General features: G+C 44.2%; 2 protein-coding genes across 2 annotated transcripts; both read right to left on the reverse strand.

Annotated features, from left to right (window-relative positions):
* Nucleotides 1-3,628: 3,628 nt before the first annotated feature.
* Nucleotides 3,629-4,786, reverse strand: APOBEC4 (apolipoprotein B mRNA editing enzyme catalytic polypeptide like 4). Its single transcript, XM_044300475.1, has one exon. It carries the CDS (start codon nucleotides 4,784-4,786, stop codon nucleotides 3,692-3,694), a length of 1,095 nt encoding a protein of 364 aa, XP_044156410.1. The 3' UTR covers nucleotides 3,629-3,691.
* Nucleotides 4,787-55,627: 50,841 nt separating this feature from the next.
* Nucleotides 55,628-214,403, reverse strand: COLGALT2 (collagen beta(1-O)galactosyltransferase 2). The gene is made up of 12 exons (XM_044301742.1): nucleotides 214,154-214,403; nucleotides 136,180-136,290; nucleotides 119,716-119,833; nucleotides 118,687-118,821; nucleotides 108,039-108,243; nucleotides 102,969-103,088; nucleotides 82,321-82,397; nucleotides 77,570-77,676; nucleotides 70,208-70,340; nucleotides 69,646-69,773; nucleotides 63,573-63,779; nucleotides 55,628-57,189 (listed from the first exon to the last, which is right to left on the reverse strand). The coding sequence occupies exons 1-12, from the start codon at nucleotides 214,378-214,380 to the stop codon at nucleotides 56,916-56,918; spliced, it is 1,842 nt and encodes a 613-aa protein (XP_044157677.1). The 5' UTR covers nucleotides 214,381-214,403; the 3' UTR covers nucleotides 55,628-56,915.
* Between the last annotated feature and the right edge of the window lie 73,955 nt (nucleotides 214,404-288,358).

Here is a 288,358-nt window from a genome sequence, read left to right on the forward strand (position 1 = left end):
ATCAGAGAGCTGGACATCGGTGCACAATGGAAATATGTTATTCCACTATTTATTTCATGATTGCAAATGTAGAAGCCCTGTGAGATGTGCAGAGCAAAGGAGGCAGAAGCAATATACAGTGTACCTTCTTCATGTTGTGGTCATGCTGCGGTTAGGAAATGCATGCAGCTACCATATGTATACCGTATTTTTCGCCCTATAAGACGCACCGGCCCATAAGATGCACCTAGGTTTTTGGGGAGGAAAATAAGAAAAAAAATATTTTTAACCAAAAGGTGTGCTGTGTGTTTGGTGGGTTTGGAACTAATGGTGGTCTGTGGATGGCACTATTACTGGGGATCTGTGGATGACTGACACTGTTATGGGGGATCTGTGGGTGACGGACACTGTTATGGGGGGATCTGTGGATGACGGACACTGTTATGGGGGGATCTGTGGATGACTGACACTGTTATGGGGGGGATCTGTGGATGATGGACACTGTTATGGGGGGATCTGTGGATGACGGACACTGTTATGGGGGCATCTGTGGCTTGCACTGTTACAGGGGGATCTGTGGCTGTCACTGTTACAGGGGGGGGATCTGTGGATGGCACTGTTATGGGCTGGGGGGATCTGTGGGTGGCACTGTTAGAGGGGGAATCTGTGGGTGGCACTGTTATATATGTGCCATCCACAGACCCCCCAGCCCATAACAGTGCCATCCACAGATCCCCCGCCGCTCCAGTATACAAATATAAGATGTTATATTCAATTAATGGTTATTAAACATGCCCCCTCAGTCCTATTACTACCTTACATCCTAATCGCTGCTGTAGAATTCAGGCAGGCAGGCCAGGCGGCCGGCGCGTCTCTCACTGAAATCACTTGCCTGCGCCACCTGCTTCATTCATAAAGTAGGCGGCGCAGGCACGTGACAAGAGTTACGCTGCCGTCCGGCCTGCCAGAATTCTACAGATGCGATTAGGATGTAAGGTAGTAATAGGAGTGAGGAGGCATGTTTAATAACCATTACATGAATATGACATCTTATTTTAGTATACCGGAGCGGCGGGGCTATACTACACTGACTGCACCGCCCTGCCGCTATTGCCAGCCCCCAGATCCTCCTCCCAGTCCCTCCCTGAGTCCCCGCTCTGCTCATGCATCGCAGCCTGCGATGTAAAACGGCAAGCATTCGCCCCATAAGACGCAGGGGCATTTCTCCCCCGTTTTGGGGGAAGAAAAAGTGCGTCTTATGGGGCGAAAAATACGGTACTAAGTGTATGCATTCATAAATAAATGACTAAATGATGTACAAGGCAGATTATAAAAAGGGAGGAGGTCATCCCTATGGCTTCTTGAGAGCTGAATTAATACTTGTAAGAGGCACCACGAGCATTGGTATAATGCAGACAGGTACCACAGTAATATATGATTAAAGTGCACCTAAACCTATTAATTCTTTTTTGTAAAAAAAAGTCATAAATATTTTTTTGTTATATATTTTTTTTTAGGCCCCCAAAGCCTCTCTGTGGCGCACATACAGAATCCATACACGCTGGACATTTATGTAGTATAGGGATTTTGTTTTCTACAGTATGCGATGCAGTGAGCGCTGTACTGGCAGGAGCACACTCCGCTGCACCTGCCTGTGCGCTCCCCTCCACTCACAGGTCTGCACAGCACATTGCTGCTCCTGCCTCTCCTGCACTAATGTGCTATGCCAGGGATCAGCAACCTCCGGCACTCCAGCTGTTCTGAAACTACAACTGCCAGAATCCTCCTTTCGCTTCTATGAGCGTTAAGAGAACAGCAGAATAAGGCTAGTTTCACACTAGCGGCAAGGAACTCCAGCAGGCTGTTCCGGCGGGTGAACAGCCTGTCGGATCGGTGCTGCTGCATTCCTGCCCCCAGACTACCACTCCAGCCCCGTTGTCTATAGTGGGGGTGGGCCGGAGCTCCGGCGGCAGAATGGCAAACATGCCGAGAGGTGGCCGGAATAAAAGTATGACATGTCTAGTGTGCATGCTGGGAGCTGTAGTTTCAAGGCAGCTGGAGTGCCAAAGGTTGCTGATCCCTGTGCTATGCAGACCTGTGAGCGGAGTGTGCTCCTGCCAGTGCAGCGCTCACTGCAGTGCATTTTATAGAAAATCATACATACATGGTTACGGTGTACAGGTTCTATATGTTCTGCAGGGAAGAGTACTTACAGAAATGCTCGAACTTCGGCGTCCTGTTTTGCTAGCAAAGCAATAAAATCAATAAATAAAATATATAGCAAAAATTATATTTACTGCCCCATCTTTTCAGGTGTATCTACACTGTACCTTCTGTGTCCTCCCCTTGTATTATATATTGTACAATAGCGATTTTATTCTGCACACTCACACATACACGTTTTTATGCCTGAAGCCCAACACACATATATACTGCCACTGTACTGCCAATGCGCGTTATCTAATAAATGTGACCTGATTTATATCTTCAAAGAAGTGTGCCACAAATTTATTGAACTAGTATGTGGACTAAAGAGTCCATCTGTGGTCACCTTCAGACTACAAGATGTGCACTACCATGGCTATTTGAAAATAATATTTTTACACCATTTCTAACAGTTTTACAAAAAAAAAGTGTATAGGTTGAGGTGCTGTTCACTTTAAATTGAAAATATGGCCATCCAAGTGCCACTAAATAAATTGGATTTCAGTTCATACTGACATTGCATAAACACACAGCACACTTAGAACATGTAACACACACATTTACAAATGAAAATGAAACAAGTTGCATATATATGTTATATGTACATACTGTATATGCAACAAGCAAGAAACAATCTTGCTAAAATATGCCTGCATCTTATAGTCCACAGTCAGGAAGATGCAGCAGTGCCAGACTCCATGACTGCCTGCTTATTGATGTGGCAGAGCGCTCATACAGAGTTCTGCTGGATGAATGAGAGAGCACACTTCTCTCTTTCCCTGCCTGACACCAATCTATGTGTATGTGTGTGCATTTAGCAGAGCTGTGTGTGCATGTGTGAACATTTAGCAGGGCTGTGTATGTGTGTGCATGTAGCAGAGAAATTATTTTTTGAAACTTTTTGTTCTCTAAAAAAGTTGTGTCTTATAGTTGGATGCGTCTTATAGCCCAGAAAATATGGTATATACATTATGCATATAATATATATGTACACACACACACATACACATGAGGTCTGTATATCGTGCAGACAGCCTAGGACATCAGTGGGGGAGCCAGGAGGACATTTTGGGCAGTAAGCAGAGGACAGGGTGCAGCCTCCATGTTTTTTTCTCCTGCCATCTACAGGGCCCCTCTGTCTCCCTCTCTGGCCTGACTGCTAGTTCCTGTATGAAGTGACAACAGGCAATAAACTTAGCTGCTGGATAGAGAGGGAGGGATGGGCAGGCTGTGTGTGACGCTGGGAACAGTCAGGGGCTGTAGACAAGGGAAGAAGACTAAGCCAGTCTACTGTGAAGAAGGACCGGGGCTGGTGGGCGTGGCCCACTCTGGACAATTCCTCTGCAATTAAAGCATGGCTTGAACCTGATACAGCAGATGTAGAACTTCAGTATTTTTAGGTCTATGACAAACAATTTCATCTCACAGAACCAAATTACATTTTTATGCATGTTACTATATCATGAATAGTATCACTACATAAATAATATCTGCCTCAGTATAACTCTCAGCGCTTGGATTTTGTCTCAGAATCAGTGTTTTTTTTCCTTCTGTGTATCTTTGCTTCTTTATTCTTCTCTTTTACCACTTGCTCAGTGATTACAACCTCATTAACCTTTCTTTCATGTGGTACCACGTTACTCAGATTCATTTCTTCACTTTTACCCGTGGGCATGTTTAGATGTCGGACGATATGTTTGGGTTTTAAGGAAACTTCTTTTGGACCATGTGATGCGGGCATGAAGGGCAAGCGGGATGCGAGCGTAGGATAGTGCTGGAAAAAGCTGTTTTGGGGCAGCGGGAAAAATGGAGGAATTTTTTTATCTCTTCGACTCTCTGGAAGACTTTTTGTTTCTTGATGTTGAGAAACTGGAGGAGCATCAACAAAATAAGGTTTAATCCCAGTGATAAAATGAATGGTGTGGGCATTACAGCTGTCAGCAGAAGCCCTGGCAGGCAAGATGGGTTGGTACAGGGTGTTCTCTGGAACTTCTTTCACAAAGGCATAAAGAACAGTCTTCCAAACTCCATTACTTAATGGATTCAGCGTTACTCTTGGCCAGTGACCAGCAAGACTCTTTAATGCTTCTTTGTTCCAAAAAGAAGTGGGAAACTCTTCTGCAACATGGTAGAACTGCGAGAAATAGATATCTAGGCGCAGATCAGGATACCTGATAAGTAAATCGTAGATTTTACTTATGCAATAATGTCCATACTCATTGCAGGGAGTAAAATTTGCGTAAAGAGTTAAATAGCCGACTGGGCTATGCTGGTGGAGAAAGGAGTCTAGATATCCTTGACTTTCAAACAACATGGACTCTGCATGAAGGTTAGAATAAGTGCAGTTTGTAGCCTGGCCTCTCTGAATGACGGCTCCATTGAAAGCTTTTATTTCATAAAATATCAGGTGCTTATTTTCAGGCATTGTTGGTCCATATGGAAAGCCAAATGCCTCGTAGAACTCTCCATAAGTAACTCGGGAGTCTTCTCCTGTTCTAATATGATACGGACATTTTACACAATTGTGGTTTGGATAGAGCCAGTAATACGGCTTTACTAATGTACCATTATATCCAGAGAATTCCTGAAAAATAGTTTCCATCTAAAGCTGCAAAACGATGTGTAGGATCCAGGATGTGGTCTTCCACCATAAACGTTTGCCTGCAACACATACACCGATATTTATTTGACTTCATGCTCCTGTAAGCTTCACCGTAGAGAATAAACAGAAGATGGCCCCATTATCTTTATTAAATGTACATATATTAGTCTACAACTGCAGATTTGTAATCTATCACCTCATTACAATATTTACTGTAACATATTCATTTTACTAAGCTATTTTATTGTATCTTTAGCTTAGTTTTATCATTATGCAGGCAGCCAGGCTGCTGCAGCATCGCTTCCAGAGAGACGCTTTATAGCAAGCACCTGAACAGAAATAACCTCAGTCGGAAGATGACCATTTATGAGAGACTATTGCAGACTTTCTCTGGGACAATAAAGGGGAGAAGTTTGATACATTTCTTCTAAAGGGTCTGTTCCATCTCTGGGACCTATCTCCAGAACAGAACCCCCAAAGTGAGTGGAAAGCAATTGTGCATGCTTAGCTATCTCCTAAAGTCCCATAGAATTGAACAGAATGGCGGGCGCAATTGCATGGTGTGTTCTCCATTCATTTCTATGGGACTTCAGAAAATAGCGGAGTGCGCTCGCTTGGCTATTTTTGGAACTCCCATAGAAGTGAACAGTGGGTAACTGCGTTTGTACGGTGCACACTCTCTTTCAGTTTCAGTAGCCCTTTCTGGAGATAGGTGCGCCTATCTGACATTGGTGTCATAGCCAAGCGATCTGCTACCAATGTAGCAGATCAGAAGAGACAACACAAATAATACTTTTCAATCTTAACATTTTTGTGTGATTTCTTATTAATAATATACTGAACACTTTATAATTTATGTTTCCATGAGGCTGGATCACATCCAGTTTTGATGCATTTTTACAGAAATATAGATATATGCCAGTCAGGGGCGTAGCTAAAAGCTCATGGGCCCTGGTGCAAGAGTTTAGCTTGGGACCCCTTCCCTCAGTGTTTATTGGCAAGGGGCAGGGGGGCACATAGCCTTCCTGCTGCCTGAGGCAAACATTGAAAGGGCACCCCCTCATGCCAAATTCTTAACCTAACCCCTTCCCTCCAGCCAGAGGTGTAAATTGACCAGTATGCACTTTCTATAATGCCAGTGTCTTATGTGGCACAAGCCCCTCAGGCTCCTAGGCCCGGTAGCGACTGCTACCTCTGCACCCCCTATAGCTATGCCCCTGATACCAGTACTTCTCAGCACTTTTTTCTGTGTGCTGGCAGCAGCTTCACTGGCACATAGTTGTTTAGCGTTGTATTGGGTTTAAGACTTGAAGATCAGTAGATTAATAAAGAAGTCTCTAAAGTCTCTACTATCATCTACAAGCTTCTGGCTGAAAGTAACGGACAGGACAGCCGGTGTTTTGTTGCACATGGCATATACATAAGGCAGCCATTTAAAACTGTTTATTCTTCACTAATGAACAGAAAATAAATCATATGTAGCTCCAAGTAATTACCACGGTTGTGTCGTGTGTGTTCCTCTATACAAATTCTATGTAGTCTCCATATATTGTAAATAGACCACTCTGATTAAAAGCTGCATAAGAGACACCAAACTACTTCAAAAGCACAGCCTAGACAGCAATTTCCAAACAAATTGGATGAGGTTTTGGGAAGTATAACTGCTCTGGTTGCCTCCTGCATAGACTGCATTTTCTGATGTGAGAAATATACAAAAAATATACAAACATAATATGTAGACACTAGAGTTGAGTGGACACCTGGATGTTCGGGTTCGGCAGGTTCGGCCGAACTTGAAAAATAAATTCGGGACCCTTACTTGACCCCGAACCCGAACCCCATTGAAGTCAATGGGGACCCGAAATTTTGAGCACTAAAATGGCTGTGAAAATTTCATGGGAAGAGCTAGAGGGCTGCAAAAGGCAGCAAAATGTGCTTAAGAGCATGGCAAATGCTCTGCAAACAAATGTGGATAGGGAAATAAATAAAAAAAAACATAAAAGACCTATAAAAATTAGGAATGATGTAGGAGGAAGAGGTTGAGGAGGCGGTGAATGGGTGGATGTGGCCGTGTAGGCTCACGTGGCGGTCTAGGTGGAAGCGGCGGCGAGGGAGGAATAGGTAGCCAACACAGATGTTATTTAGCATTTTTACATAGGGGTATCCCCCAAAATATTGGGACATATAAAATAAAAATTAAGTAATAAGTGCACTTGAGTACTAGAATGGATGGTTGAGGCTGTTAGAACTGTCTATTCTGCACAAGGTACAGACAAGTCCTGTGGGATCCAGGCCTGGTTCATTTTAATGAACGTGAGCTTGTCCACGTTGGCTGTGGACATGCAGCTGTGTCTGTAATGACGCCTCCTGCTGTGCTAAACACACATTCAGAGAGTACACTGGCTGCAGGGCAGGCCAGCACCTCCAAGGCATACAGGGGAAGCTCTGGCCATGTGGACAATTTGGAGACCCAGAAGTTGAATGGTGCAGAACTATCAGTCAGTACGTGTAGGCGTGTGTACAGGTACTGTTCCACCATGTTGTTCAAATGCTGCCTCCTGCTAACACCCTCCATATCAGCAGTTGGGGCCGGTTGTTGTGGCGGGGTGACAAAGCTTTTCCACATGTCCGCCATGCTAACCCTGCCTTCTGAGGTGTTGGCGCTGACACAGTTGCCCATCTTCCGATCACGCTCCAGTGAGGGAATTAAGGACGGCACATCGTCTTTGTAACGGGGATCCAGCAGGGTGGCCACCCGGTAGTCAGCATGCGTTAAAATGGAGGCAATTCTGCTGTCAATGTACAGGCACTGCAGCATGTAGTCGCTCATGTGTGCCAGACTGCCCAGAGGTAAGGACAAGCTGTCCTCTGTGGGAGGCGTATCGTCTGCGTCCTCCGTATCCCCCCAGCCACGCACCAAGCTGCGTTGGATCCCACCCCGCTGTGAACATGCTTTATCCCCATCCTCCTCCTCATCCTCGTCTCGCATGGAGGCTCAGTCATTGGTGGTGAAGTGGTTCTGTTCTGTAGTGCGACTCACCCGTGCGTGCTGCAGCTGAAACTCCACTATGGCCTGCTGCTGCTCGCACAGTCTCTCCAGAATGTGCAAGGTGGAGTTCCACCTGGTGGGCATGTCGCATATGAGGCGGTGAGCGGGAAGGCCGAAGTTACGCTGTAGAGCAGACAGCCGAGCGGCGGCAGGATGAGAACGCCGGAAGCGCACACAGACGGCCCGCACTTTATGCAGCAGCTCTGACATGTCGGGGTAGTTGTAAATGAATTTCTGCACCACCAAATTCAGCACATGCGCCAGGCAAGGGATGTGCGTCAAACCGGCTAGTCCCAGAGCTGCAACGAGATTTTGCCCATTATCACACACCACCAGGCCGGGATTGAGGCTCAATGGCAGCAACCACTCGTTGGTCTGTTGTTCTATACCCTGCCAAAACTCCTGCGCGGTGTGGGGCCTGTCCCCCAAACACATCAGTTTCAGAATGGACTGTTGATGTTTACCCCTGGCTGTGCTGAAGTTGGTGGTGAAGGTCTGTCGCTGACCAGATCAGGAGGTGGTAGAAGAGGAGGAGTAAGCCAAGGAGGAAGAGGAGGCAACAGGAGGCAAAGAATGATGCCCTGCGATCCTTGGCGGTGGAAGGACATGTGCCAAACAGCTCTACGCCTGGGACCCAGCCGCCACTACATTTACCCAGTGTGCAGTTAGGGAGATATAGCGTCCCTGGCCGTGCTTACTGGTCCACGTATCTGTGGTTAGGTGGACCTTGCCACAGATGGAGTTGCGCAGTGCACACTTGATTTTAAACGATACTTGATTGTGCAGGGAGGGCACGGCTCTCCTGGAGAAGTATTGGCGGCTGGGAACAACATACTGTGGGACAGCAAGCGACATGAGCTGTTTGAAGCTGTCCGTCTCCTCCAGCCTGAATGACAGCATTTCAAAGGCCAGTAGTTTAGAAATGCTGGCATTCAGGGCCAGGGATCCAGGGTGGCTAGGTGGCAATTTACGCTTTCTCTCAAAGGTTTGTGAGATGGAGAGCTGAATGCTTCCGTGTGACATGGTGGAGATGCTTGGTGACGGAGTTGGTGTTGTTGGTGGCACATCCTCAGTTTGCTGGGCGGCAGGTGCCAGAGAAAGAGGCCGGACAGCAGCAGAAGAGGGAGCAGGAGGGGCCTGAGCCCTTTCTTGGTTTTGAAGGTGCTTACTCCACTGCAGACCGTGTCTTGCATGTAGATGCCTGGTCATGCAGGTTGTGCTAAGGGACAGAACGTTAATGCCTCGCTTCAGGCTCTGATGGCACAGCGTGCAAACCACTCGGGTCTTGTTGTCAGCACATTGTGTGAAGAAGTGCCATGCCAGGGAACTCCTTGAAGCTGCCTTTGGTGTGCTCGGTCACTGGTGACGGTGGTCAGGGGAGTCCATAGAAATCATGGGGCCCCATAGCAAAACTCAGAATTGGGCCCCCCCCCAATAAAAAGTTTAATTATTAAAGCTGATTAGTGAAGGTGCAGGGTACATTAGGAGCTAAATAAAAGGTTAGGCTGTGGTCACATCACGTTTTTGCCATCCGTTTTTACTTATATGTTGGGGGGGATAAAAAAGTGCTGCACCCAATGCTTTTCTATCCTGCAGAGTCCAGTAGAAAAACCGTATAGGTTAACGTACACATTTTTCTTTCAAACTCCATGATGAAGGAAACCACTGTATGTATACAGGGAGTGCAGAATTATTAGGCAAGTTGTATTTTTGAGGATTAATTTTATTATTGAACAACAACCATGTTCTCAATGAACCCAAAAAACTCATTAATATCAAAGCTGAATATTTTTGGAAGTAGTTTTTAGTTTGTTTTTAGTTTAAGCTATTTTAGGGGGATATCTGTGTGTGCAGGTGACTATTACTGTGCATAATTATCAGGCAACTTAACAAAAAACAAATATATACCCATTTCAATTATTTATTTTTACCAGTGAAACCAATATAACATCTCAACATTCACAAATATACATTCCTGACATTCAAAAACAAAACAAAAACAAATCAGTGACCAATATAGCCACCTTACTTTGCAAGGACACTCAAAAGTCTGCCATCCATGGATTCTGTAAGTGTTTTGATCTGTTCACCATCAACATTGCGTGCAGCAGCAACCACAGCCTCCCAGACACTGTTCAGAGAGGTGTACCGTTTTCCCTCCTTGTAAATCTCACATTTGATGATGGACCACAGGTTCTCAATGGGGTTCAGATCAGGTGAACAAGGAGGCCATGTCATTAGATTTTCTTCTTTTATACCCTTTCTTGCCAGCCACGCTGTGGAGTACTTGGACGCGTGTGATGGAGCATTGTCCTGCATGAAAATCATGTTTTTCTTGAAGGATGCAGACTTCTTCCTGTACCACTGCTTGAAGAAGGTGTCTTCCAGAAACTGGCAGTAGGACTGGGAGTTGAGCTTGACTCCATCCTCAACCCGAAAAGGCCCCACAAGCTCATCTTTGATGATACCAGCCCAAACCAGTACTCCACCTCCACCTTGCTGGCGTCTGAGTCGGACTGGAGCTCTCTGCCCTTTACCAATCCAGCCACGGGCCCATCCATCTGGCCCATCAAGACTCACTCTCATTTCATCAGTCCATAAAACCTTAGAAAAATCAGTCTTGAGATATTTCTTGGCCCAGTCTTGACGTTTCAGCTTGTGTGTCTTGTTCAGTGGTGGTCGTCTTTCAGCCTTTCTTACCTTGGCCATGTCTCTGAGTATTGCACACCTTGTGCTTTTGGGCACTCCAGTGATGTTGCAGCTCTGAAATATGGCCAAACTGGTGGCAAGTGGCATCTTGGCAGCTGCATGCTTGACTTTTCTCAGTTCATGGGCAGTTATTTTGCGCCTTGGTTTTTCCACACGCTTCTTGCGACCCTGTTGACTATTTTGAATGAAACGCTTGATTGTTCGATGATCACGCTTCAGAAGCTTTGCAATTTTAAGAGTGCTGCATCCCTCTGCAAGATATCTCACTATTTTTGAATTTTCTGAGCCTGTCAAGTCCTTCTTTTGACCCATTTTGCCAAAGGAAAGGAAGTTGCCTAATAATTATGCACACCTGATATAGGGTGTTGATGTCATTAGACCACACCCCTTCTCATTACAGAGATGCACATCACCTAATATGCTTAATTGGTAGTAGGCTTTCGAGCCTATACAGCTTGGAGTAAGACAACACGCATAAAGAGGATGATGTGGTCAAAATACTCATTTGCCTAATAATTCTGCACTCCCTGTACATGAAACGGATAGAAAGACGGGATATGAACTCGGCCTTACCCTTTAAGTTTTATTTATTTTATGATAGGTGTAAATCAGAGGAGAGCCTATAGGGTTAATTACTGCAGCAGGACTGTCCACACTGGTCAATGTGACCCCTGGGACAGATCTTCTGCAGGTCCACAGCATTAGATCTCTGTCTCACAGCTCAGCGTCTCCCTTTGTTACTAACAGGGAACAGAGCTGAGCAATTTTAGTCATGTCCCTTCCTTCACTCAGAGGTCGTCTATCTGGAGCATCCAGCACATGCTGCAGGTCCCATATGAAAGATTACATATGCACTACAGTGAGCAGAGCTGAGGCTCCTGTCTGACCCTAACAGCTCTAAGTACAGTCACACTGCTGCAGCAAACAGCCCGTCTTCCTGTCAGCCAGGGTGTAGCTAGAAATGACTGGGACTATTGGACCTCCCACCCCTTCCAGAGCTCCCACCCAAACACCCCTCCAGGACCTCCCACCCCAACATCCCCCCCAAGTGTCGTCCACAGATCCCTCCCTTAAGTGTCATCCACAGATTCCCCCCCCTTCAGTGTCGTCCACAGATCCCCCCTTTAGTGTTCTCCACAGATCCCTCCTTTAGTGTCGTCCACAGATCCCCCCTTTAGTGTCGTCCACAGATCCCCCCTTTAGTGTCGTCCACAGATCCCCCCTTTAGTGTCGTCCACAGATCCCCCCTTTAGTGTCAGTCCACAGATCCCCCCTTTAGTGTCGTCCATAGATCCCCCCTTTAGTGTCGTCCACAGATCCCCCCTTCAGTGTCCTCCACAGATCCCCCCTTCAGTGTCCTCCACAGATCCCCCTTCAGTGTCCTCCACAGATCCCCCCTTCAGTGTCCTCCACAGATCCCCCCTTCAGTGTCCTCCACAGATCCCCCCTTTAGTGTCCTCCACAGATCCCCCCTTCAGTGTCCTCCACAGATCCCCCCTTAAGTGTCCTCCACAGATCCCCCCTTCAGTGTCCTCCACAGATCCCCCCTTCAGTGTCCTCCACAGATCCCCCTTCACTGGCCTACCTCATCTTCTGCTCGTGCAGCAGTGCGCCTTGGGCCCGCCTACTCCAGTCCTGACCTGACTACTCCTTCCTTGGCTTCCCCCCAGCCAGGCCCGAGCCGCGGACCGCCCAAGCCCCGCCAACTACAGCCGCGGACCGCCCAAGCCCCGCCCACCTGGCTGCCCGGCTGTGAAAAAAAAAAAAATTCAGTCCGGGACGGGCCCCCAGTGGCGTAGGGCCCCATAGCCACTGCTATGGTTGCTATGGCAATCCCTACGCCACTGCTGTCAGCTCTATCACGCAGAGCGCTGCTGCTTCCTCCTGCCCTCTCACATAGCCTAGGAATAGTGAAGGCAGTGCTGGGGGTTAACCAGCAAAGAGAAGGGTCAGCATGTGGGACATCACTGCTGAGAAAAGTAAATGAAGAGCTGGTACTTTACCGAGCTGCTAGCTGTGGGAGCAAACTTCCACCAAAGACATCACAGAGGGGCAGGCACATCAGGCAGTGAGCTGTTTCCTGATTGGAGGAAGCCGCTGCTCACTCGGGGCCCATCCTGCTGTTGTCAACGCAGCACTAGCGCTGTGTATAATGCCAAATGAAAATCTAAATATGTAATGGCACTGGGGCGTTTGGGGTGGCAATGGGACCCTCATTGACACTGGGCCCAGGGCTGCCGACCCAAACGCCCCATTGCCAGTATTTAGCTCTCTACTGTTAACTAATGCAGCGTGTATTCAGGTTGGAAAGGGGGCAGAGCCATGCAGCCTGGCCGGGCCCCCTAACCTCACGGGTCCCATAGCCAGTGCGTGGTCTGCCTATATTGACGGTACGCCACTGACGGTGGTCAGTAGCAGGTGAACTGCTCTGCTTTTGCACCCTGCTCCCGCTTTTACTACGCTGATGGCTCAGTCTCACCTCTACTTCTTCCTCCGAACTCTGAAAGTCAGTGGCACTACCTTCATTCCATGTGGGGTCTAGGACCTCATCATCCCCTGCATCATCTTCCACCCAGTCTTCCTCCCTGACCTCCTTTTCAGTCTGCACACTGCAGAAAGATGCAGCAGTTGGCACCTGTGTTTCGTCATCATCAGAGACCTGCTGAGGTGGCATTCCCATGTCCTCATCAGGAAACATAAGTGGTTGTGCGTCAGTGCATTCTATGTCTTCCACCCCTGGGGAAGGGCTAGGTGGATGCCCTTGGGAAACCCTGCCAGGAGAGTCTTAGAGAGAGTCTTAGCATAAGAGACTGCTGCATGACTTGAGGCTCAGACAGGTTCCCCGATATGCACAGGGGTGATGTGACAGACTGATGGTGTCCAGGAGTTGCCCCCTCACCGGGAGTATGACTGCCCTATTAATCTCATTCCAGGTGCCAAGCTGGCAAAATCACGTTTATACAATCTCTCCCAACCTGAAAGAGTCGCTATGCATACTTATATCTCTGAAAGCCTGAGAAAGGGACACATTTGACCCTCGAAGTCACCTGTTGCAGCTGGGGTTTTTTTGTTAAGAAAAAAGATGGTTCTTTAAAACTGTCACGGCTGAGGATAGGGGAAAATCCTCAGCCGTGCGATGCCAGATGATGTTATGGCTGCTCGGCCAGGACAACAGGATTAGGGAGCAGGTCACCTTCTACAGCGTCCCTAACCTGACCCTAACTCCTACCTGCATGGGCCGACCTTAAAGGTAGGAGGATCCATGCGCAGGAACCTAGGAGCCCTGACTTACCCTCCGTCCGGTCCCTAGCTAGGAGTCAGGGTAAGACAACCTACTCCTCCTAGACACGGAGGAGCAGGAGTCTCAATGGCCAAGCTGCTGGAAAAGGGGGAACATAAACAGCTCTATGGATATGGCAGGTGAACAAGGAGTTCCACCTACCTGCCACAGCCTTGCTGACTGGATCCCTGTGCTGGCAAGGTGAAGTTCACAACGGATCCGCACACAGGGACCCAGATCCATGTTGTCCGTGGCAACCGCACCTGAGGCCAGCAACATCATGCCTCAAGCTGCGGTTGAAACAACAACCCAAACCGCGGGCAACTGTATGCGGCTCCCAAGGAGTCACGGCCATAACCGTGGCCATGACAAAGACCTTGTCTGGATTTCAAGGAGCTGAACCGTATCACAATTTGTGACCCATATCTGCTTCCTCTGATCCCGGACCTGTTTAACCAGATTTTTGGGGTTAAAGTTTTTTCTAAGTTGGATTTAAGAGGGGCATACAACCTAGTCAGGGTCAGGGAAGGGGACGAATGGAAGACGGCCTTCAATACCTCTGAGGGTCATTTTGAGAATTTGGTTATGCCCTTTGGTTTGATGAATGCTCCAGCCATCTTCCAACATTTTGTGAACAGCATTTTTTATCATTTAATGGGGAAATTTGTTCTGGTGTATCTAGATTACATTTAGATTTTTTCTCCTGATTTCAAAACTCATCGGGACCACCTACGTCAGGTCTTACTGATTCTGTGGGAGAATAAATTGTACGCTAAACTGGAAAAATGTGTGTTTGCAGTTCCGGGGATTCAATTTCTTGGTTTTCTTCTCTCTGCTTCTGGTTTTCGCATGGACCGTGAGAAGGTCTGCGCTGTGCTTGATTGGGAGCTTCCTGAGAATCATAAGGCGCTGATGCGGTTTTTGCCAATTATTACAGAAAGTTCATTTTGAATTATTCCTCTGTTGTTAAGCCACTCACTGATATGACTAGAAAGGGGGTGGATTTTTCCTCATGGTTGGTAGATGCGCTTAAAGCCTTTTCTAGTATCAAAGAGAGATTTGCTTCCGCTCCCATTTTGGTACAACCTGAGGTCTCTCTACCTTTTATTGTTGAGGTGGATGCTTCTGAGGTGGGTGTGGGTGCGGTCTTATCTCAGGGTCCCTCTCCTGCCAAATGGCGAACATGTGCCTTTTTCTTAAGGAAACTCTCCTCTGCAGAGAGAAATTACGATGTGGGAGATAGGGAGTTGTTGGCCATCAAATTAGCTTTTGAGGAATGGTGCCATTGGTTAGAGGGAGTCAGACACCCTATTACCGTGTTTACCGACCATAGGAATCTGGCCTACTTGGAATCGGCCAAGCGTCTGAACCCGAGACAGGCCAGATGGTCTTTGCTCTTTTCTAGGTTTAATTTTGTTGTCACTTTTCGCCCTGGGGTTAAAAATGTGAAGGCGGATGCCCTGTCACATTGTTTTCCGTGAGGGGGGAACTTTGAAGACCCAGGTCCCATTTTGGCTTAAGGGGTGGTCGTCTCTGCTCTTTTATCCTGATTTGGAGGCAGAGGTTAAGGCAGCCCAGGCAGAGACTCCTGATCTTTGTCCTCCTGGGAGGTTGTTTGTGCCTCTCGCTTTATGACACAAGGTTTTTAAGGAGCACCACGATACTGTCCTTGCTGGGCACCTGGGGAGTAGAGTCACAGTGGATCTCATTGCTCTGAGATTCTGGTGGCCGGCTCTTCGTAAGATGGTTGAGAGTTTTGTGGCAGCCTGCGAGACCTGCGCTCGTGCCAAGGTCCCTCATTCACGGCCATTGGGTTCTCTCCTCCCGTTACCCATTCCTTCCCGTCCTTGGACGCATCTGTCCGTGGACTTCATTACAGACCTGCTTCGTTCCTCGGGGAAGACTGTGATTCTGGTGGTAGTGGACCATTTTAGCAAAATGGCACATTTCAGTCCCTTTCCTGGGTTACCCAATGCTAAGACGTTGGAGCAAGCGTTTGTTGATCACATTGTTAAATTGCATGGCATTCCTTCAGACATCATTTCTGGCACGCAATTTGTTTCCAGATTCTGGAAGGCCTTCTGTTCTCGCTTGGGGATTTGGTTGTCGTTCTCTTCTGCTTTTCATCCGCAGTCGAATGGTCAGACCGAACGCGTCAATCAGAATCTGGAGACATATCTGCGCTGTTTTTTGGCGGAGAATCAGGAGGATTGGTATTCTTTTTTGTCCCTTGTTGAGTTTGCTTTAAATAACCGTCGCCAGGAGTCCTCTGATAAGTCACCATTTTTTGGTGCATATGGGTTTCATCCGCAGTTTGGGACATTCTCTGGAGAGGGGTCTTCTGGTTTACCTGATGAGGAGAGATTTTCCTCATCTTTGTCAATTATTTGGCAAAAGATTCAGGGTAATCTGAAGAGAATGAGTGAGAGATATTAGCGTGTGGCGGAAAAAAGACGTGTGCCTGGTCCGGACCTGAATGTGGGTGATCTGGTGTGGTTGTCTACAAAGAATATCAAACTGAAGGGTCCCTCCTGGAAGTTGGGTCCTAAGTTTATTGGACCTTACAAGATCTTGTCTGTCATCAATCCCGTTGCCTTCCGTCTTGATCTTCCTCAGACTTGGAAGATCCATAATGTTTTTCACAGGTCCCTATTAAAACCTTATGTCCAACCCACTGTACCCTCCTCTTTGCTTCCTCCTCCGATTGTTGGTTCTCGGATTGTGGATTCTCGCATTCTCCGCGGTTCTCTCCAGTACCTCATTCATTGGGAGGGTTATGGTCCTGAGGAGAGGATGTGGGTCCCAGTGGCAGACATTAAGGCCACTCGTCTCATCAGGGCTTTCCATAGGTCTCATCCTGAGAAGGTAGGCTCTGAGTGTCCGGAGTCCACCCGTAGAGGGAGAGGTACTGTCGCCGCCAGTTCTGTGAGAAGGTCTGGCAGACGTCCTTCTCTACCTCTTGCATGATGTTCTTTGTTTTGGTTTCACTTTTGTCATCTCCTTTCCTTCTCCCAGGTGTCACTTTAGACTAATTGTCTCCCTTTTTATATTCCCTCCCATACTGCCTCACTTTGCGGTTTATACTACTTCCTGAATAAAGTGTTCCCTGCTGGAGGCTGCTGCTGCTGTTTACTCAGATAAGTGTTTTCATGTATTGTGTTTCCTTGCTGGCTTGATTGTAGGTGACCCTGACTCCTTCCGTATTAAGTGCAGGGAGCCAGTGGTCGTGTCCCCTCACTATTATAGGGTTTTCAGGTGTCACACAGTCTAGGTACGTGGGCATGCAATCGTCTACCATCGAGACCCTTGCATGTGCATAGCAGTCAGGGAGGGCTCTTAGGGTTTTATAGGGCTCACCTATATGCTCTTTAGTTTGGGATCAAGCCAGTTGGACGTTTATTCATTAGTTCCAGCTATCTGCAACATCATCCGTGACAGCAGCCTTTCAAAAAGCGCCAAGAAAGCGCCGAACACCGAACCCAAACCTTTACGTAAATGTTCTTGTCCGAGTGCCAAAAACCTAAAGTTCGGTACGAACCCGAACTTTACAGTTCAGGTTCGCTCAACTCTAGTAGACAACAACCAACCCCTTTAAGGAAACAAATTTGTTTTTGCTTTTTCATCACTATGTTCCAAAAGCCATTATTTCTTAATTTTTTCTTTGATATAGCTGTATAAGGGTTCACTTTCTGAGGATGTCATGTTTTTTGTAATGGCACCATTCTGAATTGCAGGTAATGTATTGACTAAGTTATAACACTCATTTTTATGAAAGGGAATAAGATAGAAAATCACCAATACCACTATTATTTTTGTGTTTAGTTTTTACAGTGCATTTAACTTTTATCCACTATGCAGCTTAAACTCTTTCTGTCATCTACTGCAGTGTCCCTCAACTCCAGTCCTCAGGGCCCACCTACCGGACATGATTTGAGAATGTCCCACAGAATGAATACCTGTGGTAAGTCCTGAGGCTTTGACACTAATTCTCTCACCTGTTCAAAACTGAGGAAATTCTGAAAACTTGACCAGCAGGTGGGCCCTGAGGACTGGAGTTGAGAAACATTGATCTACTGTACATGGGTGGCAGAAGTCAGGTCTTTAACCCCTAACAATTTGCACCTTACATGTTAGGCTACTTTCACACTGACGTTTCTGGGTCCGCTAGTGAGATCCGTTTCAGAGCTCTCACAAGCGGCCCAAAACGGATCAGTTCAGCCCCAATGTATTCTGAATGGATAAGGATCCGCTCAGAATGCATTAGTTTGGCTGCATTTGATCTCCTTTGCCATTTTTAAGCTTGCAGCGTTTTTGTGACCGTCTGACTAAGTGGAGCCTAACGAATCCGTCTAGATCTACAATGTAAGTCAATGGGGATGGATCAGTTTTTCAGACACAATGGTGCAATTGAAAACGGATCCGTCCCCCATTGACTTTCAATGTAAGTCGGGATGGATCCGTTTTGACTTAGACTCTTTTTTGAATCAATAATGCAAACGGATCTGTTATTAACGGATACATTGTTTGCATTATTCGTGCAGATCCATCTGTGCAGATACAAGACGGATACGCACAAAACGCAAGTGTGAAAGTAGCCTTATGTTGCAAGTTGGATCTTTACAGCTGTCCAGGAGCTGAGTGGGTGCAATAGCCGTTAGATGCCTGTTGTTTTACCCAGCAGACACCTGGAGCTATTGTTCATGATTGGCGACATTTAAGTGGGTTTTGCCATGAAAAATATTCTACTGTTTTTAAACCAGCACCTGGATCTGAATACTTCTGTAATTGCATGGAATTAAAAATTTAGCATAGCCAGTCAATAAAATGTATCTCTATTGCGCCAACTGCTCTTTTTCTTATTTCTTTGTCCAGCCCACTGAGATGGCCGCACATGTTCAGTTTCATCCTTCATCTGCCGCCTTAGTTGTGATAAGGAGAGTGTGGAGCGATACATATTGTGTATACAATGAGGGGAGCCATGATGTCATAACATGTCTCATTGTATTAGAAATCATTCGATTTAATTGTACTTACCTGCTTCAAAGGTGGAAATGGTCAGCTCCAAGGTAACTGCAATAGTTGGCAGGAGGAAGATTGAAGGAACTTGATTGGAGGAATGGATAACGGCTGTTCAGCACCTATAAAAGAGAAGAAACAATGGTAAAAGCGCATTCACATAAGTATATTTTACAAAGACAGAGCTGCACTAACCTTCAGGATGGAAGAACTTCTTAAACAGCTGATCTTCAAAGCAGAATCTCAAGGAGGTGAAGCATGGCTCCGCAGCCCAGAGATCATCGATCAGCGTTCAGTCACCGGTGCAGGCTTACACGGTGAGACAGAAGATACATCGCCACCTATGAAGCGCAGAAGAACAGATAGGAGAGCTTATTCTTCTTCTCAATTTACACCAGCTCAAGAGGGTAAGAAGGGTTGAGGGATTTTTACAGCTGCAGCTGCGAGGGACTGCATCATTGATCAACGGTCCAGCAAACTTCCACCAGCAAAAAAGATGCCATCACAGCCTTCAACTGTCACTTCACCAATGGTAACCCCTGCTCTAGGTGAGACATCCCATATATTACAACAAAGGGACTGAATCTCACAGTGCACTGTTATAGATAATTCATCAATTGTTAATTGAATCCTATTCATTAGACAAAAACCTTTTATTTAAATAATTTTTACTATTTTTGACAAAGAAAAAATCTTTAGATCAAACAGGTTTTGTTTGGTCAAACAATCCTTAAAACCCAATTACCATTCAGAAATTGTCAACCCCAAGATGATAACTGATACGGTTCAGTCCAATATTAACAATGACTTCAATACAATCCCAGTGTTGAAAATTGGCACAGGAATAAAAGAGACTTCTGTTAAAGAAGCATTGACATGCTTATCTGATTTTATCCTCAGCCGATTTTTTTCTCTTTTTCTGATTCGATTCTCAAATTTTCTCTAGCTGAAGGTAAAAGTGTAAAAATGTCTACATATTCTTTTTTCCACATTTTTTCCTTTATACTTTGTGTTAAGTGGAATCCAAGCAGTCGCTTGGATTCCACTTAAGACAAAGTATAAAAAGAAATAATATTTATTTATATTTATTTTATATCTCTCCAGAAAAGGTTTACAAGCTGGTGCCATTTCAAAAAAAAAATCTGTAATTTAATTTTTTATGAAGTTAGTAGGCTTTAATTCGTTATTAGTAAAAATTCAGAGAGAAAGGAAAAAACAAGGCCTATTTCTATACAACTATTACAAAAAAAATTATTCAACTATCTATAGTTTGTAATTCCAAATATGAAACTTACCTTTTTTCTTCGGCCTATTCTCTAGCCTTTTTGCAGCTCTTAGAATTAGCGAACTAGCTGCAAGAAACAAACAAACAAACAGGCTCACCTTTATTAACTTCTGATATAAATTGTAACAATAGTTCATTAAAAATTCATATACAAAAGTCCAAAACTGGGCAAAGGAACGTTTATTCATCTTAAAGGGCTTCTCTCACCCCCCAAAAGTCATTTTTTTGGCTAATTAAAATCCTTATACTGTGATTTTTTCCATATATAGTGCTCTTACCCTTTTCTGTTGGCTAGTTTCTTTAAAAACTGCACTTTTGTAATATGTAAATTACCTCTCTACCAGCAAGTAGGGGGGTTACTTGCTGGTAGCCGCCGCATCCTCCTTTCAAAAAACGCCCCCTCCTCCTGCTGATTGACAGCGCCAGCGAGTGATCTCCTCCTCCGGCTGGCCCTGTTTGCAATTCAAATACCGCGCCTGCACCTCATTTGGCGCAAGCACTCTGAGAGAAGGACGCTCGCTTCCTCAGCACTCCCTCAGTGCGCCTGCGCCGATGATGTCACCTCTAAACCCGAAAGAGAAGACGTCATCGGCGCAGGCGCACTGAGGAAGTGCTGAGGAAGCGAGCGTCCTTCTCTGACAATATATCAATTTTATTATTTTCTCAAAATGTGTTTGAAAAATATTGGCCTTAACGATCTGAAAATAACAGCACACTCTTTCCGGATAGGACCTGCTACCTACGCTGCACAATTGTGAATAGATCATAGTGTTATAATTTTGTTAGGTAGATGGAAATCCAAATGTTTTAAGCTTTACAGTCGTCCTAATTTAATGTTCATTAAATTGTAGGAACAAAGAAAATAATTTGGATCCTGGGAAACAAAACAGTATCTTTGGCTCAAAGACGATCAACAGTCAGAAAGTCATCTAGGTTTTTCAGATAACTATTCCATTTTATGGAGATTGGTAAAAGGTTTAAAATGTAACAACTTATTAGAGGAATGCAAAATCTTATTGTATAGATAGCCAAAACCTAATTTAGTTATTTTGCAGTTTGGTTCAGATGAAATAGGAAAATTCTAAGCACACAAAATAATATTTGAGCTAAAAGAAAATATTGTTCAAATTTGTGAAGTACTTGGAAAACCTAAAGTATTTTTTTCTGAGATTATACCAAAATATGTATGGTCTTACAAGGATCTTGCATTCATGGAAAAAATATGCAAAAGAATAAATAAACAAATGGAAAAATTGAAGTATAATATTGGGAAAAATTCTTACAGGCACTGGGAATTAAATGGATTCACCAGAGGTTTTTACCACCCGCTGAAGGAGTTATCTGACATAGGTTACGACATATTTAATTCAGATATTCAGAATATGATTGAAAAAGTCTTCAATTAAATTTTATTTAGGCTTGCGATGTCTTTAGCCATGTTGCTTTGCAATTTAGCGGTGGGGGTTAAGTCACTAAGTTGAGTGGACTTTGAGTTTGAAGTTTGTGGAAAAAGGGATGATATATTGATGCTTAAAACCATGGATTTGGATATTTTTAAAATAATGAATTAATATAGTAACATAATAAGCATTGCGGCCTATATATCCCAACGTTTAATATAGCACAACTTTTGATAAAATAAATTTAATTAAACTTAATTGAGATGTTTTTTAATTTTATTTTATGACATAATATGGAGACTATGACATCATGGAGCGATACATATTGTGTATACAATGAGGGGATCCATGATGTCATGACACATCTCATTGTATTAGAAATCATTCAATTTAATTGTACTTACCTGCTTCAAAGGTGGAAATGGTCAGCTCCAAGGTAACTGCAATAGTTGGCTGGAGGAAGATTGAAGGAACTTGATTGGAGGAATGGATAACGGCTGTCCAGCACCTATAAAAGAGAAGAAACAATGGTAAAAGCGCATTCACATAAGTATATTTCACAAATGTCCTTTCCTTCCCTCCCTAAGAATTTTAAAAAATGTCACCTTGCGTATTGATGGAGGTTAAGTCACTCCGTTGAGTTTGAAGTTTGTGGAAAATAGATAATATATTGATGTTTAAAACAATGGATTTGGATATTTTTCAAATAATTAATTAATATAGTAACATAATAAGCACCGCGGCCTATATATCCCAATGTTTAATATAGCACAAATTTTAATAAAATAAATTTAATTAAAGTTAGTTGAGATGTGTTTGAATTTTATTTTATTACATAATATGGAGAATATGACATCATGGACATGCCCCCTTAGCTGTAGAAGAAAAGACACTTCCCATGACCTGTCAGCTTGATAGAAATCTAGCAGAGCAATAAATGTGGAGATCTCTGGATCCATGTGAGGTACAGGGCTGGTTCTAGCTTTGTTAGAAAAAGATTTTCCTGTACTATATGATGTCTGATTTTCAATTCTTACATTAGTCATGGGACAACCCCTTTAACTTCTCAAATGCCATGGTTAGTTAGACCATGGTATCTAAGCAGATCAGCATCGCAGACAATGGCGCTGGAGAACACAGTGAGTATATCACATTTTTTTTATTTTAGGCAATTGGGAAGCATGACTGAGGTTTTAAATTTTCAACTCATCAACTTTTTTCTACAAGACATTATGATTACGGCTATACCAAATTTATATAGATTTTTATGTTTTACTACTTTTACATATTAATAACACTTTTACATAATTTGCTACTGTGTCGCCTCATTCCAAGAACTATAACATTTGAATATTTCTTTTGATGGAGCTGCATTGCAGTGTATTATGTCTGTCAGTACTTTATTATTGTACAGCTCAATATGGGCCCTCCAAGCTATAAACTCCACTACTAGCTAAAAAAAATGTTTTCCCAACTGCAGGTAAGGGACTATACTTCTTCAAATGCACACCTCTGAGGGAATTTCTGACAATAGCTGGCAATCTGCTATCACCTAATAAGAAATTGGAACCCATGGGGCCCATATAGCGTTCTTAGAGAAGGGCCCACCTGGCATGATGTGACTCTGCTCTCTACTTCAGTTAATTACAGTAGTCTGGTGTTTAGTAGTAGTGGTTGCAGTTTAGCCATGTCTGCAATGTATCATTGTAAACTAGTTAGCAATGTAATAATTATGTAAAAAATGAAGAATCACATAAATCACATGCATAATTACTGAAATTACATTACAACATTTGGAAAATTATTGAAGCCATATCATCTGTTCCCACCCTGTGTCTGTTTCATATCTTTAGTCCCTACTTTAAGGTGGATCTCCCAGAATGCTTCCTTCTGTTAGTTACACATTGAATGAGATAATGTAAATTGCCATTTAAGGAAAAAAAATACATATAAACCTTGACTGATCAAATGATGTCATGCATAACGGTGAAACATAATTGTCTTGTATAGTTTTAAGTGCCCCACTTAGCAGACAACCATGGCCGCCTGGTTCAAACATAGTATAATCCTTCTTAAGTGCTACACACCGTTAAACAAGAATCACATCATCATGACAAGTACCGATAGCAATAAGGACAAAAGCCAGAGATGTAAAAGGGGTTATCCTATGGCTAATATCAAAAATAATAATCAGCCATGATAGCTAGAAACCTCACGTAGATCCTGAAGTCCCCCCATTCCTTGTTCCAATTGCTCTGCTAGATTTATATGAAGCTAGAAGCTCAGGGGCCGCGTCCTTTCTGCTGCAGCTCAGGGGCCGCGTCCTTTCTGCTGCAGCTCAGGGGACATGTTTCTACTGCAACCCAGGGGAGATGTATCCTTTCTGCTGCAGCTATGTCCCTATTATAGCTCAGGAGGCAGTGAAGGATGGAACAATATTATTGAACAGCTCAGTGGTTATACAAAGTTGTAATGACATGCAGTTACAAAAGAATGAATGAAGATGAGGAAAGGTCATACTGCTCACCACTAAACCACTTTGCAAGGTCCAAATTCCAAGAAAACGTGACGATGTACGGAGAAGCCGCTCTGGATACAGTCCCATAATGATATGAGAAATCCAGCACTGCGTCTCGATAAAACGATTCTATATTGCTCACTTCTTAAAAAGATCCATAAATATTACATTAAAGAGGTTGTCCCACAATCTGAATACTTTTATAACTGATGAGAGAAATCCAGCCCTGCATCTCAAATTTACATACTATGCGTTTCAGATGGACACATGCCGTCCTTCATCACGGCATAACCTTACAACGTGCAAACAGACATTTAAAAAACAGAACCTGGGAGGGTCCATTTATATACACGGTAAAAGATCTCCAGGATCTAATTGTACCGAACAACCATGGTAATCCCTTGAAAGCCTGAAGGGCAAATATCACTAATGAATTACCTCTCAGATACCAAGATATAAGCACTAAAAGAAAACAGTAGTATTATAGACAATAATTATCACAAAAATCCAATAAAAATATGTGATATCAGATTGAACTTTAACCTCTTAGTGACCAAGCCTGTTTGGGTCTTAATGACCAAGCCAGATTTTGGAAATCTGACATGTGTTACTTTAGCTGAGAATAACTTCATAAAGGTTTTGCACATCAAAATAATTCTGACATTGTTTTCTCATCACATATTGTACTTTACTTAGGTGGTAAAATTTTACCGGTAAAATATGTGTATCTTTATTAAAACAACGTAAAAATTTGAAAAAAATTGCATATTTTCTTATTTTCAACTGCAATATTTCACATACATACATAAATACTATTCAATATTTTTATCAGAAATATATTTCAACATCTTTACTTTATTTTGGCTGCACTTACAAAAAACATTTACTTTTATTTTAATTTAGGAGACTTACCATTTTAACATTATAAATTATTTTATAACTATATTTTTTTTGAAGTACATAAGCCAAGTTTGCAGAGGCTTATAAGTGTCAGAATAATAGAACCCCCCTAAAAGTGACACTATTTTGAAAACTAGACCCCTTAACGTATCCATCTATGGGTGTACGTTTTTTGACCCCCTTGTTTTTAAAAGAAATTAATGCTAAGAAGGTGAAAAAAATTTTTTATTTTTTTTTTACACAAAAGTGTCAATTTAAAGACTTGTTTTTCTACAAAGCACATGAAAATAAAGAAGTATCACCCCATTTCTCCTGTCTTCATAAATATCCCCATTGTGGCCCTAATCTTCTGTCTTGACACACGGCAGGGCCCAAACATAAAGGAGCACCCAGTGGCTTTCAGATAAATTGAAAATGGTTCAGTCCCCATTGCACACTTGTAATGGCGTTGAGCAGCCAAAATTATAGAAACCCCCATAAATGACCTCATTTTAAAAACTAGACCCCTAAGATATTCATCTAGTGGTTTAGTGATCTTTTAGACCCCCTCGTTTTTTGCAGAAATTAATGCTAAGCAGGCAAAAAAATATATATTTTTCATGTTTTACACAAGTGTCAATTTAAATCATTTTTTCTACAGAGCATATGAAAATGAAGACGTACAACCCAAACAGTATCACCCCATTTCTCCTTTCTTCAGAAATATCCCCATTGTGGCCCTAATCTTATGTCTTGATACATGGCAGGGCCCAAACATAAAGGAGCACCTGGGGCCTTTCAGATAATAAACTGAAAATGGTTCAGGCACCATTGCACACATGTAATGGAGTTGAGCTGCAAAATGATAGAAAACCCTTATAAATGACCCCATTTTAAGAAATAGATCCCTTAAAGCATGCATCAAGTGGTGTAGTGAGCATGCTGAGTACAAAATATTATAGGATGAAATAATGAGTAAATATTGTTTTATTCAAATTGTTTTATTCAAATTGAGAAAAAATATATTTAGATGGTTAACCCTGTTACTGTCTTAGAGATATGCCACATTCTTATCTTTGTGGGGTGTACAGATGAGAAGTGAAGTAAGGGAGGCAGATTTCTAAAAAGGCATTTCCCTGTACATATGACCATGTCTCACCAAACTGAAAAAAAACTGAACTGTAGTGAAAGGCAACAAGTCCAATAAAATGGAGCAAAATGTCTCCAACTACTGTATTTTTCGCTTTATAAGATGCACTTTTTTCCCCCCAAAAGTGGACTTATAAAGCGAATGGTGCAATTTTTACATGGCTGACACTGATACATCGCGGCCTGCGATGTATCACTTACATTAAGCGGTGTAGGAGGAGGGGCTGGAGGCCGGCAACTGCTGTTGCACTTGCGGCGGGGCCAGGTGAAGTCACTGTACTCCATTACACCGGGCCCCGCTCACAGTAGTCTTTATATATAAAGTTGATTTAATGCTCAAGCAGTGGCTCCCTCTTTGTTAAACTACCGTAATCATCTGTAGTTGTACTCACTAGCTCACTCAAAGCAACGGTCAGGCTGGCAGCTTAAAGAGGACCTTTCACTGAGCCTGACATTGTGAACTAAGTATACAGACATGGAGAGCGGCGCCCGGGGATCTCACTGCACTTACTATTATCCCTGGGCGCCGCTCCGTTCTCCTGCTATTCCCTCCGGTATCTTCGGTCACTAAGTTATGGTAGGCGGAGATTTCTGTCACTAAGTTATGGTAGGCGGAGTCTGCCCTTGTTCTGCTGTAGTGCTGGCCAATCGCAGCGCAGAGCTCACAGCCTGGGAGGTTATTTTCTCCCAGGCTGTGAGCTCTGCAATGCAATTGGCCAGCGCTACAGAAGAACAAGGGCAGACTCCACCTACTATAACTTAGTGACCGAAGATACCGGAGGGCATAGCGGGAGAACGGAGCGGCGCCCAGGGATAATAGTAAGTGCAGAGAGATCCCCGGGCGCCGCTCTCCATGTCTGTATACTTAGTTCACAATGTCAGGATCAGTGAAAGGTCCTCTTTAAAGTCACTCACTCTGTCATGCATTAATGAAGCTGGCAGGAGTGTGACTGACTAAGTGAGTGATGCTAAGCTGCCAGCCTGACCACTGCATTGAGTGAGCTAGTGAGTACTACTACAGATGATTACGGTAGTTTAACAAAGAGGGAGCCACTGTTTGAGCATTAAATAAATTGACTTTACATAAAAAGACTGCTGTGAGCCGGGCTCGGTGTATTGGGCTCACTATTCACACAGGGACATGAGGAGACACATTAATAATGTAATAATGTGACACAAAGGGCCATGAGGGGGACCAGCATAAGATGCTATATGTGTGTCATCCACACATCCCGCATAGCAGTGTATCATCTACACATCCACCATAACAGTGCGTCATCCATAGATTCCCCATAACAGTGCATCATCCACAGATCCCCAATAACAGTGCGTCATCCACAGAGCCCCCATAACAGTGTCATCCACAGATCCCCAATAACAGTGTGTCATCCACAGATCCCCCATAACTGTGTCATCCACAGACCACCATTAGTTCAAAACCCACCAAAAGCAAATACCGTATTTTCCGGCGTATAAGACGACTGGGCGTATAAGACGACCCCCAACTTTTCCAGTTGAAATATAGGGTTTGGGCTATACTCGCCGTATAAGACTACCCCTCCAACAACATTTACTTTGGCATCAAGATCTGCAGGTAATTGTTGTGCAATTTTGGTCTTTTGCCTCAGTACCATACTATGCCTTTCCAAGAATCTAGTACACCAGGATGCAGTGGCCTTAAATCTGTTGTTGTGATCTGGGTTAGATTTGGCTCACTGAAGTGCAAGCAAACGTATTTTATTTTGTGTCACTACATAACCGTTTTGGCGATGCTCATTCACCATGTCTGCTACATGTTTTTCGAGTTCTGGCCAATGTGGGGTGCCTCTCCTTAATGCACACTTACCCCTTGGCATACTCTTTAATGCTTTTAATTTGCTTTCCAGTCGCAAACCATCTTTTCTGTTACTCCATATTGTCTTGCAGCAGCGCAGTTATTATGTTCCATGGCAAAGTTTACAACTTTAAGTTTGAAACTGGCTTTATATTTCTTTCTTCTTGCTGGTAGAGCCATGATGGGGTCTTGACTGTTAGCCACTTGTATACTGTACTGTATGTACTAGCGCTATACTGTATGAACCGATGCAGATACTGGTGCTGTACTGTATGTACAGGTACAGATACTGGTGTTGTACTGTATTCACCACCACATGTATCTGCTCCCTAGATAGACTCTGTTTTTTCACCACAGATAAGATGCACACCAAACTTCATTAGAGATCCTCCAACATTAGAATTGGCCGAAGTGCAGATGCTCCTGCTCCCCCCCCCCCCCCCCTGCCTTCCCTCAGAATCGCCAATCCAACCCAGTATACAACAACCAGCCAATCACAGCAAGCGATGTACCGGTATTTTCTGTGCGCACTGCATACAAAGCCTGCTTGGATTGGGTGGGTCAGCTCTCCCTGCCTGCCCAGCCCTCCCTGTCTTCAAGACGATCTGAGCGGTAGTACGCAATGTGATACTGCCAGCATGAGAAAAACACTGAAAGCAGGAAGAGGGGGCTGCTTCAGGAGCGGCTGGCCGGGATGCAGCACACGGTGGCTCAGCTAGAGGGCGCCTGTCCCTGAAGCTGGAGAAGGACAGCTTCTCCAGTCTTGCTAGGAAGTAAGCTTCAGCACGCTGTATACCGGCATATGAGACGACACCCAGCGTATAAGATGACCCCCGACTTTTGAGAAGATTTTCATGTGTTAAAAAGTAGTCTTATACGCAGGAATATACAGTATATTTTTTTCTTATTTTCCTCCTCAAAAACCTAGGTGCGTCTTATCATCAGGTGCGTCTTATAAAGTGAAAAATATGGGTATGTTGCAAATTCTTATTTGTTCACAAGATACAAGAAGACCGATAGGGCTATAATGACAAGCTGGCATTCAAGGACAGTGACTGGTCGTACAACGTCTCTTTAGCCCCATCAATTCCTATATGAGACGAACGTGCTAAGTGACGCAGTGCAGCATAACAGGCCCCTGCCTGGCAAGGTAGAAACCGCTATGCACACAATTAACCAGTCACCTACAGAATATATAAAAGGACAGTGTCCAGAACCGTCTGTAGGAACAGTAATGAATCACTAATTCCCAAAATGATGTCAGGATTTCTAGACATCCCTTAGTGTACAAGCCCTTAGTGTACTGATTAGGAACAACTCAATCATTAGAGATCCTCCAAATAAAAAAATATCATAATACAGTAATGTGAATGGAATTAACAGCTTTGTGTGGCAGGGCATAGTCATAAAAAATGAAATTAAGAAAATTTAGAAAACAAATCAGAAAAGGTAAAATTTGTTTCAATGTCTGAAAAAAATTAGCTCCACGACCCATCCCAGAAGCTCACAAACTAAACAGAAAATGAGAATAAATTGACTTCCTGAAAAGACCCCCACCCACCCTTTTTGGTATTAAATAAAATTAATACCTAGCAACCATATGCTACGCCTCAAAACAGGGGTAATTGCAGAGGCCTGGTTGTGATGGGCAACTGGGGCAGTAAATTCGGGTGTCCCTCCTCCTTCCGCGTTTGCTACACACCGGGCATCGTTTCTGAGGATATGTCTTGCTGGCAGTGGCAGAGACGGGGCGAGGGAAGTGGCGTTCTGAAAGCCTTTGAACATCCTCAGATTCAAAGGCTTGCCTCCTGGAACTCAAGGAAGCTGAGGGTTCTTTGGGCCTTTTTAAATAAAACAAAACTATTATAGGTAGCAATCTGAATGAGGTAGATTGCTACCTTTTTATATCAGGCCCTATTTATTCGCTTCACCAGTTAGGGTTGAAGCGCCTGGTCCGAGAGGTCTACACCTCCCATAAATTTATTGAAGTCTGTCACACAGACCGGTTTGTGCTTGTCAGCAGTAGCCCCCCTCCCCCCCCCCCCCCCCCCTCTAACTGCTAATGTGGTGTCTGCTTGCACGGTAGTGAGCATGTAGACATCCTTCCTGTCCTTCCAATTCACTGCAAGCAGCTGGTCACTTGCAAGTGTGAAGGATGCTCCTTTCTCCAAACGCTTGGACACCAGCTCTTGTTGTAGCTGGCCAGCTAAGACCTGTCCTAGGTTGCTAATGTAGCTTATATGTTTATACAGCTAATCCTGCCAATAACCTTAACACAGTTCCTATGTTTGTGTATTAAAGACAAGGCAGATTTATTTACAGTGACTTCATGTTTGGGTGTCATATAACTGTTATATTTTGTGTTCACAGAAGCAGAAAAGATAATATGCCTTTAAGATTCATTATATAATGTGATGTAAGCTCAATGACACAGCAGAAACAACAGAAAGCATAGAGTTAAACTGTTGCTGCTAGGCAGGAGTCTAGACCAATCACAGCCAGCCTCACACACAGCCTGTGTGGGAAATTCCCTAGCAGGAGCTGCTAAAAATTATTATTCACCAGAGAGATAAGCTGAACAGACATTCACTTCACTAAGAGGGCAGGGAGGAGTGGGGTGAGGATCGGGACCCAGCGTTCCCTTATGGGGAAGCTGGGGGACCCGATCCTAGCACCGGAGGCTTTCTCCCTCCTCTCTTAAATGCAATTTTTGGTGATCAGAGACCACTTTGCACAGTCTTTAATCACTGCCCCGAGCCATGAGCTACCTCCGGTAGCTGCGGGCATGGACCTCCAGCGCTTGATTTAAAGGGGTATTCCCATTACAACGATCAATGTTTAATCTGGTAATGATGTGACAGTGATCGTTTTTGCAAATATTATGAAGAAAAAAAGGGATTGGTTGGTCCAGCTTGTATTCGTGGTAATCCAAAGCTTTATTCAATATTCAGTAAAATCCAGGTACAGGAATGCAGGTCTACATGTTTCAGGCACAATAAAATCCTAGCCCTTACTCATGACATTTTCCAGTACACTGCAGAAAGTTTTTATAGAGAGGAGGGAGGGACTGACTTTCTCACCTGAGATAATCAGGCTGAGGTTCAACCACTCCCATCCCATCCACAAATCAACACTCCGTTAAAAGCATACCATAAATTTATGTGATTTATAAAAACATAAAAAGACATAGAAATGACATATTCAGAAAAAAATATAGTAATGATAACGGAACTAGGTGAGGAAAATGAGAAAGAAGGAATACTATATGATCAATAGTTAGAAGATCAATATTGTAGGATGAGGTCAAGTTTTTTATTGATCATATAGTATTCCTACTTTCTCATTTTCCTCACCTAGTTCCGTTATCATTACTATATTTTTTTCTGAATATGTCATTGCTATGTCTTTTTATGTTTTTATAAATCACATAAATTTATGGTATGCTTTTAACCACCTCCCGACCGCTGTACGCACCGATGCGTCCGGGAGGTGGTTGATTTGTTCCTCCTGGACGCATCGGCGCGTCTTCTCGCGAGACGCGAGATTACGTCACAGCCGGCCCGCGCATGCGCATCGCGGGCCGGCATTTCACTGCAGAGTATTTCGTCAGCAGCCTGCCGGCCACGATCATTGGCTGGCAGGTTGCTGATTTTCAAAAAAAACAATCAGCAGCCATTTAACCCCACATATTAGTAAATATGATGGGGTTATATGGCTGCTGTGCTCCTCTGCTCCTTCTTTTGGTCGGTTGGTTCCAGCAGAGGAGCAGAGGAGCACATCATCACTGTGAGTACCCACTACACCACACTTAGCCCCCAGATCACCCCAATTAACCCTTTGATCACCCCTTTGATCGCCCCTGTCAATCACTAGTGAAAGGAAAAAAGTGATCAGTGCAAACTGTCACCTTTTTTTTTCACTGGTATTGACCGTTAGGTTTCAGTATAGTTTAGGCCCCTTGGTTAGGTAGTTTAGGGATCGGTTAGCGCCTAGCCCACCGCACCGCAGTCCGTTATTCGCTGATCAGCGTATCGCTAATCAGCATTTGTACTTTTATAGTATCTGGAAGTGATCAAAACTGATCACGGTCAGATCTATAATTGTACTAGTGTCACTTTAGTTCGCCCTCCACCCAAAACGCAGTGTTTGCCCGATCAGGCCTGATCGGTCGCTCACACGTGCGTACACCCACGCCCGCCCCACCGCTGCACATTCACTTTACACGCACTGCGGCGATAAAAAAATCAGTTTTGATATTTTTTATCAACCGCAGCAGCCTCCGGTACTTCGCTAGCCTCCCATTTGTAAGACAGGCTTGCTTTTTTTTTCTTGGGTAGTCTCAGGGAATACCCCGAAATTTAGTTGCCCACATGTCTAACAGGGGGTATTCTTCTGAAGAGGCCTACAGGCTTCTGACCCAGTCGGATGAGGAGTGGGAACCCTCATCTGATGAATCCAGCGGGTCAGAATACGAACCTGTAGAAAGCAGTGGCTCTCTAACCCAAAGTTCGGAGGAGGAGGCTGAGGTCCCTGATAGCACCAGGCGTACCCGGCCCCGTGTCGCTAGACCGCAGGTTGCGCAGGATCCGCTTCAAGAGCAGCAGAGTGGGTCTGGTGCTGTCGGATTACGTGGTGAGGCATACACCAGCAGCCCAGCCCTTCCTGGACCTAGTACCAGCACTGCCGTACAACCTGGTGAAGTAGCGAGAACCAGAAGGGCAGTTGAAGCTGGTACGGTGGCACGTGCAGTAGTGACCCCGTCGCAGCCACCGCAAAGACGTGCCCGTAGAGCCCCTAGAATCCCAGAGGTGCTGGCAAACCCTGATTGGCAGTCCCCAACTTCAGCCGCACCCGTAGTTTTCCCTTTCACCGCCCAGTCTGGAGTTCGGGTTGAGACAGCTCAGATCGATTCGGCCCTGGGATTTTTTGAGCTGTTCTTGACTGCGGAGCTTTTAGACTTAGTCGTGGCCGAAACAAACAGGTATGCCACACAATTTATCACCGCTAACCCGGAAAGCTTTTATGCCCAGCCTTTCCGGTGGAAACCAGTCCAAGTTTCCGAATTTAAAACTTTTCTGGGCCTCCTCCTCAACATGGGCCTGACAAAAAAGCATGAATTGCGGTCATATTGGTCCACGAACCCGATTCATCACATGCCCATGTTCTCTGCTGCTATGTCCAGGACACGATTTGAGGTCATCCTGCGTTTCCTGCACTTTAGTGACAACACCGCCTCTCGTCCCAGGGGCCACCCTGCTTTTGACCGGCTCCACAAAATTCGGCCCCTCATCGACCATTTCAACCAGAAATTTGCAGATTTGTATACCCCTGAGCAAAACATCTGCATAGACGAGTCCCTGATACATTTTACCGGGCGCCTTGGCTTCAAACAATACATCCCAAGCAAGCGCGCCCGGTATGGGGTCAAATTGTATAAGCTCTGTGAAAGGGCCACAGGCTATACCCACAAATTTCGGGTCTATGAGGGAAAAGATCAGACCCTGGAGCCGGTCGGTTGCCCTGACTACCTGGGGAGCAGTGGGAAGACAGTTTGGGACTTGGTGTCACCCTTATTCGGCAAGGGGTACCATCTTTATGTGGACAATTTCTACACAAGTGTGGCCCTCTTTAGGCATTTGTTTCTAGAACGGATTGGCGCCTGTGGTACCGCGCAAACTAGTCGCGCGGGCTTCCCCCAACGGCTCGTTAGCACCCGTCTTGCAAGGGGGCAGAGGGCCGCACTGTGTAACGAAGAACTGCTCGCGGTGAAATGGAGAGACAAGCGTAATGTTTACATGCTCTCCTCCATTCACGCAGACACGACAATACAAATTGAGCGAGCAACCCGTGTCATTGAAAAGCCCCTCTCAGTCCACGACTATAACCTCCACATGGGAGGGGTCTACTTCAATGACCAGATGTTGGCTCCGTATTTAGTTTCCCGACGCACCAGACGCTGGTATAAGAAGGTGTCTGTATATTTAATTCAATTGGCTCTGTACAATAGTTTTGTTCTCTACAGTAAGGCTGGGAGAACTGGATCCTTCCTCAAATTTCAGGAAGAGATCATCGCGAACCTCCTGTATCCAGGAGGTTCCGTGGCCCCATCCACCAGTGTAGTTAGCCGTCTACACGAGCGACACTTCCCCAGTGTCGTTGCTGGTACCTCAAACCGACCGCCACCCCGAAAAAAATGTCGTGTCTGTAGCAGGAGTGGAATAAGGCGTGACACCCGCTATTTCTGTCCTGACTGTCCCGACCACCCTGCCCTATGCTTAGGGGAGTGTTTCCGAAAGTACCACACACAGGTACACCTAGCATAGGGATCATCTCACCAGGATAGGCACACAGGGCTATTAGGGCCCATTCACTCACAGCTGCTGCAAACGTCTCCTTTCACATGGGACAAAGTGCATGACGCACTTCGCCACATCCTTGGGCGATTTGCGCTTTGCACATTGACCCATGGGGAAGGAGAGGTTTGTTCTATAAAGGTAAAAAAAAAAAAAAAAAAAAAAAAAAACAGGTAAGCAAACAGGTTAATGTTTAGTTCCAAAAGTTAAAGTTACATGTTCTGTTCCAAAGTTAATAAAATTATTGCGTTGTTGCCTGGTTTTTTCTTTTTTTTTCTTTTTTTACCTTCCAGGTGGACCAACCGATCTACTAGCTGCAGCACCGATGTGCATTCTGACAGAAGCATTGCGCTGCTGTCAGATTACACGCAAGTCGGTGTATGCGGCGCTGCAAGACGGGATTTTCTCCTCTGCAGTGACAGATACGTTTGCCGAGGCATACGAGCTGAGGAGGAGGCGGCGTTCCTATGCTTTGGCAAGCACTTTGTATATATATATATATAAAAAAAAAAATCCCGGCAATGATTTATTCATCCACATCGATTGATGCGAATGGAGAAATCTGGTTTGCCAGGGCATACGAACTAAGTGGGTATGGATGTAGGGCGGAGCTCCTATGTCCTGGCAGACGCCTTTCCCCTCCATTTTTTTTTTTGGCAGAGATTTTTTCATCCACATTGATCGATGCGAATGAAGAAATCTGTGCCGTTCATTTTTTTCTTTCAGCCCAGAGGCTGAACGGAAAAAAAAAACTCATTACCTGTATGCTCAATATAAGGAGGATAGCAGAAACTCCTAATGCTGGCCATACATGTAATGATTGCGGAGACCCTCAAATGCCAGGGCAGTACAAACACCCCACAACTGACCCCATTTTGGAAAGAAGACACCCCAAGGTATTTGCTGAGGGGCATATTGAGTCCATGAAAGATTGAAATTTTTGTCCTAAGTTAGCGGAAAGTGAGACTTTGTGACAAAAAAAAAAAAATAATCAATTTCCGCTAACTTATGCAAAAAAAAAAAAATTTCTTTGAACTTGCCAGGCCACTCATTGGATACCTTGGGGTGTCTTCTTTCCAAAGTGGGGTCACATGTGGGGTATTTTTACTGCCCTGGCTTTTTAGGGGCCCTAAAGCGTGAGAAGAAGTCTGGGATCCAAATGTCTAAAAATGCCCTCCTAAAAGGAATTTGGGCAGCTTTGCGCATCTAGGCTGCAAAAAAGTGTGACACATCTGGTATCGCCGTACTCAGAAGAAGTTGGGGAATGTGTTTTGGGGTGTCATTTTACATATACCCATGCTGGGTGAGATAAATATCTTGGTCAAATGCCAACTTTGTATAAAAAAATGGGAAAAGTTGTCTTTTGCCAACATATTTCTCTCACCCAGCATGGGTATATGTAAAATGGCACCCCAAAACACATTCCCCAACTTCTCCTGAGTACGGCGATACCAGATGTGTGACACTTTTTTGATGCCAAGGTGGGCAAAGGGGCACATATTCCAAAGTGCACCTTTCGGATTTTGCAGGGCATTTTTTACAGATTTTGATTGCAAAGTACTTCTCACACATATGGGCCCCTAAATTGCCAGCGCAGTATAACTACCCCACAAGTGACCCCATTTTGGAAAGAAGACACCCCAAGGTATTCTGTGAGGGGCATGGCGAGTTCCTAGAATTTTTTATTTTTTGTCGCAAGTTAGTGGAATATGAGACTTTGTAAGAAAAAAATAAAAAATAAAATCATCATCATTTTCCGCTAACTTGTGACAAAAAATAAAAAGTTCTATGAACTCACTATGCCCATCAGCGAATACCTTAGGGTGTCTACTTTCCGAAATGGGGTCATTTGTGGGGTAGTTATACTGTTTGGGCATTGTAGAACCTCAGGAAACATGACAGGTGCTCAGAAAATCAGAGCCGTTTCAAAAAGCGGAAATTCACATTTTTGTACCATAGTTTGTAAATGCTATAACTTTTACCCAAACCATTTTTTTTTTGCCCAAACATTTTTTTTTATCAAAGAACTATAAATTTAGCGAAAAATTTATATATGGATGTCGTTTTTTTTGCAAAATTTCACAGCTGAAAGTAAAAAATGTCATTTTTTTGCAAAAAAAATCGTTACATTTTGATTAATAACAAAAAAAGTAAAAATGTCAGCAGCAATAAAATACCACCAAATGAAAGCTCTATTAGTGAGAAGAAAAGGAGGTAAAATTCATTTGGGTGGTAAGTTGCATGACCGAGCGATAAACGGTGAAAGGAGTGTAGTGCCGAAGTGTAAAAAGTGGCCTGGTCATGAAGGGGGTTTCACCTAGCGGGGCTGAAGTGGTTAATGGAGTGTTGATTTGTGGATGGGATGGGATGGGAGTGGTTGAACCTCAGCCTGATTATCTCAGGTGAGAAAGTCAGTCCCTCCCTCCTCTCTATAAAAACTTTCTGCAGTGTACTGGAAAATGTCATGAGTAAGGGCTAGGATTTTATTGTGCCTGAAACATGTAGACCTGCATTCCTGTACCTGGATTTTACTGAATATTGAATAAAGCTTTGGATTACCACGAATACAAGCTGGACCAACCAATCCCTTTTTTTCTTCATATCTATATTTCTCCTACTTCGGGTGAAGGAGCCGGTCCGCGCTATACTAGTGGAATCCTTGGCAGGTGAGAGCTGCTCAAACCCCTGATTTTCACAATTGCAAATATTATGTATTAGTCAATCCCCCCCCCACCCCCATTTGCTAAAATTCTCCCTCCTACCTCATTGTTGTCATTGTGTCTCCCCTAGTTACGGCCACCTCTCGCCTGCCAGGGGCCGTGCATGCGCAGAGGAACCACATCGTTCCAGTGGCTGTCCTCTCATTTCTTTCCTGAACGGAGCCAGGCGGCCGCACATGCGCTGTGTGCTTTATTCCCTTGTGCTGCATCTGAGACAGAGCCGCGCATGCTCTGTTTTTCAGCGCAGACTTGGGAGATAGAAGTAGAGAGCGAGGACGTGCTGGAGCACTCTGCTCTCCTGCGTCGTGAAATCATGCTCAGTGTGCCGCGTCCTCCAGCTCTTACACTGAGCAGACCTCGCTATTTTGCTGTGCCCCCTTGTCACTGGCACCTTGAACCTGAAGGTCACGTGACAGCTGGTCCAAGTCCTTCTCTGATAAGGTGCCTCCTGCTTTGCGCTTCTCGCCTAGAACATTAATAGTCTGCTAGCAGCTGCTTCTACATGATGCCTAGTACTGTCTGCCGTGACCTCCATCTGGTGTTCTCCAGGTGTAAGGGTGGGAAGGGTCTGTTTTCTAATGTTTGTACAGGTATATAGATTGTGGAGGAATGCATAAGCCAGTCATATGACTTGATGATATGTATACACTGCCTATAGAGAAGCACCTCCTTGAAGTGTCACATATGACGTATGCAGTATTATTGTTAGGATAAACCCCATTACAAAATGGCGATGATAACCAGATGTTTACATTAGTTCACATTCCAAAGTAGGACCCAGTGCACAGAAGCAAGGGTGTTATCTTCTCTCTCTTATCTCTTCTTCCTTTTGAGCCAATGAAATAATGCCTGGGCCTCATAAAGTACTGCCCTTTTCTGAAGATACATATACCACTTACTTTCTGTAATAAATTAGAGATTGCTTTGACCAGCTTCTGTGTCAGTGTCGAGTCTCTCAACCACGCGTGGAGATTAACCCCTGGGGGGTACATTATTGATTTGGAGCACCAGAGTGCATCTCAAATGCTCTAATTTAGGGCTACTTTAACACACGAGCCTCTGATTTCAAATTCATCTTTTTTCTAATGTATAGTAGTGAATTATTGTTTTGCTGCACAGAATGGGTGTGTAAAAGATAAGACAGGTTCTGTATGTAAAACTGTATTAGACTGCAGGACAGAACATGTTACTGTCTACTGAGGTCACTGACCATAGCAGGGGGAAGGGGCCTCAAAGACACTGCAGGCTGACAGACTGATAACTCATATTATCCACATGAACGAGCACGCAAGGACTGAGTTATCAGTGTGATGTCATAAAGAGGCGTGGCCGGCCTTAACTCAAACCCTAAGCCCAACTAGCCTCAGAAGCAGGAAACTAGGAAGTAAACAGCAGAGCTGGCTTAAGGTGAGGATGAAATAGCAAGATGGAAATACCCCTTTAAGCGCTAACTTGGGCTCCAGCCCAAGGCCTCTTAGTGACCACCATAAAAAGACATATGGGTGGTAACTAAGGGGTTAACCCTTTGTGTGTGTGTGTGTGTGTGTGTGTGTATAACTGAACACCCATGCTAATCGCTTGAAAACCTGAAGGACAAATATCACTAATGAATTACCTCTTAGATACCAGGATATAGTCATGTGATATCAGATCGTAAGTTTAACCATTTGGGTGTGCGGCAGTATAACATGAAAATCCAATTATACTGTCACTCCTGTACCTTTTGGATCCAATCTCCTCCTCTAAGTGGTTTAGGCATCTGTTCACACCCTTCTACTTTTAAACCTCAGAGATCACCTTGATGAAGCAACTTTTATAACTTGTATCACATACATATTATTATTGTTCATATGTACTGATATTTTGTGAAAAATTAAAAATAAAATAAAATAATTGTTTAACAAAAAATGCTGGGCCACTGAAGCTATATTCCTATGAGAAGGTTCTGATATATCACCGACATGCTCAGAGATCTTCTTCCATACAGTCCTAACTGTCCCCACATATCCCACATACTGTTTCTGACATATCGTGCATGTAATAACATACATAACATGTGTATTAATGGGACATATGGCATCTGTACTAGTGGAATTAATGACCGCAGAGTGACTCATATAGCGGCATAAATGACACCTCCTGCTGAGGCAAGGGTAGGAACCCATTGTTTCATTGGATTTCATGGTAAGCTTCAAATATAACCTCAGCGACACGTGGATGCCAATAGTAACCGTGCGCCTTGCTACAAATCTAACGCCTGGAATGAGTATGTTCCACAATGTGTCATATAATAAAAGTAGAGTAAGTATTTTTTTATGATACTCACCACTTTATCATATTGTTGGCTATAGGGAGTACTACAAACCGGATTCCAAAAAAGTTGGGACACTATACAAATCGTGAATAAAAACTGAATGCAATGATGTGGAGGTGCCAACTTCTAATATTTTATTCAGAATAGAACATAAATCACGGAACAAAAGTTTAAACTGAGAAAAAGTACCATTTTAAGGGAAAAATATGTTGAATCAGAATTTCATGGTGTCAACAAATCCCCAAAAAGTTGGGACAAGGCCATTTTCACCGCTGTGTGGCATCTCCCCTTCTTCTTACAACACTCAACAGAAATTTGGGGACCGAGGAGACCAGTTTCTCAAGTTTAGAAATAGGAATGCTCTCCCATTCTTGTCTAATACAGGCCTCTAACTGTTCAATTGTCTTGGGCCTTCTTTGTTGCACCTTCCTCTTTATGATGCGCCAAATGTTCTCTATAGGTGAAAGATCTGGACTGCAGACTGGCCATTTCAGTACCCGGATCCTTCTCCTACGCAGCCATGATGTTGTGATTGATGCAGAATGTGGTCTGGCATTATCTTGTTGAAAAATGCAGGGTCTTCCCTGAAAGAGATGACGTCTGGATGGGAGCATATGTTGTTCTCGAACCTGAATATATTTTTCTGCATTGATGGTGCCTTTCCAGACATGCAAGCTGCCCATGCCACATGCACTCATGCAACCCCATATCATCAGAAATGCAGGCTTCTGAACTGAGCGTTGATAACAACTTGCGTTGTCCTTGTCCTCTTTGGTCCGGATGACATGGCATCCCAGATTTCCAAAAAGAACTTTGAATCATGACTCCTCTGACCACCGAACAGTCTTCCATTTTGTGGATCTTGCTTAGAAATGGCTTCTTCTTTGCACTGTAGCGTTTCAGCTGGCAACGGCGGATGGCACGGTGGATTGTGTTCACTGACAATGGTTTCTGGAAGTATTCCTGAGCCCATTCTGTGATTTCCTTTACAGTAGCATTCCTGTTTGTGGTGCAGTGTCGTTTAAGGGCCCGGAGATCACGGGCATCCAGTATGGTTTTACGGCCTTGACCCTTACGCACAGAGATTGTTCCAGATTCTCTGAATCTTCGGATGATTTTATGCACAGTTGATGATGATAGATGCAAAGTCTTGGCAATTTTTCACTGGGTAACACCTTTCTGATATTGCTCCACTATCTTTCTGTGCAACATTGTGGGAATTGGTGATCCTCTACCCATCTTGGCTTCTGAGAGACACTGCCACTCTGAGAAGCTCTTTTTATACCCAATCATGTTGCCAATTGACCTAATTAGTGTTAATTGGTCTTCCAGCTCTTCGTTATGCTCAAATTAACTTTTTCCAGCCTCTTATTGCTACTTGTCCCAACTTTTTGGGGCTTTGTTGACACCGTGAAAATTTGAATCAACTCATTTTTCCTTTAAAATGATACATTTACTCGGATTAAACGTTTGATCTGTCATCTACGTTCTACTACAAATAAAATATTGACATTTGCCATCTTCACATCATTGCATTCAGTTTTTATTCACAATTTGTTTAGTGTCCCAACTTTTTTGGAATCCGGTTTGTAAAAGTCAAAGGGATTATTTAATTTTTCACACATTTATTCTTGTATTTGTGTAAAGCAATGTTCAAAGCTCTACTGATACAACTCCCACTATACCCACGAGCCAGCAATCTATTTGTAATGATGGATGGATCTCTGAGATAAACTTCCTCCTTACTACAACTGTGTCTTGTCCTAATAAACTCGCCCACCGGTAAATTCTGAGCATGTCGGTGATATACCAGAACCTTCTCATAGAAATATATCTTCAGTGTCCCAGCATCTTTTGAAGAGTCATCAAGGTGATCTCTCAGGTCAAGTACAAGGGTGTGAACGGATGTCTAAACCACCTAGAGGAGGAAATTGGATCCAAAAGGTAAAGGAGTGAGAGTTTCATTGGATTTTCAAGTTGTACACCCGCACAACCAAAGGGTTAAACTTACCAATTGATATCACATGTTTTTGTTGGATTTTTGTGTCTATGATACAGCTTTTTCCGTTACTGCTTATATCCTGGTATCTGAGAGGTAATTCAGTAGTGATATTTGCCCTTCAGGCTTTCAAGGGGTTAACATGGGTGTTCAGTACAATTAGATCCTAGAGATCTTTTACCGTGTAAGTAATTGAACCCTCCCAGCTTCTGATTTTTAAATGTCTGTTTGCACATAGTAAGGTTATGCTGTGATAAAGAACGACATTTGTCCAGTATGTGAATTAGCACTTTATGGATCTCTTTATGACGTGAGCAATATATAATTATTTTATCGAGATGCAGGGCTGGATTTCTCTTATAAGTTCTAAAAGAATTCAGATTTTTGTAATATTTAGAGCTTGGCATAAAGATGTTCCCAGGTAAATGGAAAATATGTTCCGTATAAATCCTGGTCCTGAGAAATTGTCCCCTTGCAGCTTAAAGGCCCCCATACATGTTACACTACTTTCACACTGGCCCTAAAATATCCTAGCAGGCTGTTCAAACAGAATCCCGGCACAAATGCCAAAAACAGGCCAGATCTCCGTCGGGCCCCATTATAGTCAATGGAGCCTAGCAGTGGTCTGGCCAGACACCATGAGCTCCGGCAGGCTGCTCCTCTGCCAGAACAGCCTGCTAGTAGATTTTATTGCTAGTGTGGAACTAGTCCAATACTTCTGTCGGCCAACCGGCTATTTTTGGCGTGACCTGTCGACCCCACCTGACAGATGGGAAGGATCAGGCTCAAAAGACAGCCCTCCTATACTTGAGGCTTTTCTCCTGCATTTCCTTGGGGTCATTGGTAGTTCAGGGATGGCACCTGGAGCGAATACAGTATGTTACACACAATTGAATTATATAACTGTGATAAGCTGCTTTTTACACGTGTAACATACCCATGCTTTTAATAGTATTGCTCTTGTCCTATACAGTGGGATGCGAAAGTTTGGGCAACCTTGTTAATCGTCATGATTTTCCTGTATAAATCGTTGGTTGTTACGATAAGAAATATCAGTTAAATATGTCATATAGGAGACACACACAGTGATATTTGAGAAGTAAAATGAAGTTTATTGGATTTACAGAAAGTGTGCTATAATTGTTTAAACAAAATTAGGCAGGTGCATAAATTTGGGCACCACAAAAAAGAAATGAAACCAATATTTAGTAGATCCTCCTTTTGCAGAAATTACAGCCTCTAAACGCTTCCTGTAGGTTCCAATGAGAGTCTGGATTCTGGTTGAAGGCATTTCGGACCATTCCTCTTTACAAAACATCTTTAGTTCATTCAGGTTTGATGGCTTCCGAGCATGGACAGCTCTCTTTAAGTCACACCACAGATTTTCAATTAAATTCAGGTCTGGGGACTGAGATGGCCATTCCAGAACGTTGTACTTGTTCCTCTGCATAAATGCCTTAGTGGATTTTGAGCAGTGTTTAGGGTCGTTGTCTTGTTGAAAGATCCAGCCCCGGCGCAGCTTCAGCTTTGTCACTGATTCCTGGACATTGGTCTCCAGAATCTGCTGATGCTGAGTGGAAACCATGAGTCCCTCAACTTTGACAAGATTCCCAGTCCCTGCACTGGCCACACAGCCCCACAGCATGATGGAACCACCACCATATTTTACTGTAGTTAGCAGGTGTTTTTATTGGAATGCTGTGTTCTTTTTCCTCCATGCATAACGCCCCTTGTTATGGCCAAATAACTCAATTTTAGCTTCATCAGTCCACAGCATCTTATTCCAAAATGAAGCTGGGTTGTTTAAATGTGCTTTAGCCCACCTCAAGTGGCACTTTTTGTGCTGTGGGCGAAGAAAAGGCTTCCTCTGCATCACTCTCGCATACAGCATCTCCTTGTGTAAAGTGCGCTGAATGGTTGAACGATGCACAGTGACTCCATCTGCAGCAAGATGATGTTGTAGATCTTTGGTGCTGGTCTATGGGTTGACTCTGACTGTTCTCACCATTCGTCGCTTCTGTCTATCCGAGATTTTTCTTGGTCTGCCACTTGGTCTGCCACTGCCTTAACTTGAACTGAGCCTGTGGTCTTCCATTTCCTCAATATGTTCCTAACTGTGGAAACAGACAGCTGAAATCTCTGAGACAGCTTTCTGTATCCTTCCCCTAAACCATGATGGTGAACAATCTTTGTCTTCAGGTCATTTGAGAGTTGTTTTGAGACCCCCATGTTGCTACTCTTTAGAGAAAAGTAAAAGAGGAGGGAAACTTACAATTGACCCCCTTAAATACTCTTTCTCATAATTGGATTCACCTGTGTATGTAGGTCAGGGGTCACTGAGCTTACCAAGCCAATTTGATTTCCAATAATTAGTTCTAAAGGTTTTGGAATCAATAAAATGACAACAGTGCCCAAATTTATGCACCTGCCTAATTTTGTTTAAACAATTATAGCAGACTTTCTGTAAATCCAATAAACTTCATTTCCCTTCTCAAATATCACTGTGTGTGTCTCCTATATGATATATTTAACTGACATTTTTTATCGTAACAACCAACGATTTATACAGGAAAATCATGACGATTAACAAGGTTGCCCAAACTTTCGCATCCCACTGTACATACACTGATCAGAAATAATATTACAACCTCTGACTGTGTCCTGTGTCAGCTGAAGAAGTATAGGTGTCAAGGTGGGGGGTCCAGGGGTTGGATTTGTTTTTCTACCACATCCCACAGACTCCTGATCAGATTGAGAATTGAGGAATTTTCTGAAAGATTTGACTGCCATTAGGGAATACCATTGCCGTTAAATGCAGGGGCGTAGCTATAGTGGAAGCAGAGGAAGTGGCTGCTATGTGGCCTGAACTCAGAAGGGGCCCATCCAGGAGCAGAACTGAAAGATTTTATTGTCAGGGCCCCCTCAACAGTATTAAACAATGACATTATATACTTGACAGTATACGTGCAAGAACCGGAATGGGGAGGGGTCCTTTTAAAAAATTTGCTGTGGGGCTCTTAGAGTACTTTCACACTAGCGTTTAAGTTTTCCGGCATTGAGTTCCATTACAGGGGCTCAATACTGGAAAAAAAAACGCTTCAGTTTGTCCCCATTCATTGTCAATGGGGACAGAAGTGAACTGAACAGAACGGAATGCTCCAAAATGCATTTAATTCCGTTTAGTTCTGTTCCCAGATCGGAGAGCAAACCTCAACATGCTGCGGTTTGCTTTCCGTTTGGGATGCGGAGCAAGAGGGATCCGGCATGACCCCCAATGCAAGTCAATTGGGACAGATCCGTTTTCTCTGTCACAATCTGACAGAATAGAAACCGGACCCGTTAATAAAGTTAATGACGGATCAGTTTTGGCAATGTTAAAGATAATACAACCGGATCCGTTCATAATGGATGCAGCTGGTTGTATTATCATTAGAGATGAGTGAATCGAAGCTGACAAAGTGGAATTCGATCCGAATTTCAGGAAATATTTGATTCACAACGAATGCGAATTTCCTCTATCTTCGTGGTATCGAATCCTAATTTTCCTAAAATGTCGGCTATACGTGTGAGGACTAAGGACATGGGGCAAGGAACTCTATGAAGGTGGGATCACCCAGATTGACATGCCTGCATGCAGACAATTAGCAGCCAGCCCTGTGATGTCACAGCCCTATAAATACGGCAGATTCTGCCTTTTTCCAGCTTTCAGAGTGCAGGGACAGACATATGAAGGAATTGGAAAAACCTGTTTGTGGGGAAAAAAAAGACAGAAAAAAATATTTAAAAGTGCAGGGAAAGGATAGGGAGGAATCATTTCACAGCATCTTAGTGCAGGGAGAGACGTCAGAAGGCGCTAGGGACATTGATAAGAAAGCGATTTACAAGTGCAAGGAAAGATTATTTGGGGATCCAAATAGCCATTAGACAGCTCTGTCATTCCAGTTATTTGGGATTGGGCTGCAAGTGCTATGTTGAAAAGCCTTTAGTGGCTTATATCTTATATCAGTACTACAAGAAAAATATATATGCATTTCACTTCTGCAGTTATTTCTGGTGAAGTGTATAGGAGTGTATTTCAGTATATACGCACTTCTCTCTAAGTTTTTTCTGGTCAAAGTGTATAGGGTTGTATTCCAGTACAACAAGAAAAATATATTCTCAGTTCACTTCTGCTGTAAATTCTGGTGAAAGCGTATAGAGGCCGATTTCAGTCCAACAAGAAAAAATATATTTTCAGTTCACTTCTGAAGTTATTTCTGTTGACAGCATACAGGGGCGTATTACAGCAAAAGAAGAAAAAAATATATACGCACTGCACTATTGCAGTTATTTCTGGTGAAAGCGTATAGGGGCGTATTTCAGTACTACAATAAAAATATATTCTCAGTGCATTTCTGCAGTTAATTTTGGTGAAAGCGTATAGTGGCCTATTTCAGTCCAACAAGAAAAATATATTCTCAGTTCACTTCTGCAGTTATTTCTATTGAAAGCGTATAGGGGCGTATTTCAGTACTACAAGAAAAATATATTCTCAGTGCATTTCTGCAGTTAATTCTGGTGAAATCGTATAGTGGCCTATTTCAGTCCAACAAGAAAAATATATTGTCAGTTCACTTCTGCAGTTATTTCTATTGAAAGCGTATAGGGGCGCATTTCAGTACTACAAGAAAAATATATTCTCAGTGCATTTCTGCAGTTAATTCTGGTGAAAGCCTATAGTGGCCTATTTCAGTCAAACAAGAAAAATATATTGTCAGTTCACTTCTGCAGTTATTTTTGTTGAAAGTCTATAGGGGTGTATTTCAGTACTACAAGAAAAATATATATGCATATCACTGGTGCACTTATTTGTGGCAAAAGCGTTCAGTGGCCTATTTCGTTATAGAAAGAAAAAATATACGCACTTCACTAGTGCAGTTATTTGTGGCAAAAGGGTTTAGTGGCCTATTTCAGTACAGAAAGAAAAAATATACGCACTTCACTGGTGCACTTATTTGTGGCAAAAGCGCTCATTGGCCTATTTCAGTACAGAAAGAAAAATATATACACACTTCACTGGTGCATATATTTCTGCTGAAAGCATTTACTGGCCTATTTTAGTACAAAAAGAAAAATATATTCTCAGTTCACATCAGCGGTTATATGTGTTGAAAGCATGGCTGGGAGTCAGCAGGGTGGCAGCAGTGGGAGGTCAGGAGCCAAACGTGCCCAGGGTAGAGCACCTGCTTCTCAGCAGCCTACCTACCCGCAAAGTAATGTTGCAGGGGTTCATGGAAGTAGCGGTGGTAGCAGTCAGTCAGTGCGGCGGTTATAAGTGTCATTTTCTATTTCAGTACAAAAAGAAAAATACATTTTCAGTTCACATCGGTGGCGGTTATATGTGTTGAAAGCGTTTAGTGGCCTTCTACACACTTTCAAAATCATCCTTCAGCTGAGCGAATAGATGCTGGATGACCGGGACGCTCCATGACCTTCCCAGGAGCTGCTGTCGGGAGCAGCGGGTCATTTCTTAAACGTCCATATAGTGTGGGGGGAACACGCACTCCATCTCTGTGCACCGTTATATGCAGTAAAATCTTTTGTGACTTATTTTGGTGTAAAAACTAATTTTATTCAGCGTTCAGTGCTGCAGTTCTATGCAGTAAAATCTTTTGTGATGTATTTCCGTGGAAAAACAAATTTTAATCAACGTTTAGCACTGCAGTTTAATGTGATAAAATCTTTTGTGACTTATTTTGGCGGAAAAAAAATGTATTCAGCGTTCAGCGCTGTAGTACTAGTAATATGTGGTAAAATCTTTATTGAAGTATGTCGGTCGAAAAACCAAATTCATTCAGTGGTCAGCGCTGTGGTTATATGCAGTAAAATCTTTATTGAAGTATTTTGGTCAAAAAACTACATTTATTCTGCGGTCAGCGGTGAAGTTGTATGCAGTAAAATCTTTAGTGACGTATCTTGATGAACACTTGAGGCCACTTCCAGATTCTGTTATTGTGCCACTCTGTGGCCTACTCATGCTGCTGCCACCTCCAGACTCTGTTGTTGTGCCACTCTGTGGCCTACTCATGCTGCTAGCAACTCCAGACTCTATTGTTGTGCCACTCTGTGGCCTACTCATGCTGCTGCCAACTCCAGACTCGGTCACTGTGCCACTCTGTGGCCTACTCATGCTGCTGCCACCTTCAGACTCGGTCATTGTGTCACTCTGTGGCCTCCTCCTGATGCTGCTGCCACCTCCAGACTCGGTCATTGTGCCACTCAGTGGCCTCTTTATACTGCTGCCAACTCCAGACTTGGTCATTGTGCCACTCGGTGGCCTCCTCATAATGCCACCACCTCCAGACTCTGTCATTGTGCTACTCGGTGGCCTTCTCCTAATGCTGCAGCTTCCACCTACAGGCTGTCATTGTGCCACTTGGTGGCCTCCTCATACTGCTTCCACCTCCAGACCCTGTCATTTGGCCACTTTGTGGTCTCCTCATGCTGCTTCCACCTCACCACTATGTCATAGGTCCACTCTGTGTACTTCTCATGCTGTTCCCACCCTTCCCCACTTCATGACTAGTCCACTATTTTGATCTGTCAGAAGGAAGGAAAAATGAGACGCACAACGGATTCTGTCTGTGTAGCAGCCTTAAGGCCTGTATGGTCCCATCAGAATTGGCTTATGAATTGGTAGCCAAAAGCAGGAGTGGGTACAAAACACAGAAGACATGCAAATATTCCGTTCACGTGTCATCTCTGTTTTTGATCTCCTCTTTTTTTTGGCATTAGCAATACTAATGGATTACTGACCAAATGCTGACTGAGTGAAGGCATATGCTTCACAGACAGGATACGTTTTTTGAGGGTTATTGTTGTGATGGATCAGATGAATGGCAAAATAATCAGTGACGTCATCACAAACTTACTGCTGACACCCTCTCCACTCTGTCGGGGGGCTCTACTTGTATAAGCGTTTAATAGAACAGGTTCTGTAGACATCTATGTGGAATCTGCTGATGACGGTGTAAAAGGAGTGCATTTCTTCTTGACGCTAACATCTACCTGTAAGGCTGAGTTAATACTTGAGTTATTTGGTCAGTTTTGGCCCCATGACTGCCCAAATAAGTGAAGTATGCAGTGATTCTAAGAGCGACACCTGTCATATGCTTGTCATACTGACTTACAGTATTGTTTCACTCCCACAGCAGACTCCCTATGCGGGTTACTGCAAGGCACAGTGTTCTACACCCCTATAAAGGCTCTCTTTTGCTACTTGAAAATAGCCGTTTTTAAACACGATTCGCCGCCAATAAATGTGGATTTATGCAAATTTTTCTGAAAAATGTGGCGAAACCGGACGAATCTAATTTTTAAAAAATTCGTTAATCTCTAATTATCAATAACGGAAGCGTTTTTGCTGAACCCTGCCGAATCCAACAAAAATGCTAGTGTGAAAGTAGCCTTAGAGTTCTAGTTAGGCCACTGTTTTTCAGCATTTTGTGCTACAGTATCTCCTCTGTAGGAGTGGACCAGACAGGTTAGCCTTCACTCTCCAGATGCATCAAGGAACCTTGGGAAGCCATGGTAATGTCAGTGGTTTACCAGTTGACTGTCAGTTTTGGGTGGTGCTAACCACTGAGTAATGGGCACAGACCACAAGCCTGGTAGTCTTAGATATCTCTGTCCCGGTCATCTAGCATCACAATTTGGCTTTTGTCAAAGTTGTTCAAATGCTTGTCCATTTTACCTGCTTCCCATACATTAACTTCGAGACCTGACTATTCTCTTGCTGACAAATATATTCCAAGCTTCCAGCTATGCAGCGTGACTGGCATGCTTCCCACGCCATTACTCAGCGCTCAGTTGTGCCTTGGCTGGGCCGCATTATCCATACAACCTTCAGCACCAATATACAATCTGGGACAACATCCACACATATAACTAGAGCTATACCATCTGTGCAACACCTCGCATCTTTCGGAATCATCTACTGGGGTATGTTATAGGAAGTTTTGGGGTGCTATATTTGATATTCCTGGGGTTACTCATCTGACCTTTACACAACATAAGTCGCTTTGTGAATATTAAGACAGCACATCTGCATTGGGATTTTCAATAAATATAATATACCACTGTATCATCATTATGTCCTGTATGGACAACTAAGAGACTATACCGTGAGGGCCATCTTTTGTTTGGAAGATACGACCATTGATGTATCAACTCTTGGAGATAGGCCTGTGGTATACACCATCATCTACACTGTGTGGACACTGATGCTTGAAATTCCTCCTTTATGGCTGCACATCTTACGGTGGGTTCACATCACATTTTTCCCATCCTAAGACTGATGCCATACAGTGGCATCCGTTCACCATAGAGTTCCATTGTATAAAAATAAATAATAAAAAAGTATACCTTTTTTTTACCATTGTAAAAAAAGCATATACTTTTTTACAGGACTATGCAGAATACAAGAACGTGGTGTGCTGCGCTTTTGCATCCTTTATTTTGTAACGTCAAATGGAGGCATAAAACTTAATGTGAACCCACGCTTACAGACACCACTAGATTCTGTTCTATCAGCCTGTGGAACACACCGTGTAATATGTCCTTCATTATCCATCTATACTTATGTTATTATCACACTGTGTAATATATGCATTTTTGTCCTTTTAGTCCCCTTGTCCCTTTTTTGTCTCCTTAGGAACTGCTAATCATGACCATACGTGTCGGGATAGGCCTTATCGGTGACAGATCCCCTGGTGCCCCACATCTGAGGGATAGGTTATTCCTTCCACTAAGGGGTACCCTGGGAGATCTCCCCGAGGGGTTTTAGCTTTGACTTTTGATAATTCACACACCATTTTTTTACCTCTTTTCATTGTATATACCGTATATATACAGGTGAAACTCGAAAAATTTGAATATCGTGCAAAGTTCATTTATTTCAGTAATGCAACTTAAAAGGTGAAACTAACACATGAGAGAGACTCATTACATGCACAGCGAGATACTTCAAGCCTTTATTATCATTTGGATGATTACGGCTTACAGCTTATGAAACCCCAAAGTCACAATCTCAGGTCCCCTTTGCTCAGGGGGTATGGATTAATTAGCTGACTAGTGTGACACTTTGAGCCTAGAATACTGAACCTTTTCACAAAATTCTAATTTTAAGCTTCATTAATTCAATTCCTTTTAATTTGCATTACTGAAATAAATGAACTTTTGCACAATATTCAAATTTTTCGAGTTTCTCCTGTATATATGTCCTCACATTTGGACACAATTGGTTTATCTACATCAGTGTGTCTGTATTGGCATCAATAAATCTTAAATGTTTCTGTATTCTTTGTCCAGAAAAGTTGTTATGTCTATGAACGAGGTGACCCTCTGTCCCTGATATCATAGAGGGGTCCAGCTGCTGAAGTTAAATAATGATTGGGCTACAGTGAATTATAAAGTAAGGGCTTTAATCCATATATATTTTCAGTGATTGCGCAAATATATTCCATCCCTTAATAAGTGCCATTGTAACAAATCAATGCCATTCGTGTCACCTAGTTTTAATATTATGGCTCATCTGTATATCTCCTAAACTTTTCACATAGTTCCAACCAGGTGGACTACAAGAGCTCTGCATATTCATACACGTGAGCTCATGCTAGAGAACATAAGCCCATGCTATTTCATGCTCTGCAGTCTGCTGCACCATGAGCTGATTCCTCCAGCTGCATATGGCCATGTCTGTCATGCCAATTATCCGGTCACCCACTTGCTGATCTCGGAGAACCCCTTTAATGTAGTTTACTTAGTAACGTGCATATGGCTGTAGCGATAGCCAGGTAGCAGCAGGTAGAAACAGCTAATTATACAGAAAATTTCACAAGGTTTTAAAATAAGAATTCTACAATTGTTGGATGTTATTAGACTGGATCCGTTCTTTTTGCAGAGCCATGGATCCCAATAGGAAAGATGGTGGTGGTCTTCTGTTGTAAGGTGCATTGCCTGTCCCACAGGTTATCTAGCAGAAGGGGTATTTATCTACAGAAAATGACGGTTTCTTACCAGATCTGCTCTGTAATGAGAGGTCCTGTGCAGAAAGATCTCACTTCAGTCCATGTGACGAAATGCTGGACAATACAGAGTGGTTGCTAGGCTGTTGGATTGTGTACAGCTAGGGAGTGTCCTAATTACTTTACAGGCATTCACTCTTCTGCATGCTGGTTATCTGAATTGTACACCTAGGAGCTGACAGCAGGGCGACACAATCCTCATCCTAAAGCCTCATGCAAATAGCTGTAGCTCTGAAACAGACCTGTAATACTGCACCCATGAAGGTCTAGGGGCTCTCATGTACCTTCGCATGCCTCCAGTATTTATGGAGAGGTCGAGATTTTCTGTTGGATTCGACAGTATAAGGCTACATTCACACCACTGTATGTGTTTTGTGGTCCGCAAAAAAAAAACGGATGACGTCCGTATGGCATCAGTTTTTTTGCTGATCCATTGTAACATTGCCTATTCTTGTCCGCAAAATGGCCAAGAATAGGATATGTTCCATTTTTTTGCGGGGCAATGGAACGGACATATGGATTTTTTGTGGACCTATTGAAATGAATGGGACTGCATCCCAAAAAAAAAAAACTGAACGGACACGGAAACAAAATACGTTCGTGTGAATGAGCCCTAAATATGATTTATTACTGAGGCATTCTCTCAGTATATCACTATAACCTATAAATACTACAGTAATACCACAGTAATACTACTGTAGATATTACACCCACTGAGGGCCACACTCTTGACTAGTGTCATTCAGCTCAGTAGGTGTGTTGGATTCAATTCCTTCAAATACTATTAAGGGGGTTTTCTGGTAACTGTCATGTTTTGTTTTTTATTTAGAAAATGTGTCCATTTATATTAGAAAACTTGGCAGAGGAAGCCGTTCTACTGTACATAGGGACTGGTATGGTCTATGCTATTTATTATATACCGTAATCGCCCCTATATACAATAGACCAGCAGCTTCCCTGCACTGACACCGCTGGCCATGCTGATCTGTAAGAAAGAGCAAGGAATTGAAATACCGTATACATTTGATCTACAGATATTAATCTACTGTCCCCACTATTTGGGGGAGCGGTGAGGGCAGACAATTTCCCCTATCTCTGTCCCCATCTGTACACATTAGCAAAAGGTGAATATTGGGGATCCAACTAGCAGTACCTTCACCAGCCATTCTCCCAGCACAGGGAATTACAGCTCAGGATAGACATGGAGTCCCAAGGGTTGTACCCCCATCAATGATAACGCTGTGGTATCACGGCATATATTTTACATGATGGAAATACCTTTTTATTAAAACTTTTGGAGGGTACTACTGACAGAGAAGTGAATATCAGTTTCCCTTACTCAGCTTCTGCTCAAAAGAACAGAAGAAAATGGCTTCCACAGACACAATGGCTCCCATATCCGGCTACAGCTTCTGTTCACCTCAAGCAAGCAGCTTCAAGCAGAGAAAGACACAAAGACTACCGGCTTCACCCATCTGGCAAGGGGTGGTGGTGGTGGGGGGGGGGGGGGGGGTGACGGATGGACATCCTCTCTGCACACGGATGTGGCAGAAAATAGATATATTTATCTATGCAGTGCTTTTGGCCAATAGCAAAGATATACGCCGCCCTCCACCCCCACTGCTTCCTGTTCTATATAATGTCAGCTGTTACTATGACCATACCTGAGTCCGTTTCTTCTGTGCATGCACAAATACCGGAAACGGAGCAAACCCTAATTACCCTGTTTCGGGGTGACAGGTGGTGGGTTATGTGTGTGTTTCCTATGGATTTTGGGGTGTAAATGAAGCAGATTTCTGCAGATTTACCCTTAACATTACAAAGGGCAGAATCCATGGGGGTAATTCACAGCATAAATTGACAAATTAAGGCTGGATTCACATCGCTGCTATTCTTTCTGTTGTTTTGCTCCATTAGAAGAGCAGAACTGAGCTGAACACACTCCTCTGACTGAAAGTCTGTTCAGAATCGCAATGATGGTTGCAAGAAATCCAGCTGGGTTGGATTTCTTGCGACTGAAGCGGCGGTCCTATTCATTTCTATGGGATTACCGTTACTCACCGATCGTGCCTACAACAGCGGTGGAACGACCCGTGTCACCGTGTAGCCCTAGCCTTAGAGTGGATCTGGTGACTGCTGTTACTGGGGCTCTTTGGCTCAGGGCATATGGCTTGGTTCAGCTGCACAGGGGCCCTGCGACGGAGGGGACCCATCCCATTGCCAGCAGAGGAGGGCTTTTTATTTATTTTTTCACTCCCTCTGCCAACAGGGTAACTTGGTCAGGAGGGAGGGATGGGGGTTGATCAGGACTTACTGTGAATCTGCTGCCTGTTGTGCCTAAACTCCATAGCTGAAGGACCTGTGATAACATCATAGTCATGTGATCTTTTCAACAGTGCAAGTGGTGGTAGGGCCTGTGATGAGGTCATGTGATCAGTGCAGTAAGCGGCAGCTGTGATGCCTTAGAATGAATGTAAGTGCTAGAGAAATCCTGGGAGATGTGGTTCTCCCCTATTAAACCTCCTCCCTGCTTACTGGGAGGGAAATATGTTATTAAACTGGGACTGTATATTACAGAAGATTGGGGAGAGATGACTGATGTTATTTACATGGGACTGAATATTATAGAGGACTGGAGGCTAAGGAGTGATGTTATTTACATGGAACTATGTGTTGGAGGAGATTTAAGTTATTTACATGGAACTGTATGTTATAGAAGACTGTAACAAAGAAAGGTTGTTTACATGGGATTGGAGGGAGATGACTGGTGTTATTTACATGGGACTGCATGGTATAGAAGACTGGAGGGAAATAAGTACAGTTATTTACATGGGACTGTATGTTATAGAAGACTGTAAGGAAAAGAGGTTGTTTGCACGTGACTGTATCATATTGAAGACTGGTGGAAGAGGACTGGTGTTATTACCTGGGACTGCATGGTATAGAAGACTGGAGGGAGAGGAGTGATGTTATTTACATGGGACTGTATTGTATAGAAGATTGGAGGGAGAGGAAAGGCATTATAATTTATGGGGACACTACAGAGAAGATTATAATTCAAGGGGGTACTGCAGGGGGCATTATAATTACAGGTGGCACCACAGAGGGCATTATAATTACAGGTGGCACTGCAGAGAGCATTATAAATACAAGGGCACTGCAGGGAACATTATAAAGACTGTGGGCAGTGGTGGCATGCATTACTACTACTGAGGGCTCTATAGAAGTGCCTTATAGATTGGTCTTATTTCTATTAGGGGTACTTTATTAGTACTGAGGGCACTATAGGGAGACTTATTACCACCGAGGCTACTGTGGGGGGGGGGGGGGTTCCACCTAAAAAAAAAGCCCAATGATGTCACCAGCACTAATGGACACGCTTTAGTGCTACCCTAGCCTGTGAAGCCTCAGTGCCGGTGACGTCACCAGGAACACTGCTAGGCGGAAGTCTCTGCCCAGCAGTGTAAAAATGAAAACAAACAGCCCTTAAGATCTGGGCATCTGCTGTGAAGGGGGCACAGTGTGGGCATTACTACTATGTGCTGGTAAACTAGGGGGAATAATTACTATGTGGGTATGTATAGTTATGCTTTGGGCGGAGTTAGAGGGTGGCCTAGAATGAAAAAAATAAATAAAATAAATATATATATATATATATATATATATACTGTCAACATATTGACCCATATTAACAAGATGTTTTTATTTGCACGTAGATGTTTATATCTGTATGTGCAGTTTGGGGGGGTGCAGGTACATTCTTTGCACAGGGGCCCTCTGCTGTCTGTGTCCGCCCCTGGCTCAGGGTATGTGTGACAGTAAGCTGATGATGTTCAGCTCTTCACGCTCTGAGTTAGGCTTTGTTCACATTTAAAAGAGTAAAAAAACTTGTATAGAATAAAAAAGTAGTGGACAGACTATGATACGACTACAAGAAAAAAGGCAACACAGTCTACACCGCACTGAAATGATTTAGGGGCGCTTTATCATCTTCCTGCGCCAGTTTTCTGAGGGGGAAAAAAAACACCTTTGTCACTTTCCAGAAAATGGGGCGTGACAAGAGTTGGAAGGGCGTGGGTTGAACAGACCCAGCACATTTATCTTCAATTGTACCAGTTTCATACATTAGGCACATCATAGACTGGATTACAACACAGGTCTTTGATAAATATCCCCCCTAGTTTGAGTGTCTGTCTTCAAAGCCTCTGCAGGCCTTTCACGTTTTACTTCTCAGCACTGAATTCGACATTGGTCCACCGGTTTTATTTTAAGAAACAGTTCTCGTTTTTACAGCAATTATTATTTCACATAATTTTAGTAACCAAAAATAATTTTCTGAATATTTCATCAGACTCCTGAAGGAAAACATAATACATATCCCGCTTAAATAATGTGCACACAGGCTTAATAGAATAATTACGGATACAATTCAAAATAGATTTTAAATATGTTCCTTAGGATCATAATATGCTCAGAATTTACCCCACAGAACACCTTATAAGCTGTAATGCACATACATACAAACACAAAGAGGAATTCTGCAAAGGTTTCCACTGGAGTCAGATCTCTCATTGCAGCAAATGGCATTTATCATGTAGGAAAGTTACTACAGTGGGAGTACACATAGGAACGCATGCACAGCAGCTCCCGTCCCGGCCACTTTGTATCTGCGCTGCAGCAGTGGCTGTAACCACTGGAAACTCACAGGATAATGTGACAGAAGAATGAATCCAGCCCGCATAGGAGGCAGTATGGAGAATCACAATACATTAGTAAGTGCCTTGTACATGATAAATGCCATTTGAAGAAGTGAGACAACCCCTTTCACACAAGACAGCAGTAATGCTACCAATTGTTTTCATCCTATTGAAAAATGTGTATTATGATAATTGCATAAGGATCTGAAAAATGTTGTACTTATAAGGGGTTAAACATAGGCTTGCAATGGTGGTAACAGTAGCCATAGCCTGAATCCTTAGGTAGACACTGAGTGGCATGTATGTGAAATACGTCAGTGAGTAAGTAAAGGTTCGGCCACATGCGGTGTATACGCTGCAGGAACGTGGATTTATTATTTTTTTCAATTACTACGTACTGCAGAAAATGTACAGAATAAAAATAACACATAATTTGACACAATATGCCATCAATTTATGTTGCTGATTTTCAACACAGATTTCACTTTTTCTGATTCCCCGGTGACACCCTCATGAAGTCCACGGTCAAAACTTTAGCAAAATCCGCATGCAGATTTGGCCGTGGATCTATAGCTGATTTTTCTGCACCAAAATACACCATGTGTGCGCGGCGGTACCTGTGAAATGTTTTTGCTGTCGTTTTTCGCTGTGTTAGTGCTGTAGTCCCCAACCCCATCACTTCTTCCCAAACCCCTGCATGTGAACTCAGCCTAACTAAAGTCATTGTGACATCTTCGGTACTTGGATAGCCACTGTTCTGTACATCTGCTCATTCATATAAAATTACTTTCTATTTCAAAATATTCACAGTAAACATTTTTTCTATACAGAACAGATGTGCTATATACACAACTGTGTAGTAATCATAGTTCATCCCGAGATGATGTGTCAAGTGTAGTCTGAGGTGACAATGCGTCCGTATTCTGAGCAGCCGTGTGTATTTGACCCTGCTGTCTGGTTTTTCCAGAGTACTGTCTGTCCCAATCAGTTGCCAGCGTCTCATTGTCCCATATGGTGGATGTTTCTGTGTCACTGAAATATCCAGGCTGGCCAGTGTAATGCGTTGGGTAGACAAGCAGGGGCTCAGCAGAAAAGGCGTTGAGATCACGCGGGTGATAATGCTCCATATATTTCTCTCTAAAGACAAGACAAAAGATAAGAATATAACATATGTAATAAACCTATTTACATGATAATTAACTTTTGTCCCAGATCTTTCTGAACCTCCAAAATCCGTTCTCTCACTGCTCCTGAGACCCCAGTTTTCTCAAACTAATATGCTAGGCAGCATCTCTCTCGGGCAGGCTGGATGTCTTGTCTCATGCACTACCCTGAGATATTTCCTCCTGCATTCTACTAAGCAGGTACAGTTCAGAAAGTCTTCACACCCTTTCACTTTTTTCATATTTTGTTATGTTGTGGCCTAAAATAAAAAAGTTCACATTGTTGCACATTGTTCTGCACTCAATACCTCATAATGACAAAGTGAAAACAGAATGTTAGAAATCTTTGCTAATTTATTGAAAAGGAGAACCTAAAATATTGCATGGACATAAGTATTCAGACCCTTTACTCAGTACTTAGTTGAGGCACATTTGGCAGAGATTACTGTCGCCATTCTTCTCTGCAGATCATCTCAATCACCACCAGGTTGGATGGGAACCATTGGTGGAGAACCATTTTCAGGTCTCTCCAGATATCTTTAATTTGGGTTCAAGTCAAGGCTCTGACTGGGCCATGCAAGGACGTTCACACAGTTGTCCCTAAGCCACCCCTGTGTTGTCTTGGCTGTGTGCTCAGGGTCATTGACATGTTGGAAGGTAAACCTTTGGCTCAGTCTGAGGTCCAGAGCACTCTGGATCGGGTTTTCATTAAGAATATCTCTGGTTATGGAGGAGCTCCGCGCCTGCTGCTATTCTGCTTTCCAGGGCGGGCACAGGCACTGCATTATTCACTTCGTTTCTGGCCAGCTCTCAGACACTCGTGTCTCATGCTGTAGACCTCAGCCTGGCTGCAAGGTCTCTTGTGTGTTCATTAGTGGAACTTTTCTTTGCAGCACTGCAGGAGTTGATTTTTGATTCTGTTCTCAGCTGCTTGACTAATCTTCTCACCTATATGGCTATTATATGGCCCACTTCCTTGGCTATGCAATTAGGTCTCTGTAGATCTAGCATTAGGTCCCTCTAGCTAGTTAGAGCTAATTTCTGTTTATGTTCCTATCTTTTTTCTGGATCCTGTACCTACAGTATGCTGCCTGCTTCAAACTTTGGTGTGTTTCATGGAGTTGCCAGCCTTGACCTCTGCCTGTTTTCTATGTGTTTTGCCTGATCCCTTGGCACCACGCACCAGTGCCCTTGATCCCTCAGGGTCAGCAGCCAACCACACCAGGACTATTCCAAGAGGAGGTGGCCTGGTGACTCCCATGGGGTGAAGGCCCGATCCCTGTATAAGGGTTAAAGGGCGAATACCAGGGGACCACCAACATTATGCTCTCAGGACTAACCCAAAGTCCTACTGGTTAACTGGCACAGTGGATCCACATCCACTGCCCATAATAGTATTTTGCTCCATACAACTTTCCCTCAACCTTGACCAGTCTCCCTGTCCCAGCTGCTGAAAAACACCCCACAGCATCATGCTGTCACCCCCATGCTTCACTGTACAGAAGGGGAGTCATTAGGTCTGGAGCCTCGAATGTTTTGACCAGTGCCCTGAATGTTTATGCTGACCGGGAAGAGCTATACTCACCTTTTTCTTCCTGGCCCTCGGCGCTCCACTATGAAGGCTGCGCTGTGACCTCACACTGTGTGCGTCCACACAGCAGACTATACAAGAGGATTTCCGAGTGGCAGCATCCGGAGCAGGAACAGTAATTTTTTTTTATTTTATTTAGGGGCTGATGGAGGCTCTGGGGGATGAAGAGGGGCACTGGGGGATGAAAATAGGCTGCTGGGGGGCTGATATGAGGCACTGGGGGGCTGATATGAGGCACTGGGGGGCTGATATGAGGCACTGGGGGGCTGATATGAGGCACTGGGGGGCTGAAGAGGGGCATTGGGGACTTATGTGATTCACTGGGGGGGCTGATGTGAGGCACTAGGGGGCTGAAGAGAGGCTGCTGAGGGGTTGAAGAGGGGCACTGGGGGCTGATATAAGGCACTGGGGGGCTGAAGAGGGGCATTGGGGGCTGATGTGAGGCACTGGAGGGCTGAAGAGAGGCACTGGGGGCTGAAGAGAGGCTGCTGGGGGCTGTTTTGAGGCACTGGGGGGCTGATATGCGGCACTGGGGTGCTGAAGAGGGACACTGGGGGGCTGAAGAGAGGCACTGGGGGGCTGAAGAGAGGCACTGGGGGACTGATATGAGGCACTGGGGGACTGATATGAGGCACTGGGGGTTGGAGAGAGGCTGCTGGTAGGCTGAAGAGGGGCACTGGGGGCTGATATGAGGCACTGGGGGGCTAAAGAGGGGCACTGGGGCCGATATGGGGCACTGAGGGCTGATATGAGGCACTGGGGGGCTGAAAAGGGACACTGGGGGGCTCAAGAGAGGCACTGGGGGCTGGAGAGAGGCTGTTGGGGGCTGAAGAGGGGCACTGGGGCTGATATGAGGCACTGGGGGGCTGAAGAGAGGCACTGGGGGCTAGAGAGAGGCACTGGGGGCTGATATGAGCCACTGGGGTCTGAAGAGGGACACTGGGGGGGGGCGAAAGAGGGGAACTGGGGCTCTTATCTGAGGTCTGATTGGGGGTCATTCACATTGGGGTCTGATCTGAGGTCTTATTAACATTGTGGGTCTTATTGGGGCTGTCAGCTTAGGTCTGATTAACATTGGGGTCTGACCTCGGGTGTAATGAAAAATATTTTTTTCTTATTGTCCCTCTCTAAAACCTAGGTGCGTCTTATGGGCCGGTGAGTCTTATAGGGCGAAAAATACGGGTACGTTTAAAAATGATTTATTTTCCCTTCATTATATGTATGTATGCAGAGTGCATTTGTGTATATATATGTGTGTGTGTATGTGTATATAATATATACATACATACACGTGTGGCGTATGTGTGTTTGTGCTTTAGGGGATTTTTATATTTTTATTAGGCTATTCCTAGCCGTCTGGGCAATCCCACAGATCATCCCCCAACCCCCCTTGTACTTGTTCCGCTACTTGCAGGTTGCACGGGCATGAGTTCAAAACTTCAGTCACTTCGGTCCGAAGTTCTGAACTCATGTCCATGCAGCCTGCAAGTAGTGGAACAAGTACAAGGGGGTTGATGGGTTTCAACTTCTGTGATTGGTTTATAGTTGGGGGGTTTGCTTCATTTTAAATTAGGCTGACCATAGGTTAAAATGATCTGTGGGGTTTCCCAGATGGCTAGGGCCTTCACTATAGTTATTAACCCCTTTCAGCAGTCCCCCATTCACTGAAGGGGTGACTGCTGAAAGGGGTTAATAACTACTGTGAAGGCCCCCAATGCCGATGAGGGCGTGGCTTCATGGGGTGGGGCGTGGCTTCACGTGGGCTCGTACCCCGGATGTCTCAAAACCTAGCAACGCCCCTGCTGTACAGATTGTGTTGGGTTCCTTCCGACATGACACCTACATCTTGTGCACAATTATTAGGCAAGGTTCATTTTATTATTGAACAACTACAGTGCTTTCAGTCAATCCAAAATGTTAATAAACCTCAAACCTGAATATTTTAGTTTTTTCAATTTAATAGATTTGCAAAGATTTCTAATTACTTTCTCATTATGGGTTATTGAGTGAAGACTGATGGGGAAAACGTAGGTCTTTCATTGGAATAAGGCGGGTTCACCCTGCGCTATACAGCACACTATTATGTATGGTGAAAGAAACAAATGAAGATAATCATTTGGACTCTGCTTTAGTGAAGTGAATATACCCATTGCAGCATATGTCTGAATACCACTTTCGGATATTCAAAGTTATATCTCTGATGGAAAGCCTGGTCTAAAATTTGGTGACAGTAATGTATCAATGCCTATACATTCATGTCATACATGATAGCATGTGGGCTTGGAGAAGTGAGCACTTTTTTAGGGCATGGGGCTTCATTGTTTATTTTTTTAATTTAACAATTTAGTATACTCATTTTTTTTACTACGATTTGTGCTTTCTCTTCTGCCTCCATATACACAGCAATGCTAGCAGTGATCTAAAGCTAGCAGATGCAGTCATCTGTATGCACAGACATGCCGAAAATATACAACTATATAACTCTAAGGCTGGGTGCAGCAGTATTTGTCCGGTCGAATCTCCGCATATTTGCCGGGTAGAGGCTGGATCTCCGCCGGACGCCATTATACAGGGAGTGCAGAATTATTAGGCAAGTTGTATTTTGGAGGATTAATTTTATTATTGAACAACAACCATGTTCTCAATGAACCCAAAAAACTAATTAATATCAAAGCTGAATATTTTTGGAAGTAGTTTTTAGTTTGTTTTTAGTTTTAGCTATTTTAGGGGGATATCTGTGTGTGCAGGTGACTATTACTGTGCATAATTATTAGGCAACTTAACAAAAAACAAATATATACCCATTTCAATTATTTATTTTTACCAGTGAAACCAATATAACATCTCAACATTCACAAATATACATTTCTGACATTCAAAAACAAAACAAAAACAAATCAGTGACCAATATAGCCACCTTTCTTTGCAAGGACACTCAAAAGCCTGCCATCCATGGATTCTGTCAGTGTTTTGATCTGTTCACCATCAACATTGCGTGCAGCAGCAACCACAGCCTCCCAGACACTGTTCAGAGAGGTGTACTGTTTTCCCTCCTTGTAAATCTCACATTTGATGATGGACCACAGGTTCTCAATGGGGTTCAGATCAGGTGAACAAGGAGGCCATGTCATTAGATTTTCTTCTTTTATACCCTTTCTTGCCAGCCACGCTGTGGAGTACTTGGACGCGTGTGATGGAGCATTGTCCTGCATGAAAATCATGTTTTTCTTGAAGGATGCAGACTTCTTCCTGTACCACTGCTTGAAGAAGGTGTCTTCCAGAAACTGGCAGTAGGACTGGGAGTTGAGCTTGACTCCATCCTCAACCCGAAAAGGCCCCACAAGCTCATCCTTGATGATACCAGCCCAAACCAGTACTCCACCTCCACCTTGCTGGCGTCTGAGTCGGACTGGAGCTCTCTGCCCTTTACCAATCCAGCCACGGGCCCATCAAGACTCACTCTCATTTCATCAGTCCATAAAACCTTTGAAAAATCAGTCTTGAGATATTTCTTGGCCCAGTCTTGACGTTTCAGCTTGTGTGTCTTGTTCAGTGGTGGTCGTCTTTCAGCCTTTCTTACCTTGGCCATGTCTCTGAGTATTGCACACCTTGTGCTTTTGAGCACTCCAGTGATGTTGCAGCTCTGAAATATGGCCAAACTGGTGGCAAGTGGCATCTTGGCAGCTGCACGCTTGACTTTTCTCAGTTCATGGGCAGTTATTTTGTGCCTTGGTTTTTCCACACGCTTCTTGCGACCCTGTTGACTATTTTGAATGAAACGCTTGATTGTTCGATGATCACGCTTCAGAAGCTTTGCAATTTTAAGAGTGCTGCATCCCTCTGCAAGATATCTCACTATTTTTGAATTTTCTGAGCCTGTCAAGTCCTTCTTTTGACCCATTTTGCCAAAGGAAAGGAAGTTGCCTAATAATTATGCACACCTGATATAGGGTGTTGATGTCATTAGACCACACCCCTTCTCATTACAGAGATGCACATCACCTAATATGCTTAATTGGTAGTAGGCTTTCGAGCCTATACAGCTTGGAGTAAGACAACATGCATAAAGAGGATGATGTGGTCAAAATACTCATTTGCCTAATAATTCTGCACTCCCTGTAGTAAATGGGGCCAGTGGACATTCTGGTTCTCTGCCGTAACACCTGCTGGCAGTGTGAAAGAAGCCTTCACATCTGCATTCAGGACAAGAACACTCAAAAAAGGGTATTTTAGTTCCCTGTGATAGTGTTACAGGCTGATCGTGCCAATGACATAGCCTGTACACCTGTGCTGTGCCAGAGGGGTTGTCTCACTTCAGCAAGTGGCATTTTTCATCTAGATAAAGTTATTACAAGGCACTTACTAATGTATTGTCATTGTGCATATTGCTTCCTTTGCTGGCTGGATTCATTTTCCCATCACATTATACACTGTTCGTTTCCAGGGGTTACGACCACCGTGCAATCCAGCAGTGGTGGCCATGCTTGCACAATAAAGTAAAAAGTGCTGGACTCTCTGTTGGCTGGGACTCGCACGGCCACCGCTGATGGATTGCAGGGTGGTCGTAACGTGTATAATGTGATGGAAAAATGATTTGCACTTGATTTAGTTGGCAGTGGCTCTGTCTCTGGGAGGTGGTATTGGAAGTTCACAGGAAATTCGTGAAGGAATCTGAATTTCTACGCAGTGGCGCCTGTCTCAGCATAATTTACCTGTATTTTGCTACATTTCACATAGTAGTTCCTTCGGTGTGTGAATATACTTACACTGGATGCTTGTTATACATGACTGGAAGAAATTCATCCACTGGTAACATCTTGCCCAAGGGATCAGCATTAATTAATTTTTGTGCTCCCTTCTGTGAGATGGCATAACCCAGCGTCCAATATGAATAATCCGCTTCAACCAAATTCATTACATTTGGAACAGCCTTTTCTGGACGTTGCACTTGCATCCTTTTCCTTCCTATGTAGCTATTAAGGCAGAATAAGAGCCTGGATTAGCACTAGAAATTACCATTGGATTATGACAGTAAAAGAAGGCGGTAATTTAGAAGCAGCTCCCAAAATACACAATACAGCATATTAAAGCGGCTCAGTCACCCGTATCAACCCTACTGTGCCAGGCATATAGACTTCTTCTCACGCTTTAGGGCCCCTAAAATGCCAGGGCAGTATAAATACCCCACATGTGACCCCATTTTGGAAAGAAGACACCCCAAGGTATTTCGTGAGGGGCATGGTGAGTTCATGTAAAATTTTATTTTGTGTCACAAGTTAGTGGAATATGAGACTTTGTAAGAGAAAAAGTAAATAAAAAATTTCCGCTAACTTGTGCAAAAAAAAAAATATATATTCTAGGAACTCGCCATGCCCCTCACGGAATACCTTGGAGTGTCTTCATTCCAAAATGGGGTCACTTGTGGGGTATTTATACTGTCCTGGTATTTTAGGGGCCCTAAAGCGTGAGAAGTAGTTTGGAATCCAAATGCGTAAAAAACGCCCTGTGAAATCCTAAAAGTACTCATTGGAATTTGGGCCCCTTTGTGCACCTAGGCTGCAAAAAAGTGTCACACATGTCGCTGAGGGGCATATTGAGTCCATGAAAGATTGAACTTTTTGACACAAGTTAGCGGAAAAGGGAGACTTTGTGATAAAAAAAAAAAAAAAAAAAAAAATTTCCACTTACTTGTGCCCAAAAAAAAAACTTCTATGAACTCACCATGCCCCTCACGGAATACCTTGGGGTGTCTTCTTTCCAAAATGGGGTCACATGTGGGGTATTTATACTGCCCTGGCATTTTAGGGGCCCTAAAGGGTGAATAGAAATTTGGAATCCAAATGTCTAAAAATGCCCTCCAAAGGGTACTCATTGGAATTTGGGCCCCTTTGCGCACCTAGGCTGCAAAAAAGTGTGTGACGATATGGCGATACTCAGGAGAAGTAGGGCAATATGTTTTGTGGTGTATTTTTACATATACCTATTCTGGGTGAGAGAAATATCTCTGTAAAATGACAACTTTGTATAAAAAAATGGGAAAAGTTGTCTTTTACAGAGATATTTATCTCACCCAGCATGGGTATATGCAAAAATACACCCCAAAACACATTGCCCTACTTCTTCTGAGTACGGCGATACCACATGTGTGACACTTTTTTGCAGCCTAGGTGCGCAAAGGGGCCCAAATTCCAGCTGCTAATAAGATAATGGGTTGCATCAAAAGGGGCATAGATGCACGTGATAAGAACATAGTCCTACCACTTTACAAATCGCTAGTCAGACCACACATGGAGTACTGTGTACAGTTCTAGGCTCCTGTAAACAAGGCAGACATAGCAGAGCTGGAGAGGGTCCAGAGGAGGGAAACTAAAGTAATAACTGGAATGGGGCAACTACAGTACCCTGAAAGATTATCCAAATTAGGGTTATTCATCCTCTGCCTGAGGAGGTGGTGATGGTGAGTACAATAAAAGAGTCCAAGAGGGGCCTGGATGTATTTCTGGAGTGTAATAATATTACAGGCTATAGCTACTAGAGAGGGGACGTTGATCCAGGGAGTTATTCTGATTGCCTGATTGGAGTCAGGAAGGTATTTTTTATTCCCTTAAGTGGAAAAAATTGGCTTCTACCTCACAGGTTTATTTTTTGCCTTCCTCTGGATCAACTTGCAGGATGACAGTCCGAACTGGATGGACAAATGTCTTTTTTCGGCCTTATGTTCTATGTTACTATGCATTTATTGTCTTCTTTACAGTTCTATTTATCCACATTGGTTTCCTCTTGTTCCTTAACCTTTTATTCCCATACGGTATGTACCTCTCACAATTAGATTTTAGGATGCTTTTAAAAATATCCCATTTTGTGGCTGTACTTTTATTTTTGAGGACTTTGTCCCAGTTAGTTAGGCCTATGGCCTCTCTTAGTTGGCTAAATTTAGCTTTTTTGAAGTTTGGTATTTTTGTTCCTCCCTGAAGAAACACTTTTGAATGACAATTTGAAGGTTATTACTTTATGGTCACTATTTCCCGGGTTTCTCCCAACCTGCACATCTGTTGTTCTGTCAGGCCTATTGGTTAATACTAAGTCCAGTATGGCCGTCCCTCTAGTCGGGTCCTGAACCAGTTGGGAGAGGTAATTGTCTTTGATTATTGCCATGAACCTGTTTCCTTTATGAGATATACAAGTTTGAGTTTCCCAGTCTATATCTGGGTAGTTGAAGTCCCCCATAATAACCACCTCATTATGATTTGCCGCCTCGTCTATCTCATTTAGCAGTAGATTTTCTGTGGACTCTGGTATATCAGGTGGTTTATAATAAACTCCTATTAGTAATTTATTATAGTTTTTAGCTCCATGTATCTCTACCCACAGTGACTCCACATGTTCATGTCCCTCACTTATATCTTCTCGGACTGTGGGCTTTAGACAGGACTTTACATAAAGGCAAACCCCTCTCCCTCTCCGGTTTTGGTGATCCTTTCTAAGCAGACTGTAACCCTGTACATTAACCGTGTACATCCATCCATGTCTCAGTTATTCCCACTATGTCATAGTCCTCCTCACACATCACTAATTCCAGCTCCCCAGTTTTATTAGTCAGGCTTCTGACATTAGTATACATACATACATTTGAGAGGTTTATGTATATTTTTTACCCTAAACCTTTTCTTCTGAACTGTTCCTTCCTTTCATTCCTCCCCCAGTTCCATTACCTTGGCTCAGGTCTCTATCTTCACTATCTTCCCCTCCTATAATGTAATTACCCTCCCCAGTCTCTAGTTTAAACACTCCTCCAACCTTCTTCTAGCCATCTTCTCCCCAACACAGCTGCCCCTTCCCAACTTAAGATGTATAATATGGATGACATCTACTCCAGCCAATGTACACACATATACTGAGAATTCCCAATTCGTACAAGAGGGAAATGATAATGAGGGCGCCAAGGAGTTAAAGGGGTTGTCTAGGTAATTTTTAGACATTGGGGAAGAATAATCAAACTGGTGTAAAGTAAAACTGGCTACCTTTAATTTTGGACAGTTCCTGTGAAAACCGCTTCCCTGCCCTCCCAATGGCTCTAGTCCCTGGCATATTTCAACAGCTCAGCCAGTCCCTGCTTCCAGTGAAAATCCACCTTAGTGAATGGCTGAGCGGCCACTTCCTGCGTGTTGAGGAGTACCAGGAAGTAAAGACTGACTGGCGCACACTAACTCAATGGAATAGGCTCACCTCACCAAGATCTAGAAAGCTAACTCTGTGCGGATTGCCAGACATGTGGGTCAACAGAAACTGAAAAAGAAGTAGTCCAGCATTAGCATAGGACCCAGATAGCGCAGATGTTAATGCTTTGTTCCATCGAGCAAAGAACGTCTATAACGTCTATGAAACTCTAGTTACAGACCCTGTACCAGGGTTTCAATGATGGACTTTTTTATTGCCTGATGGAATAAAGTATGGAGTTTTATCTTGATCCTATGCTAGTGCTAGATTTAGTCGTTTTCTGTACAGACTGGAACTGGTCCAGGGACTCACTAGAATGAGAGCGGCCGGGGATTAGTGTGGAAGTGGAAGGGGGGGTTAATTAAACCATACCGTGGCTTTTCTAAGTACTATTTATCACCTGGACAGTCCCTTTAACTCTCCATTTGATAGTTGGTTGATCAAACAACATCTAATAACAATCATATTGCCAACAACCACAGTAAACATTTCCAATGAAAAAGAGGAATGAACTACGCTGCTCGATAATACGGTAGGTACAAATCCTGCATCTTTCTAAAGCTGGGTGCTCCAATTGTCCATATATATAGTCATCAAGATGGACATACAGCCAACACTTCATGAGCTGAGCCTGACCTGTTATTAAGAATGTGTCACTGAGAACCAAAGTCTGATGGACACATCACATGCTTCACTTCTACACAATGTCATGCCTGGTCCATGGTTTATATCTATAATGCAATGTCTGCTCTCCAGTTCTCAGCAGCTTTAGATACTATTGTCAGTAACACGCAGGGCGCTTTAACCACATGGCAAACAGTGCAACTGCACCTGGTCCAACAGAGCCAGGTCACATGACTCATGCCACCCTAGATCCGGTTGGACAGACCCGGAATTCAGTCGCTGTTCCACAGTCCTGGGAGGGCTGCGTCAGGTCCTGATTTCAACCATATCTGCATCCCGAGGATAGAGATACATGGGACTACAATGGTGTTCACTCTCCAGCAGGCAGTCACTATCCAGTCTTCTGAGACTAAGGGGGCATTATTACTATGTGGGGGCACTAAGGAAACACAGTATTGTGACTGAAACACTAAGAGATCATTGTTAGCGTGTGGGGGCACTAAGGGAGCATTACTACTTTATGTGGGTAAGATAGCATTCTGTTGTACAGGGGACACTAAAGGGAATAACTATTTTGTGGGGGCAATATCAGGGCGAAACGGGGATGCCTCATTAAATTTCTGCACTGGGCCCACCAATATGTTAAAATGGCCCATATGGATGTCAGAGATACTGGTACCAGCTACAGACCATATGGCTGGCAATTAATAGGTTGCCATTTTGATCTGGGCTAAGAAACTATAATTATGGTATCTCTTGTCACTGCAGCCAGCTCGGTAAGTCTACTTACTGAATACACAAGTAATATGTCTTCAAACCAGAGACTGAACATGGGTCTAATGATTTAGACTAGGACCATCGAGGATACCAATGACACTACTAGTTCAGGCCATTAAACACACAGTCAGTTCCCAATTACTGTATGAAGCAGAACTAAAGCTGTCATTTTTCTGAGAACAATACAATATATTATTTTGTTTATTCTAATTAATAATTGGTTGTAATTTAATAGATGTAATGATTATTTGATTGAGGTGACTTCAGTAATTTTTAACAACATATTTGATAGGATTTTTTCTTATTTAGTGCATAATGAAAAGAAACGCCACCTGTTAGTTTTCAAGCTAAAAATTATGTGCTCGATGCATTATTTTAAAGGGCTTCTGTCACCCCACTAAGCCGTTTTTTTTTTTTTTTGTTTACTTATAATCCCTATACTGCGATTTATGCCTACATGATCTAATTAATCATTTTGGTCCAGTAGATTGTGCTAAAAACGTGCTTTTAAAATATGCAAATTACCTTGCTACCAGCAAGTAGGGCGGCTACTTGCGGGTAGCAGCCGCATCCTCCGATCCTAAAGACGCCCCCTCCTCATGTTGATTGACAGGACTAGGGAACGGGATCGTTCTCTGCTGGCCCTGTTTGCATTCAAAATCTCGCGCCTGCGCCGTACCTGTCTTCGATCGGCGCAGGCGCACTGAGAGACGGACGCTCGCTCGGCCGCTCCATCCTCAATGCACCTGCGCCGGGTGTAGATGTGACGTCATCGGCACAGGCGCATTGAGGATGGAGTGGGCGGCCGAGCGAGCGGCCGCCTCTCAGTGCGCATGTGCCGACTGAATACCGTTACGGTGCAGACGCAAGATCTTGATAGCAGACAGGGCCAGCAGAGGATGATCCCGTTCCCTGGCCCTGTCAATAAACATGCGGAGGGGGCGTCTTTAGGATCGGAGGATGCGGCTGCTACCAGCAAGTAGCCGCCCTACTTGCTGGTAACAAGGTAATTTGCATATTTTAAAAGCACATTTTTAACACAATCTACTGGACCAAAATGATTAATTAGATTATGTAGGCATAAATCTCTGTATAGGGATTATAAGTAAACAAAAACAAAAAACGGTTTAGTGGGGTGACAGAAGCCCTTTAACCTTGTCTTTGAATTCCTCATTCTTCCCATACATGGGGATCACAATCCTGTAAAATGCAGCTACTTACACTAAATCCCAGTCCAGAGCAGCTGTTTCAATGTCATTCATGAGTTTTATGAGTTTTCTCTTAAACTGATGTTCAAATCGTACATCATCTTCTATCACCAGGGCTTTCTCAAGGCCTCGATCAACCACCTAGAACAATAGGGTCGGGGAGAGCGTCACCAGAGATGGTAGAACAGGAGTATTGGGAACTCGTTCGATTTTTCACACTCTGATTTGCAGTTACTGGATATGATAAATGCTAAAGAACTGAAGGAAAGATCATATAAATATAAAATATAAACTAAGATATAGAACTGAATGGGACCTGAAATGTGAGTGGCTTTATCTGCATGCGGCTGGATACGTACATCAGCATAGTATTTCACTTCCATGTTGTTACTGTGTTCTCTGTGTTTTCATTTTTATATGGTTGTGTGTGTTGGCCAAAATGACCAACATTGTCTCCATATTACAAATTAAAATAAAATGACCTATATACAATGTAAAGTATGGTCATGTACATGAGGCCTAATTTATTTGCTTAAAATGATCTCAGTGTTTCTGTGCCATTTCTCAGCACTTACCTCTTTCCATACGTAATAATGACTGAGGAAGCATCCGATTTCACCCCTGGTCAGTGTTCTCTCGGAGTAGGGGTCGTGGTATCCAGGTAAGACATCGATATTTAGAGTCTTAAGCTGACTTGTATTAAGGGCCCTGAAAGAAAATGGACAGAAGATGATTACATGAGAAAATCATTATTTGCTGTTACAGTATACCCACGGCCATATACCGTAATGTCACAGCATTGCGCTGCTAGAGCTGCTGACAGAAACTCGCATATACAGGACAGAAATACGTATTTCCAGAACCACAAGTGTCGCTTCTTCGCCCTTCGCCATTGATTGTTCAGTGCTGTAGCTACAAGGGCCCGGGAATGTGCTTCATGCACGTACTCATGTTTGGATGGGGACAGAGCTCTGTTATTTGGTGATTAGGAGAGGCCAGACACTGGAGATAGTCAGGCAGGCATAACAATCTTCACTATGCTTCAAATAATATATATTTTTTTTTTTTTTCAATTTTAAGCATTTTAAGAAACAGCAGTAATTCAGTCTACTACAAGCACTGCCTTTACAGGAGCTGCACAGTTAAGGCTACTTTCACACTGGCGTTTTGGCTTTCCGTTTGTGAGATCCGTTCAGGGCTCTCACAAGCTGTCCAAAACGGATCAGTTTGAATTCTAATGAATTCTGAAAGGAAAAGAATCCCCTCTGAAGGCATCAGTTCAGTCTCCATTCCGCTTTGGAGACTGACACCAAAACGCTGCTTGCAGCGTTTTGGTGTCCGTTTGATGAAACTGGCACACAATGTAAGTCAATGGGGACGGATCCGTTTTCACTGACACAATCTGGCACAATAGAAAAGGGATCCGTCCTCTATTGACTTTCAATGGTGTTCAAGACGGATCCATCTTGGCTGTGTTACAGATAATACAAACGGATCCGTTCTGAACGGATGCAGACGGCTGTATTATCTGAACGGATCCGTCCATGACGGATCCGCACAAAACACGAGTGTGAAAGTAGCCTTAGTCTGCAGTGACGGCATCATTGAATCATTACGGCCCCTCACCTCTTTTATAATTGAGAGAGCACAAGCTCTATAAATGCTGAACATGGTGGAAGGAATTTGGATTCACCCCTGGTCACTCTCCATTTTATCTCATTTGTTTCCACAAGCAAAAGACAAGGGTACTTTCACACTCGCGGCAGGACGGATCCGGCAGGCTGTTCACCCCGTCGGATCCGTCCTTCCGCTGTTTCGCCGTGCCACCGGACCGCCGCTCCGTCCCCATTGACTATAATGGGGACGGGAGCGGTGCTCCGGCGCAGTATGGCAGTTCGCGGTCAGAGGTCGCCGGACTAAAAAGTCGGACATGCAGGACTTTTAGTCCGGCGGCCTTTCGCCGTGCACTGCCGTACTGCGTCGGAGCACCGCCCCGTCCCCATTATAGTCAATGGGGACGGAGCGGCGGCACGGTGAAACAGCGGAAGGACGGATCCGACAGGGTGACAGGGGAGATTATTTTCAAGATGTCACTTTATTCACAGACATCAGATATATTTAGATTATTATTATTGCACACTATAGGAAAAAGCGTCAGCCTCTCTGGTGGCCAGGACCATCACAGCGCACATAGGCTAGTGCCTCTTCCTATATTGTGCAAGCACGACCACCACTGATGGATTGCAGGGTGGTCTGTAACCATGGAAACGAGCAGTGTATAAAAATTAATCCAGCCAGCAAAGGAAGCAATATGGATAATAACAATATATTAGTAAGTGCCTTGTATTAACTTTCTCTACATGACAAATGCTATTTGCTGAAGTGAGACAACCCTTTAACTGTTCTTCTGTGTGACTGGTACTTTCACTTTCTCTTTGTGCCGGTCATCCTATTTCTAAATTACTATGAAGTCATAAACACTTATTTTATCCACATTCTTATCAGTAAGATAAGAACTGAGCTCTATTGAGTGTTTATAAGGTCAGCTCCCCAACTGATGGAAGAGAAATCAAGAAAATCCAGAAGCTGCTAATAGAGCATCTCAGCTATGTACAGAAAAAAAGGGCTCCATATATTTTTTTATAGCATTTAGTTTTGCCTTTCTAGGAACTATTTTTGGTTTGATGAAAATAACTATTTCCAGTATACAGGGATGGCTACGGGGCCAAAAACTGGGAGAAAAAATGCTGTAAAATAATCCATATTTAGACAAAATTTTAATGTATTAATGGCAATAAATATAATGTGAAATTTCCCTTTGAAGTGGGGAGGGAAAGTATTACATTTCTAGATTTGGAAATCTTCAAGGAAGGGAATAAGTTATCCACTCATAGTTATTTTAAACATAAATAGTGGTAGCTTCTGTTCATGTCTTGAATTCTATTCTATTTTTTATTAAAGGCTACATTTTTGTTTTCATTAACCACTTCACGTCCGCCCATAGATTATAAACATCCGGGAAATAGTTCTCTATCTCTGAATGGACGTTTTAAAACGTCCATTCAGAGATCGCAGCTGCACGCTAATCGTGCAGCTGCTGATCAGGTTGCCTGCTGTCAGTGACAGCAGGGCAACCCTTAGAGAAGGCAGGGACAGTTCCCAGGTGTCCCTGCCTTCTAGATCACTGTAGATGCGCTTCCTGTTCCGGCCCGGCGGTCATGTGACCGCCGGAGCCGGGTGAGTGCAGAAGCTGTGAGGTCTTCTACAGACCTCGATCAGCCCTGCACTGAGGCTGTACAGCACAGTATAGTTAAGTATCCCCCAGAGGTCTTGTATGACCTTAACGCTGGGTTCAGACCTGAGCGTTCGGAAACGAGCGCTCTGTATGCGCGATTGTACGGGCGTTTACAATCGCGCATACAGAGACAGGGGTGCACACATTGTCGCGCGTTCCCGAATATCTATGTGCGGGAACGCGCGACAAACGCCCAAAAAAAAGCTCAAGCACTTGTTTGAGCGTCGGGCGTTTTACAGCGCGATCGTACGCGCTGTAAAACGCCCAGGTGAGAACCATTCCCATAGGGAATCATTGGTTCTTGCCTGTTGTGCGTTTTACAGCGCGTAGGAACGCGCTGTAAAACGCTCAGGTGTGAACCCAGCGTTAGGGGGATGCAAAGTGTCAAATAAAAAAATAAAAAATAAAGTGTTAAAATAAAAAAATAAAAAAGGTTTCACATGTAAAAAAAAATTAATCCCCAAGTAAGGAATAAAAAAATTGTTAAAAATAGAAAAAATAAAAATAAAATAGACATATTTGGTATTGCCGCGTCCGTGACTCTAAATATATCACATGATCCACCCAGTCCGATAAACAAACAGCATAAAAAATTAAAAATAAAAACTGCCAAAAAAGGCAATTTTTGTTACCTTACACCACAAAAAGTGCAACACCAAGTGATCAAAAAGGTGTATGTCCCACGATATGGTACCAATAAAACAGTCACCTCATTCTGCAAAAAATGAGCCCCTACATAAGAAAATCGCTCAAAAAACAAACAAAAAACTATAGCTCTCAGAACATGGAGACACAAAAACATCATTTTTTTGTTTCAAAAAATGCTATTATTGTGTTAAAGTAAAATAAAAATAAAAAAGTACCGTATACATATTAGGTATCGCCGCGTCCGTAACAACCAGCTCTATAAAAATATCACATGCCCTAACCCCTCGGGTGAACACCGTAAAAAAACTGCCATTTTTGTCACCTTACATCACAAAAAGTGCAACACCAAGTGATCAAAAAGGCATATGTCCCACAAAATGGTACCAATAAAACCGTCACCTCATCCCGCAAGAAATGAGCCCCTACAAAAAAAATTTAAAAACTATTGCTCTCAGAACATGGACACATTAAAACTAAATTTTTTTTTTCAAAAATGCTATTATTGTGTAAAACTTAAATAAATAAGAAAAAGTATACATATTAGGTATCGCCAGGTCCGTAACGGTCTGCTAAATAAACGGTCTATAAAAATGTCCCTTGACCAAACCCCTCAGGTGAACACTGTAAAAATAAATAAATAAAAACTATGCTAAAACAACCAATTTTTTCGTCACCCTGCTCTATAAAGTGTTATAATGAATGATCAAAAAAACATATGTACCCAAAAATATTACCAATAAAATTGGCACCTTATCCCCTAGTTTCCAAAATGGGTCACTTTTTTTAGAGTTTCTACTGTAAGGGTGCATCAGGGGGGCTTCAAATGGGACGTGGCATCTAAAAACCATGTGGCGCTCCTTTTCTTCTGCGCCCTGCGTGTGCCCATACAGCAGTTTATGTCCACATGTGGGGTGTTTTTGTAAACCGCAGAATCTGGGTAATAAATGATGAGTTTTGTTTGGCTGTTAACCCTCGATGTGTTAAGGAAAAAATTGGATTAAAATGGAAAATCTGCCCAAAAAGTGAAATTTAAAAATTTGATCTCCATTTTTCTTTAATTCTTGTGGAACGCCTAAAGGGTTAACAAAGTTTGTAAAATCAGTTTTAAGTAACTCGAGGGGTGTAGTTTCTACAATGAGGTCATTTATGGGGGTATCCACTATGTAAGCCCCACAAAGTGAATTCAGACCTGAACTGGTCCTTAAAAAGTGAGTTTTGGCAATTTTCGTAAAAATTTTAAGAATTGCTTCAAAACTTCTAAGCCTTTTAACGTCCTAAAAAAATAAAATGACATTTCCAAAATGATGCCAACATATAGCAGACATATGGGGAATGTTAGGTAATACATATTTTATGAGGTATCACTTTCTGTTTTAAAAGCAGAGAAATAGAAATTTTAAAAATTCGCAATTTTCCAAAATTTTTGGTAAATTTAGGATTTTTTCATTAAATAAAGGTGACATATATAGACTCAAATTTATGACTATCATGAATACAATGTGTCATGAGAAAACAATCTGTGAATGGCTTGGATACGTAAAAGCGTTCCAAAGATATTACCACATAAAGTGAGATATGTCAGATTTGCAAAATTAGGCTCTGTCAGGAAGGGGGCAAATTGCCCAGATGTGAAGTGGTTAAAGGCTTTATGGACTCTGGACTCTTCCTGTACTGACGCTATACTGGTGTTCCCTGCATGTCCTTGCTCCCTCTGGAAAGGTACAGCTGGACGGTTGTCACACTACAGATGTAAATAGTGTAAGAAGGGTTTTGCCAGGCATGAAAACCAGCCAGCACTGCCAAGTGGGGAGGATTACCTCTGCCTGACAGTGGAGCTCAGGAGGTCTGTGTGCTGTGATCTGAGGGCCGTGTTGGGATCTGCGGCTTGAGCTGGGCTGGAGGGCTCAGGCCCCTGTGAGGGTGAATAGGCCGCCTAACGCCTGCCTGTGGACTTGACAAAGCAGAACTTCCAACAGGGTGTGAAGTAACACCCAGGAGAAAAGGTGTGTAAACGATCACCGAGCAACTTGTGTTTTTGTTTTCCTTTCACATGTGAATAAACACTGATGTTTTGAACCAAGAACTTGTACTTTGCCTCTGTGCTGCACCCGCTAATCCTAACTACCAGAGCGAATCCCCACAATAGTTACACTGCAGCAGATAGTTGTCACTATAACTCGTGGATTTAAAATATTTCAGGAGGACAGTGACAGAGATTTTTAGAAAGGAAATACAACTATGAACAAGTAGAAGTCTCTTTCATGTACTGGTCCTAGTGAATTGAGTGGTCACCATCCTCCTTACGTTAACCCTATATTTATTTCCAAATATTCTAGAGAGGCTTTAAAGGTAGAACAAATTGTTGAAAATAATTGGCACCTGGTTCAAAGTGACCTAGTGGTAGGGAACTTGGTGCCAGCTCAACCACAACTAGTTTTTGGGGGAGGGGTGATAATATTAAGGATATGCTAACTAAAAGCTACAGTAAATATGTGGATACACAAAAGGTGAGGGGATTAAATGCGTTGGGGGCTGTAACTGTAAAGCTTGTAAAACTGCTGGATCTTGAAACAAAATTACACCTGTTGTTTTATTTAGGGGGTGGATGCAGATAAGAAATTTAAGGTGAGGGATTTGACCTCTGGTCTTAAAAATGGCATTTATGTTTTGGAATATCCGATAGCAAATGTTATATGGGACAGATGAAGACCCGTATTAGGGAACATTGTACCAACATACGAAAAGGGCTTATCTCCAACAGCGTGTCGGCACAATTTAAGGAACACATGGGAAGGATTTTGGATTTGTACACTTGATGTACTTACACCGTGTAGGCAAATGGCTAGTGTTGATGGGGTTAACCTTTCCTATATAATGGGTATACAGACTTTTCTTGACCTTGCCCCACATAAAGCTGGAAGGAGGTGAAACCCTCAGCATTCATTATGGCACTTTATTGAAGCACTTTTTAAATGTCTTTTACGAGTATTTAATAAACCAATCAGCTTTTAACTTTTCCATTTGTTCTTCATATATGTCCTCTTCCTCTCTATAAGTTGATCAGCTGACAGGTTTGTGATCTGGAATCTGCAGAAGAAAGTCTGCTCGGGCAGTCAGTAGAACTAGAGACCTGCCAACCCTCTCCCTGCCCGTGTCCATCGGGTGGTCGTGAGTCAACACTGGACATGCAGTGCTTCTAATCTTCCAAATGTAATATCCCTGGAGTAGAAGTGTTCTATTTCCCCCTAAATGACATCACTATCCACTCCCACTGTAAAAATACAAAAATGTGTAAGTAAGCCCAAACGTCACAAAGTCCCTATTTTGCAACTTTTTGAAGCTGGAATTCTGAAGACAGAGCTTGATAAAGTCCTGTGGGGGCATGTTGGGGACAATAGCACCGAGGGGGCTTACAGAGACTTTTTCTGAAGCATATATCCCCTAACAGAATATTCCACAGAGAAGAGCCATATTGAGCACCATACATCTGCACATGGACTGCCTAAACTCCCATAGTTATCTAAGCAAACAATACATTTAGCAGATTTTATTATATAGTATAAGTGATGAACAAAACGGGTTCTAACATTCACTCTAAAATCACAAACATTTTCTTTTTCAAATAAGAGCATTTTTGTATAAAAGACATGAAGTCGAAACAAGTGATGAAATAATTAAAAATGTTTTCCGCTTTGCTGTCACTCAAGGTCTTCGACTTGTACTATAGAGTGACAATAATGCGGATAACCAGGGATTCTAATCTTATGCATCCGATATTAGCAATATTTGCTTTAGAATTTTGTGTTGCGGGAGATATGCAGATAATGGCATATACAGTGTGATATCCAAACATTAGACAACCACCTGTCATAACCATACTCTTTTCTTCTTTATCTAGAAACGTGTATTATTCAACACATAGAAACATTTCTAGAAAGATAGAAAAATGATAGAAAAATGAAAGCACAGCATTAGTTTGGCATTGTAGACTTACTTGCCATCCACTGCATCAAATATCTTCACCTGGATTTGCAGTTCATATAGACTACGTAGCATCCGGACACGCCGATCTAGGCGACGCTTCAAATTGATCAGGAAAACCTGATGGAAAACGATTACTAAGTATTAAATGGTACATGTTTTGCTTGTATATTGAAATGTGTAGTCTACAGAAGATTCACAAAGTTTTGGGTGACTTTTTATAAATGCATCACACCAACCACAGCATCAGCATAGATACATACAATTCCTAACTTCTCAGCTGTAGAATTTCAAGACTCCCATGCCGTCCTTTTTTACGACTAGAGACGAGTGAAGTATTTGAAAAATTTGATTTACAAGCGCATTTCTTTGTAAGTAGTGGGTGCAATGATAGAGAGCGGCGGTTGCGCCATCCACAGGTGGCATGTTCATACATGATGGCAGCATCTGATATGTACATAACACTGTGTAAAATAAAAAAATAAAAATCATACTTACCTGCTCCATTTGCTCGTGACAGGCTCACCACTGCGATCTTGCTTGAAGAGCTGGTGCAAAATCTCGCACGGCCTGAGATTAAACGATCGTACATCACCGTGCACAGGATTTCAGCCGAGATCTTTAAGCAAGATGGCGGCGGCTGGCCCATCGCAAGCAAATGGAGCAGGTAAGTATGATTTTTTTTATTTACACCGTGTTATGTATATCAGATGCCAAGATCATGAATAAACGTGGCACCTGAGGGGCACAATGACGCCGCTCCCTGTCATTGCACTCACTGCTTACAAAGAAATGCGCTTTGTGACAAAGTAATTCATCATGAACCACATTTTTTTGGTTAAATTCGGCCCGAAGCAACCAAATCGAATTTTCAAATACTTTGTGGGGTTCGATTCGCTCAACACTGCTTATAAGTAAAGACTGCATTTTAAAGAAGGTAAGTAGTATGCTAGTAAACTCAAGGCTACCGAAAAACCAACTGTATCCTGGAGCGTGAAAGTTTCAGGTGTGGAAGCATTGAAACGTCTTTCGCTGGCAGACTAAGGCGCCTGGCAGACGAGCATGAGCGGATTAGGTCCGGATGCATTGCGAATGCGTTCAGTGAAAAATGTGTGATTTCGCAGACAAGTTCATTCAGTTTTGTTTGTGATCGCGTTTAGTTTTCATGGCGTGGGTGCAATGCGATTGAATGCGTTTTACGCTCACGTGATAAAAAACTGAGGTATCCAAACAACATCTCTTAGCAACCATCTGTGAAAAACGCTGAATATAGAACATGCTGCGATTTTCACGCAACACACAAGTGATGCGTGAAAACCAACGCTCATGTACACAGCCCCATTGAAATGAATGGGTCCGGATTCCATGCGGGCACAATGTGTTCACATCACGCATTGCACCAGCTTGTGTGAAAGGGGCCTAATGCTCTGTGCGCTGTTCTGACTCTTATGTTTGCCATATATGCCAGGAAAAGCTCCCAGCATATATGTTAAGCGTATCCATAGGGCTCCATTTACCTGACTGACTGGAACACAATTACATACCTTTTTTAACTGTATAAGAAATGCAGCAGATCATGTGGTACACATTTCTTTACAATGGGGCCCTATGAGTGACATACATTGGCAAATTTCCTCCAAGGATAGAGCTTAAAGGGGTTATCATCAGAAATCATACAATACCTGACAATCTACAGATGGAGCAGGGTTAGCACTCCAGCTCTTAACTCTAATTTCTTAACTCATCCCGTTATCTTGAGACAAAAGCCATTGAAAAGCAATTGAAGGTGTTTGCTTAACGCATTTAGTTTAGATAGCACGTCTCACGAGTGTTAACCATACTACATCTGTATTTCTAACAAGGATAGAACCAGCCGTGTACCGCACATGATCCCACCATTTCTAGCTTCAATTGCTTTGTTAGATTTCCCTCCAGCTGGCAGGTCAGGTGGTGTGTTCTTTTGCAGAGGGCTTTCCCTGTAACTGTCACAGCTTCTAATAGTAGATATGGCTGGGGGCAGTTGAAGAATGGAACTGAGCATGTGCGACCACCTCTGTAGGTAGACGTCTACATTACTATGCAGATTAAACACTGAGGGGTGCCATCACAATGGAGTATAGAGAATATTTCACAAACATTTTTGTAACAAAATCTAAATTACAAAAGTAACTAGTTTTTCATACTGACATATTAAAATACCATTTAAAGGGTGTCTGTCAGCAGATTTGTACCTATGGAACTGGCTGACCTGTTACACGTGCACTTGGCAGCTGAAGACATTTGTATTGGTCCCATGTTCATATGAAGTTTTAATACATGCAAATGAGGGGTGTTGCCATTACACCTAGATCCTCATCTCTCTCTGCAACTGGACCAGGCAGTCTAAATGTGATCACACCTGCCTGACTCTGACCCTGCCTGAGTAAAAAATTCTGGTAGTTTAGGATCAAAATGGTGACCATCGCTGACCACAGTTTTTCTGTTGTATGCACATAAAGACAAGTCAGCTGTGTAGTTTAAGGAATTCACCATAAAACTGCATATACAAAACAACATTTTTCAAAATCTGTGCAAATATATTCAAAAAGAAAAGCTAACATGTTAAATGGACATAAGTATCCAGACCCTTAGCCATGAAACTTGCACACAGATCACAGCACACAGACCTCCTGAGCTCCACTGTCAAAAAAAAAAAAAAAAGCATGTACAGCAGTGTTTCTTAACTTCAGTCCTCAGGGCCCACCTGCTGGTCATGTTTTTAGGATTGCCTTAGCATTGCACAGGTGATATAATTAGTGTCAATGCATCTGGACTTACCGCAGGCATTCATTCTATGAGATATTCTCAAATCATGACCAGCAGGTGGGCCCGGAGGACTAGAGTTGAGAAACACTGACCAAAAGAACTCTCAGACTGTGAGGAACAAGATTCACTGGTCTGATGAAACTAAGACTGAACTTCGTGGCCTCAATTCTAAATGTAATATCTAGAAACCAGGCAATCCTCATTACCTACCCAATAAACATCCCTACAATGAAGCACGGTGGTGACAGCATCATTATGTGGGAGTGCTTTCAGTGGTTGGGACAGGGAGATTCATCAGGGTTGAGGGAAAGCTGAATGGAACAAAGTACAAACATATTTTTAATTAAAAACCTGATTTAGAGTGTTCTGGACTTCAGACTGGGCTGAAGGTTCTCCTTCGAACAAGATATTGACTGTAAGCACACAGTCAAGATAACACAAATGAATTAGGGACGGCTCTGTGAATGGATTTGGGTGGCCCAGCTAGAGCCCTGACTAATAGAGAGATATTAAAATGGCTGTCCACCATCCAACCAGACAGACCATGAGAAGATCTGCAGAGAAGAATGCCAGAAAATCCCCAAATCCAGGTGTGCCAACCTTGTGGTATCATCCCCAAGATTTGAGGCTGTAATCACTGCCAAAGGTGCTTCAATTAAGTACAGGTAAAGGGTCTGAATACTTATGTCAATGCAATATTTTAGTTTTTGCTTTACAATAAATTAGCAAAGGTGTCAAACATTCTGTTTTTGCTTTGTCACTATGGGTAATGAGTGCAGAATGATGAGGAAAAGCTTGAATTGTTTTTTCTTTAAGTTCTGGCCACAAATGATCAAACTGTTAATCTTTTGATCCACAGCAAGAAAACCTCGAAACACCTGGAGTCAATTAGTGCAAGACTGTAAACAGTAGCTCTTCAATTAGTGGACGTACATTCCTCGCCTGGAATCCTTGGAATGGTCTTTTACATATTACCTCTAACAAATTTTACAGGTTAACCCTGAAGCTGCCCCTCCAGCTTCTATGACCTTTGAAATGATAGACTCTGCTAAGTCAATATGAAGCCTACACCGTGTTATTTACTGTAACTTGCAAAATGGGATCCTCAAAACAGATGCCTATGAGGCACATCCAGCCATTCTTTAATTCCGATATAGTGCTTTAGACTGATGGGGATGCAACTAAGGCTGAGCTCACATTAGCATTTAGCTTTCCATTCTTCTGATCCATCAGAAGAAGAGAGAGAAAAACAGGACTTTTTGGGGGTAAAAAAAAAATGGATCTGAGACAGAAATGGCTCAAACAGATGACAACTTATGCAACAGGATCCGTTTTTTTACAGGATCCTGTTTTTTTATTTTCTCTCTCTCCTCTTCTGATGGACGGAAAGCTAAACGGTAATGTGAGCGCAGCCTAATCCTGTTGTATCATCATGAGACACTCTGCATACCGTTTCGAAAAATCATTTCATATTGAATTCTGAGACATTAGAGAGAATCCTCTGGCCAGAAGGCATATCAGGGCCAGAGTAGAGAGCATTAAAGGGGACCTGTCACCTCTCCTGACATGTCAGATTTAGAAGCTACTTCCATTCCTCTTGTAGTACCAAAAATAGCTTTGAATATGCATTGTGTAATGCTTAATATCACCTGTTGTATCGCTGTTGGGGGATTGAACATTTACTACTGTGCAAGAGGTCTCAGCAGGGGGAAGGCTGTAATCAGCTTATTCTTAAGGGATCCTTGTAAAAAGTAGTGTTGTCTGAGAACCGCTTTAAGCCTGGAGACTCCTATGTTAGGAAAATGCCTCCAAAGTGTTGCATTAAGCTCGGCATCATCATCATTCATCAACTTTTCATACTGTAAGTATGATAAATCTGTCTTGATGAGCTTTACTGTGGTTAGTTTAGTGTCCATCGTTAGTCCTAGGTCAGCAGCATACCAGAGAAGAATAACTCACCTCGTCAAACCCTAACTTGTCTGGCTGTTTGGATGGCACATGGACGTATCGTGATGTCTCCAGTGGAGGTCGATCAACTAAAATACATAAAATTATAAACTTGTTTATTGCATATTAGAAGGAGAAATAACAGCAGTACCACCAGAATCCCATTCTAATTTCCTATTATCATAAATACACATCTTCGAATTTTGAGGAATCCAAAAATGTACCAAATACTTAGTGAATTTCAAGTACCACTGGTTTATAGTGAATCTTTGCTGCTTACGTCTTCTTTTCAGACTACAGACTGCTGTAAACAGTTATATTTGCTCTCCTGTTAGATTTGCAAGACATGCTCCCTGCAGCTGTGTAGGCAATTCTGATAATAAGCCTATAGGTATTTCTATTCATTGTATTTCCTGTAAGTACAGGAATCCAGTTACTCATAAAGCCTTATTCACACAGTCAGTGTTTGGTCAGTGATTTCTATCGGTTATTATGAGCCAAAACAGGTATCAGTCAAACACAGAGAATGGGAGCAAATCTTTCCAATAAATCTAATCTCTCTGTAGCTTCCACTCCTGATTTTGGCTCACAATCACTGATGGAAATCACTGACCAAACACTGACGTGTGAATAAGGGTCCTCCAATGTTGACCTGAGAACCCCTGCACACAGGTGTGTGTATGTAGCATATGGATAGAGATTATCCTGGAAAGTAGTTGTAAAAAGATCTACTTCGGCTCCAGGACAGATGATCTTCTCAAACCCCAACCTGTAGAACTAAAACATCTGTTTGTCATTGAAGCAGTCAGGTTGAATAGTCTGTCCCCGGCTTTGTAGTTTACAGCTGGTGACATGAAACTACTTGTCCCATCATGACTTGAACACCCAGTGTTGCGGGAAGCTAGAAGCAGAAGTGAGGAGACTTGTAGGCCTATGATGATTCTCCCATTTGCTAGGACTAGGATCCAGACTGGCGGTTTGGTGGTCAGCACGTTAGCACTGTTGCCCTGGGGAGGGACCGCCATGTGAACAAGGGAGATAACTACATGGCGTTTGTATGTTCTGCTTGTGTTTGTATTGGTTTCCTCTGGATGCTTCTGCTTTCAACCACACTCCCCAAACACACTAATACTTAGTTACAGTCATTTCTGATTTTGCTTGTGAGCATATATGGAGGCAGGGGCCGAAGTGAGCGATGAAAATCGATGTAAAATTCTGTGCAATGTTACCACAACCTATTCTTTATTAGGACCAGAAAGGCTGACAGTAGACATGAAATGTCCTCGTGTTTTAGACAAGTTTTTCTATACCTGGGGTACACATATTTTAATGTGTACCTGCCACAGGTCCAGGGGGTACACTGCAGGTACCCTCACCAACCACAGCAGATGATTGGGAGATTAGTAGTGTTGAGCGAACTTTTTAGTTCAGTGTACAAGGTTCGGGTTATCTAAGAATTAGATTATGGATTCCGCTACCACAAACCATAACTTATGGTAGCAGAATACATAACGGAATTCTGAGATAACCAGAACATTGTCTATCGAACTGGAAACCACACGTTCCGTTATGTACTCTGCTACCACGGACCATAAGTTATGGTTCATGGTAGCGGAATCCATAATGTAATTCTTAGATAACCCGAACCTTGGACGCCGAACTGGAAACCCCAAGTTTGTTCAACACTAGTTATTAGTACGTACATTCCCATGAGGGGGGTGTCCTGGTGTCCTGGCGCCTGCAGCAGCAGTAGGGATCTGCCAGCCTGAGGGTAAGTGGCACCGTGCCCCTTTAGGCTACTTTCACACTAGCGTTTGATCGGATCCGTTCTGAACGGATCCGATCATATTAATGCAGACGGAGGCTCCGTTCATTATGGATCCGTCTGCATTAATAACTTAGAAAAAATTCTAAGTGTGAAAGCAGCCTGAGCGGATCCGTTCAGACTTTCAATGTAAAGTCAATGGGGGACGGATCCGCTTGAAGATTGAGCCATATGGGCTCATCTTCAAGCGGATCCGTTCCCATTGACTTACATTGTAAGTCTGAACGGATCCGCTCGCATCCGCACGGCCAGGCGGACAGCTGAACGCTGCAAGCAGCGTTCAGCTGTCCGCCTGTCCGTGCGGAGGCGAGCGGAGCGGAGGCTGAACGCCGCCAGACTGATGCAATCTGAGCGGATCCGCTCCATTCAGACTGCATCAGGGCTGGACGGAGGCGTTCGGGTCCGCTCGTGAGCTCCTTCAAACGGAGCTCACGAGCGGACCAACGAGCGCAAGTGTGAAAGGAGCCTTACTTCGTTAACTTCCAGACTGTTTGCTGTTCCCGCTGCAGCATATGTATAGATACGTGCAGGACAGCCAGCTAACCAGCAGAGCACAGGACAGTGCTGAGAAAAGGGAGAGAAAGGGAAGCAGTTTTCGCAGGTGAGTTCGATGCGTCTGCTTCTGAATTAAAGGGATTCGCCCATCTGGGACATTGATTGATCTCTAGGACATGCCATTAATGTCAGTTAGGTGCGGGTCCGGCAGTCCCATAGCAATGAAAACAGAGGTATACACAAACAAAAAAAGACAAAAAACAGCGCCTCATGTGCAGTACGTCTGGACAAAAAAAAAATTGGAAATGGTGCGTATTGCGTCACAACAGCTATAGAAGCCTTGCTGGTGTTTACCCTCACCAGCTGAAGGTGATGCCTTACTGCTGCCTGGTTCCATCCTGTCTCGTCGCCATGAGCTTCTGGGGAAGTCGATTTGAAGGTTGAAAAAAAAAATAGGACCACTTTCCGGCGCTGTAGGCATATAAATCGATCCGCACGATGGCTTGGATGTTTTTTCTTCTTATTTAATGATATAAAGCTCAGGATTTCGTCTCGTACTTCTGGTCCGCAAAAAGATAGAACATGTCCTATCTTTTTGTGGAACGGGAGGATAGCGGACCCATTAAAGTGAATGGGTCCGCAATCCGCTGCGGCTGCCCCACGGTCGGTGTTCGTGCACAGTCGGCCACTGGGCGCAGGAGGCCATACACTGATTTATTGGACAGGACTGTTCAACGCTGTATGTGTCTCTATAGAGAGTATAAATGTATATTAGCCATGGCGCAAGGGCCACACAATATTATTTGCATAATGGAAGAGCTGTAAGCCTCCGGCATAAACCTGTCATGTATGGCAGTCTAAAGCAGGGGTGCAAGACCCACGGGAAGCATGCAGCACCCAGAGCCATGGTTTGAGGCCCCGTCATGTGATCAGCTGTATTTCTGCCTGGAGCGCCGCACAATTTCCGGATTACAGCACCTGTTCCCGCCCTGTAGGAGGAGCAGGTCGGTTCCCCAGCTGTCAGTGACAGTGGAGTAGCCGAGGAGAAGGCAGAAGATGTTTATCAGGGCTTCTGCCTTCTCCACAGATAGGTGAGCGACAGGCTGAGCAGTTTAGACCCGGTGATCATATGTTCACCGGGTGTCAGGAGCAGAGGAGTGCAGAGCCTGATCAATTCTTCCCTGTGTAGTAGCCTGGTTTCCCCTGTAACTGGGGCTCCTTTGGATTCTCCAGTTACAGTGTAAACAGTGCAAAAAAAAAAATCTGTGTCCCCCATAGGTTTTTTATTGACCTTTTGGGGACAAATTATGTGGCAAATAAATATTTTTTTAAAACAAAAAAAAAATACAAATAAAAGGAAAAAAAGGTGCATGGAGGACATACAGTGCTGCAAAAATATATATAAAAATAAATAAATAAATAAAATACAAGTAAAAGTAAACAATAAAAAGGAAAAAGTGCAAAAGAAAATTGTTCACTGTCCCCCAACGGTCTTTTTATGACCTCTTGTGGGACTTATTATGTGGCAAAAATATATTTTAAAAATAAATAATACGTGATTATTAAAAAAAATTTAATACAAAATAAATAAAATGCAAACAGGAAAAAAGGAAAATGTGGAAAATAAAAAAAGTCAGTGTCCCCCAAAAGTCTTTTAGTAGCAAGAATATATTCAAAAGAATTATAAAATACATAAAAGAAAAAATGCCCACACCAACCAAAACCATTACAATTATCACCCCATTCATGTTGTTAAACATACAGGGAACTAATTATAAAAATTTGCATATTTAAATAATGAGCTATAGTTTGGAAAAAAAATTATAAAATTGTAGTTCCCCCTAATAAAACTAAAAAAATATATTAAAAAGCCCTGTGTCATGTAAAAAAAAGCTGCAAAAGTTATTGTGGTAGTCCAACAAATAGTGTTTGAACCACATGCTCTAAATGAAAAAAAAAAAAGGGACTGGTCATTAAAGGGATTCTGTCACCAAGTTTTGTGCTATATGTAAATTAGTCTTGTATGTGTTTAAGGGGCTGTACTAACCTTCCTGGAGCCCAGCCGTGCCCAGCCACGGCTGCCTGTGAAAGAGCCCAGCACTGCCTATGTCCTCTGAATCTCCTCCTTTCATCAACTATAGATTGCGCATGCGTAGTGCCGGTATAGTGTTCGTTCCCTGTGCTGGCATCAGCCTCAGGGAAATTACTCCGCATGCACGAGCTCGCGCATCACGAGATTACGGCAATCTATAGTTGATGAAAGGAGGAGATTCGGAGGACATAGGCGGTGCTGGGCTCCTTCACAGGCAGCCGTGGCTGGGCACGGCTGGGCTCCAGGAAGGTTAGTACAGCCCCTTGGACACATACAAGACTCATTTACATATCTATAAAATCCTTTTATAAAGAAATTAAAACCACACAGCCCTATAGGACAGCTATATTGCGGACATGCTAGCGGCGATCTAGCCGTGCATGTCCGCAGCTCTATAGCACAAAACTTGGTGACAGAATCCCTTTAAGCCCTTTTCAGGCCTGGTTATTAAAAGGCAGACATCCCAACCTGCAAAAACTCATTTCAGGGAGGCGCACTTCTCATTTCCGGGAGGTTTTCTATATTTTTTTCTTTCACAAACTTTTTATTACATTTTCCAAACATATGCAGTATCTGCACACTTTGCTCTATGGTGTGGAGGACTGGGCTTATTACCACCCTGCCCCAAATTATCATATTTATGTATATGATTAAAGGGATTCTGTCACCACCTATAAGCCCTGTGAGCTAAACATATGCTCATGTCCAGGGTAGCATTCTGATTTCTAAGGTGGCCTTATAAAAGCTATTTGTGGCTTTATTCTGCGGAAAAACAGGTTTTACTAACCTGCCAATCATTAAGGTGCCCAAGCAGGGGAGGTCTGCGGATGCATGGTGCCCGGCCGCACGCATCGCCGTTTGTGCCCAGCGCCGCGTTCTACTCCTCAGTGCCGCCTCTCTCTCTCTCCCCCTCCTCCCGCTTTGAGATCCCGCGAGTGCGCACAGGCTCAGCCTGATGCGCCGTTGCGGACTGCTGGCATCGGCTTCTTCTTGCACTGTGCGCACGCACCGAAAAGGGGACACTGCTACAGGTTGCCGGAAACGAGTAAACCTTTCTGGGATATATTGTTTCACATGCGGGCGTCATGGAGCCGCTATCTAATAGCAGGCTAATAGCAGGAGACTCCCTGAACGTCTGGGAGACTTGAGATCCCTATAAAGGGTTAACGAATAACTGCTTTCCCGGCTAGAAAGGCCTCATACACACGACTGTACCATGTTTTTTGGACCGCAAAACACGGATACCAGCCATGTGTGTTCTGCATTTTGCGGAACGGACTAACAGGAGCGCTATCTGCATCTTTTGCGGCCCCATTGAAGTGAATCAGTCCACATCCGAGCTGCAAAGAATGCGGATCAGACCAAAACAATGGTCATGTGCATGAGCCCTCAGGAAAAGTTCTTACTGGTTACTGCAGGGTACCTACAGTACAAACCGGATTCCCAAAAAGTTGGGACACTATACAAATCGTGAATAAAAACTGAATGCAATGATGTGGAGGTGCCAACTTCTAATATTTTATTCAGAATAGAACATAAATCACGGAACAAAAGTTTAAACTGAGAAAATGTACCATTTTATGGGAAAAATATGTTGAATCAGAATTTAATGGTGTCAACAAATCCCCAAAAAGTTGGGACAAGGCCATTTTCACCACTGTGTGTATTCTGAATCGGCTGCAAAGGCTATGAATGTGGTTTTCAGTAGCACATGGAGCTCATTGCCCTGAAGAGATTATTCATCCCAAATCACCTTTCCAGATAGCTTACTCAGTCCCAACTCACATGAAAGAAGATCTGGCGATGTTTATTCGTCGTATGATCCGTAGAATGCAAGTTACAACAGGTAAAAGAACGATTCTTCCATGCAGGTATAGAGAATAGACACAGGTCAGATGAATTACAGCATTAAAATGGCTGATACAGCAAAGAGGGGGAGGAGACTGAGCAGCATGCAAACTAAGGAATGCCACAAGAGACAAACTAGATAGGCATTAAAGAGACAGTACATAATAAAAAATAATATCATGTAACATGACACTCCCCGCCTGAAATCTTTAGATTTCAAAGTCTATTACATATATAAAGATAAGTCCAACTTGAACCTGTAGGGGAAGAAACGTTAAAGGTAAAACTGGTGTGTAAACCATAGATACGAGATACCCGCAAACACAAGAAGGTATGCAGTAAATGAACAATGAAACATGACGTCCAAAAAACAGATGGCTTGAGTCCTGCGGTCTATCGTTTGTAATCGTGGGACTTCAACAGTAGCACAGTCAATAGTGATAGTGATATTCTCCCCGCCATAACAGGTATAGCCGGTACTCCTGCCTAAGTCACTCACTTGGGAGAAGAAGCACCAATTCCGTGATTGGTCGTGAGAAAGTCCGAGCAGAACCTCCTTTAGTTATCTTAACTTCAACCTTTCGAACCTTTCCGTCATCGCTGGGCATTACGCCTGTTACAAGACCCATAGGCCACTCATTGCGACAGACTTCTCTATCTTTCAGAAGAACAAGGTCTCCTACTTTGAGGTTAGGCTTGGGTGTTTGCCATTTGGAACGGCTTTGAAGGGTATGCAGGTACTCCATTCTCCAGCGGTGCCAAAACACATTGGCTAGGTGTTGCACCCGTTTCCATTGACGCCTATAGATATCCTTCGGGTCAATCTCGGCAGAAGATATCACGGTAGTTCCAACCTTCTGAGTAAGGAGTGTGGCTGGGGTAAGGATCATTGGAGCATCAGGATCGGAAGATACTGGTACTAGAGGCCTTGCATTAATGATGGCGGATACTTCTGAGAGAAAGGTACTCAAAGTCTCGTGAGTCAATAGTGAAGACTTGTGGTCCTGCAACATGGAATCGAGAATTCTTCGAGCGATTCCAATCATTCGCTCCCAGGATCCTCCCATATGCGAAGAATGTGGTGAATTAAACAGCCAAGTACATCCATTGTTTGCTAAGAAATTGTCTAGTTGAAGTTCTTTACAGGCTCCAACGAAGTTGGTACCACAGTCGGATCTTAGTTGTTTGACAGGTCCTCGGATGGAGAAGAATCTTCGTAAAGCGTTGATGAAACAAGACGAATCCATTGACTCGATCACCTCGATATGTACAGCTCGTACGCTGAGACAGGTAAACAACACGGCCCACCTCTTGCTATTGGCTGCTCCACCGCGAGTCCTACGAGTTACCACAGTCCATGGACCAAATACATCAACTCCAACGTAGGTGAAAGGTGGATCTGTACTTAGGCGATCAAATGGCAGGCTTGCCATTTGTTGTAGTTGGTGTCTACCTCTTAACTTGCGACACTTGACGCATTTAAAAAGCAGGGAAGAAACACATCTCTTCATTCCAACAATCCACAAGCCAGCTGACCTGATAGCACCTTCTGTAAATTGTCGGCCTTGGTGCTGTATTAGTTCGTGATGGTGCCGTATTAGAAGAGTGGCAATGTGGTGCCGACCTGGTATGATGACGGGGTTTTGTTCCTTGCTGCACAGGTCAGATTTCTCTATTCGACCTCCAACTCGTAGCAACTGATTGTCATCGACTACAGGGTTCAGATTAAATAGTGAACTACCCTTTGATAGAGGTATTCCACCTTTGAATCTGTGCAACTCTTCCATGTACACTTCTTGTTGTACACAGCGAATGATTACCCTTTCCGCCTTTTCAATTTCCGTTGCAGTAGGGAGGTTGGTACAGATATGCCAGCCATGACATTCTGAAGTTGAGCTCCATTTAAAACAATGGGCAATGTGTATCAAATAAGCAACGGTCCTAACAGCTGATGACCAGGTTGAGAAACGTTCAAAACGATGCGACTTTAGTTTTTGTTCTGAACTCGCAGAGGTACACAGTGTGGTGTACATAGACCCGATTTCTTTATCATCGTCAGGATGTACCAGTTCATAGGTAGTGTCCGTGGGAATTGAGTAGGAGTTTTCAGAAAGAAATCTTGGAGGCGACAGCCACGAGCAGTCGAGGAGAGCTACAGGAGATATAGCTCTTGTCCCACAATCGGCAGGATTAAGGTCAGTGGGAATATGATGCCATTGCTTTGGCAAGGAGAACCTTCTGATACGTTCTACTCTATTGCTGACGTACACGTAAAATTGTTTAGTTTGGTTGTAAATGTAACCAAGCACTATCTTGCTGTCTGTGTAAAATGTGAAGGAATCAATGTTAATGTCCATTTCACTCTTTATGACTTCAGCTATTTCCACTGCTAGCACAGCTGCACAAAGTTCAAGTCTGGGTATGGTATGTGCGGGTTTTGGTGTTAGCTTTGTCTTGCCTAGAACAAAGTTGCAGTGTATGTCTCCATTAACTCCTGAGGTCTTCAAATAGGCCACTGCAGCTATAGCTTCAACTGATGCATCAGAGAAAATATGGATTTCCCTCTGGACAGCGGCTGAGATGGAGACTGGGGCATAGCAACGTGGAATTTGGAGCTGTTCTAATGTCTTCAGAGAACCTCTCCATTTCTCCCATCTTCGTTGTTTCTCAATAGGTAACGGAGTGTCCCAATCTATGTTATCAGTAGTAAGCTGTCTTAATAACATCTTACCTTGGATGGTGACTGGGGCTATAAATCCCAGTGGGTCGTAGATGCTGTTCACTACGGACAAGACTCCTCTCTTGGTGAAGGGTTTGTCACAGGTTGACACCTGGAAGGTGAATGTGTCTACTTTGATGTTCCACAGCAGACCTAGACTTCTCTGCATAGGGGGTGCGTCTGACCCAAGGTCAAGGTCTTTCACACTGGCAGCATAGTCCTCAGGGTGAAATGCATTCATTAGCTCTTGGCTGTTAGATATAATTTTGTGAAGTCTCAAGTTTGCTACAGCTAGCATCTCTTTTGTTCTGGTAAGAAGATTAATTGCTTCTTTAGCAGTAGGAAAGGATTTGAGCCCGTCATCTACGTAAAAGTTCCTTTCAACAAATTGACGAGCATCGGATCCATACTCAGCTTCTCCAAGCTGAGCTGTCTTTTTTAGTCCATAGATTGCTACAGCTGGGGAAGGGCTGTTCCCAAAGACATGTACCCTCATTCGGTAATCAATTACCTCTTTGTTGATGTCGTTGTCCTTGTGCCATAGAAACCTGAGGTAATTCCTGTTATCTTCCTTGACGATGAAGCAGTGGAACATTTGTTGAATGTCGGCCATCACCGCTACAGGTTCTTGACGAAAGCGAATTAGGACTCCAATGAGGTTGTTGTTCAAGTTGGGCCCTGTGAGGAGCATGTCGTTAAGTGAGAAGCCTTCATGTTGGGCACTGGAGTCAAAGACAACTCTGATTTGGTCTGGCTTTCGTGGGTGATACACACCGAAGGAAGGGAGGTACCAGCATTCTTCTCCTTCTTTCAATGGGGGTGCGGGTTCGGCATGACCCCTGTCAAAGATATTCTGTATGAAGTCCACAAAATGTCTTTCCATCTCTGGCTTCCTGCTTAAGGTACGCTTTAAGGAGGAGAATCTTTTGACTGCTTGATGTAGATTGTTTGGTAGCTTCTCTCTCGGGAGGCGAAAGGGTAGGGGTGCTACCCAGCTATTGGAATCTTCCTGAAAGAACTCATTGTCCATTACTTTAAGGAATTCTTTGTCTTCTGCCGAAGGAGCCAACTTGTCGTCTTCACTGCTTACATTGAAAACTGTAGAACCAAAGCTGTCATCGTAGGTGCGGGAAAGGTTTGTGTTGCGATGTTGCAACTTGCAGCTAGTTACCTTCTCCTTCACCCAGTAGTGATGTGGGCATGGCTCAAAGTGAGTATTACGACCATTTGGCAATACATTTGTCTTGAATGAAGAAATGTTAGTAGGCCTTTTCATTTTGCCTATACAGACGTTGCCTATGATGACCCAGCCTAAGTCCAGGTACTGGGCGAATGGGGCCTCTGGAGGTCCGCTGACCTGCCTGTGTACCTTGTGGATCCTTAGAATATCTCTTCCCAGCAGAAAAAGGATTTTAGCATCTTTGTCAAGTGGTGGGATTTCACTGGCTATTGACCTTAGATGAGGGTGGTAGAAGGCAACTTCTGGTGTAGGTATTTCTTCTTTGTTGGCTGGTATCTGGTTACACTCTACAAGTGTAGGTAAGGGTAATTGTAGGTTATTTTCTAGGGAGGACACAATAAATCCATGAGCCCTTCTTCCAAAAACCTCTGTAGTTCCACTACAAGTGCCTAAGGTGTAAGGGTGAACCTCTCCTTTTGTGCAAAATAGATCGAACAGTTCGGATCGTGCAAGCGATCGATTGCTTTGATCGTCTAAGATAGCATACACCCTTAAAGTCTTTTCTGGCTGATCCTTGTGATGAATATTCACTAGGCATATTTTAGCGCAAGATTTGTCACAGTGGTCTTCCCCACAGACTTCGGTGCACGAAGAAAATACCATGGTGGAATTAGGTACGTGATCTGTACTCTTCCCGCTGTGGTTCTGTCCAGGAGGAAGGTCTGCATGTTGTGAAGGATTGGACTCAAGGGGATGGAGTGCTTGCACATGGTCCTCGGAACCGCACTCTATGCACTTGATAGGAGTTTTACATTCCTTGGCAAAGTGATCGGTGGAAGCACAGCATCTATAACATACCCCAAAAGTCTTTAGGAGTTCCTTTCGTTCTTGTAGGGGCTTCTTTCTGAAACCGATACATTTTTTGAGGGGATGAGGCTTCTTATGGATGGGACATAATCGGTTTGGGTTTTCGATCTTGCCGCTCTTGTTTGGGGCGGGAGTGGGAATAATGTCTGTCTTCCTAACGGACACGGGACCTCTGCGGTTCCTGTAGCTAGTATGTAGGTTGTCACCTTTAGGTGAGGGAGTATTGAACTCGTTGAATGCAAAACTAGGATCGTTCTTGGTGTCAGCAATGTTCCTGACGAAATTGCAGAAGTAGGAGAACGGGGGAAAGGAAACCTTGTTTTCCCGTTTGTATGATGACCCAACTTGGATCCACTTTTCTTGTAGGCCATGCGGAAGCTTGCAAATGATAGGGTTAACTCCTCGAGCAGTGTCCAGGTAACTGAGGCCAGGTAGCTTAGGGTCAGTTTTGGCAAGCTGGACTTCGAGAAGAAGGTCGCTGAGTCTCTGGAACTCTATATTGTCCTTACCAGATATCCTTGGGAAATTTTCCAATCGTTTGAGCAATGCATTCTCTATGGCTTCAGGACTACCGTAAGTCTGTTCTAGACGCTCCCATGCTGCGGTGAGACCTGCAGTTGGATTGTCGATGTAAACTGACCTGAGGCTCTTGACACGTTCTGTTGACTGTGGGCCAAGCAACCCGATCAGCAGATCCAGCTCACGATCGGCAGTAAGACCGATACCGCCTAATGTAGTTTTGAAAGCGGCTTTCCAGCTTCTATAATTTTCAGGATGGTCGTCGAAGTTTACTAGGCCTGACTTGGCGAGCTCATGTCGAAGTAAGTACTTTACTACCTCTGTTGTATCGGTTGCCTCTGACTTTACATAGGAGGTTGCTGGTTGATTGTTGTGGATCGCATTGTTTATGGTATCGTTGCAAAGAGACGTGGGAAGATATGGTGCAGCAAGGGCATTCAGCTGAATTGTTGGGTGAAGGTCTGGAACAGTACTGTTAGCAGGAGGCTGGCGACTTGCTTGCGGCTTAGTGTGCCGTTTTGTGACATATGCGGGATCAGCATGACAGTCGGGAGCTGCACTGGGGTGGGTTTGCATGTAGGAAGTGGCTGGAACGGCTTTTACCTGATGATGTGGTGAAGTCCTTGCGTTGCCGTGAAACGTGGAGGTAATTGAGTGTTCACTGCTGTGGTTTAGAACATAGTTCTTAGTGCGTTCAAAGGAATCTGCTACATCTGCCTTGACGCTGACCATTTCGCTAGCATTTTCATCTGCACCGATAGCTTGTTCCAAAACCTTTAGTTTTGCTGCAGCTGCCTCGTAGTTGCTCTGTTCCTTTAAAGCTTCAATTGCTGCCCTTTGACGTGCCGTTTGAGCTTCTATTGCTGCCTTTTGATGCGCTGCCTCGGCTTCCATTACTGCAACCTCGGTCTCCAAATCTGCTCTCTTTTTTGCATATGCGGCCCGTACCTTGATAGCCTCTGCTTCGGCGCGGGCATTCATTAGCTGTTCACTAAGCGTTGAGTGCTTTGAACTTCGGGATCTAGAGGAACCTTTAGAACGTCTGGTGGATACAGATTTGTGAGATACAGTGTCCCGTGGCAGCATTAATTTTGCTTCTGCCTTTGCTTTAGTTCGCTGGATAAAGCTTTCTCTTTCCTCATTAAGAAGCTGGGCATTGTTAAGTTGCTCTAAGGACTCCTCAGTGTTGATGCTTTGCAGAATACTTTTATATTTGTTGCTTGTAGTCTGGTACAGTTCGTATGAAGCAGAGAGATGCTTTATGGCGCCCTCTAGTTGCAGTACCTCATGGCTGGGACATGAAATCACATCAATGTGGGTGAGGATTTTATCCCAAATCTGCTTCAGACTGGTTGCTAGTTCAGTTCTCATGGATTCATAGTTCTCTTTAACCTTCCAAGTGGGTTTCACAGAGCGTTTGGTCGATGCAGTGAACTCTGGGTCCTCATCCTGACTTTCTCTGTGTGAAGCATGCTGTGGTGTTTCATCACACACTGAGCCCTTTCCACTCATGATGGCCTGCAGTACACAGGCTTGACTGTAGCAGTGAAGAGGGTCTGTATACTGTGAGGAGCTGTAACAAGCTGTGCTGGGGTTGTATGCAGAATTCTCGTGCAATACACACAGTTACACTTCACTATGATCTGTCCTGTGACGCAGTTATCTCTGTGCAGGCTGCTGGATACGTTCTTTTACTATTCTGAATCGGCTGCAAAGGCTATGAATGTGGTTTTCAGTAGCACATGGAGCTCATTGCCCTGAAGAGATTATTCATCCCAAATCACCTTTCCAGATAGCTTACTCAGTCCCAACTCACATGAAAGAAGATCTGGCGATGTTTATTCGTCGTATGATCCGTAGAATGCAAGTTACAACAGGTAAAAGAACGATTCTTCCATGCAGGTATAGAGAATAGACACAGGTCAGATGAATTACAGCATTAAAATGGCTGATACAGCAAAGAGGGGGAGGAGACTGAGCAGCATGCAAACTAAGGAATGCCACAAGAGACAAACTAGATAGGCATTAAAGAGACAGTACATAATAAAAAATAATATCATGTAACATGACAGTGTGGCATCTCCCCTTCTTCTTACAACACTCAACAGACGTCTGGGACCGAGGAAACCAGTTTCTCAAGTTTAGAGATAGGAATGCTCTCCCATTCTTGTCTAATACAGGCCTCTAACTGTTCAATCGTCTTGGGCCTTCTTTGTTGCACCTTTCTCTTTATGATGCGCCAAATGTTCTCCATAGGTGAAAGATCTGGACTGCAGACTGGCCATTTCAGTACCCGGATCCTTCTCCTACGCAGCCATGATGTTGTGATTGATGCAGAATGTGGTCTGGCATTATCTTGTTGAAAAATGCAGGGTCTTCCCTGGAAGAGATGACGTCTGGATGGAACCATATGTTGTTCTAGAACCTGAATATATTTTTCTGCATTGATGGTGCCTTTCCAGACATGCAAGCTGCCCATGCCACACGCACTCATGCAACCCCATACCATCAGAGATGCAGGCTTCTGAACTGAGCGTTGATAACAACTTGGGTTGTCCTTGTCCTCTTTGGTCCGGATGACATGGCGTCCCAGATTTCCAAAAAGAACTTTGAATCGTGACTCGTCTGACCACAGAACAGTCTTCCATTTTGCCACACTCCATTTTAAATGATCCCTGGCCCAGTGAAAACGCCTGAGCTTGTGGATCTTGCTTAGAAATGGCTTCTTCTTTGCACTGTAGAGTTTCAGCTGGCAACGGCGGATGGCATGGTGGATTGTGTTCACTGACAATGGTTTCTGGAAGTATTCCTGAGCCCATTCTGTGATTTCCTTTACAGTAGCATTCCTGTTTGTGGTGCAGTGTTGTTTAAGGGCCCAGAGATCACGGGCATCCAGTATGGTTTTACAGCCTTGACCCTTACGCACAGAGATTGTTCCAGATTCTCTGAATCTTCGGATGATGTTATGCACAGTTGATGATGATAGATGCAAAGTCTTTGCAATTTTTCGCTGGGTAACACTATCTTTCTGCGCAACATTGTGGGAATTGGTGATCCTCTACCCATCTTGGCTTCTGAGAGACACTGCCACTCTGAGAAGCTCTTTTTATACCCAATCATGTTGCCAATTGACCTAATTAGTGTTAATTGGTCTTCCAGCTCTTCGTTATGCTCAAATTTACTTTTTCCAGCCTCTTATTGCTACTTGTCCCAACTTTTTGGGGATTTGTTGACACCGTGAAAATTTGAATCAACGTATTTTTCCTTTAAAATGATACATTTACTCGGATTAAACGTTTGATCTGTCATCTACGTTCTATTACAAATAAAATATTGACATTTGCCATCTCCACATCATTGCATTCAGTTTTTATTCACAATTTGTTTAGTGTCCCAACTTTTTGGGAATCCGGTTTGTATATCTGGGGGTGCAGGAGGTGGTAATAACCAGTGAGCGCCGTCCTCTGCAGTGACGGAAAGTGCTTACTGGTTACTCCAGGGGCCCTATAACTGGGGGCAGGAGGCGGTAATAACCAATGAGTGCCGTCCTCTACAGTGAAGTGCTTACTGGTTATTGCAGGGCCCCTATAACTGGGGGCAGAAGGCGGTGATAACCAGTGAGCGCCGTCTTCTGCAGTGACGGAAAGTGCTTACTGGTTATTGCAGGGCCCCTATAACTGGGGACAGGAGGCGGTAATAACCAGTGAGTGCTGTCCTCTGCAGTGAGGGAAAGTTCTTACTGGTTATTGCAGGGCCCCTATAACTGGGGACAGGAGGCGGTAATAACCAGTGAGTGCTGTCCTCTGCAGTGAGGAAAAGTTCTTACTGGTTATTGCAGGGCCCCTATAACTGGGGACAGGAGGCGGTAATAACCAGTGAGTGCTGTCCTCTGCAGTGAGGGAAAGTTCTTAGTGGTTATTGCAGGGCCCCTATAACTGGGGACAGGAGGCGGTAATAACCAGTTAGTGCTGTCCTCTGCAGTGACAGAAAGTGCTTACTGGTTATTGCAGGGCCCCTATAACTGGGGGCAGGAGTTGGTAATAACCAGTGAGTGCTGTCCTCTGCAGTGAAGGAAAGTGCTTACTGGTTAATACAGAGCCCCTATAACTGGGGGCAGGAGGCAGTAAGTACCAGTGAGCACCATCCTCTGCAGTGAAGGAAAGCGCTTACTGGTTATTGAAGGGACCCTATTACTGGGGGCAGGAGGCAGTAAGAACCAGTGAGCGCTTTCCTCTGCAGTGAGGGAAAGTGCTTACTGGTTATTTCAGGGCCCCTGTAATTGGGGGCAGGAGGTGGTAATAACCAGTGAGCACTGTCCTCTGCAGTGCGGGAAAGTGCTTAGTGGTTATTGCAAGGTTTGCAGTGAAGTGCTTACTGGTAATTGCAGGGCCCCTATAACTGGGGGCAGGAGGCGGTAATAACCAGTGAGCGCTGTCCTCTGCAGTGCGGGAAAGTGCTTACTGATTATTGCAAGGCCCCTATAACTAGGGGGCAGGAGGTGGTAATAACCAGTGAGCACTGTCCTCTGTAGTGAAGTGCTTACTGATTATTGCAGGGCCCCTCTAACTGGGGGCAGGAGGCGGTAATAACCAGTGAGCGCTGTCCTCTGCAGTGCGGGAAAGTGCTTAGTTGTTATTGCAAGGCCCCTATAACTAGGGGGCAGGAGGTGGTAATAACCAGTGAGCACTGTCCTCTGTAGTGAAGTGCTTACTGATTATTGCAGGGCCCCTCTAACTGGGGGCAGGAGGCGGTAATAACCAGTGAGCACTGTCCTCTGTAGTGAAGTGCTTACTGGTTATTGCAGGGCCCCTCTAACTGGGGGCAGGAGGCGGTAATAACCAGTAAGCATCAGTCTCTGCAGTGAAGGAAAATGCTTACTGGTTATTGAAGGAACACTATAACTGGGGACAGGAGGCGGTAATAACCAGTGAGCGACGTCCTTTGCAGTGAAGTAAAGGACTCATTTGTGAATAGGAGGCAAGAAGCAAATGTCGCCACTTAAAAGGGGTTTCAGCGTAAAAATTATTTTTAACAAGTTCCTGCAGCATGGTCCCTGAAACAGAAGATTCCTACTTTCCTGCTCCATGCTGTCTCCATCTTCCGATCCTGGTGCACCTCTCCAGTAAATGACTTGACTTTAGTGGTGAAACGCTACTTGTGGCCCCATCACCACTGAGGCCAGTCATTGGCTGGAGCGGTACATGTTACTATGCCCATAGTCAGCCAGATGTAAACACTGCTGGGACCAGAAGATGGAGGCAGGGACCAGAAAAGTATAAATCTTCGGGTCTCAGGGCCATGCTGCAGGAACGTGTTAAAAAAAAAGTTTTATCGGGAAATCTCTACGTTCCTGTTACACTGCACGATATTCAGGACAATTACTGGGAACAAGTCTTTATAGATACGCTCATTCCTGATATCTGGCCTGTATAATTGTGCCGCTGATCAGCTGATAAACAAGGAATCACTCATTTATTGGCCGATTTGCATATTTTATAAGATAATCGTCAGCACATCTCCCTGTGTAATCAGCAATGTGCTACTGATTATCAATAGAAGTGAATGAGGGAGGGATGACAAGCACTGATTAAGCTTCAGGGTTGTTTGAGTTATGAAAAAAATAATAATATATAGCACTGTAAATCTGATGGGCAGCAATATATAACTGAGCTAAGCAAGTTTTAGGCAAAAAACATTTCCCTAGTTCTCTTCTGGCCCTTTGTTTACCTGTAATAACAAAGTGACATGTCTGACTGCTGTGATACTCAGCAGCATGTTGTATTTGTAGGACTACTGTCCTACTGTATAATGACACTGCTGATACACACAGGATCTTCCCCCGACCTGTTCTTGTGCAATGCTCTGCAGAACTCCTCTGTCAGATCCTGTGCCCAGCATTTGTCTCCTCACTTCCTGCAGCTACTCAGTAAAGCCTTCAGCCCTGAGTCTGTGCAGCTGAAGGGATTAATGTTTTTCCTCCCTCAGTGATTCTACCCTCAGTGAAATCTGAGAAAGCAGCAACTGGAGATAAAGTAAGTGAATTGTAAAGTTCTTACATTTGCCTAGTCAGAAACATACAGAGAACAAAAAAATAACTCAGACAACCCCTCATGCACATGACCGTAAAAAATTGTTCCGCAAAAAATAAGAATGACTTCCATGTGCATTCCGTATTTTGCAGAACAGAACAGCTGGCCCCTAATAGAACAGTTATATCTTTGTAAATAATGCGGACAATAAAATAGGACATGTTCTATCCCTTTGTGGAACGTATATACGGAAACGGAATGCACATGGAGTAGCTTCCTTTTTCTTTTTGCATACCCATTGAAATGAATGGTTCCGTATACGGTCCGCAAAAAAAAAATGGACCGCACACGGAAAGAATATACGTTTGTGTACATGAGCCCTAAGTAAGAGTGTATTATAAAAAAAATAAAAGGCATGTGAAAGTGGGAACACCAGTGGCCTTGCACTCATGACGTGTTTCACAAATGCTTCATCTAGGGATCATCCAGGGGTCCCCACTGTAACTTTTTTCTGGTTCCATTTGTTTTGTGGATGGTTTGAACAGATACATCTGTATATTTCTTTATTGTATTTATTAACCCATATCCGACTGCCTTTCAAATATATACCCCAGCTGTTGGGACATTAAATATGGCGCCCACTCGCGAGCGCCATAGCGCAGGGGGCCTGCTGTTTTAAACATACCATCAAACAAAATATCGATCACACACATTTAACTCATTAGATGCTGTGGTCACATCTGTGAGGGAAAAAAACAGGAGCGATTGATCCAAAATTGTGTATTTTTTCACAATTCCATCCCATTTGGAATTTTTTCCCCACTAGATTGTATGTAACTGTAAATGATACCATTAGAAAGTACAACTTGTTCCGCAATAAACAAGCCCTCATACGGCTACGTGAATGGAAAAATAAAAAAGTTATGGCTTTGGGAAAGCTGGGAGTAAAAAAAATAAATAAATAGAAAATGACCCTGTCATACAGATTTATTAGGATTTGATACCGTGGTGTACATGGCTTTTTTAACTTAACCCTTCAGTAAAGAACTGTTCTGCTGTTAACCTTGCTTCACTATTTCCTGCCCCACTACACTGCACTGACATCCAAGGGACCCTGCCTTGCACCTCACCGCAACCATCAACATCAAGGGAACCTCAAATGACCCCAAAACTAGAGTGTGCCCCAAAGGGAAGAACAGGTGCATGCGTCCTTCCCATCACTGCACAGCACAGGGGAGTACTATGACCACCATTCTTGCCATTATCACTCCTATCCTCTCCCCTGCTGCACACTGCACATGTGGATAAAAGTATGTCACATTAGTAGTTTTTAGGTTGGAAACATTTTTGATGTACACAGTATGGCACAACTGTTCCGATGTGCTGTATGTTTGGTATAGATGCGTCTCCCCTCCCCACATATGTGACAATATCCTGAGCCCTCGCCCCCTTGTAAAGCCTGATTCACACGTCAGTGTTTGGTCAGTGATCTCCATCAGTGACTAAGCCAAAACCAGTAGTGAAGCCTCCACAGACATAAGGTATAAGGGAAAGATCTGCTCCTGTTCTGTGCTTAGAGCCGAACTTGGTTTTGGCTCAAAATCACTGATGGAAATCACTGACCAAACACTGAACGGATATGTTCACGATGCACTGGAGCTGTAGGTTCAGTGCATGAGCTAGGAAATGCTCCCTCACAAAACCAAAATGGCTCCCTATTAGAACATCCAAATTTGTTCAGTCACGTTTAGAGCATTATTTCTTATGTCTGGAAGAGTCACCCTCGTACAAGGGATCCTGACAGCGGATCTGAGCCACTGAATATGTGTGACCACCATCACTCAATCACCTGTGTGTGCGCGGCATAACGCTGTGGCCGGAAGTGTCATAATGGATTTTTGCCATTTAGAGCTCAGGTGAGCATGGGGCCAAATCTGACTGGTGTGCGGGGGTTTATATGGAGTGCTTCACAGTGATGACGCTACCCCCGGACGAAGGCACGCCGAAATCGTACCTACATACACCAATGGTTAGGTGACTTTTTTACTCTCTTGTTGAGTGTATTTTCCCTGATGCCGCTCTGATGTTTGGTGGCCTGTGCTCCGCTACTATGTGATTGCACCACGTATTGCCCCCTTTTTTATTCATTAATGTATCAACAATTAGGAATATGTTATATCTTTCCACGTGGTGTTTGACCGCCAGTCATAGCGCTTTTTCTGCTTCTCATCCTTGTTTTATGCATTTTTATTCATGTGTCAATTAATAAAGATTTCAATATTTTTCCGTTTTTTGGGTAGTTGATGGTTCATTCTTTGTAGGTAAGTTGTGCCAGTATGTAAAAATAATATCTACACATAGGAGAGTTTTTACATTTTAATTTACATATACCCCGTTAATCTTTCACACATCATATAGAGAGGACGTTAAGGTGTATTGTTATACAATTCATTTTCCTAATGAGACCTGAATACTCATGGATACCAGGATGCAGCATATGGCAACCTGTGAGGTTCAGGTTAGATGGACAGATATTTTTTCATTAACACGTGGCGAGCAAGAAAATATTTTCGATGTTTGCTCCTTATTTTGATCGTTGCTGGTTTGCCCCTAGAGAATCTGCCCTGTTAACGAGTTGCCGATTCCTGATTAGATGAGGCGATGTGGTGGCAACACAGAAAAGCAACTTCATCACTCATTGTTCATTCACTGCACGCAATTACACGCGGCAATAATTTCCCAAATTGATATGGTTATACTAAAAGTCAATCGATAATCATTCTGTCTAATAGGCATGAACATAAAATTATCACTTGCTAGCAACACAATATTCTGTGTGAACAGGGACCTGCTGCCGTCAAGCAATAACTCTATAAGGGGATGAATGATCACAGCAGTGATCGCTTATCTCTGTACAGAGGGGCTGATTGTGAAAAGAAAGGTTGGGTGTGTTGGATTTCAGCATAGCTGTGGGGTATTCTCCTTTATCCATGTATGAAAGCCTTTTGCCTGTATAGACTGGGATATAATGGGTAGGGGTGGCCATAGGCTGATCACATGAAGTATTCATACAGAACCTCACTTACTCATTGCTTCTGTCAGCACATGTGAAAAGCTCTCAATGTCATCCTCCAGGGTTTGATGTGGTTTCAGAGGCACCGGAAGGTACCCATAATGCTCCTTGTTACAAATATACATCTGAATTCCTAAAAAAGACACAGAGAAGCATACAGTAGTTACAGGATGCATTGTTACAAGACGAATGACGATGATGATGATGTGAGCGTAAAGATGCAATTATTGACATGACAATGGTGAGTTACAGTGGGACAACCAAAACTCACAACTTTTATTAAGGCCAAATCAGACAAACCTAGCTTGGAGGTATTTTGAGGAATCTCTGTATGTATGTGTTCATGGTATATAAGGGTCTATATATGAAGGAAAGGGTTCGTAGTATGAGCAAAGCCTCTGTATGTATGTGTTCATGGTATATAAGGGTCTATATATGAAGGAACGGACTCAGTAGTATGAGCAAAGCCTCTGTATGTATGTGTTCATGGTATATAAGGGTCTATATGTGAAGGAAAGGGCTCAGTAGTATGAGAAAAACCTCTGTATGTAAATGCTCATGGTATATAAGGGTCTATATGTGAAGGAAAGGACTCATAGTATGAGCAAAGCCTCTGTATGTATATGCTCATGGTATATAAGGGTCTATATATGAAGGAAAGGGCTCGTAGTATGAGCAAAGCCTCTGTATGTATGTGTTCATGGTATATAAGGTTCTATATGTGAAGGAAAGGGCTCAGTAGTATGAGAAAAACCTCTGTATGTAAATGCTCATGGTATATAAGGGTCTATATGTGAAGGAAAGGACTCATAGTATGAGCAAAGCCTCTGTATGTATATTCTTATGGTATATAAGGGTCTATATATGAAGGAAAGGGCTCGTAGTATGAGCAAAGCCTCTGTATGTATGTGTTCATGGTATATAAGGTTCTATATGTGAAGGAAAGGGCTCAGTAGTATGAGAAAAACCTCTGTATGTAAATGCTCATGGTATATAAGGGTCTATATGTGAAGGAAAGGACTCATAGTATGAGCAAAGCCTCTGTATGTATATGCTCATGGTATATAAGGGTCTATATATGAAGGAAAGGGCTCGTAGTATGAGCAAAGCCTCTGTATGTATGTGTTCATGGTATATAAGGTTCTATATGTGAAGGAAAGGGCTCAGTAGTATGAGAAAAACCTCTGTATGTAAATGCTCATGGTATATAAGCGTCTATATATGAAGGAAAGGGGTCGTAGTATGAGCAAAGCCTCTGTATGTATATGTTCATGGTATATAAGGGTCTATATATGAAGGAAAGGGGTCGTAGTCTAAGCAAAACTTCTGTATGTATATGTTCATGGTATATAAGGGTCTATATATGAAGGAAAGGGGTCGTAGTCTAAGCAAAACTTCTGTATGTATATGTTCATGGTATATAAGGGTCTATATATGAAGGAAAGGGGTCGTAGTCTAAGCAAAACCTCTGTATGTATATGTTCATGGTATATAAGGGTCTATATGTGAAGGAAAGGGTTCGTAGTATGAGCAAAGCCTCTGTATGTATGTGCTCATGGTATATGAGGGTCTATATGTGAAGGAAAGGACTCATAGTATGAGCAAAACCTCTGTATGTATGTGTTCATGGTATATAAGGGTCTATATGTGAAGGAAAGGGCTCGTAGTATGAGCAAAGTCTCTGTATGTATATGTTCATGGTATATAAGGGTCTATATATGAAGGAAAGGGCTCGTAGTATGAGCAAAGCCTCTGTATGTATGTGTTCATGGTATATAAGGGTCTATATATGAAGGAAAGGGGTCGTAGTCTAAGCAAAGCCTCTGTATGTAAATGCTCATGGTATATAAGCGTCTATATATGAAGGAAAGGGCTCGTAGTATGAGCACATGTACTGAAACAGGCATTTCATTAGCCACAACTTGGTTCTGTTCCTGTAATATAGCCAGCGGTGCACCTAACCTTTCAGCTGCCTAAGACGCAATTGAATCCCTCCCCACACACATTCATCCCAGTGCTAATAAATCCAATACTTCCAGCCCTACAGTTAAAGGCACATGTGGATGGACAATAAATACAGCGCTATTATGCATACAGAGTAATATCGCACTACATACCTCTCGCATCCAGTGATTTCTTCTCTGATGTAGACATTCTCATTCCTCACCTTCTCCATTCAGAGTTCAGAACAACCTTTGACAATATCTTTCTTGTACATCCCTGCTGCAATGCCCCCTGTATTATAATGCTCCCTGTAGTGCCATTAAGAATAATGCACCCCCTTGTAGTGCTGGTATGTATAATGCTTCCTGTAGTGCTCCAGCCTGTAGTATAATGCCCCCTATAGTGGTGGTATATATAATGCTCCCTCCTGTAGTGGCAGAATATACACTAATCACAAAAGTTAGTGGTATTTGGCTTTCGGGTAAATTTATGGAAAATGTTCAGGTGAAACTCGAAAAATTTTAATATTGTGCAAAGTTCATTTATTTCAGTAATGCAACTTAAAAGGTGAAACTAACATATGAGATAGACTCATTACATGCAAAGCGAGATATTTCAAGCCTTTTTTGTTATCATTTGGATGATTATGGCTTACAGCTTATGAAACACCAAAGTCACAATTTTGAGGTACCCTTTGCTCGGGGGGTATGGATTAATTAGCTGATTAGAGTGTGACACTTTGAGCTTAGAATATAGAACCTTTTCACAAAATTCTAATTTTAAGCTGCATTAATGCAATTCTTTTTAATTTGTATTACTGAAATAAATTTTGCACAAATTTTTCGAGTTTCACCTGTATTATCATGAAAGTAGAGCATTTAAGCAGAAGCATGGAATGCTATTTTCTCATCTCAAACTATTTTTTTGAAACAAAATCCAACAACAGTGGTGGGTGTACCCCCACAAAAAATTACAAAGTCTCAAAACCCTGTCATGTGGTCTTGAGCATCAATTACAGCTTGACAATGACGTCTCCTGCTGTTCACAAGTTGACTTATTGTCTGCTGAGGTAAGGCATTCCGCTCTTCTTGAAGGGGGGCCCTCAGGTCATTGAGATTCTGGGGTACAGAGTTATGAGCCTCTAAACGGCGACTCAGCTGATCCCATAGGTTTTCAATGGGATTCAGGTCTGGAGAAAGTGCGGGCCACTCTATTTGTGGTACCCCAGTCTCCAGCAGCTGTTCCCTATCGATGCTACCTCGATGAGCTGGTGCATTGTCATCCATGAAGATGAAATTAGGCCTGTGTTGTTCATGAAGAGGCACAATGACTGGATTAATGATGTTATTCAAGTAGTATGGGCTTGTCACTTTACTATTGTCACAACCAGACAGCTGAGAAGCTCTGACAGAATCCTTTCAGAACCTCCTCCTTGAGTTTCTTTGTTGTGATGTTCAGTTCCTCATCTCGTTAGCCTCTCTCAGCTGTCATGTAGTTGGACTAATTGCATCCCTTTAAATTCCGCCCCATAATGCATTACTGGGCGGCTTATACTACTTCCTGGAGTGTGTGTGCATGCTGATCTTGTTTTCCAGTCTGCTACAAAGTTAAGTGCTGAACATTTATCTGTTATTTTCTGTTTGCTGGATCCCAGGTGACCCTGACTCCCTCCGTGTCTGGTGTAGGGAGCCGGTGGTCGTGTCCCCTCACTATTGTAGGGTTTTCAGGGGTTATATAGTCGAGGTACGTGGATATGCAACCATCCACCTCTGGGATCTTTGCATAGGCTGAGCAGCCAGGGAAAGTCTCAGGTCTTGTGCAGGGGTCTCCCTTTTGGTTCCTTAGCTTTGGATCCAATGAGTCATATATGCATGTTGCTTTGTCTTGTTTCCTGTACACCGTCCGCGACAACTATTCACAACGTGTAGGGCAGTTCTGTATTTAGTAGACACACTTGACCTCACTGTAACACCGCCACCACCAAAGGCTTGTCTGGTGACAGTGGCTGATGCATAGCGCTTTCTCCTTGACGTCTCCAACATTGTTAGCAGCCATCATTTCATCTCAGCGTGAATTGACTTTCATCAGTGAACAGCACAGAGGCCCAATGGTTTCTCGTCCAGAATAGATTCTCCATGGCCCATGCAAGATGATGACGCCTGTGGTCAGGTACCCTTGCAGGTTGTCCAGCACGCAGACCACTCTGATGTAAATGGTAAAGAATGGTCTGACGTCACACTTGGGTGCCTCTCACCTCCCTTAAATGCCTGGAGTTGTGTCGCATTCATCATCCAGTTCCGCAGGGCATTGTTCACAGTGAAGCGGTCATCAGTGTGGGATGTTGCCAAAGGACATCCACTTCTATGCCTTTCTGTGACTCTTCCAGTCTCTCTGTTGCTATCTGCTGATGATACTATGTGACTCTCTAAGCTCAGTGGCCAATTCCTTCTGAGAACATCCTGTTTGAAACCTTGCAATGGCAAGGTACTGTTGATCAATTGTTATGTGTTGTTTTTATATGTGATGATGAGGAGGACTGTTTAAATACCAATTCTAATTGAATCAGGAAATGTATTGGTTCATGGACCAAACACCTGTTGTGAATTTTACTGTTAAGTTCCTTGTAGATCACATTACGTTCACCTGTAAAGGTTAGAGTGCATTTTAGGTTCATCCTGAAATTTCACTCACAAGCCAAATAGCCCAAACTTTTTGAGAGTAGTGTGTAATGTTCTCTTTCGCTGTAGTCCATCCTATAGTATGATGCCCCCTTGTGCATCTCGGGTGGCACGATGATGTGATCACGAATGTCTCCATAAGGACGAAGCCATTCAGTAAAATATAATTGCGCTGCCTGAGACCTTGTGTAGGTCATCGCAACCTACTGCAGAATTCAAGTGCCTCATAGGCTTCAGACCTAGGGGTCTGCAGCCTATGAGTCTGAATGGTGGGGACTCCACCATAATTTGCTGCTCCCTGAGGCAAGATGCGTATCTTGCCTCATGGCAGAAGTGGCTCTAAATGTAATACTACAGTAATTAGCATATTCAGATCAGCCAAACTTGCAAGTGTACTGCAATATGAAGATGGGTTTAAGTGTCTTCCAAATATCGTATTCATCCTTTCCCCTTATACATACCTGCATATCTGCAAGAGAAGGCAAATACAATTATGTCATCAAAACTCCATGTAAAGTCATCATGTGGAGGGTAGAACTGTAGATTCATGGAGGCTTGCTTTCGAAGATCAATAAGCATTGTAGAATGAATCATTGGCACAGCAAAACAGCCTTGTCTCTTCCATTCTCTTATGAGAACATAGTCTGGAGTTCTTTTATAATAACCCTAAAAATGAGAAAAGAGCGGACTTAAGAATAAAGAGCAAGGTTCTCTCTCTCTCTCTCTCTCTCTGTTATTATGTATATCCATCACATTATATTATTCAGCCAGGGCAAGCCATGGCAGTATGTGATGGTATGGTATCATAGAGACGGTGTGGTATCATAGAGACCTCATCTATCACTACTAAAGGGGCACCACAGGCTCAGGTGGCTTGGGCACTTGGAGGGTAGAGGGTGAATAGAATGTACTAGCCTAAGCATGTGGGATCTGACACTGCCAGAATAATCATGCAATGTCACGATGCTGGGAGCGCCAGGTCCTGCAGCCTCTAGTGCAGAGCAAGTGCTCCTAGGTGTGGCAATCATTTTCTTTTTTTTGGGGGTTGGTACTACTGAGGGTTGAAGGGGTGGCAAGGGCAGGCTACTATATCTACAAAGGGCACAAGGGGGACATTGTCTACAGAGGACACAATGAGGACATTATATCTACAAGGGACGCTGTGTTGGGGACAATATATATACTGGGGGCCAATATATATACTGGGGGCACAACTGGGGGCCATTATTTCTACTGGGGGCTAATATAGCTACTGGAGGTACTATGGGGCTGTTATAACTACTGTGGGGGTACATTATATATACTGAGGGCACTACAGGGGTTGGGGTTTTAAATAAAAGTCAATGAAATTCATCAGTTTTTAATGTTCATTTTTTACGAACGTAATATAAAGGATGCAAAACGGACGTTAAAAACATACACATACAGACATACAAAAATTGCAGAAATGTGACCTGTTACCAATGCGGCACACACTCACAAGTCACCACAGCAGCCAATGGCTTGTGAGCACAGCCTTCAAGTATGCCTGCTTTATGTAGTGTAACTTCAGAGCATTGTTTTTTACAATACAATGTGCTCATAAACCATTCTTCACACAGCACATATTGGTACAGTTTTGTCTTTTAGACTAAACACAGATGTGCAAAAAAACTATTTAAAAAGTGGGAAAAAAAACTAAAAACTGGAGAGCATAAATAAATCCTTAGGGCTGTTTCACAGGAGCGGATGCCATGCGTGTCATCCACTGTGTGAAAGACAGCGAAGTCCCGCTCTGGACAGCAGAGACTAGGAGCATTACCATGATTGATAATGCTCTTTGCCTCTATGTGACCTTTTTAATACAAAATCACAGTGAGATAAAGTTGTCACTGTGATTTTGTAGTAAAAAGATCAAAGAGAAGTAAAGAGCATTATCAATCATGTTAATGCTCCGTGTCTCTGCTGTCCAGAGCGCAGCTTGGCTGTCTTTCACGCAGCGGATAACATGCACGGCATCCACTCGTGTGAAACAGCCCTTAGAGTGATAGTTTCTCTACTAACTTCTGTAGGGAAAAAAAATATAAATAAAGTAGAGGTTTTTATGTGTTTGCAAAATTCTAGAAACATTTCCTACACATTTCTTGATTAAAAATAAAATACCCTGCAAAACACACATGTTCTTAGCAGCATCATGCCTCCACAATGCTATTAGGTTAGTGCATTAATGTATAACACACACTGTACATCTCCTGCTACAATATTACTACACTAGGAGGCGCCCCTCCTTTCTTATTTTTTTAAGATACAGTTCTAAAGGATCAGGAAAGCTTTTCCACAATGAGATGTTTCCAAAATGAAGTGACCTCCTCAAAGGGCCCGAGCAAATGGCAGGTGTCACACGTCACGCATGAGCTGCCACTGGCTAACACTGAAGTTACACAGGGGAGTACCTCTGTCCGCTTGTATCATCAAGAAAGGTTTATGGCCATTCTTTGTTCATATAGTCGGTCCCAACATATGGAGGGGATAATGTTGGGGATGTCATTCTGCCTTTGTAGCTCAAGAACGGTGTGCTTTGCAGTGTAGGAAGTCTTGCAGATGGGTGGAAGACTTCAGGAACCGCTTTACAAATATATTGAACATGTGCGCCATGCAGGGCACATGGCTCAGACCTCCTTGACGCAGCACCAACACCATGTTCTTCCTGTAGTCGGAGACCATGGATCCGATTTTGAGTTGTCGAGGAGAAAGCTGAGATTTGATTTCTTGATGAAGGATGCGGAGCAGTTCCTCCCCTGTGTGACTGCGTTTACCCAGACAAACTAGGTTCAGAACAGCATGACACCACCCTGCCCTCCACTTGTGGTATGCTGAAAGGTGTAATATGGGGGAAGATCGCTCCAATAAACCAGGTGCATGAGCCAGCCCAGGGTTAAAGAAAACAGATATTTATTTTCCAAAACGAAAATAGGTACAGCTTCCAGCAGCCAAGGTCCAAACAAACCCAACTTAAAGTCTGCTTAGTTCAGTACAACATAATCAATAAAACAGTCCGTTCAAAATGAAGGTATTTTTACCCTGGGTTCTTTTTAGTCCGTGGTAGATTCCAGTCGGCTTTCTTGCCAAACTTTCCACATGTCCTCAGTTTCCAGCTCTGTTCACAGCCAGCCACAGCAGTGTGTCCACCACACCACCCTCACTCACTTCCTTTTCCTCTTATCAGGAGAGTGGGTTAACCCTGTGGTTACCGGATCCTAGGTAGTGCCTTCTTAAAGGCACCACAACCCAAATATTGGTGATACATATCTGTCACTGAGGACCCAACCTTGGCGTCCTTTACATAGAGCACTGTGAATTGTCCCTGCAGTGGAGGCTGAGGACACGGGGGAGGATGAGGAGGCAGAGGCGGACATTGTCACAGGACCAACAGCGTAAGAACATTGAGGAGGAAGCTGCGTCACCTGGCCAAGTTGCTGGTGTCGCTGGGCAGGAACCACATTTACCCTGTGGGCCGTAAAGGACATATATTATCCATGACCGTAGTAACAGCTCCACACGTCGACACTGCCGTGCACTTTGGCAGACACCGACAGGACTGGCCCACTTTCTGTTCAACATTGGTGTGCAGGGCTGGTATTGCCTTTTTCGCAAATAAATGAAGGCTTGGGACTCTCCACCTCGGCTCGGGACAAGCCATCAGTTCTCTGAAAGGTGCAGAGTCCACCACTTGGAAAGGGAGGGACTGCAGCACCAGCAACTTGGAGCACGTTTCGCTTCGGCGATCAATTGCTGACAAAATGACTGACGAGGAGTGGGAGGACAAGGAGCAGGAGCATCAGAACCAGTAGATGATGAGAAGGACAGACAGCTCCCTTTGGCTATAGTGGTGGCGCTTTTACTGCAGGAAAAGGGGTGCGGGCCACTGGGTGATGCAGCGGTTGCTGCAGCAGGCTGGACCAACACATTAGCACCAAGGGTCTTCCAGGCAACTTTATGGTGACGCTGCATGTGTTGACGCAGGCCGTGGTGCCAACACTGGCACCCTGGCAACGCTTCACCTTCTGCCCAGAGATTCAGCAAATGGCCATGTTTACCTCCTCCGGTGGCTTGACAAAAAACTGCCAGACCGCTGAGTATCTGTGTATTTAGGCGTGTGCTTGCTGAAAAAGCAAAAAAGAGCGCACCATAGGAAAGTACGTTCCAGATTTTTGGAACCATTTAGTAACATGAAAAATGGAGGCTCACCTTATAGAGTTGTGCTAGAAATAGGCACAACTCTACTGTAGGCTTGTAGGAATTCTATGTCCGGTAGTCGGGTGTGCAGCCATAGCGTCCAGGAACTTCAGGAAATGAGGCCCTATTCTCTCCAAAGGAGTTGCAATGTGAATATAGCAGGGCCGCAAGATGGTGCAAATACACCGCCCAGGACACTTAGATGTAGGATAAATAAGTTTCTTTTTTATTAGACAAGTAAAACTATGCGTTTTGGGGAGTCCCCTTTATCAGGTAAAAATGGCTCAGGGCAAGGGAGAGGATCGGAGCATAGAATGCTCCGATGCTAACATCAGAGGGCTGCCTGGGTGAAAATATACACCTTTAATACACCCCAAAAATGGCTGTAGTACAATGTAACTCCACCGCAGAACGGCTAATAAGACGTACTTTTTTTCCTATTAATACACCCCAAAAAAGGCTGTAGTACAGTCGTGGCCAAAAGTTTTGAGAATGACACAAATATTAGTTTTCACAAAGTTTGCTGCTAAACTGCTTTTAGATCTTTGCTTCAGTTGTTTCTGTGATGTAGTGAAATATAATTACATGCACTTCATACGTTTCAAAGGCTTTTATCGACAATTACATGACATTTATACAAAGAGTCAGTATTTGCAGTGTTGGCCCTTCTTTTTCAGGACCTCTGCCATTTGACTGGCCATGCTCTCAATCTACTTCTGGGCCAATTACTGACTGATAGCAACCCATTCTTTCATAATCACTTCTTGGAGTTTGTCAGAATTAGTGGGTTTTTGTTTGTCCACCCGCCTCTTGAGGATTGACCACAAGTTCTCAATGGGATTAAGATCTGGGTAGTTTCCAGGCCATGGACACAAAATGTCAATGTTTTGGTCCCCGAGCCACTTAGTTATCACTTTTGACTTATGGCACGGTGCTCCATCCTGCTGGAAAATGCATTGTTTTTCACCAAACTGTTGTTGGATTGTTGGAAGAAGTTGCTGTTGGAGGGTGTTTTGGTACCATTCTTTATTCATGGCTGTGTTTTTGGGCAAAATTGTAAGTGAGCCCACTCCCTTGGATAAGAAGCAACCCCACACATGAATGGTCTCAGGATGCTTTACTGTTGGCATGACACAGGACTGATGGTAGCGCTCACCATTTCTTCTCCGGACAAGCCTTTTTCCTGATGCCCCAACCAATCGGAAAGAGCCTTCATCGGAGAATATGACTTTGCCCCAGTCCTCAGCAGTCCATTCACCATATTTTCTGCAGAAGATCAATCTGTCCCTGATGTTTTTTTTGGAGAGAAGTGGCTTCTTTGCTGCCCTTCTTGACACCAGGCCATCTTCCAAAAGTCTTCGCCTCACTGTGCGTGCAGATGCGCTCACACCTGCCTGCTGCCATTCCTGAGCAAGCTCTGCACTGGTGGCACTCCGATCCCGCAGCTGAATCCTCTTTAGGAGACGATCCTGCCGCTTGCTGGTCTATCTTGGATGCCCTGAAGCCTTCTTAAGAATTGAACCTCTTTCCTTGAAGTTCTTGATGATCCTATAAATTGTTGATTGAGGTGCAATCTTAGTAGCCACAATATCCTTGCCTGTGAAGCCATTTTTATGCAACGCAATGATGGCTGCACGTGTTTCTTTGCAGGTCACCATGATTAACAATAGAAGAACAATGATTTCAAGCATCACCCTCCTTTTAACAGGTCAAGTCTGCCATTTTAACCCAATCAGCCTGACATAATGATCTCCAGCCTTGTGCTCGTCAATATTCTCACCTGAGTTAACAAGATTATTACTGAAATTATCTCAGCAGGTCCTTTAATGACAGCAATGAAATGCAGTGGAAAGTTTTTTTTGGGATTAAGTAAATTTTCATGGCAAAGAAGGAGTATGCAATTCATCTGATCACTCTTCATAACATTCTGGAGTATATGCAAATTGCTATTATAAAACCTTAAGCAGCAACTTTTACAATTTCCAATATTTATGTAATTCTCAAAACTTTTGGCCACGACTGTACTTTCACTGCAGAACGGCTAATAAGACATAGGTATATTACCTATGTCACCCCGGCAATGGCTGTATAACAATGTAAATTCACAGCAGAACGGCTAAGACATACTTATTTTTCCTAATAATACAACCCATAAATGGCTGTATCACACAGCACTTGCACCCCAATAACAAGCAAGGTTTGCTGGAATTACTAAGCTATGATCATATAGTGCAAACAACCTAAAAGCAGCAGTATAACAGCAATTTGGATCTCCAATTAGTGCAGCAAGGTGTAATAGTAATCACTCCTATTACCCAGGCTGTACACTCTCCTATTGGTCCCTGCTGTCTCCCTATAGTGTGAGTAATACCTTCCTATTCTTTCCCTACACTTTAAGTGATCTTTCCTTGAACTTCTCAATCGTTGTTTTTGAAGAATAAAATCTTTCCTAGCACTGTGCCTAGCGCCTGTCACATCTCTCCCTGCACTAAGTACACTGGAAATGGCAGAAACCAAAATGGCTGAGGCTATTTATAGGGCTGTGATATATTTATAGGCCTGCTGGTTGACTGCATGCATGGCATTGTGGGTGACCCCTTGTTCCCAGAGTTCTTAGCTCCATGTTCTAACATGTACAGCAGCCATTTTAGGAAAAAATGCGATTCGTTACCATAAAGCGTGAAGAAATTCAACTTCGGTGCGAACAGAATTTTTCCAGAAATTCGGATCGAATAACACTTCATCAACTTTGACTCGCTCATCTCTAGTTATCATTATCAGATCAGCGGGATCCGAGTCCAGGCACCTATACCGATCAGCTGCTTTAGGGAGCCACTGCACTCCCGAGAGCTCAGGTGGGCACAGCAGACTCCTAGCAGCTTACCAAGCACAGTGCCGTACATAGTATAGTGGATGTGCTTGGTATTGCAGCTTAGAGCCATTCACTTCAATGGGGCTGAGCTGCAGCGAGGCCATGTGACTGATGTATGGTGACATCACATGGCCTAGGAAGAATCCGCGGTGCAGAAGTAGTCCCCAGCCTCTTCTAACAGCTGACGAGTCTCCCCCCCCCCCTTCCCCGCCGATCTGATATCGATTACCTATCCAGCATACCCCCTTTAAGATTATCAACATTAGGGTTATTCAATTTAGAAAAAAGACGACTGAGGGGAGATCTAATTACTATGTATAAATATATCAGGGGTCAGTACAGAGATCCCTCCCATCATCTATTTATCCCCAGGACTGTGACTGTGATGAGGGCACATCCTCTGCGTCTGAAGGAAAGAAGGTTTGTACACAAACATAGAAGAGGATTCTTTACGGTAAGAGCAGTGAGACTATGGAACTCTCTGCCTGAGGAGGTGGTGATGGTGAGTTCACTAAAACAGTTTAAGAGGGGCCTGGATGTATTTCTGGAGTGTAATAATATTACAGGCTATAGCTACTAGAGAGGGGTCGTTGATCCAGGGAGTTATTCTGATTGCCTGAATTTTTTATTCCCCTAAAGTGGGGAAAATTGGCTTCTACCTCACAGTTTTTTTTTTACTTCCTCTGGATCAACTTGCAGGATGACAGGCCGAACTGGATCGCCCTTAGGTACTATGTTACACTTTTTTGTGAGGCAAGGTAATAAGAAATAGCTGTTTTGGCACCGTTTTTATTTTTTGTTGTTTACAACATTCATCTGACAGGTTAGATCATGTGGTATTTTTATAGAGCAGGTTGTAACGGACGCGGCGATACCTAATATATATACTATTTTTTTAGTTATGTAAGTTTTACACAATGATTTCATTTTTGAAACAAAAAAATCAGGCAGCCTAAAAACTGTAGTTTTACAACAGCTGGAGGGCCGCAGTTTGAGGATGCCTGTTTTAGTGTCTCCATAGTCTGAAAGCCATAGTTTTTTCAGTTTTTGGGCGATTATCTTGGGTAGGGTATGATTTTTGTGGGATGAGATGACGGTTTGATTGGCACTATTTTGGGGTGCATATGACTTTTTGATAGCTTGCTATTAAAATTTTTGTGATGTAAGGTGACAAAAAATTGCTTTTTTTATACCGTTTATATTTTTTACAGTGTTCACCTGAGGGGTTAGGTCATGTGATATTTTTATAGAGCAGGTTATCACGGATGCAGAGATACCTAATATGTATACATTTTTTTTATTTACTTAAGTTTTACACAATAGCTTTTTTAAAACCAAAAAAAAAAAAGATTTATTTAGCACAGCTTTTATTTTTTACGGTGTTCATCTGAGGGGTTAGGTCATGTGATATGTTTATAGAGCCGGCCGATACGGACATGGCGATATCTAATATGTAAACCTTTTTTTCCCTACTTTTTAACAATTTTTTTTTTACTTTATTTGGGGGATTATGATGTTTTTGTTTTGTTTTTTACTTGAAACTTTTAATTTTTGGGGGGAAAACTTTATTTTTTCAACTTTTTTTTTCACTTTTTTTTTGTCCCACTGTGGGATTTCAACTTTTGGGGGTCTAATCCCCTTTACAATACATTCCAATTACACATACAGCTTCCTGCCTGTGAGATCCAGGGGGCTGGATCTCACAGGATCTTCACCGGAAGGCAGCGCCGATGCCTAAGGAAGGCATCGTGCTGCCTTCCATGCCATCGGGTCCCCATTATAGCAGCACGGGGACCCGATGGCACCTCCGATCACCGCCGCAACCACCCGTAAAAGCTGCAAACCGCAGGTCTGAATTGACGAACCTCCCACCGCGCATTGTCCCAGGGTGCCTGCTCAATGATTTGAGCAGGCTCCTTGTTCCGATCACCGCCCGCCGCGTGTGCCATCTGAGACACCACATCCCAGCGTGTGGTGCCCAGCGTGTGCCATCTGAGACACCACATCCTTTTAATTGTTCTACTAGGTACGGAAATGTCATAAATGTGGATGTGAACTGCTATTTGGGTACGTTGAAGGGTTCAGAAGGGAAAGACCCCCTTTTGGCTTGCAGCGCAGATTTTGAAGAATTGGTCTATGGGTGCCATATTACTTTTGAACAGCCTTTGGGTACCAGTACAGCTATTTTCTGACAACCATACATTATTGTATTTTTCTCTCGACAGAGTGCAACTGAGTTGCCATTATCATTGGTACTAGTTTGCAGTACATATGACTTTTGTCATATTTCATATGATTGCTTGACATTATGATTTTTGGGAGTTGAGGTGTTTGCATGATGGGGTAGGTTATGTGATGTTTTCATAGAATCCGTCATTACAGATGCAGCAATAGCAAGTGTCTTTTTTTGGTTGTACACAAGAAAAGCATTTTTGATTAATTGATTAATTTGATTAATTTCCCTGGATCAATAGTGCAGCCTTCATTGGTCATCATTAGTTATAACTCGCAATGCCTTGTAATCATTAAAGTGATCCTCTGGAAAAAAAAATTCACATTAAGGCTGAGTTCACACGAGCGTGTCCAGATGCGTTGCGGCAAACCCGCGCGATTAGGTATGCAATTGCAGTCAGTTTTGATAAAAAACTGACTGTGGTACCCAGAAACGAACTTCTTCACTGAAGTTCAGGTTTGGGTTAGGTGATGGATCATGTGATTGGAGTTGGACCATGTGATATGACGTCACCACAGGTCCTTTATCCGGCAGCTCATGATTAAAGAAGTAAGAAGAGACCGGCAGCTACGCAATCAAGAGGAGAAGGTGAGTTAATTTTTTATTTTTTAACCCTCAATTGACCTTCTACTAAGCATTCTGTATTAAAGAATGCTATTATTTTCCCTCATAACCATGTTATAAGGGAAAATAATACAGTGAATAGACTGTCATCTTAGCAACCTTGCGTGAAAATCGCACCGCATCCGCACTTGATTGTGGATGCTTGCGATTTTCACTCAGCCCCATTCACTTCTATGGGGCCTACGTTGTGTGATAAACGCACAATATAGAGCATGCTGCGATTTTCACGCAACGCAGAAGTCATGCGTGAAAATCACAGCTCATGTGCACAGCCCCATAGAAATGAAAGGGTCAGGATTCAGTGCGGGTGCAATGTGTTCACCTCCCGCATTGCACCCGCGCGGAAATCTCGCCCGTGCGAACTCAGCCTAACTGGGGAATTGACAGAACATTTAGGCCTTGTTCACACTTCAGTGTTTGGTCAGTGATTCCCATCAGTGATTGTGAGCCAAAACCAGGTGTGGCTCTAAACACAGAAGAGGTGCCATTAGGTGCCAATCTTTCCATTATACCTTATCTCTGTGTAGGCTTCACTGTTGGTTTTGGCTCACAAATCACTGATGGAAATCACTGACCAAACACTGAAGTGTGAACAAGGCCTTACAAAGTGACTTCTTTTTCATCTTTTCAGCTGCAGATCCACTGATTCCCAGGCTCCTCTGCTGTCATCCAAGATGGTTGCACCACTTCTCAAACTACCTGATGAATATCTTGCATCAGTAGTCCAAGACACTTCAGTGCTCATGTGAGCAGCGCTGGCCAATCCAAGAGCAACAAAACAGGAAGCATCTTGGACTACAAAACGCAACGTATGTATCAGTGTCTGAGAAGTGGTGCGGCCATCTCGGATTGGAATTGAAGGAACCGCACCTGAAAAAATAAAAATAATGGCACCGGGTAAGTGTTCTGTTATTTCCTAGACCAGAGGGTCACTTTCATTATGTTCACATAGCAAATATTTGCAGAAACCTGTTTGCCTGTCCTAGTCCATAGCATTGTGCAGAAACAACCCATTCATATGAACGGCAGTGATTTTCCCTTGTATACAGTGAATATACCCTAACTGTATGCAATGCCACAGACTAGTAAAAGTAAGCAAACATCATTCTGCTCACCAAGTGCAATACTTACAATTCTTACATAATGTTTTATCTGTAATACTTACCTGTGGTGTCATACCGCACCAGAAGTTGGAGTAAAGTGTCCGGGACTCTAACATAGGGGCCACAACGGTTTTGTTTTCTTCCATCAGACGACTTAAGGTTTGTGGGTTCGTCAGAAAGTTATCTGCATCTACATACTGGATGGAGAAAGTATCAAAGATGCATTATTGTCTTCAGAGCATAGACAATACATATAACTACATAGATGAAGACACTCATATCGGGAGTTACTACATCTGCAACAGCTACACGTCTTCTGGAAAGTAATGATGTTTTATTAGGCTGCTTTCACACTAGCGTTTTCGCTGGATTCTGCAGGGCTCCGCAAAAACACTTCAGTTACTGATAATACAACCATCTGCATCCGTTATGAATAGATCCGGTTGTATTATCTTTAACATTGCCAAGACGGATCCGTCATGAACTCCATTGAAAGTCAATAGGGGACGGATCCGTTTTCTATTGTGTCAGATTGTGTCAGAGTTAAACAAATCTGCATCCCATGATGGAAAGCAAACTGCAGCATGCTTCGGTTTGCTCTCCAGTATGGGAACGCAACCAAACGGAATGGAATACATATGGGAGCACTCTGTTCTGTTCAGTTACGTTCCCTCCCCATTGACAATGAATGGGAACAAAACTGAAGAGTTTTTCTCCTTTATTGAAAACCTATGACGGATCTCAATACGGGAAAATAAAAACGCTAGTGGGAAAGTAGCCCTAATAATCTGCATATAAGTATAATCTAAAGTCATCCAGGGCTTGTGTGGCCCTGATAAAGCTCACCAACGAGGATACAGAGTCTACTAGCCCTGCCATTTCTGTGGGTGTGCTCTGCCCTCTGGCACATGAGCTTCCTCGTATGATCGCCAGCTGCCTGAGCCTGATTATCTAACATGTATGAATTACACCATTGGGCATAGCTGATATATAAGCATGAGGAAATTAGGTATCTGATCTACAAAATAATAATTACAGAAAGTCAACATTGCCCTGGATTCACTGTACAGCATGAAAGCTTTATCACTTACAAATACAAAATCAGACCATTTTTCCCGTGCAGTGCGCAGCGCCGCCTGACGAAGCTTCATTACATGGGTAAATCTGGAAGCCGGCCAGTGTTTAGGTCCAAATTCATCAGTGTAAGACCTGCAAACAGAGATAAGGGTCTATAAAATGTACGCCGTAATTTACAACTATCTTCTAACCACTGCGTTGTTTCCAGCACCAGCAGCTGGTCTGTGGGGGTGATGGGTGTTGCTCCCTGATGGTCTGATATAGTATGTAGAAGTTTTGGATCACCCTGCCATGGGTTTTAAGAGAACTGTACTGCTTTCATTATACATGTACATCCCATGACAATATTGTTTTACTATAATGTTAGTTAAAACTATGTCAAGTTGTCAGACTGGGACCTGCAGAGTGCAATACAAATGCTCCTTTCTTTTTCCCATCCATTGCTGCTTTGCCAAGAAAAAGCAGCAATGATTCAAATGTAAATGAGATCTTAAGTGAACCCACAGTGCACCCTGGCGCTGACTCTATTCTGCTGAAGCCCCTCCATTCCTCAGTTTACTGACAGGACCAGGCATCTTAAGCCTTGTTCGTCCGAGTTCTCTAATCTCGTGCCTCCACCATGCCGTACGTCATTGGCGCATGCGCAGTACAGTTCTTCTAAAGTATCTGCTGTACTGTAGATGTGCTGATTATGGTCAGCATGGTGCATGTGCAAGAATACAGTGCCAGGGCGGGAGAGGGATTCTAACGCCTGGCCACATCATCAATAAGGAGGGGCTTCAACAGAATAGTTTCACAGCTAGAGAGCACTGAAGGGCTAGGACCCTCCATTTACATTTACTGAATCAGAAGTCTTTTTCTCTGGAAGGCAGCAATGGATTGCACCATGTTATTGCACTCAGCAGGCCCTACCGGTCACTATGCTTGGTTTCATAGTAATATTCTCAATGACAGACTGCATGCAGCACATAAGTGAAGTACAAGGGAATTCTGTAAGTCATATACAACTAGAAACTGGCATGGATGACTGTACCCTGTGGAGCTGTAAGACGTTCCCCCATCACACACTTGTCTGCTCTGCTGACTGTGAATGTGGATGGAGCAGGGGGAGATAAGCAGCTGCACGCCACTTTTAGGATTCCTTATCTTACTTAATGTCTTGCCCTGCCTCAGCCTTCAGAGAATGTCACCCAGTTACAATGTGATGTCTATTTCCAGGGCACTATATACAGCTGTCATCAGGCTCAGACTGGCCCACAGGGGTACAGCTGAATCCCCCGGTGGCCCCTGAACAGGATGCGCCCCTAGTCCCCAACCCACTGCCACATGGCACAGTGACTACACGTCATATAGCTTGGTGGGGTACAGCATCTTAACCAGCAGATGGTAACATAGTAACATAGTATATAAGGCCGAAAAAAGACATCTGTCCATCCAGTTCGGCCTGTTATCCTGCAAGTTGATCCAGAGGAAGGCAAAAAAAAAACTGTGAGGTAAAAGCCAATTTTCCCCGCTTAAGGGGGAAAAAATTCCTTCCCGACTCCAATCAGAATAACTCCCTGGATCAACGACCCCTCTCTAGTAGCTATAGCCTGTAATATTATTACACTGCAGAAATACTGTACATCCAGGCACTCTTGAACTCTTTAGGCTGGGTTCCCACAGGCGTCATGTTTAGGCTCCGGATACGTCCCGGGTGCATTGCGGCAAACCTGCGCGAGTAGGTACGCAATTGCAGTCAATTTCTTCACTGAAGTTAAGGTTTGGGTTCAAGGTTGTAGAGATGTCATTATTTTCTCTTATAACATGGTTATAAGGGGAAATAACAGCATTCTTAATACAGAATGCTTAGTAGAAGGTCAATTGAGGGTTAAAAAATAAAATAAAATTAACTCACCTCCTCTAATTGATCGCGTAGCTGCCGGTCTCCTGTTCTTTCTTCAGGACCTGTCAAAGGACCTGTGGTGACGTCACTGAGCTCATCACATGGTCCAATCACATGGTCCATCACCACGGTGATGGACCATGTGATTGGACTATGTGATGTGACGTCACCACAGTTCCTTTAGCCGGCAGTTCATGATTAAAGAAGTAAGAAGAGATCGGCAACTAAGCAATCAACTAACCCTCAATTGACCTTCTACTAAGCATTCTGTATTGAGGATGCTATTATTTCCCATTATAACCATGTTATAAGGGAAAATAATACAGTGAATAGACTTTCATCTTAGCAAACATGCGTGAAAATCACCACTCATCTGCACAGCCCCATAGAAGTGAATTGGTCCGGATTCAATGCAGGTGCAATGCGTTCACCTCACGCATTGCACCCGCGTGGAAATCTCACCCGTGTGAACCCAGCCTTAGTGAACTCACCACCACCACCTCCTCAGGAGGAAAGTTCCATAGTCTCACTGCTCTTACCGTAAAGAATACTCTTCTATGTTTGTGTACAAACCTTCTTTCCTCCCCTCGTCACAGTCCTGGGGATAAATAGATGGTGGGAGAGATCTCTGTACTGTCACCTGATATATTTATACATAGTAATTAGATCTCCCCTCAGTCATCTTTTTTCTAATGTGAGTAACCCTAATGTTGATAATCTTTCAGGGTACTGTAGTCCCAGTTATTACTTTAGTTGCCCTCCTTTGAATCCTCTCCAGCTCTGCTATGTCTGCCTTGTTCACAGGAGCCCAGAACTGTACACAGTACTCCATGTGTGGTCTGACTAAAGTGGTAGAACTATGTTCTCATCACGGGCATCTATGCCCCTTTCGATGCAACTCATTATCTTATTGGCCTTGGCAGCAGCTGCCTGACACTGGTTTGCACAGCTTAGTTTGCTGTTCACTAAAATTCCTAGGTCCTTTTCCATGTCAGTGTTACCCAGTGTTTTACCATTTAGTATGTATTGGTGACTTGCATTATTCCTTCCCATGTGCATAACCTTACATTTGTCAGTGTTAAACCTCATCTGCCACTTCTCTGCCCAAGCCTCCAATCTAACCAGATCCCTCTGTAGCAGTATACTGTCCTCTTCCATGTTAATTACTTTACACAGTTTATACCCCACTAGTGACAATGACCCAATCTGAGTGTGCACCATTAATAACCAGCCTCTGTTTTCTATTACTGAGCCAGTTACTTACCCACATACAGACATTTTCTCCCAGTCTGAGCATTCTCATTTTATATACTAACCTTTTATGTGGTACAGTGTCAAATGCTTTGGAGAAGTCCAGATATACGACATCCATTGATTCGCTGCTGTCAAGTCTAGAACTTACCTCCTCAGAGAAACTGATTAAATTCGTTTGACATGAGTGAACCCTCATGAAGCCATGCTGATATGGTGTTATTTGCTTATTTTCATTGAGGTACTCAGTTTATCCACGACAAATGTTAAACTTACTGGCCCATAGTTTCCGGGCTCTGTTTTTGGACCCTTTTTGATTATTGGCACCAGATTTGCTATGCGCCAATCCTGTGGAACACTCCCTATCAGTATAGAGTCCTTAAATATCAGAAATAAGGGTCTGGCTATGACATTACTTAATTCTCTTAGGATACAGGTGTGTATGCCATCCGGTCCTGGCGATTTGTCTATTTTAATCTTTTTAAGTACGCCGCTGTACTTCTTCCTGGGTCAGACATGGCACTTTTGATGGGGAATTTACTTTTACATTCTGCATTTCATCTGACTGTTTATTTTCTCCAGTGAATACAGTGGAGAAAAAAATATTTAATAGCTTTGCTTTCTCCTCATCGCTCTCTGCAACTTTCCCCTCATTACTCATTACTCTGTAGGGAACCGACATCTTCACATTTATAAGTTTTACTATTTATATCATTAAAGAACATTTTAGGGTTAGTTTTGCTCTCTTTGGCAATTAATCTCTCGGTCTCTAGCTTGGCTGCTGTTATTTGTTTTTTACATATTCAATTTTTTTCCTTATAGTTTTTCAGTGCTTCTATGCTACCCTCCTGTTTTACTGATTTAAATGCTTTCTTTTTGTCATTTTGCTTTCTTGTCAAATGCTTTCTTTACAGTTCTATTTATCCACTTTGTTTTTTTCTTGTTCTGTAACCTTTTATTCCCATAAGGTATGTACCTCTCACAATTAGATTTTAGGATGCTTTTAAAAATATTCCATTTTGTGGCTGTATTTGTCCCAGTTAGTTAGGTCTATGGCCTATGGCTACATTTAGCTTTTTTAAAGTTTGATATTTTTCTTCCTCCCTGAAGAAACACTCTGTTGAATGATAATTGGAAGGTTATTACTTAATGGTCACTATTTCTCAGGTGTCCCCCGATCTGCACATCTGTTGTTCTGTCAGGTCTATTGGTTAATACTAAGTCCAGTATGGCCGTCCCTCTAGTCGGGTCCTGTACCAGTTGGGAGAGGTAATTGTCTTTGGTTATTGCCAAGAACCTGTTTCCTTTATGAGATATACAAGTTTCAGTTTCCCAGTCTATATCTGGGTAGTTGAAGTCCCCCACAATAACCACCTCATTATGATTTGCCGCCTCGTCTATCTCGTTTAGTAGCAGATTTTCTGTGGACTCTGGTATATTAGGTGGTTTATAATAAACTCCTATTAGTAATTTATTATTGTTTTTGCTTCCCTGTATTTCTACCCACAGTGACTCCACATGTTCATGTCCCTCACTTATATCTGTGGGCTTTAGAAAGGACTTTACATAAAGGCAGACCCCTCCCTCTCTCCGTTTTTGGTGATCCTTTCTAAACAGACTGTAACCCTGTACATTAACCACCCAGTCATAGCTAGCATCCAGCCAGGTCTTCAACCTCCCACACCACCAATTCCAGTTCACCAGTTTTATTAGTCAGGCTTCTGGCATTAGTATACATACATTTAAGAGGTTTATGTATATTTTTTACCCTACACTTTTACTTCTGAGCTGTTCCAGTCCCTCCTTCCATTACTCCCCCAGTCTCTCCTCCTCAGTCCCTAGTTTAAACACTACTCCAACATTCTAGCCATCTTCTCCCCCAACACAGCTGCCCCTTCCCCATTGAGGTGCAGCCCGTCCTTACGATAGAGCCTGTAGCCGAGAGAGAAGTCGGCCCAGTTCTCCAGGAACCCAAACCCCTCCTTCCTACACCAGTTCTTGAGCCACTTGTTAACCTCCCTAATCTCCTGCTGCCTTTCTTGTGTGGCTCATGGTACAGGTAGTATTTCGGAAAATATTACCTTTGAGGTCCTTTCCCTAAGCTTGTGACCTAAATCCCTAAAGGACCGGGCTCATATTCACCTTAAGGACCAGGCTATTTTTTGCAAATCTGACCAGTGTCACTTTATGTGTGAATGACTTTAAAATGCTTTTACTTATTCAGGCCATTCTGAGAGTTTTTTCATCACGTTTTGTACTTCATGACACTGGTAAAATGGAGTAAAAAAAAAAATCTTTTTTATTTATAAAAAAATACCAAATTTACCAAAAATTTTGAACAATTAGCAAATTTCAAAGTTTCAATTTCTCTATTTCTATAATACATAGTAATACCTCCAAAAATAGTTATTAATTTACATTACCCATATGTCTACTTCATGTTTGGATCATTTTGGGAATGCCATTTTATTTTTTTGGGGACGTTACAAGGCTTAGAAGTTTAGAAGCAAATCTTGAATTTTTCCGAAATTTTCCAAAACCCACTTTTTAAGGACCAGTTCAGGTCTGAAGTCACTTTGTGAGGCTTACATAATAGAAACCACCCAAAAATTACCCAATTTTGGAAACTACACCCCTCAAGGTATTCAAAACTTATTTTACAAACTGTGTTAACCCTTTAGGTGTTTCACAAGAGTTATTGTCGAATGGAGATGAGAATTCAGAATTTAAATTTTTGGGCAAATTTCCCATTTTTTACAGTAACAAAGCAAGGGTTAACAGCCAAACAAATCGCAATATTTATTGCCCTGATTCCGTAGTTAATAGAAACACCCCATATGTGGTCGTGAACTACTGTACGGGCACACGGCAGGGCGCAGAAGGAAAGAAACACCATATGGGTTCTGGAAGGCAGATTTTGCTGGACTGGTTTATTTACCTAATGTCCCATTTGAAGCCCCCTTAATGCACCCCTAGAGTAGAAACTCTACAAAAGTTACCCCATTTTGGAAACTACGAGATAAGGTGGCATTTTTGCTAGGACTATTTTTAGGGTACATATGATTTTTGGTTGCTCTATATTACATTTTTGTGAGGCAAGGTTACAAAAAATTGAAATTCAGAAATGTCATCTCCATTTGCCAATAACTGTTGTGGAACACCTAAAGGGTTAACAAAGTTAGTAAAAATCAGTTTTGAATACCTTGAGGAGTGTAGTTTCTTAGATGGGGTCAATTTTATGGAGTTTCTACTCTAGGGGTGCATCAGGGGGGCTTCAAATGGGACATGGTGTCAAAAAACCAGTTCAGCTACATCTGCCTTCCAAAAACCATATGCCGCTCCTTTCCTTGTGCGCCCTGCTGTTTGGCCATACAGCATTTTACGACCACATATGGGGTGTTTCTGAAAACTACAGAATCAGGGCAATAAATATAGAGTTTTGTTTGACTGTTAACACTTGATTTGATAACAGAAAAAATTGATTAAAATCGAGAATTTGGCCAAAAATTTCTGTTTTGGCACCGTTTTTTATTTAATTTTTTTGACTGTGTTCATTTGAGGGGTTAGTTCATGTGTTATTTTTATAGAGCAGATTCTTACGGACGCGGCAATACCTAATATGTCTACTTTTTAAAATGTATTTAGATTTTACACTATAATATATTTTTTAAACAAAAAAAAAACAATTTTTGTATCTCCATTGTCTGAGAGTAAGTTTTTTTTAAAGTTTTTAGCCGATTGTCCTAGGTAGAGGCAATTTTTTTGCGGGATGAGAGAACGGTTTTATTGGCACTATTATAGGCTCCATTCACACGTCCGCAATGTGTTTTGCGGATACACGGAGACACGGATCCGCAAAACACGGAAAGCGGCAATGTGCGTTCCGCATTTTGCAGACCGCACATTGCCGACATAATAGAATATGCCTGTTCTTGTCCGCAATTGCGGACAAGAATAGGACATGTTCTATTTTTTGGCGGAAACGGAAGCACGGATGCGGAAGTGCGGATCCGCAAATGTGGATGCGGACAGCACATTCCGTCCCCATAGAGAATGAATGGGTCCGCATCCTTTCCGCAAAATTGCGGAAAGGATGCGGACCTATTTTGCGGATGTGTGAATGGAGCCTTAGACTGCATATGACTTTTTGATCGCTTGCTATTACACTTTTTGTGATGTAAGGATATTATAGTGTAAAACATAAATACATTTAAAAAAATAGACATATTAGGTATTGCCGCATCCGTAAGAATCTGCCCTATAAAAATAACACATGACCTAACCCCTCAGATGAACACAATAAAAAAAAAAAAAACTGTGTAATAAAAGCCATTTTTTACACCGTTTTTATTTTATTTTTTTGACTGTGTTCATCTGAGGGGCTAGTTTATGAGAGCCATTTTTTTTTTTTTGTTGGGGAGATTGTCTGTGGCCAAATAGAATTAAAATTGGGGAAGGGGATTATAAATTTAGTACTCCATGGAAGTGTCGTACTCCCTGAAGCAACCGTCACTGCAGAGGCCCGGATGATCGGGGCACGTGTCACACTGGGTGGTGGTGTCCTTCCGTATCCCCCTCCTATGACACACTCTGCACTTTTTTTTGTGACCGTCCCTTCTTTCCAGTATGGGGGACCACACCTGGAAAGTGTTGGCCGGGACGATCTGGGCGCCTCCAGTTCCTGAGGTACTACGGCCTGCTATTTCCCGGTCAGAAAAGATCAGGGCCTTGAGGACTGCCTCATAGAACTGCAGGAATTTCCCAGCGCTCCAGGACAGCACAAAAGAGTGCAACCTGTACCAACTAGACCGCAACTTTTTTGTACCATGCCCAGGTTTTGCGCATGGCATTATATATGGCTTGAGGACTTGATCAGAGAGATCAATTGCTTCCTTATACCGATTGTAGTCCACGATACAATAGGGCTTGAGGACCGTTGCCGCGGTACCTCGCACAGGGACAGGGGCGATGCCGTTACTGTGAATTGTGGACAGTACAAGGACATCCCTCTTGTCCTTATATCTGACCAGCAACAGGTTTCCACTGGTACGGGCACGGGTCTCACCCCTGGGGATAGGTACCTGGAGGGGGTGGGTAGGGAGGGCGCATAGATTTTTCTGCACGGTCCCACAAGTAGACGTGGATCTGGCGGCGAGGGACTGGAACAAGAGGATACTAGTATAAATGTTATCCACGTACAGGTGGTAACCCTTATCTAGCAGTGGGTGCATAAGGTCCCACACAAGTTTCCCACTAACATCCAGAGTTGGGGGACATTCTGGGGGTTCAATACGGGAATCTCGCCCCTTGTACACACGAAACTTGTAAGTGTACCCTGAGGTACTCTCACAAAGTTTGTACAGCTTCACGTCATACCTCGCCCGCTTAGAGGGAACATACTGCCTGAAAATAAATCTCCCCTTGAAAGCAATGAGAGACTCCCTTCCAGGTACATATGCCTCCAGAAATTTGGCCCCAAAGTGATCACTGACCGGCCTGATAGGCAGGATCACCTTGGGGGGGGGGGGGGGGGCATACTGCATAAATGCAGGCATTTCCGAATGGCCTCAAAACAGGAACGTGTCATGGCCATACAGTAGAGTGGGGTCATATTCAGTGAAGCCCACTGTGGGAATCTGGATTCCTGATTGGCCAACAAAGTCAGGAATCAGGGGCTCAAAATCCTCTGGGGTACACAAGACAAGTTCACCGGGAGGGGGCTCAGGTGGACTTATCTGGTGGGCTGGAAAACTAGTACGAGCCCCAGGGTTGCTCATACTAGTGTGGGCCACAGGGTCCCTGGCATGGGAGTCCTCTTGCTCCGCCTGGCGGCATCTCCGCCTCCTTGGGGGCTCATCATCATCACTAGATGATGAGGAGGACGCGAATGACAAGAGGAAAGTGGGGTCATCCTCGTCCTCACTGGGGATCTCGGAGTCGGAAGCAAGCAGGGCGTACGCCTCCTCGGCTGAGAACATAGGGGAGTGTGTGTGTGTGTGTGTGTGTGTAAAACTTTATTTAGTGTGCGTGTGTGTGCGGGGACCGGTGTTCATGTTCACTACCCTAAACCACCCTAAAAAATTAATTAAATTAAAGAAATGAAAGCCTAAAAAATGTGAATTATTTTTATTTTTTTTATAATTCAAACTCGGTGGGGTGGGCGATGCGCTAACAGTGGCCGGACGCTAAGAGTGCCAGCCACAGTCAGCGCACGCACACACACACACACTATTAAAAAAAAGTGCTTGCGCCCCCCCAAAAAAGTTGTGTGTGGGAGGGGGGAGGGGGGACAAGCTGCAGCACCCCTGGGGGGGTCTAGCGTCGTACAGCTGAGTGTGCTGTGGATCCCAGACACCAGATCAGGATGAAGCCCAAAAATTAAACTATTTTTTTCCCCTAAAACTCTCCCTGCCTAATCTAACCTTTCCCTGCAAACTTTGAGTGGCTCACGTGGGGGTCCTGGAGGTGCTGGGCTCAGGTGGACGGACGCTCCTCTCTCCACGGAAGCAATGTGAAGGAAGAGAGCAGAGCTGGGGGAAGTTAACCCCTGCCCGCCCATCCAGCCAATAGGAAGCGATCCTGAGAGGTGATGTCACCGCCACCTCTCAGGATCTAAGGATGGTGATTGGTGGTGTATTATCACACCACCGATCACCATCCTATTCCGGGTTATCGGGTCACTGGAGACCCAAATGACCCGTAAACGCAGCAAACCGCAGGTCTGAATTGACCTGCGGTTTGCTGCGATTGCCAATACAGGGGGGTCAGAGGATGAATGATGTTGAATGATTTCAGCAGGCACTCTGTTCCGACCACCGCCGAGCGGAGGTGATCGGAAATACACAGAGCGTACCTGTACGCCCTGTGTCTTTAAGGACTTGCACACCAGGGTGTACAGGTACGCCCTGTGTCCGCAAGAGGTTAAGGACGCTCCACCTACCTCTAACTTTGTCATTGGTTTCGATATGGACCATGACCGCTGGATTTTCTCCAGCCCCTCCCAGTAATCTGTCAACCCGATCCGCGATGTGTCAAACTTGAGCGCCAGGAAGACAACACACTGTTTGATGATCCTGGTCTTTGTGACAGATCGCCCTATCTGTACCCCTAATAATTGAGTCTCCCACTACCAGCACCTGTCTGGGCTGCCCTGCTCTCCTGGTCCCCTGCTTACTGGAGCTGACATTCCCCTGACTGGCAGAGGAAGTGTCCGGCTGCAGCAGTGCCGTCCCTGAACTGACATCCCCTTCATCTGCCAACCGGGCAAACTTGTTGGGATGTGTCAGATCAGGGCTAGCCTCCCTGGCACTCTTCCCTCTACCCTGCTTTCTAACTGTTATCCAGCTAGCTACCTCACTTTCCTGAGACTCTTCGCTACCACCCGCACCCACATCTACCCCAAAGAGGGCTTGCTCAGTGAGCAGCAAATTCTTTTCCAAATTGTCAACGCTTCTCAGTGTTGAAACTCACCCGGTTAGGGCTCTTTTACACTCCGGCATAGAGTTCTGTCGTCGGGGCTCTATGCCGGAAGAATCCTGATCAGGATTATCCTAATGCATTCTGAATGGAGAGAAATCCGTTCAGGATGCATCAGGATGTCTTGAGTTTAGGACCTGAACGTTTTTTGGCCGGAGAAAATACTGCAGCATGCTGCGCTTTTTGCTCCGGCCAAAAATCCTGAACACTTGCCGCAAGGCCGGATCCGAAATTAATGCCCATTGAAAGGCATTAATCCGGATCCGGCCTTAAGCTAAACGTCACTTCCGCGCATTACCGGATCCGACGTTTAGCTTTTTCTGAATGGTTACCATGTCTGCCAGGACGCTAAAGTCCTGTTTGCCATGGTAAAGTGTAGTGGGGAGCAGTATACTTACCGTCCGTGCGGCTCCCGGGGCGCTTCAGAGTGACGTCAGGGCGCCCCACGCGCATGGATGACGTGATCGCATGGATCACGTCATCCATGCGCATGGGGCGCTCTGACGTCATTCTGGAGCGCCCCGGTAGCCGCACGGACTGTAAGTATACTGCTCCCCTGCTCCCCACTAGTACTATGACAACCAGGACTTTAATAGCGTCCTGGGTGCCATAGTAACACTGAACGCATTTTGAAGACTGATCCGTCTTCAAATGCTTTCAGTTCACTTGCGTTTTTCCGGATCCGGCGTGTAATTCCGGCAAATGGAGTACACAACGGATCCGGACAATGCAAATGTGAAAGAGGCCTTAGATACACAATGTGCAATTCCAAACAGGCAATTTGCTCACATTTTGAACAAAGATATGCATCCTCAAACGGCTGTTCCAGGGCTGCATATATTAGACAAGATGTGCATTGGACTGAGCTGTCAATAATGGAACACATACTAAATGGGGATTATGCAAGAAAAGAGAAAAAAATACAATACAGTGCAGTGATAAGAATCTAACTTACTGTAGTCCCCTTCTAAAGTCCCTGAATTTGCAGTCACGTAATCTAAAGTCACACACTTAATACAAACACACATTTGGAATCAAACACGTGAACGCTCACAAACTCGCGTTATTTGCCTGCTTGTATAAGTGCGGATCTCACACCAGCTTTTTTTCTTCTGGATTTCCTTTGGTCATATATAAAAGTCTGGGTAGATGATGTAACAGTTTATTAATGGTTGTCACGATACCAAAATTTTGATTACATTTCAATACCATAAAAAAGTATTGTGATACTCGATACCATTCAATACCACGCAAAAAAAAAAAAAAACAACGGGCATTCCGCATTTTATGGAACATCCGACCCATAATAGAACAGTCCTATACTATTTTTGGGGGGGACAAGGTGACTAAAAAATCTTCTCTTTTTTTTTTCTGTTACGGCGTTCACCATATAGGAGTAATAAAAAAAAAAAAGAGATTGGACTTTTCGGACATGGCGATATGTAATATGTTTATTTATTTATTGTTTATATATTTTATATGTAAAATTGGGAAAGGGGGCGATTTATTCTTAATATTTTGGTGTTTGTTTGTTTTTTAACTTTTTTTTTTTAACTTTTTATTTAATAACTATAGAGCTCTATTAGGGTGAATAGGACTTCACACTCCCTGCTGCCCTGTGCACACAGCAGCATGGAGATTACCATGGCAGCCAGGGCTTCAGTAGTGTTCTGGCTGCCATGGTAACCAATCGGAGCCCCAGGATTACACTGCTGGGGCTCTGATCGGAAGCTGCCAGTGCACCACCAATGAAGAGGAGGGGACCATGTGGACACTGCCATCAATGACTTTAATACTGGGGGAGGGGGTTGGGGGGCGCACTGCGTCACCAATGTTTATAATACTGAGGGGTTAACTGCTGCGGATCGCAGCTCCCTGTCATAGAGGTCGGGTACCCCCCTCCTCTTCCCCTCTCTCTTGTCATTGGTGGCAGTGGCACAGTGGGGAGGGAAGGAGAGACTCCTTCACCACTGTGCTGCTGAGGAGAACATGGTGCACGCTGCTCTCAGCGCCCACCATGTTTTCTGATACTAGGCTGAGCAGCCTAGTATCGGTAAAAGGCAAATCCCAGTATGGAATCGATCCGGGTACAAAAGTATCGATTGGGTATTGATAATTCGATACCCGCTGCAGCCCTAATTTATTATTATAGATGCATTCGGTGGCTGAGATGACTTCTAGACACTGAGGAAAGCCAGCTGGCATCCTTGTTTCCTAGACCTCTTGCAATGTCTTGCTGCCGTCTGCAGCTGTGTGAACAGGTGATATTTGCATGTATCTGTGTTGTGGGCCCCCAGAATAAATTTTTCTGGTGGGCCCTAGACACCCCAGTCCGACACTGGTTTCCATCCAAATAGCTTACAAACCAGTTATTGGGAGGAGCAGGATCCCTACTTTAGGACACAGATACCCAGGCACTGACCAGCAGGTGCAGCCCCCTCCACTACCAGTCGGCACCTTTCATGTAGGCGGCAGGATTACATCGCTGCACTGCCTGTGCCTTTATGCAGGAACCAGGACAGGCCCAAAGAGGCCAGAACTGAATTCTTGGAGGATAAAACAGGATTTAGGACAAGTGAGCATTCTTCACTGGGGCAGAAGGCCATTCCTATTTTCAGGGGCAGTGGCAAAACTATAAATAAATGATTTCAGGGAGCGCTATGTATACATTACTTAATTCAGGGGGCACTACATATAGATTATTAATCTGCAGGACATATAGATTATTTTAGGGGTACTATGTATAAATTATTTAATTCAGGATGGGCTACAAATACATTTTGAAGGTGTACTATGTGTAAATTATTTCAGGAGTCATTATGCATAAATTACTTAACTCAGTGCAGGATGTACAATATTTTCAAGAGGCACAAGTATTGGGTATTTATGCCAGGATCTGCTACGCATAAATGATTATAGGGGTTGTCCAGCTTTTACTAATTGATGGCCTGTCCTCAGAATAGGTCTTCACTAGCTAATCATCAGGGGTCCGACAGCCCACACCCCCAGCACCGGAGCTACACAGGTCCATCAACTGTGTGGAGGGAGTCTACGCGTTTCGAGGGCAATAATCTACTAAGCATACATACAAAACATGAGGTTCTATTTAAAACAGTTTGAGCGTGCTGCCGCCGGTAACAGGGGGCGTGGTTTCGGGGGGCGCTTGTTGAGTGGCTGGGGGACCGCTGCACGAGGATCCCCCCTGCACCTCCTCGCGGGCGGTGATCGGGTGTGCTGTGAGGTCATCAGCTGTCTGTCAGTGGAGGCACACCTCCCTGACATCAAATGATGATGAGCTCTATCTCCATCATGCCTGACAGCACTGAACAAGTGGTTCCAGCATTTTCTAGTTTTTTCCCCTGTCTCATTTTATCACTGCACTGAACCCAGAAAAAGTGCAGTGGGAACCGGCAGCAGTCAGGCCCTATCCCGGATGCTGGTCGGGTTATATGAAAAACACTAGCAAGGCGTTTTTTGTTGTTGGGAATCTATCACAACAACCTATCTCTCTATATCTGTCTGTAAATCATACCACACATGAGGCACTGCCTCCTCTTCCTGTTTTTTATATTCACTGATATCCAGCATGCCAGAGCGAACACTATAAATATTAAGGGGCACATTTATTAAGACCAGCGTTTTAGACACCGGTCTTAATAAGGCCCTGTGCTGATGGCGGATCCACCGCCGCTTCAAAATGTAAGACAGCTTCCTAGCTGTCTTACATTTAGACAATTTTCTATACCAAAAAAGAAACAGGCCTGAGCGGGGAGAAGTCGCAGATTGCGGCTCAAAGGACCAATCTAATTTAGGCGTATTTCTGTTTAATAAATGACCCTCTATGTCTTAGTGTAAACTTCAGTTTACTATAGGAACATCTGACAAAAAGATCAGCGAGCTTTGTGAAAACCAAAGTTTGTGTCAGTCTCAAGACTTTTGGCTGTAAGGCTACTTTCACACTAGCGTTCATAGGTCCGTTCGTGAGCTCCGTTTGAAGGAGCTCACGAGCGGACCCGAACGCCTCCGTCCAGCCCTGATGCAGTCTGAATGGATGCGGATCCGCTCAGACTGCATCAGTCTGGCGGCGTTCAGCCTCCGCTCCGCTCGCCTCCGCACGGACAGGCGGACAGCTGAACGCTGCTTGCAGCGTTCAGCTGTCCGCCTGGCCGTGCGGAGGCGAGCGGATCCGTTCAGACTTACAATGTAAGTCAATGGTAACGGATCCGCTAGAAGATGACACCATATGGCTCAATCTTCAAGCGGATCCGTCCCCCATTGACTTTACATTGAAAGTCTGAACGGATCCGCTCAGGCTACTTTCACACTTAGAATTTTTTCTAAGTTATTAATGCAGACGGATCCGTACTGAACGGAGCCTCCGTCTGCATTAATATGATCGGATCCGTTCAGAACGGATCCGATCAAGCGCAAGTGTGAAAGTACTCTAAATTGATCATTATACAGGTGAAACGCGAAAAATTTGAATATCGTGCAAAGTTCATTTATTTCAGTAATGCGACTTAAAAGGCTAAACTAACATATGTGATAGACTCATTACATGCAAAGCGAGATATTTCAAGCCTTTATTTGTTATCATTTGGATGATTATGGCTTACAGCTTATGACACCCCAAAGTCACAATTTTGAGGTACCCTTTGCTTAGGGGGTATGGATTAATTAGCTGACTAGAGTGACACTTTGAGCTTAGAATATAGAACCTTTTCACAAAATTCTAATTTTAAGCTTCATTAATGTAATTCCTTTTAATTTGCATTACTGACTTTTGCACAATATTCAAATTTTTCTAGTTTCACCTGTATTTGCACACTTTTTAGAGCCTTAGGGTACTTTCACACTAGCGTTTTTATTTTCCGGCGCATAGAGTTCCGTCACAGGGGCTCTATGCCGGAAAAGACCTGATCAGTTTTATCCCCATGCATTCTGAATGGAGAGTAATCCGTTTAGGATGCATCAGGATGTCTTCAGTTCAGTCGTTTTGACTGATCGGGCAAAAGAGAAAACTGCAGCATACTACGGTGTTATCTCCGGCAAAAAAAAATTGAAGACTTGCCTGAATGCCGGCATTTTTCCCCATAGGAATGTATTAGTGCATTCAAAATACCGGAATGCTGGATCCGTCCTTCACGCCTGCTCATGCACAGACCAGTAAAAATGTGAAAAAAGATACAAGATGGATCCGTCTGTCCGCATGACAAGCGGAGAGATGGATCCATTCTTGCAATGCATTTGTGAGACGGATCCACATCCGGATCCGTCTCACAAATGCTTTCAGTCACAGCCAATCGCCGGATCACACTGCCGCAAGTGTGAAAGTAGCCTTACCTGTTGTGTGCTAGACTTAAGAGCCATTTACAACATGTATGTCAGTTTGAAAAAAGTGGCAAGAAGAGAAGTAGTGCGGCTTACTGTTTGGCTAGGGTTTAGAAACATTTTAGTCATGTAACTTTTAAATAAATAAAAAAATAACAGAAAAATTGCAACTGAGAATAAAAAGACACTCCCTATAGATCAGGAGTCAGCAACCTCCAGATGCTGTGAAGCTACAACTCCCAGCACGCAAACTTTCCTTGTCTGTTCTTGCATCTCCCATATAAGTGAATGGAGCATGCTGGGAGTTGTAGTTTCAGAAGAGCTGGAGTGCCGGAGTTGGCTGATCCTGGTGTAGAAGAAGTGGATTGATGAATGTTGTGACAGCGATGACTGTAATGAGATCTCATTGGATAAACGTGGCAGGTGAATCCAGTGCACGCTCTGCTATCAGGCTGAAGAGAGGTCACATTGTAGAAATGGGTCTCAGGGTAAGTATTCTGTGTTCCACTCACAATCAGGACTCTCCGTGACTTACTGTGGTTCTGCCATAGGCCTCCATTCAATATAATGGTACAGTTTTTGTACACTCTTCAACCATTCCCGTAACACAGCCGTGGTGTTATCGCTGTTGTGATCCGTTGCTGCCCTAAAACATAACAAAGGTAGAAATTGTCACACATTTTGAAATGTGTTAATTCACTTTAAAATATTTCTTTTAACTTTCAGTTTAATGACTGGCAGCACTAGATTCAGCAAAGCGCCCGACTAAAAGGCCAAAAAGCTGCTTTTTAAGAAATATTAGCAGCTTTTACATTCTCCTTGTGTATATAAAAATGATTATCCTCTGTGTTACCGGGGACCCAGTTTCTCAGTTCCTCTGTTACTCCTCATAACAATCTGACGTTATGGTTGGCTGCAGTGATGACGTGCCGGTGTACTCTGCATGAGCGCTTCAGCCAATCATTAGCCCACTGATCCTGATGTCTGGGGTACACGGGCACATTATCAGGGCAACCAAAATGATGACATAGGTGAACATGCATTCTTTTATTATTTTAGCACAATTGCTGCCTTGGAAGACATTTTTAAATATGTTGGATAATTCCATTAAGTCCCATCTGGCCGAACCTGATGTGTAGTATTACATGAATGCATTCAAATGAATGGTCATGTTGTTACACGTGGACAAGTTGGGCTCACCAAGCCCAAGGCATATGGACAGTGGTTGTACTCCTGAACTGTTTGGATGGGCATGAGCCGTTAACATGCTATATGAAGTGGAAATCAATGTTTAATTCTTATTTATTAGTATTTAAGAAGCATAAGAAACATCATCAGCACAGTGAGGTGGTGGTCACGGCTGAGCGGTGGGTTTATAACATCTGCACAGTGTTTCCTTTGTATATTCTAGTTTCCTTCAAGGCTCCTAACACAAACCATCCTTCTATGAAATATGTGTGGACTGTATATACCAGGCATCCTCAACCTGCGGCCTTCCAGCTGTTGAAAAACTACAACTCCCAGCATGCCCAAACAGCCTACAGGTATCAGCCTACAGCAGGGCATTGTGGGAGTTGTAGTTTTACAACAGCTGGGGGCGCAGTTTGAGGATGCCTGCTCTATACGTACAGTTGTGAGAAAGGGAAATGAGGCTAGGAGCCCCGGGAATACACTGACCTGCAGAAATGAATCCAATCCCAGTAAACTGTGTCTTTTACACTCTAAAGGTCAAATGGCACTAACTGGATTATATTTCTCTTGCTTAACAAATTCTACTACCTTATATTGATTACATCAAATTGTCAGAATAAGTCATCTGTGCCCATATTGCGGACCACACTGACTCGCATGGGTCCACAATATACGGAGTAGAGGAAAGGTCGGAAGTCCACGGAGGCGCTTCCATGGGTTTTTGTGTCCGTGCCTCCATGTCCTATCTTTTGCCGTATATTCTGGATTGCGGACCCATTCAAGTCAATGGATCCGTGCCGTAATATGCTACACAGGCGGTTTACGGTCGTCTGAATGAGGCCTAAGGCTTTGCATCCATATTCCCACTAGTATCAGCATGTCTTGACAGCTTTTACACTGTGCTATCTTCAAAAAAAGGGTTCAGTAAGGTAAAACAGTAACACAAATTTGTCTCTCACATTACAATCTAGCACATGGAGTATATTAGTGAATAATTACTATAAGGCCTCCTGCACCCCGCAAAACGTGGTTCCATTGTACCATGATCCGTGTCCGTTTTTTCTTCCGTGGGTCTTCCGTGATTTTTGGAGGATCCACGGACATGAAAAAAAAATCTAAGTCAAGTTTGCCATTGAAATGATAGGAAAAAACAGACACGGATCACGGACACGGATGCGGATGACAATCTTGTGTGCATCCGTGATTTTTCACGGACCCATTGACTTGAATGGGTCCGTGAACCGTTGGCCGTGGAAAAAATAGGACAGGTTATATTTTTTTCACGGCCAGGAAACACAGATCACGGATGCGTGTGCCAAACGGTGCAGTTTCTGATTTTTCCACGGACCCATTGAAAGTCAATGGGACTGCAGAAAAACACGTTAAACGGGACAACGGCCACGGGTGCACACAACGGTCGTGTGCAGGAGGCCTAAGACTGACCTCAATTTCTTATAACAAGCTCATTGTCAGAGAATTGACAGATTTGAGATTACAGTACCTTCACTTCACCAGGAGACCAGACACTAGACTCTGTTATCATCTAAACTTATTTAAAAAGTGCAGCTGATATTGGAACAAAAGATTAGGCTGCGTTCACATCTCCGTTAGAGAAGATCCGGCAGCCTGGTCCGACATAAATACCGGCTGTTGGCTGCATGCAGTGATATTTGTCCAGCTGATACCCGCCATTTATGCCGGAAAGTGACCGGATCAACGGCATATCCTATTAGTCAATCCGATGGTGATCTGTTGAATTTGATAATGCCGGATCCGGTGAATGCCAACAGGCTGTTCCCCGCCGGAACAGCCTGCCGAAAACGTTCGCTGGAGATGTGAAGGTAGTGTTAGTTTCCTATCAGCATTACCACAAATGTTGCATGGTCAACTTATTATAGCTTTTATAGTCAATGTTCAACATTTCAGCTACCAGCAAAAACCTAAATAGAGCCTTGCAAAAGATGAAGTAGAAAAGCCCGCCCCTAGCATTGCTGCTACTTCAGTCTATTGGCCATGGTGGTCTCAGTGCTCCCCCCACCCCCCCTTCAATCAGCCACTGGCAGCATATTCTAGCGAAATTCCATCAATTTCTGTCTGGAGAAAACCACTTTAACACAACTGTTTGCTGTGACTATTAGTATATGAGTGTGAGGTTATTTTCGTCTGGCTGATTCTTGGCATATTTGCCGGGTTGTATATATATATATATATATATATATATATCCACACAATGCATTTGGAAAGTCTTCAGACCCTCAGACCCTTTCACTTTTTGCACATTTTGTTACATTGAGACCATGTGCTAAAATAAAAATTTTAAATCAAGTTTTCCCCCATCAGTCTGCGCTCAATACCCCATATTAACAAAGAGAAAACTGAATTTTAAGAATTTTTGCTAATTTATTAAAAAGGAAAAACTTAAATTTTGCATGGACATAAGTATCCAGACCCTTTGCTATGACAATTGAAATTTAGCTCTGTCGGCCTTGATTGGAGTCCCTCTGTGGTAAATGCAGTTGACTGGATATAACTTGGAAAGACAGACTCCTGTCTATATAGGGTTTCACAGCTGACAATTCATATCAGAGCCAAAATTAAGCCATGAGGAGGAAAGAACTGCCTGTAGAGCTCAGAGACAGGATTGTGTGGAGGCACAGATCTTGAGAACTTGCACAGAAAGTTCCAAGTTCCATATTTCTTAAATGGAAAAAGTTTTTAAACAACTAAGCCTTTTCCTAGAGCTGGCTGCCCTACCAAACTAAGAAGCTACTTGAACAACATGTCCATTCTGAACTGTCCTCTCACCTCTCCTCCTGCTCCCTCTTTGACCGGCTATAATCTGGCTTCCAACCCCACCACTCAACTGAAACAAGTCATTAATGACCTGCTAACAGCAAAAAACAAAAATCATTACTCTGTCCTCTTCCTCCTTTACTTGTCCTCTGCCTTTGAGACCGTCGACCACTCCCTTCTATTACAAACTCTCTTATCTCTTGGCATCACTGACCTGCCCCTCACCTGGGTCACATCATACCAGACATTTAGCGTCTCCCACTTTCACACCACCTCCTCGTCTCATTCCCTCTCTGTTGGTGCCCTACAAGGCTCTGTCCTGGGACCCCTGCTCTTCTCTATCTACACCCTCTGCCTGTGACAGCTCATAGAGTCCCATGGCTTTCAGTATCACTTTTACGACACACAAATCTAACTCTTTGGTCCAGACATCACCAGCTTACTATGCAGAATCCAACAATGCCTATCTTCCATATACTCCTACTTATCTCGCTTTCTAAACCTTAACATGGATATAATAGAATTTATAATCTTTTCCCCATCTTGCTCAACCCCCCCCAACAGACCTATCTATCACGATCAATGGCTACACACTCTCCCTGGTCAACCAAGTCCGCTGCCTTGGAGTGACCTTGGATTCTGCCCTCTTCTTCACACCGTACAACCAAGCCCTTTCCACCACCTGCCGCCTCCAACTCAAAAATATCTACCGCAGAGGTTTTTGTTTGCGTTTTCGTTTTGCACTCCTTGCCTTCCCAGAGCCATAACTTTTTTATATGTCTGTTCACATAGCCATATGAGGGCTTGATTTCTGCGGGACAAGTTGTTCTTTCCAACGCCACCATTTAATATTGCATATGATGTAGTGGGAAGCGGGAAAAAAATTCCAAATGGGGTGAAATTGAGAAAAATAAGCAATTCTACCACAGTTTTACGGGTTTTTATTTGCGATGTTCGATAAAACTGACTGGTTACTTTTACTCTACAGTTCAGTACGAATACGGTGATACCTTAAATGTATAGTTTTTCTTGTGTTTTGATAGCGATAAAGAAATTAAAAACTGGGGAAAAAAAATCTGTTTTATTTTTTGTCGCCATATTTTGACCCCTATAACTTTTTTGTAATTATGTGTACGGGACTGCATGGGGGCTCATTTTTTGCGGGGCGATCTGAACATTTCATTGATCCCATTCTACCATTTTTTGTAGGAAATGAACAAAAACGGCGAATCGGCCATTTGGATTCTTTTTTCCATTTTGCTGTTTGCCATATGGGGAATATATTTTTATACTATGGGCGTTTTTGCACATCGTGACATTTTTTTTATTTTTTTTAGTTCTTTTATTTTTACTTTAGGAAAAGTGTGGTGATTAGAATTTTTATTTATTTTTAAACACTTTTTTTTATGGTTCCCATAGGGAACTATAACATGAAATCATTAGATTGCTATTATCATAGACTCCAATGCATTTGCATTGGAATCTATGATGATTTTACTACTTTCCTATGGAACCTTATTACAGGCAAGGGCTCCATAGGAAATACTATGCAGCGGCCTCCTGTCATTCATAAAGACAGGGGCTGCTGCACACGCGCTCCGGCTCCTCCGATCGCCGCACGGGGGAGCCGGAGCATAACCAGAAGCGCACGCTTTCGGTTTTCAGCGCACTTAGATGCCGTGGTCAGTATTGACCACGGCATCTGAGGGGTTAAATGTCCGCAATCTGCATTACTGCCGGTTGCGGACATGAGCCGCGAGTGTCTGCTATAAGAAGCAGACGGCCACCCCCGGCTATGGCGCCTGCTTCTCTAAAGACTTGGTCAGCGCCATACTATTACGGAGCTGGTCGGGAAGGGGTTAATAATAATAATGATAATTGGGGAAGAAGGGCTTTGGAAAGATCTCCAAGAATCCTGTGTGCAGATAGGAGAAATGCCAAGAAGGTCAGCCATCACTGCAGTACTTCACCAATCTGGGCTTTATGGCAGTGGGCCTCTCCTCAGGAAAAGACACATGTAAGAAAAAAGATTAACTGGTGTGATGAAAGCAAGATTGAACTTTTTTTCATTTTTTAATTAATTGGCCACGATTTTGAGCATTCTGTTTTCACTTTGTCATTATGGGGTATTGAGTGCAGAATGATGGGAAAAAACTTGATTTCTTTTTATTTTAGCTATTTTTGTACAAGGCCACAACATAAAATGTGAAAGGGTCTGAAGACTTTACGAATGTATTTAATTTTTTTAATTTTTCATTCAACTTCATACAGAGAGCCTTTCTACATCTCTGGGTTACAGGAAATATCTGTTTATTTTTGGAGACTCTCCATCCTCCTCTGTATAAAACAAGAACCACCTTCTGTTTGAATGAAAATCAAACTGACATATCAATGTCCTGTGGTAGTCTGAACACATCAAAGCAACATGGAAAATCACAGGAATGTATGGAGATTTGGAAGTACTGTACACTTGCAGTGTGCTGGGATTCTTCTGTGACTCTGCAATGCCCAGCAGCATAAAAGTCTGCATTTTAAAAAACTATGCTGCAGGAACTCTGAGCCACAGAAATCAGAGTTAAAATGAGTTTCCACCCAAATAATTCTCATTTCATGTCAAAGTCAATGTACTTTCACAACATTTAATTTAATTTAATAGAGAATGGTATAGCTAACACATTTTTAAATCACTTAATTTAAAAAATATGACTGTGTGCACTTGAAAAAAAAAAAAGCTGTAAAGTTATGGCCACTAGACATCTCCTGTTGTGAGGCAAGATCTGTCCCTAGTAACAGATATTCAGAAAAGGGTTGAGAAGAAGTGGAGGCGTGTCAGAGCTAGCTGAGATCCCGAGCCCGATAAAAGAACTGCGTCTACACTATTTCTGGATATCACCGGAGCCTCCTGCCTTTCTGTAGGTGTGATCTCTCCCTCCTTAGCTGTTCTGTGAGCTTCAGAGCTCTAAAAACATATTGGTAAGTAAGGGAAAGAAGTCACTGCAGTGTATTGCTGGAAGAAGGAAGATGCCCCCTGCTTCTGAATGAAATGCATCTAGTTGTGCAGCTGAAACAGGGAATACTATGGCTGAAAAAAACATTAGGGAAGACCAACAATACCTGTTCTTTCATAGTTATGATTGTACAAAGTAGCACAGCCATTATGCAAACCTTTTTGAAAACTCAGGTTAATGGGTCATAAATTATATTTTTCTGATATCAGGAGCAATAACCCCCGCAGACATAAAGTTAAATGATAAAGTTCTTCCACCACTAGAGCGAGCTTAGGAGCTTACTAATTACTGATCATACAGTTGACACAACAGTATAACAGTATGAATTTTGCTCCTAAGCTCCCCCTAGTGGTGAAATAATTATTATTTAACTCTATGGGGAGGGACTTATCATAGACCAGCATTTTATCCCGACTACCCCACGAAAATTTATGTTAGCATTTAAAAATGGCCCCCGCTTGCAAGTGGAGCGGGCACAATAGCCACCGGGTGCCCGTGACCGCAGGTTTCTGGGAGGCTAAAGACCACGAAGGCTCATGTCTCTGCATGACCTTGCTTCTACAGGATCATACTGACATAAAGCTGTCACTATGATTCTTTATCAGAAAGGTCATGCAGAGGCACAGAGCATTATAAATCAGTGTAATATTGCATGCTCCTGCAAGACGAGAGTTGCCCAGATGATCACGCTCACACACTTGATTTCCTGACTGCACGTGCTCGTGTGAAACAGCCCTGATTGGTTACTCTGAGTAACAAGGCTACTTTGAGGCAATATTGATTCATGAGGCCACATGAGCCTATTAATGACTCCTATGTCTTATTGTATGACAAACTTAACTGGATGTTCCCCCTTCACAGGAACTGATTCATATGCCGGGTGTTTTCTGCTAACATACCCTCCTACATTGTTTTACAAAACATAGGTACTGATGCTCCAATGTCTCCATGGACAGAACCTAATGCACTGCATATAATTTTGCCCATTGCCTTGCATTTTTGCCCCAACGTTCCTACAAATAAGCCACAGATGCCCTCATATAGTAGCTGCCACGTCAGTCACCTACACTGTACAGTATGTCTCCAAATTCCAGCTATACAGTAGGTGCCCCTGCCAGCTCAGCCCGCCATTACTTCCTTTACGTGTGATTTTCTTTGTTCTCCGACTTCCTGTGCTGTGTGCTAGTCATTACTTCTACATGTGGATTCATGGTAATGTGACTGTGGTTTGTTTTCTGGATTAACCTATCATCTGCTCCTTTAGCTTTTACGGATTCTGTTTGATGGCATTCTGACTGTGGTCAGCTCCTGGATGAAGGAGTAAAGTAACACTCCGAAACACGTTTGGTGCCCTATCTACATACTTGCATAGTGGAGATATCATTTATACAATTTATAACTACTGGACTTTTATTTGCTTTAAAGGGAACCTGTCACCTGGATTTTGGGTATAGAGCTGAGGACATGGGTTGCTAGATGGCCGCTAGCACATACTCAGTCCCCATAGCTCTATGTGCTTTTATTGTGTAAAAAAAACGATTTGATACATATGCAAATTAACCTGAAATGAGTCAGAGCTTGAAAATATGACTCTTCTCTGGTCGCACAAGTAACATATGACTTTTATGTTAATTTGCATAAAAAGCAGGAAGTACAACAATGCATAATACTTATTGAATTCGTCTGCAAATGAAATTAAAAGTGTAATTTATATGTTTAGGGTAACACAATGAACATTTAGAAACGCTCAATGAGGGTAGCATAGTAGAGGTGACAGGTTCCCTTTAAGAAAAAGATTAAAGATCGTGATTTACCAACACCCGAAAGACACAGACGCCCATAGGATCAAGGAAGAGGTGAACGGTGGTTTGCTGTACCCGAAAAAAGATCAGTTTAATGTGTGGAACTCTAAATTCGTAGTGTCTGGGTTGAAGAATTTACCAAATTCGCGATCAAAGGCAGAGACACGTGGGACGCCAAAACTATAGTCCGAGACACGTGGGACGCCGAATACAAACTTTCTATACTCCACAGCATATAGCCTGATTGCTGCTGCAGAGACTATCAGCGGATAGCCGTATAAAAGTCCTTACGTAGAAAGATGAGTACAGATTCTATGTACACTGCTTTGTCGATTATGCTATTATACGAAAATGTGGGACGCCACAAATTATTTTAGCATTGACTGATTCCAAACATACGATTTTGCACGTACCTATATTGAAAGTCCAGCTTACGGTACCTCATATCGAAAGTCTTTGTGTGCACACGATATATGACACAAGGTTGGATGTGTTATTGACTTTTACATTCCTCAGTTGCGGTTTTCAAGCGGTATCGGACATTTTAGTGCATATTATCCATTTATTGTCTTACCCGTTGGTTTTGTTATTTTGTTTTAAGACATTCCGTTTTATGCTATAATTATCGCATGTTTTTAGACATATGTTTAATAAATCGGACCATTTTAGATTCCTCCATTTCGGTGTGACTCTGATTGTTGAGTGCCCTTCTATATATTTTTTCCAGCTCCTGGATTAACCCATCATCTGCAGTTTTTGCACTGTCTCTTCTTTTTCTGTCCCTGCTTATCTCCTACTCTTTGCACCTCTGGTCACTCTGGTAGGTCTTCTTTTAGCAAGCTCACACCAGTTCCCTGCTACTTTACTCTGCAAACATAATCTGGGTCTCTAGCAGCTAAATACATTCTGCCTTGCAACGGGCCATAGTGAAGAACCTGGGGTAGTCTTAGCTTCCTATCACCTGGAGTAATTAAAGAGGTTGGACACGTTGTAGCTACTTGTGACCAATGTGAAGGTAAGATGACTATATGGCACTTATTAACCCCTTCCCACCCAGCGTCATACATTTACAGTGCAACATGACGTGACTTTCTGTTCCGCGCCATACATGATCAGGAAGGGGGAGGGGGCGTAAGCTGCACCTGATTGATCAGCGGCAGGGGCCCAGTTATTACTGACAGCCAAGCCCCTGCTGAATACACGGATCCCAGAACATTAACCCCTTGTATGCTCCCACTCTGACTCCATCGGGTCCCCGTGCTGCTGTGATGGGTACCTGATGTCTGCTATAGCGGCCCGATGCCTTACAAAGCCTACATAGTGCACTGACAGTCAATGCAATACAATATACAATGTATTGTAATGCATTGTAGAGGGTATCAGACCCCCAATTGTTGAAGTCCCATGGTCAGATAAAAATAAAAAGAAGTAAAAAAAAGTTTTACATAATAAGTTTCAAGGAAACGACCTTTCACATAACCAAGTCAAATAAAATTGCAAAGAAAATAGAAAAAAAAAAGACTGGGTATAAGGTATGTCGCCTGGCTATCAAAAAATATCACATGATTCACCCCATCAAATGAATGCCTTAAACATAAAAAAAAAAAAACTGTTCCAAAAAGCCATTTGCAATGTTGTTTGCTAACTATTTTAATAAGTATTATCTGCCTTAAAAGTAGACAAATTCAAAGTTAGAAAATTGTGAATTTTTACAAATTTTATGTAAATTTAGAAAAAAAAATTATAAGTAAAGGAAAGACAAATACTGACCCAAATTTACTGTAAACACGAAGTACACTTTCTCAGAATCGGTTAGATACCTGTAAGTAAAACCATTCCAAAGTTATTACCACATAAAGTGGCACAAAGTGGATTTGTAAAAATAGGTCTGAGCAGCAAAGGTGAAAAGTGGCCTGGGGTACAAAGGGTTAATATAGCCTTTGGTGCTATTCTTTACCGTTTCCTATATAAGCTATGCCCTCTTATTAGGCAAATCTTTTATTTTAAGATTTATATTTTGTATATAAGATGGCCACTGATGGAGGGTCATGTGACCAGACACATCACCTCTGTGTGATGTCTCTTTTATGCAAACACACTGCACCTGCACTAAACTGCCAACAGTGCAAATGCAGATGGCAGGCGTCCGTGTATTTAAATGGAGGACACACCATTTAAATCAGGGTGATTTGCCTGGTCACATGACCCTCCATCAGCAGCCATTTAATGGACAAGACTTTTGTGTGGACAGTAGTAAGAGGGGACACCTCTTGTCAAACTCAAAATGACAGGTGACCACGCCCCTTTTCCAGCTGTCCGGACCAGCCCTAATATGGTATATTCAGGCTGCAACTCATTAAAGTTTTAAAAATAGCTTGACTTTCTGCGACCTTCACAGACATGTCAGGGCATGTTCTAATATATTTATATATCTATCTATTATTGATCTGTAATTCTGCTTAATAAAATATTACTATAAATATTTTATCTATCTATCTACCTATCTAGATATCTACCTATTTGTCTATCTACCTATCTATCACATATCTTTTTATGAATCTATTTACTAATATGTTATATTAAGGTCACAACGACGGTAAGTTTAAAAAAAATTGCTTGACTTTCTGTAATTTAATTAAGTTTTAATATGTTTAAAATAAAAATTATATTAAGCTTGTATTAACCGCTTATTAAGCTCTAACTATCAAAAATATACAGATATAAATATAAAACTATATAAAAACTATAAATCTATATAAATATACAAAATATAAATAAAAAATGTTAAATACTAGCATATTTAATGAAATCATATCTATTTTATCTATTATCTATCAAAAAATATAAAATATGCAATCTATTTATGTATCCAACCATCTATTTATCTAGCTATCAAAAAATATATAGACATAAATATAAAAATATATAAAAACTATAAATCTATATAAATATACAGAATATAAATATAAAAATGTTAAATATTGAGCCATCTATCTATTTTATCTATTATCTGTTATCTATCTATGTATCTATCTATCTATCTATCTACGAGGCTAACTTTCTATCTATCTTCAAATATCTATTTTCAAATATCTATCTATCAATCTATCTATTTTATCTATTATCTACAATCTATCTATTTTATAATTTACTTATTTTATCTATCTATGTGCTATCTATTTATCCATCTATCTAGCTATGAGGCTTACTTTCTGACTATCTTCAAATATCTATCTATCTATCTATCTATCTATCTATCTATCTATCAACCCATCTACCAAGTTTATCTATTACCTATTTTATCTATCTATCTATCTATCCATCTATCTAGCTATAAGGCTAACTTTCTATCTATCTTCAAATATCTATCTAATTATCTATTATCTATTTTATCTATCTATCTAACCATCTCTCTATCTAAAAAATGAAAAAAGTATAGAGCAGCACACAAATCAACGGGTGTGATCCCTCCAAAAGACCGCCAGCACTCCAAAAGTTCAGTGAAAAACAATGGATGGTTTATTAACCCATCTAACAGCAACATTTCAGCTCTACTCAATGGAGCCTTTATCAAGCTGTAGTAACATGTGCAAAGTGCAATACATATATAGCAATCTCAATCAGAAAAAACATAATTACCTAATTGATCCAAAATTCATGATTATAGTAAAAATCCTCAAATATATAAGTGTATAATTTTATCTTTTCCATTACATAAGTCATCATCTTCCATTTCGTGATTCATGAACGTGTCTATAGTGAAGCTATCCACATAAATTCCATGTAACGTCCATAATTGGTGAAAGAACGTGATTATAATATGAAAAAGAAAATCAGGTGTACATAATGTGCTTAATAAAAACTGATAAAAAACAATTGAGCAGTCTCACATGGTGCCAGAGATAACCAGGACCCAGTCGGTGCAAAAAAAAATACGGTCTGTGCAAGTGCCGCAAGTCCATCCTCTCGCGAGAAACGGGATTGACACTATAAGCATAGGATACCGCAACAAAGATGTGGCACCAAAATGGGTGCCAGTATTAAATGCCCCTATATAATGCCCCCATAATGATCTTTCCCCACCTCTCCATAGTGCCCCCCCATAATGTGCCAGTATATAGTGCCCCCATTAGATGCCCCAATAGTGCTCCTCCCCTCCCTTTCCATAGTGCTCCCCCATAATGTGCCAGTATATAGGGCCCCCATAGTGCTCCTTCCCCCGCCTCCATAGTGCTCCCCCCATAATGTGCCAGTATATAGGGGCCCCATTGGATGCCCCCATAATGCTTCTTCCCCCCGCCTCTCCATAGTGCTCCCCCCCATAATGTGCCAGTATGTGCCTGTGTCCCGCTCTGTTCGGCTCAGGCTGCGCGATGACGTCATCGCGCCACCTGCCCCGGCCTCTGATAGGCTGCAGGCCTAGTGCTCAATGGAAGCGCTCATCTCTCCCTGCCACCGCCACCGGGCCTGGAATGTTTCACTATGTTGGGGAGACCACTTGGGATGTAAAAACCTGGTTAAACCAACATAGATACTCTATTAGGAAGCAAAAATTGGACTTACCGGTGTCAACACTTTACGGAGGCTAAACACTCAGAAAGAGATCTACAGTTTAGGATTTTGGAACAAGTACCTGTATTAAGACGTGGTGGAGATAGGACAGCTATACTTAAAGAAAGGGAACTCTATTGGATTTTTACATTACAGACCCTAAAACCTAGAGGCCTGAATGTAGAATTCAAGGTAGTTTAAGGCTACTTTCACACTTGCGCTTGATCGGATCCGTTCTGAACGGATCCGATCATATTAATGCAGACGGAGGCTCCGTTCAGTACGGATCCGTCTGCATTAATAACTTAGAAAAATTTCGCAAGTGCGCAAGTAGCCTGAGCGGATCCGTTCAGACTTTCAATGTAAAGTCAATGGGGACGGATCCGCTTGAAGATTGAGCCATATGGGCTCATCTTCAAGCGGATCCGTTCCCATTGACTTACATTGTAAGTCTGAACGGATCCGCTCGCCTCCGCACGGCCAGGCGGACAGGTGAACGCTGCAAGCAGCGTTCAGCTGTCCGCCTGTCCGTGCGGAGGCGAGCGGAGCGGAGGCTGAACGCCGCCAGACTGATGCAGTCTGAGCGGATCCGCTCCATTCAGACTGCATCAGGGCTGGACGGAGGAGTTTGGGTCCGCTCGTGAGCCCCTTCAAACGGAGCTCACGAACGGACCCATGAACGCAAGTGTGAAAGTAGCCTAATTGATATCTTTGATACACCTTTCTACATCTCTGAGATTCTTTCTGATTCCCTTTTGTATAGGTTTAGATATGTGCTGTACTCTAATTTGTTGTTCTGTTGTCCTCAAGAGATGAATTTGATGGACATGCCGGCTTATAGGACCATACAGGCTATTTCTCAAGTGTTTCTTGTTTGCTGATGTGCGATATTACTGTATAGGAGACCACAAGGAATTGTGATTCTTTTGTTAAGTACTTTGGTGCCATGGTTCCTGACTTGGTCCCTCACTTGCCCCCTTTGGGACATGGGAGGTTCCGACCCGGGATACGATGGTCCAATGTTTTTTTCTTTATTTCGTGCCCAACACTTGCTATGCACATTTATATGTGTTGTTTTGTCCAGGACTTGGATTGGGATTCTGGGTCACATAAATGTGACACCAGATTCTCTCTCCTAATTGGGTGTTGTGTCCACCTTTAGGGTGACTCCTGGGAGGTCACTTGGCCCCCTGGGTTTATTATAGATTGCTACACTTGAGGACATTTATGATTGCTATGGTTATGGTGAAATCGCCGCTGGCATGCTTATGCGGATAGCGGTTTCTTCTTGAACCTGGAATACAGGTGACTGTGGTGGTCCATAAGTACACTTTATTTCCTCCAACTTGGCTTTTGTGTAGCATGTATACAAGCGCTGATAATTTTGGTTTGGTTTACTTATAATGTATTCACGGTCATCGGATCTCCCAGTGGACGCACCTGAGCGTTTTGGTTAGGTGCATGCACTCTGGGCTTCTCTGAAGCCACTGTGATCTTTGTTGCAGTCTCCTCTGCGTACAGTGTTAATCCCGTTTCTAGCGAGAGGATGGACTTGCGGCGCTTGCGCAGACCATATGTCTTGACGCCGACTGGGTCCTGGTTATCTCTGGCACCATGTGAGGCTGTACACCCGATTTTCTTTTTCATATTATAATCATAATTATTGACGTTGCATGGAATTTATGTGGATATCTTCACTATAGACACGTTTATGTTTTACGAAATGGAAGATGATGAAATATGTCATGGACAAGATAAAATTATAGACATAAATTTGAGTATTTTTACTATAATCATGATTTTTTTAATCAATTATGCAATTATGTTTTTTCTGATTCAGATTGCTATATATGTATTGCACTTTGCACATGTTACTACAGCTTGATAAAGGCTCCATTGAGTAGAGATGAAATGTTGCTGCTAGATGGGTTAATAAACCATCCATTGTTTTTTACTGAACTTTTGGAGTGCTGCCTTCTTTTACTTAATTTATTCAAGTGGACCCTGGTCGCCAGTCTTTTGGAGGGATCACACCCCTTGATTTGTGTGATGTTTTTTACTTTTTTTTGTATTGGACCTGAAGTGCCCAGCACCTGAAGCATGGAACATTCACCTGGAAGTACTAACCCTGATGTCTTTTCCTATACAAAAGAGGAGTCAGTAACTATACATTATGCCCATTATAATAACGGGGGCGCTAGAATTGGACGGCGCGAGTGGCATGTGGGGGCGGCGTTGAGAGGACGACGCTCGGGTGTGGTTGGTGCGGACGGTGTGGCTGGCGTGTAGGGGCGACATTGGTCAGCCAGAGTGTGTGGTGTGAAGACTGCTCAGCGCACCATCCAATTCTAGCGCCCCCGTTATTGTAATGGGCATAATGTCTAGTTACAGTATTTATAAATATGTGATTGTAGAGAGAAACCGCTCACATAAATATCCATGGGTCAGTTATTCATATATATCTTAATTTCTAGGAAGAAATAACAGAGGAACAATATAGAGTTCTAAGAAAAAGGAAAAGGCCTTGTTATTTCATGAGGAATACAAGTATTCTGTAAAAAGACACTTCATGAGCGATAACAAGGCCTCTTTAACACAAATTATTATTAATATTTACATGAGGCTTATTAATTTACCACTGAACATAGTGCTCATACAGCTGTTGATAGATGATTGGGACATTTAGGTCTACATTGTGTTACGCACTCCTGCTCCAATGGCTTCTACATAGTGTATAAGCAATGTGATCTAAATTAATCTATATCTGCATTTGCAGATGTTATGGTATCACATTTTTACCTTTTCATATATATATTTATTAATACACTGCCTGTCCAAAAAAAAAGTAGCCACCAAAATAAAAAGGTCACATACTTTCGTTGGACCGCCTTTAGTTTTGATTACGGCATGCATTCGCTGTGGTATAATTTCGATAAACTTCTGCAATGTCACAAGATTTATTTCCATCCAGTGTTGCATTAATTTTTCACCAAGATCTTGCATTGCTGATGGTAGAGTCTGACCGCTGCGCAAAGCCTTCTCCAGCACATCCCAAAGATTCTCAATGGGGTTAAGGTGTGGACTTTGGTGGCCAATCCATGTGTGAAAATGATATCTCATGCTCCCTGAACCACTCTTTCACAATTTGAGGCCGATGAATCCTGGCATTGTCATCTTGGAATATGCCCGTGCCATCAGGAAAGAAAAAATCCATTGATGGAATAACCTGGGCATTCAGTATGTTCAGGTAGTCAGCTGACCTCATTCTTGGAGCACATACTGTTGCTGAACCTAGACCTGACCAACTGTAGCAACCCCAGATCATAGCACTGCCCCCGCAGGCTTGTACAGTAGGCACTAGGCATGATGGGTGCATCACTTCATCTGCCTCTCTTCTTACCCTGATGTGCCCATCACTCTGGAACAGGGTAAACCTTCATTCATCAGACCACATGACCTTCTTCCATTGCTCCAGAGTCCAATCTTTATGCTCCCTAGCAAACTGAAGCTTTTTTTTTCTGGTTTGCCTCACTGATTAGTGTTTTTCTTACGGCTACACAGCTGTTCGGTCCCAATCCCTTGAGTTCCCTTTGCACTGTGCGTGTGGAAATGCTCTTACTTTCACCATTAAACATACTGTTTTTCTTTGATTTGATTCCAAACGTTTAAGTAATCGCCGATCACGATCATTCAGGATTTTTTTCCCGCTACATTTCTTCCTCGAATACGATTGGTTCCCACTATCCTTTCAGTTTTTAATAATGAGTTGGACAGCTCTTAACCTAATTTTAGTAGTTTCTGCAATCTCCTTAGATGTTTTCTCTGCTTGATGCCAATAATTTGACCCTTCTCAAACAGACTAACATATTTTCCACGACCACGAGATGTGTCTTTCGACATTGTTGTTTAAGAAATGAGAAGCAACTCATTGCACCAGTTGGGGTTAAATAACTTGTTGCCAGCTGAAAGATAATCACCCATGCAGTAATTATCCAATAGGAGGATCGTAACTATTTGCTTAGTTAAATCCAGGTGGCGCCTTTTTTTTTTGGACAGGCAGTGTATAATGCAATAGGTGTAAACGCACACACAGATTTTGCTTAATCTACCAAAAAGTATCTTCCCTGATTAAAACATGTAAGTATGACTATGACTGCCTGAGGCAAAATGACTAAGAAACAGCTCTTTTACATTAAGAGAAGAATAGATATGAAACTCTTAAGAAAAATGGTTCACGCCATAACATGGTCTAGTTATACAAAGATAAACCGACACATTGATTCTGGTGTTGGCTTATTAAAGGGATCAATCCCCATGAAAATGAGAGACAATCTATGTCAACATGTAATAGAGCTGAAAGAGCTAAACAGATAGATAGATAGTTTTATGGGTAAAGATTCAGTAAAGTCTTTTGTCAGCTGGTTACTATTGTTACTCTGCTCACTCTGTGTGTTTTTTGACGCGTCGTAACATGTGTCCAAACAGTGCGGGTGGGCTGTTTATACCAGTGCTTCTAGATTTGGTATGTGATTGTAAAAATTGCTAAATCAGTTTGGTGCTTGTCTGACTATACCCTTTTCAACACCTGAATGATCTTATATCTATGGATTTTTTATTTCTGACTACGTATATATGCAAAGAACCAGGTAAGTGTTTACAAAGGTTGACAAATATTGTTTTGTGATACAAATAGTTACACACAATGATGTTGTTTTTTTATACGCTGCTGCAAAACATGCCACGATATATAGCTGGATAGCTAAAATTATATATTTTATCTATCTATCTATCTATCTGTATCTAGATATAATAGAAAATAGATCAAATAGCTAGATAGCTAGATAGCTAGATAGATAGATAGATAGATAGATAGATAGATAGATAGATAGATGGATAGATAAAATAGATAGATAGATGGTTAGAACCTTTCCTCATATCAAAAACCTTGCCCAAAAATACAAGTCAGAAGAAAAAGCAGAGACAACACCCAAAGACTCCCCTGAGGCTTTAGATGAGGATGCTTCCCACCCAACACCAGGCATTCTCAGAGACTGTTTATCTCAATTAGAAAGAGACTTTGTTCAATTCAAGGAAGAACTTCAAAGAAACCAAAGTGACAAAAATGCAAATGACAAAGCACTCAATGAAATAAATAAACTCAAATGTGAATTTACAGCAGCTCTGGGAGAAATGCAATGTAAACTGCATGCCCTACAACAAGAAAATAGAAAGCTACAACAAGAGATAACAGATCTAAAGACACAGATACAGAATCAGGAAGGGGGATCAGGAAGGGGCACAGACAAAATCACAACCAGCATCCAGAACTTTATACCAAAGATCCGTAACACATTAACAACACCAGAAATAAATTTAACCACACCAAAAAAATTGCGGATTGCTACACGCAGAAACAGAGTCAACAATTATTAACGCCAAGCACAAACCAACATGAAGACCCAGTAACAGGACTGAACAGCACTCAGGAAATACCTGAACATGAAACGTCTTTTCCCAAAAGAAAGGGTTAAAAAAAAATATTGTGCAATGCTCGAACAAGTCACAGCAGTTATCAACGGGTACAAACAACCTTCAAGACCATCAGCAGTAGATCGCGGAACAGCTGACCCAGCTGGCAAAAACTGCACAACAGAAGTTCCCGGCCAGTAAAATAATAGTGTCATCCCTGCTGCCCAGAAAGGAAGTGCCCAACGATACAATATTCTTCACCTGATGAAGGGGACCCTTTCCCCGAAACGCGTTGTGTGATTGCAACAAAACTCTTGAAGATTTACCGTCTACCTCTGGTTGGTTCCTTGCGCCGAGGGATGTTCCTTTTCTTCCTGTCATTAACACTGAACTAGCAGCTAAGATCAGCTCTGTGCCAAACTGGCACAACATCCAGCCATCAACCGCCTTCATCTATATGCCAGCAAACACCTCAATAAGCAAGGTGTCAGCCTCCTGGCCAAAGAAATGAAGGACATTGTACTAAACAGAACCCCCCGGCCTAGACCCTACACAGGCCAATTTGGAGACAACAGGGAAAGTCCACCGACAACACAAAGACGTCAAGTATCAAACTCCACACCACAAACAGAAATGAAGGCCCTGTACCCCAACGCGAGCCACCAGAGGCACAAACCATGGAGGAAACCACCCGCCTCACACAGAGAAATACAGAGCAGAGACCTAGACGAGATAAAAAAACCTGCTCAGAACTTTATGTAGAATATTCTAGTGACTGGACAACACAAGCCTTATCTATCATACCAGAATCAGTCAGACCCCCAGCTCGTCCTATGAAACCCACTCATTACAAGGTATAAGGACCGGCTATGACATCCTTTATAATCAACAGTTGGAACATCCAAGGTCTGAACGCGTCAGCCTTTGGATGTAAAGTAAATGATCCAGACTTCACCCAGAGTTTGAGAAACATCGACATTCAAATCCTTCTAGAAATATGGACCAGTGCTCCAGACTAAAAAAAATAATCCGGAGCCATTGGCTCCTAAACTAAGACATTTAGGAGCCAAATCATATTTTTTTTTAAATACATATAATTAAAAAAAGGACTTGACTGAGAAGATGAGACGCAGGTCACAGTAGTGAGGTAGCACTACACATAGGAGAATACGGCACCACATACCTCTGACATCCAGTGACATCTTTTGGGGGATAAGGTGACTAAAAATGGCGAATTGCATGGTTTATATTGGTTAGCATAGTTTTTTTCTGTTACGGCCTTCACCAGAGCGGAAATTTTTTAAAAATATTTTTATAGCTCACACTTTTTCGGATGTGGCGATATGTAATATGTTTATTTTTTATTGTTTGTACATTTTATATATTGGGAAAGGGGGCAATTGAAACATTTAGTATTTTTTTATTTTTTACTTTTTTAAACTTTTTATTTAATAACCATTTCCCCCCCCTTAGGGGCTATAACCTGGATCTTTTCATCCCTTGTCCTATTCACACCGATAGAGCTGTATTAGGGTGACTAGGACTTCACACTCTCCCTGCTGCCCTTTGCATAGTACACACAGCAGCAGGGAGATTACCATGGTAGCCAGGGCTTCAGTAGCGTTCTGGCTGCCATGGTAACCGATCGGAGCCCAAGCAGTGTAATCTGCCACTGCCACCAATGAAGGGGAGGGGACCCTGTGGCCACCATATCACAATGAGGGGGGATGCCTGTGGCCACTGCACCACCAATAATACTAATAAGGGGTGGGGGCGGGAGGGCTTTGGAAGGGTGCACTGCACCACCAATGATACTAATACCAATGATACTGGCACTGCGCCACCAATGAATGTTATTAACTAATTTATACAAGTGTCGGCAGCGGTATCACAGACCTGGCACCCGCGTATCGCATGCCCTGTTATTGAGGCCGGGTCTTTGATACCGCTGCCTATACTTGTATTAATTAATATATTTTACATTTATTGGTGGCACAATGGCTACAGCTCCTCCCTTCCTCCTCCCTGCTATCTCTGCTATCTCCCCATTGGTGGCAGTCGCGGCCGCGTCACAGTGGGGAGGGAGGGACTCCCTCCTTCTCCACTGTGCTAGTAAAGAGAACATGATGTGTGCCATGTTCTTTAACTGATACTAGGCTGCACAGCAGTGCAGCGGTCCAGTCGCAAATGGTGACAAGACTTCATCTGCACATTTTAAAGCGCATTGGTTGCTATCTGGAGCCCTGATGGACTAAGGCAGAGAGTGAGTCCCTGGCGCCCACTGAATACAGGGAAATCTCTGTCCCGGCACAAAAAAATAAAACCACAAAAATTGTCCGCTGTTTGGGAGGAATACTAGTGAGGTACAAAGTGGAGCTCCCTGAGCAGATCAGACCAGTGAAACGGGGAAACAGCCATATCTGGGTCAGAAAAGACCGCACCATCCTCACCTCCCAGTCTGACATCTATCTCTGTGCGGCCTACATACCATCACCTGAGTCCCCCTACTACAACCCAGAATGCTTTGAGATCCTGCAAAGGGAAGCCTCCCACTATCAAACCCTGGGCAAAGTCCTTATCATGGGAGACCTCAATGCCAGAACAGGCAGGGAAAGAGACCACAGATGGAAACATCTATCTATATGGAGCACAGACCAACAGCGACAGCTCAGTACATACAGAGAGGAACAGTTACGACAGCACGGTAAATAAAAGTGGCAAAAAACTGTTGAATCTTTGCCGAAGCCTAGGACCCCACATCCTCAACGGTCGCACCAAGGGAGTCTCTCTAGGAAGGACTACATTAAACTCCCATGTGGGTAGCAGTGTAGTGGACTACGCCATCAGAGACATGGACCCCGCAAACATTGGGGCCTTCATAGTCAGCCCACAATCACACTTGTCTGATCACAACCAAACATCCCTATATATTAAGTCCAAACAATCCACCAGGACAAATACCTCAGCAGGCCGGGCTCTTCACACTACCTCCCTCTAATAAGTGGTGCAAGACATCGGCTCAGAAATATAAAGAGGTGCATAATAAACCAGAAATCCAAGGGATGCTCTACTACTTTAACAACAAGGTGTTTAAGATAAACCCAGAATGAGTCAATCAAGCTGTAAGAGATTTTAATAATATATTTTACACCATGGCAGAAATGGCTGACCTGAAAAAGTATAGCCAACTGAAGCAAAAAGAAGATAACCCCAACACTTGGTTTGATGAGGAGTGCAGAGCTGTACTGAAAACCTTAAAATCAGCCTAAAAAAAAAAGCATAGAGATCCCAGCAACACCAACCTACGGGAAGTCTACTACATAATGCAGAGGCAATACAAAACCCTCCTTAGAAGGAAAAAGCAAAAATATACCTCAACCAAATGTACACAGCTTCAAGATGCCCTCCAAGATAACTCATATTGGGAACTATGGAACCACCTGGGCACAAATGAGAAGAAAAACAACCTCCATATTCAGAACGGCAACATTTGGCTCCAGTATTTCAGAGACCTCTACAGAGACATCCCAAAAGAAGAACGTAACCCAGACCAAGAACAAATAAGGTCAAAACTAAAGAGCATGGAAGAAATACTTAAAGATTTCCAAAATCCACTAGATTAACCCATAACACTGAAGGAGATATCAGAGAGAATATCAACCATAAGAGGTAAGAAAGCCAGCTGCACAGATGGCATTCCACCTGAAATTATTAAGTACAGCCCACCAGCAATACAGGCAGCCATAGCAAAACTGTACAGTGTGCTAAGCGCTGGTTACTTCCCCCAAGCCTGGAACCAAGGTGTCATAACCCCAATACAGAAGGGCGAGGACAGGTATGACCCGGCCAACTACCGAGGTATATGTGTCAGCAGCAATCTGGGAAAACTATTTAACAGTATCCTGAACCAGAGAATCCTCGGCTTTCTCACCCAGCACAACATACTCAGTAAAAGCAAAGCAGGATTCATGCCAAACCACCGCACCACAGACCACGTCTACCCCCTGCACCAGAGCCATGTCTACAACACAAAGCAGGTAAACATATACGCTTGTTTTGTGGACTTCAAAAAACCTTTGACTCGGTGTGGCACCCAGGATTGCTCCTGAAGCTATTGGAGAGCGGAATAGGAGTAAAGACTACACCGAGAACCGACGCAGCGTGAAGGTAAATGGGAAAAGAACGGCTTACTTCCAGCAGAGCCGAGGAGTCAGACAGGGCTGCAGCTTCAGTCCAACTCTCTTTAATATTTATATCAACGAGCTGGCAGCGGCTCTAGAGTCTTCTTCAACACCAGGGCTCATCCTCCATGACACTGAGGTGAAATTTCTCCTGTATGCGAATGACCTTCTCTTACTATCACCAACTGAGAAAGGTCTCCAAGACCAGCTAGACATTCTGGAGAAATTCAGCACAACATGGGCCCTTCCCATCAATTTTAAAAAGACCAACACTATGGTGTTCCAGAGAAGGAAAACAAAGTCAGCCAGGCCCACTACCTTCACGCTACACAACTGCCTTCTTACAGCCACCAACTGGTAAACCTACCTGGGCCTGATAATTGACCAAACCGGGAGCTTCAAATCAGCCATTGAGGAGCTGAAAAACAAAAGCATCCAAGACCTTCTACAACATCAGAAGAGGACTGTACCACCTCAAAGCACCAGAGAGGGTCTGGCTTAAAATCTTTGACTCCATCATTGCACCAATCCTCCTGTATGGCAGTGAAGTCTGGGGCCCTCCCACGTACATCGACTGGTCAAGATGGAATTCCAGCCCAACATAAATATTCCACCTGGAATTCTGTAAGCATCTCCTCCAGGTCCATCGGAGCACCTCTAACAGTGCCTGTCGAGGGGATCTGGGCAGATTCCCTCTACACTTTACAATCCAGAAGAGGGCACTATCATTCTGGGGCCATCTACATCAGCGGTCCACAACTGGAAGATGGTTTGCCGGGCCGCGGCGATCAGGGCAGTCTTTAACTCTGTACTAATGAAGCGCTTCCATTATGGAAGCGCTTCATTAGTACAGAAGGACCAGGAAGCGGTGAAGGATCTGTACTCACCACTTCCTGGTCCACGGCTCGGCTATCGGCTGTGCAGGGCTGCGCACAGCGTAAGGTCGCTCTGTGACCTCACACTGTGCGCCGCTATAGACAGCTAGCCGACAGCAGAATGAAGAGGGTCGCGATGGTGACCAGGAGCAGGAGAGGTAAGTGTTTTTTGTTTTGTTTTTTAATTTTATTTGCACTGGGGGCTGATGGCTGACCTGGGGGACATATGGCTGACATGAGGGGCTGACATGAGGGGCAGACATAAAGAGCAGACATGAGGGGCAAACATGAGGGGCTGACATATGGCTGAGATGGGGGGCCTTTGGCTGACATTGGGGGGCTTATGGCTGACATTGGGGGGCTTATGGCTGACATTGGGGGGTTTATGGTTGACATTGGGGGGCTTATGGCTGACATTGGGGGCTGATAGATGGCTAAAGGTTTGGAGGTTGATCTGAGCCATTGGGGGTCTGATCTGAGGTCTGATTAACATTGGGGGTCTGATTGCTGTTCTGACCTGAGGTGTAATGAAAAATATTTTTTTCTTATTGTTCTCCTCTAAAACCTAGGTGCATCTTATAGGGCGAAAAATGCGGTAGCAGTGCAGCAGAGACCAGTCCAGCAGAGACCAGTGCAGCAGAGACCAGTGCAGCAGAGACCATAGTCAGTTTATATAGTCGTTATAGTGGTATATATTTTAATATGCACCTTGTGTTTTGTTATGTGCGTGAATCAGTCAGCCCCGCCCACCCCCTAAGCCCCACCCGGTCCCTGGGAAAATGATCTTGCATGAAACTGGTCCTTGGTGCAAAAAAGTTTGGGGACCACTGATCTACATGGTAGTAGTGAAGGCTCCAATCACCATAAAGCCTTACTACACCAAGCCATCCCAGGCAAGGCAAAGCCCCAAAATCAACTTTCTAAAACCCAGCCCGACCAGATAATCACCCCACGCCACCTCACAAAAGCTGGGATCAGGAACACAGTAAACAAGAGACAAGAGGAATATGTCAGTGAATGGAGGAAGGAGGTGAGAGCATCCCAGAAGCTAACAGTGTACCAAAGCTGCCAGAGAGACTACAAACTGGCCCCATATATGGAGAAACTAGGGAACCCCAGAGACCGGAAAATCCTGAGCCACTACAGACTGAGTGCCCACAGCCTGGCAGTCGAATCTGGACGGCATCGACAGAGCTACATGCCTAGAGAAAGCAGACTGTGCCAGCAGTGCCACCTGGAGGCGGTGGAGGATGAGGTCCACTTCCTGATATACTGTCCCAAATACTCAGCAGTGAGGGACATCCACTTTAGGAGACTCTCTGATCTACTCCCAGACATCAGCTCCATGGAGGAGGAAGAGAAACTGCCCATCCTGCTGAGAGAGGATGAGAACACTGTGGACAGAGCAGCACAATACAGGTGAAACTCGAAAAATTAGAATATCGTGCAAAAGTTCATTTATTTCAGTAATACAAATTAAAAGGAATTGCATTAATGCAGCTTAAAATTTGAATTTTGTGAAAAGGTTCAATATTCTAGGCGCAAAGTGTCACACTCTAGTCAGCTAATTAATCCATACCCCCTGAGCAAAGGGGACCTGAGATTGTGACTTTGGGGTTTCATAAGCTGTAAGCCGTTATCATCCAAATTATAACAAATACTGAAATAAATGAACTTTGCACGATATTCAAATTTTTTAAGTTTAACCTGCATATCAGTGCCTGCCACAGACTAAGAGGAGCGTGATATGCCATGGACTCCGATACCCTGACCCGGGGTGTGTCAGCACCCCTTCGCCCCTGTCATGATACGCCACGGACTCCTATACACCGACCTCGGGTGTGTCCCCATTTCTCAACCCCCTATTTCCCAAATGCTTTGGCAATACTAATGTATAATTTTAGACCTGCCAATAAATGATTGATAGATAGATAGATAGATAGACAGATAGATAGTCCGATAGATAGTATTTTATATTTTTGATAGATAGATGGATAGATAAAATACATATATAGATACATATATCTGTGATATAGCTTAGATAGATATACAGTAGCTTTCATATAGCTTAGATACATACAGCTGTGATATAGCTTAGATAGATATAGCTGTCATATAGCTTAGATACATATAGCTGTCATATAGCTTAGATACATATAGCTGCCATATAGCTTAGATACATATAGCTGCCATATAGCTTAGATACATATAGCTGTGACATAGCTTAGATAGATATAGCTGTCATATAGCTTAGATATATACAGCTATGATATAGCTTAGATACATATAGCTGTCATATAGCTTAGATATAGCTGTCATATAGCTTAGATACATACAGCTATGATATATATTAGATACATATAACTGTCATATAGCTTAGATACGTATAGCTGTCATATAGCTTAGATACATATAACTGTCATATAGCTTAGATAGATATAGCTGTCATATAGCTTAGATAGATATAGCTGTCATATAGCTTAGGTACATACAGCTGTGATATAGCTTAGATACATATAGCTTTCATATAGCTTAGATAGATGTAGGTGTCACAGAGCTTAGATACATATAGCTGTGATATAGCTTAGATAGCTATAGCTTAGATACATATAGCTATCATATAGCTTAGATAGCTGTAGGTGTCATATAGTGTAGGCTACTTTCACACTCGGAGCGGATCCGTCTTGTATCTGCACAGACGGATCCGCACCAATAATGCAAACAGTTGAATCCGTTCATAACAGATCCGTTTACATTATTCTTTCAAAAAAAAGTCTAAGTCAAAACGGATCCATCTTGACTTACATTGAAAGCCAATGGAGAACGGATCAGTTTTCAATTGCACCATATTGTGTCAGTGAAAAACGTATCCGTCCCCAATGACTTACATTGTAAGACAGGACGGACCCGTTTGGCTCCACATAGTCAGACAGTCACCAAAACGCTGCAAGCTGAGCTTTAGTGACCTTCTAAAAAAAAGCAATGGAGACCAAACGCAGCCAAATTGATGCATTCTGAACTGATCCTTATCCATTCAGAATACAGGGAGTGCAGAATTATTAGGCAAGTTGTATTTTTGAGGATTAATTTTATTATTGAACAACAACAATGTTCTTAATGAACCCAAAAAACTCATGAATATCAAAGCTGAATATTTTTGGAAGTAGTTTTTAGTTTGTTTTTAGTTTTAGCTATTTTAGGGGGATATCTGTGTGTGCAGGTGACTATTACTGTACATAATTATTAGGCAACTTAACAAAAAACAAATATATACCCATTTCAATTATTTATTTTTACCAGTGAAACCAATATAACATCTCAACATTCACAAATATACATTTCTGACATTCAAAAACAAAACAAAAACAAATCAGTGACCAATATAGCCACCTTTCTTTGCAAGGACACTCAAAAGCCTGCCATCCATGGATTCTGTCAGTGTTTTGATCTGTTCACCATCAACATTGCGTGCAGCAGCAACCACAGCCTCCCACACACTGTTCAGAGAGGTGTACTGTTTTCCCTCCTTGTAAATCTCACATTTGATGATGGACCACAGGTTCTCAATGGGGTTCAGATCAGGTGAACAAGGAGGCCATGTCATTAGATTTTCTTCTTTTATACCCTTTCTTGCCAGCCACTTTGTGGAGTACTTGGACGCGTGTGATGGAGCATTGTCCTGCATGAAAATCATGTTTTTCTTACCTTGCAGACTTCTTCCTGTACCACTGCTTGAAGAAGGTGTCTTCCAGAAACTGGCAGTAGGACTGGGAGTTGAGCTTGACTCCATCCTCAACCCAAAAAGGCCCCACAAGCTCATCTTTGATGATACCAGCCCAAACCAGTACTCCACCTCCACCTTGCTGGCGTCTGAGTCGGACTGGAGCTCTCTGCCCTTTACCAATCCAGCCATCTGGCCCATCAAGACTCACTCTCATTTCATCAGTCCATAAAACCTTAGAAAAATCAGTCTTGAGATATTTCTTGGCCCAGTCTTGACGTTTCAGCTTGTGTGTCTTTCATCCTTTCTTACCTTGGCCATGTCTTGACGTTTCAGCTTGTGTGTCTTTCATCCTTTCTTACCTTGGCCATGTCTCTGAGTATTGCACACCTTGTGCTTTTGGGCACTCCAGTGATGTTGCAGCTCTGAAATATGGCCAAACTGGTGGCAAGTGGCATCTTGGCAGCTGCACGCTTGACTTTTCTCAGTTCATGGGCAGTTATTTTGCGCCTTGGTTTTTCCACACGCTTCTTGCGACCCTGTTGACTATTTTGAATGAAACGCTTGATTGTTCGATGATCACGCTTCAGAAGCTTTGCAATTTTAAGAGTGCTGCATCCCTCTGCAAGATATCTCACTATTTTTGACTTTTCTGAGCCTGTCAAGTCCTTCTTTTGACCCATTTTGCCAAAGGAAAGTAAGTTGCCTAATAATTATGCACACCTGATATAGGGTGTTGATGTCATTAGACCACACCCCTTCTCATTACAGAGATGCACATCACCTAATATGCTTAATTGGTAGTAGGCTTTCGAGCCTATACAGCTTGGAGTAAGACAACATGCATAAAGAGGATGATGTGGTCAAAATACTCATTTGCCTAATAATTCTGCACGTAGTGTACATTGGGGCTGAACTGATCCGTTTTGGGCCGCTTGTGAGAGCCCTGAAACGGATCTCACAGACGGACCAGTGTGAAAGTAGCCTAAGATACATATAGCTGTTATATAGCTTAGATAGATATAGCTGTCATACAGCTTAGATGCATAAAGCTTTGATACATATAGCTGTCATATAGCTTAGATACATATAGCTTAGATACATATAGCTGTCATATAGCATAGATACATATAGCTTTCATAGCTTATCTATATTTTAGAAACATATAGCTTTCATATAGCTTAGATATATACAGCTGTCATATAGCTTAGATACATATAGCTGTCATATAGCTTAGATACATATAACTATCATATAGCTTAGATATATATAGCTGTCATATAGCTTAGATACATATAGCTGTCATATAGCTTAGATACATATAGCTGTCATTTAGCTTAGATATAAATATAGCTTAGATACATATAGCTTAGATCAGGGGCATAGCTAGAAATGACTGGGCCCCATAGCAAAAAAAAATTATGGGCCCCCCTACCAGATCTCCCACCCCCACATACCTCTCAGACCCCCACCTCTTCCAGAGCTCCCACCCAAACACCCTTCCAGGACCTCCCACCCCAACATCCCCACACCCCTCCTAGACCTCCCATCCCCACCCTAAATCTCCCACCGCCAGTCCCCAGATATAATGGTCTAGACATCAAGTGTCCTGCTCCCCTCTCTTGCCTATATAATGGTCCAGACCTCCAGATTCATGCTTCCCCCTACTCCCCATATATTATGGTCCAGACCTCCAGGATCCTGCTTCCCCCTACTCCCCATATATAAGGGTCCAGACCTTCAGGATCCTGCTTCCCCCTACTCCCAATATATAATGGTCCAGACCTCCAGGGTCCTGCTCCCCCCTATATAATGGTCCAGACCTCCAGGATCCTGCTCCCCCCTTCTCCTTAAATATAATGGTCCAGACCTCCAGGGTCCTGCTCCCCCCTTCTTAAATATAATCGTCCAGACCTCCAGGGTCCTGATCCCCCCTTCTCCTTAAATACAATGGTCCAGACCTCCAGGGTCCTGCTCCCCCTCCTCCCCAGATATAATAATCCAGACCTCGGGGATCCCACTCCCCCCTCCTCCCCAGATATAATGGTCCAGAGCTCCAGTGTCCTGTTCCCCCCTATATAATGGTCCAGACCAGACCGCCAGGGTCCTGCTCCCCCCTTCTCCTTAAATGTACTGGTCCAGACCTCCAGGGTGCTGCTCCCCCCTCCTCCCCAGATATAATGGTCCAGACCTCCAGTGTCCTGTTCCCCCCTATATAATGGTCCAGACCAGACCAGACCTCCAGAGTCCTGCTCCCCCCCTTCTCCTTAAATGTACTGGTCCAGACCTCCAGGGTGCTGCTCCCCCCTCCTCCCCAGATATAATGGTCCAGGACTCCAGAGTAAGTTTTACCAGTCCCAGAGTCAGACAGCCCTCACCTCACAGCCACTTGAACGTTTGCGCGCCCACACTCCAGCAGCGCTGCCAGGCCCAGCAGCACGCAGCTTCGCTGTATGCTCCGCCTCCTCCACTTCCGGCCAGTTGGAATGCCGCCCAGATTGGGAGCGGGACCACGCCATCTCCTCATTGCAGGTATGCCTCTCTGCCTCCGGCCGCGCCCTATCGCACAGCCCACAGCCTGCAGGCCCTGCAGATAGCGCTTTCTCTGTCTGTCCTGGAGGGGCCTGCGATCCCTGTAGCTACGCCACATGAATTTAAAAAAATATATAATCCTCAGCCGGTGGCCCGGGCCCCCAGTGGCGTAGGGCCCCATAGCCATTGCTATGGCTGCTATGGTGATCCCTACGCCCATGGCTTAGATATACATATATAGAGATCTATATATATCTTCTATATATATATATATATATATATATATATATGTATGTATATGGGAATATATATGGTGATCTGTATCTCTATATACATATATATCTATATAGTTTATCAATATATGTATATAGAGATATAGCTTAGTAAATATATATATATATATATATATAGATAGATATAGATATATATATATCTATATATACACACAATCTATAGATATGTATATGGTGATATATATTTACTGATCGATATCTCTATATAAATATATATCTATATATAACATCTATATACAGTACAGACCAAAAGTTTGGACATACCTTCTCATTCAAAGAGTTTTCTTTATTTTCATGACTATGAAAATTGTAGATTCACACTGAAGGCATCAAAACCATGATTTAACACATGTGGAATTATATACAACTGAAAATATGTCATATTCTAGGTTCTTCAAAGTAGCCCCCTTTTGCTTTGATTACTGCTTTGCACACTCTTGGCATTCTCTTGATGAGCTTCAAAAGGTGGTCACCTGAAATTGTCTTCCAACAGTCTTGAAGGAGTTCACAGAGATGCTTAGCACTTGTTGGCCCTTTTGCCTTCACTCTGTGGTCCAGCTCACCCCAAACCATCTCGATTGGGTTCAGGTCCGGAGGCCAGGTCATCTGGAGCAGCACCCCATCACTCTCCTTCATGGTCAAATAGCCCTTACACAGCCTGGAGGTGTGTTTGGGGTCATTGTCCTGTTGAAAAATAAATGATGGTCCAACTAAACGCAAACTGGATAGAATAGCATGCCACTGCAAGATGCTGTGGTAGCCATGCTGGTTCAGTATGCCTTCAATTTTGAATACATCCCCAACAGTGTCACCAGCAAAGCACCCCCACACCATTACACCTCCTCCTCCATGCTTCACCGTGGGAACCCGGCATGTAGAGTCCATCCATTCACCTTTTCTGCATCGCACAAAGACACGGTGGTTGGAACCAAAGATCTCAAATTTGGACTCATCAGACCAAAGAACAGATTTCCACTGGTCTAATGTCCATTCCTTGTGTTCTTTAGCCCAAACAAGTCTCTTCTGCTTGTTGCCTGTCCTTAGCAGTGGTTTCCTAGCAGATATTCTACCATGAAGGCCTGATTCACACAGTCTCCTCTTAACAGTTGTTCTAGAGATGTGTCTGCTGCTAGAACTCTGTGTGGCATTGACCTGGTCTCTAATCTGAGCTGCTGTTAACCTGTGATTTCTGAGGCTGGTGACTCGGATGAACTTATCCTCCGCAGCAGAGGTGACTCTTGGTCTTCCTTTCCGGGGGCGGTCCGCATGTGAACCAGTTTCTTTGTAGCGCTTGATGGTTTTTGTGAGTGCACTTGGGGACACTTTCAACGTTTTCCCAATTTTTCGAACTGACTGGCCTTCATTTCTTAAAGTAATGATGGCCACTCGTTTTTCTTTACTTAGCTGCTTTTTTCTTGCCATAATACAAATTCTAACAGTCTATTCAGTAGGACTATCAGCTGTGTATCCACCTGACTTCTCCACAACGCAACTGATGGTCCCAACCCCATTTATAAGGCAAGAAATCCCACTTATTAAACCTGACAGGGCACACCTGTGAAGTGAAAACCATTTCAGATGACTACCTCTTGAAGCTCATCAAGAGAATGCCAAGAGTGTGCAAAGCAGTAATCAAAGCAAAAGGTGGCTACTTTGAAGAACCTAGAATGACATTTTCAGTTGTTTCACACTTTTTTGTTATGTATATAATTCCACATGTGTTAATTCATAGTTTTGATGCCTTCAGTGTGAATCTACAATTTTCATAGTCATGAAAATAAAGAAAACTCTTTGAATGAGAAGGTGTGTCCAAACATTTGGTCTGTACTGACCTCCAGTATACGGTGTCTTACTCCAAGACTGAACTATCCTTCCTTGATACCAATGTCAGATTGGTTGATGGTTCGATCAATACAGGCCTTTATGTCAAGCCAACTGACAGGAATACCACTTTAAGATACGAAAGTAGTCATCCCCGTAGTTTAATTAAACATCTTCCACATTCACAATTTCTACGTGCTAAACGCATAGTATCCGAGCAGACTGAGCTAATATCCACATTGGATATGATGGTAGATAAATTCAAGAAACGGGGTTATCCCCACCGATTGCTGTCTGCCCAAAAAAATGACGTTCTGCAGAATAGCCCTAAAAAAATCACCTCTAACCTACAGAGGACCCGCAGAATACCTTTCATGTCCACATATTCTGATTGCAGTGTGGAGATGGGACGTATTCTAAAGGATAATTGGAACATCCTCAGTAGGTCCATAAAAGATATACCTGAATTGAATTCCCCTCCTCTCCTATCATATCGAAAAAGTAAAAATATTAAGGACCATTTGGTTAGAGCGGATGTAGGCCCTAAAAAAATCAGCGTACAACGAACATTGTCTAAATCGGGACATGGTTGTTATCCATGTCTCAATTGTGTTAACTGTCGCTATATATGCAAATCTAGATCTTTTATACATCCTACCACACATAAAGAATATCCCATTAGGTTTCAGCTAAATTGTTCATCTTCTTATGTGATTTACGTGCTAGCATGTCCATGTAACTTAATATATATCGGTGAAACGTCTACAGAACTAAAACTAAGATTGAATAATCATAGGAATTCAATAAGAAAAAAACGTGCCGATTTACCAGTCTCCAGGCATTTTACGTCCCTTGGGCATTCCGAGCGGGACTTGAGATGCTGGATACTTGACCATGTTGAGCTCCCAAGGAGAGGTGGAGACCGCTTGGCAATTCTCAAGAAAAGAGAACTGAGGTGGATTTATGATTTAGATACTCTGCACCCCAGAGGATTAAATGTGGAGTTTAGATAGGTGTCTGTTGATCTGTCGTCTGCCCGTCCTTTCCACGCATGTATGTGATACACCTTTTCCACGTATATAACAGGTGCATCAGAATTGTGAAAGTAATATATGCAATTGCACAACTGACAGATTTGGAAACTAATATATATATATATTTTCTTCTTGCCTTTTAGAATTTTTAACCCTCACAGTGCTGGGTACGGACCCCTGGACTTTGACTCAATGGAAGCGGTGCAGCCCAGTACCAACTACAGCGTCCTATGGTGTATGCGCTACTCCAGATATATCATTAAGCTCCAGTATGGTTTTGCTCTTTGTAAAGGTGAGGGATTACCCCTCCCAGACTGCTTTATTTCCAGCAAGAGGGCCAGACACGTCGGTGGGGTTCATGGAGATGTTCCCCCCTGACGTGTACGACCCCACGGTCCGGTGTCCTTCCCGAGAGGTGGGGACCCCGGTCTGATGCTGGTTTCTGTAGGAGATCCCTGCTGCGGTCTGCAACACTCTTTATGAATTTTGTCTTATAGTCATGGCTCTTAATATATATTGGGAGGATATTTACTCCGTTTAGCTACCATCTATATGATGGGCGCAGAGCTGTCACTTGGGGCTATTTTCCATTAACCAAGATGGTGCGGCGAGATGTTACTGGATAGAACGCATGCGCATCAATCTTACACGGCGACTCACATGATGTCGTCACTCTGGGCATGCGCATTGATGAGACCGAGACGCTAAAGATACGCGATGGTATATGTGGGCTCCATGGCTTGCTGAGTCTTTTCCTGGGATCCCTATTCAGTATGTTTATATCACTTTATGATTCTAACTGGAACACTGGTCCTGGATATATTTTTATTCTGTATGTAAAGGAATTATATCCTGATATGAAAAAACGTATTTCACTAGTTACTATGTCAAACATGCACTTTAAAATTGTAACACATGTCTGTAATTAAGTTGATTGTAACCACACCCCGATGGGTGTAACACTTTTTGTAACGCTTTATATGTGTTCACTTTCACTTACTCTATGCTTGAGAAGGGCTCGCAAGAGCTGAAACGTCGCAAGATTTGCCATAATATGGGTGAATAAAACCACTTGATTTTTTCATCAATATCCGGAGTGCAGTCCTATTTCTTCGATTATACTATTGGGGACTGCCGTCATCCCCCTTGGATTTTGCACCCACTCTTCAGGCTGGTGCTCCCGCTGGACTTTCTTTTTATATATATATATATATATATATACACAGATGAAAAACGGACAGCACTCCAAGTAAAAGTAGTGGTGTTTATTCACCCATGTGGATGGTAACGTTTCAGCTCATACAAGAGCCTTTATCAAGCAATGATCACAGTGCATAGTGGGGTATATATAGTCCAGCCCCTATTACATCATAATATAATCAATTAGCAGCAAAATGTAAAAATAAAGTGCAGACAGTGCATAAAAAAGTCAAAATACATATACAAATGTGTATTACTCATCAGTGATACAGCACAATAATATTGTGTCACAAGTGCAGTACAAGATAATCATAAAAATGCAATAATTTATAAATGGATACAGGTGCACAAAATCTAGAGGGAGGGAGAAGAAATGATGCTGCAGAAGGGAGGGGGGAGAGCGGTGACATACCCAATGTTGTTTTCCGTGTCACACATGTCGCCAACCGCCGCGTCCGGCGTTCCGATGCATGCACTGTGCAGGAGCCTGGTACGTCGCATGAGAATACGCAGCAATAATATCCTATGTGACGTATTCTCATGCGACGTACCTGGCGCCTGAGAATACATGGGGTAAGCAGCTACATCCCTGGACATAGCACCCATATTGTTTTTTCCAGAGAGAGAGAGAGAGAGAGAGAGAGAAAGAGAGAGAAAGATGTAGATATGAAAGCGCAAGGGGCCATCATTGACGGAAGATCGGAAGATATGTGTCACCGAGGTTCCTGGCCTCGGTGAGGTAAGAGCCGGCAATTTTAAGTCTCAGTGGCAGCTAGTGCTGACTGACACTATTGGTTATTTAGTGTGGCTGTAAAGCCGATCCGGGCCGGCTATTACTGGGAGCAGCCAAAGTACAGGGTGGGTGGCTGTTCCCCATATTCCAGGCCAGATTTTGGTTAGGGATATAAAACCCAGCCAGCAGTCTCAGCTGAGTGGATTATCCTTCATCTGAAAGTGGAGCTTTGCCAGTCTCTGTGTTGGAGCCTGAGAGTTTGGGCCGGGATTAAGGCCTGCTATCTTGTTTGGATGAAAGCACCTGGACTTCTGCTTCACCCAAGGACTTTTGTGTTGCTGACTGGTGTGAACAAACACCAGACTCACGGTAACAGTTTTTTCCTTGAAACTGACTTTCCTTATGTGTGAATAAAACACTGAACTGTTTAATGGGAACCTGTCACTGGGATTTTGTGAATAGAGGTGAGGACATGGGTTGCTAGATAGCCGCTAGCACATCTGGCATAACCAGTCCCCATAGCTCTGTGTGCTTTTATTGTGTAAAAAAAACGATTTGATACATATTCAAATTAACCTGAGATGAGTCCTGTACGTGAGATGAGTCAGGGACAGGACACATCTCAGGTTAATTTGCATATGTATTAAATCGATTTTTTTACACAATAAAAGCACACAGAGCTATGGGGACTGGGTATTGCGGATGTGCTAGCGGCCATCTAGCAACCCATGTCCTCAGCTCTATCCAGATGACAGGTTCCCTTTAAGTTAAAGACGTTGTTGCCTTTATACTGAGTCTGCAAGCCTGTCTACCAGAGCAAATCCCCACAGTATATATAGATATAGATCAGTAAATATCATCTATATATATGTATATAGTTACTGATCTATCTCTCTATATGCATTTATGATATAGCTACATATCTCTATATCTATACCTTTTTATTTATGATAATGACAGTTTTTTTTTTTTAATGCAAAGTTAGGATGTGCAGAGCAGGGGGTGGGGAAGGTCAGATTATTCACGCCCACAAATATTCATGAGGCAGAGCTGAGTCATTGTTGTTACACGCCCCCACAGATTTGCTGCAGCATGTAAACAAAGCAAGAATAACAGAACTATGTAAAGGTGTAAGTATGTTTTTTTCTCTTAAGAAATCTAGCTTAACTAATGTATATGTATGTCCTGATGAGTTTTATAATATTTTTTTTTTCCATAACTCGGATAACCCCTTTAATTAAATTACAGAAACTCGAGCTATCTTTTTTTAACTTAAAGGGTTTCTGTCACCTGAAAAATGGGCATTAACCTGGCTGATATTAATGATGTGCTAATGTCAGCTGAACATAACTATATTAGTGACATCTACCTGCCTGAAGTCATTACCGAGAAAAACAAACTTTTATAACATGCTAATTAGCCTCTAGGAGCAGAGGGTGTTGCACCTCTCCTCCCGCCGGCCGTGTCATGGGCATCACCGCGAAAACACCAATACTATTAAAATATAAAAATATTTATCCCATACTGGCAAACGGAAAAAAAATTGCTGATTCTCAATTTATTTTAGTTGCATTACTTCCCACACATTTTTTTATAAAAAGTGATCAAAAAGTCATATACACCACAAAATGGTATCAATGAAAAGTACAGATCACCCCACAAAAAATGAGCTCTCACACAACTCCGTACACATTAAAAAAAAAAAGTTAGGGGTCAGAATATGACAATGCAAGGAAAAAAAAGTTTTTTTCATAGCTTCTAATTTTTTTTCAGTATCGTTGTAATCGTACTGACCTGGAAAAAAAAGTAACAGGTCAGCTTTTCCACACAGAGTAAAAAAAACTAACATAAAACTGTGGCGGAATGGCTATGCGAATGAAAAAATGACTTTGGGGGGATGGGGGAGCAAAAAAAAAAAAAAAAAATCACCTGGTCTTGAAAGAGTTAAAGGGAACCTGTCACCGGGATTTTGTGTATAGAGCCGAGGACATGGGCTGCTAGATGGCCGCTAGCACATCCGCAATACCCAGTCCCCATAGCTCTGTGTGCTTTTATTGTGTAAAAAAACCGATTTGATACATATGCAAATTAACATAAGAGTCATATGTTACTTGTGTGACCAAAGAAGAGTCATATTTTCAAGCTCTGACACATCTTATGTTAATTTGCATATGTATCAAGTCGGTTTTTATACACAATAAAAGCACACAGAGCTATGGGGACTGGATATTGTGGATGTGCTAGAGGCCATCTAGCAACCCATGTCCTCAGCTCTATACCCCAAATCCTGGTGACAGGTTCCCTTTAAGGAAGACTGTCAGCAGTTTCTAAGTTTGCTGGTTGTGGGTCCAGATGGTGATCATAGTATATCCTTACACTGATACTCTTGAGAGTTGTAGTTTGGACTATGATTTGCAAAACAGATTAAAGTAGCTGAAAAGCCTCAAACTAAAGATGCGATCTTCAGGAAGAACCAGCATTCATGATTTGTGGAAACGTACAGGGAAATTTCCAACTTTGCAAACTTCACTTCCAGTATAAACACATGAGCTCATCCGCACACTCCGAACCGTACCTACCCATTAATTATGGATTAGGACCCAAGAAGAGCCTTATTTGTCAAGTCTGGTAGAAACCAGTTATTTATCTGGCTGTAGATTTACCCCAAATCCCCTGGAGGTTTAGACACTAGAGCAACAAACAAGAAATAATGAATATATACATTGTCCACATGTTAATGCAGAGTGTAGTCATTGCTTACAAACCCTGGGAGAGCAGGCTACCATAGCATCAGTACTCCGAATCACACTGAAACGTAGAAGTCATTGTACTTATACATATGGATGACGCCATCCAGTTCTGCACACACAATCCAGATCAGCCTGTAACATCTGCAATCTGACCCCCGGATTGTGAATGAATCCCAGTGCCTGTTTCTCTACAATGCAGTAAGAAAGTCAGTATTTCATATGCTCCTCCCTGGTAATATAAGATGAGAAGAATGAATGAAGTAGATTTCAAGATCCCCAGTGTTCTCAAGCCCTGGTTTGTTGCCAGCAGAGACACTGGATGAGTTTTTGATGCTCACTGTAATATAACATTTTTTCAGCCCTCTAATCATATGTAAGTATTGTAAAGGAGGTGATGCCCCCATATGTACTCAACTAGGACGTGATAGGCCTCAATTTGAGATTTTTCACACTATTGTAGTCATAACGTGCCCCCCTCTTTCCACCAGGCAGAGTCAGTAAGGCCTTGCTTCTCCCAGCAGTCATAATATGCTCTACTTGTTTCCCTAGCAGTCATAGCATAGCCTTTTCCACAGTAGTCATAACAGATCGCTTTACCCAGTGGTGACAACTATGCCTCCCCTCCTGCAATGTTCACAGCAGTTTCTTCCAAATGACCCAGTAGTCACACCAGATCCTATCCCCAGCAGTCACACCAGATCCTATCCCCAGCAGTCACACCAGATCCTATCCCCAGTAGTCACACCAGATCCTATCCCCAGCAGTCACAGCAGGCCCCACCCTTTTCAAGACATTTATGCAGAGCACAGGGTAATCCATGACAGCTGGTGTACCGGGGTGGGCTCCCCAGGATACAGTGAAGTCTTGAACGAGGAAAGCAACCCTAACACCAGCTTTTGCCAAAACAGAATTTTACTTAAACGTGGCAATAAACACAACCACAAATGCTGGAAACATACATTAAATTTACATACACCCAGCCCGAAAGCTGAGACCCTTGTGCTGCACAGTGCGGCCCCCTCCGATGGATGCAGGAGGAAAGGACAGTAATTTACCTACTGGCAAGGACAACTTAACTGCCAGACCGTACCTGTTATAACCCTAAAAGAAAAATAATAACCGTATGGGTGTGTGGTATGGGCTAGCCTGCAGTGCAGCACAAGAGCTTACAATCTTACACAGATCTACAGTATTCCCCCTCCAATAACTGGTCCTGTAGCACGTGCCTGAGTATTCCTTCTGGAAAAAACGCCAGCCTGGCTTGAGTTTGTGGGGATTCATCAGCTCTCCAAGGTGAAATGTCCCTTACAATGAACAGTATTAACACTTGTGGCCTGACACAAACAGAAACCCGAACTAACTAACTACAGGCCTGGTCTCAGTTTCTAGACACTAACACTGTGATGAGGTGCGTGCACGATCTTACCGACCCAAGTCTGCTTTGCATCCGCTGGTGACTCCGAACAGAACAAACGTCTCTCCAACAAGCATGTGATACCGCAGTGTATGTTGCTTTGTTCGTCTGCTCTCATCAGCGTTCCTGGCCGCAATCTTCCTTCCACCGGACAGGATCAGGGTCTTGGACACGATCAGCTTCACTCAGCTGCAGCTCTGGTATCTAACGGTTGCTCTCACACCTGGGTGCTGTCAGACTCTCTGCTCACATAGCTCCTTAGCCTCACCGCCCTCTAAGATGGCTGCTCTGTCTTTTTCTATTCCTCTCCAGACCTTGTGTAAAACCCCACCTGGCTCATGAATATGGAGATACAGTACAGACCAAAAGTTTGGACACATGTTCTCATTCAAAGAGTTTTCTTTATTTTCATGACTATGAAAATTGAAGATTCACACTGAAGGCATCAAAACTATGAATTAACACATGTGGAATTATATACATATCCAAAAAGTGTGAAACAACTGAAAATATGTCATATTCTAGGTTCTTCAAAGTAGCCACCTTTTGCTTTAATTACTGCTTTGCACACTCTTGGCATTCTCTTGATGAGCTTCAAGAGGTAGTCACCTGAAATGGTTTTCACTTCACAGGTGTGCCCTGTCAGGTTTAATAAGTGGGATTTCTTGCCTTATAAATGGGGTTGGGACCATCAGTTGCGTTGTGGAGAAGTCAGGTGGATACACAGCTGATAGTCCTACTGAATAGACTGTTAGACTTTGTATTATGGCAAGAAAAAAGCAGCTAAGTAAAGAAAAACGAGTGGCCATCATTACTTTAAGAAATGAAGGTCAATTAGTCCGAAAAATTGGGAAAACTTTGAAAGTGGCCCCAAGTGCACTCACAAAAACCATCAAGCGCTACAAAGAAACTGGCTCACATGCGGACCGCCCCCGGAAAGGAAGACCAAGAGTCACCTCTGCTGCGGAGGATATGTTAATCTGAGTAACCAGCCTCAGAAATCGCAGGGTAACAGCAGCTCAGATTAGTGACCAGGTCAATGCCACACAGAGTTCTAGCAGCAGACACATCTCTAGAACAACTGTTAAGAGGAGACTGTGTGAATCAGGCCTTCATGGTAGAATATCTGCTAGGAAACCACTGCTAAGGACAGGGAACAAGCATAAGAGACTTGTTTGGGCTAAAGAACACAAGGAATGGACATTAGACCAGTGGAAATCTGTGCTTTGGTCTGATGAGTCCAAATTTGAGATCTTTGGCTCCAACCACCGTGTCTTTGTGCGACGCAGAAAAGGTGAACGGATGGACTCTACATGCCTGGTTCCCACTGTGAAGCATGGAGGAGGAGGTGTGATGGTCTGGGGGTGCTTTGCTGGTGACACTGTTGGGGATTTATTCAAAATTGAAGGCATACTGAACCAGCATGGCTACCACAGCATCTTGCAGCGGCATGCTATTCTATCCGGTTTGCGTTTAGTTGGACCATCATTTATTTTTCAACAGGACAATGACCCCAAACACACCTCCAGGCTGTGTAAGGGCTATTTGACCATTAAGGAGAGTGATGGGGTGCTGCGCCAGATGACCTGGCCTCCACAGTCACCGGACCTGAACCCAATCGAGATGGTTTGGGGTGAGTGAACAGCCACTGCGACCAATATATCTTCATTTGCGCTCCATTTACGTATTCTGCTGCAAATGAAGCCAGCAATCTATGGCAGCTCTGAGCTGCTGTAGATTTCTGTCTAGGTGCACAGACTGCCGGAGGGTGCACATAATATATTGCGAGGCCTACACCCAGGGGTGCACCTAGACTTCCTGCTGCCTGAGGCAAAAACTGAAACAGACCCCCCCAAATGCCAATTTCTTAACCTAACCCCTTCCCTTCGGCCGCCCCACTCTTGCCACTACCTGGTGCTGCCTGAGGCGATCGCCTCACCTGGCTTCATTGGTGGTGCATCCCTGCCTCCACTTTATCATATTTTAGGTGTATCCTCTGGCAGCACAGGGGATATCAACACAATAAAACTTAGTATTGACTGTCTTGATAAATCACTTAAAGGGAACCTGTCACTACGAAATGCAGCACAATCTGCAAGCAGCGTGTTATAGAACAGGAAGAGCTGAGCAGACTGATATATATCAGGTGTGAACATTTTCTGGGTGGGGGCCACATACAGTCCCAGGGCTCCCATCTAATAGGAGAATACTCGACAAATAAATGTGAGTAGCCACGAGACATAGACATACATGTCTGTCAGACGATACTGGGGGATGCACAAAATGGTATCAAGAGCCGCAGGTTGTGCACCCCTGATATATAGTTTTGTAGGGAAAAGATTAGGCAAAATTTGTAATTAATACGTTTACATCTCTGCCTTTTCTGAATTTTAATGAAGTCTTACTAGCCAAATCCTTCCCCCATTGCACAGCAGTTTGTAATGCAGATGGGTCTTACCAGTTGAGGGTGTGTCCTGAATAGTCTGACACGGGCACCACTGCTTGGATAGTGTCCGACACCCCCAACTGGTAACACCCATCTGGATCTTCATTGCAGACTGCTAGCAATTTATTCATAACTTCTAGCAGGAATAATAAAGGAATGGCACAACCCAGGCATAAGAATAAATGTTCCTGAATATGACAAGTAGAAGGCAGACATGTCAGGAGACCTTACGGGTCCTCTTGGAGGACTACAGCTACTAGGGCACAACAGGATAAGGCTACTTTCCATGCTGATAACATGTGTAAGATGGTATTGGTGATATTCTAGGTGATAGCAGAATGTAAGCCTGATACTTCCATGCTGTCTACGGCGAATCACAGGCATGAAAGAAACCCAATAGGTGCAGTAAGACGGATAGAGAAGGGGGCGTCTACAACTCCAGGCAAAATTTATCCTCAGCTTTGACTGGAATATTTCTTTGGTGAATTTCTTGTGATAGCGGCATTGTCTCTACCGTACGGACTGTGCAGTAGAGGAGATCCATTTCATACAAGCTTTGAGTAGAGCACACAGTTATAATCGCCGATCTCCTGATTCTGGCAGATCCAGATTTGTGTAATGGAAGCACCTTTTCTCTCACACTGGTGTTTCAAGCATCTGCTTTCCAGAGCTGTGAAGAATAAATATATTTCCGGTCTTTCATCCTTGTGTGTCCAGTTAGGACATAAGCTCAGCACAATCTCAGATGTCCGTGTGTAAATTCACCAGCAGGGTCTACATTTACATTCCATGCACACAGTGATGCGTACAAGGCTGCTTTCATGGAGGCGTACAATACAGAAACTGTTCTAGCAGGACTATTTCCTATAAGCTGACGTGTGATTGTTACTGGGATTTAGGCTAGTTTCACACTAGCGTTAAAACCATCCGCCAGGTGGGAATCCGGCCTGCTTCCGGCATCAGTGCCTGGATCCAGCCGGACAAAAAGACTATGCGGTCTGGCAGTGCTCTGGCCATTTCCGGATACGATGAACTGCAGGATGGTTTGATCTCTAGTGTGAACTAGCCGTACATGAAATTTAAAGAAAATGACAGTAGTGTAACTCTTGCCCCTGTAATACAGATGGTAATGGGGTTATCCGGGAATTTGATATTGATGGCCTATTCTCAGGAAAGGTGATCAATATCAGATCGGCGAGGGTCCGACACCCTGCACCCCCGCCGATCAGCTGTATAAAAAGGCCGCGGCATTCCATGAGCGCTTAGGCCACTTCCTAGGTGATGTGACATTACGTTCATCGGTCACATTGCCTAGGTGCAGCTCAGTCCTATTCAAGTGAATGGGGCTGAGTGTGATACCGAGCACAGCCATTATCCAATGAATGGCGCTGTGCTTGGTAAGCTGTGAGGAGGCCGCAGCACATACAGGAGCTCCAGTAAGCACTGCAGCTTCCTCAAAGAGCTGATCAGCGGACGTGCTGGGAGTCAGACCCCTACAATCTCGATGACTTATCCCGAGAATAGGCCATCAATGCCGGAGAATCCCTTTAAAAGTCATATACGTGGACCGACACTCCGTTGAAATAAAAACATACACCAACTTCATTCCTGAAAATATTGGCCTCAGAACTACACCCTATATAACACTTTTCAATGAATGGAGGCTCATGGGGTTCCAGTCAGCTATTACTATAGATGATCTGACAAGTATCAGGATGGCAACCTCATCTCGAGTCCCATAAAACGTACTTCTGGAGTACATCTGAACCAATCCCTGAAGCATGGAGCCCCAGGCGAATATCTGGAAACCCTTCACAAACTGAATTTTTACTTTCTATGCAATGTCATCTATTGACTTCAGGCTATGGATAAATCCAAAGCTGGATCCACTGCCTGTGTCAGTGTGCGACGCTGACATTTTTTTGTTACAACAGTTTTTATGCATGAGGGCTAAAGTATTCAGCATGAAGAATCAATGGGGAACATACCACACATTCTGGCTCTTCCTACTGAAGAGAAAAATACTCCAAGTACCAAGGCAGTAAGGCAGAGGACACATCACCATTTAGCCTTCTCTTCTACTGATCTGCCAGAAGATCAGGGAAAAAAAACCAATCCGTTATTTTGAGCATCAGTTTGCATCAGTTTGCGTCACTTCCATCAGAGATCAGTTATTTTTGTTGGTCTAAGGCATCATTCACACGACCGTTCCGTTTTTTGCGGTCCGCAAACAACGGAATCTGCCCATGTGCCTTCCACAATTTGCAGAACGCAACGGGCGGCCCATTGTAGAAATGCCTATTCTTGTCTGCAAAACGGACAATAGGACATGTTCTATTTTTTTTGCGGTGCCATGTAACAGAGCAACGGATGTGGACAGCACACGGAGTGCTGTCCGCATATTTTGCGGCCCCAATGAAGTGAATGAGTCCGCATCCGAGCCGCCAAAATGGCGTCTCGGATGCGAACCCAAACAATGGCCGTGTGCGTGAGGCCTAAAATAAAGGTTCTCAGACCGAAATGTCTAAAACGGATTCAACAAGTGCATAACTAAGCATAACGGATGCTGAAAATACAGGATACATTTTTGTTCTTTTTTTTCTGTTCTTCTGATGGATCAGAAGAACGAAGAAGAAAACGGTGATGTGAAGCCAACCTTCAGAAGCTGAATGGTGGTGATAATTCAGACTAAGGACTCCTAGATGACCGCTTCGAGTCACCTACTGATTTTACGCTTGGATCCGGCACAACTAAAAAAAGAATTGTTGGAACAAATCACCAGCGACTTGTGCTGAGGATCAGGCATACGTGTTTCTTCAGAAAACAGCTGCTGCAGCGGACATGGAAAGGAAGGCAGAAGTGAAAAAAGGAGTGGAAGGAGTGAGGGGTTAAAACACAGGGATATGGAGAAGATTCAGCCCCCCACTACTTTGGACAATTTAAAGTCAAAAAGATGCTTTCAATTACAAGCAGATGCCATAAACATATACAAACCTCGGTACAATGACATAAGCAGCCATAAACGGCAAGCAGCGCTCCGGACAGATGTGGAGACCTGCACTCAATAAAACATCCCCGTGAGGCTTTCAAATGGGAAACTGGACAATGTCCCAGCATCATATCATAGCCCTTCAAATTCAAAAAAAAAATGCAAACTATCCTTTCTAATATACAGTAACATACAAGCTCAAACACGGCAGCAAATAAAGGCTTTATACCATAACTGAATTATAAGGACACCGACCAATAGAAGGAAACATCACAAGCAGCGATTTTGCAGTCTCTATAGTTGCCGTTTTCGCAATGACCTATTGTGCATAAAAGTAACAGAAAACTCATTGCACACTGCTGGTCCTGAGCCCGTACTATATTATCTCTGGGGATTAGTAGAACGTACTGCATGTCGCCGGACTACATGCCGCTCTGACCTGCCCTCTAAGTCTAGCTCCGATGTTTCTGATTGCCTATATTTTTATTTACTCCATAAAGATTTATTATTGAGCTCAGTGGGGAAAAAACTGGCAAATCAAATCTGCTACTTTATGACATTTTCTGCCACCGTTGCCAAAAAAATAGGTGTGGTATGGGCAGGAGAACTCGTTTAATAACGTGCGCCAGTAAGTGTATCACATTATACCAGAAATCTTTGCCGGCTGCTGTAGATTTTTTTTTGGGGGTGCGTGGACCTCCATAGAACGCTCCAGAATAATTAAGAAGATTGTGCCTCTTAATAATTCAGGCTCATCATACGCCAGCAAACTTTATTATTAAAGAGGACCTTTCATCAGTTTTACTATCTAAAATCAATACCTCACATTGTAGGCCAAGATTAGGAGACTTCATGCCGCTATTTGATACGCTGCTCAGTTGTGGTGCTGTACCAACCCCCCACAGTTCTCTTCAGGCGCCCTGTATGCTACAGGTACAGGGAGGAGGAGACGGTCGTGTTTCTCAGGGGGCGTCTCCTTCTCCTTGGCTGTGAGCTGTCCAATGGAGAAAAAACAGCTCATCTTCTCCGCTGTGATTGGACAGCTCACAACCAGGGAGAAGGAGACGCCCCTGAGAAACACGGTCATCTCCTACTCCCTGTAGCGATGCTATTGATTAGCATACAGGGTGCCCAAAACAGAACAGGGGTTACAGCGCCGCAACTGAGCAGCATATCAGTAAAAAAAAAAAAAATCTCCTAATCTTGTCCTACAATGTGAGGTATTGATTTTAGAAAGTACAAACTGATGAAAGGTCCTCTTTAAAACTGGCCTCAGACATGCAAGTCTTAATACATTTCCCAGTGAGATTCCCCTAAAGGCCAGTGTAGGCAGCCATTTTATCATATAACCCTTTGACTCGGTGACGGTAAGTAAAAAAACTAACTATAAGTGTAAAGTGGACCTGTCATTTCTCCTGATGAATGTCACAAAATGACACTTAAAGGGGTTGTCACATGAAAAATATTCAGCATTTTTCAAACCAAACCAATTTTGTAATTTCATGTAATTAAAAATTGTGTATAGCCAGTGAGTTATTCAGCCTTCCTTGAACTTATTGGAGGCTAGCGGCCACCAAAATAGGCAGCATTTAGTACAGGTTACTGTCCAAAAGAGATTTTCTTGCTGTGGCGATTTTGTACAGAATGTATTTGCCAAGAATCTCCAAGAATATATAATGAGTATAGGATTAGCACTGGTATATTTTCTATCTTGAGTATGGCATTATTTCACTTTTTGTGTTTGCACTGTTTGTTTTTGTCACTGAGTTATTCGCTATCTGTATACACTACGTGCAGAATTATTAGGCAAATGAGTATTTTGACCACATCATCCTCTTTATGCATGTTGTCTTACTCCAAGCTGTATAGGCTCGAAAGCCTACTACCAATTAAGCATATTAGGTGATGTGCATCTCTGTAATGAGAAGGGATGTGGTCTAATGACATCAACACCCTATATCAGGTGTGCATAATTATTAGGCAACTTCCTTTCCTTTGGCAAAATGGGTCAAAAGAAGGACTTGACAGGCTCAGAAAAGTCAAAAATAGTGAGATATCTTGCAGAGGGATGCAGCACTCTTAAAATTGCAAAGCTTCTGAAGCGTGATCATCGAACAATCAAGCGTTTCATTCAAAATAGTCAACAGGGTCACAAGAAGCGTGTGGAAAAACCAAGGCGCAAAATAACTGCCCATGAACTGAGAAAAGTCAAGCGTGCAGCTGCCAAGATGCCACTTGCCACCAGTTTGGCCATATTTCAGAGCTGCAACATCACTGGAGTGCCCAAAAGCACAAGGTGTGCAATACTCAGAGACATGGCCAAGGTAAGAAAGGCTGAAAGACGACCACCACTGAACAAGACACACAAGCTGAAACGTCAAGACTGGGCCAAGAAATATCTGAAGACTGATTTTTCTAAGGTTTTATGGACTGATGAAATGAGAGTGAGTCTTGATGGGCCAGATGGATGGGCCCGTGGCTGGATTGGTAAAGGGCAGAGAGCTCCAGTCCGACTCAGACGCCAGCAAGGTGGAGGTGGAGTACTGGTTTGGGCTGGTATCATCAAAGATGAGCTTGTGGGGCCTTTTCGGGTTGAGGATGGAGTCAAGCTCAACTCTCAGTCCTACTGCCAGTTTCTGGAAGACACCTTCTTCAAGCAGTGGTACAGGAAGAAGTCTGCAAGGTAAGAAAAACATGATTTTCATGCAGGACAATGCTCCATCACACGCGTCCAAGTACTCCACAACGTGGCTGGCAAGAAAGGGTATAAAAGAAGAAAATCTAATGACATGGCCTCCTTGTTCACCTGATCTGAACCCCATTGAGAACCTGTGGTCCATCATCAAATGTGAGATTTACAAGGAGGGAAAACAGTACACCTCTCTGAACAGTGTCTGGGAGGCTGTGGTTGCTGCTGCACGCAATGTTGATGGTGAACAGATCAAAACACTGACAGAATCCATGGATGGCAGGCTTTTGAGTGTCCTTGCAAAGAAAGGTGGCTATATTGGTCACTGATTTGTTTTTGTTTTGTTTTTGAATGTCAGAAATGTATATTTGTGAATGTTGAGATGTTATATTGGTTTCACTGGTAAAAATAAATAATTGAAATGGGTATATATTTGTTTTTTGTTAAGTTGCCTAATAATTATGTACAGTAATAGTCACCTGCACACACAGATATCCCCCTAAAATAGCTAAAACTAAAAACAAACTAAAAACTACTTCCAAAAATATTCAGCTTTGATATTAATGAGTTTTTTGGGTTCATTGAGAACATGGTTGTTGTTCAATAATAAAATTTATCCTCAAAAATACAACTTGCCTAATAATTTTGCACTCCCTGTAGTGTCACCTGCTGTTTGCCCTTTTTCTAAATTCTTTGTCCAGCTCACTGAGGTTAACATACTGTATATGCTCAGTTCCATCCATCAACGGCCACCAGCTCCAGCAGAAAGTGCACACCCCCGGAGAAAGTGCACACCCCTGGAGAAAGTGCACACCCCTGGAGAGAGTGCACACCCCTGGAGAGAGTGCACACCCCTGGAGAGAGTGCACACCCCTGGAGAGAGTGCACACCTCTGGAGAAAGTGCACACCTCTGAAGAAAGTGCACACCCCCGGAGAAAGTGCACACCCCCGGAGAAAGTGCACACCCCTGGAGAAAGTGCACACCCCTGGAGAAAGTGCACACCCCTGGAGAAAGTGCACACACCCCCGGAGAAAGTGCACACCCCCGGAGAAAGTGCACACCCCTGGAGAAAGTGCACACCTCTGGAGAAAGTGCACACCTCTGGAGAGAGTGCACACCCCTGGAGAAAGTGCACATCTCTGGAGAAAGTGCACACCTCTGAAGAAAGTGCACACCCCTGGAGAGAGTGCACATCTCTGGAGAGAGTGCACACCTCTGGAGAAAGTGCACACCCCTTGAGAGAGTGCACACCCCTGGAGAGAGTGCACACCCCTGGAGAGAGTGCACACCCCTGGAGAGAGTGCACACCTCTGGAGAAAGTGCACACCCCTGGAGAGAGTGCACACCCCTGGAGAGAGTGCACACCTCTGGAGAAAGTGCACACCCCTGGAGAGAGTGCACACCTCTGGAGAAAGTGCACACACCCCCGGAGAAAGTGCACACACCCCCGGAGAAAGTGCACACCCCCGGAGAGAGTGCACACCTCTGGAGAAAGTGCACACACCCCCGGAGAAAGTGCACACCCCCGGAGAAAGTGCTCACCCCCGGAGAAAGTGCACACCCCCGGAGAAAGTGCACACCCCTGGAGAAAGTGCACACCCCTGGAGAAAGTGCACACCCCCCCGGAGAAAGTGAACACACCCCCGGAGAAAGTGCACACACCCCCGGAGAAAGTGCACACACCCCCGGAGAAAGCGCACAACACCCCCGGAGAAAGTGCACACACCCCCAGAGAAAGTGCACACCCCCGGAGTTGCCAGCTTAAAATAAATCTAGCAGAACAACTGAAGCAGTGAATAAGCAGATTTCTGGATCCATGTGGTTCTAGGTTTGTTAGAAAGAGACTGTCATGTACTATGCGATATCTGATTACAATTTTCTTACATTACTCATGGGATAATTCCTTTAAGTATTCTGTGCAAACGAAAGACCTAGCTGAAACAAAATGGGTGCAGGGGAGGTGCCCAATGTAAGGAAAAAAGACAACTTACATGAATGGACAGTACTAAGATCTTTCTAATGGCTCAGTACTCATCCTGCCGGAATCCTCCAGATCTGGCGCTGCTGGATACAAACGGAATGCCCGCCAGCCCCATAAAGGATATTGGGGTCCAGCGGAGATCCGTACACTGCTGCATGCTGTGATTTGTGTCCGGACGATTCGCTGCTTGTCTGCCAGAACAGCGAGCCGGAGTTTCACACTGGAGGGGAGAAACTAGCCTAAGCTGCCCTGTTCTTCTTCTATTCCTTCTAAAAATGTATAAATACTTTGACAACTGGGTGTTACCATTATGACAAGGGAAATGGTAATGCCCAGCTGTCATTCGTACATTTCCAGGAGGAATAAAAGAGAAATGGCACAGCACAGTGACATATCAGGAGAAGTGGCAGGTAATCTTTAACATTGTATGCATCTTTCTTCCTCTTAAATGGCAGCGATTTTGCCTAAAATCCATGAGTAGTTTCAAAGGGGATTAAGTTATGTTTAGCAAAAGTCCCACAGGTCTCCTCAGGAGGTGGAGAGCGTGAGGACAACATGTCATGTTCTGCAGTTTACTGGAAAACAATATGACCAAATACATCCTGGCGACTTCATTTCTATTTGGGTGGAAGAATACTCGAGCTATTCCTGCTGCCAACTAGACGGCTATGACTTCACAAAACTCAGAAGAAAAAAAAACAGTGAGGTAAATATGGCTCATCAGTCAGTAGCTTGTTGAAAACAAAATATGACTTTGGGGCTTCAAATTTTCCTTGGCCTGAGAATGGCATCAGGTTGTTTTTCAGTATGGCACTTAATTCATTCCTGTAATACCTCCACATACTTACTGTTCCCGCTGCCCTTCTGAAAACAGAATGTATCTAGTATTCGTTTCTTCTTGGAGGATTGTATACATAGAGATGGGAGAACCTTTCACCAGGTTTATATTGCTCAGGCAATAGAGAAAAAAAAAGTTTTTTAGGTTATGCCATCACTTCTTGATAGGGGAAGACCTGACTGCCATAACCTCCAGAATTCCCCTTTCGTTTTTTAGCCCCTTAACATCCCTTTTAACAGTAAAGTCTACGGGGGAGATTTATCAAATACCATACATCAGTTATTTTATTAAAAATGTTGCACATGGTGCTGATTGCGGTGTTGTCTGCCACATCTGGTGTTCCTCGACACCTTTCAAGGTGGTCTACGTATCATAGCTAAAAGTGAGATTAGACCTGGGTTAAGTCACAGCTCCACGCCAGGCACCCTCCTAGTGTAGTTTTACATAGAAAGGTGTAAACCACATTGCAATGAGCCGTTTCATAAATTTGGTGCAGGAACACAAGGCAAAGACAGACTTATAACTGACACAAAAACAACCACAAAAGGGCCAACATAAAGGAGGAAGATTAACTGCATTTACAGTGTCATGCAAAAGTTTGGGCACCCCTGGCTAAATTACTGAATACTGTTTGGGCACCCCTGGCTAAATTACTTCAACTGAAGCAAGTTGAAGATTAAATGTTCACCATATGGTATAAAGCTAAAGATAAAATACAATTTTCTGCATTTTAAGCAATATCAGTCTATTATTTTGTACAATTTGAGTGAAAAAAGGAAAGGAGTGCCTTTACAAAAGTATGGGAACCCAAGGAGGTCTGAGTGCTCAGAGAACTTTGATCATCTTTTGCGACCCCATTGAAAATGAATGGGTCCACACCCATTCCGCAAAATTGTGAAACGGATGCGGACCCATTTTGCGGATGTGTGAATGGACCATTAACTTGATGCCTTTAGGAGATCATTTCATCTTCTTGCTTAACTGTTCACAGTAACACTAATTTCTACTAGGGGTGCCCAAACTTTTGCTTGGCACTTTACAAGCAGCTATGATCATTTCTATATGAGGATGAACGCTCGTTACTATGAGCAATCATTCCACAGTTTACACAGGGCGATGTGCTGCTAACGAAAGAGGATTTTGAATCAATCACCTGATAAATGAAAGTTTAGACAGCAATCACAAAAACCAAGAACAAGATATGTTCAATCGAAGTCCAGCTACAGGGAACCATGCCTAACAATGACTATATACAGCTGCAAGACAAGATCTCGACCATAATCACTAAACAGCATAAAGAAATGGAAGTCACAAAGAGGAAAATTTTCCTCAGAGACACGGAAGATCACTGTAATAATCGGATATATAATTGGCCTGACACAATGCTCCGAAACCCACGGCCAAGAACAAGACCACCATCAACAGATTCCCAGAGATCAACATCGAGTGAAGATCTCCCATGCCAAAACAGACCCATGCAGAACTCGGGGATCTCGCAGAGGCTCAAGAACCGGCGCAATTTTGCCCCAGCACCCTTCATCCGTGACCACTCACTCTAAGGTACAACCTGAATGTTCTACAGCTCAATTTCTTGTTGATGAACTGAACCTCTTACAAAAGGGCTTATCCTTCTGTTCTTCTTACTTTTCTAATACTTTCCAACTAGATCTGGACTTAAAGCGCTTTTACCGAAATGTCCACCTCAAGGCACAGTTTTCCAATGTTACAACACCCAGAAACACAATACTACCTAATAAACCACTAATTAGTTGCAAAGATCTAGGTTTGCGTACCAAGAGTACTTACATGCCACCCAAGCACCAGCCAGCAGTGGAAACGTTTATAAACTTGGTACAAAGGGACGTAATGAGTTTATGAAACAAACCAAACTAGGTAAATACAAATACCAAAACAATATTACCAACATTGAAAAACAAGCACTTAATTCCCTGCAGCAGTCCAAACAGCTGATAATCAAACCTGCCGACAAAGGTGGGGCCTTGGTTATCATGGACAAATCCAATATATCTCAGAGGCCCTTCGCCAATTGAATGATAATAACATCTATCAAAAACTTAATCCGAACCCTTACGCCACAATTTTCACTCACATCACCAATACTCTTCGTCACTACCAGACTACCAAAGTCATTGACAATGTTGCAGTTAACTTTCTAACACAATCTAATTATGTTACACCGGTCTTCTACATTCTACCAAAAATCCACAAGAACCTACAGAATCCACCGGGATGTCCAATAGTTGCCTCCACTGATTCCATCCTGTCTCCACTCTCCATTTTTTTTGGAGAAAATCCTGACACCTGAAGTGAAAAAAACTAAATCATTCCTCCTTGATACTACTTCATTCCTGGAGTTGATCAGATAGACACATTACCAGCTAACACCATTTTGGTAACATGGGACGTAACTAGTTTATACACCTCCATAGAACACAACAAGGGCATCCGAGCAGTACAGAAAATGTTACAAAATACAGAATTGCATAGAGAAGTGGTCACATTTTGCTTAGATCTACTCCAGATAGTACTCAAGAACAATTACTTTATGTTCCAGGACGATTTTTACTTGCACAAACAGGGTACTGCAATGGGATCAAACGTAGCTCCGCCCAATGCGAACTGCTACATGGCAGATTTTGAGGAGACATATATTTACACGATTTACTTATTCCTGACACACATAGTGGTTTGGAAACGATATATAGACAATATCTTTTGTGTATGGAAGGGTACAACAGAAAGTCTACTGATGTTCCACACTGTTCTCAATTCCATATATCCTGAGCTACAATTCACCATACATCACGATCAACTCTCAATCAACTTTCTAGATACCGTGGTTACAAAAGACTCCCTAGGTAAATTGACGACAGATCTGTATCGTAAACCCACTGATCGAAATAACCTACTCTATTTTTCCAGTTTCCATCCTCCCACCACAAAAAGAGCACTCCCAGGTTCCCAACTTAAAAGAATACAAAATATAGTGAATGACCCACAGACCCGAGTTCAACGTATGGAAGAGATGAAACAACGGTTCAAAGACCGCGGTTACCCATCGCATACACTACAACTTACAACACAAAAACGCCAGAACCCTAGAGCCACTAATAAACGCATTCCCTTTGTCTATACGTTTCATCCGACTGCACAATTTTTTTTTTACATTATCCGGGGACATTGGCCACTTCTAAAGAGAACATATCCACAAATTTAAGAATTCAGCAACCCAATACTACCATGCAACCGAAGACCAAAGAATTTACGCGACCTACTAGTTAGAGCAGATGTAGGCTAAGCTAACCGCCTACCAAAGCAAGTGTTCCGTGCCTTCACTGCTTCCAGTGCTCCAACGTACAAAAGGGACCAACTATCTCCCATCCACACACTGGAAGACCAGTAGAGATTCGAGGGTTATTCACCTGTGAATCGGATTATGTAGTATACCTAATTAAATATCCCTGTGGCCTTGCATATGTTGGTGAAACAACACACAGAAAGTAAGAGAGAGAATTTGCCAACATAAGTCTAACATGGGAGAATTTACTTCTACCAATTCCCTCACACTTCCACGAAGCAAAACACACCATAGCACAGCTCACATATCAGGTAATAGAGCTTGTTCCACCACCTCGCAGGGGAGACAACAGGTCCAAAATCCTGAAATTGAGAGAAGCCTTTTGGATCCACACCCTACAAACCCTGAGCCCCAGAGGCACGAACAGGGAATATGAGATATTAAATCTCCTCTAATCTGATCCTGCCCAAAGTACGGCTATAGTATGCTCTGACCTCAATGTCAACCCCTAATCAGATCCTAACCTAGATACCGTTAGTGTATACTTTGACCTCGATGCTAACCTAAGGCATTGATGTGGTGTAATTAAAGCTTTGACCTCTATGCCAACCTCAAGTATTCATGTGGTGTATTTTGAACACGGTTCATATATTTGATGCATGTCCCCGCAAGAATACGGCGGCATGATAAATCGACTTTCCAACATGAATATGACGAATTTGGGGATCTATGTTCTTAAGAGTGTGGATGTTTTATGCCATGAAGGTCATTTTATTGCAGGCCCTTTAATCACCCGGTGCCGCATATGAGTATCCTTTAACAGTTACACGTAATTGCAAATTCCTGTTATGTAAATATGTGGATGTATATGTATATACATGTGTGTATGTATATTTTGTATATATATATTTTGCATCCATGCTCCTTCCAGGTTCCATAGCATTCTACACAACCCTGGCTGATTCCATTATTATAGCCATAGCATGTGCTTATATTAATATACATGTGACCACTAGCACGTTACAACTAAGTGCCTGTCTCAATCCTAGCTCCTTTTGTCCCATAATATCCTATAATACCCACATTTATTTTTTTATTCCATATCATACATTGTAAAACCCAGTTCCGGTATTTGGAACACACTTCCGGTCACGTGCGCTCCGGATGCCGCTCTTCATCCGGCCTTTGGAACACACGCTGGCCGATCATGCCCCAAATCCACATGTTCTTATAAGACTATTTAAAGGGACAAATTGAACCTCTCCCTCTACACCTCTCCTTTCTGGCACTGGATAGTGCCCTGTCCTACAGGTGTTACATCCTAACATAGGAAGTTGTGACTCCCACATCCCAGCAGCGGCACAGGTAAGGCCTGGTGGATTCGGTTTGACCATTATATGGATATTACAGTAATTGTCTTATAGTTGGGCACCCCACTTGAAATGGAAATAGTTTTTATATTGATGAACTTTTTTCCCCAGTGGTATATATTGCACGATGTTATCTACTTACTATGAAAACAGAAAGCAGATGTGAATTTTATGATGAATATGCCCCCACCATAGGACCTAAGGTTATGTGTATATAATATTATAAACAAACTTCATGTTATATATAATAATACCCAATCCACAATGTCCTTCTGACATATGGACCCTAGTAACGTAATTCAGATATGTATATGACCTCTCCGACACACTCTCTAATCCATAACCTATGTCCTCAATGGGTATATATCATACTGTACTATCTATTTTACCCTGTAAACTGCTATGTGTGAACTGTGAGATCAATATATCTCCACCATAGGTTTTGAGGTAATACAGAAGAATTTAGTATACAATACAACAAATACATTCTATATCTGTGTACAACCACAATGTTCTTGTATGTATATGCCTTAATAAGAGTGTGCAGATCCATATCCAAGGAGAAACTACTGGGGTCAGAATACAAGAAATGAGTCTGAAGGCAAGATTCCCCAGTACCCCAGGAGAGCCCGCCTAAATGGGAATGAGACACCATCATTTGTACTATATGCTTCCAGCGTGAGCACCAGCCATTGTATTTTGTATTTTCTTTTCAGTTTCACTCTATAGTATGCAGATTCTTACTTTTTATTTTATTTTACTTACAGTTTTTTCCTACATTTATACTTCAGTGTCTGATGAAGGCCTGCGAGCCGAAAACGTTCACACACTGCCGTTTAACTATATGTACCAAGCAAACTGAGTAATAAAAGACAAACTCAAAGAAACAGAATTCTGCTATGATTTATATTTACTAATGGGAAAAAAAAGGATGGGAACCCTATACGCAGCCCACCAGACAGGAAGCGACGAGCTTTCTCTTTTGTTAGGTGATCAGCACACATTCACCCAAGCTAGTTATCTGGAACAAGCATTTGTAAGAGAGTTCATTGCTGATAACCGCCCGACCCTCAGCCCATGTAAAAGGCCCGGTATTCTGTTAGTCAATCCATGGCTAATGGTGCCAAGAACTAATAAGATTGCTAGGAGCTTATACTGCATATTTCAGAAATGGTATACTAAACACCAGAAGAATATACAAAAGTAATTTTCTCTCAATGACACTTTCAGTGAGAGACTCTAAATGTTGATGAAGAGATCTAACAAATAGTGGATTTGATTTAAGGACAGAAGGGACTAAAGATATCAAGGGAAAGGAGCACATTTCTATGATGCCTCCAGCCAGGCCCTGTCATTAAGAAATCTTACACTAATCCATGCCAGAAAAGTGAAGAGAAAGTTAAAATCATGAGAACATGAGAACTGAAGACTTTCTGGCCCTGAGGTTTTCAGACAAGCCTTGGCGTGTGGTGGTCTAGCAAAAACATGTATGGTGGTTTATTGGTCAGTTTGCAGATGAATGAACCAGCAGCCGGCATATTGCATAATGACATTATTCATTTTTCACAGTCTCAAGGGTATTTTTTCTTAAAATGAAAACTAAGGTAAGAAAATCTTATCTCACAAGGGTGTAAAGGTAGCAGAGTACAACTTTATGCTGTTTCATTATTACACCTTTTTTATGCTCAGTTTCCATTTCTATTTCTATATCTTTTTTTTTATACTTGTTGGATTTTACAGAATAAAACCTTGTGTCCATATGTAATTGTTTATTAGTATTCATATAAAACTTTCCCAAAATGCTGTTTCCAGATGAATATGAATCTTTGCAATTTTATTTGGATGAATCCCTCAAAATGGCAGCCACCTGTTTCTTGATAGGGAGTCAGAAGCTAGAGAAGAAGGCATCTGCCATGGTCCGTCCAATAGTGCCGTGTGTTTTTAAACAGACTGTTACCACGCCGGCTATCAGGAGTTTTCCTATAGCCATACATGTGACTGTCACTTTGATATTACTAATGATGTCTTGGTGTTAAAGAGCTTGAAAGGGGTTGGATCCAGACCTTGGAGACCTCAGAGTGCTAGACACAACTTTTCAGGGTAATCTTAAAACTTTCAATTCAGGTTAAAATTTGCCAACAAGATTTTTTTAGAATCGGACCCAAAACAAATTTCATGAAATGCACTCATCTCTGTGCACCACTACTGCCAAATGTCCCCATGACCTACATCCAGTGGATGATGCCACCATATGTGGTAACATTACCATGGACGCAGCCTCACAGCAGGCTAGTCCTCACACTAGAGAGTGGAATTTGTATGATTCACAATATATGTGCATAGTGGACTGAAATCCATTTGTCCAAATCCCTGCCTTCCTCAAACGGCCATGGAGTTCCTTGAGCAGCAGCAGCATAGAGGCATTATAAAGTAATAATGAGCAGCATAGAGGCATTATAAAGTAATAATGAGCAGCATAGAGGCATTATAAAGTAATAATGAGCAGTATAGAGGCATTATAAAGAAATAATGAGCAGCATAGAGGCATTATAAAGAAATAATGAGCAGCATAGAGGCATTATAAAGAAATAATGAGCAGCATAGAGGCATTATAAAGTAATAATGAGCAGCATAGAGGCATTATAAAGTAATAATGAGCAGCATAGAGGCATTATAAAGTAATAATGAGCAGTATAGAGGCGAATCCAGCACTGGGGTGAGAATGTAATACAGCCTTCAGCTGTATCTGTGTGTTTGCAGCTCTTCCTCTCTCTCACTCTACAGTTGCTATACCTCCTCCCACACCCTCCACAGACTTCCATAGGGAGAAATTAACCTCATCCCTAATCTATATTCTCTCAAGATGGATTTTATCTAGGGATTGAGAATGAATTAATGCATGAGGAAGGAGGAGCAGGCTCATATATGAACAAAAAAGACATTTTTCTCTAATAAGATATATTAGCAATTATCTTATTCACTTGTATTCTTGACTAATGCAAATTTAAGGGCATTTTTTTTATTATTGCATTTTTACTCATTTTGAGCCCTCTCCATTCGCCCGCTGTGGTCCCCGTTGTATTCTCCCGCCTGGTATGCTAATTTTAGCATCGAAGCAATGAGGAGGAGACTGAGTCTTTCTCCGTGGGCGTCTCCTTCTCCCTGGCTGTAGAGCGGTCCAATCACAGCGGAGAGAGTCACAGCCAGGGAGAAGATGAGGGTTTTTTCTCCCTGGCTGTGACGCTCTCTGCTGCGATTGGACCGCTCTACAGCCAGGGAGAAGGAGACGCCCACGGAGAAATATTCAGTCTCCTCCTCATTGCTCCGAAGCTAAAATTAGCATACCAGGCGGGAGAATACAATGGGGGCCACAGCGGGCGAACGGAGCCGCGCCCAGAAAAAATAGTAACTGCAGTTAGATCCTATGCCCTATGTATCCTAATACCCATGAAAGGTCCTCTTTAAGTAGAGCTTGCATACAGTGAGGACTATTTATTAAAACTGGTGATCTCCCTGCAGTGGCATGAGAAGCACCTACGGTAACTTATTAAAGGGGTTGTCCGGGTTCAGAGCTGAACCCGGACATACCCTTATTTTCACCCCGGCAGCCCTCCTGAGCCTGGCATCGGAGCATCTCATGCTCCGATGCGCTCCAGTGCCCTGCGCTAGATCGCGCAGGGCACGGGCTCTTTTGTTTTCAATAACACACTGCCGGGCGGTAACTTCCGCCCAGCAGTGTGTTCGGTGACGTCACCGGCTCTGAGGGGCGGGCTTTAGCTCTGCCCTAGCCGTTTTACTGGCTAGGGCAGAGCCAAATCCCGCCCATCAGTGCCGGTGACGTCACCGGGCTGCCTGTCAGCCCCATAGAGAGCCCGGTACGTCACCGGAACTCAGAAAAATGCCTTTGCCCTGCGCGATTTAGCGCAGGGCAAAGGAGAGCATCGGAGCATGAACTGCTCCGATGCTCATGTCAGGGGGGCTGGCGGGGGGAAAATGGAGGTATGTCCAGGTTCAGCTCTGAACCTGGACAACCCCTTTAAGAGGCAGATGCATCTCTGCCCTGCCATACACCAGAAGCTGAAGTCTATACCAGCCAGGGGATGGCACAGACTTTAACTATGACTTTGTAGTTTTTGGCATACAATCCTGCAGCCCGTGCTAAGTCCTGTGCCTCCCACTAAACCCTGTCCCTTTTCTTGCAGTTTTTTCTAAGCCTAAAATGTTGCAAATTCTGGTGCACATATGGTGTGTGCAATAACTTAATTCTTTTTTATGCCACTATTGTGGCCTAAACTCTTAAATAAATGTCCCCCAATGTTTGCTTATGTAAGTATTTTAAGATTTATGAATTAGGATTTGATATTCTTTTTCTTGTCAGTTAATAGCTAGCCTATAACATTTTTACTGAATATCACTTCATCTTTGCCCATACATGTCAAAGTAGTGTGATAATCTGTAGTAGGACGGAAGAATCAGACAATTATGTTACTGAACAGAAATGGAGTGCAACCCAACAGTATGTACACGCTTCCTTGTAAGGAGATGCTGTGAAATACAGTATTGCATTCAACACCTTGGAAGACGTGTCTGTGGGAAACAGCCTGCTTTTATATACCTAGTAATGAATATCATATTTCACAGTGCAACTCCATGATATTCAGCCAGGACAAATATGAACATCTCAAAATTGAAAACTAGTGGAAATATGTCGCTGAACATAAGGCATCAGTACCACAGTAAGACTTCTACTGACTGGGTCAAACATGATGTGTGATGGCCCCAGATGACACCACTTTATGAGCATTTATGGCTTTGTGAACATTAAAGTATAACTGCCAGTTTTTTTATTAAATGTGTAGGGCAATTGATAATGGACATTTTTTCTATATACTTTATTTATTGATTTTGCAATTTTTCATAAAAGAAACCCTGACCCTGAAGTTGTCTTTTGGCAGTGAGCAGCCCGTCTCCACTGTTCAGCGCAGTACTAACTGCGCTACCCTCACTGCCTCCTGCATGTATGGCTAAAGCCAAACAAATGGACAGATCTGCACCAAATTTGGCACATAAGCACACACAATTTTACACCAGGTTTCAATGAATACATTTTTCTTCACTGTTGTAGGTCACTGTTAATGGTACAGGGCACGGTGAAGGTTGCTGTTAAGGGTACAGGGCACTGTGAAGGTCATTGTTAAGGGGCTAGGATGCTGTGAAGGTCATTGTTAAGGGTACATGGCCTTGTGGAGGTTGCTGTTAAGGGGATAAGGCACTGTGAAGGTCATTGTTAAGGGGCTAGGGCGCTGTGAAGGGCATTGTTAAGGGTACAGGGCACTGTGAAGGTTGCTGTTAAGGGGATAAGGCACTGTGAAGGTCATTGTTAAGGGGCTAGGGCGCTGTGAAGGGCATTGTTAAGGGTACAGGGCACGGTGAAGGTTGCTGTTAAGGGGATAAGGCACTGTGAAGGTCATTGTTAAGGGTACAGGGCGCTGTGAAGGGCATTGTTAAGGGTACAGGGCACGGTGAAGGTTGCTGTTAAGGGTACAGGGCACTGTGAAGGTTGCTGTTAAGGGGATAAGGCGCTGTGAAGGGCATTGTTAAGGGGCTAGGGTGCTGTGAAGGGCATTGTTAAGGGTACAGGGCGCTGTGAAGGTTGCTGGTAAGGGTACAGGGCACTGTGAAGGGCATTGTTAAGGGTACAGGGCACTGTGAAGGGCATTGTTAAGGGTACAGGGCACTGTGAAGAGCATTGTTAAGGGGCTAGGATGCTGTGGAGGTCATTGTTAAGGGTACAGGGCCTTGTGGAGGTCACTGTTAAAGGGAGTCTGTCACCAGATTGTGACCTTATAGACCGCTTACATAGCGCTCTAGCATAGCAGTCTATGATTCTAATGGTACCTTTGATGTGTGCTTCTGAAGTTCCCCCAAGGCAAAAACGGACTTTTATTCAAGGGATCGCAAGTGCCCAGGGCGGGGTTCACCTTGTTGGAGCCCAGGCTGTTATGCCTCTTTTCGCCATATCCCCGCCCCAGCCTCTTCCTCTGCCCGCCCCGCTCTTCCTTTGCGTCCTCCTTCTCTGCAGCCGAATCCCGCGCCTGCGCTATCCATTGCTTGACCGGGGCATGCGCACTGCGATGCCCATTGTGGGCACGGCATCGCAGTAGCTACTACGCATGCGCCGGCCAACGGCGAGAAACAGCGGCGAGGAGGCGGACCAGATACACCCACATTGGGCATCGCAGTGCGCATGCCCCGGCCAAGCAATGGATAGCGCAGGCGCGGGATTCGGCTGCAGAGAAGGAGGACGCAAAGGAAGAGCGGGGCGGGCAGAGGAAGAGGCTGGGGCGGGGATATGGCGAAAAGAGGCATAACAGCCTGGGCTCCAACAAGGTGAACCCCGCCCTGGGCACTTGCGATCCCTTGAATAAAAGTCCGTTTTTGCCTTGGGGGAACTTCAGAAGCACACATCAAAGGTACCATTAGAATCATAGACTGCTATGCTAGAGCGCTATATAAGCGGTCTATAAGGTCACAATCTGGTGACAGACTCCCTTTAAGAGGCGGGTGCTGTGGAGGTCACTGTTAAGGGGGCGAGGAACTGAGAAGCTCACTGCTAAGGGGCGGGGTGCTGTGGTCATCACTGTTAAGGGGGTGGGGTACTGTGGAGGTTATATTTAAAGGGGGAGGGGCACTGTGGAGGTCACAGTTAAGAGGGCAGGGCTCTGTGGAGGTCACTGTTATGGGGGATACTGTGGATATCTTTTAACCACACACACAAACATTAAATGAAATAGACGAAATATACCCATGCAAAGCTGGGTCATCCTACTAGTACTTTACCTATTCACTGCCCTGACAGTGTTTGTGTGATCTTTATACTCAGCGCTCTGACTAATGAGCCGCCGGGAAATGCAGGATAGCCGGAAGCGATCTCCTAGCCAGCGCGCCCGGCTTAGGCTACTTTCACACTAGCGTTCGATCGGATCCGTTCTGAACGGATCCGATCATATTAATGCAGACGGAGGCTCCGTTCAGTACGGATCCGTCTGCATTAATAACTTAGAAAAAATTCTAAGTGCGAAAGTAGCTTGAGCGGATCCGTTCAGACTTTCAATGTAAAGTCAATGGGGGACGGATCCGCTTGAAGATTGAGCCATATGGTGACATCTTCAAGCGGATCCGTTCCCATTGACTTACATTGTAAGTCTGAACGGATCCGCTCGCCTCCGCACGGCCAGGCGGACAGCTGAACGCTGCAAGCAGCGTTCAGCTGTCTGCCTGTCCGTGCGGAGGCGAGTGGAGCGGAGGCTGAACGCCGCCAGACTGATGCAGACTGACGCTCCATTCAGACTGCATCAGGGCTGGACGGAGGCGTTCGGGTCCGCTCGTGAGCTCCTTCAAACGGAGCTCACGAACGGACCTATGAACGCTAGTGTGAAAGTAGCCATACAGAACCCACGGACACTGTCAGCACAACAAGGAAGGCACGTCTTCCCTATTTAGTACTGCACTGAACAGTGAAGACGAGCTGCTCACTGTCAAAAGGCAAATTCAGGGTTTAATTTTTATTAAAAAATGAAAATGCTAAATCAATAAATATAGTACATTGAAATATATTCCTTATTACTTGTTCTACACATTTAACAAACGGCAGATATAGCTTAATGACAGGCAGCAGAATAACAGCGCTTGTTTGTTTCATACTAAACCCACATGAACTGTCTGGCGGCTCAGATCATGCTGTATGAAGGGGGAGGGGAGGAATTACTAAATTTACTGAGTTTTCCTCTCAGAAAACACGGTAGGGGTGACAGAGGTGATGCTAATCTAGCAGGTACAGCACCGTTTTTTTGTTTGGAAGAAAATCAACTTCTGTGTTTGTTAACCGATCGACTAGCCATCTGCCTACTGACCCAAAATGAGAAATGCATTAAAAAAATCATAAAAACTAAAATGTATAGAACTTTCTGAAAAAAACACAATCTGGTGTACCATCGTTATCACTTATAGACCAAGCTTGGGTATACGTCTGCATTGGGGGCTCCGTTAGGGGCTTACATTGCAGATTACATTCTGTCAGGTACAAAATTGTGGACTCCCTAATGGAAACTAGACAGACCCCATTCTAGTCACCGGGCCATTTGTTTCAGTTATGTACCAGGTCCAGCACTTCCATTATTGTCCTTGTTCTGCTCCTATAATGCAGCAGAACAGAAAGCATTAGTGCTGATGTGGAAGCAGCCTTATATAACAAGAATACACTCAAATGGATAAACTGACTGTATAATGGTGGCTAGGGCAATACACATAAAGCCCCCATACACACTACTAAAGGCAAATCCACAGTCTAATAATGTGTATGTGGAGCTCCAGACTCTCGTCCGACAGACGATGTCATGGGAGAGAAGGACCGAACTTATGCTCATTCTGGGTTGAAGTCAAGGAGGTGGTCCTATCAGATTGACAGCCTTCCCTCTATGACTGTGTATAGACTGTGTCAATCACTAATAGGACTTCAACCCAGAATGAGCAGGAATTGAAATGTATTAATGAGATGTTTTACTGAATAAAACTATATCTCATTCTCCTCGGCTCCTCCTGCTCTATAACATGCTGAAGATCAAACACCATGTTCAACCTAACAGGTTTCCTTTAAACTCTGCAGAAGTAGCACTTGATTCACTCAGCTTCTTCTCTATTGTCCTCCTAGTGCTACAGCAAGGAAATAATGGAAGATGTCACTGTTAAGCTTCTTGGAAATGTACAGGGCTGAAGGAATAGGCTCTTGTCCAGGTCTAAGTCTGAGAGACCAAGAATCACGGCACTCGGATATAGAATGCAAGATGATCAAATATTTATTTCATCCGAAATGTTTTCACTGCAAATGGCCAAAGTTTCGGCCCATCCCAGATCTTGTTCTAAGTTAGCAGGGTCATGGAGTCAGATGACGTCTTAAGACCTACCGGCCGTGAACAAGGTCCGGGATGGACAGAAACGTTGGCCATTTGCAGTGAAAACATTTCGGATGAAATAAATATTTGATTATCCTGCATTCTATATCCGAGTGCCGTGAATCTTGTTTTCTACAATTTTGGGGCTATTACCCCATCACAGAGCACCGGAACCCACAATCGTGTGGAGTGCCAAATCTCCAGTATTATTAAGGCCCCATGCACACGGCCGTTGTTCACGGCCGTGTGCGGGCCGTGGAACCGCGGCCTGGATCCCTCCTGAGAGCAGGAGCGCACGGCGTCACTGGTTGCTATGACGCCGTGCGCTCCCTGCTACCGGCACAGTACAGTAATACACTGGTATGATCTATACCAGTGTATTACTGTAATGTGCCGGCAGCAGGGAGCGCACGGCGTCATAGCAACCAGTGACGCCGTGCGCTCCTGCTCTCTGGAGGGATCCAGGCCGCGGTTCCACGGCCCGCACACGGCCGTGAACAACGGCCGTGTGCATGGGGCCTAAGTCTGAGAGACCATCTCCATAAGATAAAATCCATGTATTTTGCTTCAAGAGACAGAAAGGTGATGAGGGCTCTGAACTAGAGATGTCACACAGCGAGGACAGCACAACAGCCATCTTCGCCTATCGGCCTTTTACAGGGGAGTGTTGGAAAGTTATTTACATTTTCAACAATTTATCTTTCTTTTCCTGTCCTTTACCCAGGGTTGGACTGGCCATAGACCCTACAGGGAATTTTACCAGTGGGTCGATACCCATAGGATCACCCGCCCCATTTCACTGGCGCTGGCCAGGTACATACTACTGGGGGAACTATAGGGACATTATTAGAACAAGTTCAGGCAGTATGCTGAAGGTAGGGCTGGCTTGTTATTGTGGCTCACATCTCACCTCCTGCTCCATATCCATATTAGAGACAGCTGGAGGAGAAGGATAGAAGATGGCAGCTATTGATGGACAGCTTCTGTGGAAGAATTTTGTGGTGCATTGTGGTATTTGGTTCTGTTGTAAACTATGGTATTACTGACCCTGCCAATTTGCATTGGCTCCATCTACTTATGTTGCTCCACCTTCTGTGAATTTTGACCCACCTACAACATTGAGGCCACTTAATTTTTTTTTCCAGGGCCACTTTAAGTTCCCAGTCTGCCCCTGCCTTTACCACATTTTTCCCTAACAATCTGTATCCTATCTCTTCCCCCTTCTTTACAAAGTGAGCTTAATTCTTTCTTCTTCTGCGTTTTTTTTTAAAGTTTTTTTGGTGTTTGGTTCCTGTTCTGCATTATTTGGATACTTTGAATTTCAACAAGAAAGTTCCAGAAAATGCACCAAGAACTTACAGAAGGTCTAACTAAGACTCTAGGGACTGGCTTAAAGGGATTGTCTCACCTCAAATAATGGTGGCATATCACTAGGATACACCACCAATGTCAGATACCTCTAGGACCTATACCAATCTCCTGAACGGGCCCCCAAAAGTGAAAGAGAGTAAAAAAAATAGGCGCGCACTGCCTCGGCTATTTCTGGCAGTCCCACAGAGGTAATCGTGCATGCACAGTGCGCTCTCCATTCACTTTTCTGGAAGCGTGCTTGATCAGCTATTTTTGGAACTCCATAAAAGTGTTCTGGAGATAGTTTGAGTTTCAGAAGGTGGGACCCACACCTATCTGACATTGACGGTAATATGCCACCAATGTCTAAGATGATCCAGTCCCTATAACTGTATACTATTTGCATTGACAATGGACTAGTGTGATGTCATCTACCACTTCCCAGCTTTGAAAAAGGAGAGAGCAACCATATGAAAGATAAGTGGAATTGTCTGCAGAGAAGACGTATGTGAAGCAGCTTAGAAGCATCAAAGGAAAATATATATTTCACACATGTGCTCTATTTTATTGCTTGCCATCAATTAAGTTATCAGCGTGTACAACTACACAACCCATAGTTTCTGGTTTTAATTTCTACATAAACGGGGGCTAAATAAATTATATATAAATCAGCATGTGGATGATGGAGATGGTCATACATGTCAAATATCAAGCCATCTTACTAGGAATGATAGTGGAATAAGGTTTCCACAGACTCCCAGGTGGTGTTAAAGAGGACCAAAAAAAGCAGTGTTAGCTGTAGGCAGAATGCCGCACCTGACGGGTATAACAGCACCTTGTGATTCTGTCGCCGGCAACCGATGCCTATATTTGAATTAATGGGTTAGTTATCTTCATTGGTGGTGCAGTGGCCACAGCCCCTCGCCCTCCAGTATTATAATCATTGGTGGCAGTGGCCACAGGGTCCTCCCCCCCCTCCTCCTCATTGTTGGTGCAGTGGCATTTGTGACCAGAGCCCCCCCAGCCCCATTGCGGGGCTCTGATCGGTTACCATGGCAGCCAGGACGCTACTAAATCCCTGGCTGCCATGGCAAGCTCCCTGCTGCTGTGTGCACAAAGCACAGGGCAGCAGGGAGAGTGTAAAGTACTATTCACCCTAATAGAGCTCTATCAGGATGAATAGGACAGGTGCTAGTTATTAAATAAAAAGTAAAAAAAAATAAAAAAACAAACCCCCACCAAAATATTAAGTTTAACTCACTCCCTTTCCCAATTTTACATATAAAATATATGAACAATAAATAAATAAACATATTACATATCACCACGTCTGAAATTATTAAAATATGAAAAAATAACTGTAGCAAACACTGTAAGGCCTCATGCACACGGCCGTGTTCCGCGGCCGAGAGCGGACCGTGGAAACCTGGCCTGGATTCCTCCTGACAGCATGAGCGCACGGCGTCATTGGTTGCTATGACGCCGTGCGCTTCATGCAGCCGCTCCTGTACAGTAATACACTGCCGTGCGCTCATGCTGTCAGGAGGAATCCCGGCCGGGTTTCCACGGTCCGCTCTCGGCCTAAGGCCGAATACACACGGCCATTGTTCATGGCCGTGAGCGGTCCGTGGAACCGCGGCCTGGATTCCTGCTGAGGGCAGGAGCGCACGGCGTCGTTGGTTGCTATGACGCCGTGCGCTCCCTGCTGCCGCCGCAATACAGTAATACACTGGTATGATCTATACCAGTGTATTATTGTATTGCGGCGGCAGCAGGGAGCGCACGGCGTCATAGCAACCCATGACGCTGTGCGCTCCTGCCCTCAGCAGGAATCCAGGCCGCGGTTCCACGGACCGCTCACATTCGGCCTAAGTGTGTATAAAGAGATAGCTGTCAGTCACTGATAGTTATACAGATGTGAGGGTCTTAAGTTTAGAAATAGCTGAGATATAAATGTATAAATTACAAGTTTTAGGAATCTTTCCCAATAAAACAATATATCAATCTGCTCAGCTCCTCCTGCTCTATAACATGCTGCAGATTGCATTGCATTTTGTGGTGACAGGTTCTCTTTAAAGCATCTAATGCTGTTTAGGTATTTTATAGAATTTGTGCAGATGACACTAAACTGTGTAAAGTAATTAACACTGAAGAGGACAGTATACTACTACAGAGCGATCTGGATAGATTGAAGGCTTGGGCAGATAAGTGGCAGATGAGGTTTAACACTGACAAATGTAAAGTTATGCACATGGGAAGGAATAATGCAAGTCACCCGTACATACTAAATAGTGACACTGGGTAACACTGACATGGAAAAGGACCTAGGATTTTTAATAAACAGCAAACTAAGTAAAAACCAGTGTCAGGCAGCTGCTGCCAAGGCCAATAAGATAATGGGTTGCATCAAAATTGGCATAGATGCCCGTGATGAGAACATAGTCCTGTCACTTTACAAATCACTAGTCAGACCACACATGGAGTACTGTGTACAGTTCTGGGCTCCTGTAAACAAGGCAAACATAAAAAAGCTGGAGACGGTTCAAAGGAGGGCAACTAAAGTAATAACTGGAATGGGGCAACTACAGTACCATGAAAGATTATCAACATTAGGGTTATTCACTTTAGAAAAAAGACGACTGAGGGCCTGCCCTCCTTTCCTATTATTACCTCCTCCTCTCCCTTCCAGATCTCCCGCCTGCGCCACTCCACACTTGTCCTGCACCTGCGCACTGCTGTGCCCATTATGGGTAGAGGAACAAGGAGTTGGACTGCGCATGCGACGGTCCGTAGTTTGAAATCCAGCGTACGGAAGTAACCAGCCGCTGCAGAGGACTGCAGTGAATCTAAAGAAAGGGCGGGTCGGCGCAGCAGCGTCTTTCCTCTAGCAGGCGCAAGATTTGTGAGGGAGAGGAGGAGGTAATAATAGGAAAGGAGGGCGGGCCTGATGGCTGAAAGAGGTGTGGTTTTCTGGGCACATTGCCGAGGGGCCTGGGCACTTTCTGCAGAAATGCCGCCCCTGGGCACTTGCCGAACCTCATTAGCATACGTTTTAAAAGTCTTTTTTGGAAGATCTCTGCGAGGGACAGCACAAATAAAGGTATCATTGCAATGAGGGCACAGGAGTCTATAACCTGATCTGGGTGGTCTGAAAGGCTTAGATTAGGTGACAGACTCCCTTTAAGGATAGAGATTTATGAATAGTGAGTCTGTGAAAATGTGTGCACATTGATTCCAAAGTATCAAAATAGCACATTTTCCTAGGCATGTTCACCTAGTGTGCCACCTCATGGTTGGTATACAAACACATCAAATTTTGCATCCAGAAATAGTGCATGGCTTGATTAAATTTAGCACATTTGGCACTCTTTTTAGCCACACCATTTAGTTAAATATTTGTCAAGAGTATAACGTAAAAAGTGCCTAAAACACAGAATACATTTTTATTCATTCACTGCCTTTGTTTTCAATGTACAGGTACTGTAAGGCCTCTTTCACACGGGTGTCAGTTTTTTTGCCCGGATAAGAGGCGGGTGCGTTGCGGGAAAATGCACGATTTTTCCACGCGAGTGCAAAACATTGTCATGCGTTTTGCACTCGCGTGAGAAAAATCGCGCATGTTTGGTACCCAAACCCGAACTTCTTCACAGAAGTTCGGGTTTGGGATCAGTGTTCTGTAGATTGTATTATTTTCCCTTATAACATGGTTATAAGGGAAAATAATAGCATTCTGAATACAGAATGCATAGTAAAAGAGCGCTAGAAGGGTTAAAAAAAAAATTAAAAAATTTAACTCACCTTAGTCCACTTGATCGCGAAGCCGGCATCTCCTTGTGTCTCCTTTGTTGAATAGGACCTGTGGTGAGCATTAAATACAGGTAAAGGACCTTTGATGACGTCACTCCGGTCATCACATGGTACGTCACATGATCTTTTACCATGGTGATTCACCATGGTAAAAGACCATGTGATGACTGGAGTGACGTCATCAAAGGTCCTTTACCTGTATTTAATGCTCACCACAGGTCCTATTCAACAAAGGAGACACAAGGAGATGCCGGGCTTCGTGATCAAGTGGACTAAGGTGAGTTAAATTTTGTTTATTTATTTTTTAACCCTTCTAGCGCTCTTTTACTATGCATTCTGTATTCAGAACGCTATAGAGACCATTTAACTGGTTTGGTCCTCATACTCAAAAACTTCTGGACATGTAAATATGCAGCGCACACGGACATTGTGTGTCAGGACAGATCCGTCTTGCTCCACACCACATTGCGGACAGAAAAACATTGCTTACAGCACTATTCGGTCCGTTATGGGGACGCAACCAAACGGAACAGAATGCATTCTGGTGCACTCCGTTTCATTCAGTTCAGTTTTGTCCCCATTGACAATGAATGGGGACAAAACGGAAGCATTTTCTTCCAGTATTGAGATCCTATGACGGATCTCAATAGCAGAAAGGGAAAGCGCAGATTTGACAGGAGCCTCTCCTGTGTTCTCCATCACTGCTCTGCCTCTGGGCCTCTGTACCTACTACATTACATTGGCCCCACAAAGAGTTCAGTGCTGCAGCAATGACTGCGATCCGACCAAAGGCTGAGCAGTGAGCACGACATGTGGACCATGTTTTATAACCACAGAGCAGAACCGCTCTTTGTGGGGATCGTGCTGATGGATTAACCGCTTACTAACCACCCATATGACTTTTTACGGCGGTCACTAAGGGGACTTAGGCTGGGCCGCCACTTTTTTAAAGAGGTCCAGTCTAAGCGCTGCGCGGCCCCCTGTGCACCAGGAAGCGGGGCCTGGCTCTCACATGAGAGCCACGGTCCTGCTCTAACAGCCCAGAGCGGCAGGAGTTTCGATCCGGGCTGTTTAACACTTTACATGCCGCGGGCAATGGCATCGGCACCCCGCAAATGCGATCGCGGATGTTAATGTATGTGAAGGCTGGCAGGGGTCTGATGTAGTCCCCAGACACACCTTAAGTAGTTTCCAGCAGACTGTGCCTCTCTGGCGCAGCCTGCTGGTCAGTGTCAGAATGGCACTGACATTAAAATGCAATGCACTATAGGGATAATGCATTGCATTTTAAAATCAATAAAAAAGCTGTCTGTTATAGTCCCCTTGTGGGACTATTAAGTGGTTAAAAAAAAAAATAAAATCCCATAATAAACCCTATGCTTTTCAATGAAAAAAATTGCAAAAAAAAATAATCTTCCAGATATGTTTGGTACTGCCACGTCCGTAAAGACCCGGACTACATAAATATCATGTAAATTATCCCCTATGGTGAACGTCGTAAAAAAAAAAAAAATTTGCTAATTTACACTCTAAAATGATGCCAATAAAAAAATATTAGTCATCCCACAAAAATCAAGCCCTCACACAACTCTATAGAAAGAAAAATAAAAAAGTTATGGGTCTTGGGAAGTGGCAATGCAAAAACATTTTTTTTCTTTTCATTGCAAAAAAAGTAGTACAACATAAAAAAAAAACAATATGTATTTGGTATCACTGTAATTGTACTGACCCAGAGAATAAAGATATTGTGTTATTTATACCGAAAAATGAACGCCGTAAAATTTCTCATGTAAAAACACAGTGGCAGTTAGGGCTGAAACGATTCATCCCCGCTCAGCTAAAAGCTCTGCAAAACACACCAGTACAGGGTTTTCTCTACCACTGTGTTATGCAGAGCTCCTGCCTGTGCCAGCTACGCTCAGCTAAAAGCTCTGCATAGCACACCGGTACAGGGTTTCCCTACCAATGTGTTATGCAGAGCTCCTGCCTGTGCCAGCTACGCTCAGCTAAAAGCTCTGCATAGCACACCGGTACAGGGTTTCCCTACCAATGTGTTATGCAGAGCTCCTGCCTGTGCCCGCTCTGCTCATCTAAAAGCTCTGCATAGCACACTGGTACAAGGTTTCCCCTACCAATGTGTTATGCAGAGCTACTGACTGTGCCCGCTCCACTCAGCTGAAAGCTCTGCATAGCACACTGGTACAAGGTTTCCCCTACCAATGTGTTATGCAGAGCTCCTGCCTGTGCCCGCTCTGCTCATCTAAAAGCTCTGCATAGCACACTGGTACAGGGTTTCCTCTACCAATGTGTTATGCAGAGCTCCTGCCTGTGCCCGCTCAGCTAAAAGCTCTGCATACCACACTAGTACAGGGTTTCCCCTACCAATGTGTTATGCAGAGCTCCTGCCTGTGCCCGCTCTGCTCATCTAAAAGCTTTGCATAGCACACTGGTACAGGGTTTCCTCTACCAATGTGTTATGCAGAGCTACTGCCTGTGCCCGCTCCACTCAGCTGAAAGCTCTGCATAGCACACTGGTACAAGGTTTCCCCTACCAATGTGTTATGCAGAGCTCCTGCCTGTGCCCGCTCAGCTAAAAGCTCTGCATACCACACTAGTACAGGGTTTCCTCTACCAATGTGTTATGCAGAGCTCCTGCCTGTGCCAGCTACGCTCAGCTAAAAGCTCTGCATAGCACACCGGTACAGGGTTTCCCTACCAATGTGTTATGCAGAGCTCCTGCCTGTGCCCGCTCTGCTCATCTAAAAGCTCTGCATAGCACACTGGTACAAGGTTTCCCCTACCAATGTGTTATGCAGAGCTACTGACTGTGCCCGCTCCACTCAGCTGAAAGCTCTGCATAGCACACTGGTACAAGGTTTCCCCTACCAATGTGTTATGCAGAGCTCCTGCCTGTGCCCGCTCTGCTCATCTAAAAGCTCTGCATAGCACACTGGTACAGGGTTTCCTCTACCAATGTGTTATGCAGAGCTCCTGCCTGTGCCCGCTCAGCTAAAAGCTCTGCATACCACACTAGTACAGGGTTTCCCCTACCAATGTGTTATGCAGAGCTCCTGCCTGTGCCCGCTCTGCTCATCTAAAAGCTTTGCATAGCACACTGGTACAGGGTTTCCTCTACCAATGTGTTATGCAGAGCTACTGCCTGTGCCCGCTCCACTCAGCTGAAAGCTCTGCATAGCACACTGGTACAAGGTTTCCCTTACCAATGTGTTATGCAGAGCTTCTGCCTGTGCCCGCTCTGCTCATCTAAAAGCTTTGCATAGCACACTGGTACAGGGTTTCCTCTACCAATTTGTTATGCAGAGCTCCTGCCTGTGCCCGCTCCACTCAGCTAAAAGCTATGCATAGCACACTGGTACAGGGTTTCCTCTACCAATGTGTTATGCAGAGCTCCTGTCTGTGCCCGCTCCACTCAGCTGAAAGCTCTGCATAGCACACTGGTACAAGGTTTCCCCTACCAATGTGTTATGCAGAGCTACTGCCTGTGCCCGCTCCACTCAGCTAAAAGCTTTGCATAGCACACTGGTACAGGGTTTCCTCTACCAATGTGTTATGCAGAGCTCCTGCCTGTGCCCGCTCCACTCAGCTGAAAGCTCTGCATAGCACACTGGTACAAGGTTTCCCCTACCAATGTGTTATGCAGAGCTACTGCCTGTGCCTGCTCCACTCAACTAAAAGCTTTGCATAGCACACTGGTACAAGGTTTCCCTACCAATGTATTATGCAGAGCTCCTGCCTGTGCCCGCTCCGCTCAGCTGAAAGCTTTGCATAGCACACTGGTACAGGGTTTCCTCTACCAATGTGTTATGCAGAGCTCCTGCCTGTGCCCGCTCCACTCAGCTAAAAGCTTTGCATAGCACACTGGTACAGGGTTTCCTCTACCAATGTGTTATGCAGAGCTACTGCCTGTGCCCGCTCCGCTCAGCTGAAAGCTCTGCATAGCTTTGCGAGGGTTTAGCAGAGCAGCACAGGCAGGAGCAGAAATGTACGCTACTTTCAATACAGAGCTCACTGTGGCCCCTATTCCAGCAGTACTGTGGAATCCTGGACGTTGGGTGTCTATTTTTTTATTAAAACTATAAAATTGATACATTTTATTACAAAAATCAGTTTCAGGGCATTTAGAATATTTTCTAATAAAGCTGTCTAACAGGTTAGTTACCCTTTAAGTACCCTGTGGAGACGTTCTGCAGTTAAGACCAGTTGTGCCACTGAACACACACTTGGCTGAATTATTCCTGCGCCATTTCTATCACCTGCTGGGGTGGCTCATCAGTCCACCCCTAAGGGGACGCCATACAGTCAGGTTTCCTGAAGCAATTTTGGAAGCCAAAACCAGGAGTGAATTGAAAAAAGAGGGCCCATTCACACGACCACACTTTCCCTTTCGCATCCAAACCACAATTTTGCGGAACGGGTCTGGACCCATTCATTTCAATGGGGCTGCAAAAGAGGTGCACAGCACACCGTGTGCTGCCCGTATCAGCAGTTCTATTCTGTGGCCCCACAAAAAATGTCCTTTTCTTGTCCGTTTTGCAGAAAAGAATAGGCATTTCTATCATAGGGCAGGACAAAATGTGGAATGCACACAGCCGGTATTGGTGTTTTGCGGATCCGCAATTTGCGGTCTGCAAAAACGGATACGGTCGCGTGAATGAGCCCTTATACTTTCTCTCCTTTTGTGATCTACTCCTGATTTTGGTTTCCAAAACTGCATGCAAAAACCTGTCTGCGCCTCAGCCCCTCTCTCCGGTACAGACCTCCATCTGACAGCAGACGACTGGTCCAACAGTAAACTACACAGAAAGCATTTGACTTGGATCAGTAATTCTATAGCGCTGGGTGGAAGGGAATTCAGGGATATGGCATCTTGGGTAGCGGTCCGATTGTTGAGTATGCTCGGGTACAAGCAGAAGGGATGAGGTGAAAGGTATGAAAAGGAAGCACGCTGTCAGCTTATCCACCGCTGACATGGGATAATGGGATAAAACGCGTGGGAATTTCTTTTCATTTAGTTACAAAAGGCAGGAGGTTGTTGGCATAAAATAAATTTGTATCTGTCTGTGAACGGGTTCATTAGGATAGGCATCAGTGAACTGGCACAAATAGCAGTCACAGGGCCCAGTAACAAGCTGTGCCATAGTCCTAGCCTTTTCACAGCTGACACTTCAGTGAGCCGCAGTTATGCTGGCGGCACAAGCAATAAAAGGTTAATCATACAACACACCAACCTCAAAAACTGGCATACACTGTGATGCCAAACTTCAGAATGAAACATTAATCATACTTTGTGGAATACTGAATGAGCCATTGTCACTGGCCATAGAGTAGAGGAGAGTTACTATCAGCAGTTACCCCCATCATCCCCACTCTCCCCGATGGAACCAGCAGCTCAGATTTCAACACAATTATCAATCTACTTGCACGGGATGGGAGCGACGTACACCACTGAAATAAACCCGCAGGCATCTCTAGGGGGAGGTGGGGGAGATACCTAGCAAGACCAGACCCCATTCTTCCGATATTTGTGACCCCATCAACAGATCAGTAGGTAAAAGCTATTGCATTCAGCGGAGCTGCCCTACAAGGCACGGTGCAGGTTTAACATTGAATTTCCTGGGGGCAGATTCCCTTTAAGGCCTTATGCACACGGCTGTTCTGTGGCCATTCCGTGCATTGGGGACCGTAGTTTGCACGGGCAACGTCCGGGCGGCAGCTGGGATGGATCAAGACCCATTCAACTTAAATCGGTCCGTGATCCGTCCGCACTGCAAAAAAAATAGAACATGTTCTTTTTTTTGCGCTGCGGAGGCACATACAGAAACATCAAGTGCCACGGCCGGGCAACATGTGCACGAGGCCTAAATGTTTACAAGATGCAATAAGTGACAAATGAGCGCCTTATCGTTCAGCATTCGACTGGTTAATGATCGTTGCCCGACGCCCCTTAGTGTCCTTTACACCCTGACGATGTCCAAACAACTATTAATTCGGTTTTTACAGTTGAAACACATTGATTTAAAGGGGTTGTCCAGGTTCAGAGCTGAACCTGGACATCCCTCCATTTTCACCCTGGCAGCCCCCCTGACAGGAGCATCGGAGCAGTTCATGCTCCGATGCTCTCCTTTGCCCTGCGCTAAATCGCGCAGGGCAAAGGCATTTTTCAGAGTTCCGGTGACGTACCGGGGCTCTCCATGGGGCTGACAGGAACCCCGGTGACGTCACCGGCACTGATGGGCGGGATTTGGCTCTGCCCTAGCCAGTAAAACGGCTAGGGCAGAGCTAAAGCCCGCCCCTCAGAGCCGGTGACATCACCGAACACACTGCTGGGCGGAAGTTACCGCCTGGCAGTGTGTTATTAAAAACACAAGAGCCTGTGCCCTGCGCGATCTAGCGCAGGGCACGGGAGCGCATCGGAGCATGAGATGCACCGATGCTAGGCTCAGGGGGGCTGCCGGGGTGAAAATAAGGGTATGTCCGGGTTCAGCTCTGAACCCGGACAACCCCTTTAACATGTTTCACCAATGAGGCACTTTTAAAGAGCAATGTGTAAACGCAGTCTTAGGCTAATTTTACAAGAGCGTGTTTGGCCCGTGTGATGGCTGCATTTCCCGGAGCAGAACTCACAGCGTTATAGGCCATGATGATGCTGTGAGTTCTTGAGCAGCAGTGTTCAGTCCAGGGAATGCAGCCATCACACGGGGCATGTTTTCCGGGCCAGGCAGGATTGTGTGAAATTAGCCAGAGGGCTGACAGCTCCTCTTTAAGCAGCACCTGCAGTGCAATCTGCCGGCAGCGTGTTATAGAGCAGGAGGAGCGGAGCAGATTGATATATAGGAAAGACTCAGTAACCCTGTCATTTATACATTTGAATCTCTGCTCCTTCTGAACTTAAGATCCCCCCCATGTACAGCCACAATTAATATTTCTCATCCCCCTACACCTTGATTTTGGTGAACAGTCTCCTCGAAACCTGGTTTTGCAAAGTTTTAAGACACCAATTTTACGCTTCCCTCACCAGTTTCTAAAAAGAGGGCATGGTGAGGGTGGTGCATAGACGGGGCCGTCGGCCAGAAAATGACTGAAATCCATGCAGGCTGCGAGCAAGCAAGCAGACTGCCAGAGGATGAATTTAATTAACGAAGAGGTCAGTCCCAATGCCCCCCAAAATGCCCGGCCCCTCATACTGGTCATACTTATCCCGCTCCCCGACACCCACGCTGTTCCTGATGCCCGCATCAAAACATCCGTCGAGGGGGGGAGGCAGCCAATAGCAGACGGCATTGGGATGAGCCTCTCTAGCATCACCCGCAATGGCATTAGTGATCACTCCTTCCCATATTGTGGACAGGATCATGCAGCGGTCTCCTCCACTGATGAGCGCTTCCTTCCCGACAATCGTCTGCTCCTTCAGGCCATGTAATGGGGCCTCCAGTAGATAGGCTCCACTGCCCTGACTATATGCAGAAATGGCTTCCCAAACATACAACAGACTGCACGTCAGACCCCCCCAAATGGACTGTCAGTGTGTTAAATGGTGCAAACCTTCTCCATAGAGACATTTATATTACAAAGTGAATGATGATTATGAATAGCTGTCAAATAAAACCTCAGAGACAGAAGTGAAGAAGATCCTAATGTGGACACTGTACACATCCATAAGGATCCATGCATGACCCTCTGGACCAGGGCTGGCCAACCTGTGGCCCTCCAGCTGTTGCAAAACTACAACTCCTGGCATGCCCAAACAGCATACAGGTATCAGCCTGCAGCAGGGCATGGTGGGAATTGTAGTTTTACAACAGCTGGCCAGCCCTGCTCTGGACCATGGACCTTCCATGAAACACACTGTGGAATGAGGACTTCTAGATATTGTCATCTACAAAATATACCGCGAGGGTCTTCATTTGTACCTAAATATTCTCCCATCACCTCTGCGCCCTGCAATGTAGCCTGAGACTGCATAACCTGGACTGGCTCCTCTGGGCTGCGGCTTGTACCTGTCCACGTGTATCTCCATGAACCTATTAGCACAGTAACGTGGCCAGTGATGTCAGGAAAAAGCTTCCCTGTTACATGAAGTAAATGCCTAGCGGGTCACGCTATCAGGCGCATACACACATGGTGGATTGTACGCCGGGGGTGCAGCGGACTTCACCCTATGCATTGCCAAGGGTACAATCTGCGGTGGAGGTAAGATCTGCACCACAGGTCGATTTCTGCTGAAGATGTCATTTGCCGTTTATAGCATTTATTAATATCCCATCCACTATGTTGGTACTATTAAAGCTGCGGGTCTGTCGCACACAAATCCAGGGCAGCGAATCTGCAGCACTTGTCCTGTGTGGACGGACCTAAGAGGTGTTCCCATCTCAGACATTGGGGGCATATTGCTAGAATATGCCCCCAATGTCTGATAGGTCCACCTCTAGGACCCGCACCCATACTTAGAACAAAGCCTTCAAAGTGCTGGAGGGTGCACTGAGCATGCGCTGCCTCCCTCCATCCATTACTATGGGAGTGCGGCACGCTTTGCTATTTTCGGAAGTCCCACTGAAAAGAAATGAACAGGCTCCGTTGTAAGTATAGGCGCAGTATAGGTATAGGACCCACACCTATCAGACATTGGAGGCATATCCCCAATGGGATATTCCCAAAATGTCTGAGATGAGAGTACCCCTTTAACAACACAAAAAAATGTTACAAGGCGAGTGAAACAGCAAATCAATTACAACAGGGCAGACATGACGGTGACTGCACGATGATGGATCCCATACACTCCTTATAATCCGGTCAGCGGTCCTAATAATGGACGTGCATTTCCACTACTAATATAACTCCTAAGCTAACGAGGTTGACGTCCATGAACTCCAACCCATAGTCCTACCGCGTTCCTAGGAGGTGCACGCCAATGCCCTCACGTTAAACTTCCTCCCTGACTCCAACAAATAACTGAGACCATAGAAAGCAGCCCGACGAGCAGGGATCAGCAACCTCCGGCACTCCAGCCGTGGTGAAACTACGACCCCCAGCATGCTCCATTCATTTCTATGGAGTTCTGAGAACAGCCAAGCAAGTATCTTGGGTGTTGTAGTTTCACCACAGCTGGAGTGCCGAAGGTGAGCCATCACAGGTCTGGGACGTCCCGATGGTTCAGCTCAGAGAGGATGACCATGTCTGGTTGGGTCCTGAACACTACTTCCCCATCCTCCTGCCTGACCTGGCTGAGATCTCCCAGCATTTAGAGGGGTCTCCAGCCAGAGGAGGAGGTAAACCTGCACAGGAGGAAGTGCTAGCTCCTCTGCCGGTCTCCACACCTCCCCCACGTGTACCAGCCCTTTACTAGGTAATGAGAGGCTGGGGTGCCAGCCGTGCCCTCACCAGATCGCCATCCTGTTCTTGGGGTAGTCCAGCTTGTCCAGGCAGTCCAGGAAATAGGGCAGCGTGTGGGCGGCATTCCGGGCTATGATGGCGACCAGGACACTGGGCTTCTGGAAGCCGGACTCCGGGAGGGCCCCCTCCTCCACCGGGAGCTCCTGGCCTGGCACGGCCGCCAGGATGGAGAGCAGGCAGACGGGCAGCAGGAGCCGGGCACTGACTGCAGCCATGTTCCGCTGCTCCGCATACTGCTGTGTCCTGGAGCTGGCCGGGGGGATGGAGTGAAATATGAGCGCGGTGGGGGCTGGAGAGGGACGAGGCAGCCCCGTAATAATGACTGCCATTCATCCCAGCTCTTCTCCTCACCTCAGCAGGAGGACGGGGCTCGTCTGCCAGCACGGGGGCTGATGGGGGCTAGGGGGTCCCAGACTGGCAAGTGGCTGTGGCTGACCCTGATAGGGACAAGTGGGACTCACAGGGCTCCCCGGCAGTGTGCAGCCACCTCTCACAGCTTCTATTCACTGACGGGTGGCTGACTGGGACTAGGGCTTCGCTAGCTCACTTTCCTGAGATGCACATGGCTGTCCATCAGGGAAAGACAGTTTATATCTACGAATAATTGTGATTTTCCAGCCCACTGGTTGCTGATAGTTGGTTTGAAAAACTGCTCAGTCTGAACAGGGTTTTCAGCAGCATTCACATGTGGCAGTCATGGTTACTACAACTGGTCCTCATACATTGTAGGCAGCACATCCATGTTTACGCTGGACCATGAGCATGACCATGTGCCACCTAGTCCCCCAGCACAGGACTTATCAGACCATAACTGGCCAAATAATCTGCCCATGTAAGTGGCCTTTATTGTCCTCTTAGAGCCCATTTACACAGGGCTATGATCAGGACCAAACTGCTCATTTCCAATCAATGACTGGCTGCAGCATTTACACTAGACTATGGACTGACTGCAGCATTTACACTAGACTATGGACTGACTGCAGCATTTACACTAGACTATGGACTGACTGCAGCATTTACACCAGACTATGGACTGACTGCAGCATTTACACTAGACTGTGGACTGACTGCAGCATTTACACCAGACTATGGACTGACTGCAGCATTTACACCAGATTATGGACTGACTGCAGCATTTACACTAGACTATGGACTGACTGCAGCATTTACACCAGACTATGGACTGACTGCAGCATTTACACCAGACTATGGACTGACTGCAGCCTTTACACCAGACTATGGACTGACTGCAGCATTTACACTAGACTCTGGACTGACTGCAGCATTTACTCTAAACTGTGGACTGCCTGCAGCATTTAAACTAGACTATGGACTGGCTGACTGCAGTGTTTTTTACTAGACTATGGCAGCATTTACACCAGACTATGGACTGACTGCAGCATTTACACTAGACTATGGACTGACTGCAGCATTTACACTAGACTATGGACTGACTGCAGCATTTACTCTAAACTGTGGACTGACTGCAGCATTTACACTAGACTATGGGCTGACTGCAGCATTTACACTTGACTATGGACTGACTGCAGCATTTACACTAGACTACGGACTGACTGCAGCATTTACACTAGACTACACTCTGACTGCAGCATTTACACTTGACTATGGACTGACTGCAGCATTTACACTTGACTATGGACTGACTGCAGCATTTACACTTGACTGGACTGGCTGACTGCAGCATTTACACTAGACTATGGACTGACTGCAGCATTTACACTAGACTGTGGACTGACTGCAGCATTTACTCTAAACTGTGGACCAGGGTGGATTTGATTTAAATCAAACCGATTTAAATCACGATTTAAATCACTAGTCAGTTACATAAAGATTCATATTTGGACAATTTTTCTGTTGTACTTAGGAAGGAGAAAAATATTCATTACCACTAGACTATGGACTGACTGCAGCATTTACACTAGACTGTGGACTGACTGCAGCATTTACACTGGACTATAGACTAACAGACTGCAGACTTTACACTAGACTATGGACTGGCTGACTGCAGCATTTACACTAGACTGTGGACTGACTGCAGCATTTACACTAGACTATGGACTGACTGCAGCATTTACACTAGACTGTGGACTGACTGCAGCATTTACAGTAGACCGTGGACTGACTGCAACATTTACACTAGACTATGAACTAACTGCAGCATTTACACTAGACTGTGGACTGACTGCAGCATTTACACTATACTATGGACTGACTGCAGCATTTACACTAGACTGTGGACTGACTGCAGCATTTACACTAGACTGTGGACTGACTGCAGCATTTACACTACACTATGGACTGGCTGTGCTAGACTATGGACTGACTGCAGAATTTACACTAGACTGTGCACTTACTGCAACATTTACACTACACTATGGACTGGCTGTGCTAGATTATGGACTGACTGCTGAATTTACACTAGACTGTGGACTGACTGCAGCATTCACACTAGACCGTGGACTGACTGCAGCATTTACACTAGACTATGGACTGGCTGTGCTAGATTATGGACTGACTGCTGAATTTACACTAGACTGTGGACTGACTGCAGCATTTACACTAGATTAAGGACTGGCTGAATGCAGCATTTACGCTAGACTATGGGCTGGCTGGCTGACTGCAGCATTTACACTAGACCATGGACTGGCTGACTGCAACATTTACACTAGACTGTGGACTAACTGCAGCATTTACACTAGACTGAGGGTTGACTGCAACATTTACACTAGACTGTGGACTGACTGCAGCATTTACACTAGACTATGGACTGACTGCAGCATTTACACCAGACTATGGACTGACTGCAGCATTTACACTAGACTATGGACTGACTGCAGCATTTACACTAGACTATGGACTGACTGCAGCATTTACACCAGACTATGGACTGACTGCAGCATTTACACCAGACTATGGACTGACTGCAGCATTTACACTAGACTATGGACTGACTGCAGCATTTACACTAGACTCTGGACTGACTGCAGCATTTACTCTAAACTGTGGACTGCCTGCAGCATTTAAACTAGACTATGGACTGGCTGACTGCAGTGTTTTTTACTAGACTATGGCAGCATTTACACCAGACTATGGACTGACTGCAGCATTTACACTAGACTATGGGCTGACTGACTGCAGCATTTACACTAGACTGTGGACTGACTGCAGCATTTACTCTAAACTGTGGACCAGGGTGGATTTGATTTAAATCAAACCGATTTAAATCACGATTTAAATCACTAGTCAGTTACATAAAGATTCATATTTGGACAATTTTTCTGTTGTACTTAGGAAGGAGAAAAATATTCATTACCACTAGACTATGGACTGAATGCAGCATTTACACTAGACTGTGGACTGACTGCAGCATTTACACTGGACTATGGACTGACTGCAGCATTTACACTAGACTATAGACTAACAGACTGCAGAATTTACACTAGACTATGGACTGGCTGACTGCAGCATTTACACTAGACTGTGGATTGACTGCAGCATTTAAACTAGACTGTTGACAGACTGCAACATTTACACTAGACTATGGACTGACTGCAGCATTTACACTAGACTGTGGACTGACTGCAGCATTTACAGTAAACCGTGGACTGACTGCAACATTTACACTAGACTATGAACTAACTGCAGCATTTACACTAGACTGTGGACTGACTGCAGCATTTACACTATACTATGGACTGACTGCAGCACTTACACTAGACTGTGGACTGACTGCAGCATTTACACTAGACTATGGACTGGCTGTGCTAGACTATGGACTGACTGCAGAATTTACACTAGACTGTGCACTTACTGCAGCATTTACACTAGACTAAGGACTGGCTGACTGCAGCATTTACACTAGACCGTGGACTGACTGCAGCATTTACACTACACTATGGACTGGCTGTGCTAGATTATGGACTGACTGCTGAATTTACACTAGACTGTGGACTGACTGCAGCATTTACACTAGATTAAGGACTGGCTGAATGCAGCATTTACACTAGACTATGGGCTGGCTGACTGCAGCATTTACACTAGACTGTGGACTAACTGCAGCATTTACACTAGACTGAGGGTTGACTGCAACATTTACACTAGACTGTGGACTGACTGCAGCATTTACACTAGACTATGGACTGACTGCAGCATTTACACTAGACTGTGGACTGACTGCAGCATTTACACTAGACTGTGGACTGACTGCAACATTTACACTAGACTATGGACTGACTGCAGCATTTACACTAGACTGTGGACTGGCTGACTGCAGCATTTACACTAGACCGTGGACTGACTGCAACATTTACACTAGACTATAGACTAACAGACTGCAGAATTTACAGTAGACTGGACTGGCTGACTGCAGCATTTGCACTAGACTGTGTACTGACTGCAGCATTTACACTAGACTATGGACTGACTGCAGCATTTACACTAGACTATGGACTGACTGCAGCATTTACTCTAAATTGTGGACTGACTGCAGCATTTACACTAGACTATGGGCTGACTGCAGCATTTACACTTGACTATGGACTGGCTGACTGCAGCATTTACACTAGACTATGGACTGACTGCAGCATTTACACTAGACTACACTCTGACTGCAGCATTTACACGTGACTATGGACTGACTGCAGCATTTACACTTGACTATGGACTGACTGCAGCATTTACACTTGACTGGACTGGCTGACTGCAGCATTTACACTAGACTATGGACTGACTGCAGCATTTACACTAGACTGTGGACTGACTGCAGCATTTACTCTAAACTGTGGACCAGGGTGGATTTGATTTAAATCAAACCGATTTAAATCACGATTTAAATCACTAGTCAGTAAGGCTTGATTTAAATCATATTTTTTACATAAAGATTCATATTTGGACAATTTTTCTGTTGTACTTAGGAAGGAGAAAACTATTCATTACCACTAGACTATGGACTGACTGCAGCATTTACACTAGACTGTGGACTGACTGCAGCATTTACACTGGACTATGGACTGACTGCAGCATTTACACTAAACTATGGACTGACTGCAGCATTTACCCTAGACTGTGAACTGACTGCAGCATTTACACTAGACTGTGGACTGACTGCAGCATTTACACTAGACTATGGACTGACAGACTGCAGCATTTACACTAGACTATCGACTGACTGCAGCATTTACATTAGACTGTGGGCTGACTGCAACATTTACTCTAGACTGTGGACTGACTGCAGAATTTACACTAGACTATGGACTGACTGCAGCATTTACACTAGACTGTGGACTGACTGCAGCATTTATACTAGACTGTGGACTGGCTGACTGCAGCATTTGCACTAGACCGTGGACTGACTGCTACATTTACACTAGACTATGAACTAACTGCAGCATTTACACTAGACTGTGGACTGACTGCAGCATTTACACTAGACTATGGACTGACTGCAGCATTTACTCTAGACTGTGGACTGACTGCAGCATTTATACTAGACTGTGGACTAACTTCAGCATTTACACCAGACTATGGACTGACTCCAGCATTTACACTAGACCATTGACTGACTGCAACATTTTCACTAGACTCTGGACTAACAGACTGCAGCATTTACACTAGACTGTGGACTGACTGCAACATTTACACTAGACTATGGACTGACTGCAGCATTTACACTAGACTGTGGGTTGCCCATAACATTTACTCTAGACTGTGAACTGACTGCAGTATTTACACTAGACTATGAACTGGTTGACTGCAGCATTGACACTAGACTGTGGACTGACTGCAGCATTTACACTAGACCGTGGACTGACTGCAACATTTACACTTGACTGTGGACTGACTGCAGTATTTACACTAGACTTTGGATTGACTGGAGAATTTACTGTAGACTGTGAACTCACTGCAGCATTTACACTAGACTATGGACTGACTGCAGCATTTACACTAGACTATGGACTGACTGCAGCATTTACTCTAAATTGTGGACTGACTGCAGCATTTACACTAGACTATGGGCTGACTGCAGCATTTACACTTGACTATGGACTGGCTGACTGCAGCATTTACACTAGACTATGGACTGACTGCAGCATTTACACTAGACTACACTCTGACTGCAGCATTTACACGTGACTATGGACTGACTGCAGCATTTACACTTGACTATGGACTGACTGCAGCATTTACACTTGACTGGACTGGCTGACTGCAGCATTTACACTAGACTATGGACTGACTGCAGCATTTACACTAGACTGTGGACTGACTGCAGCATTTACTCTAAACTGTGGACCAGGGTGGATTTGATTTAAATCAAACCGATTTAAATCACGATTTAAATCACTAGTCAGTAAGGCTTGATTTAAATCATATTTTTTACATAAAGATTCATATTTGGACAATTTTTCTGTTGTACTTAGGAAGGAGAAAACTATTCATTACCACTAGACTATGGACTGACTGCAGCATTTACACTAGACTGTGGACTGACTGCAGCATTTACACTGGACTATGGACTGACTGCAGCATTTACACTAAACTATGGACTGACTGCAGCATTTACCCTAGACTGTGAACTGACTGCAGCATTTACACTAGACTGTGGACTGACTGCAGCATTTACACTAGACTATGGACTGACAGACTGCAGCATTTACACTAGACTATCGATTGACTGCAGCATTTACATTAGACTGTGGGCTGACTGCAACATTTACTCTAGACTGTGGACTGACTGCAGAATTTACACTAGACTATGGACTGACTGCAGCATTTACACTAGACTGTGGACTGACTGCAGCATTTATACTAGACTGTGGACTGGCTGACTGCAGCATTTGCACTAGACCGTGGACTGACTGCTACATTTACACTAGACTATGAACTAACTGCAGCATTTACACTAGACTGTGGACTGACTGCAGCATTTACACTAGACTATGGACTGACTGCAGCATTTACTCTAGACTGTGGACTGACTGCAGCATTTATACTAGACTGTGGACTAACTTCAGCATTTACACCAGACTATGGACTGACTCCAGCATTTACACTAGACCATTGACTGACTGCAACATTTTCACTAGACTCTGGACTAACAGACTGCAGCATTTACACTAGACTGTGGACTGACTGCAACATTTACACTAGACTATGGACTGACTGCAGCATTTACACTAGACTGTGGGTTGCCCATAACATTTACTCTAGACTGTGAACTGACTGCAGTATTTACACTAGACTATGAACTGGTTGACTGCAGCATTGACACTAGACTGTGGACTGACTGCAGCATTTACACTAGACCGTGGACTGACTGCAACATTTACACTTGACTGTGGACTGACTGCAGTATTTATGTTGCTCCTAGAGGCTTCTTTTCAAATAATAAAACAGGACACATATCAGGTTCATATCAGGTTCATTTGCATATGGATCAAAACGGTTTTTTAACACAATAAAAGCACACAGAGCTATGAGGACTGGGTACTGCAGATGTGCTAGCGGCCATCTAGCAGCCCATGTTCCCAGCTCTATGGCCAAAATGCCGGTGACAGGTTCCCTTTAATAACCCCATGCGCTGGCGGTGGATCCGCCAAAGTTATGAAGAAGCACTAGCCTCTACATAACTTTAGCGCATCCACCACTATTCTCCATGACCACTATTGTGGTCATGGAGAATTGCGACCACAGCATCTGAGGTGTCATTTAGTGAGATTGGGCTGCTTCCAGTGTACGATAAAGCCTTATGAAGGATCCCAGGCCTGCCACAGTTAAGTTCCTATTGCATTCTATGGTATACAATATATCATGATCACATGTTCAAGTCTCCTGGGGAGGTTAAACCAAAAACTATAAAATCATTCCCTTTCCGCATTTTGCATATAAAAGAAATAATAAAAACATCACTGGTATTGCCACATTCTAAAATGCTTAAAGGGGTTGTCTGGGTTCAGAGCTGAACCCAGACATATCCCCTTTGCCACCCAGGCAGCCCCTCTGATGCCCCAAAGCTTTCCCTTGCCCTGCATTGTATAGCGCAGGACAAGGGCTGTTTGTTTATATATTTTACGCTGCTAGGCTGAAGGGCTTTTTCATTAAATCCAGTGACTAGCAGAGACCCGGTGCGTCACTGGATTTAATGAAAAAGCCCTTGGCCTGCGCGATTCAGAGCATGAAATGCTCATATCAGAGGGGCTGCCTGGGTGAAAAGGGGGATATGTCCAGGTTCAGCTCTGAATGGGACAGTACTTTTAATCCAGTTGCCCCCATTATAGTCATAGGGTACAGAGCGGCAGTCCGGGGGCACACATGAACTAGCGGTAGGACGGATCCGACAGGCTGTTCACCGGCTGGAACAGCCTGCCGGAGTCCCCTGCCGCTAGTGTGAAAGTACCTTACACTATTAAAAACATCAAAATGGCTGAATTGCTGTTTTTGTTTGCTTCACCATACCAAAAAATTATCAAAAAGTCATACAGACCCCCCAAAAAGAGCCCTTACACTGTTATGTAGACAGAAATGTATAAAAGGCAGAGAGTAAAACGCTAAAACAAAAAATTATTAATGACTGTTTTTTAAGAGTATACAAGCAGAGCCCTTGTAGCACTCAGTGGATGTTTTAAGCTGGAGTAGGGTTCCCACCCCTTTTATAATAGATACAAAGACTCCAGTCAAGTCGTATTTGGTGCAATTTGTTTTATTTGCGTATCAACGGTGGTTGCTGCGGCGGAGTGACGTTTCGGCACCTCCGTGTCTTCATCAGACTAGTGCCGCTGGTGGAGGGAGTCACACAGGTGTGGACGCAGTCAGGAATAAACATGCGGTAGTACCGCTAACAGGTATAGGCGCCTATCAAAAAGCAAGGACAGCATCCATCTTAGATTCATTCTGAAGCTGCAGTGTTAGTGAGAGGAGGGACAGTGCAGCTGCTGCTGATTTAATAGGGAAATCGTTAGCTAGGCCAGTGTTCTGTGTCCACTCCAGTCCTCAAAGACTCATCTGATCTTCTGTAAGGACAGCGTCCTGACAGCACCCCAAAAAGCCCTTTTTAGGGCTAGTACATCAGTCTTCTTTTTTCTTCTTCTATGTAATATAATTGCAGTTGCCTGCCAGCATGTGTCAGGCCCACATAGTGTACTGTGCCCACTGCCAGTGCCCACCACTCATATCTGGTGGCACAGTAGCTTGCATTTAAAACAGTAAAAAAAAAATTATCTGTAATATAATTGCAGTTGCCTGCCAGCGTGTGTCAGGCCCACAGAGTGTACTGTACCCACTGCCAGTGCCCACCACTCATATCTGATGGCACAGTAGCTTGCATTTAAAACAGTAAAACAATTTTTTCTCTGTAATATAATTGCAGTTGCCTGCCAGCATGTGTAAGGCCCACAGAGTGTACTGTGCCCATTGCCAGTGCCCTCCACTCATATCGGGTGGCACAGTACCTTGCAAGCATAGTACCACTATTCTAAAAAAGAAATGACAGGCAGAGGGGGCCATCATGGTCGTGGTGCTGTGATTTCCTTTGGCCCTAGAATAATGCCCAGTGTTCAGAGGCCAAGTACCCTGAACTCGAAAAATTCTGAGGACATAGTTGACTGGCTAACAGAGGACACCCAATCTTCTACAGCTTCCTCTCGGAACCTTGACTTACCACCCTCCTCCAGCTCAGCTTCGGGCACCTCTCAAGTTACCACTCACCTGCCAGCCGCCACCACCAACACTAGCACCACAGCCGCTTCACTTGATCTGTCAGAGAAGTTATTTATACATCAGTTGGAAGAAATGAGTGATGCGCAACCATTATTTCCATAGGATGTGGATAACAGGGATATGTCTCAGTCAGGCAGCATTACACACATGGACGTACGGTGTGATGATGATGATGTTGTACCCGCTGCTGCTTCCTTTGCTGAGTTGTCAGATACAAGTGAAGCGGTTGATGATGACGATGTGTCCGTGGATGTCACGTGGGTGCCCGCTCAAAGAGACGAAGAAAAGGGGGAAAGTTCAGATGGGGAGACAGAGATGAGGAGGAGACGAGTTGGAAGCAGGGGGAGGTCGTCGCAAGGAGCTAGTGGCACAGTCAGACAGCATGCATCGGCACCCGGGGTCAGCCAGACAGCACGCCAATCAACGCATGCTGTTGCCACCACCAGAATGCCGTCATTGCAAAGCTCAGCAGTGTGGCATTTTTTTTGTGTGTCTGCCTCTGATAACAGCGATGCCATTTGCAACCTGTGCCAAAAGAAACTGAGTCGTGGGAAGTCCAACACCCACCTAGGTACAACTGCTTTGCGAAGGCACATGATCTCACATCACAAACGCCTATGGGATCAACACATGATGACGAGTACAAGCAGCACACAAACTCAAAGCCACCATCCTCCTCCTGGTCCAGCATCTTCAGCCACGTCAACCACTGCTGTCCTCCTTGCCCCCTCTCAACCACCCGCCACTCCGCCTTTCACCTTTAGCAGTTCCTGCTCATCTGCCCACAGTCAGGTGTTTGTCAAGGAAATGTTTGAGCGTAAGAAGCCAATGTCACAGAGTCACACACTTGCCTGGCACCTGACAGCTGGCTTGTCGGAACTCTTAGCCCACCAGCTTTTACCATACAAGCTGGTGGAGTCTGAGGTCTTAAAAAAATTTGTAGCTATTGGGACACCGCAGTGGAAGGTAATTTTTTTTCACAAAAGGTAATCCGCAACCTGTACTCTATTGTGGAAAAGGAAGTCATGGCATGTCTGGCACACAGTGCTGGGGCAAGGGTCTATCTGACCACTGATACCTGGTCTGCAAAGCACGGTCAGGGCAGGTATATCACGTACACTGCACATTGGGTAAACCTGCTGACGGCTGCCAAGCATGGAATGCGTGGCTCTGCAGAGGAGTTGGTGACACCGCCACGACTTGCAGGCAGGCCTGCTGCCACCTCCTCTACTCCTCCAACTCCATCCTCTTTGCTAACATCCTCTTCTGCTGCACAGGTGGATCAGTGGCTGACTCCGCACCAACTGGAGATCGGCAAAGTGGTGTGTGACAATGGAAGCAATTTGTTGGCGGCATTGAATTTGGGGAAGTTGACACATGTGCCGTGCATGGCACATGTGTTGAATCTGAACGTACAACGCTTTGTGCATAAGTACCCAGGCTTACAGGACGTCCTCAAGCAGGCCAGGAAGGTGTGTGGCCATTTCAGGCGTTCCTACATGGTCATGGCGCACTTTTCCGATATTCAGCGGCGAAACAACAGTGAGGCACTTGATTTGCGACAGCCCGACACATTGGAATTCAACACTCCTAATGTTCGACCGCCTGCTCCAACAAGAAAAAGCCGTCAACGAGTATTTGTATGACCGGGGTGCTAGGACAGCCTCTGCAGAGCTGGGTATTTTTTTGCCACGTTACTGGACGCTCATGCGCAATGCCTGTAGGCTCATGCGTCCTTTCGAGGAGGTGACAAACCTAGTCAGTCGCACCGAAGGCACCATCAGCGACATCATCCCATTTGTTTTCTTCCTGGAGCGTGCCCTGCGAAGAGTGCTGGATCAGGCCATAGATGAGCGTGAAGAGGAAGAGTTGTGGTCACCATCACCACCAGAAGCAGCCTTGTCGTTGCTGATTGCTGGACCTGCAGCAACGCAGAGAGAGGAGTCTGAAGAAGAGGAGTCAGAGGAGGAAGGTGGCTTTGAGGAGGTGGAAGACCAACTACAGCAGGCGTCCCAGGGGGCTTGTTGTCACCTTTCGGGGATCCTTGGTGTTGTACGTGGCTGGGTGGAGGAAGAGACCTTCAATGACGTCAGTGAGGACAAGGAACGGGACATGGCTAGCTTGGTATCCAACCTTGTGCAAATGGACTGGTTTGCGGTTGTGCAAATGGACTGTTTGCAGTGCGTTAAACGGGGAGTTTGGTCTGTCATAGTTTGGTCTGTCACTGTGAAGCGGGCATAACCCTTACACTACCTGATCGATACAACATCATACCTGATGTTTTAAAGCACGTTATTCCAAACAATTTAGGAATGTTAGGTGATTTATGCCCTTTATGGATTAAAACCCAACTCTGCATCAACTACGTAATTTTCCATGGGTGTTTTGCCACGGATCCCCCTCCGGCATTCCACAGTCCAGGTGTTAGTCCCCTTGAAACAACTTTTCAATCACTATTGTGGCCAGAAAGAGTCCCTGTGGGTTTTAAAATTCGCCTGCCTATTGAAGTCTATGGTGGTTAGCCCGAACATTTGCGGAAAATTTTATGTTCGTGACATCTCTAGTGTGCACTTCATATAACGGGATGCAGACCTATTGGCTTGAATGAGTCCGTAATCCATACGATACGGAGCATGGCACAGGGGAGGCACGGATCGGATGCCCACGTTAGCACTATTAAGCAATTCCGTGGAATTTCGGTCTCTGTCTCCGCACAGGAAAAAAATAGAACATATCCTATTTTTTTTTAATGCAAACCATCTCTTGCGGATGCAATTTGCGGTCCACGGGGCACACAAGTTCGTGTGCATGAGCCCTTTGCTGCAGTTTATATTTTTTTTGCAACAAAGCCTGGAGTGAATCCAACAGAAAGGAGAAGGATAATTCTTTCCTTTATCATTGTCTATTCCTTTTTAATATACACCTGGTTTTGTCCGCACCATGTGCAGCTACCCTTAGGGCCCGGTCATACAGACCCTTTTGCAGACAGAATTTGGCCCGGATTCCATGCCAAAAAGATGCTGGGCGGCTGCACCAAACCATCTCCGATTGTTTTCTCTGGAAGGCCACTCTGTCATCTATATGGTTATAGTTTATAGCTGCCACCACAGCAGGACAGGGGGCAATAAAATTCATGTGTGACCTTAGGGTAGGTTCACATATTATCTTTTAGTGGTGCTTCGTTGTACTTTTGTATGAAAAAACTGGAGTGTCCCTTAGCAGTGCTCGGTGAGTGTAGCTATGGAATATCTGTCTGGGCTCACTGCTCCCTCATATCCAGCAGGCTGAGATTCTCAGCCTGCTTTTGTGGGAGGGGCTTAGGGCCCTTTAAAACTCCAGCCTATCCTGCACCACTCACGTGCCCTTCCGATGCAGACCACAGTGAAGCAGCATTTCACACGCTTCGCTACCGGTCTATAGGTAAGTGGTCCCTCGCAGCCAGCGGTACACACACCGGACACTCTCGCCGGCCGAATGGGTAAGTCAGACCCCCCATCTGCTTCCATGTTTCTGCCTGCCGGCTCCCGCCTTCGTCCTTTCACGCTCCCCCATGGGACGCCGTCTTCCTTCCTGGCGGCCAGCACTTGAGTTATCGCAAGACTGGCTGCCAGACCCGGCCGCTTCCTCCTCGTGGCGCTGCCTCCTCCTTGCGGTGGTATAGCACGCACCCCGCGGGCAGTTCATTATTAAACAATTTTGCTGCCAGCTGATGTCAAACTTCCATACTGACTCCATCACTGCAGCACAAGCATTTTTTCACCCCATGGAGGAAGTTTCACACTAGCTCCCACTCCTCACTTTTGAAGCCTTGTTGCCGCTGGAGTTCGTTTCAGTCATGCCAGTGCAACGGGTTCCATGGCATCGCAGCTGTCATACATATTTGTCTTCATTGTGCCTGACCTGGAGCAAATGAGGATCAATTTGGCAGTCAATTACTCGCTCTAGCCAACCGTCAGCAGCCTAGGTCTGTGTCTCCACCACCATGTCATCCATAGAGAGTCTCATACCATTGTAGCTGGACTTGGACGGCACCAGTCAGCTGCGCTGCTCCAGGGGCCAGGACTAACCTTAACGGATCCCTCTTCAGATTGGGACAGGAGCTCCCAAACAGGTAGCATGCTTGGTTCTGTAGGGTTGACCCTGCTGATAAAGACGCTTGTTCACAGTCCATTTCCGCAGCCTTGCCACCACACACATTCTGTTACTGTCTAGTTGCTACCACATGTTTGTTGCCACATGCGGCTTCTGTAAAAAAAAAAAAGGAATGGGGAGTGTTTCAGTTTCAATTTCCTCACGCTGCACTTCTTCCCCTCTTTGGGTCAGGCCCCTTGCCCCAGCAGTTCCGGGTTGGCTATTCAGGACAGGAGCTGCATTCCTGCCATCCATGGCCTCCAGTCCATGACATGCCGTCTTTTACACTGTGTAACACTTTATACGCTCATCTTTGTTCCAGTGTTTTTGGGTTTGCAAATTAGGTCTCCTTTCACCTATCATCCATTGCTTCCAGGCTACGTCAGCCTCTCGGTGTCGATTCTTCTTTCAAGTCTAAGGTATGAGTCTAAAAAAAAAAATTTTTTAACATCTCAGGGTCACCTGCTACGTCGGTCAGGTTACGTTTGTTAAACTCGCACCTGTCCCAGGTATCGTAGTGAGTCTCTCAGGGCCCACTGACATGGGACATAAATACGGTGGTTTCGCATTCGTACGATTACCATCGTTTGTTTTCAGCAAAAGCAGCCGCATGGAGCTTTTCTGTCGCCACTTTGCAGGGCTTAAGGCCCCAACCTGTGCTTCCTGCCAATCCATCCTTCACTCCTCTGAATGGTGCCCCACTCCCACGACAGGTATCTTCCTGGTCTATCTGGCATCCAAAAACAGTTGCCATCTGTAGATAAACTAGGTAGGCCCATAGTTCTTTAGGGCAGGAGCCAGGTTTGTAATAACTACAACATGGTCGTATGCAACTACAACAAGTGTAGAGCCCTCGTCATGTTTCCGAGCTCACCCTCAGTCCACTTGCCCCCAAAGTCAGCCAAACACTCCTGACTAGGCGGGGTCAACATTAATTTACTGGCCACCCTCCTCCTGGGTCATCCCCAACCTCAGTTTGTCCAGTTTCTGGTCTCTGGTTTCACAGAGGGTTTCCACACAGGTCTAGTTGCCCTGCCTCAATCCACCTGGGAGGGCGATAACATTCAGTCAGCCATCAGGGATCCAGTTTCGGTCAATTCACTCATCTCGTCCGAGTGTCTCAAGGGTTTCTTAATTGGGCCTTTCTCCACGGATTCCTTTGATTTCTGGCGTGTAAGCCCCATTGGAGTTGTGTCAAAAAAATTCTCAAATACAAAATGTCTCATCTACGAGTAACCTTCGGCCGGGCTTTCATTTACAGACTGCTCCAGCTACTTCCCGCGCCTCCCGAACAGGATTCTCCCGTTCACTTGGCCGACCTCGCAATGTGGAAGATGTTTCTGTCTGAGTGGAACGGCATTTCCATGTTCGTTCCTTGTTGGAACCCCTGTTTTTTTCCGACTCAGCCGCCTCAGGAGGATTTGCAGCGATTTGTAACAAACAATGGTTTGCGAGTTCATGGCACCCAGAAATGTATTTGTCCAGAGAAGCTCTAAGATCTTCTCCCCTGTTAGAGATCCTGCAAATAGTAGCAGCCTCCCAAGTCTGGGGCAGGCACTGGGCTAACTCCCCGGGGACCTTCATCACCGACAACCATTCAGTAGTCAAGATACTGGAAAAAGGCTGATCCAAATCCCCACAAATCATTTCTCTAGTTCGCAAGCTGGTTTGGCTCTCCATGCAGTTCAACGCACAGGATTGACCCCGTCTGCCTTTCACTCCCGGCTCATGGATTAAACCCATACATTGCCTTTGCCAAATCCATCATTCATAAGTCCTTGTCCACAAACACTGCCAGAAACTACAAAACCGGCTGGAGCGCTTTCAATAAATTCACGCACCTGCATCCCAGGGGTGATATTGACGAAACAATATACATGACAGCTTTCCTAGCTTATTGCCATACGCAGCTCAAACTGTCCTACAACACCATCAGGTTGTATCTAGCGAGGGTCCAGCATTTTTTCATGCTCGCAAATCTCAATCACAGATCTTTCTTCTCTTCCCAGGCGATCAAAGCAACCCTCAGAGGCATTCAAAAGAGTGGCCAAGAGTCTACCCCGACCAGACAGCCAGTGTCAGGAGGCCTGTTTAGAAAGCTATCCAGCTCTTTAGACGGGAATCCTTTTGGGCCCTATATCAGTATCACCATCAAAGCTGCCATATTCCTGAGTTTCTACGGTTTTCTCAGACCCGGAGAATTCACCAGTTCCTCACGCAAGAACAGAGGCTTAACCAAAGGCCAGCTAGCATGGCACGAGGGGCACTTCGCCCTATCAATGCCATCCACCAAAGCGTCCCAAACCGGTCCTCCGGTGGTGATCAGATACTACCGGACTTTCAATGACTGGTGCCCGGTTCAGGTTTTAAACAAGCTTTTGTCAGCACTGAGTGATTCTCCTCCAGATAGTCCTTTGCTACCCTTCAACAACCATTGTCTCACCTCGCCCCAATTTATCTCACACATCCACACTTTAACTTTTAGTTTTTGACCTGATTGTCGTATTTCAGGACATTCCTTTCGCACTGGAGCCACTTCCTCAGCTTCCTGTCACGGAGTACCCGGGCATATCATTAAGAAGATGGGTAGGTGGCGTTCCTCTTGCTTTGTGCGCTACATTCCCAATCCTCACGCAGACATCTCCAATGCCATCCTCCATCTAGCTTTTTGATCCGTGTCAGAAAACTAACACTCATTAAAATCAACATTTACAAACTTCCTATGCTTGCTTTTTTGCCCTCTTATAGGCCTACCCACGCTCATGGCTATGGGCACACCGCTAGCCATCTTCAGTTAGTTTCATGACTTTCAGGTAAGCTGTTTCAGGTCAGTATCTCCGCAGCCATGACCACAAATATCAATTAGCGTTGAGCGAAGCAAGCTTCGGGTGCTACATCTAAAGTCGCTTTTGTTGTGGAAATTACTTTGTTCAAAACTTCGGATTAATAATGTACGGAAATCCGTCTCCGTACAGTATTAGAATGTATGGGTTCCAAAGAGCCAAAGTAAGTTATTCAATTTCTTTGAATAACTTCAGTAATTGATTTTTAAAGTGGAAAACCACTTTAAAACTTGAAACCAAACTCGGCTTTGGTTCCCACTAGTACCTCTAGTATCCAAATTCGCTTCACTCAACACTAATATCAATATTATATATATATATATATATATATCTATATATATATATTCTGCCCTGTTTACCTGCTAGTTTTACATTGTCAGTGTATGACCCTTCTGTATGCCCAGCACGCTTAATCAGGGGACGGATTTTACTGCAGAATTTTGCTGTGGAAAGTCGTACTGAAGTTCCACCGAAAACCTGCCAGTGGCTGGGTCCCATAGATCTCAATGGGAGGCAACGATGAGCATAATGCGGTGGCAGTTTATAGCCGCAGAGAGAACACAAGGGCAGTTATATACTACTAGCAGAAGGACCCTGCTTTGCATGGGTATATTTCATCTATTTTATTTTATGTTTCCATGTATTGTAAAAGATATCAACAGTATCCCCCTTTAACAGTGATCTCCACAGTGCCCTCCCCTTTAGCAGTGACCTTTACAGTGGCTGCCCCTTTAAAAGTGACCTCTGCAGTGCCCGCCCCTTTAACATTGACCTCCACAGTGCCCGCCCATTTAACAGTGACTTCCACAGTGCCCGCCCATTTAACAGTGACCTCCACAGTGCCCGCCCATTTAACAGTGACCTCCACAGTGTCTGCCCCTTTAAAAGTGCCCTCCCCTTTAACAGTAACCTCCACAGTACCTGCCCCTTTAACAATTACCTCAATAATACCCACCCCTTTAATATTGACCACCCCTTTAACAGTGACCTTCATAATGGCCACCCCTTTAACAGTGACCTTCACAGTGCCCGCCCCTTTAACAGTGACTTCCACAGTGCCTGCCCCTTTAACAGTGACCTCAACAGTACCTGCCCCTTTAACAGTGACTTCCACAGGACCCGCCCCTTTAACATTGACTACCACTTTAACAGTGACCTCTACAGTGCCCACCTATTTAACATTGACCACCCCTTTAACAGTGACCTTCATAGTGTCCGCCCCTTTAACAGTGACCTTCATAGTGCCAGCCCCTTTAACAGTGACCACAGTGCCCGCCCCTTTAACAGTGACTTCCATAGTGCCCGCCCCTTTAACAGTGACCTGAACAGTGCCCACCTCTTTAACATTGATCGCCCCTTTAACAGTGTGACCTTTATAGTGGCCGCCCCTTTAACAGTGACCTTCACAGTACCCACCCCTTTAACAGTTAACTCCACAGCGCCCATCAGTTTAGAAGTGGCCCCTGCCCCCCATGCATGTAGCAGTGTAGTTGTGCCGTCATACGAAGGGTTGAGCGAACCCGAACTTTAGGTTTTTTGGACCCCGGACCCGAATCCAAACTTTTCAGTAAAAGTTTGAGTTCGTTGTTCGGCGAGTTAATAGCGCTTTTTGAAAGGCTGCCCTTAGAAGCCATCACAGCCATGCCTACTAACGCCACAGCGCCTGTCAGTTTAATAGTGGCCCCTGCCCCCCTATGCATCTAGCAGTGTAGTTTTGCCGTCATACGAAAGGTTGAGCGAACCCGAACTGTGCAAGACCCTACATTTGGGGCCTTTGCTGCATTTCTGACAGTCCAAAACAAGCGTTAAATACTGCTGTTATATTCTGGTTTGGAAAAAAAAACACCAATTTTTTGCAAGACCCTACATTTGGAGCCTTTGCTGCATTTGTGACAATCCAATACAAGCTTTAAATACTGCAGTTATATTCTGGTTAGAAAAAAAACACCCATTTTGTGCAAGACACTACATTTGGGGCCTTTGCTGCAATTGATGAACGCAAAGAATGGGGAGAGCGTTAAATAAGGGACGTGGCCCCAGTCGTGGTGCTGCTGGTGTTGGTGGAGTTCCTGTTGCAGGGAGAGGGCGTGGTCGATCTGTGCCAGCTACACGCACAAGTGAAACAACTTCATCAGGTGTAAGTAGGTGACAGAACCTTCAGCGTTATTTGGTCAGACCTAATGCGGCTTTACGAATGGTGAGGCCAGAACAAAGTGATGGTAGACTGGGTGGCTGACAGTGCCTCCAGTTCCTTCACATTGTCTACCACCCAGTCTCCTGCTGAAAGATCAGAATTGGCACCTGCAGCCCATGGCCATCCATCAGTCTTTCACCTCACCCCTTGCAAATCAGCTAAGCAGTCTGAGCCCCAAGTCATGCAGCAGTCTCTTCTGCTTTATGATGACTCTGCTACCAGAGTTTCCCAAGGTGATCCACATAGCCCTGCCCCAGAAGTGGAAGAGATTGAGTGCACTGTTTCCCAACCACTTATGTTTCAGGATGAGTACATGGGAGGACCATCGCAGCACGTCTGAGATGATGACGAAACACAGGAGCCATCTGCTGTGGCTTTCTGCAGTGTGCAGACCGACAAGGAGGGCAGGGGTGAAGACTGGGTCGAAGATGATGTGGAGGACGATGAGGTCCTCGACCCCACATGGAATCAAGGACATGCGAGTGACCTGTCTAGTTTGGAGGAAGAGGCGGTGGTCACACAGAGCCACCAAAACAGCAGAAGAGGGAGCAGGGTGCAAAAGCGGAGCGGCCGTCCACTAGACAGTATACCTGCTACTGCCCACCACACCAAAGGACCGAGCACACCAAAGCCAGCTCCAAGGAGTTCCCTGGCGTGGCAGTTCTTCGGACAATGTTCTGACGACAAGACACAAGTGGTTTGCACGCTGTGCAATCAGAGCCTGAAGCGAGACATTAACGTTCTAAACCTGAGCACAACCTGCATGACCAGGCATCTAAGTGCAAAGCACGAGCTGCAGTGGAGTAGACACCTCAAAAACCACCTCTGGCTCCTAGAGTAGACACCTCTGGCTCCTCCTGCTTCCTCTTCTGCTACGGTTTCGGCCTCTTCATCCCCCTCTGGAATGACAGTGGCATCTGCCACCCCGCAAACAGAGGATGTGCTGTGCCAGCAACACCAAGGGTCACCAAGAATCTCCACAATGTCCCATGGAAGTTTTCAGCTGTCTATCTCCAAAACACTGGAGTGAAAGAGGAGGTACCCCCCTACCCACCCGCGATCCCTGGCCCTGAATGCCAGCATTTTAAAATTACTGGCCTTTGAAATGCTGTCATACGGTCTGGTGGAGACGGATAGTTTTAAAGGCCTTATGGCGGTGGCTGTCCCACAGTACGTCGTTCCCAGATGCCACTACTATTCCAGACGAGCCATCCCTTCCCTGCACAACCAAGTGGGGGACAAAATCAGGTGTGCACTGCGCAACACCATCTGTGGCAAGGTCAACCTAACTACGGCTACGTGGACCAGTAAGCACGGTCAGGGACGTTATATCTCCCTAACAGCACACTGGATAAATGCAGTGGCGGCTGGGCCTGAGGCGGATAGCAGTTTGGCGCATGTCCTTCCACCACCGAGGATTGCAGGGTGCTTCTCTTTGCCTCCTTTTTCTTCCTCCTCCTACTCCGCTTTCTCATCCTCTACCGCCTTCTCATCCGGTCAGTGTAACACCTTCACCACCAACTTCAGCACAGCCAGGGGTAAACGACAGCAGGCAGTTTTAAAACTTATCTGTTTGGGTGACAAACCCCACACCGCGCAGGAGCTGTGGACGGGCATGGAACAACAGACCGATGAGTGGTTGGTGCCAGTGAGCCTCAAGCCCGGCCTGGTGGTGTGCGATAATGGGCGAAATCTCGTAACAGCTCTGGGCCTAGTCGGTTTGACGCATATCCCTTGCCTGGCGCATGTGCTGAATTTGGTGGTGCAGAAATTCCTTAAAATTACCCCAAAATGTCAGAGCTGCTGCAGAAAGTGCGGGCCGTCTTTGCGCGCTTTCGGCATTCTCACCCTGCTGCTGCTCTCCTGTCAGAGCTGCAGTGTAACTTCGGCCTTCCCACTCACCGCCTCATATACGACGTGCCCACAAGGTGGAACTCCACCTTGCACATGCTGGCCAGACTGTGCGAGCAGCAGCAAGCGATAGTGGAGTTCAAACTGCAGCACGCAAAGGTGAGTCGCTCTGCGGAACAGCACCACTTCACCACCAATAACTGGGCCTCCATGCGAGACCTGTGCGCCTTGTTGCGCTGTTTCGAGTACTCCACCAACATGGCGAGGGGCGATGATGCCATTCAAAGCGTTACTATCCCACTTCTATGCCTCCTTGAAAAAATGCTTCGGGCGATGATGGAAGAGGATGTGACACAGGAGGAGGAGGAGGAAGAGAGATCATTTACAAGGGTTTCAGGCCAGTCATTCACAAGTCGCTCCGAGCGTGAGTTCCTGCACCAACATACGCAAGGTACACAATTGTCCAGCCAGGGCACAGTTCTGGAGGATGACGAGGTGGAGGATGAGGAGAAGGAACCGCAGCAGGGTGGTACCCAGACCAGCTCATGGGCATCACTGGTGCGTGGCTGGGGGGATACAGAGGACACAGACGATACACCTCCCACAGAGGACAGCTTGTCATTGCCTCTGGGCAGCCTGGCACACATGAGCGATTACATGCTGCAGTGTCTCTGCAACGACCTCCGAGTTGGCCACATTCTAACTTGTGCTGATTACTGGGTGGCCACACTGCTGGATCCCCGTTACAAGGACAACGCCCCGTCCTTAAATCCGTCACTGGAGCGTGATCGTAAGATGTGCGAGTACAAGCGCACGCTGGTAGACGCGCTGCTGATGGCATTCCCACCTGACAGCGGGGGCACAGTGGAAGCACAAGGTAAAGGCAGAGGAGGAGGAAGAGGTCGCCAACGCAGCTGGAGCACCGCCAGAACCTCAGAAGGCAGGGTTAGCATGGCCGAAATAGGGAAAAGCTTTGTCAGCACACCACAACAACCAGCACCACCAGCTTATATGGAACGTCTTAGCAGGAGGCAGCATTTCAGCAACATGTTGGAGCTGTATGTGTGCACACACCTACACATACTGACTGACGGGTCTGCCCCCTTGAACTTCTGGGTCTCCAAATTGGGCACATGGCCTGAGCTTGCCCTTTACGCCTGGGAGGTGCTGGCCTGCCCTGCAGCCAGTGTATTGTCTGAATGTTCATTTAGCACGGCAGGAGGGGCTTATCAAAGAGAAGCGCAGCCGCCTGTCCACAGCCAATGTGGACAAGCTCACGTTCATTAAAATGAACCAGGCAGGGATCCCACAGAACTTGTCCGTACCTTGTGCAGAATAGACATGTATACCGGCCTCACCCAGCCTTTGTTGTACTCAAGCTGTTCTCTTTGTTTTATTTTTTATATTTCCCAATGTTTTGGGGTCTACCCAAATTTGAACAAAAAAAATTAAATAATAAAATAAGATAAAAACCAAAACTAAAATACAGTGATGGCTTCCTCCACCACCGCTTCCACATCCAACGCCTCCTTAACCTCTCTCCATATGGACCTCTTCCTCCTAGATCAAGATTATTATTTTAAATTTTTACATATTTTATGTTATTTGAAGTCATTTCCCTATCCACATTTGTTTGCAGAGCACTTGCCATGCTCTTAACCACGTTTTGCTGCCTTTTGAAGCCCTCTAGCCCTTTCCATGACTTTTTTAGAGCAATTTTAGTGCTCCAAAGTTCGGGTCCCCATTGACTTCAATGGGGTTCGAGTTTGGGGTCAAGTTCGGGTCCCGAACTTGAAATTTTTTGTGAAGTTCGTCTGAACCTGTTGAAGCCAAACATCCAGGTGTCCGCTCAACTCTAGTCATACATCATATGACTGAATATTTAAGGACCTGCGAACTGCTAAAACCTGTGATCAGTTGTTATGGCAACCTGGAGTAGGACCTGCGAGCTTCTATTGGCTAATAAGGGACATGTGACCGTGTAAATGGCAGTTCGTATTTAAGTGAAAGGCTGCTGGCTTCTATTGGCTAATGCAGGTGATTTTTGGGGGGAATATCTCAGGAAGGGTAAGTCCCAGAGAGCTGAGACCTGGTCGAAAACCTTTCTGGACACCTTATGTACCTGTGCGCCAAATTTGGTGAAGATTGGTCCAGTCGTTTGGTCGTGCATAAAGGACTTCTAGACAGACAGACAGAAACTTATTTTTATATATATAAGAGACTATCAGAAGGACCCAGCTTTGCACGGGTATATTTAATCTACTGTATTTCATTTTATGTTTCCGTGTGTCGTAAAAAGATATCAGTGTCCCCATAACAGTGACCTCTACAGTACCCGCCCCTTTAACAATGACCTCCACAGTGCCCGCCCCTTTAACATTGACCTCCACAGTGGGTGCCCCTTTAACATTGACCTCCACAGTGCCCGCCCCTTTAACAATGACCTCCGTACTGCCTGCTCTTTAACAGTGACCTCCAACGTGTATGCCCCTTTAACAGTGAACTCCAAATTGACTGCCCCTTTAATAGTGTCTGTCCTTTAACAGTGACCTCCACAGTGCCCACCCTATTAACAGTGACCGCCCCTTTAACAGTAACCACCCCTTTAACAGTGACCTTCATAGTGGCCTCCCCTTTAACAGTGACCTTCACAGTGCACACCCCTTTAACAGTGACTTCCACAGTGACTTTCACAGTGACCGCCCCTTTGACAGTAACTTCCACAGTGACCGCCCCTTTAACAGTGACTTCCACAGTGCTTGCCCCTTTAACAGTGACTTTCACAGTAAACGCCCTTTAACAGTGACTTTCACAGTGCCCGCCCCTTTAGCATTGACCACCCCTTTAACAGTGACCTTCATAGTGGCCGCCCCTTTAACAGTGACCTTCACAGTGCCTGCCCCTTTAACAGTGACCTTCACAGTGCCTGCCCCTTTAACAGTGACCACCACAGTGCCAGCCCCTTTAAAGGTGACTTTCACAGTTACCATCCCTGTAACAATGACTTTCACAGTGACCGCTCCTTTAACAGTGACTTTTACAGTGACCGCCCCTTTAACAGTGACTTTTTACAGTGACTGCCCCTTTAACAGTGACTTTCACAGTGACCACCCCTTTTACAGTGGCCGCCCCTTTAACAGTGACTTTCACAGTGTCTGCCCCTTTAACAGTGACTTTCACAGTGATCGCCCCTTTAACAGTGACTTTCACAGTGACCTCCCCTTTAATAGTTACTTTCACAGTGACTGCCCCTTTTACAGTGACCTCCCCTTTAACAGTGACTGCCCCTTTAACAGCAACTTTCACAGTGGCCGCCCTTTTAACAGTGACTGCCCCTTTAACAGTGACTTTCACAGTGGCCACCCATTTAACAGTGAATTTTACAGTGACCGTCCCTTTAACAGTGACTTTCACAGTGACCGCCCCTGTAACAGTGACTTCCACAGTGCCTGCCCCTTTAACAGAGACCTCCACAGTGCCGCCCCTGTAAAAGTGACTTTCACAGTAACCGCCCCTTTAACAGTGACTTTCACAGTGACTGCCCCTTTAACAGTAACCTCCCCTTTAACAATGACTTTCACAATGAACGCCGCTTTAACAATGACCTCCACTTTTAACAGTGACTTTCACAGTGACCGCCCCTTTAAAAGTGACTTTTACAGTGACCGCCCCTTTTACAGTGACTTTCACAGTGACTGCCCCTTTAACAGTGACTTTCACAGTGACCGCCCCTTTAACAGTGACTTTCACAGTGATCGCCCCTTTAACAGTGACTTTCACAGTGACCTCCCCTTTAATAGTGACTTTCACAGTGACCGCCCCTTTAACAGTGACCTCCACAGTGCCCGCCCTTTAACCCATTAAGGACTCGGCCCTATTTCACCTTACAGACTTGGCCATTCTTTCAAATCTGACCAGTGTCACTTTAAGTGCTGATAACTTTAAAACGCTTTGACTTATCCAGGCCATTCTGAGATTGTTTTTTCGTCACATATTGTACTTCATGACACTGGTAAAATGAAGTTAAAAAAATCTTTTTTATTTATAAAAAATACCAAATTTACCAAAAATGAAGTAAAAAAATTGCAAATTTCCAAGTTTTAATTTCTTTACTTCTATAATACATAGTAATACCTCCAAAAATAGTTATTACTTTACATTCCCCATATGTCTACTTCATGTTTGGATCATTTTGGGAATAATATTTTATTTTTGGGGATGTTACAAGGCTTAGAAGTTTAGAAGCAAATCTTGACATTTTTAAAAAATTATCAAAAACCCAATTTTTAGGGACCAGTTCAGGTCTGAAGTCACTTTGTGAGGCTTACATAATAGAAACCCCCCCAAAATGACCCCATTCTATAAACTACACCCCTCAAGGTATTTAAAACTGATTTTACAAACTGTGTTAACCCTTTAGGTGTTCCACAAGAATTAACGGAAAATAGAGATACAATTTTAAAATTTAACTTTTTGGGCAGATTTTCCATTTTAATTTTTTTTTTTTCCAGTTACAAACAAGGGTTAACAGCCAAACCAAACTCAATATTTATGGCCCTGATTCTTTAGTTTACAGAAACACCCCATATGTGGTCGTAAACTACTGTACCAGCACACGGCAGGGCGCAGAAGGAAAGGAATGGCATGCGGTTTTTGGAAGGCAGATTTTGCTGGACTGTTTTTTTTTACACCATGTCCCATTTGAAGCCCCCCTGATGCAACCCTAGAGTAAAAACTCCATAAATGTGACCCCATCTAAGAAACTAAACCCCTCAAGGTATTCAAAACAGATTTTACAAATGTCGTTAACCCTTTAGGTGTTCCACAAGAGTTATTGGCAAATGGAGATAAAATTAAATTTTCATTGCAAATTTTTCATTTTAATTTATTTTTCCCAGTAACAAAGCAAGGGTTAACAGCTGAACAAAACTCAATATTTATGGCCCTGATTCTGTAGTTTACAGAAACACCCCATACAACACAGCTGTACGGGCACACGGCAGGGCGCAGAAGGAAAGGAATGCCATACGGTTTTTGGAAGCCAGATTTTGCTGGACAGTTCTTTTTTACACCATGTCCCATTTGAAGCCTCCCTGATGCACCCCTAGAGTAGAAACTCCCTAAAAGTGACCCCATTTTAGAAACTACGGGATAAGGTGGCAGTATTGTTGGTACTAGTTTATGCTACATATGATTTTTGGTTGCTCTATATTACACTTTTTGTGAGGCATGATAACAAGAAATAGCTGTTTTGGCACAGTTTTTATTTTTTGTTATTTACAACATTCATCTGACAGGTTAGATCAAGTGATATTTTTAGAGACCAGGTTGTCACGGATGCGGCGATGCCTAATATGTATACTTTTTATTTATTTATGTAAGTTTTACACAATGATTTCATTTTTGAAGCAAAAAAAATAATGTTTTGGTATTTCCATAGTCTAAGAGCCATATTTTTTTCAGTTTTTGGGCGATTACCTTGTTTAGGGTATGATTTTTGCGGGATGAGATGACGGTTTTATTGGCACTATTTTGGGGTGCATGTGATGTAAGGTGACAAAATTTTTTATTTAGCACAGTTTTTACTTTACATTTTTTACGGTCTTCATCTGAGGGGTTAGGTCATGTGATATTTTTATAGAGCCGGTCGATACAAACGCGGCGATACCTAATATGTATACTTTTTATTTATTTATGTAAGTTTTACACAATAACAGCTTTTTTAAAACCAAAAAAATGATGTTTTAGGCCTCTTTCACACGGGCGTCAGTTTTTTTGCCCGGATAAGAGCCGGGTGCGTTACGGGAAAATGCGCGATTTTCCCGCGCGAGTGCAAAACATTGTCATGCGTTGCACTCGCGTGAGAAAAATCGCGCATGTTTGGTACCCAAACCCGAACTTCTTCATAGAAGTTCGGGCTTGGGATTGATGTTCTGAAGATTGTATTATTTTCCCTTATAACATGGTTATAAGGGAAAATGATAGCATTCTGAATACAGAATGCATAGTAAACCAGCGCTAGAGGGGTTAAAAAAAAAAATTAAAAAATTTAACTCACCTAAGGCTACTTTCACACTAGCGTTCGTCGGTCCGCTCGTGAGCTCCGTTTGAAGGAGCTCACGAGCGGACCCGAACGCCTCCGTCCAGCCCTGATGCAGTCTGAATGGATGCGGATCCGCTCAGACTGCATCAGTTTGGCGGCGTTCAGCCTCCGCTCCGCTCGCCTCCGCACGGACAGGCGGACAGCTGAACGCTGCTTGCAGCGTTCGGGTGTCCGCCTGGCCGTGCGGAGGCGTGCGGATCCGTTCAGACTTACAATGTAAGTCAATGGGAACGGATCCGCTTGAAGATGTCACCATATGGCTCAATCTTCAAGCGGATCCGTCCCCCATTGACTTTACATTGAAAGTCTGAACGGATCCGCGCAGGCTACTTGCGCACTTGCGAAATTTTTTAAAGTTATTAATGCAGACGGATCCGTACTGAACGGAGCCTCCGTCTGCATTAATATGATCGGATCCGTTCAGAACGGATCCGATCAAGCGCAAGTGTGAAAGTAGCCTTAGTCCACTTGATCACGAAGCCCGGCATCTCCTTGTGTCTCCTCTGCGCTGAACAGGACCTGGGGTGAGCTGCTCCATTAAATGCAGGTTAAGGACCTTCGATGACGTCACTCCGGTCATCACATGGTACGTCACATGATCTTTTACCATGGTGATTCACCATGGTAAAAGACCATGTGATGACTGGAGTTACGTCATCGAAGGTCCTTAACCGGTATTTAATGGAGCAGCTCACCCCAGGTCCTGTTCAGCAGCAGAGGAGACACAAGGAGATGCCGGGCTTCGTGATCAAGTGGACTAAGGTGAGTTAAATTTTTTTTATTTTTTTTAACCCCTCTAGCGCTGGTTTACTATGCATTCTGTATTTAGAATGCTATTATTTTACCTTATAACCATGTTATAAGGGAAAATAATAATGATCGGGTCTCCATCCCGATCGTCTCCTAGCAACCGTGCGTGCAAATCGCACGGCATCCGTACTTGCTTGCGGATGCCATCCGATTTTCACACACCCCATTCACTTCTATGGGGCCTGCGTCACGTCAAAATCGGACAATATAGAGCATGCTGCGATTTCAACTGAACGCACAAGTGATGCGTTAAAAACAACGCTCATGTGCACAGCCCCATAGAAATGAATGGGTCAGGATTTAGTGCGGGTGCCATACGTTCACTGCACGGATCGCACCTGCACGGAAAACTCACCCGTGTGAAAGGGGCCTTACTGTCTCCATATTCTGAGCCTTATTTTTATTTATTTTTTGAGCGATTGTATCAGGTAGGGGCTCATTTTTTGCAGGATGAGGTGACGGTTAGATTGGTACCTAATATGTATACTTTTTTCCCCCTATTTTGTACCAATTTTTTTAACTTTATTTGGGGAAAATTACGTTTTTGTTTATTTTTACTTGAAACTTTTAATTTTGGGGGGGAAAACTTTATTTTTTAAACTTTTTTTTCACTGTATTTTTTGTCCCACTTTTTGGACTTGAACTTTTGGGGGTCTAATCCTTTACAATGCATTCCAATACTTCTGTATTGGAATGCATTGGCTGTATGAGTAATACTGTGTGTATTACTCATACAGCTTCTGGCTTGTGAGAGCCAGGGGGCTGGATCTCACAGGCTCTTCACCGGAAGGCAGCGCCGATGCCTAAGTAAGGCATCGTGCTGCCTTCCATGCCATCGGGTCCCCCTTAAAGCTGCACAGGGACCCGATGGCACCTCCCACCGCCGCCACAACCTCCAGTAAAAGCTGCAAACCACAGGTCTGAATTGCCTACACGGGGGGGGGGGGGGGGGTCACGGGACCCCCCCGCGCATTGACCCAAGGTGCCTGCTCAATGATATGAGCAGGCACCTTGTTCCGATCACCACCCACCGGGCGGCAGTGATCGGAACTATACAGGGCGTACAGGGCGTACGCCCTGTTTCCTTAAGTACCTCAGAAAGGCATTGCGCTGCCTTTCATGCCATCGGGTCTCCCCTACAGCCCCATGGGGACCCGATGGCGCAGCCACCCCACCAGGTAAAAGCCACTAACCACAGGTTTAAAAGGGTGGTCACTGTGAAAGTCACTTTTAAAGGGGCGGGCACTGTGGAGGTCTTTTTTAAAGGGGCGGGCACTCACTGTCGATGCAAGAGATGCCTTTTTACAGTGCAAACCAGATGAAAAAAGCAGTTACATGACCACTTTCTGGACTCCTTGGGGCAGAAAGAGATAGCTTAAACTTCCATTTGGGGTTTCCGTGGCACCAGAGGTCTACCAGCGTAAACAACGTGAACTATTGAGTGGGCTTCGTGCAATTGAGCCAATAGCTGTTGACATTCTTATAGTTGGTTGTGGTAATACTGATGAAGAAGCTGAGCGGGACCATGACGAAAAGTTAATAGTGCTACTACATAATTGCAGACAGGTGATGCTAAGGCTTAGCGTGAAGAAATTGCAGTTCAAGGTGCAAGACGTCCATTTCCATGGGCATATCCTGTCTTTACAAGGCTTAAGAGCTGACCCAGACAAGATTAAAGCCATTGTGGACATGCCACAGCCTGCTGATGCCAAAGCAGTACAGAGATGTATTGGCTTTGTTACATATCTAGCAAAATTCCTGCCACATTTATCTGAGGTGTGTGAGCCGTTAAGACGACTTGTGGACAGAGATTCGGTTTGGCACTGGCTTCCCAAACATGACATGGTAGTAGAGGATATCAAACTCTTGGTCACCTTTGCACCAGTGTTGAAATACTATGATGTCACTAAGCCTGTTGCCATACAAAGTGACTCTAGCAAAAATGGCCTGGGTTGTTGTCTTTTGCAGGAAGGTCAACCGGTTGAATATGCATCCAGAGCTCTTTCACCAGCCGAGCGAAACTATGCTCAGATTGAGAATGAATGTTTAAGTATTGTATTTGCATGCCAACACTCCCATCCTTATCTCTATGGGCAGGACTGACCACAAACCTCTGATATACCTCTGCCATATTCAAGAAGCCCCTTTTGTGTGCTCCCAAGTGTTTGCAGACCATGATGCTTACATTGCAGCATCACAACCTCAATGTTGTCTATAAGCCAGGAAGTGAAATGTATATCAGCGATGCCTTGAGAAGAGCTACGTTGGATAATCCGCCCCTTTAACAAGGACCTTTATAGCACCCATCACTTTAATAACAGTGACCTCCACAGTGCCCGCCCATTTAATAACAGTGACTTCCACAGTGCCCGCCCCTTTAATTACAGTGACCTCCACAGTGCCCGCTCCTTTAATAACAGTGACCTCCACTGTGCCTGCCCCTTAAAAAACAGTGACCTCCACAGTGCCCGCCCCTTTAAGCAGTAAAGAAAAATGGCAGGGATTTTATGGAAACCTGGAGTAAAACTGTGTTTAAGGCAGTTGGGATTTGAAGAGAAAGACTTGCAGGCTTGTATTGGCTAATGTGAGTCACTTTTTGGGAATATCTCAGGAACGGTACGTCCTAAAGAGCTGAAATCCGGTCTAAAACCTTCCCATTTAACAGTGACTTTCACAGTGACCTCCCCTTTAACAGTGACTTTCACAGTGACCACCCCTTTAACTGTGACTTTCACAGTGACCGTCCCTTTAACAGTGATTTTCACAGTGACTGCCCCTTTAACAGTGGCCGCCCCTTTAACAGTGACTTTCGCAGTGACCGCCCCTTTAACAGTGACTTTCGCAGTGACCGCCCCTTTAACAGTGACTTTCACAGTGACCACCCCTTTAACTGTGACTTTCACATTAACCGTCCCTTTAACAGTGACTTTCACAGTGACTGCCCCTTTAACAGTGGCCGCCCCTTTAACAGTGACTTTCACAGTGACCGCCCCATTAACTGTGACTTTCACAGTGACTGCCCCTTTAACAGTGACCTCCCCTTTAACAGTAACCGCCCCTTTAACAGCAACTTTTACAGTGACCGCCCCTTTAACAGGGACCTTCATAGCGCTCGCGCCTTTAAAAAAGATTTTTACAGTGACCGTACCTTTAACAGTGACTTTGACAGTGACCGCCCCTTTAACAGGGACCTTTATAGCGCCCGCCCCTTTAATAACAGTGACCTCCACAGTGCCCGCTACTTTAATAACAGTGACCTCCACTGTGCCTGCCCCTTAAAAAACAGTGACCTCCACAGTGCCCGCCCCTTTAAGCAGTAAAGAAAAATGGCAGGGATTTTATGGAAACCTGGAGTAAAACTGTGTTTAAGGCAGTTGGGATTTGAAGAGAAAGACTTGCAGGCTTGTATTGGCTAATGTGAGTCACTTTTTGGGAATATCTCAGGAACGGTACGTCCTAAAGAGCTGAAATCCGGTCTAAAACCTTCCCATTTAACAGTGACTTTCACAGTGACGTGACTTTCACAGTGACCACCCCTTTAACTGTGACTTTCACAGTGACCGTCCCTTTAACAGTGATTTTCACAGTGATTGCCCCTTTAACAGTGGTCGTCCCTTTAGCAGTAACTTTCGCAGTGACCGCCCCTTTAACAGTGACTTTCACAGTGACCACCCCTTTAACTGTGACTTTCACATTAACCGTCCCTTTAACAGTGACTTTCACAGTGACTGCCCCTTTAACAGTGGCCGCCCCTTTAACAGTGACTTTCACAGTGACTGCCCCTTTAACAGTGACCTCCCCTTTAACAGTAACCGCCCCTTTAACAGCAACTTTTACAGTGACCGCCCCATTAACAGGGACCTTCATAGCGCTCGCGCCTTTAAAAAAGATTTTTACAGTGACCGTACCTTAAACAGTGACTTTGACAGTGACCGCCCCTTTAACAGTGACTTTCTCAGTGACCGCCCCTTTTTCAGGGACCTTTATAGTGCCCGCCCCTTTAATAACATTGACCTCCACAGTGCCCGCCCCTTTAAAAACAGTGACCTCCACAGTGCCCGCCCCTTTAAGCATTATGGAAACCTGGAGTAAAACTGTGTTTATGGCAGTTGGGATTTGAAGAGAAAGACTTGCAGGCTTGTATTGGCTAATGTGGGTAATTTTTTGTGAATATCTCATTACAGCTACAGAGTTGATACCCGGTCTAAAACCTTTCCGGACACCTGATGTACCTGTGTGCCAAATTTGGTTAAGATTAGTCCAGTCGTTTGGTTGCGCATAAAGAACAGACAGACAGAAACTCATTTTTATATATACACTCACCTAAAGAATTATTAGGAACACCTGTTTCTCATTAATGCGATTATCTAGTCAACCAATCATATGGCAGTTGCTTCAATGCATGTAGGGTTGTGGTCCGGGTCAAGACAATCTCCTGAACTCCAAACTGAATGTCAGAATGGGAAAGAAAGGTGATTTAAGCAATTTTGAGCGTGGCATGGTTGTTGGTGCCAGACGGGCCGGTCTGAGTATTTCACAATCTGCTCAGTTATTGGGATTTTCACGCACAACCATTTCTAGGGTTTACAAGGAATGGTGTGAAAAGGGAAAAACATCCAGTATGCGGCAGTCCTGTGGGCGAAAATGCCTTGTTGATGCTAGAGGTCAGAGGAGAATGGTCCGACTGATTCAAGCTGATAGAAGAGCAACGTTGACTGAAATAACCACTCGTTACAACCAAGGTATGCAGCAAAGCATTTGTGAAGCCACAACACGCACAACCTTGAGGCGGATGGGCTACAACAGCAGAAGACCCCCCCGGGTACCACTCATCTCCACTACAAATAGGAAAAAGAGGCTACAATTTGCACGAGCTCACCAAAATTGGACTGTTGAAGACTGGAAAAATGTTGCGTTGTCTGATGAGTCTCGATTTTTGTTGAGACATTCAAATGGTAGAGTCCGAATTTGGCGTAAACAGAATGAGAACATATATCCATCATGACTTGTTACCACTGTCCAGGCTGGTGGTGGTGGTGTAATGGTGGGATGTTTTCTGGGCACACTTTAGGCCCCTTAGTGCCAATTGGCCATCGTTTGAATGCCACGGGCTACCTGAACATTGTTTCTGACCATGTCCATCCCTTCATGACCACCATGTACCCATCCTCTGATGGCTACTTCCACACAGGTTCGCGCTCGCAGCCAGGGTGGTCCTCATCAAGGTCCCAGTCCTCCGTTTTCTTTTTAGGACGGGACACGGCAGTGGCGTAGGGGCCTCGCAGGCCCTCAGCAGGGGTGAACTCGACCTCCTCTCCCTCGCGGAGGTTATGCAAATGTTCTGGGAGGTAGCTCCGCTTGACGGACCTCCGATTGACATATAAGTCTCTTCCGGTAAGATAGTCCTTTATGAAACCGAAGCCTCGGTCCTTGTCAAAGGCCACAACCAACCCCATTCTCCTTTCCAGGCGAGGTTGGGTGTCAGTGTGGCACTCGTGAACGGTCTTTGCCAGTTCTTCGTAGTAAATTTTGGTTTTAGTAGTCTTCTTTATTGCGGCCTCCCGAATCTCTGCCATCAACGCTGACCACTTGAACGAGGGCTGGAAGAAGTCTCTCCAGGAGCCATAGTAGGTCTCTCCGGTCCCGGAGAGTAGGCTGGTGGAGCGTCCTCTTGCTCTACACCAGTAACATTCATCTTTATTAGATCAGGCGCAGACACCTCAGCAGAGCAGTCCTCACTCCTCAACATGCTCGATCCTTCTCTGGAGAGCGACAGGGTGGCGCCAACAATTGCAGACAGATCCTCCCATTGCGCTGGGAGGCCGCCCCCCAGGTACTCCAGTATGGGGGAGGCGGAGTCCATTTCAGCAGACATGCAAATGTCCAGACAGGGCGGTGGCGCCAGCATACAGCCTTCCCGCACTTTTCAGCAGAAGGCGCCAATTTTTACCGCCAATTTAGTATGAAGATGACGCAGCAAAACAAATCCAATCAAGCTAAGCGGCCATCTTTGTGCAAAATCGCTGTCTATTCACTAACAGCAAGCGGTGGCTTAAATAAGCAGAAAACAGTCCAGATAGCACAATCTTCACACCGCAATTATCACAGTTCACTTTGGCCCAGCAATTTTCAATAAAACAATTGGGGCTTGTCACTTTAAGGCAATTAACAGCACACAGTTTTTGTATCCGCAATGGCGCAGGAATGTTCGTATCCTGTTCGTGACGCCAATTTATGCAACACGCCAGACCTGCAGGGTATAGCGAAGCGAGGTCACGGTTATGGGCAATCGAGGGTTGCTCACTGTACTGGAGAACCCTGGGCAGGCGCGTGGCAGTGAATGAGAGGTAGACACGGTTCCTCTGGGGCACACTCTGTATGTAGGGACCAGGCCTGATGGTGGATGAGGTGCCCTGGATGTTACAGGTATTTTGAGTGCCTGGGGCAAGGGCCCTTTTGGATGCGTGACGCCAGTGCCTTTGACGGTGGCACACCGGTTGGTAGTTGGAATGATGGAGGTACACAGGTAGTATAGTGAACCAAACGTTACTTTACTGAACAGTCCAACTTTGTACGAGCAGGTGGTAACACAGTCTTTAAATCACAGTTTCACAAGTAGGCTTTCTCCACAAAATGGCAGGTATTAATTATGCCAGATACGCAGAGGGTAAATTCACAATGCACTCAGAAGCAGGTTGTACCTTTCCTCAGAAATAGTGTACACTGTTCTTTCTAGAACTCCTGTCTGGCTTTCTATCCCAAGGCCCGGATGCTTAAAGGGTGGCTTAAATCCTTGGTAATTATATCTTCCTCAGGTATTAGATTCTTGCTTTATTTTCTAAGGCATCTGCCCATCAGGGTTACTTATCTTTCCCTGGGATTTCCTTACTTGTTTGGTGGATGACTGTGGGTTTCTCCCAGGAGGTTCTGTCCTGCAACTGGGGTGTCTTCAGAGCTAACTAAGGCTCTTTTGGCTTCAGGCAGGCTGGATCTCCTCACTAGCCTCCTGGTCATAGCTAGCAGCCGGGGCTATCAAGCTGCATGTCAGGAGAGGGCTTTCTAACCTCTGTCTTCTCAGACTCCTGACTCTGCACTAACTCTCCCTGTCTGGGCCTGGACATTTATACTAGGGGCTCCCTATCTCCCTCTAGTGTCTGGGATGTCTAACTACACCCAACTAGGCCTGCCATTGCATCATACAGGGGTACATTGCATATAAAAACACATTAGAACATACATTAAATATGAAATTTCTGTCCCTTGTGAGTAGGAGTAACGCGCACACCAATTGACCCTTGTGTAGTGCCCACCCCTACCTAGTGGGACACTACAACTATAGCGAGCACTGACTGCCTGCTCTCCTGCATTTCCCGGCGGCTCGTTATTTATTTAGCATGCCAGGGATACAGAAGGATCTTACACTGTTAGCGCTCACTACACGGTTTTATGCGATGTAAATAAACACAGCACGTGGGATTACTGCGCAGGAGCTATGTTAGTGACATAACATACAGACAGATGCAACTGCCACAAACGGAAAACAGGAAACAGGAAGTGGTGCACCAACATAACATCCATAACATCTCCCCCTTTTGTTAATAAATGAACATTGTAAGTTTTGAGAGAGATAACAATAATGCATTTGCTACTCTATAGGTTAAGTCTCATAGGTGGTTTTGAACATCTGCCACTACGGTTGACGACTGGTCCTTTTAGTCTATTAGCTCTCTCGGTAGTTACTGGGCTCTTATCACCTTCTACTGACATGTCTTGCGCGTGGCTGCTGGTAGATGTACTAGCTTGCTCAGGATTGCCAGTACCATTGGTCTGTGGCCCCACCTCTGTGCATTCCTCACAGTCAATGGGCACATGTGTCCCTGTTATACCAAGCGAAGAGAGTTCCATCAACGTCCACTAGATACGAGCGTGGTGCAACTTTTTTCAAACAAGTACCCATTCTCCAATGACCTGTTCGATCCCCAGGTAAGGGTTTCATACGGATTTGTTCTCTAATAATCAACTCTGGCAGATCCCTGCCCGATGTATCATATTGAGCTTTTTATATTTGTCTCTTAAACTTTAACTTTTCTGTAACACCTTGTACCACACAAGGTTCCAGAAGCTTATTCGCTGCCGGTAAGGAAGTATTCAGCCTCCTTGACATCAGTCTTTGTGCCGGACTACTATCCATGCCTTCGGTTGGAGTGTAAATGTAAAATGGCCTTCCATGAGTCTTTACCATCACTGTGTGCTCTCTTGCATAAATTCTTAACAATCTTTGCAGCTGCTTCAGCTTTGCCATTTGCCTGTGGATGACGTGGTGAGGAATTAACGTGCTCAAACTCCCATTCCATTGCAAATCTTTTAAATTACAAGCTTGAAACTGAGGGCCATTATCAGAGATCACTTTATCTGGTTGGCCATAACGGGCAAACTGAGTCTTGCACCGCTTAATTGTGGTTTTAGTGGACAAATCAGGAAGAAGGTTGATTTCCGAAAAGTCCGAATATCAGGTATTCTTTGCCTGCGTAGTTGAATAAGTCCATACTGATGATCTGCCATGGACGTGTCGATATCTCGTGCTACATCATAGTTTCCTTTTGTTGGAAGTGGGCATATTCATTGCAGATGTGACAATTACTGACAAAATCTTTGATTTCACCTTGCATGTTAGGCCAGTAAAGAGTATCACGAGCTTGTCTGTAGCATGCTTCACCTCCAATGTGGCTAGAGTGTATTCGTGATAACATCTCCACTCTCAGCAATTTAAGGACCTATGACCCTTTGGCCTTTTTACAAGATACCATTTTGTATGCTGATCTCATCTCTGAAGGACTAATATTCCCGTAGAGTTGCAGGAATTGCTACTTTATCATCTGGCCATCCACTCAACACAACAGATTTCCGAGCTTGTAACGTTGCGTCACCGTCAGTGTGTTGTATGAGTTGCTGCAGACGCTGAGCAGTGACATTAAGTTGGTCGGCTTGATTGATGTCGGCAAAGAAAATTTGTTCCTATTGCAGCTGACAAATTGTTGTCACGGCCATGGTTATGGTCGTGACTCCTGAACCGCATGCGGTTGTCAGCGGTTTGGTTTGGTTGTCAATCACAGGTGAAGGCTGTGGTATTTGCCTCACCTGTGGTTGCCGCTGGCAACAGTATTTATGTGGCAGCATAGTAGCCTGAGCTGTATCCTTGCAGCTGCGGTTGCACTTTGCTTGTGTGTGAATGTTATGCACTTTGTATGTCTGGTGTGCACGAGGTCTTATGTTAGGTGTGCACTGTGACAGTTCCCTTCACTGTGGCTGTCCGTGGCAACGTTTGGTTTATGTACATGTGGTGGCAGTGTCTCGGCCTTCTGGCTGACTCCCAGGACATGGTTGCCACCCATGTCGTTGCCTGCGGTAACAGCTGCAGTGTGTTGTGCATTTGGACACTTCCCCTTTAAGTGGTTTCACTTCCCTGGTCAGTCTTGGAAAGGTTAATTCCCTCTCCTTGTGTGTCTGTGTGGGTGTGGCCACTTTGGGCTATAAAGCCTCTTTGGATATCAGTTGCTGAGGGGTTCTTCAGCCATGCTTTGCTGGAGACACCCTCCTGGTTATTCCATCTGCCAGTGGGGGCCACCCTTGTGGTCATAAAAAAACTGTGACTCTTAAGTTTAAATTTATGTGATGTCCACTTGATGTTTTCCTTGTTATGTTATGCACCTATAGATCTGGGTTCCTGTGTGTTTATGTGTGTGCTGTGTCCACTGGTGTTTGGGTGTGGACACTTGCTGTATTGCACGGGATCCAGTCTGTGTGTCTGTGGCAGGTAGGTGTGGAAGTGCTTTTCATCCTCCTGCCATATCCATAGGCCGTTTATGTTCTCTTCCCTTTGCAGCTTGGCTAGTGAGACTCCTGTTCCTCCGTGCCTAGGAAGAACAGGTCGTCTTACCCTGCTCCTTGTTCCAGGGCAATCCTGAGGGCTAGCAGGGACCCCAAGGCATATGGTGTATGAGTCCTCCCACCTTCAGGGTTGACTCATATGGTTAGGAGTCAGGGTCAGTTTAGGGACGCGATAGGAGGTGACCTGCTCCCTAATACTGTCGTCCTGGCCAAGCAGCGCTTAACATCTTCGGGCATCGCACGGCTGAGGGTTTTCCCCATCCTCAGCCGTGACAATTGTTGGACGCTCGTGCTCACCTCCAGATGCCACATTATCCAACGTAGCTCTGCTCAAAGCATCACTGATATACATTTCACTCCCTGGCTTATAGACAACATTGAGGTTGTGATGCTGCAATGTAAGCATCATGGTCTGCAAACACTTGGGAGCACACAAAAGGGGCTTCTTGAATATGGCAGAGGTATATCAGAGGTTTGTGGTCAGTCCTGCCCATAGAGATAAGGATGGAAGTGTTGGCATGCAAATACAATACTTAAACATTCCTTCTCAATCTAAGCATAGTTTCGCTCAGCTGGTGAAAGAGCTCTAGACGCATATTCAACCGGTTGACCTTCCTGCAAAAGACAACAACCCAGGCCATTTTTGCTAGAGTCACTTTGTATAGCAACAGGCTTAGTGACATCATAGTATTTCAACACTGGTGCAGAGGTGAACAAGAGTTTGATATCCTCTACTACCATGTCATGTTTGGGAAACCAGTGCCAAACCGTATCTCTGTCCACAAGTCGTCTTAATGGCTCTCACACCTCAGATAAATGTGGCAGGAATTTTGTTAGATATGTAACAAAGCTAATAAATCTCTGTACTGCTTTGGCATCAGAAGGCTGTGGCATGTCCACAATGGCTTTAATCTTGTCTGGGTCAGATTTTAAGCCTTTTGAAGACAGGATATGCCCATGGAAATGGACTTTTTGCACCTTGAACTGCAATTTCTTCACGCTAAGCCTTAGCATCACCTGTCTGCAATTATGTAGTAGCGCTATTAACTTTTCGTCATGGTCCCGCTCAGCTTCTTCATCAGTATTACCACAACCAACTATAAGAATGTCATCAACTATTGGCTCAATTCCACAAAGCCCACTCAATAGTTCATGTTGTTTACGCTGGTAGACCTCTGGTGCCACGGAAACCCCAAATGGAAGTTTAAGCTATCTCTTTCTACCCCAAGGAGTCCAGAAAGTGGCTATGTAACTGCTTTTTTCATCTAGTTTGCACTGTAAAAAGGCATCTCTTGCATCGACAAAAGTGAAAATACGCGCTTTTGGAAGTTTATGCAGAATGTCATTAAGTGTAGGCATTAGGTAGTGTGACCGCTTCAGGGCTATGGCCCTGAAGCGGTCACACTACCTAATGCCTACACTTCAGGAACTTGGGATCGATATAGATTCTGATCTTTTGAGGCTTTCTGATAACCACCATATTGCTTATTCAATCCGTGGGTTCTGATACTGAGGTTAGATGTCCCTCAGCTTCATACTTGTCCAGTTGTGCTTTGACCTGTGGCTTAATAGCTATTGGTACATTCTGTGGGGCACATTGAACTGGTTGAATAGCAGGGTCAAGTTCAAAGCGCACCTCCCCTGGAACAGATACTACTGGACCCTCAAATAAATCACTGTAGGCATGAAGAATTTGCTGTTTTGTCAGCTCTCAGCTGCAAATGTGCAGAAGCAACACAGATCCAGATACTTCTGACACCATGTTTCATGTGATGTAAATAAACACAGCACGTGGGATTACTGCACAGGAGCCATGTTGGTAACATAACATAAAGACAGATGCAACTGCCACAAACTGAAAACAGGAAACAGGAAGTGGGCCACCAACATAACATCCATAATATACACTGACAGTGTAAAACTTGCAGGGTGAGAGGGCAGAATACAGTGATCCCTCAGGATACAATGGCCTCAGGATACAATATTTTCAACATACAATGGTCTTTTCTGGGCCATCGTTAAGTTGAAACCAGACTCAACATACAATGTCTTAAAGTCAGACCCAACCAGTCAAGGCCACTTCTCTGGTACAATAGCTGGATTAGTTGCTGGTTCGCTGCTATTCCTGACTGTGAGTTGTAAGGACTTGTTTTATCTGTCTTAGTTATCTGCTTATTTTTCTTAAATCTTAATTTTCTCTTATCTTGGATGACATTTTGGGATTTTGGAACTGATTATTCAACTTACAATGGTTTCAAATACAGTGGTCATCCTGGAACCAATTAATATTGTAACTTGAGGGACCACTCAGCACCCAAGGGTGTATTAAAGGATCCACACATTTTTTTCACCAAGACCGGAGTGCTGCACTGTCTATATTTTGTATAACATTTTGGTCGATTTTTATATAGAATCCTCTCAAGGACTTTTGCACCTGGCAAACCTCAGGAGTACTGATAATTTCTTTTTATCACATATATATATATATATATACACAGTTGCAAGAAAAAGTATGTGAACCCTTTGGAATGATATGGATTTCTGCACAAATTACAAATGGGTCATACAATGTGATCTGATCTTCATCTAAGTCACAACAATAGACAATCACAGTCTGCTTAAACTAATAACACACAAAGAATTAAATGTTACCATGTTTTTATTGAACACACCATGTAAACATTCACGGTGCAGGTCGAAAAAGTATGTGAACCCTTGGATTTAATAACTGGTTGAACCTTCTTTGTCAGCAATAACTTCAACTAAAGAGTTCCTGTAGTTGCAGATCAGACGTGCACAACGGTCAGGAGTATTTCTTGACCATTCCTCTTTACAGAACTGTTTGAGATCAGCAAAATTCTTGGGATGTCTGGTGTGAATCGCTTTTTGAGGTCATGCCACAGCATCTCAATCGGGTTGAGGTCAGGACTCTGACTGTGTCACTGCAGACTGTGTCACTGCAACGGAGCTGTAATTACAGACGCCAACAATAGCGCTCCCCCTGCTGCGCTTACTATTTCCTAAACCGGCCCGGCAGATCCCGATCACGTGACCAACACCAGGTCACGCTGACAACACACACCCAACTACAAGCGCGCGCGCGCCTAGAGACCACGAGGGACGCCGATAGCCGAGGAAGCCAACTGCAAGCAACAACTGGCCGGAGCACTGAAGGAGGACATCTCCACGTGGTGGGTAAGTGATTTCTGTACCCAAGACAGTGCGGGACGCCGCACCGAGGTCCAGAGCACCAATTCCCCCACAGGAACCATACATATTTTTTCCAGGAATACAAGACCCCACAATACATTACTGTAACTTTGTTTAAGCGCTACTTATGGGACATTATGATATACACCTAATGTATAGTACCTTTTCATCATTTTTAATTTTTTTAGCGCTACCTTGGGACCACCTGATGACGAACTACACCATATAAAGACTACACATTTTTCCATTTTATTCCCATTTTTCATTTTCATTTTTATTTTTACTTTTACTCTTTATTTTTATCCTTTTATCTCACACCACCATAATTTTCACAAACACTGGGAAAGCTATCCCACTTATTTAAGCCAGCCACCAAAGGCTCTACCTCTTGTTCCCCACGGATTCATCCCTAGATCACCCAATATCAGCCACCCCCCATCTGACACCTGTACCAAGTGTCCAGACCACCACACTTACCTTTTTCCTAACACACTTACCCAATTTTAGTATTTTAACTAAATAAAGACCATTACATTTATCCCATTTATGAGTGTGCCTGCTACCTTTTTATTCCAGATTTACTTCTATGCTTTGGGTCGTTGTCCTGTTGCAACACCTATATTCTGTTGAGCTTCAGCTGGTGGACAGATGGCCTTATGTTCATCTGCAAAATGTCTAGATAAACTTGGGAATTCATTTTCCCTTCGATGATAGCAATCCGTCCAGGCCCTGATGCAGCAAAGCAGCCCCAAACCATGATGCCCCACCACCATACTTCACAGTTGGGATGAGGTTTTGATGTTGGTGTGCTGTGCCTCTTTTTCTCCACACATAGTGTTATGTGTTTCTTACAAACAACTCAACTTTGGTTTCATCTGTCCACAGAATATTTTGCCAGTACTGCTGTGGAACATCCAGGTGCTCTTGTACAAACTGTAAACGTCCAGCAATGTTTTTTTTGGACAGCAGTGGCTTCCTCCCATGAAATCCATTCTTGTTTAGTGTTTTGCGTATTGTAGATTCGCTAACAGGGATGTTAGCATATGCCAGAGACTTTTGTAAGTCTTTAGCTGACACTCTAGGATTCTTCTTCACCTCATTGAGCAGTCTGCGCTGTGCTCTTGCAGTCATCTTTACAAGACGGCCACTCCTAGGGAGAGTAGCAGCAGTGCTGAACTTTCTCCATTTATAGACAATTTGTCTTACTGTGGACTGATGAACAGCAAGGCTTTTGGAGATACTTTTATAACCCTTTCCAGCTTTATGCAATTCAATAATTCTTAATCGTAGGTCTTCTGAGAACTCTTTTGTGCGAGGCATCATTCACATTAGGCAATGCTTCTTGTGAAAAGAAAACCCAGAACTGATGTGTGTTTTTTATAGGGCAGGGCAGCTGTAACCAACACCTCCAATCTCATCTCATTGATTGGACTCCAGTTGGCTGACACCTCACTCTAATTAGCTTTTGGAGATGTCATTAGTCTAGGGGTTCACATACTTTTTCCACCTGCACTGTGAATGTTTACATGGTGTGTTCAATAAAAACATGGCAACATTTAATTATGTGTGTGTTATTAGTTTAACACCTTAACGCCCCAGGACGAAATGGCTCGTCCTCAAACGGCAGCACTTAGCGCTCGAGGACGAGCGCTCTTGTCCTGGAGTCGTTCCTCCCCCCGCGTGCGGTCCCCCCGGTCAGCAGAAGAGATCCGGCAGTTACTCACCGCCGGATCCCTGCTGCATCCACCAGCATCGGCGATAACGCCGATGCCGGTGGATTAACCCCTCATATGCCGCGGTCAGCGCTGACCGCGGCATATGGAAAGTTTGTGCTCCCTCACCTGATGCATCGGGTCCCCGCTGTGCTGTGGTGGGGACTCGATTGTTGCCATGACAGCCCCAAGCCATTCCGAGGCTTGGGGCCTGTTATCTACGGAAGCCTAAGAAGCCCAGCCCCCAGGCTGGCTGGGTCTCCTAGGCAACTGTTAGCGTCTTACAGTGTAAGACACTAGCAGTTCAATACAGCACAATACAGATGTATTGTGCTGCATTGAAACAAGGATCAGACCCTGCCCCACAGTTTAGGAAATTTAAGTATTACAAAAAAAAATTCAATAAAAAAAAAAAAACGTAATTTTCCAAAAAGAAAGTTAAAAGAATAGGGAAAAGACATGTAGACATATTAGGTATTGTTGCGTCCGCATCGACCAGCTCTATAAACATATCACATGACCTAACCCCTCAGATGAACACCATAAAAAATAAAAACTGTGCTAAATAAATAAAAAAATTGTCACCTTACATCACAAAAAGTACAACAGCAATCGATCAAAAAGGCGTATGCCCATCAAAATAGTACCAATCTAACCGTCACCTCATCCTGCAAAAAATGAGCCCCTACTTGAGACAATCGCCCAAATAAAAAAACTATGGCTCAGAAAATGGAGACACTAAAACCTAATTTTTTTGTGTTTTAAAAAAGCTGTTATTGTGTAAAACTTACATAAATTAAAAAAAGTATACATATTAGGCATCACCGCGTCCGTATCGTCCGTCTCTATAAAAATATCACATGACCTAACCCCTCAGATGAACACCGTAAAAAATAAAAACTGTGTAAAAAAAAAGCCATTTTTTGTCATCTTATGACACAAAAAGTGTAATAGCAAGCGATCAAAAAGTCATATGCACCCCAAAATAGTGCCAATCAAACCGTCATCTCATTCCGCAAAAAATGAGACCCTACCTTAGATAATCGCACAAAAACTGAAAAAACTATGGCTCTCAGACTATGGAGACACTAAAACATGATATTTTTGTTTCAAAAATGAATTAATTGTGTAAAACTTACATAAATAAAAAAAACTGTATACATATTAGGTATCGCTGCGTCCGTGACAACCTGCTCTATAAAAATACCACATTATATAACCTGTCAGATGAATGTTGTAAATAACAAAAAAACTGTGCCAAAAAAGCTATTTCTTGTTACCTTGCCTCACAAAAAGTGTAATATAGAGCAACCAAAAATCATATGTACCCTAAACTATTACCAACAAAACTTCCACCCTATCCCGTAGTTTCTAAAATTGGGTCACTTTTTTCTACTCTAGGGTTGCATCAGGGGGGCTTCAAATGGGACATGGTACCCAAAAAATCAGTCTAGCAAAATCTGCCTTTCAAAACTGTATGGCATTCCTTTCCTTCTGCGCCCTGCTGTGTGCCTGTACAGCAGTTTACGACCACATATGGGGTGTTTCTGTAAACTACAGTCGTGGCCAAAAGTTTTGAGAATTACATAAATATTGGAAATTGGAAAAGTTGCTGCTTAAGTTTTTATAATAGCAATTTGCATATACTCCAGAATGTTATGAAGAGTGATCAGATGAATTGCATAGTCCTTCTATGCCATTAAAATTAACTTAATCCCGCAAAAAACTTTCCACTGCATTTCATTGCTGTCATTAAAGGACCTGCTGAGATCATTTCAGTAATCGTCTTGTTAACTCAGGTGAGAATGTTGACGAGCACAAGGCTGGAGATCATTATGTCAGGCTGATTGGGTTAAAATGGCAGACTTGACCTGTTAAAAGGAGGGTGATGCTTGAAATCATTGTTCTTCCATTGTTAACCATGGTGACCTGCAAAGAAACGCATTGCATAAAAATGGCTTCACAGGCAAGGATATTGTGGCTACTAAGATTGCACCTCAATCAACAATTTATAGGATCATCAAGAACTTCAAAGAAAGAGGTTCAATTCTTGTTAAGAAGGCTTCAGGGCGTCCAAGAAAGTCCAGCAAGTGCCAGGATGGTCTCCTAAAGAGGATTCAGCTGCAGGATCGGAGTGCCACCAGTGCAGAGCTTGCTCAGGAATGGCAGCAGGCACGTGTGAGCGCATCTGCACGCACAGTGAGGTGAAGACTTTTGGAAGATGGCCTGGTGTCAAGAAGGCCAGCAAAGAAGCCACTTCTCTCCAAAAAAAACATCAGGGACAGATTGATCTTTTGCAGAAAATATGGTGAATGGACTGCTGAGGACTGGGGCAAAGTCATATTCTCCGATGAAGGCTCTTTCCGATTGTTTGGGGCATCAGGAAAAAGGCTTGTCCGGAGAAGAAAAGGTGAGCGCTACCATTAGTCCTGTGTCATGCCAACAGTAAAGCATCCTGAGACCATTCATGTGTGGGGTTGCTTCTCATCCAAGGGAGTGGGTTCACTCACAATTTTGCCCAAAAAACACAGCCATGAATAAAGAATGGTACCAAAACACCCTCCAACAGCAACTTCTTCCAACAATCCAACAACAGTTTGGTGAAGAACAATGCATTTTCCAGCACGATGGAGCACCGTGCCATAAGGCAAAAGTGATAACTAAGTGGCTCGGGGACCAAAACGTTGACATTTTGGGTCCATGGCCTGGAAACTCCCCAGATCTTAATCCCATTGAGAACTTGTGGTCCATCCTCAAAAGGCGGGTGGACAAACAAAAACCCACTAATTCTGACAAACTCCAAGAAGCGATTATGAAAGAATGGGTTGCTATCAGTCAGGAACTGGCCCTGAAGTTGATTGAGAGCATGTCCAGTCAAATTGCAGAGGTCCTGAAAAAGAAGGGCCAACACTGCAAATACTGACTTTTTGCATAAATGTCATGTAATTGTCGATAAAAGCCTTTGAAACGTATGAAGTGCGTGTAATTTTATTTCACTACATCACAGAAACAACTGAAACAAAGATCTAAAAGCAGTTTAGCAGCAAACTTTGTGAAAACTAATATTTGTGTAATTCTCAAAACTTTTGGCCACGACTGTACAGAATCAGAGCCATAAATAATGAGTTTTGTTTGGCTGTTAACCCTTGATTTGTTACTGGAAAAAATGGATTAAAATGGAAAATTTGCCCAAAAATTTAAATTCACAAATTTCATCTCTATTTGCCATTAACTCTTGTGGAACACCTAAAGGGTTAACGATGTTTGTAAAAGTTTTGAATACCTTGAAGGGTGTAGTTTCTTAGATGGGGTCACTTTTATGGAGTTTCTACTCTAGGGGTGCATCAGGGGGGCTTCAAATGGGACATGGTGTAAAAAAAAAAAAACAGTCTAGCAAAATCTGTCTTCCTAAGACCGTATGGCATTCCTTTCCTTCTGCGCCCTGCTGTATGCCCATACAGCAGTTTACGACCACATATGGGGTGTTTCTGTAAACTACAGAATCAGGGCCATAAATAATGAGTTTTGTTTGGCTGTTAACCCTTGCTTTGTAACTAGAAAAAAAAATATAAAATTGCAAAAATCTGCCAAAAAGTGAAATTTTGAATTTGTATCTCTTTTTTCCATTCATTCTTGTGGAACACCTAAAGGGTTAACAACGTTTGTAAAATCAGTTTTGAATACCTTGAGGGGTGTAGTTTCTTAGATGGGGTCACTTTTATGGAGTTTCTACTCTAGGGGTGCATCAGGGGGGCTTCAAATGGAACATGGTGTCCAAAAAACCAGTCTAGCAAAATCTGCCTTCCAAAAACCGTATGGCATTCCTTTCCTTCTGCGCCCTGCCGTGTGCCCGTACAGCAGTTTAGGACCACATATGGGGTGTTTCTGTAAACTACAGAATCAGGGCCATAAATAATGAGTTTTGTTTGGCTGTTAACCCTTGTTTTTTAACTGGAAAACACCTAAAGGGTTAACAACGTTTGTAAAATCAGTTTTGAATACCTTGAGGGGTGTAGTTTCTAGAATGGGGTCATTTTTGGGTGGGTTCTATCATGTAAGCTTCACAAAGTGACTTCAGACCTGAACGGGTCCTTAAAAAGTAGGTTTTTGAAAATTTCTGAGAAATTTCAAGATTTACTTCTAAACTTCTAAGCCTTGTAACATCCGCAAAAAATAAAATATCATTCCCAAAATGATCCAAACATGAAGTAGACATATGGGGAATGTAAAGTAATAACTATTTTTGGAGGTATTACTATGTATTATAGAAGTAGAGAAATTGAAACGAAAAAATTAGCAAATTTTTCAAAATTTGTGGTAAATTTTGTATTTTTTTTATAAATAAAAATTGATTTTTTTTTTTACTCCATTTTACCAGTGTCATAAAGTACATTATGTGACTAAAAAACAATCTCAGAATGGCCTGGATAAGTCAAAGCATTTTAAAAGTTATCACCACATAAAGTGACACATGTCAGATTTGCAAAAAATGGCCTGGTCCTTAAGGTGAAAATGAGCCCAGTCCTTAAGGGGTTAAGCAGACTGTGATTGTCTATTGTTGTGACTTAGATGAAGATCAGATCACATTTTATGACCAATTTGTGCAGAAATCCATATCATTCCAAAGGGTTCACACACTTTTTCTTGCAACTATATATATATATATGAGCAGTGTGTTCTGCAGCAGTGAGGAAGGGACACATGGGTGCTGGTGAATGCACAAAACATCCGGATTTATGTGCATTACCACATCATATTCACATTAAAATTTAGTGGGCATTTGATTCGGTTTTTCCGCAGATCTCACCCTTCCATTGAAAAGGGTGAAATCCGCAGTTAAAACCACAGACATAATTAACATGCTATTTAATTTGAAAACCACAACGCAGGTAGATTTCCGCCCTGAAAAAATCTGTACATTTGTGTAATCTCATACACTTTGCTGGTACTGTACTATGCTGCAGTTTTTCTGCACAGGAATCCGCACATATTCCGCAATCTGCAGGTGGCCTAAGTATATAACAAAAACTTTGCTTGTGTCTTCCCTACACATTACAAAAAAAAAATGAAATGACAGATACACTTTAAATTAAAAAGTCCTCTTATCTTTAATAATAAGCAAGCTACCGTAAGCTAAAAAAGACGTATATCCAGGACAACCCACTTCATGTAGTAATGATCACTATATGATTCCTGTTACACGGAGTACATCTGTTGTATATTGCCTGTCAGTACTAGACCACAGATAGTAGAACGGTCTGGAAGTAATTGTGTGCTTATACTATTGTTTTCTCCTTTACATCACAGAGCGTATCTAAATCACGGTATATCACGCCTCCTCCTTCCCCTTAAAAGCTAAGATTACTTGCCATGGCCAACCCTTCATAATATTGTAGAGGGATGAAGCATCAGAGGCAGCGAGCTGCTTCCCAGGGCTTAGCTTGCATGCTGGGTCAATTAGGCCTCCTGCACATGAACGTTTGCACCCTGTGGCCGTACTGCGGCCCTCAAATTGCAGGCCGCAATGCACGAACACCGACCGTTGGGCACCCGCAGTTTATCGCGGACCCATTGACTTTAATGGGTCCGCTATCCGCCGTTCTATGCTTCCGATCCGCACTATTCCGCATCTCCGGATTTGCGGACCCATTGAAGTGAATGGGTCCGCATCAGTAATGCGGAATGCTCACGGAAACACACTCGTGTATTGTGGATCCGCAAATGCGGTCCGCAATACGGCAATGGGCAGCATATGTTCATGTGCAGGAGTCCTTATAGGGAAGGGCTATACACACAGGACAGATCCGCTTCCACTACCATATGCAGTATATATAGGACAAACTGATTGCACAACTGATTTTTCTAACATATGCTATTAATATTCTGAGAATCGCTGAAGTACTTCCAGATGTCAGGTATACTGCGTACAGTACACGTAACTCCTGTTCTGCAGATTCTGATGAAACACTATTCAGATGTTAGCAGGGTAATAGCGATGTACAGAGTTCACAAAAGTCTTTAAAGTATTCCTTCTTCATTATGCATTGTTAATAAAGTGCAAAATCCAGTAATTTACTGTAAGAGCCTCAGAGCAAAACAGACCAATCCATCACGCTGGCAGAGATTACTACTTACTACCTTTATACTTCAATAATACGTGAATGATCACAAATTAGGATTTCCCACTCTTAATGCTACCTAAAAACTGGGGTATTTTTCAATGTTAAAGGGGCCGACCGACGAACAACATATACAGTATCACCTATCCACAGGGGGACTGGTCTCTGGGACCCCAATGAGAACAGCGTTTCCGAGTCCCTGCATGAACGGAGCAGTAGTGCACATTAACGACATCTCTCCATTAACTATGTGACTGCAGACTACAACGCTTGGCTTTCTCCTTTGGTCCCAAAGTGAATGGTGTGTACTACTGCTCCATTTGAACAGGGGACTCAGGAACCCTGTTCTTGTGATCACTGAGGGTCCCAGAGGTCAGACACCCAGCAGTCATACATTAACTACCTGACAATGGTATCTCAGAGGCTTTGCAGCTAGTGAATGGGGCCTATTAGAGACCTGGGCACTGTTCCTGTGCAATACAGAACTACATCAAATAAATATTAATGTACTAACCATCTTTTGGGGGGAAAATAGTGAAAAACACATAATTCCTCCACTGTTTTTTTAATTGTGTCAATTACTATCTGGCATAAATTAATTATCACTAGTACTCCATACAAATGACTTTTATATCACATTTTATTTTATTATAGGAGCCAAAAACTAGCAATTCTGGCATTTGTCTTCTTTCCATTGCATTAATTGTGCAGGATAATTAAAGGGGTTCTCCGGACAGTTGGACTCATTTAGGACATACAAACCTCTGGAGGGAAGCTCTTTTACATAGGACTCACCCTCCCTCACTCCCCTGATGTCACTGTCTTCACTGCAATGTCGCAAGCTGTAGGTTCTTCCACCCAGGTCCCGACCAGATGTGGGGGCTTCTTTTCCAGTTCGGTTGATGCAGAAGAGCAGGAGAAGATGCAGCCACATCCAGTCGGGACACGGGAGGAAGAGCCTGCAGACTGTGTGAGAAGCAGAGGGAAAGCGGGAGGTTGAGTCCTATGTAAAAGAGCTTCCCTTCACAGGATAGCACATGCCCTAATTACACCAAGTGCCTGGAGAACCCTATGATAATGTTATAGTGTGTGGACGTGGTGATATTAAATTGTTTTTCCATAATAAAGCATTTTTATTTAATAAAAATTGCAGGTTGAAACTTTATTTTTACAATATAAATTTGTGGACTTGTATTAGTGATCTTATGATTGCAAAGCTGTGACTACTGCAGCCAATCATGTGCCTCAACAGTGTAGCTTCAGTTCCACAAGGACATGTCGTGCAGTTTATAATGCCTGTCTGTCTGTATCATACCCTGCCTCTTGGAAAGACTTATTAGACTTCCACACATAGCAGACCTTCCCATCGGCATAGAACGCTCCCATAAAAACTAAGGGGTTAAGCGGGCAGGTTTAGACATAGCTTCAGTCTAAGCCATTGCAGTTGAGGGCCGTCAGCTTGCGTCTGCGTGTGGTAAGTGGAGCCTCTGGGTCCAGTCAAATTTATGACATCTGCAGCCCTAAGAGATATTCCACTGGCGAATGGTAAAAGAAAAGCAGCAGTAAACAAAACTTTTTTTTTATTGTTTATGTTTTCTATAACTATCCAATTTATCCCCTTCTGAAATTTGATGTGCATGTATGTCCTAATGCCGGAAGGGGTGTTTGGAAGGTCTCGGGTGCGTAGCCCGCTCCATACTCTGCAGGAGGAGGCTGACACTGGCCTTCAGTAATAATAATTCTGATCTCGGCCATTTATGTCCTCATATGCTGCAATCGATAGCGACTGCGGCATCTGAGTTGTTAGAGGGGTCAGTCTGGGGCGCAACCATATGTATGAAGCAGTTGTTGCGCTCGGGGCCTAATGAAGGCCCTAAGACCTGCTAACTTACTGCTGCTGCTGCTGTTACACCCTGACAGATGCAGGGTGTAATAGGATGTCAGTAAAATCACTATACACTGTGGTGAAGAAATGCAAGGAATTGGTTAATCGCATCTTCAAGTTCCGTATAGGAATTCACTAAGCCAGAGCTGCCTTTTTTCTGTCATCTCGCATTCCCAAAAAATGTAATATAAAATTATCAAAAATGTAATTCCCTCCCGTGACCTGCAGCAGTATTTAACTGTATCGCTGTCTTTAGAATGATGATGTAGTTGAATAAGCCGCCATCACGATGTTTGGGGCCCTGAGCAAAACATCTGGACTCTAGTCTTGGACTAGCAACTCCCCTGGCATACGCAGCATGTATGGACTTATAGAAGTTGTTCTACACCTAAAGCCAGCCATAAAAGTGATAATTGTCTCTCCCAATTCTTTCATACATACCTAATTCATTTTAAAGGGTCACGCCAATGTGAACAGAGGGAGCAGTGTATGAACAGAGGAAGCAGCGTATCAAAAGAGGGAGCAGGGTATGAACAGAGTGAGCAGGGTATGAACAGAGGGAGCAGCGTATGAGCAGAGGGAGCAGGGTATGAACAAAGGGAGCAGGGTATGAACAAAGGGAGCAGGGTATAAACAAAGGGAGCAGGGTATGAACAGAGTGAGCAGCGTATGAACAGAGGAAGCAGGGTATGAACAAAGGGAGCAGGGTATGAACAAAGGAAGCAGGGTATATACAAAGGGAGCAGGGTATGAACAGAGGAAGCAGAGTATGAACAGATGAAGCAGGGTATGAACAGAGGAAGCAGGGTATGAATAGAGGGAACAGTATACGAATAGAGGGAGCAGCGTATGAACAGCTCTCCATTCAGTTCTAAGGGAGTTCTGAAAATAGACCCTTTAACCCCATAAGGACACATGACGTACCGGTACGGCATGTTTCCCGAGTCCTTAAGGACACATGACGTACCGGTACGTCATGGCTTTAAATAGCGATGCCGGCGCCGCGGGGGTTAATCGGAACGGGATGCCGGCTGAAATCATTCAGCCGGCATCCTGTAACAATGCAGGGGGGGGTCATTTGACCCCCCCGCATCGACGATCGCAGAAAACCGCAGGTCAATTCAGACCTGCGGTTTTCTGCGTTTCCGGTCCATTCGGGTGTCCTGTGACCCGATGAACCGGAAAAAGACTGCGATCGGTGGCATAATTTTACACCACCAATCGCAGTCCGAGGATTTGCAGAGGCGGAGCTGGCCCTGGTGCTGAACGCCGCTGTCCAGGGTGCTGATTGGTGCAGGGGAGAGAGGCGCGAGATTCAAACTTCCTGCGCTCCTCTCTCCCCTCCTCTTCCTGTCCAGCACCCTGACCGTGCAGCATCGTCCAGCACCAGCTCCTGTGTCCCCCTAATCGGCATCCATCACCCTCCTGCACCCATCGCCACCCAGGTAGGTTAGGGTCAGTGAGGGAGAGGCACCTTTAGGCAGGGATAGAAGGGAAAAGTTAGAAAAAAAAAAAAAAAAAAAGCACATTTATTCCAAACTTTTTTTTTTCAGCTACCAGACCCCAGACCCCCCTGCCACTTGCCCCCCCCCCGCATCCCCCCCACCACCAGCCCCCCCCCCTCACCACCAGCCCCCCACCAGACCCTTCCCCCACCACCACTTTTTTTTTTTCTGCGTGCGCTGACTGGCCGGCACTTTTTAGCGTCCGTCCACTGTTAGCGCATCGCTCGCCCCACCACCCCACCGACCGCTGATCAGCGTTGAACCGCTGATCAGCAAGTTTGAACTTTTTTTTTTTTTTTTTCTAACACTTGCCCATTTTTTTTGCCTGGACTTTTTAGTACGTGAACACCCGTGCCCCCACACACACGCACTTAGAATAAAGGTTTACACGCACGCACATACACACGCACACACACCCATGGCCCGCCGGGTGTTCTCGGCCGAGGAGGCATATGCCCAGATTGCCTCCGACTCTGAGAGCCCCAGTGAGGATGAGGATGACCCCACGTTCCTTTTGTCATCCGCATCCTCCTCATCATCATCGGATGACGATGAGCCACCAAGGCAGCGGAGACGCCGCCAGGCGGAGCCAGGGGCCACACATGCTAGGGATCCTGTGGCCCACCCTAGTACGAGCCGCCCTGGGGTTCGTACTGGTTTCCCGGCCCACCAAATAAGTTCACCGGAGCCCCCTGCCGATGAACTTAGCTGGTGTCCCCCAGTGGACTTTGAGCCTGAGATTCCGGATTTCGCTGGCAATCCTGGAATCCAGATTCCCACAGTGGGGTTTACTGAAATAGACTTTTTTAGTTTTTTTTTCAGTAACCCACTGGTGAATCTGATGGTGGAGCAGACGAATCTGTACGCCCAACAGTTCGTCGCTCAAAACCCGGGCTCATTTTTGGCTAGACCCGGTGGCTGGACGCCGGTCAGTGCAGCCGAGATGAGGACATTTTGGGGCCTCGTGCTGCATATGGGTCTAGTGCAAAAACCCAGTGTCAGGCTGTACTGGAGTGGGGACGTCCTATACAAGACCCCACTGTACAGTACGGCCATGACACGCTCCCGGTTTGAGGCCATCCGGAAATGTCTGCATTATTCCGATAATGCAGCATGTCCCCCCCGAAGTGATCCTGCCTATGACCGGCTGTACAAGATACGGCCGGTCATCGATCACTTTGGGGCCACATTTCAGCAGGCCTACGTACCTGGAAGGGAGGTCGCGGTTGATGAGTCTCTCGTTGCGTTCAAGGGGAGACTCAGTTTCCGCCAATACATTCCCACAAAGCGGGCGAGGTATGGCGTGAAGCTATACAAAATTTGTGAGAGTACCTCAGGGTACACTTACAAATTTCGTGTGTACGAGGGGCGAGATTCCCGGATTCAACCACCAGAATGTCCCCCCACTCTGGGTGTTACCGGGAAACTCGTGTGGGACCTTATGTACCCACTGCTGGATAAGGGTTACCACTTGTACGTGGACAACTTTTATACCAGCATTCCCTTGTTCAGGTCCCTTGCCGCCAGATCCACGTTCGCTTGTGGGACCGTGCGGAAAAATCAACGCGGCCTCCCTGCCCACCCCCTCCAGGTACCTATCCCCAGGGGTGAGACCCGTGCCCCTAACGGCCCAAATCTATCCTCACCACCAGAGGCTCTAGCGAAGACCAGGTAGCTGCTTAGTCACGCCCCTCCAGGGTACAGCCAGTCTGTAGCACAATGGGTTCACTTCCACTGATTCGTGAAAATTATTAATCAGCACCTTATGCACCTGGCCAATGGTCACAGATGCCCTTCTGAACTAAACTGTATCAAGATCCTCAAGACAGTGATACAGTTGAATAATGTGGTAAGGACAGCGGTATTTTGTGCTGCACTGTGGTGTTTGGTGCTGCTGGGTCAGTATTTTGTGCTGCACTGTGGTGTTTGGTTCTGCTGGCCCTGCCTCTTGGAAAGACTTATTAGACTTCCACACATAGTAGACCTGGAGTCCATTGTTAGATCTCCGGCAGCCTCATCATCCCATCGGCATAGAACGCTCCCATAAAATCGAAGGGGTTAAGCTCTAACAACTCAGATGCCGCAGTCGCTATCGATTGCAGCATATGAGGACATAAATGGCCGAGATCAAAATTATTATTACTGAAGACGAGCGTTACTTTCACAGTTGCAGCAGAGTGATCCGGCGGTATTTTGTGCTGCACTGTGGTGTTTGGTGCTGCTGGCGCAGTATTTTGTGCTGCACTGTGGTGTTTGGTTCTGCGGGGGCAGTATTTTGTGCTGCAGTTTGCTGTTTGTTTCTGTGGGGTAGTATTTTGTGCTGCACTACAGTACTGTAGGCCCTGCATACTTGTATTGCTCCGCCTTCTGTCAATTTGGACCCTCCTCCAACATAGGGCCACTTTTATTTTATTTTTCCAGGGTTACTTTAAGTTCCCAGTCCGCCCCTGATCCCTGCCTACAAGACATACTGTAGGACTGCTGGGGGATACAGCTAGCACAAATAAGAGTCTCCATAAAGACAGGCTCAAGAGAAGTGCTGAAGAACTGTTTGAAGGTGGCTAAACTGTTTGAAGGTTTTCTGAGGGATGCTATATTAGAACATCTCAACGGAAATAAGCAAATAACGCCATATCAGCATGGCTTCGTGAGGGGTCGGTCATGTCAAACTAATTTAATCAGTTTCTATGAGGAGGTAAGTTCTAGACTTGACAGCGGCGAATCAATGGATGTTGTATATCTGGACTTCTCCAAAGCATTTGACACTGTACCACATAAAAGGTTAGTATATAAAATGAGAATGCTCGGACTGGGAGAAAACGTCTGTATGTGGGTAAGTAACTGGCTGAGGGATAGAAAACAGAGGGTGGTTATTAACGGTACACACTCAGATTGGGTCACTGTCACTAGTGGGGTACCTCAGGGGTCAGAAAGAGACAATGCAGCAGCACTCTGCAAATCAGACAAAGTACAACAATGCTTACAAAAATTATTGTGCTAATACTACGCTTATTTATAAAAGCGAGATGCTTGGACAATGCATTTTGTACAAAACCATCTAAGCCCGTCTGCCGAACGCCAAGGCGATCTCTGTTAGACGGGTCCTAACACTAAATACTACCTGTTATGCGCCATAATGACCGCCATAAAATTCAGGGAGTGTTGGACCCACATGCATGTTGGATCCACTCTGCCTTTTTCCATTTTTTGTGCCAAAATGGCCTCCATTGCAAGGGATGCAGGTACCAACATGCATGCTGAGCCCACTCTATACCCTTCCTGGTGCTAGACAGCTTCCAATGAATGTAGTGAGAGCAGGCTACAGCTTTATACTGAAAGTAATTAAAATCAGCCTATGTGGCAGACAGGCTAATCAGGAGTGCACGACTCGCTGGAGTGCCACATCTCCAGCATTGTAAATCTGATTAGCCTGTCTGCCACATAGGCTGATTTTAATTACTTTCAGTATAAAACTGTAGCCTGCTCTCACTACATTCATTGGAAGCTGTCTAGCACCAGGAAGGGTATAGAGAGGGCTCAGCATGCATGTTGGTACCTGCATCCCTTGCAATGGAGGCCATTTTGGCACAAAAAATGGAAAAAGGCAGAGTGGATCCAACATGCATGTGGGTCCAACACTCCCTGAATTTTAGGGCGGTCATTATGGCGCATAACAGGCAGTATTTAGTGGTAGGACCCGTCTAACAGAGATCGCCTTGACGTTCGGCCGACGGGCTTAGATGGTTTTGTACAAAATGCATTGTCCAAGCATCTCGCTTTTATAAAAAAGCGTAGTATTAGCACAATAATTTTTGTAAGCATTGTTGTACTTTGTCTGATTTGCAGAGTGCTGCTGCATTGTCTCTTTCTTTGCTCTAGGTCTTTGCCATGGCAGCGTGCACCTGCGCACTGGGAGGTGCTGACTGACCCCCTTTTTTTTGCAGTACCTCAGGGGTCAGTATTGGGCCCTATTCTCTTCAATATATTTATTAATGATCTTGTAGAAGGCTTGCATAGTAAAGTATCAATTTTCGCAGATGACACTAAAGTGTGTAAAGTAATTTACACTGATGAGGACAGTATACTACTACAGAGGGATCTGGACAGATTGGAGGCTTGGTCAGATAAGTGGCAGATGAGGTTTAACACTGATAAATGTAAAGTTATGCACATGGGAAGGAAAAATGCAAGTCACCCGTACATACTAAATGGTAAAACACTCGGTAACACTGACATGGAAAAGGATCTAGCAATTTTAATAAAAAGCAAACTAAGCTTCAAAAACCAGTGTCAGGCAGCTGCTGCCAAGGCCAACAAGATAATGGGTTGCATCAGAAGGGGCATAGATTCCCGTGATAAGAACATAGTCCTACCACTTTACAAATCGCTAGTCAGACCACACATGGAGTACTGTGTACAGTTCTGGGCTCCTGTAAACAAGGCAGACATAGCAGAGCTTTTGACTGATCAGGCAAAGGATAAAACCGCAGCATGAAGACTTGCCTGAATGCCGGATCCAGATTTTTTCCCCCATAGGAATGTATTAGTGCCTGATATGGCATTCAAAATACCGCATGCGCAGACCGAAAAAAGGTGAAAAAAATAAATGCCGGAACCGTTTTGCGGGATGACACCAGAAAGACGGATCCGGCATTTCAATGCATTTTTCAGACTGATCAGGCCTTTTTCAGACTGATCAGGATCCTGTGCCATCAGTTGGCATAAGTTTTGCCGGATCCAGCAGGCAGTTCCGGCGATGGAACTGCTTGCCGGATCACTCTGCTGCAACTGTGAAAGTAACCTTAGCCCTACAAGACCTGGCCCAATGTCTCCCACGAAACTGACACCATTTATTTTCAATATTTTACTAAGCACTTGGGGAAATTAGATCTAAGCTTTTCCCAGACTGCAATGCATCCTGTGAGTAGCTGACCATGGGTATTGCATAGGTTTGCAGATTTTTGTCTCATGAAATATTGCATTACATTCACAAGCCCCAGAGCGCTGTCAGCAAATGTCAGACATTTAACATTCTGAAATCAGTGTCATCCAGAATGGAATGTGAGTAGCCAGCGGAAATATGATAAATGCATCACTCTGAATTATGAAGCTTTGACATCACAAGATTTAAAGGAAATGTGTCAAAAATGACCTACAGTGGATATAAAAAAGTCTACACACCCCTGTTAAAATGTCAGGTTTCTGTGATGTAAAAAAATGAGACAAAGATAAATCATTTCAGAACTTTTTCCACCTTTAATGTGACCTATAAACTGTACCACTCAATTGAAAACCAAACTGAAATCTTTTAGGTGGAGGGAAGAAAAAATATAAAAATAAAATGGTTGTATAAGTGTACACACCCTTAAACTAATACTTTGTTGAAGCACCTTTTGATTTTATTACAGCACTCAGTCTTTTTGGGTATGAGTATCAGCATGGCACATTTTGACTTGGCAAGATTTGCCTACCCTTCTTTGCAAAAACACTCCAAATCTGTCAGATTGCGATTGCATCTCCTGTGCACAGCCCTCTTCAGATCACCCCACAGATTTTCAATCGGATTCAGGTCTGGGCTCTGGCTGGGCCATTCCAAAACTTTAAGCTTCTTCTTCTGGTGAAGCCATTTCTTTGTTGATTTAGATGTATGCTTTGGGTTGTTGTCATGCTGAAAGATGAAGTTCCTCTTCACATTCAGCTTTCTAGCAGAAGCCTGAAGGTTTTGTGCCAATATTGACTGGTATTTGGAACTGTTCATAATTCTCTCTAGCTTAACTAAGGCCCCAGTTCTAGCTGAAGAAAAATAGCCCCCAAAGCATGATGCTGCTGCCACCATGCTTCACTGTGGGTGTGGGGTTCTTTTGGTGATGTGCAGTGTTGTTTTTGGGGCAAACATATCTTTTGGAATTATGGCCAAAAAGTTCAACCTTGGTTTCATCAGACCATAACACCTTTTCCCACATGCTTTTAGGAGACTTCAGATGTGTTTTTGCAAAATGTAGCCTGGCTTGGATGTTTTTCTTTGCAAGAAAAGGCTTTTGTCTTGCCACTCTACCCCATAGCCCAGACATATGAAGAATACGGGAGATTGTTGTCACATGTACCACACAGCCAGTACTTGTCAGATATTCCTGCAGCTCCTTTAATGTTGCTATAGGTCTCTTGGTAGCCTCCCAGACCAGTTTTCTTCTCGTCTTTTCATCAATTTTGGAGGGACATCCAGTTCTTGGTAATGTCACTGTTGTGCCATATTTTCTCCACTTGATGATGACTGTCTTCACTGTGTTCCTTGGTATAGCTAATGCCTTGGAAATTCTTTTGTACCCTTCTCCTGACTGATATCTTTTAACAATGAGATTCCTCTGATGCTTTGGAAGCTCTCTGTGGACCATGGCTTTTGTTGTGGGATGTGACTAAGAAAATTTCAGGAAAGACCTAGCAGCTGAACTTTATTTGGGGTTAATCAGAGGCAGGTGGAAAAAGTTCTGAAATGATTTATCTTTGTTTCATTTCTTTACAGCACAAAAACCTGACATTTTAACAGGGGTGTGTAGTCTTTTTATATCCACTGTATTATTTCAATCCCATTTTTATGTTTAACATATTTTGAAAGAATTTTTGATTACTTTATTTTTTATTTCCCATGTTAATATCTATATTTACCCCTTTCAGGACCCTACCATATTTCACCTCAAGGACCAGGCAGTTTTTGGAAATTTGACATGTGTCACTTTATGTTGTAATAGCTTTGGAACGCTTTTACTTATCCAGACCATTCTGAGATTGTTTTCTCGTGACGCATTGTACTTCATGATAGTGGCAAATTTCAGTCAATATATTTTATTTTAATTTATAAAAAAATCCCAAATTTACCCCAAAATCTCAAAAATTTGCAACATTCCAAATTTCTGTGTCTCTACTTTTAAAACATATAGTGATACCTCATAAAAAAGTTATTACTTAACATTCCCCACTATGTCTACTTTTATGTTTGGATCATTTTGTAAATGCCATTTTGTCTTACTTAGACGTCAGAAGGCTAAGAATTTTAGAAGAAAATTTCCAAAACCCACTTTTTAAGGACCAGTTCAGTTATGAAGTCACTGTTGGGCTTACATAATAGAAACCACCCATAAATCGCCCCATTTTAGAAACTACACCCCTCAAGGTATTTCAAACTGATTTTACAAACTTTGGTAACCCTTTATGTGTTCCACAAGAATTAAAGGAAAATGTAGATGAAATTTCAGAATTTCACTTTTTGGGTAGATTTTCCATTTCAATCAATTTTTCCTGTAACAAAGCAAGGATTAACAGCCAAACAAAACTCAATATTTATTATCCTGATTCTGTAAACCATATATGTGATTGTAAACGGCTGTATGGGCACCACGTCAGGGTGCAGAAGAAAAGGAGCGATATATGGTTTTTGGAGGGCAGATTTCACTGGGATAATTTTAACTTGCCATGTCACATTTGAAGCCCCCCCTCCCCCCGATGCACCACTACAGTAGAAACTCAAAAAAAGTCACCCCATTTTGGAAACTACGGGATAAGGTAGCAGTTTTGTTGGACTATTTTGGGGTACATATGATTGATTGCTCTATATTACTCTTTTTCTGAGTTAAGGTAACAAAAAATGGAGTCCTAGCGAATCGGGCATCCACCAAATTGACCCCCACCCCACTGTCCAAAAGAACAGAAATTTTCTTAGTTTTATTACCCGAAACTACCATAGCTGGCAAAACAAACTGAGATGTTTGTATGGAGGAGATGTATACATCCAGGTTGTCATCTTTCGCACAACCTGGGGACCGTAGTTTTCCGACGGTTGCTTCTTTTTGGGTACGGATGGACAAGCTCCAATGAAATGACCCCTCCGACCACAGAAAAAGCAAACTCCAGACTTATGGCGAGCCCCAGGAGGACCAATCTGAAGAGTGGCTCCTCCTAATCTCTGGAGGACAAGAACTTCTCAGCCTATCCCTAAGGCATCTATCAATTCTTATAGATGGCAACATAGCGGCCTCAAGGGATATAGGAGTCTCATACAGCACAAGAGCGTCTTTTACTTTCTCTGACAACCCCTGGCAAAACTGGCTACTGAGAGCCGGGTCATTCCACTGAGTATCTGTGGCCCACCTTCGAAACTCGGAACAATAAACCTCCGCTAACCGATTTCCCTGCTGAAGCCACCGTAATCTAGACTCAGCTAGGGAGACTTGGTCAGGGTTATCGTATACAAGACCCAGGGCCTCAAAAAACTCATCTACCGACCAGAGGGCCTGGGTACCAGCTGCCAGATATAATATCAAGTCTGATATGGCAGGTAACAGACGTGCGGCGCAGAGAGGAGGGAAGGACGGTACCCTTCCACTAGGGAGAGGGAGAAGTGGTGACCCCTAGCTCACCTGGCACTGCCATCTGGCTGCCCTGACGTCCCTAGACGGGCTGTGAACCCGTACGCTGATCACGTGTCTCATCCCTGGCTTACCCTGTGAGTAGGGCGGTGAGAGCACTAGTCCTCACCACTGACACCCAGGGTAACAATAGGGAAAGGACAGACAACACAAACAATCCCTGAAGAGAGACAACAAACAGGAGAGAACCGGAGAAAAGACAGCAGCAGTTCCAACAGCAACTCCACCAGAGGTCAGAATAGAAAATCTGGAAAAAAGGTCTCTATCTGGCAAAAAGGATAGAAGAAAGGGAGAATATATAGTAGCTGGGAGTGACTGACAGAGAACAGCTGAAAGGAAAACCTACAGATTCCTAAATGGGACAAAAAGGATCAAAAACCTAAACAGGAAAACCTGGACCGGAATCCATTCTCAGCACTAGGTTATGGAGCTATCTCTTGAAAAACTGAGGGAGTAGCCACCCACTGCAACCTTCTGACCCCAGGCACAAAAGGGTCAGCGATAGGTCATGACTCCCTCGTGACAGTCTGTTTTTCTTTTTTTTTTACAATTTTACCGTGCACATGACCGTATGTGTATTGCGGTCCTCAAATTGCGGATCCGCAAAAAAAAGGATGACATCCGTATGCCATCCGTTTATTTTTGCGGATCCATTGTAACAGTGCCTAAAACGAACAAGAATAGGACATGTTAAAAAAAATTGTGGGGATACGGGCATACTGATGCGGACAGCACACAGTGCTGACCCAGCACACATTTTTTGCGGATCCATTGAAATTAATGGGCCACATCCTATCCGCAAAAAAAAAAACGGAACAGACACGGAAACAAACAACGTTCATGTGCATGTAGCTTTATGTGTTTTATTATGGGAAAGAGGCTTTTTTTTTACTTGAAACTATATTTTTTTATTATAAAAAACACTTTTTTTGTACTCTTTTTTTGTCCCAGTCTGGGACTTTAACTTCTGGGGGTCTGATCCCCTCTGCAATGCATTACAATATATCTGTATTGTAATGCATTGCCTGTCAGCTTTTACACTAAAAGTCTTCCTGTGAGACGCAGCCTAAGGAGCTGGATCTCACAGACTTCCGTAGAAGGCAAGCCCTGATGCCTATGGAAGCCATTGGGTCCCTGTCACTTCAACACGGGGACCCGATGGGGACGTGGACGGAACCCTCCGCAAACCCCCTGGATACTGTGGCCAGCTTTTACCACGGCATACAAGGGGTTAATACGCTGGCATCAGTGTTTTCATCGATGCCGGCGTATGCAGCAGGGGCCCGGCTTTCAGTGACTGCCGGGTCCGTGCCACTGATCAGGCAGGCGCAAATCCTGATCCCGCCCGATCAGCCTGCAGTACATGTACGGTGCTGGTCCTTAAGTCACGGATCCCAGTGCTGTATATGTATGCCGGAGGTCCTCTACGGGTTAAACAAAAAACATAAAATCCTGCAGTTTTCGCACTGGCCACTAAGCCTAATAATAGGTGCCACTTCTTGGTCTGTACAGATCACTTTACTGCAGTCATCTGCTTATCTATACACAGAGGTGAAAAAATTACAGGTAGAATTAGAATGATAGATATTACAGTTTTCAACATTCACAATCGGTGATTGTCAGAGCTTACCTATTCTTTCCTTGTACAATGACCTCTGCACAGGTCACACAGCATGCCTAGAGAACTTTACCACAGAAGTCAATGAGGTCCCCTCCTGACCACTGTCTCTATTGACCATGTCACTGCCATAAAGCAATTTTCTTAAGGCTTTCTAAATGCTGTAATGAACAGCTTAGGCAAGATGACCGCCCCTATAATCATGTTCAGAAAACAGAATAAAAAAATTGTAATCAGAAAATAATAACAGATTAGAAAAAAAGGATATGTGTTACTAACTATCGGAAAATTTTTGGTGAAACTTTTCCTTTAAAGTTTTGTTGCTTGGTCAGCTGATTCATGCTAGTAGGTAACTTCTATAGACAATGAAGACATTCGAGGACATAAATCTCATTTCTAGGAATTCAAATAGCATATACAGTATTCAGTCATTGGAAGAAGTGATCAGAAGACCGCATGTTAACCCCTTCAAGGTCAAGCCAGTTTTCATCTTAAGGGTCAGGCGGATTTTTGCAAATCTGACATGTCAGTTTATGTGGTAATAACTTTGGAATGCTTTAACTTAAACTTTAAGCTTGAACCTTTTGTTCTGTCCCTACCCTCCCACGTGAGAGATTCAATGGAGATTGTCAATAAATTGGATGGCCTCTACGTCAAGGGCGAAACACTGCTTGCTAGCCTTGACGTAGAGGCCCTCTATAGGTACGCTACTTCCTGCAGGAAAGAGGAGAGAGTTCATACCCCACAATGAGTTTGTTGATCTCCTGAAGTTTATTTTACACCACAATGTCTTTCTCTTCAATCGACGCTTCTACCACCAGCTCAGGGGAGTGGCCATGGGGAGTCCATGCACGCCATCTTATGCCAATCTGTACCTGGGCTGGTGAGAGAAAGAAGTGGTCTTTGGGGATGAGCTTATGATGTGGTCTTCTCATGTTACATCGATGATGTCCTGATTTATTGGACTGGAAAGAATTTAATGAGATTGTTAAGGCTCTGAACATTAATAAATGTGGCCTTTTGTTTACATAGGAGATCAACCCAGTTCAAATCACCTTCTTGGATCTAACTATTATTAAGACTGATGATGGCAAGATCCATACAGGTCTGTTTCGCAAAAAAACTGCGACTAACAGCTTTTTACATTGGAATAGCTGCCACTCTCTCCGTCTTAAAGGGGTTGTCCGGGTTCAAAGCTGAACCCAGAGATACCCTTATTTTCACCCAGTCAGCCCCTCCTGAGGCTAGCATTGGAGCATTTCATGCTCCGATGCTCTCCCTTGCCCTGCGCTAAATCGCGCAGGACACGGACTCTTGTTTTCAATAACACACGGCCGGGCGGAAACTTCCGCCCGGCAGTATGTTCGGTGACGTCACCGACTCTGATGGGCGGGCTTTAGTGCTGCCCTATCTGTTTTACTGGCAGCCCCATGGAGAGCCCGGTACGTCACAGGATCTCCACAAAATGCCTTTGCCCTGCGCGATTTAGCACAGGGAAAAGGAGAGCATTGGAGCATGAACTGCTCCGATGCTCATGTCAGGGGGGCTTCCGGGGTGAAAATGGAGGTATGTCCGGGTTCAGCTCTGAACCCGGACAACCCCTTTAAAAGAGGGATACCTAAGGGGCAGTATCTCTGTGTTTGCCGCAATTGTTCGTCCATTTCAAATTTCAAAACAAAAGCTACAGATCTTGAGAACGGGTTCCTGAGAAGTTACATCAGCATACCAACATTCTTTGGCATTTTGTCACTACCAGAGCTTTGAGAAGTTCTCACAGCTCTGTGTCTCCACCCCTGCGATGATGTCACTTAGAGCTTGGAGGTGTTCTCACTGTTCTGTTTCTCCGCCCCTGTGATGAGGTCTTTACTCTCAGCTGTTTCTCCTGCAGTTGATTTTCCTGCCTTTAAATCACCCCTCCTCCTGTTGCAGGGCGTGGATTATATTTCTCATTTCAGTTGTAGCTCTGGCTTGAGTAACTTCACTTGTAAGCTATCAGTTCACTGGACCTGGTTTCTGCTGCAGCAAGCACTCCGGATATTGCCAGCTGTCCTTGGATCCGTCTTCTCTGCGGCTGCATCTCCTTCAGCTAAGTGTGCAGATATTGTTGTTTACCTGATTATTTTCTGACTGGATCTGAGGTGGCCACGGTTCCCTCCATATACTGAGTAGGGCACCGGTGGCCGTGCCCCTTCCACTATTGTAGGGGTTACAGTGGCCATCAGTCTGAGGTACGCGGGCATGCCTCTTTCCACCATTTGGATCCAGGCATGTGCTTTAGCAGCATAGGGAGAGCTTTGAGGGTCTGACAGGGGTCACCCCTTATCTTCCCTAGTTTGGGTCCGGTCAGTAGCTCTTTTCACTGTGTTTGCTCTTGTTACCCTCAAACAGCCATGACATTATAATCCACCAAAACCGTCCTTTTTTGACATGGATCCGCTTTCTGGCCTGGTTGACCGCATGCAGGGTCTTTCTTTGGAAGTAGCGGATCTCCGTCAATCTATGACTCAGTTACAAGCATTAGGCTCTGCTCCGGCTCATGGAGTCTGTTGCGAGCCAAAGGTCTCACTTCCGGAGACGTTCTCCGGGGGCAGTGAGAATTTTGTTCGCTTCAGAGAGGCATGCAAACTCCATTTTTGCTTGTGTCCCCTTTCCTCTGGTAATGAGGAACAGAGGGTGAGGATTGTCATCTCCCTGCTCAGGGGCAATGCTCAGACTTGGGCTTTTTCGCTGCCATCAGGGGATCCCTCCCTTCGATCCGTGGAAAGATTTTTTGTGGCCCTGGGGCAAATATATGATGACCCGGATCGTGTTGCTCTGGCCGAATCGAACTTACGTGCTTTATGCCAGAACAAACTGTCTGCGGAGCTTTATTGTTCTGAATTTCGGAGATGGGCAGCTGATTCAGGTTGGAATGATGCTGCACTCCGGAGTCAGTTCTGTCATGGTCTCTCAGAGAGATTGAAAGATGCGTTTGCTTTCCATGAGAGACCAACGTCCTTAGAGTCTGCCATGTCATTGGCGGTACGCCTTGACAGACGTCTAAGAGAAAGAAACAAGACCTCTCTGTCCAGCCATTGTCAGTCTTGGGGCAATGGTGCGGACTCATTCAGTGTGCAGGGGCCTCATCCTGTCTCGCTCCCCTCTGAGGAGGAGCCCATGCAGCTAGGCCGACTTGCCCCTGATAAAAGAGGATTTAGTCCTCAGAATATGGTGTGTTTTTGTTGTGGGGGCATAGGTCATTTGGCAAATGTTTGTCCGTCTAGGAGATTCCTGAACTGTACTAAGAGCGATAATAAGAGAAAAACCTCAAGAGGTAGATCATCAAGTTCTACTTCATCTGCTACTTTGGGCAAACTTGATGTGGGAATTGATGCTTTTCCTCTGACCTGCAGTTCCCGTTTTCTCCTGTCTGCCAGGGTGGCGCTAGAGAGCAAAGTCATTTCTTGTGAGATTTTTGTCGATAGTGGAGCGGCCGTCAATCTTATTGACACTCAATTTGTAGCCATGCATGGTTTTCAGGTTTGCACATTGGAAAAGGATATACCTGTTTTTGCCATTGACTCTGCTCCACTCTCGCAGAGATCTCTGAAAGGCATTGTTCACAATATCCGGCTAGCTGTAGGTGACACTCATGTGGAGGAGATATCTTGTTTTGTCCTTAACAGATTGCCTTCTCCTCTAGTTTTGGGGTTACCCTGGCTCACTAGACATAACCCCACCATTGATTGGCAAGGAAGGCAAATAAATGAGTGGAGTGACTTTTGTAGAGAGAATTGTCTCACAGCGACTTTTGCAGAGGTGTCTACTAAAACTGTGCCATCATTTCTCTCTGATTTCTCGGACGTGTTTTCCGAGAGCGGTGTTCAGGAGCTACCTCCTCACCGGGAGTTTGACTGTCCCATTAACCTCATTCCCGGCGCCAAGCTGCCAAAAGCACGCCTCTACAATCTCTCACAACCGGAAAGAATCGCAATGCGAACCTATATCTCCGAGAGTCTCAAGAAGGGGCATATTCGTCCCTCAAAGTCACCTGTTGCCGCGGGTTTTTTTTTTGTTAAAAAAAAAGATGGCTCTCTGAGACCTTGCTTAGATTTTAGGGAGCTGAACCGTATCACTATTCGCGATCCCTATCCCCTTCCTCTGATCCCGGACCTCTTCAACCAAATTGTTGGAGCCAAGGTGTTTTCCAAATTGGATCTGAGAGGCGCGTACAACCTGGTCAGGGTCAGAGAGGGGGATGAATGGAAAACGGCTTTTAATACCCCTAACGGGCATTTCGAGAATCTCGTTATGCCTTTCGGCCTGATGAATGCTCCGGCCGTCTTTCAGCATTTTGTTAATAGTATTTTCTACCACTTAATGGGGAAATTTGTTTTGGTGTATCTTGACGATATTTTGATTTTTTCCCCTGATGTTCAGACCCATCAGGATCATCTTTTTCAGGTTCTGCAGATACTGCGGGAGAATAAACTGTATGCCAAGCTAGAGAAATGTCTTTTTATGGTATCGGAGATTCAATTTCTTGGTTTTCTCCTCTCTGCTTCTGGTTTTCGCATGGATCCTGAGAAGGTCCGTGCTGTACTTGAGTGGGAGCTTCCTGAGAATCAGAAGGCATTGATGCGCTTTCTGGGTTTTGCTAACTACTACAGAAAGTTCATTTTGAATTATTCCTCTGTTGTCAAACCCCTTACTGACATGACAAAAAAGGGGGCGGATTTTTCCTCTTGGTCGGAGGAGGCGCTTGCAGCCTTTTCTAAGATTAAAGAGAGTTTTGCGTCTGCTCCCATCTTGGTGCATCCCGATGTTTCCTTACCTTTTATTGTTGAGGTGGATGCTTCCGAGGTGGGTGTGGGTGCAGTTTTGTCCCAGGGCCCTTCTCCTGCCAAATGGCGACCCTGTGCCTTTTTCTCTAAAAAACTCTCCCCGGCAGAGAGAAACTATGATGTGGGAGATAGGGAGTTGTTGGCCATCAAGTTGGCTTTCGAGGAATGGCGTCATTGGTTGGAGGGGGCCAGGCACCCTGTCACCGTTTTTACCGACCATAAGAATCTGGCATACTTGGAGTCGGCCAGGCGTATGAATCCGAGACAGGCCAGATGGTCTCTGTTCTTCTCCAGATTCAATTTTGTCGTTACATTCCGCCCTGGGATCAAAAATGTGAAGGCTGATGCTCTCTCTCGCTGTTTTCCGGGAGGAGGAAACTCCGAGGACCCGGGTCCCATTTTGGCGGAGGGGGTAGTTGTTTCTGCTCTTTATTCCGATTTGGAGGCCGAGGTCCAGGCTGCCCAGACTGAGGCACCTGCCCGTTGTCCTTCCGGGAAGTTGTTTGTGCCTCCTGAGCTACGTCACAAACTCTTTAAGGAGCATCATGATACGGTTCTTGCTGGTCACCCCGGGAGTAGAGCCACGGTTGATCTCATTGCTCGGAGATTTTGGTGGCCGGCTCTTCGTAAGTCGGTGGAGGGTTTTGTGGCTGCTTGTGAGACGTGCGCTCGCGCTAAGGTCCCTCGTTCACGACCTTCAGGTTCCCTTCTCCCGTTACCCATACCTTCCCGTCCTTGGACACACCTGTCCATGGACTTTATCACGGATCTTCCTCGTTCCTCGGGGAAGTCGGTGATCCTGGTGGTCGTGGACCGTTTTAGCAAGATGGCTCATTTCGTTCCTTTCCCTGGTTTACCCAATGCTAAAACGTTGGCGCAAGCTTTTATCGACCATATTGTTAAATTGCATGGCATTCCCTCTGATATTGTTTCCGATAGAGGCTCGCAGTTTGTGTCCAGGTTCTGGAAGGCTTTCTGTTCTCGCCTGGGGGTTCGGCTGTCCTTCTCTTCTGCTTTTCACCCGCAGTCGAATGGTCAGACTGAGCGCCTCAATCAGAATCTGGAGACATATTTGCGCTGTTTTGTGGCAGAGAACCAGGAGGATTGGTGTTCTTTTCTCCCTCTTGCTGAGTTTGCTTTGAACAACCGTCGTCAGGAATCTTCTGATAAGTCACCATTCTTTGGTGCATATGGGTTCCATCCGCAGTTTGGGACATTCTCGGGAGGGGCTCTTTCGGGTTTACCTGAGGAGGAGAGATTTTCCTCGTCTTTGTCTACCATTTGGCAAAAGATTCAGAGTAATCTTAGAAAGATGAGTGAGAAGTATAAGCGTGTGGCTTATAAGAGACGTGTGCCTGGTCCGGACCTGAATGTGGGTGATCTGGTGTGGTTGTCTACTAAAAATATTAAACTGAAGGTTCCCTCCTGGAAATTGGGTCCCAAGTTTATTGGGCCTTATAAAATTTTGTCAGTCATCAATCCAGTTGCCTTCCGTCTTGATCTTCCACGGGTTTGGAAGATACATAATGTATTTCACAGATCTCTCTTAAAACCATATGTCCAGCCCCCGGTACCCTCCTCTTTGCCTCCTCCTCCGATTTTGGTTGATGGCAATCTGGAGTTTGAGGTTTCCAGAATTGTGGACTCTCGCATTGTCCGCGGTTCTCTTCAGTACCTCGTTCATTGGAAGGGTTATGGTCCTGAGGAGAGGATGTGGGTTCCGGTGTCGGACATTAAAGCCACTCGCCTCATCAGGGCATTTCATAGGGCTCATCCTGGGAAGGTGAGTCCTGGGTGTCCGGAGTCCACCCGTAGAGGGGGGGGGTACTGTCACTACCAGAGCTTTGAGAAGTTCTCACAGCTCTGTGTCTCCACCCCTGCGATGATGTCACTTAGAGCTTGGAGGTGTTCTCACTGTTCTGTTTCTCCGCCCCTGTGATGAGGTCTTTACTCTCAGCTGTTTCTCCTGCAGTTGATTTTCCTGCCTTTAAATCACACCTCCTCCTGTTGCAGGGCGTGGATTATATTTCTCATTTCAGTTGTAGCTCTGGCTTGAGTAACTTCACTTGTAAGCTATCAGTTCACTGGACCTGGTTTCTGCTGCAGCAAGCACTCCGGATATTGCCAGCTGTCCTTGGATCCGTCTTCTCTGCGGCTGCATCTCCTTCAGCTAAGTGTGCAGATATAGTTGTTTACCTGATTATTTTCTGACTGGATCTGAGGTGGCCACGGTTCCCTCCATATACTGAGTAGGGCACCGGTGGCCGTGCAACTTCCACTATTGTAGGGGTTACAGTGGCCATCAGTCTGAGGTACGCGGGCATGCCTCCTTCCACCATTTGGATCCAGGCATGTGCTTTAGCAGCATAGGGAGAGCTTTGAGGGTCTGACAGGGGTCACCCCTTATCTTCCCTAGTTTGGGTCCGGTCAGTAGCTCTTTTCACTGTGTTTGCTCTTGTTACCCTCAAACAGCCGTGACACATTTTCATGCGAGTCTCTTCTTAATCCCAGAAGGCAGCAAAGAGACGTTGAACAGATTCGCCTGATAGCAACCTTTGAAGCAGCCAATGGGCTGGTTCAAGATATTTTGCGCAAACACTGGGGTATTTTAAAAATGGACACTGATGTTGAACACTTGCTGGGTGATCGTCCAGCCATTACTTATCGCAGGGGACATAATTTGAAGGATCGGCTGGTTCACAGCTTTTTTAAGACCCCACATCCAAATACTTGGTTGTCAAATTCTATACAAGGTAACTTCCGTTTATCAGCATAACCACTTCAAACTCTTTTAACATCAGATGCTTTGTAAACTGCAGATCCTCTGGCCTGGTTTATTTGGCTACTTGTATTTGTGGATTGCAGTATGTCGAGAAAACTACCTGTGAATTTCACTGTAGAATTGGCGAGCATCTGAATTATATTAGGAAGAATGCAGATACTCTGATCGCACGGCAGATACATTTACATAATTCTGGTGATGTGCGATCTATTCTGTTTCAGGGTATTGAGATTGTGAGACCATCCCTGAGGAGGGGCAATTTTGACCAACATGTCCTCCAGAAAGAGGCCCAGTGGACATTTAGGCTGGAAACAGTCAGGGCCGGTGCTACAATAAGGCAGACCAAGAGGCTGCCTTAGGGCGCACTCTGGGGAAGGGCAGAAAAATTAACCTTCTTTTTTTAATCTCTTACTTGTGAGTTGCGCCGCCGACTGCCCTCCCCAGCCTGCGTGTGCTGTGCAGCCCAGGCCCTCACTCACAGAGCAGCAAGGGCCCGGCAGCACAGCAACACAGTCACAGGGTCAGGCCAGGGGTGTGTGACTGGTGAGTGACGCAGCAGAGGCGGCAGCAGCAGGGACTAGAGCTGACTGTGTCTGTGAGTCTGACTCCCACACAGCCAGATTGCCGTAGCAGCAGGACAGGTGGGTAGATGGTCACTGATGAGCGCACTAGCGCCAGAGTGCACAGCATAAATGTGTTTAAAAAAAATAAATACACAAACAACAATCATAAATGGAGGGCGGGTGACCGTGACATGATGGTAGTGGGGACAATGTCTGTAGTCTGTGACATGGGGATGGGGCCAGGGCCGCCCGGGGGGGGGGTGATGTGCCATGGGGGGGACTGAAATGTGACACAATAGGGGGTAATGATGTGATCATGATGTGACACGAAGGGGGTTATGTGACATGGTTTGGTTTGGCGGGGGAGAAATGTGACATGGAGTGCTGATGTGACATAGGTGATTTGACAAGGAGGGGGAAAAATGTGACATTGAGGCTTTGAGAGGGAGACATGTGACATTGAGGGGGTGAAATGTGACATGGGGAGAAATGTGACTTGGGGTGATGTGACAGAGGGGATTATGTATAAAGGAGGGGGAGAAATGTGACATGGAGGGGAAGAAATGTGACATGGAGGGCTGATGTGACATAGGGGAGTGATTTGACATGGAGGGGGAGAAATGTGACATGGGGGGCTGATGGCTTACATGGGGGCATGATGGCTAACATGGGGGCTGATGGCTGACATTGGGGGCTGATGGCTGACATTGGGGGCTAATGGCTGACATGGGGGATTAATGGCTGACATGGGGGCATGATGGCTGACATGGGGGGCTGATGGTTGACATAGGGGGCTAATGGCTGACATGGGGGATTAATGGCTGACATGGGGGGCTCATGGATGGAGGCTGATGTCTGACATTGGGTTCTGATCTGAGGTTTGATTAACATTGGGGGTCTGATTGGGGCTCTGAGCTGAGGTCTGATTAACATTGGGGGTCTGATTGCTGGTCTGACCTGAGGTGTAATGGAAAATATTTTTTCGTTATTATCCTCCTCTAAAACCTAGAGGGCGAAAAAAACGGTCCTCAAACCAGCGATTGTCTGAAGCAGAGAGAAGATACCAGGACCACACAGAGGAGAAGCCAGCTGCTGCAGAAGGGACCAGGGCCAGGTGAGCTAAGAGGGGGGGCGCCAAAATGTAGCTTCGCTTGTGTTGGCAAAAATCCTTGCAAAGGCCCTGGGCACAGTTCGTCCTTTCAGACTCAAAGATCATATTTCATATGCTTGTTTTATTGATCGATAAATCACTCTGAGTCCATGTGTTTATTAAGTATAACTGGTTATTGGATGACTTTGACACAATGTTGGCAATTAAATTAGGTACCTCATATTATGCCAGTTCTATCTGGCATAATTGACAGAGTGTTGTCATTTATGTGATATGACTTAGGCCTCTTTCACACTACCGTATGGCTATTTCAGTGTTTTGAGGTCCGTTTTTCACAGATCCGTTGCTCTTTTTTTTTTTTTTTACGTTGTGTTTCCGTTTCTGTTCCGTTTTTCCGTATGGCATATACAGTATACAGTAATTACATAGAAAAAATTGGTCTGGGCATAACATTTTCAATAGATGGTTACGCAAAAGAACGATATGGAAGACATACGGATGCATTTCTGTATGTGTTCCGTTTTTTTTGTGGACCTATTGACTTGAATGGAGCCACGGAACATGATTTGGGGCAATAATAGGACATGTTCTATCTTTTAACGGAAAAACGGAAATGGAATGCATACGGAGTACATTCCGTTTTTTTGCAGAACCATTGAAATGAATAGTTCCGTATACGGACCGTATACAGAACGCAAAAAATGGCCCGCAAAACGAAAAAAACAAAAAACGGAAGTGTGAAAGAGGCCTTATACATAAAGTGAGTTGCATGTGTATATAGATATATACAGTACAGACCATAAGTTTGGACACACCTTCTCATTCAAAGAGTTTTCTTTATTTTCATGACTATGAAAATTGTAGATTCATGCTGAAGGCATCAAAACTATGAATTAACACATGTGGAATTATATACATATAATTCCAGAAGACCCCACCGGGTACCACTCATCTCCACTACAAATAGGAAAAAGAGGCTACAATTTGCACAAGCTCACCAAAATTGGACTGTTGAAGACTGGAAAAATGTTGCCTGGACTGATGAGTCTCAATTTCTGTTGAGACATTCAAATGGTAGAGTCCTAATTTGGCGTAAACAGAATGAGAACATGTATCCATCATGCCTTGTTACCACTGTGCAGGCTGGTGGTGGTGGTGTAATGGTGTGGGGGATGTTTTCTGGGCACACTTTAGGCCCCTAGTGCCAATTGGCCATCATTTAAATGCCACGGGTGATGTGCCATGGGGGGGACTGAAATGTGACACAATAGGGGGTAATGATGTGATCATGATGTGACACGAAGGGGGTTATGTGACATGGTTTGGTTTGGCGGGGGAGAAATGTGACATGGAGTGCTGATGTGACATAGGTGATTTGACAAGGAGGGGGAAAAATGTGACATTGAGGCTTTGAGAGGGAGACATGTGACATTGAGGGGGTGAAATGTGACATGGGGAGAAATGTGACTTGGGGTGATGTGACAGAGGGGATTATGTATAAAGGAGGGGGAGAAATGTGACATGGAGGGGAAGAAATGTGACATGGAGGGCTGATGTGACATAGGGGAGTGATTTGACATGGAGGGGGAGAAATGTGACATGGGGGGCTGATGGCTTACATGGGGGCATGATGGCTTACATGGGGGCTGATGGATGGGGGCTGATGGCTGACATTGGGGGCTGATGGCTGACATTGGGGGCTAATGGCTGACATGGGGGATTAATGGCTGACATGGGGGCATGATGGCTGACATGGGGGGCTGATGGTTGACATTGGGGGCTAATGGCTGACATGGGGGATTAATGGCTGACATGGGGGGCTCATGGATGGAGGCTGATGTCTGACATTGGGTTCTGATCTGAGGTTTGATTAACATTGGGGGTCTGATTGGGGCTCTGAGCTGAGGTCTGATTAACATTGGGGGTCTGATTGCTGGTCTGACCTGAGGTGTAATGGAAAATATTTTTTCGTTATTATCCTCCTCTAAAACCTAGAGGGCGAAAAAAACGGTCCTCAAACCAGTGATTGTCTGAAGCAGAGAGAAGATACCAGGACCACACAGAGGAGAAGCCAGCTGCTGCAGAAGGGACCAGGGCCAGGTGAGCTGAGAGGGGGGGCGCCAAAATGTAGCTTCGCTTGTGTTGGCAAAAATCCTTGCAAAGGCCCTGGGCACAGTTCGTCCTTTCAGACTCAAAGATCATATTTCATATGCTTGTTTTATTGATCGATAAATCACTCTGAGTCCATGTGTTTATTAAGTATAACTGGTTATTGGATGACTTTGACACAATGTTGGCAATTAAATTAGGTACCTCATATTATGCCAGTTCTATCTGGCATAATTGACAGAGTGTTGTCATTTATGTGATATGACTTAGGCCTCTTTCACACTACCGTATGGCTATTTCAGTGTTTTGAGGTCCGTTTTTCACAGATCCGTGGCTCTTTTTTTTTTTTTACGTTGTGTTTCCGTTTCTGTTCCGTTTTCCCGTATGGCATATACAGTATACAGTAATTACACAGAAAAAATTGGTCTGGGCATAACATTTTCAATAGATGGTTACGCAAAAGAACGATATGGAAGACATACGGATGCATTTCTGTATGTGTTCCGTTTTTTTTGTGGACCTATTGACTTGAATGGAGCCACGGAACATGATTTGGGGCAATAATAGGACATGTTCTATCTTTTAACGGAAAAACGGAAATGGAATGCATACGGAGTACATTCCGTTTTTTTGCAGAACCATTGAAATGAATAGTTCCGTATACGGACCGTATACAGAACGCAAAAAATGGCCCGCAAAACGAAAAAAACAAAAAACGGAAGTGTGAAAGAGGCCTTATACATAAAGTGAGTTGCATGTGTGTATATATATATATATATAT

Source organism: Bufo gargarizans, chromosome 7 (genome assembly GCF_014858855.1).
Source record: "Bufo gargarizans isolate SCDJY-AF-19 chromosome 7, ASM1485885v1, whole genome shotgun sequence".
NCBI classification, from domain to species: domain Eukaryota; kingdom Metazoa; phylum Chordata; class Amphibia; order Anura; family Bufonidae; genus Bufo; species Bufo gargarizans.

What these genes read in the sequence shown, in the direction of transcription:
- APOBEC4 (XM_044300475.1), bottom strand. Translation starts at nt 4,786, where the DNA reads ATGGAAACTATTTTTCAGGAATTCTCTGGATATAATGGTACATTAGTA.
- COLGALT2 (XM_044301742.1), bottom strand. Translation starts at nt 214,380, where the DNA reads ATGGCTGCAGTCAGTGCCCGGCTCCTGCTGCCCGTCTGCCTGCTCTCC. An exon ending in AAGAACAGGATGGCGATCTG is followed by an intron (nt 136,291 to 214,153) that starts GTGAGGGCACGG and finishes GTTATGTTTTAG; the next exon opens with GGCAGCAACGGATCACAACA. An exon ending in GCTCTGGACTGGGATTTAGT is followed by an intron (nt 63,780 to 69,645) that starts GTAAGTAGCTGC and finishes CTGCCTTAATAG; the next exon opens with CTACATAGGAAGGAAAAGGA.